At 31.0% G+C, this 211,256-nt stretch overlaps 17 protein-coding genes, 1 non-coding gene and 2 pseudogenes across 32 annotated transcripts; 9 read left to right on the forward strand and 11 right to left on the reverse strand.

Moving 5' to 3' along the window:
* Window positions 1–213: 213 nt before the first annotated feature.
* LOC137820160 (WAT1-related protein At4g08290-like) lies at window positions 214–4,317 on the forward strand. The gene is made up of 7 exons (XM_068624026.1): window positions 214–506; window positions 642–704; window positions 796–912; window positions 2,761–3,004; window positions 3,222–3,383; window positions 3,590–3,741; window positions 3,864–4,317. Exons 1-7 carry the CDS (start codon window positions 322–324, stop codon window positions 4,033–4,035), a joined length of 1,095 nt encoding a protein of 364 aa, XP_068480127.1. The 5' UTR covers window positions 214–321; the 3' UTR covers window positions 4,036–4,317.
* Window positions 4,318–24,340: 20,023 nt separating this feature from the next.
* LOC137820161 (WAT1-related protein At4g08300) lies at window positions 24,341–28,251 on the forward strand. Its single transcript, XM_068624028.1, has 7 exons — window positions 24,341–24,773; window positions 24,914–24,976; window positions 26,379–26,495; window positions 26,902–27,154; window positions 27,329–27,487; window positions 27,593–27,744; window positions 27,839–28,251. The coding sequence occupies exons 1-7, from the start codon at window positions 24,562–24,564 to the stop codon at window positions 28,050–28,052; spliced, it is 1,170 nt and encodes a 389-aa protein (XP_068480129.1). The 5' UTR covers window positions 24,341–24,561; the 3' UTR covers window positions 28,053–28,251.
* Window positions 28,252–37,158: 8,907 nt separating this feature from the next.
* LOC137820162 (uncharacterized) lies at window positions 37,159–43,136 on the reverse strand. Its single transcript, XM_068624029.1, has 9 exons — window positions 42,876–43,136; window positions 42,684–42,789; window positions 41,794–42,098; window positions 41,602–41,707; window positions 41,149–41,511; window positions 40,811–40,887; window positions 40,602–40,726; window positions 38,627–38,905; window positions 37,159–37,397 (listed from the first exon to the last, which is right to left on the reverse strand). The coding sequence occupies exons 1-9, from the start codon at window positions 42,974–42,976 to the stop codon at window positions 37,378–37,380; spliced, it is 1,482 nt and encodes a 493-aa protein (XP_068480130.1). The 5' UTR covers window positions 42,977–43,136; the 3' UTR covers window positions 37,159–37,377.
* Window positions 43,137–44,911: 1,775 nt separating this feature from the next.
* Window positions 44,912–50,742, reverse strand: LOC137820163 (general transcription and DNA repair factor IIH subunit TFB4). Of its 3 annotated transcripts, none has more exons than XM_068624030.1 (11): window positions 50,586–50,742; window positions 50,433–50,521; window positions 50,089–50,359; window positions 49,922–49,968; window positions 49,301–49,338; window positions 49,171–49,216; window positions 48,937–48,990; window positions 48,773–48,841; window positions 47,138–47,214; window positions 46,525–46,620; window positions 44,912–45,393 (listed from the first exon to the last, which is right to left on the reverse strand). In XM_068624030.1, exons 1-11 carry the CDS (start codon window positions 50,614–50,616, stop codon window positions 45,333–45,335), a joined length of 879 nt encoding a protein of 292 aa, XP_068480131.1. In that variant the 5' UTR covers window positions 50,617–50,742; the 3' UTR covers window positions 44,912–45,332. The 3 variants fall into 3 exon arrangements, with proteins under 3 accessions (XP_068480131.1, XP_068480132.1, XP_068480133.1); XM_068624031.1 differs by having other exon boundaries at window positions 44,912–46,304; window positions 50,586–50,726; XM_068624032.1 differs by having other exon boundaries at window positions 45,049–46,291; window positions 50,586–50,726.
* A 1,273-nt stretch (window positions 50,743–52,015) lies between these two features.
* LOC137821669 (lysM domain-containing GPI-anchored protein 1) lies at window positions 52,016–54,759 on the reverse strand. Its single transcript, XM_068626377.1, has 5 exons — window positions 53,727–54,759; window positions 53,515–53,632; window positions 53,184–53,345; window positions 53,040–53,071; window positions 52,016–52,470 (listed from the first exon to the last, which is right to left on the reverse strand). The coding sequence occupies exons 1-5, from the start codon at window positions 54,376–54,378 to the stop codon at window positions 52,187–52,189; spliced, it is 1,248 nt and encodes a 415-aa protein (XP_068482478.1). The 5' UTR covers window positions 54,379–54,759; the 3' UTR covers window positions 52,016–52,186.
* Window positions 54,760–63,230: 8,471 nt separating this feature from the next.
* LOC137820944 (uncharacterized) lies at window positions 63,231–73,098 on the forward strand. 2 transcript variants are annotated; one of them, XM_068625293.1, is made up of 16 exons: window positions 63,231–63,595; window positions 63,812–63,946; window positions 64,182–64,349; window positions 64,478–64,759; window positions 64,935–65,032; window positions 66,145–66,229; window positions 66,313–66,540; window positions 67,494–67,553; window positions 68,017–68,093; window positions 69,439–69,755; window positions 69,842–69,933; window positions 70,012–70,141; window positions 70,855–71,999; window positions 72,082–72,377; window positions 72,509–72,676; window positions 72,764–73,098. In XM_068625293.1, the coding sequence occupies exons 1-16, from the start codon at window positions 63,362–63,364 to the stop codon at window positions 72,873–72,875; spliced, it is 3,627 nt and encodes a 1,208-aa protein (XP_068481394.1). In that variant the 5' UTR covers window positions 63,231–63,361; the 3' UTR covers window positions 72,876–73,098. The 2 variants fall into 2 exon arrangements, with proteins under 2 accessions (XP_068481394.1, XP_068481395.1); XM_068625294.1 differs by having other exon boundaries at window positions 63,815–63,946.
* Window positions 73,099–81,074: 7,976 nt separating this feature from the next.
* LOC137820165 (uncharacterized) lies at window positions 81,075–82,830 on the forward strand (annotated as a pseudogene).
* A 157-nt stretch (window positions 82,831–82,987) lies between these two features.
* On the reverse strand, window positions 82,988–87,665 carry LOC137820164 (UDP-galactose transporter 1). Its single transcript, XM_068624033.1, has 5 exons — window positions 87,212–87,665; window positions 85,777–86,026; window positions 85,461–85,668; window positions 83,944–84,175; window positions 82,988–83,364 (listed from the first exon to the last, which is right to left on the reverse strand). The coding sequence occupies exons 1-5, from the start codon at window positions 87,320–87,322 to the stop codon at window positions 83,128–83,130; spliced, it is 1,038 nt and encodes a 345-aa protein (XP_068480134.1). The 5' UTR covers window positions 87,323–87,665; the 3' UTR covers window positions 82,988–83,127.
* A 17,465-nt stretch (window positions 87,666–105,130) lies between these two features.
* LOC137822643 (long chain acyl-CoA synthetase 9, chloroplastic-like) lies at window positions 105,131–111,130 on the forward strand. The gene is made up of 11 exons (XM_068627585.1): window positions 105,131–105,910; window positions 105,983–106,063; window positions 107,181–107,441; window positions 107,626–107,757; window positions 107,845–108,018; window positions 108,144–108,373; window positions 109,216–109,333; window positions 109,421–109,552; window positions 109,961–110,095; window positions 110,155–110,361; window positions 110,784–111,130. The coding sequence occupies exons 1-11, from the start codon at window positions 105,467–105,469 to the stop codon at window positions 110,952–110,954; spliced, it is 2,085 nt and encodes a 694-aa protein (XP_068483686.1). The 5' UTR covers window positions 105,131–105,466; the 3' UTR covers window positions 110,955–111,130.
* Window positions 111,131–123,769: 12,639 nt separating this feature from the next.
* LOC137820193 (uncharacterized) lies at window positions 123,770–125,915 on the forward strand (annotated as a pseudogene).
* Window positions 125,916–129,941: 4,026 nt separating this feature from the next.
* Window positions 129,942–132,688, reverse strand: LOC137820196 (uncharacterized protein At4g08330, chloroplastic-like). 3 transcript variants are annotated; one of them, XR_011082570.1, is made up of 4 exons: window positions 132,440–132,688; window positions 130,994–131,398; window positions 130,499–130,600; window positions 129,942–130,410 (listed from the first exon to the last, which is right to left on the reverse strand). XR_011082570.1 is itself a non-coding variant. In XM_068624117.1 (3 exons), exons 1-2 carry the CDS (start codon window positions 132,538–132,540, stop codon window positions 131,002–131,004), a joined length of 498 nt encoding a protein of 165 aa, XP_068480218.1. In that variant the 5' UTR covers window positions 132,541–132,688; the 3' UTR covers window positions 129,942–130,600; window positions 130,994–131,001. The 3 variants fall into 3 exon arrangements, 2 of the variants coding, with proteins under 2 accessions (XP_068480218.1, XP_068480217.1); XM_068624117.1 differs by having other exon boundaries at window positions 129,942–130,600; XM_068624116.1 differs by lacking the exons at window positions 129,942–130,410; window positions 130,499–130,600 and having other exon boundaries at window positions 130,714–131,398; window positions 132,440–132,687.
* Window positions 132,689–133,732: 1,044 nt separating this feature from the next.
* On the reverse strand, window positions 133,733–135,674 carry LOC137820195 (photosystem II 22 kDa protein, chloroplastic). The gene is made up of 4 exons (XM_068624115.1): window positions 135,075–135,674; window positions 134,848–134,961; window positions 134,188–134,425; window positions 133,733–134,088 (listed from the first exon to the last, which is right to left on the reverse strand). The coding sequence occupies exons 1-4, from the start codon at window positions 135,282–135,284 to the stop codon at window positions 133,841–133,843; spliced, it is 810 nt and encodes a 269-aa protein (XP_068480216.1). The 5' UTR covers window positions 135,285–135,674; the 3' UTR covers window positions 133,733–133,840.
* Window positions 135,675–140,037: 4,363 nt separating this feature from the next.
* On the forward strand, window positions 140,038–145,090 carry LOC137820958 (filament-like plant protein). The gene is made up of 5 exons (XM_068625315.1): window positions 140,038–140,270; window positions 140,869–141,020; window positions 141,888–142,212; window positions 143,296–144,560; window positions 144,660–145,090. The coding sequence occupies exons 2-5, from the start codon at window positions 140,919–140,921 to the stop codon at window positions 145,020–145,022; spliced, it is 2,055 nt and encodes a 684-aa protein (XP_068481416.1). The 5' UTR covers window positions 140,038–140,270; window positions 140,869–140,918; the 3' UTR covers window positions 145,023–145,090.
* An 86-nt stretch (window positions 145,091–145,176) lies between these two features.
* TRNAM-CAU (transfer RNA methionine (anticodon CAU)) lies at window positions 145,177–145,261 on the reverse strand. Its single transcript is given in 2 exon segments — window positions 145,177–145,212; window positions 145,224–145,261. It is a non-coding gene; the product is annotated as a tRNA-Met (tRNA).
* A 483-nt stretch (window positions 145,262–145,744) lies between these two features.
* LOC137820959 (uncharacterized) lies at window positions 145,745–148,068 on the reverse strand. Its single transcript, XM_068625316.1, has 3 exons — window positions 147,704–148,068; window positions 146,735–147,012; window positions 145,745–146,355 (listed from the first exon to the last, which is right to left on the reverse strand). The coding sequence occupies exons 1-3, from the start codon at window positions 147,945–147,947 to the stop codon at window positions 146,038–146,040; spliced, it is 840 nt and encodes a 279-aa protein (XP_068481417.1). The 5' UTR covers window positions 147,948–148,068; the 3' UTR covers window positions 145,745–146,037.
* Window positions 148,069–158,057: 9,989 nt separating this feature from the next.
* Window positions 158,058–159,746, reverse strand: LOC137821416 (small ribosomal subunit protein eS1-like). The gene is made up of 6 exons (XM_068626002.1): window positions 159,668–159,746; window positions 159,477–159,582; window positions 159,137–159,274; window positions 158,857–159,042; window positions 158,429–158,629; window positions 158,058–158,311 (listed from the first exon to the last, which is right to left on the reverse strand). Exons 1-6 carry the CDS (start codon window positions 159,724–159,726, stop codon window positions 158,216–158,218), a joined length of 786 nt encoding a protein of 261 aa, XP_068482103.1. The 5' UTR covers window positions 159,727–159,746; the 3' UTR covers window positions 158,058–158,215.
* A 2,739-nt stretch (window positions 159,747–162,485) lies between these two features.
* LOC137820198 (uncharacterized) lies at window positions 162,486–168,698 on the forward strand. Of its 10 annotated transcripts, none has more exons than XM_068624124.1 (5): window positions 162,521–162,725; window positions 167,003–167,496; window positions 167,603–167,717; window positions 167,817–167,917; window positions 168,034–168,698. In XM_068624124.1, exons 3-5 carry the CDS (start codon window positions 167,620–167,622, stop codon window positions 168,447–168,449), a joined length of 615 nt encoding a protein of 204 aa, XP_068480225.1. In that variant the 5' UTR covers window positions 162,521–162,725; window positions 167,003–167,496; window positions 167,603–167,619; the 3' UTR covers window positions 168,450–168,698. The 10 variants fall into 10 exon arrangements, with proteins under 10 accessions (XP_068480229.1, XP_068480230.1, XP_068480228.1 ...); XM_068624123.1 differs by having other exon boundaries at window positions 167,003–167,135; XM_068624119.1 differs by having other exon boundaries at window positions 167,003–167,717.
* Window positions 168,699–169,184: 486 nt separating this feature from the next.
* Window positions 169,185–169,953, forward strand: LOC137820199 (E3 ubiquitin ligase BIG BROTHER-related-like). The gene has a single exon (XM_068624130.1). The coding sequence runs from the start codon at window positions 169,185–169,187 to the stop codon at window positions 169,791–169,793; it is 609 nt and encodes a 202-aa protein (XP_068480231.1). The 3' UTR covers window positions 169,794–169,953.
* A 225-nt stretch (window positions 169,954–170,178) lies between these two features.
* On the reverse strand, window positions 170,179–171,920 carry LOC137820197 (pectate lyase-like). Its single transcript, XM_068624118.1, has one exon. It carries the CDS (start codon window positions 171,732–171,734, stop codon window positions 170,415–170,417), a length of 1,320 nt encoding a protein of 439 aa, XP_068480219.1. The 5' UTR covers window positions 171,735–171,920; the 3' UTR covers window positions 170,179–170,414.
* Window positions 171,921–192,312: 20,392 nt separating this feature from the next.
* Window positions 192,313–194,162, reverse strand: LOC137822757 (pectate lyase-like). Its single transcript, XM_068627747.1, has one exon. The coding sequence runs from the start codon at window positions 193,975–193,977 to the stop codon at window positions 192,658–192,660; it is 1,320 nt and encodes a 439-aa protein (XP_068483848.1). The 5' UTR covers window positions 193,978–194,162; the 3' UTR covers window positions 192,313–192,657.
* Window positions 194,163–211,256: the final 17,094 nt, after the last annotated feature.

Below are 211,256 nucleotides of genomic sequence, written 5' to 3' on the forward strand. Positions count from 1 at the left end.
TCGAAAGTTTTACTGTATTTTTTCTCAGCATCATCCATTTCCCTTTTAATTAAAAAGTAGACAAGTAAATATATATTAACTTTTGCTTAAATAAGATTTACCTTTTAATGAAAATTTTCTTACAAAAAAACAAACCGAATATTTACGGAGAATATATAGCAACTTTTAGGATTATAGGCAGATAAATACATTGAGGTGTTGGGTATAAATATTAAGATGGAGTGCATTGGTTTGGCAGATAAAGAAAAACAAGCATAAGCAGCATCACTTTGTGACACACATAGATTGTGGTGAAGAGAGAGAGTTATTAAGAAGAAAAAGATGGGTGCGTGGTTGAGAAATGCAAGGCCCTATCTGATGTTACTAGCAGTTCAATTTGGTTCTGCTGGCATGTTCATATTTGCCATGGATGCTATAAAGAAGGGTATGAGCCATTATGTTTTCATTGTCTATCGTAACGCCATCGCCTCTATAACTCTCGCTCCCTTCGCCTTTGTTCTTGAAAGGTATCTTCCACTTACCTCCATTCATCAACATCAACCATGCTTTAATGCATACTTTTTAACTCAGTTTCACCTCTCTATTTTCTCATTACTGATCAAGTTAATATCTGCTCAAAGACTTTAGTATTGTTTATGCAGGAAAGTTCGTCCCAAGATGACTGTTCGCATATTTTCAGAGATTATGGCACTGGCTTTCTTCGAGTAACCATTATCTTACACTTACAGATACATGAAATCCAAGTTTGAGTTTGTGATTTAGAAGAGATATTTAGTTATATGGTGTTACTTGCAGGATAATACTGGATCAGTGCTTCGCCCTTTTGGGCATGAAGTTCACATCAGCTTCTTTCCTATCTGCTGTCATGAACTCCGCACCCTCTGTTACTTTTCTCATGGCTGTTCTTCTAAGGTGAGTAGCTAGGGTGAATCACCGTAAACACGAAAGGCATAAATGATGGTTCAACCCTCATTGGTTTACCCAAACTCTATGTTAAGAAGAAAAAAATCAAAAAAAAAAAAAAATGCTTTTTTTTTCTTCATTCAAGAGAAAAAAAAGGAGTAAGATAAAATTGACTTTTAAAACTAAAGATTCAAAACAAAAAGAAACATTTTTTATTAGTTCTATGTTCTTAAAATGGCTCCAAAGAATCTAAACACAACATTAGAAAAGTTTACATTCAAAAACAGGTCCTAATTAACTGTTTAGCACGAAATATCCATGAGAATATGTATGACTTAGAAAAGAAAAGAAAAGAAAAGAGATCGATATTTTTTAAATTATGATACTTATAAAAATAATAAATGTTAGAACATTAAATTTGTGTTATTATGTATTTCTTTTATTTCAAATAATGTCTTCAGAAATATAATTTTCAATTCTAAACTTAATTGAGATTTGTAGTGGAATTTTAAAACTTGATATGACGTAACCTTGGTATGAAGTGATGTCCTTTCTAGTTAACTTTTTTTTTTAATTTAAAAAGATAAAAAAAAACTTTGAAAAGAAACGATGAATTCCAGTCTTCTGATCTAGGAAGCAAAGAAAAACTTTTATAACCTGTTACGAATTAAATTTAGAATTTCGACTAAGTAAATAACTTTGTTTGTTAAGCATTTAATGATGAAGAATAAACAGGTAAAACCTAACGAACATGTCGAGATTAAGATTTTAAAGGAAATTATTTTAGATACAGGTTTTAAAGTTTATGTTTTACTAATTTTATTTATTTTATTTATTTTATTTATTTTATTTATTTTATTTATTTTAAGAAATATTTATGTATGCTCAGCAATAAGTATTTATAAAAAAAAAATCTGATAAAAAAAACAAGTATTTATAAAAGTAGTGTCATGAACCATTTCCATTGTCATTTGTATACGTTAAACGAAACTACCTATATAAAATATAACAAGATATTATTGCTGTAATTTTTCATATTTTGTGGAAAAAAAAATTGTAATCATTTTATGAAATTTTATAAATGCATATAAATATTTTAAAAAAAACTCATTTTTGTGAATTATTATAAACAAATTCCACAAAACGTGAAGTTTTTAAATAGTGAATAATTAAGATTACAAGTTTTTTAAAGTCACAAATAATATTTTTATATTGTACTAATATTAATCATTTATGTAAGAATTGGTAGTCAATATTTATATTCAAATTGAAATGTTAAGAAACACTAATTCTCTATTTTACGCATCAAGTTCTTAAAGTTTTAAAAATATTTTTATTAAATAATAATAATTTATTCATGACAAAATAAAACTATTTATTTCATTAAAATATTTTTATTTTTAGACTTGTTAACATGTGTAGTCAGAGCATATGATTATAAAGGAATGAAAATTTATTATGAGGTATCAAAGGTACGAAATTGTACTACAGTGACACATTTAAAGGAATTTGGGAAATCTACAGTGAACCAAGTAAATTAACAAAAAAATAGTTAATATTCGATATATTTATGTGTGATTGTAACTATTCTTAATTTATTTATCAATACCCAGCATGCGAGTTGACTTTAACATATGCACAATCTATTGTTTTCTTCGGATCTGATTCCATAAAACAGAGTTTTACAGGTGCATATATATATATATATATATATATATATATATATATATATATATACACATATATATATATATATACACACACACACACACAACTTGACAAAAGAACATCTTTCTTTATGTTTGTCAAACCTAAGGAAACCAGAGAATCACACACGTAGGTTGTTATAATGAATAGGTTGGAGCACATGAAGATGAAGGAGGTGGCATGTCAAGCCAAATTGGTTGGAACAATAGTAACTTTTGGAGGCACCTTGCTAATGGCGCTTTACAAAGGCCCTGTACTTAGTGCGATGAGATCTTCAACAAGCCATGCTGGACAACCTCAGAATGTGAACAACCCCACCGGTAACCACTGGATCCTGGGGACATGTTTCCTCCTCATTGGTTGTGCAGGCTTTTCTGCGTTTTACATATTACAAGTAAGTTGCTACACAAACTAACTATAGCTAATTATAAGGAAGATGAATGGCTTGATATGGTGTTTAAGCTTTAAGACTTTTCCATGTAATGAACTAGTTTGAGCTCTCCTTTTATGCTTAAGTCCATAACATGTTTCATCTTATTAGCATAAAATGAGGTTATATATATATTGATATCCTATGGGAAATGATGCATGGTTCGGTGAAATATATGTAGACCATAACATTGAGAAAATACCCAACAGAGATGTCCCTGGCCACTTGGGTTTGCTTCGTGGGTGCACTTCAAAGCTCTGTTGTAGCAGCCATCGCAGAACGCCACCACCCTCATGCATGGGCCATTGGTTGGGATACACGACTCTTTGCTCCTGCTTATGCGGTCAGTGATTTTGATTTGGTTTATTGTAACCATGCATATTCTCAGAATCGATGATGAGAAATCGATGCTAAAAACTGAAGTTCTACATCGATTATAGCTCGATATTTAAATTACACTAAAACATTGGTTCTTCCTCACTTGTTGTTCAAATTGAATGTTCTTTTATTTGTTTTTTAACCTTATTATCTTAATATTAACTTTTACAGGGAATAGTTACATCAGGAGTTCAGTATTACATACAAGGCATGGTGATAAAAACGATGGGCCCAGTTATTGTGACTGCTTTTAATCCCCTTCGTATGATCATTATTACCACCTTGGCCTGCATCATCCTATCTGAGCAACTCTACCTAGGAAGGTACTACAAATTAAGTAGCAAACACTACAATTCAATATGATCCTTTTCTCATCTCATTTTTTGTCCCTCTTTTTATGTTTTGAAAATATATTAACCTTACAATTCAACATGATATATATCAGTGTTATTGGAGCAATAGTTGTGGTTCTTGGGCTATATCTTGTTGTGTGGGGGAAATCTAAAGAATGCCAGCGACGAATGCCACCATCCCCTGCAAAGGATATCTTTCCAGAAGAGCAACGACAGCTACCTGTGACAGCTCCTAGGAATGATAGCAATGATAATAAGGGTTAACTAATGTTTCCACGTCAATAATAAGGATTGATAAATAGTACATTGTGATGATGAAAAGAGTGATATGGAAGACACAATATGAAAATGAGAAAGTGAGAAAAATTAAGTAGAAAGTGGGGTAGCATGGCCGTACAATTATTCACGCTGATCTAAGATTCTAAGGTCAATGTCATGAACATGTTATAGCATGCAATTGGAGTGATAAGTGGCATGACGATCGATGGAATTTATCATGTAAGGAGGGGTCACCTGATTTGCTTTTTATTCACCTTGTTTACTCAACTTCAAGCTTATCTCATTTCGTATTCAACTTTTGAGTATTCCATTTGAACAAAAAAAAATTATTCTATTAAGGTTTGAGATTCTCACACAAATCTAATAATAAATTTGTAGTACATATACTTAGCATCTAGTTCTATCCCACTTCATTACTAATTAGTGTTGAACATAATAGAAAAGCCCAGAGGCTATAAGAATCATAAAGGCCCAAGTACCAGTGAATTTAAAGTTACTTTATTTATCAAAATACCTATAAAAAAGATGCGTAAATAACTCTCAAGAAAAATTAACTCATGTAACATAGATTGTAGTTGGAAAAATGAAAGAAAATAAATAACACATTCAAAATGCATCCCTTCTAACTCAAGCATGGTTGATTGACAGTACTTTTTACGTAATAAATTATTGTTTCGAGAGTATGAGATTTTAGTCCATGAAACATAGAAAAAATCTTCTGGAAACTAAATTCTGAATCATGGTATGTCTATTTTGTTCCAGAAATTAAACTTCGCAACAACCACTTAAAAAGGAACAACAACGTTTCGGATTTTCGTTTATGGAATATATATTTGCATTTGGGAACTTTTTTTTGGACATAACAAACCTGATTTACTAAATTTCATAAACTATTTTCAATAAGCAAATAAAAACAATGCTCCGATCATCACCACTAAAAAATAACCTTTTACCACACCCTTTTAATTTGGTTATTTAAGAACCAATTTAATACAAAATACTGTAAGAATCCTCTAAATTTTATGAAGTTTTCAAAATTCGGTTATTATATTTGCATATTAAATTGATTATATTAATAAACTTTGCAATAAATTTAGTTTATTTCAAATACCTTTCATTTGTAAGCCTAAATTTGTATCATTCGTGAGTTTTTCTTCTTGATCTTATCCAAGGGTCTTTTTTCTTCTCTTCATACGGTTTGTGTGTGTTGAAAAACAGAAAGCTTTTTGAGCGGTTTTGTTGTGTTGTGTGGAATATGTATGGAGACAAAGGAGAGGAAACAAAAGGGGTGCAAGGGTTCAGAGCCAAAGCTTTTGTTGCAGTGGGGGCACATGAAGCAACTGATATGTGTGAAGCTAGTTGTCTCCAAACCGTAATGTTGCACCTCAAACCAATAGCAAATTATAATTCAAAAAGGAAATCCTATTACAGGTGACCTCTTGATGTAATAACAGAAATCACATGACTACTGTGTTGGCAACATCAAATTCACCAAATACTAAGCATCCTTACTCTACTCTAACCTAAGTCATATAGTTCTTTCTTCAAAATTCTGCAACAAAACTGCTAAGAAATGTCTTCTACATAAGTTTGGTTAACTGCAGGACATTCACTGCACCTGTGCCCAAGGTGATGACACTGACACAGTCTGTAATTCTTTTTTCACCTACAAAACAACAGGACATGAATCTTTCCCAACCAAGTTACAAAGAACAGAAATGGTCCAAATTTTTTGAAATTGTGAGTGGTATTTGGAATCATAGGAATTGTGTGTCCTTTGATAGGGGGTGGTAGATGCGCTCGAAGTATTCGGCTTAGTACAGATAAAGGTTTGGTCGTGGATTTACGCAAAAGTCTCATTGTGCTTCCTTCGGGTACTCTAATTGGGTTTTGAACCCAGTGAATTGTATGAGGATGATAATTTAATGTTTTCCTATAGTTAGTTTGATTGTTCCTTAGATATTCAGGTAGGTGTTTCGTGGTAGGAGTATGATAAGATGTTTTGCTTTTTATGTATAAGGGTTGAACCACCCCTAAAGTAATTTTCATTTATTTATTTTTTATTGCCGATAAAAAAAAAGAAAAAAAAAAGAAGACTACAAGAGGAAAAGAATGAACCATATGATGGGCTACTAAAAGGTTTTGAGGCAGATCATAGGATTCAAAACCCAAACATAATAGGAAAAAAAATCAACTTGTACTATTTACCTAATTGTTTTTAGGCGGAGTACAGGACAAAAAAATCCAATCAGTGTAAGAGAAATGAATAAAACCCAATCAGTGTAAGAGAAATGAATAGAAGATACTTTGCTTTTCATCCCAGTTCAGGACCTAAGTTGGGTCATATGAAAAATTTCATCCACATCAGCATTCCCTTGTTTAAACATCACTTATTTCCAGATACAGAACACCATTGTCATCCACAACACCTTCCACATTAGATTCAGTTTTTTCTTAACACCAAAAAGGATAAATTGTTCCAAAATAGTGCTCCAATTCATTGTGCTGAACACACTGCATTCTCACTCATCTCCAACACATTACATTTTAACATGATAATAAATATTATGCTATTGTTAAATTTTGAAAATTACTTCCACTTTTTTTAAATAAAATAACATAACAGGTTTATGTAGATTTCTAAAGTAAAGATCACAAATAATCTATGAAAATGAAAATAATCTATGAGATTCAATGGCTTACGTATATGCTTCATGATTTTGATGTTTCTCCTAAACTTACTTTGGTATTATGTGACAATAAATGTGAATTCTATTATTCACATTGTAGAAAATTTTGTCATTAAGTATATTGAGATGATAAGTTGCTTTTTTTAATTTAAATAAGCTTTTGTCTGATTCAACAAAACAACTTATTGATATCTACACAAAAACTTATACTAACAACTACTTTCATTTTATTTGTTCAATATGTGTGATTTATATTCATTTTTAATGAAAATATCAACCTTCTCTATTATTAGGTAATATAGTTCAATCTTATATTATAAGGATAATGATACACGACAACTCATACATTTTATACAACATCTAATACTATTAAAAAATAACGAAATAAATTATTAATTTTAGTTTATATAATCTTGGCGAACTAACTCATTCCATCTCGTCCTATTATTGGTGGACTAATGATGGGTCGGATTAACCCGATTTCTCATTCTAAATATCACATTGGAAAGTCATTTGAAAATAAGAAAGAAAAAAAAATTATATCAATTTGAATGGAGGAAAAAGAAAAAAAAAAAGCAGAAAAAGAATTTACTAAAAATAGAAATGCAAATACATTTAATAACGTGAGCCTAAAAGCAAATTAGAATGTATTATAAAAAGTATAAAGATCTTTTGTTCACTCAAAAATTTGTATCAACAAAATATTTATTGTGGAATTGAAGACTACTTAGTTTATTATAACTAAGAACTAAACTTAGTTGTATATAAGTTTTACCACAAGTCAAAGGTGTTTACCGGGTTGGATTTGACAATTTTTGTTTTTTATAGTCTGAATTTGACAAATATGTCGGCAAGTTACTTTTGAATATGAGAATAAAATGTTGATTATAGAAGTTGAAAAGGCATGTCCGATGGAATATAATAAATGATTTGTCTTTTGACTTTCAACTCACTGTAGTTTTATTGGTCTACGTCTAAGGTTAGGGCATGTAAGGTCATGAGTCTGGCTCGATAGTTGGACATTTATGGGTCGTTTTCCGACCTGTGTATCTAACGTTATGAGGAAACACAAATTAAGGCAATCAACCTTAATCACTCAATTAAGGCAGAATCATGACTAAAAGCGGAGAGATTACAACTTAGTCTATATATACCAGATTACGCTCTATAGAAATTATCATTTAATACACAACACAAGAAATACTTTCAACTCATACTTACAATATACTCACTATATTTCATGTTCTTCTGTAGGTGTAGTCCTCTCATTTCCTTATAGTGTATGAAGCTTGCAGGTAGGTGACAATCTCAGAGTTTAACCACCTCAACTAGCTGCTCCGATTAGAATTCATCCCTTTTGACTATAACAAAAGCTATTTTGAAATGACAAAAAAAATATTATATTAAGTTTATGACATATATGTGTTACACCATCTATATGATGAGGATAAGGCTTCAAAGTTTTTATTGGAAGAGGTCTCCAGTGTTAAAAAATTTAATATTAGGGAATCATTAAATAATATTATATACGATAAAATGTAAAATATTACATGATTTCATAAAACATTACTTTTTAATTCTTTAATTAAGAACATTCTGCTAATACATAATACAAAGTAGCATGATCTAATAAATAAATCCGAACGAGTGGCATAAGTATCAAATTCACAATCCCAAATTGGGTTTATAGCTGTAAAAGGAGAATTATTGTTATAGGAATAGGAATAGGAATAGGAATAGGAATATGATAACCCAAAAGAAGATATAAAATGTGAATATCTGGGAAGTTGTAGTAATTAAGTATAAAAATGGAAGTAGCAGGATTCCATCACCATGGTTACAAACAGTGTCCCTCCTCTGATATGGATCATTTGCACTTTATTAAATTTATTTTAAAACATTTTAATTTCATTATTTCCTTAGGTATACTTCTCAAACCTTATAATACATAAAACATATTATTTGCACCAAATTCAATCAAAATCTCAATTTCACTTTTCTACTTATCCTAATTCAAAAATAATTGCTAACTAAATTTCTTCAAGTGCTCAAAATGACTCAAAACCAAGTTCTAAAACACACACTCGTACTTTATAACAAATTATCTTTCTGAAATCCTTTGATTTCTAGAAAAAAAAATCCAAAAGCTATACAAAATTAGAAATATTTTAACTTGTTTCCAGAAAATCTATACATGTGAACATCAGAAAGAATAAATTGAGATATGAAGCAAAGGAATTACTCAAAATAAAAAATATGACTCCGATCAAAATATTAATATACATATGTAAATATTTAATAACATATCTAAAAAACAATTAAGAAATATATTTAAAAAGTATGGGATAAGAAATTATATGCGTAAAAGATAGCAATTATTACACTAGTGTTAAATAAAATGAGAGGTCAAATCTCTTTAATATGAAAAAAATAGTTAGCTAAAGAATGATTTAGACCAACACCGACAACTGCATTTGGTTACTTCATGTCCATACAAATTAGCAGTCCAAAAGTTTGTAAAAGTTTTTACTTTTATCAAATAATATGATCAATGCTTTGCCTTTTCTGTATCTTCATATGCCAATTATTAGTCAGTTATCCAAAATTCACTGTTCTGTTTGGATTATGTTACTTTTGAAAACATTAACGTTATTATTAATATGTTTTATTTGTGTCTACTCCACCATCCCAAGCCCCTCCTCCACCCTACACTTTCCACATCCATGTTTCTCTTTCCTACACTCCATTTCAGAAATTATCGGATAAACTTACAGGAATAACGTTCAACCTTGTTTTAATTTTTTTTTTAAATAGTTCATATAAACTTTATATGTATATTGCATATTTATCTTTATTTTATTTTTTATCAGCAATGAAAAAATGAAATAAATTGGAGTATTGGAAGGATGTTTCAACACATATACAAAAAGAGTATAAAAATAATGTCTTCTAATCACTACAAGGAAATCATTGAATAAAAACAAATTTTAGAAAAAAAAATAATTAATTGTTATATTGAATAAATTAGATACCATTTTAGATACTACCAAATTTTTGTTTCTAAATTAATTTATATTATTGATAAATAGATTTTAAATTGGTATTTAATTAGCTACCAACACTACAAGAAAAACATGAAATAAAAATCAATTTTAGAGACAAAAAATAATCAGTAACTAGATTAGATACCATCTTATAAATTAAAAAAAAAATTGGTTTCTAACTTAATTTCTATTATTGTTAAATTGTTTCTAAATTGGTATTTAATTAGTTACCAAAGTTTTAACTACCAATTATTTAGATTCTAAATTTGGTAGCAAAAACCTTGATTGTTAATTAGATATCAATTTAGAAACCATTTTAACAATAATAAACACTAATTTAGAAACCAAATAATTTTTTAATCTCTAAAATTGTCTCTAATTTAGTCACTATAGCAACTAATTATTTTTTGTCTCTAAAAATTGGTTTCTATTTCATGATTCTCTTGTAATGCAAGGTTTTAACTATAAATTTTTTTTTTATAAGATTGATTTCTATTGAGTGATTTTCTTGTAGTGAATGATCATTTTATACACATAAAAAGTTGTTCTGCTTAATAAATAATGACCCAAAAAAAAACTTTTGCCCACTACCATTAGTTCATAAATAGTCTTACTTAATGTATTTGTATAAACCCTAAACCCTAAACACAAATATCATGACTTAGGTTTTCTCTACACTTTGCTCTAAGCTTTGAATCTGGAGAGCAAACTTGATACTTTGTTCCAAAAACTTAAAAAAAAAACACTCTCTTTCAACTAAATCTCATCCATAAACACAAATTAAGTTAAAATATTAGCATTTGCAGCTAAGTTCCTTAAACAATTTCTTATCATATACCACAAAGATATGAGTAGACTTGATTTCCTTGTCTTTCTTACTTCAACTCCCGTCGTTTGTCCGATGGTTACTAAATCCCTTCATCCCCGAATAAAGATGTATTCATAATTTCTTTGCCCCTATCTTTGGCATTGATTAGCTCTTTATATATTTATTTGTTATTACCTATGAACTTTGTTGTATCTTCCACCATTTGTTATCTTCCTGGTCTCATCTGCTGAACATAGGTTTGTGCTCGGATTGTTTAGGATACCAATGTATTACTACTTTCCCTTAGGGTGTGTTTGCTTCCAAGTGAGAGGAGGGACGGAGGAGGAGGGATGGGGTGTTTTTTGTGTTTCCATGGTTTTGAGGGTGGGGGAGTGGATGGGGGAGAGGGTGAGTGATTTTTTTTCATTCTTCACAAAATGAAGAGATTTGTGAGGATGAATGTAGGATGGTTGTATTTTACCAAAATATCCTTGGACATGCATTTTATTACAATATCAAAATAAATATTACATAAATATATTTATAATTTAAAAAATATTTAATTATACTATTAATAACAACATACAATTATAAATAATAAAAATAAAAAATTGTATAATATTAACAAATATATAGTTATATAAAATAATAAATGAATATAATAATAAATATTATTTTCATAAATTTTAATATATTTAATAATTTTATTTCAATGTAACACAAAAATATTTTCTATTATATTTTTTAATTTTTATTATAAAATATAAGTAAATATGAATATTATATATTAAAAAAATTAATTAATTCAAATCTACACAAAAAAGAATCATAATTAATTATTCAAATATTTTTAATAACAAGGACAAATTTGTAAACTTACAATAAATCATCCTCACAAATCCTCTCTACCATTCCTCAATCCAAACAACCTCACATATCCTCACACATCCTCTCTAATCCTCACAAATCCACTCCCTCCCCTCCTCACAAATCCCCTCCTCAATCCAAACAGAGCATTAGGCTTTGTTTAGATTAGAGGTTGTGGGTGAGTGGAAAGTTGAGGGTGTGGATGAGTGGAAGTGTGGAGAAAGATGAGGGTGTTTGGATTGAGAGATGTTAGAGTGAATATGTGAAGAAAGTTTATTGAAAAGTGTAAATGATGTGATAGTTGTGAGAGTATTTTAATATATTTTGAATAGTGTAAATTGTAAGATTACAAATTTACCCTTGTAAGATTACATTGAAATATTAATGTTAAATTTTTGTTAGTAGATAATTTTAATATTATTAATGATTATTTAATAAATTTTATGTTATATAAATATATAATTTTTATTAATTATGATTTTGATTACTATTAATAATAACATTAATATAATTTAAGAAAATATGTCATGAACATTAATTAGTTGCAAAAATATATAAAGTTATTACATTTGATTTGATGTAGAAAGAGATAAATACATGTTAATTTGAAATTATGCAATTTATTACAATATTTTTTATAATTTTTTTAATTTTAACATTAATAAATTATGTTAAATCTAAAAAAAATTAAAATCCTAAACATTATAAATTTTGAATTCCATTCTGTCAAAATAAATTTTTTAAATAAAAATTTTTATTTTTTATTAACAATTCATTTTTTTAAAAATAATTACTTTCTACATTTATTATTAAAAAATCAGATTTCTTCTCAAAAGTTTGACTGGTTTTTTTAATTAATACAACATTTTTTATAAAGTTTTAATTATAACATGAACAATTTATCTCAGATATAAAAAAATCCTACAAATTTTTAATTCCATGTAAAGATATTCATTTTAAAACATAATAATTATCTACATTTATTACTATAAATTGAAATTTCTTATCTAAACTTTTTCTGCTTTCTTAACTTACTAAAACATTTATTTTGATTTTGTAATTTATAATATTAATTTATAAAAACCCTACCCATTACAGATTTCTATTTCCAGTTGTAAAAATATTCAGTTTAAATAAATAAATTTTTTTCTTATAAATAATTAAATGTTATAAAAAAAATGACTACAACATTTTTTTAATGTTTTTAATGATAACATTAATAATTTATGTCAAATCTAAAAAAAAATTAACTAAACATTATAAATTTTTATTTCCATTCTGTAAAAATATTATATAGAAATAAAAAGCTATTTTTATAAAACAATTTAATTTTTAAAAACTAATAACTATCTACATTTATTATTAGAAATTCAAATTTTTTCTCTAAACTTTTTTGCCTTTTTAACATTAAAATTACTATAACATTAAAATAAATAAATAAATAAATAATTTAAAAACCTGAATAGAATGGAGGCCCTGTGATTTATGGTGTAGGAGAAAAGAGAAAAGAAGGGTAGAAAAGTAATATTTTACATCTGATGTGGTACTTGCTATGCACTCTCTCCTTTCTCTTCATTTTGGAGAAGATGCACTATGCCCTCCACTTTACCTGCAGTCTTTCCCTCACCCACATACATAACTAGAAGCAAATGGGGTGATACTGTGACTTCCGTCGTCGCAAACAATACTGCCCCTAGAAGCAAACAGTACCTTAGTCTTTTTCCTTATTTCTGGCAAAACAGTGACCAAAACCTTTCTCAACCATTCAGTACTAAATATACACTCAGTATAAGCCAAAAACCAACACAAAATGAACCAAAAAAAGTGCCTCTAATTATAAAGACCCTTCATTATAGTTGAATTCTTCAGTGGGATTTTCTCATTCAAGTCACTCTCTCGTCCACTTGAATTCTCATACTCAACTATTATTAACTCACAAACTACCTTAAGGCTTTGTTTGGATGAGGGAGTGGATTTGAGCTGATTTGAAGGGAAAGTGTAAAGAAAGTTGGGGTGTTTGGATTAAGGTAAATAGAGTGGAAAGTGTGATGAAAGTTTATGAGTGATGTGATGGGTGTGATTGAAATTATATATTTTTTTAATTGATAAGAATGTAAGTTTACAAATTTATCCTTATATCTAAAAGTTGTTAAAAAATTAATTTTATTTATTTATTTATAAATTATAATTAATTTTATTAAAATATTATTTAAATATTTATAATTATAAATATTTAATAAAAACTTATTTTTATATTAAATAATATTATTATTTTTATCTTTACTTTTTTGTAATTAATATAATTATTATATAAATTTATTTCTATATTATTAAAAAATATATTTATTTTATTATTATTTATATTTATAATTTATTATATATAACATGATTAATTATGTTATTTTATAATAATAATTTTTTATAATTTTAATTATATTTTATATTTAAATTATAATTTTTATTTTAAATAAAAATAATAATAATTTAAATATAAAATAAAAAGGTTAAGAAAGTAAATTGCAATTAATTAAATAAATATATATATATTATTTAGTAGATTGCAACTTTCTTCGCATTTCAGCGAAGAAAGTTTTGATGAAATTCTTTTTTTCGGTTTCCGTGTGATTTTGTCTGTATGTGCATTGATATTGAGCATTCTTCGCAAATAGTGAATCTTTCGTTTTCTTCGCTCTGAACCAAACGAAGCCTAAATTCTAATTCAATGAAGTTCATATATATCCTTGAATTTTTATTTTTTTGTCATTTCTATCCTATCATTCCACTTGTCAATACAGAATTGAATTTACTCACTATTTCCTAAGATCCAACATATATTAGTTTCAAACTAGTTTTTTCCATATTCATATTCACACACTTTATTTAAATTTGATTCTCAAGCTGATTCTTTCCTTGTCCTTCATGGTGTGATTATTTATCTTCAACATATTTGGATGTAATAATTTGTCTCCAAAATCTTATATCCTGTGTGATCAAAGACCATTTCCATTTTACAATAAATGTCTCATTGAAGTGTTTTATGTTTGTGATTCCTAACCCCTTTTTCTTTAGGTTGCCATATTTAACTTTATAATAAGGATGAAACATTTAAAAATATAAGACTCTTTTTATTTATAAAATTATATATTGTTGGAGTTGTCACTTTAGACATATATTTGTATATATTCATTTTATTAAACAAATTGTTCTAGCCCACCTCTCAAATAAACTTTAATTTTTATTGATCCCGGGCACAAAAAAATATACTTAGCACACTGCAAGAAAATCATGAAATAGAAACCAATTTTTAGAGACCAAAATAATTAGTTACAATAGGAACTAAAATAGAGACCATTTTAGAAACTAAAAAAAATGGTTTCTAAATTAGTTTCTATTATTTTCTATTATTGTTAAATAGTTTCTAAATTGGTATCTAATTAGCAACTAAGGTTTTAACTACCAATTATTTAGTTTCTAAATTTGGTAGCAAAAACTTTGGTTGTTAATTAGATATCAATTTAGAAACTATTTAACAATAATAGAAACTAATTTAGAAACCAAATTTCTTTTTTAGTTTCTAAAATGGTCTCTAATTTAGTTACTATTGCAACTAATTATTTTGGTTTCTATTTCATGATTTTCTTGTAGTGGCAATTATCATATATTATTCACACTTTCAGTCTAAATTTAATTAAAATAAAAAATTTAATCCAAATACAAAAATAATTACATAATAAAATATAAAAGAATTTCAAAATAAGATAAAATATCACTACTTTTTTTAATTCAATATGTACTATTAATCCAATAGTGTTTTAGTTTGAGTCTCATTACAGTTTTTATAATATGAATATTGTGGATAGTGTCCTAATTAAACTTGTTTAGTATGCGAATAAAGCAAATTGAATATAAAAAATTCACACTATTTTTTATAAGTGTATTGGCTGTAAATTATACAAATTATTTGAAAATTTTGTATAAACACTTAAGTCTAGTATTTATCTATCTATAAGACATAAATTTATTTATTTTTTCAAAATTTAAATTTTTAACTTCTAGTCAACTTTAGTTTAGATTTATATAATTTAAATTAAAAATTTAGTTCTCTAATCTTTAAAAATAAATAAATTTAGTAATTTCATAGTTTTAAAGCTATATATTAAATATTTTTTTAATCAGTTAACTGCATCATTTAACGATAAGAATTAAACTCGTTTAATATTCTTATAATACAATTTCTCTTTCTATATTTTTTACAATATTATTTATTTTATTTCAGACTTTCCCCCCATTGATTTTTCTCTTTATCATATAAAAGATTTACTACAAACCAACTTTATAAACCTTAATTTTGTAAAAAAAATTAACGAGTTAAATATTATAAATTTTTAAGAATGTTTTCATCTTTAGTTTCATGATCTTAAGAATAATAATTAACAAAACCCTGATTAGATACCCATCCATTTTGCTGTGGTTGTTTGAGCTTTGACATTGTATATTAATTGTTTATATAAACAAGTGAGATCCGTACCCATAAAGTAAAATAAGATCCGTTCTAATTGTTAGCACTGATTTGACTTGAGACAAATGGGTAAATGCTTGCATTTTATATTCTCATTCATGGAAGAATATGAATAAATAAATCACATATCTGCAACCACAATTTGGAAAAGGAGATGCGGACATGTTATTAGAGAAAGTATATAATCAGAGTCTTCATTAAAAATTAATGATGAATAAAATGGATAATACTTAGAAGTAATGAATTGATACAAGTAAAATGAATAAAGCACGGAATAATGAATTGGTTTCACATAAATATAAATAGTATATAATAATGCATTAGGATTTGTTGTGCATGTATTTGGTAGTGCTTTCCCAATATTTTTGCATGGTGGGTGGGATTCCACCAACCTTAACCTCATTGCAAGATGGAATCCAAACACGAAACCACCACCTTTAATTTCTGGGCCATCACACCCACAAGTTTATGCTCCCTCCCTAACCATTATTCGTATAAATAATAAATTCAAAACCCACAGTTTTAGCATCCACCACTACACACTCCTTATCTCAATATAACAATCATTCTCCTATTCTAAACCCTACTTCTGTTTTTTATATGCTAAACTACCTCTTACACTTTTTTAAGCTGATCTAATTTTTAAAATAAAGTAAGCCTCTATTTATTATAGTTATTTTAAAAAAAAATGGATTTAGAGAGTTTTGAGATGAAGAAAAGGTATGGATTGAGATATATTGTGTTGACTAATTAGAAAGAGAGAGGAGAGATCGATATATAAAAAAAAAATAAAAAAAATCAATGCGTAAGTAACAATGTTTGAATATTTCATGGAAAATATTACCTATTTATAAGTTTTATTAGATTCAGATAATTAAGAAGAAGATATTAAACTGTTATTATAAAATATGAATGGATTTTATGATATAACTTAGTACCTTAGTAATTTATAACTAAGTTATAGTAGAATTTATATCTTAAATATTATTATATTAAACGAGTGATTATTATCATTGAATATAATTGGATATGTAGAATAGTATTTAAAGATGAGTTAATTTGTGATATCTTTTACTATTTAAATATTTTATATGGATATTTTTGTTTATTAGTTTATACCAATGAATAATACACCCCTTTTTGTTATATTTTGTTGATATCGGATGGAATTTTACAGTTAGATAATTTATTTAAATAATTTTAAAACTTTAAATTTAGATGTAAAAATTGAATTAAAGAGACCAAAATTGAACATGAAGTAAAATACACTAAAAATGTAATGGAATGTTTCACTACAATGAATTTTCATTAATCTTACTGAATAAAATCATATTATTATAATTTGAGAAGAACAAATTAAACATTGACTCAACTTTTTGGATGAATTCATGCCTTCAAAGAACTGCTGAGGATAAGTGAAGGGACATTTTCATATTTTTCATCTTATTCATATTTTGTGTAGCGGGTTAGAACATTAAATGCTCCATTTAAATATTTAATTTAGTAATTCTTTAGTAATAAAAAGAACACCACACTTGATTAATTACAAAAATTCATTAGTTTTTTTATGCATTGAATCCCACGTGATTCATGCATCCGCAACTACAAGATTTATGGGCCGGGGGTGTTAAGAACAGATTTCAACAATTTTCTTTAAATTCGATGCATCTTTTCTTACAACTGCACCATGCATTATTGCTTTACATATTAATCAAACCAAATTCAGAAAGATACATTTTTTTTACGAATTCAGTTATTCAGTATTGTCAGATTCTTTTTTTACATTCTTAATGAATTAAAAATTATCATCATATATATTTTAATACACATTTTATTATCACACGAATAAGAGACACTGGCTTATTTAAACATGAGCGTGTTTTTACTTTTAAATTTTTGTATATTGAATTTAAATATATATATATATATATAAATAAGGAAAAAGTTGTCTTTGATATTTATTTATTTTATCAGAAATAAAAAAAATAAATAAATGGAAATCACTTCAAGAGTGATTGAATCCTTATGAATGATACACAAAAACCAACTTCAAACAAAAAACCAACTTCAAACAAAAACTACCAATCTAACTAAAAAAAACCCTATTCATACTAAAACCTGAAAAAAACTTCAAGAGATCATCCTCATAAACACAAAAGGTTCCAAACACCAATTAGAATAGGAAAACGAAGCAAAACAATTTTTTACAAAAATTTAAGACCAAACATTTACTTACACCAAAGCAAACACTTCAGCGCATCGGTCACGTCTTTTTTGAAAATGATAAAATTTCTGTGATTTTAGATTTCACTCACCACCCCAATCCAAATTGTGTTCCACACAACATTAACCGAATCTCAAGACAGGTTCATCCTGAATTGTTTTTTATATATATATTTTGATTTTCCTATTTAGTGGATGTAATTATTACTATTAATTATTTTTGCAATCTTTTTATATTTTTTCAATTTTTTATAAAAAAATAAATAAAATAAATTAGAATATTTAAAGAATACCTTAATCTTATTCAATAAAACTATCAGATGAAAATCAGAAAGTACATGAAAATCATTAGAAGAGTTTATACCAACATGAACTCCCCACTATCCAACAAAAAAAAATGCACTAGTTTAGAGTACATACACTAAAAGCCCCAACACCTTCATAGGCTTATATCTCAACATGTTGCCTGATAAGGACTAAAAAGCAGCCACTCCATTGCGTGCTTGCCATTCAAATCTATCATATTCTTTAACATTACAACACCTCCACAAATAATTAAAGACATATTTATTGCAAGGGTCATAAATAGCATTATAACTTAAGATTTCGGTTTTAAAAAAAAATTAAGAGGTCGAATTTTAATAAGATTTTGAGTCATTAAAATAAAATATATTTTAATTAGTTTAAAAACATAATTTATCTCAACAAATAAAACATTATAATACTAATTAGAGTACGAATCTTATAAAAATTTTACTCCAGTAAAAATTGTAAGAAAATATTAAAAAATATGTGGTGCAGTAGACCTTTCAAAACTTCATAAAATAACTTGCAATAAAAATAATATAACTTATATATTTAACAAAAATAAGCAAGTGAAGTTAGTTTGTAATTATTGGTGTGGATATATATATATATATATATATATATATATATTTAAATTAAAAAAACTATTGGTTAACTTAATAAATGAAGAAGGAAAAGTATATTTTTTTGTAAAATACTATAATATCATTATATACTTTTTTTATACAAAAAAAAATAATAAATAAATTATATTTCGTTGTTTTTTTTCCTACCAAATAACTCACAAAATAATTTCACTTTCTTTCCTTTTAATTTCTTCCAAAGTCTGAAGAAACCGTGAAAGAATGAGGAGGGAAGAATTATTAAGAGGAATGTATGTCATGCAGATCTCACATCCATTAAATTAATTTTGTTATGTAAAGCTTATTTTAACAAAAAATTGTTAAATTTATCAAATCATCAATTATTTTAGATTTAGATTGAAAATCTTATATTAGATAGAAATAAAAAGACGAAAAATACATAAAATATCCAAAATTAGTTTCCGATAACTATTATCCGATGATTTGTTAAGAACGCTACTTCAATGACCAGAAAGAGACGGAAATGATACTCCTTCTTTCTCTTTTTAGATGCCATGAAACTTACATTTTAAGTGCATTTGTTACTAAACTTTAAAGGAAATTCAATTTGATTTTCTTTTTTTGTCAGAAACGGAAAGTTGTCTTAATTTTCAAACTCTTTTCTTTCTGAAAGCTTTCTTTATATCTTTTTAAATTCAAAAACTATGTTTAAAGTTCTAAATCTTAAACAGAAAGTTTCACAATTGATAAAAATAGTAAGAAAAATACTCACAAACTTATTGTTTTTTAGTTGTTTTTTTTTTTATTGAAAACGATATTTTGATTTGGATTAGGATGAGAGAAAAAATTGAGAGAAAAGAGAGTGAAAAGTGGATAAAAAATATTATTTAGATTGATTTAGTAATACGATAGAAAAAGTTAAATTAATTAAATAATATAATAAATTACAAAAATCCTTAATATAATTATAATTCAAATTTAAAAATGATTAATTGTAGAGTACTTAAATTATAAAATTATAAAATATATTTAATTTTTTTATTGATAATATTCCATAGAAATACATGAATTTAAAGAATAATTAAATTTTTAATATGATTTTATATTTCTATATAACTTTAAGTTATTTTATTAATTTTCATTTTATAAGAAAAATGAAAATCACTGATAACAAATTAAGCATAGTGATTAAAGATTTCACTATTGGTTTAAATCAACAATAAAATATAACACTTTCCTACCATATTGGCAAATGCAAGCCCTTATGAAATGCAATTAATCAATTAATTTATAATTAAAAAATATGTTACAATCGTTATGTTAGTGTAATGAATATTTTAATTTTGTAGTTTCAATTTTAATACAAACTTTAATTATTATAATTATAAATTAATTATATTAAATAATAAATTTGCATTAGTCATAAATACACCAGTGTATAATTGCACGTGAAAATGAAAATAACAATATAGGAGGAGCATATATAGTGTTTTCAGCCTAACCTTTTCCACCATTTTAATTTCTATGAATTCATATATGTGTAATTTCGTAAAATTATGCCAATTACAAGGGTATAAGCGTAAAATTGTTCTTTCCACTTATGTTTCTCTGCAGGAACACTCCTTTTCTTTCTCTTACTACTGCACCGTCCGTTTCTGCTTAAACCTTTAAATTCAAATGAACAATACATCGTTTTTTTTTCCCTTTTTTTTTCATCCACATTATATTTATGGACTTAAATAAAAGACTAGTTTCTTATATAAATTTGTTCACGGTTTATTAGTATTATATAATATCATAATAAAAAAACTTCATTTTCCATGATTTCAAAACATTATATATTAATATCAATGTTTTTTTATGTGTGATATAAATATTATTTAATTTTATCATTAAATTTTTAAATATTTTTGAAATTGAGATTCAGATCTAATCATTAACCAATAAAATGATCATAGCATTACAGGAGCTATATCTCACCATTAATAATAATAAAATGATAATGAAGATAACATGGCAATATGATCACACGTTTTTACACGAAGAAGCTCATTATTTTATTGTCCATGTCACTTACATTCATTAAAAAAAATATTAATAAATAATAACTAATTTTAAAATAAGCAATAATTAATTAATATATTAATTAAATTAAATATTATTTATAAAATTAAAAAATTATTTTTGATATCCATAATTTTTAATTTATACAATAATATCTAATTTAGTTAATATATTAATTAATTATTTTTAAAAAATTATTTAATGATTTTTTTAAAATAATTATTATGTCTACGTATATCATAAAATCAAACTGTTTTATTGGAATTCATTATTATTGAAGGACGCTTGGTTTCATCAACATTCACCTATGCTATATTTCGTAAAGGAAGAAATTCAGGGAGAATAAATAAATATAAGTAAAGAAGAAAATTAGGAAAAAATAAGAAAAATAAAGATAGTTTGATTTAATAGAAATAAAAAATAAAAAATAAAGATTAAACATCTAATATAATACACTATGTTAATTCTTTAATTGATTATGTTTGTCAAAAATAATTTTAAATTTTTTAACGGTTAAAAATTATCAATAAATGAACAATTGTCAACATTAGCAATTATTTCTATTAAAAATCATTAATAAATGAGATAAAAAAAATGATAGATAAAACATCTCTCCATTAGTCTTTCTCATGCATTCTAGAGGGATTGTAGAGGCGTGATTAGCTGTCTTTTTTATTTTCATTCTTTTTTTTCTTTTCTTTTTTCCAAACATCCATTCTCTTTGTCTTTTCTGCAACTTTTTTTCATCTTCCATCTTTCACCGATAATAAACCAAGTTAGATAAAGTATAATATAAGAAAAAATGAAAGATATATTCTAAGTTTGGGTTATTTTTAGAGTAACTTCTTCTATCTTCGTCTTTCCGTCTTTATGGTCTCTTAGCGTGATAGTTTCTGATTGGTTTTTTCTTTCACCGAGATGAGTGGGGGAAATTTGCAAAGACACTCTAACGATCAAATTAGTATGAGTATAAAGTGCAAGTGAGATGAGAGTGAAAAATTACCTTTGATGATGTGTCTCCTATAATATTTATACTTTTTGGATGGGTCTTTGCTATTAAGGACTTGTTTGTGGGTCCAAAAGAGGGTTCAATCATATCTTAATCATGATTTATCACTAATCCTAGCTTAATTACACTTAATTGTAGATTTACGAACTGAGTCAGGATTTAAGAGAGTCATTTCTGCCTCCTCGGTCTTCTCGGCTATTCGGTAATACATTTGCCCCCACAGATTCGAGTGGAGCGATTTAAGTGTCAAGTAGAGTCTATGTGAAAGAAAAATTGTTTTATCCTTAGTTAGATGTTCATCCTGGGACATGGGTCACATGCCCCCCAGGCCCTAGTAGAGAAGCAAGAATTGTGATTTGATGTAGATGAGGGGTGGGAACACTGCAATCAATACAATTGAAGCTTGTAAATAAGGCAGGATGTCTTGCATAGTTTTTTTCAGGATGCCTAGGCCTTCAAACTTTGCTGCATAATTCTGCAGTAAGCTTAGGCATTCAAAAGCTTTGGTCTGGTTAGCTTTTGATCAAGATTGTTATATTTTTGGATTTGTATGCAAGATAGTTAGGAATTTGTATTGGGACACTGAAGTGTCTCATTTAATTAATTAATTTGTTTACTGATTAAAAAAATCATATATAGTTTCATTGCTTCTATGAAATTCAATGGCCAAAATATGTATTAGATAATTTTAAGATCAAAACTCAATGTTTACTATGAAAATCAATCCACAAATCACATATTTCAATCTAAACTTTCACGAATTGACCAAACATATCAAAATAGGCTATAAACTTCAAGTCAAACTCTTCTCATTGTGCATATTACTTAATTATGCTCATCAAGCTATTGATGTTTTTACCAAATTAATTTTGTTGTTTCCAAACTTAAAATGATGAATGTCTTTAAAGCTTGAGAGGGATTATACTGAGTTTTTCTTTGTTTTTTGTTACTCTATTTTTTTTATCATTTCCCTGTTGATCTTATATTTAAGGTGATTGAGTCTATTTTTTAATATGTAAAAAAAAATATATTATTTATATTTGTTTCTCGTTTTCCTTCCTCTCTTATTTTACATTTTTTTATGTATGCATACATTCCACTAGTTTATTTAAAGGTGGAGTGGTTGATAACATTGAAGTGTTCTCTCTGGCACAGATTAAGGTTTGGTCATGGATCTCTTCAAAGATACCGTTAGCTAATTTCTCATTCTCTGATTAGTGTCTTGAACCTTTGGTTTGTATGCTTTCAATTTAGTTTGTTATAAGGATTGACCCTTGTTATTCTTTGTTATTTTGGTAGAGATGGATTAGACTATAGGAGGTCTTGTTGGCTGATATGTAGTTGGAAAGGTACTCTGTGAACATCATTTTACTGTACAAGAGTTAGATCGCCCCTAAAGTAGTCTCATTTAATTTTATTGTTATTTGCTGATAAAAAAAATAGTTTTGCATTGCAAAACAAAGACAAAAGCATGAGAGAAGAAATCGAATAAAAAGAATTAAAAACGGAGAGAAAATATTATTATTTGAAAGACATTTATTTTTAGTCTATTTAATCGATCATACAACAACAAGCTTAAATATATCTGATCTGGTGTATGGTATAAGACTTATGTTGAAATGGAGAATTGTTTTGAGCTATTTAATGGGTATTTAATAATTTTGTTTGAGTTAATATCCATGTTATAATATATTTTAATCCAACTCCAACAAGATTTGAGTATGAGATTCTATAAAAGTAAATTCAAATATGATTACCTATTAACACACACATGTGGCTTAAGATTAATTGTTATTATTAAATTTTGATAAATACTATATTTAACGTTGGTGAAAGATGTCTAATTAACGAATGATTTTTCACTGATCCTTCTTTCTAAATGGTGTCCACATATACAACACCCACTCTTACTTAACACCACATAGGAACATATTTGCTGGCGTCATGACCAAGCACTAAACCTAAATTCCATTTGTTGGTCAATGAATCAAACACCTCCCACTTCCCATAAATTAAACAAACAGAAAAAATATATAATAAAAAAACAGAAATTGTAGTAAGAAGACAATAAAAATGATTTTCTCCAGAGAGACAGATAATATCTGCTTCACCTTTTCTGCTCCTTCTAGTAATTATTAGGAATATGTTTTTATTGGAAAATGGGTGAGGAGGAATCATTGGGGGTGAAAATTGAAGTGGGAGAATTAGTGCCTTGGACAACAAAGGTGTTGTGTGAAACGGGATCCTCTTTTTAAATTATTTTGCCTTTTTGGCTTATAAAAAGGGCTTTTCTCATTTTGAGGGTCACTCACAAACTCAAGAGTCACAACCCATAACTGGTTTGGAAGAGTTTGTGTGTGTTTTGTGTGTCACGTTGGTGCATACAAAGAAGAGAAGATGGAGGACCAAAATGGTGGTGGTAAGTTAAGCCAAGGGCTTCGCAAGTTGAAGCCTTACCTTGCTATATTGTCCCTTCAGTTTGGCTACTCAGGCATGTATATCATCACTATGGTTTCTTTCAAGCATGGCATGAGTCATTGGATCCTCTCAGTATACCGTCATGTAGTTGCTGCTATTATCATAGTCCCTTTTGCACTTGTCCTTGAGAGGTATCTTTCTTTCTCTCTTCATCTTTCAGAGTCTACATGTCTCTGTGTCCCACTAATTACTACCACCTTTTCTTGTTCTTAACTCCCAACACCTTTGTACCTTAACACTAAGGTTTTGTTTTGGTTCACAATCTTTGCAGAAAAATAAGACCAAAGATGACTCTTCCCATCTTCCTCAGGATAGTGGCTCTTGGTTTCCTTGAGTAAGCCTCTTGATCAAATCATTCCACGTGTATACCATATACGTTTAACTTGTTTATTCTCAATCTCTTCATGGATCATTCCTCATAAAAATTTTAATCTCACATGCATGCATGCATAATAACTGACTAAACATATAATATAACCTTTTCTTTTGTATTCATTTCGTCCAAGTAGCATAAACTTATATATTCCTTTTTGTTGTGAGGAAAATTAAACGATTCCTAGGGAATAAGTACTCAAACAATAAAATATTCACCTTGGATTGATTTTTTTATATATAATATTTGCTTACACTTGCTTCACTCTTGCTCTGTTTTCTTATTTATGTGGCAACCATAAATACCAAAAGATTAAGAATAGAAACAAATAGTATACATGTCAATGACTCTTTCAGTAAACCCTCAAGTTTAAAATCAAATGAACGAATACATTAACATGATACCTGTTTATATATATAACTTACAAACACATATGTATTCTGCATAACTAATAATTTTAACATATCAGGTTTATTAAATTTGCTAAACCGAAAACACTATTTATCTACTATGTGTTTGCCTTTATTTTTATTCAGACGGTAATCGGTTGTATTCTATATTTTCATGAAAACGAAATGGTTAGAGAAATAAAATATAAATATATATGGATGTATATATTCTGCATAATATTATAAAATGAGATTATGAGCTGACAGTGACCTTCATAATGCTCCACCTTTTTCTAGCTGGGCAAGGAAAGTGATACACCAGAGATAATCATTAACAATAGGCAATGTTTCCAATCATAATTTCATTACTTCCTTACATACCAATAATTTTAATTCCTTTTTATTATTTTAATTAAACCTTGCTATACGGAAATGCTATCAAACGCATGTGTGTGTTGGTGGTAACATGGTCCGTACGAGGTCGAATTGACAGGATTACCACTTACACATAAATAAAAATTGAGTGGGTTAGACTTACAAAATAGGTATTTATTTCAAAAATTAATTCCATGCACACATGTCAAAGTGAGACCTAAAGATTTTTGTTTCGAAATTAAACACTAACATAGTATATTTGATAGGGAAAACATTAAAACGATAAGAGAGTTCATAGGAGCGTAGGTCTTCTAATTTATCAATTTTAACTCCTCTGTAAAATTGAAGATATTTGGCAGCTAAAGAAAGTTTATGTTAATTAAATCAAATTATCACTAAATATTTTTTTTACTTGTCTATTTTGAAATATAATAATAAATTATTTTATTTTCTTTATCTGCTATTTCCTCTTGAACTACTCAAAATATTCCATATCCCTATCTTTCGATCTATTCGTTTTTCACAGAATATATAGAAACACACACACACGTTCACCCCTATAAGATTTTGCTTATAATTTGATTGATGAAATGGAACAGGCCAGTGCTAGATCAGAACTTGTACAACATGGGGATGAAAATGACTTCAACATCGTTTGCATCCGCCACAGTTAATGTTCTCCCGGCCATTACTTTTGTTATGGCTCTCATTTTCGGGTAAAAGCTTCTATCACTGTTCACCCTTATAATTAATGCAAGTGTGTGTGCTTACGCAAAGGGAAAAAGGCTAGTGGTAGTTAGTTGCATTCAACAGAATAATAGGATCCAACAATGTGGAAGCCACTCTGCATGCATGACAAATGATGTCACAAACTATTATGTGCCATATCCACACACTCTTTGCAATGTCCATTCTTAGAATATTACTTAAAGCCTGATTTATGAGATTCCATTTAGTCCAACGCTGTCGTTTATGCAACTTTTGGATTAAACAACATTATTTTCTTTTGTCGAAACATATGGATATGAAATAAGATTGTTCCATTCTTTTCTTTGTTATTTACTGTAGAAGATTAATTGTAGTGAATCTAATTAACGAGATGAAAAATATTGTTCCAACCAGGCTGGAGAAGGTGAACTTGAGAAAATTTCACAGCCTTGCGAAGGTCATTGGAACGGTTATAACAGTTTCAGGAGCTATGGTTATGACTCTGTACAAAGGCCGTGCCTTCCAAATCATAAAGGGTGGAGGAGCCATCAGCAGCCACAGCAACTCTAGCAGTAGTACCACTGAACCCTCTGATCAACACTGGGCGGTTGGCACAGTCATGCTCATATCAAGTTGTGCCAGTTGGGCTGGTTTCTTCATTTTGCAAGTAAGCAAAGTCAAAGCTATGTCAAATCGTAATCAGTAAAACTTTACGTAACAAAAACTGTTTACAGTTACATATATATTATGTGTTTTATGAAGTAATCAAGTAAAAGTCTGAAAGAAATTATTGAAGTGTAGTTAATAATCTGACTTTGTGTTACCATTTTGTGAATTTTAGTCATTCACTTTGAAGAAGTACCCAGCAGAGCTCTCACTCACAGCATGGATTTGCGTAATGGGAATCATTGAGTGTTCAATCGCATCCCTTATATTTGAACGAGACTTCAGTGTATGGGTCATAGGGTGGGATTCAAGGCTTCTTGCTTGTGTGTATTCTGTGAGTACCTTCTTTTCATTAGTAATTAAAACTAAAACCAATGCATGATGATGGTGATTGAGTTATAATGATTCAACTAACTAATTTGTGATAAATAATAATCAGGGAGTGATTTGTTCTGGAATGGCATACTACGTACAAGGGGTTGTAACCAGGGAACGTGGACCAGTGTTTGTAACATCTTTCAGCCCTCTATGTATGATCATCACCGCTGCATTGGGTTCCCTTGTTTTAGCCGAGCAAGTTCATCTTGGAAGGTTTGTGTTATCTCATAAAAAAAATAGCATCAAACATTTAATTACTAATGTGCTGATTAAGGTTGTTGTGTGTGTTCAATTTGGTTGGTTTCAGCATATTAGGGGCTATTCTGATCGTGTGCGGACTTTACACTGTGGTGTGGGGCAAAAGCAAAGACCGTAACACGACAGATATGGGGAAAGAAGCAAGCCAAGAATTGCCAATGAAAGACACTACAAAATCAGCGTCAGACATTTTTTATGGGCTTGAGATCAATGTTCCTGGTGAGGTGTTGAAGAAAGGTGTCCCACCAACAACATCATCGTGAAGGTCCTTTCATAGGACTAGCACTCTAAATTTTCTGGCTAGATTGAGGTCAAGAAAGATTTTGTGCATTGTGAAAATCTTTACCTTCCTCATCACTGCCTTCATTTTCATTCTGTCTTTCTTCTTTCCCTTTAACTTTATTCCGTCTCTCCAAAAGTATAATGTGAATCAAATAATGAAATAATTAGTGTTCATGTCTCTGTTTTTTCTCCTTCTGTTACATGTGTCATTAAATTTTATTTTGTGGATTACTCAATAGAATTGAATTGAAAACGAATCAGATGCAATCAAGAAAATGAAAAATGAACTCAAATTAACAAGTGATTCAAAACAAATACTATAATTGAAAGAGCATATGGGTAAAAGTAAAGGAAGATGTAAATGAACAAAACAACGAATGTAGCAATAACTAAGCCAAGAATTTGGATCTATCTTCTCCCATTATGTGGCTATGTTTCTTGGAACTTTTCTAACAAGTTGGAAAAAGAAAATTAACTAGATACCGAATGAATTGATCCTATATATGCGAGAGCATGAGGTCATTTGGAGTATATTTTGTATACCAAATGTTTGTAGAAATTCTTAGGTGCAAAGTGTTCTCGAATTCGTCAATATAACAAATCCAAACAGCACTCAAGATTTGTCAGAAGCAAATTAATTATATATGAAAAATATAAATTATGCGAAGAGATTCTTTGGGAAAAATGTTTAAACTATAGTATGTTAAAGGAACATTTTACTTCAGTGCGTTTTTTTCCCCTATATATTTTCGTTCCGTTCAATGCTTAATATATAGAAAGATTCATATCATATCTTTTTCAAAGAAAAATATAATTATTTATAAAACGTATAATAAAGAAATTAAATAAATATATTTAATGTCTCAAAAACATTAAAAAAATAAATACTTATACTTTTTTATCAACAAAAAATAATTAAATTAAAAAAAATACTTTAGATATCCCAACTCTTTAACAAATACCAAATCAATACATATGTTACTAAATACATGCCTAATGTCTCAAATAAAACGAGTATAAAAAATATTAGTACCACTACATCTACATTTACCTAATGATCAGAACAAGTTAATCAGGTTTGCACGAATGTTTTCAACCCTGCTCAAGATTAATATGCAAATTCTCTAGAATCATTTAGAAGTATCTATTATCAATTTTACATTAAAAAATTTGACAAAAATAACATACTTCCAAAATTTATTTCCTTCAATAGTATATAATATTAAACAGTTAGGTAAATAGCACAATTTACAGTGTAGAATTCAACTCCATTTTGATTTTTGATTTTATTTTCTTTTTTAAAATGAAGAAAAGAAAATTGGTAATTTTGAATTTGAAAAAATAATTATTTAAAATATTCGTTTGGAAAATAATTTCTTAAAAAATTATTTGGAAAAATAATTATATAGAATATAATAATTTAGAAAATAATCATTTATAAAAATATATTTTAGGTAATAATTATTTAAAAATATGTAAATAAGACAAATGTGATAACAAAATTAACATTTATAAATTTTAAAACAAATTCTAAGAGCATTTAATATTGTGTCCCAAGGAATTAGTAGCTATAGTATTAAGGGTGTATTTGGATTGGGGAGGGAATTTGAGGGAATGGATTTGAAAGGAAAGTGAAGTTGTTTGGATTAGAGTATGTTAGAGTATATTTGTGAGGAAAGTTTATTGAAATTTGTAATTGATGTGATATTGTGAAAGATTTTTAAATATATAAAATATAAATTTACAAATTTGATAAATAATAAATTTTTAAAAAATTATAAAATAATTTAATATAAAAGAATTTAGAAATATATATTAGAATTAAAAACAATTAAAAAAATACTATTAATAATTAAAATTAATCTTTTATTTTATTATAATATACAAATTATTTTTAATAATTAATATAAAAATTATAAATATAATATATATATATATTAAAATATAATTTATATATATAATCAGTATGTAATTTATTAATTTTTTAAAATAAAATTAATATAAATCCAACTTTCTTCGCAAATATCTTTGGAAAGAGAAAGTTTTAAACTGCTTCGTTTTTCGTGTTTTATCCCTCTATTTTTTATTTTTTTTTCCAACTTTTCTTACACTCGCCTAAAAACTAACAGAGAACATTAACATTGTGTCAGTGGATTACTAGCTATAGCAGAGCACAGTAGGTCATTACTATAATTTCTCAAACAAAAATGTTATTATCAAACACTTGTACATCATCAATCAATTACTATCATCGTGTTAATATTTAAAATTGAGTAATATCCTAATCATTTTAGAAAAATCAAAATTATTTTATGTCTAATCAAAATATCAATTTAAACAAATCGTATAGTTATAATCTCCATTTTATTTAAATTTATGAACACCAATACATATTCATAAGTTTATTTAACATTACATTCAAATATTATCTATACATTATTATTTATTAATAAATTCAATATTACATATGAATTATTATCTATACTAAATAAATTAATTTCGAGTCTATATAGCAGATAAATTTAATATTGTATACGAATTATTACCCACATATTAATAATAATAATAATAATAAATAAAATAATTATATTATTTATTAATAATAATACTATTATTATTACTATTATTTTTCTATTATTATTAATAAAAATATTATTAACAATAATAACATTAATTATTATTATTATTAATTTTTTTATTAATGTTATTACTATTATTGATATTATTATTAGTATTAGTATTTTTAATAATAATAATAATAATAATATTAGTATTAGTAGTAATATTAATATTTTTAATAATAATAAAAATATTACTATTAGTACTAGTAGTAGTATTAGTATTTTTAATAATAATATTATTATTGTTATTAATATTAATAATATTGATGATAATAATGATAATGTTTCGTTTACAGATAAATTTTCATTTGATTTTTACTATATTTTATTGAAACTAAAGTCATAAAAATCAGAAATTCCATGTTATTACATGTTATACTAAAAAGATTTAACCAGTGAAAACACTAATTATAAAGCAGCCAAATTATTACATAACATTAATTATTAATGGGACATGGCATCGGCTATGCATGAAATCATGATGTGTATGCATATGCCAAATGTTGGAAGAATTTTTGGCACAAAATATTCAAAGATTTGACAGTGTGGTTTTCGTGTCAGCAATTCCATTATGGATTCAAACAGTACAACGAAGGGAATCAATTGAGATTCTTTCCAACTTAATTCTGTCACTGAGATTCCCCTCCTAATTGAGGAACACGTGAGGGATCTAATGTTCTACACTTCACATGCAGCAAAACAGATTCCAAGAAATAAAAATAAATACCATATATGAGTTTGGAGCTTAGTGTGGTTATCTATTGCAGTGCAAATTGGTGGATAAAGGAAGATGATAAAGAGACTTGGCATTGTAATAAGCGAGAGGATGCATTGAATTAAAAAACTAGCTTTGGTTTGTAATAAAAGGGTTCTGAAAAGTTGAACTGTACTGGTTTCCACTTGATGGGTTACTTTTCCAATGTCCATGGGTTGTAGCTCATAACCCTACGTCAGGATCATCTCTTCCTCTCTCTCTCTCTCTTTGTTGTTTCCCTGTCATCCCCCAAATTCTTTTGTTCCATTGGAAGTAGGCAAATTAAGACATACTTCATACACACACCTACAACTTGGGGTTAGGATATATGCATGCATCATTATCTCACAATCTCAGATCTATTATTCAAAAACACAAAATGGAGGATAATCTATTATTACTACCACTGTTTACATATTACTTATATATATCAGATCGAATTTTTTTCGATCTAAACCAAGTCATTTCATAAAGATCAATTAGATCGGTTGCTATTCAAATGCACAACTCTATTTGATAGCAAAAATGGTAAACAAGTATATTGTAATTATTTTTCTTCAAGTGAAAGATAGCAAAAGTTACAAAAAAAATTTGCATCATTGTATATAAAATTTACAGATATAATTCAAATAAAATTAGAAAATACTGGAATAAATCAAATCAATTTAGAAACTTAAAGTAAAGTTAAATAAGTTGCATTTGAAAGTATAAGTTTAAATAAAATTATTTTTTTAAAGCAACTTTATTTTATAAATTTAAATAAAGAACATATATATTATCACATCCCTAATTAATATATTGATATATTATTTATTATTCACAGATATCTAATATTTATTCTTCTATCCTCAAATTTATTTATTGAGATAATATCTCGTTAAGATTAATATATATGAAAGATTGTCTGAAATTCAAAGTTCTGCTATAATTTTATTTTTAAAAGAGATTTTGATAAGTTAAAAGAAAAAAGTATACACAAATTGTCTTTTAACTTAGTTTTTAGTGATGTAAAACTATAATAAATATATCGGAATATTATGTTATATCCATTATGAATTTTACCTCCTGCTCATAAACCAGTAAACAACAGTCCTAACGATTAAAAAGAGTCTGTCGGGCAAGTCCATTATATTCCTTGCAATGTTAAGCACACAAACAACATCATATCCAACTGCTAAACATCACGGCGCAGGAAAGAAAAATATGAGTAAAATAATGATGAGAATCTTGAGCAGAAGCGATAGGGTAGGTATTTAGATTCTGAGTTGAATATTTGCACCCCAAATGGGTGGATGATTCGGGTTTCCATTCTGACTTCCACCAATTTCATTGGTGCTACCACTTTTGTTCTGTAATGTCCTCGGCTATAGCTAGAACATCAACTTAGCTTGTTCACACACCCAACCCAACGCAACCCTATACCTTTTCTTGTTTTGGGGCATTCCTCTTATGACAAGTGCTAGCTAATCATCTCCAACTTATTCTCTTAGTGCCTTGTAGGTCCAACCATCATAGCTTATCAAATCTCCCAACTTCTCTATCACAAACTATACCCTTTAACTTTGAAATTCAAAAACATCTTCTATTACAAACATATCACTCATTTCTCAGGTTTTCCTATTCTTAATTTAGTTTACACTTTGGACATAACATGAGTAGAGTCAGTTAGTAAGAAAGGGACAGCATAATCTGTATTTAATTAGAGCTATAATCACGTTGGCTTTTAGTAAACTAATCATTTGAACTAGAGGAGCATTATTCAAGTTTTGAAGAATTATTGAATGATAAAAACATGTTAGTCCCTTCTTGAACTTTTGAAGTTCTGTGAGTTTTCTTGAATTCCAACTCAACGTGATAGATGAGTACAAATGCATAATGCTGATGAATGGTGTGGTATGCTTTAACACTAAAGTAGAAGAATTAAGATGGATGCATCGATGGCGATTTGATTATGTTCTTTGGAGTTTGGAGGAGACACTATAGCTACGATGGCCATAAGATGAAGCATCTATTATTGTACAAGATTAAAGTGTGGATACCCCAGACAGAAAGAAATTTGACGCTACCGACTACTTTCTTGCAAAAGAAAACTCACCTTTTTGACCGAAATAGAGAGCAGAGTACTTTTCTAGAGATAATAACAATGGCTTTATAATTTCTTAACATCAACAAAGTTCAAAAATTCCAACATCAAAATACCTAGTCACGAACACCACTTTTTTGCATGAGCAATCTCATGCTAATGCCCCAAACCAAACATATAACATTATTGAGCGTGTTTTTGTGTGCTACGTTATTTCTCATAAAGTTTGTCTTCTCTGGCACATATTTTATATAGTGGTTAGGAAAACAATTCTCAAAAGTTCAAATCACATCACACATTTGTAAGTTTAATTAATTATATAATTGCATGAAAAAGCTCTTGTATCAATTTATTTATTTTTCTTTTTCCTACTTTATTATTATTTTGTTACATAATGCAGAAGCTTTAATTTAGTGCACCAAAAAAATATGTGCCTTTATTCAGTGGCAGAGCCACATTTAGATTAATATCAACATCTACTCTTTAAGCTAATACCCTTTACAGATTACGTGTATGATTGATTGTAAGGGAAAGAAAATATTGAATATAAACACTCAAAAAATTAATAAATAAAAATAAATTTAGAGAAAAAAAAAATTAATTACTATCTTAACTAAATTAAATATTATTTTAAAGACTACAAAAAATTATTAATATTTAAAATAGTTTTTATTATTAATAAATAATTTCTAAATTAATATCTAATTTAATCAAGATATTAGTTCTTTTTTATTTAAAAATAATATTAATGATATTTTAGTAGTGATAATTGTTATCGTCCTTTTTGTATTTAACCTTATTGGTTAAGGCTAGCCATGAAGATACTACAAAAATGTGTGTGTGTCATTTAAAAGAAACAATGACTTTTAAAAAGTAGTTAGATCGATTTGAAAGGAAGCAAACACTTGCATTTAATATTCATGCTATGTGCAAAGCCAGTCATACACGAGACCAAATTATTTTGAAAAAAAAAATTGCCTTTTTTTTCTCTTACAATGTTCAATATGTAATTTGTTCTTTTAATTTACTCCTTTTTAGTTTTTCAGGTTTTAAAATTAAGAAAGTCTAAATCATTTAGTTGTTGATCACTCGTTAATACACGTCGTGTCGATAATTGAATATAAACTAAAGTAGGATTTCTCGTTAAATTAATGATTAAAAAATATCTTTTCAAATAAAATAGAAAATTATATTTATGAAAATGGGTGTTTTGGTTATGTAAGTTTTTTTTCTATTAAAGAAATTTCCACTTGAGTAGCGTCTCCCTGTTCAATTTTTTCTCTTATAACTTAAGTAATATTTCGTTTTCTAAGATATATATTTACAACTTAATTTTGGATAAGATTAGGAATAGAATAAAAATTTTATTAATTAAACTTTATCAGTTTTAATTTATTACATTTTTTGGTATAAACTAAATCGACCTGGCTAAAAATAGGTTGATTCAATTTAAATCAATCAGGTTTCCTCGTATGTATTTGTTTTGAAAAATAAACATCTAAAATTTACATATAATTCTATTATTAAAAGGTGCAAACAATATGTTTTATTGTAATTTTCTTACATCTACTTTTTTATTTTATTCTTTTAATAATAGATACGACATATTAAGCATCAATAATGAACGAAGACATTCCAACTCAATTGGGAGATTTTGATTGATTCATCGTTTATTAGCGTATCAAAATAATATAGTATACAAGAAAAAAAATACAAATATGAAGGGATTAGGCTAAGACTCGTGTAAATGAGAAAAATAGTATTAAAAATTACAGTAAAAATATAGATAATTGTAAAAGATTGTAACATAGAGTTTCAAAATAATCAATAACCGAAAAAATTGATAGCATTAGTTTGGTTTGGATTCATTTTATTTGTAAATAACTTATTTTATAATGAATTAATTAGACTAAAATCCAAGCCGATTTAATTGGTTCGTTTTGTATTCTTGAGTTGATTTGAAGCTATAAACACTTTTAGTCCTTGTCCAGATTTTTGTCTTATTAGGAGATATCAACTTAAGTGGTGTCTCTTACGTTTCAAAAAGGAAAAATAGGAAAGTACGAGTTGCAATTTAGATGGTATTTCTAGAATTTGGTGTACATAATCAGACATTTCCTACAACTTTTTAGATAACCATGTTATTCGGAGTAAATTCTTTTATAATCATATGGTATGAATTATCCACCAATTTTATTAATACGTAATATGCATAAAAAATCTAACTAGACATTTTTAGTGAAATTTCTTTTTCTAACTACCTCTTTTTCCATCTAAATTATTCAAATTCAAGCTTTTCTTTAAAGAAATCCAAATTCATTAACCATCAACTTTTTTTAAACGCTATAAAAAAATTAAAAATCACAATGTAGTTATATATCTTAAATAAACAGCCCATTATTTAACAATTTATCTTCATGAGTTAAATATTTGCATGTTTTGATAGATTAATTAAAAAAATATTCTTGTACTCTTTGGTTCCAATGGATTAGTTCTTTTAATGATAAAAGTGTAATTTCAGAGAAGAATGTACTATAGTCTAATTTTCATGATATGGTACAGAAGTTTTATACACACTTACATTTAAAAAAATTAATAAACTTTTAAGAGCATTTAAAAAGGTATTAATAACTACTTAAAAATATTAAAATTGAGTTTTGTCTGTCACATCATTCCCAAGAGTCAAGCTTCACATTCTTGTTTGTTTGATATAAACTGGACCCATACCGCCTGAACCAATTTTTGTTACTACGTTAAAATGACTTGCAAGTGAATACGCTATTAAATAAATAGATTTCTTATTATTGATATATACATATATATATATATATATATATGTGTGTGTGTGTGTGTGTGATGCTTTAGTACAGTTGAAAATATTTAAAATTTCTCGAGTATCATCACAGTTATACAGAAGAACAAATAAAGATAACATTGTTTTCCTACGTTGAACTCACATTTTTTGTAATGAAATTAACAGTGACAACTCGAATATATCAACAAAACTAGTCAATCAATACATGTTAAACCCTTAGATTATCTAATATTCAATAATTTTAAATGTTCACATTACCTTTTCAATCATTTTAAGAACTTTTACTTGTATTTCATGACAATATTTCATGATAACCAAAAGTAGAATTCAACCAATGGTCATTCAAAGACAAATATTGCCCATTATTGGGAAGTCTAATGGTATAGAATCATGACACGTAAGGGGACTATCAAGGCGCCCTGGCAAATACTCCCATCCAAAGAGCCAAAAATACAGTCCAACCAAGTCAAACTACATAATCGGGCGTCTGGGTTGAAATTTGAGGTTATAATTTAAAAATAAAAAAAAAATTAAAGATATTTCTTAAACAGGAATAATGGGTTTCAACAAAAGAGTTGAAGTGAGAGTGGGCAAAGTTGTATTTCTCAAACTACTATAATGCTTTAAATTTAAACAATTCAATTTCATCTCAATTCTCAGGTTTAGGTTAAGTGTCCTAAAAGCAAGATGACAGAACCTAGGTTTGACAAACTTCAACAGAAGACCATGCTGCCACTTACGGTTGAGATATGGTAATCTATCGGTAAACATGTTTCCTACGGGAAATAAAAATATACTAAATTAAAACCAATACTGTCAAAGCAGAAGTTCCTATTAACTGCCCAAGGACAAAACTAAATTAATACTTCTGCAACTAGCAACAAGTACTGGCCATTATCACATGCATATTTTGGAACATCATAAAATAAAAGGGTAAAAGAGCAAACACACTACAAAACATTACATTATACATCATCACCTACTAATTAATTGTGAAAAAAATCGCCTTGATTATTGTGAAATATCCCCGAGTTCAATCACTGTCTTCTTCGTCTGCATAAAACAGAGAATGTTAAGGACAAGCAATTCACCAAAAAGCAAAAGTCGAAGTAACACATTGTCGTAGAGAAGATAATTCACCACAGTTTCACAAGTGCTCCATAAAATTGTTTGTTTTCCTCTCTATTAATATTAAGAAACAATTATAGCTTAAAAGACAACTAACTACGGGAGGAAATTGGGTAACAGGAAGCTAAAAAAAGAATCTAGAAAATTGAAAAGCAAGAATGAACCCAAAATCTTTCTACACCCTCTACTTTTAGAAAACGTAGGGAAAAACGAGAAAAAGAGTCTTTATTTTCCAAGAGTGATTCTTCAAACAAAGATTCTTTAGCTGTGCTGTGAGTAGCTGCCATTGTCTGTGTTTGTTCAGTGTATTCAGAAGCCCGGATTACTAATCAAAGCCATGCTAAATCCAAATGTCCTAGAATACAATTGCCTTGTCGAAATTCAGTCAGTAATGATGATGACCTATGAGGCACTGATATAATTACTTGTATAAAATTCTGTGTATCCGACACATGATATGCTTATTTTGAAAATAACAGGGTACAATACGTGACAGATATACGATTAAAAATGTATAAAATTTCTTAAAACATATTCAATATATAATTGTAATTGAGGGGTTCCAAGTTAAATCATATTTCTTAGACATTGCCAAAATAAAAAATTATAAATTACTGTCAGTGTCGTAAAAGTATTAGTGCTGCATAAATTGGATACTTCATCGATATGAATCAATAAAGTATCATAGAGTATCAGACCCGGACACATGACACAAATTACAATATTGATGCATTAGAGATGATGACTAATATCCCAATATTTCAAATATTACTATAAATATCAGATACGTATCAAATGGAACTTAAATTACAAGGGCTGGCCCAATGCTATAAAATGTTAAAATCATTTAAGCCTACTGCCAAATGGAACTTAGGTTGCATGGATGATGTTGCTTTGGATACAAAAAAACTACAATGGGAGGGGAATCCAACAAGTATTAGTCATGCTTTCCGAAATAAATAATTCATACCAATACTATGGTTAAAAAAAACTATACCCACTGTCGATGACAATTCAACCCTATCAAAGCAGTTATTGTTATTAACAAACTACTTAACCGAAACCAAAAAGTACAAAAGAACACATGATTCCCGAATCTATGATATCTGACTTGAAAACTGGGCAAAGCATTAAGATATTTTAAATATACTTACCATCATTGAATTCTTCACTCTGACTTCCATCATCATCATCATCATCACTGCCACTATCCTCTTCCACGTCTTCTTCATCCTCCTCATTATCATTGTCTTCGTCATTATGACCATCTTCAGCCCCGTCGCCACTAGTTTCAACTGGAACCTTGGGCTTTGGAGGTGGAGGAGCTATATAACTACTTGTTGACCTTCTACGAGAACTTGAAACAATATTGCTTACATCAATACCCTCAAGTTCTTTGGCTCTTGCCTTTTTCCTTTTTACTTCCTTGATTTCTGAGTGAATGAGAAAACATCAGAAAAGTGGAAATAGTAGCCATTAAATTGAAGCCTCATATCTAAGTTCAATGTAGACATACCATTATGGCCTAATAAACAGGGAAGATTACACCAACCCAACCTCCTCTGAGGTTGAGTGAAATTACATTACCTTCCATCTGCTTTCAGATATTAGGCTTTTTAAATCCAAGATATAGTGGCGTGTAGCAACCAGCCCAGAAACTGTGATATCAATATAACACATAGCAAGATAGCCGCTACTTTGTCACAATTATGTTTTAATTTATAGTATGTTATACTTTAAATAGTTTATTGCACTTTCTCTAATTATTGTTGTTTAGTTTATTATATTTTTAGTTCTATTAGTATTTAATTTATGATATTATGTAATGTTTTATTTAGTTTTTATTACTACTATTTACTTATTTAGTCTAGTATCTCATATGTTATGCTTTAAATCGTTTATTATATTTTCATTACTTATATCATTAGCTTATTTATTATATAATATGCTATGCTTAATTAAAAAACAAAAAGATAGGCTAAACTATACTCAAGAGGGCCCAAGAAACCAAAAACAAAAAAAGTCACTTAAAAGTGTTTGGGCCACTTGCCTCAATTATAACCTTTTCTTTAATATAACCCTAAGGCCTGGTTCTAACAGTCCAGCAGCTCATCACAGCCTCCCATAATAGAAGTTTCGACAGTGAAGATGGAGAGCAAAACACAGCTTCACAGAGACAAAGAAAGAGGGAAGAGGTAACAGATGGAGATGAGGTAGAAGGGCAGTAGCAACAAAAGGGGGACAGCACAGCACTCATGGAAGTGGTGTGAAAGTTTCGTGACTCTCTTCACTCCAGCCACAAAAAGCATCTACGTTGTTACACTTAACTGCACCACTCCAATCCTCCACTAGCACTGTAGCTGCACTATAGGGCGTTATTCTCAACCCTGATTAGTGTAACCTCCCAAACTTTAAATTTTACAAAACAAATATTGATTTTTAGTTCTCCGTTCAATTATACTGCTGGAGGACAAGTAATGCATTCGTAAAGTAGCGCCTTGGTGGCCAATTGGTAACGGGGTTTGAATCCGAAAATAGTCTCTTTGCATATGTAAGGGTAAGACTGTATACAATGACACTCTCTCATACCTTCACATAGTGAGGAGCCTTTTGGCACTCTCATACCTAAACCCTAATTATACCCCTTCCATACATCTACCATTCTCTGAAACTAAACTACACAAAACAATGTTATCTAATTCCAATAATATATTACTAGGAAAACAACATATATCAATAGAAATGTCCAAATTTACATTTTTGAATTGCGATGTTAAGTTTTCACTCCACAGTATACATACTGAATGAAGTCAAGGCCCTAAAATGTCACGTAGAATAAGTCATTTCAAAGTATGGACAAATTATGGGACAGTTTAATTGTGTTTACAGTATACTCACAACACAAGTAATTTAGCTTCTCACATCTAAAAATTAATAAGAACTAAACAAAGAAGACCAAGGTAAAACTAGCAAAGGTTTCAATTGTTTGGGTTGCATGATAGATAATTGAACACAGCTGATAACAACAAATCCAAGGGCGCCTTTGACAATGCATATTTTTTTCAAATCAGGATGAAATATCACAGCTAATATCCAGGGATGAAGGAATACTACTAAACATGAACTCACCCTTTTCAGATGGATTAGAAGATAATCCTTCTCTAGACAATATTTCCTCCAACTCCTTGATTAGTTGTCCTTCCCGTTTGTTTTCAGACACTTGCTTGATCTTTTTGTAAATTGAGGGAGGAACACTGTGATAGAAATACGTAAACATCAAACTATGATCTTGAACAAATATCTAGGGGCATAAAAAGGAACCCAAAGAAGAAAATTACCCCATTCCACATGCTTTAATAACAGACTTTAAAGTCTCCACACGTTTGCCATACACAGGAGTTGAAACCTCTTTCTTCTGTAGTTCAAGAGAAAAGAGAAAGCTATAATTCAATGAAATAAATCTCATATACATCTTACCTAGTAGAAATTAAATAACAAAAATGTTGAGCTCAGCTTCATGGAAATTCACACACAAAAGGACAAGATTAATAATAAAAGAGTTGTTATTCAGCAAAGCGATCGTAATTTTTCAATAATCATGACTATGGCCATAACTTTCCAACTTATATCAGGCATTTCTATTGCAATCAACAGAAAAAAAATAATTTAGTATGACCTTGGAAGGTTTCTCGGATGATGAATGGGACTGATCATCTTCAGAGTTTTTCCCACTATCCTCTGCATCACTGATCTCTTCTGAGGCTGCTTTAGCAGGCTTCATTCTTTTCTTACTGGACAGATCAGTCTCCTCACCTTTACGTTTTTTGGATTGGACAGGAGTTTGCGCCTTTCCTTTAGGAACAACCTTTTTCATAGGTTTAACTTCATCTTCTTGACTCTCGTCCTCATCAATCTCCTTATCTGAAGTATCAGAGTTCTCTTCACTGCTGACCTTTTTAGTTACTTTGGTGTCAGGTTTTTTCTTTACAATTTTCTTAGCATTCTTTGCAGGTTCTGAAACTACAGAAGACGCTAATACCTTCACATTTGAAAGAGACATGCTAAGCATCAGATAGTGTGTTTGTGCTTCTTACGGGCATCAATGAGACTTTATATATTTTTCACTCACCTCATCGAGCTGTTGACTTATAAACTTCTTATAGAGATCAAGAGTAAATTTATCAAGTTTAAGATCATCTTCCAATAGCCGACGAAGACCAGCCATAGTGATTGTCCTGAAATTAACAGTTGGTGTGCATAAATTTACAAAAGTAGGGACAAGCATCAGAGTAATAAATAATTGAAAGAATCAGCAGCATACTCTGCATTAGCCTTGATGTACGAAGATCTTTTTTTAACAGCTTTCATAACAAGGGCTTCACTTGGAACTACTTTGTTTCCATTGCCTTTATCATCCTTGGTTTCAAGTTTAGCCCTTTTTTGTTCTTTAAGAAGACCTAACACTGGAGAGTCTTCCATTTTCTCCTCGTCTTCAGGGCAAAGATCCTTCTCATCTTTTAATTCACACTTTTCTTTTGGTTCATCTGGCTCTAGTGTACCTGCACCTTCTTCCCCTGCCTTCTCTGATATCCTTGGGCCAGCATCATCCCCGACCCCTTCTAAGCACTACCAGCAATCAGGTAAAAAAACACATTGATATAGAGAAATAAGAAAACATCAAAGCATTCTCCGTAACATCAGAAATCATAAAACTAAACCAATCGCAACAAAAATATGTTATAAAGCAAATTGTTATCATCACTGCTGTCAAATAGTAGCTGTAGTAGTAAGTAAATAATCTATTACACACCATACACTTGTCAATCGTACTTATACTAATGATCATACAAAAATCTGGTTAAACACCCCACATTGAGATCCTGGTTAAATAAAGAGAACAGCAATCCGTCTTAAAGTCCAAGTAAAGGCAGAGTTGAATTTCACATTGTGATTGAAAACCAAATTGTTCAGCTACCACATGTGAACCGACAGTAGACGAGACTCTAAAATCATAAGATTTAAAAGAAAACCCCGCGTCTCCAGAGAGCTCCTAATTGTAATGCGGACGAGGTTACTCGTTGAGCACTTAGGGTTGGCTATCGTGTGCCTTCACTAGTGAACAACAGAAAAACTATAAAGCCCTAGAAGCTTCCACTTACTCATTCCGACTATGTTGAAATTAGGGATTCGAATTGAGAAGAAAAGGAGTACCTCGAGCAAGCATTGCTTAATAAATCTCTTGTGCACATCCAGAGCACACTCCTCCAATCCCAAGTCTTTCTCAAGCAATCGACGAACACCCTCGAACGTCAAAGAGCTGCATTGAAAGAAACATAAAGAGAATGATGAGAAAGGAAAAAGAAGAAGAAGAAGAAGAAGAAGAAAGTGAGAAGAGTTACTTACTCGGATTGTTCCTTGAAGTGAGAGACGCGAGAGAGCATAGCGGTTTCAATCTGAGACTCTATATTCTCCCCTTTCTTCATCTCCTCACTGTCTTCTGCCATGTCTCTCTCTCGCTGCGAATTCTCAACTTTCAATTCTCACTTCGCTAATTGGCGTCAAAATTGCATGAATCGTATTCAAATTAGGGTACCCTCTCTCACTACTCAGTGTTCAAAATACCATAGCGTCTAATGTGCCCCAGTCGATGGATACGTATGCTTCTCAAATGTCACTAATTATTTAATTATTTAATTCTGAAACTTTCTCCCAATTTTATTTTATTTTGCAATTTCCTCCTAAATTTTATGTGACGACTTCATAGCCATTGTTCTATCTTTAAAAAATAATTTTTATAACTCTCAAATTAATTAATTCCGATTTTTTATGTTAAAAAAATTCTTTTATTTTTCAAAATCTCAACTTTTTTATTAATGGATTTCCTCTTACGTCTCATTTTTTCCTTCCAAATTTTAAGTGTTTTATTTTTACGTTTTAATATATTTTTTAAATTACAAACTTTTATACATATATCCATACTATATAATATAAATATATCAAATATATAATTATAAGATTTTGTCTTCTGTTCTTAATTTATGTGTATTGCAAATAACACATGTTATTCTTGAATTTTTTCTAAAAACTTAATTAAAAAGCGTATTTTTGTAATATTGTTTATTCTTAATATTTTACGTAAGTTAAATGTAAATACATCTTTTATAATATTATACTCTTCTACAATTTTATTTAACTTTAAAATAATTATACCAATACACACAGATTAACAATGCATATAAGTCTATGCTTACATTACAAAGAGTTAGGAGAATAAAAAGCCTGAAACAATTTCTCCTTCTATTTGGGAAAATTACTATTAAAGTATATATATATATATATATATATATATATATATATATATATATAAGATGGTCGAGGTTAGGTGGACCACAGGGTTATATAATTCATGATGTAGCAGAAATTGTTTATCCATAAATAGATTAATAAAATATTCACTATTTTGGAATAACTGTTAGCAATTATTAAATTAAAATTTAGCAATTAAATTTATTAACATATTTATCAATTTGTTTCTTTATATATTCTTGTCCAACAACCATCTTTCTATTAGCTCCACTTAGAAATTAGTTAAAGATGTAGATTTAGAATATTTGTATTCAATAAACAAGACATTGAACCCCCAAAAAAAAAGCATAAAAGATTAAACCAAAAAAATGCAGTCTCCCCCTAAAATACCAACATTGTTTTAACTATCGATAATGACTTTATCTGAGTCATAAGCATCGTTCATTGCATGTCATGACTGTTTCTCCCTTAAGGTGATTGACAGACAGTCATTACTAGAGCTTTAAGCAACTCACATCTCTAACGTCCGACTTGTGGGGGACCCCAATGGAGATCTATCATTATTTCAAATTTCACTCAAGAGGAAGTGATCAAGGAGGAAGCAGGGGGATTTGGACGAGAAAGAAACTAAGAAAGGATGGTGAATTTCCAATCTAGGTAAATGGAAACTAGAGTTTCATTTATGAGGACTCAATAGAGCCATATATCATTGGTGCAACATATATATCTTAAAAAATATAATAAAAAAAGACATCTTAGATTGGAAATATATCATTGGTGCAACATATATATCATTGGACTCAATAGAGCCATATATATCTTAAAAAAATATAATAAAAAAAAACATTGGTGCAACATATATCACATTTTATATTGGTGCAACCTATAAGTTGACATTTTAGTGTGTAAATAATTTGTTGGGAATTTTAGTTAATAGACATAAATTCGTCTCAATGGTTAAAATTCAAGAAAGCTTCTAGTATAATTTTATGTATTGGTATTGAAAAAAACAAAACCATTAAAAATATTTTCAATTAAAAAAAAAAACTTGTTTGAATACTCATTATGTCAAGCATCAAGAAACTAATAAATCAACTAGCCTTGGAGACTCGACATTTGTTCATAAACTCCTCTACCCAAATCCAAATCTAAATGCACTTTATTTATTACGATGTCTTCTACACCTTTTAACATAGCCAGGTAGAGCTTTTCCAATACGATAGCTCATCATAAAGATCAGACGCTCTTAAAGAGAAGGGCTCAGCCAACATACTAAACATAGTGCCAATCATGGATTTCAACAGCAAATGAAATTATCATATAAAATGTCTTTTATGCAGCCCCACTAATATGAAGAGTTACTGCTAAGCAATTGATGGAACTTTTTCAGATCGATGCTCACTTTTATAGGCCTACAATAATTCCACAACGAACTTCAGTTTCCCGCCAAGACAGACAGAAAATATATTTGACGCCAAAATTTCATTATGCAACGTGTATGAAGACAAATTTGATCAGCTCTCATGGTGTGGCAAAGTATGTTGCCCACTCAAGTCAAGCCTTTCTTTTCCTGTTGGCTTCTGACGCATCTACTTTAGCTTGACCAAATACAGACCTGCAGGAAATGAAAAGACACAACATTGCCAACAGAGGTAAATGATAAAAAAAATGCAGTATCAACTGACCAAGTGTTCATTCAACAACTTAGTCTCAATATTAGTCACCATCCTGAATGTTGTTTCCATCTAATATGCATTCACATTTGTGCTTCTCTTTTCTATCTTTCGTTAACATTATAGTGTGACCAACTGTGAAACTTCAACTCATGATTAACAGAATTTGATATTCTATTTTCAAATGACAAGACGACACAACAATTCATCATATATTGCAAGACTGCTGTTTTTGACTAATCTTTCTATATACTCATTTAAATTACATCCTCCGGGATAATAAATTCACCCGGAACTCATTTTTCCCTTAAAACTCTCATTTTTCTATTCACACAGAAGTTTCATTTCAAATCTCACTCTATATATAATTTGCTTTAGAGAATAGAAATAACGAGCATACTGCATATATAATTTTGTATAGACAAACTTAAACATGAAGAAAAGCAAGTATCACTAGGACATTCATCTAGCAGCAGAGATCCGGTGGCAAACTAGTATGTGTCTAAACTTCACGTTAAAAACTATAATTGAATTCATAGGCTAGTTTATATGTGATAGAAAAAAATTATCTTTCAGTAACCAATATGGTCCGTGGACTAAAATTTAACTTTCTTTAGAAAGGCACATGGAACATAATCGTACAGAAGATACATAGCCCATGCCAATTGTATGCTTCTGGAAAACATTGGGACTGTGAGGGTATTATCATGAGATCATTCAAATACAGGGCTGAAAACTTCGTATTAATCAGCTGGGATTGTCTTCCTCATCTCATAGCTATTCCTGACATGCTAATCCCTGTATGAGATACAGTCTTTCCCCTATGGCTATAAGATTCAGCTACAGAGAGAAACTGATAATTGTATCAAATTATCAAAAATGTAACAGCAGGGCTGATAATAAACTACTAAAGGAATACAATTGAAAAAGAAAGATTTCTATAAAAATTGAACCAATTCCTACTCTCTGCTAACTAAATTATGAATATCTACACTCATTTGATCCGTAACATATGGAGAAACTTTACGGAAACAGAATGACAGAATGGCTAAGTTGAGGAAATAAACACTTACCCACAGGTTGAACACTTATCATGATGCTCGCAGAATATGGATAAGCATACAGAACATACAAAGCCCATGTCAATTGTTTGCTTATGACAGAAGCACCTGCACAATTCATACAATTTAGGTGTAGAACTTTAACACACACAACCTGTAGATTGCCAGTTCTACAGTAAAGAGAAGAAGATTGCCATAATTAATGCAGGGCTAAGGACTTTAACACACAACTTGCATAAATGCACTAAAATTACATTACATATATCATCCATCTCAAAGAAATCCAATGCTTGGTATGATCCATTTTAACAATGTACTAATTTATATAAAAAGGTAACTACAAATGTCACTTAGGTATTGATATTAAGCAAATTTAGGCTTTAAAAGTTGGGTTACTGATTGCATAAAATTGTGGTTCTGTTTTCAGTAACAGAATCATAAATAGCTGTGTATCTTCAAACCAACATAAATTCAAAAGGGAAGAAAAAAAACTGGAGAAAAAAACAAGTAAAGATAACTTATTGTCCGAATGTTTGTAGTTACAGGACAGAGAAAAAACAGAGAGGGAAAGAAAATGAAAATACAAAATCTTAAATAAGAAAAGGCTGACCAGGGAAAAACTTACGAGGCACGAAAATCCACACCGACAGATTTAGGAAGCCTTAAAAATGCACGAGAATGTAAATCAGTCGCAAACACTGTCTGCATACACAAGGTTAGATTAGTGTCCAAAGTAAAACAAAAGGTAAAATTGAAAAGACAAATAATTCAAATCTGATTTTGAAAAAGAAATGATAATCTGTTTATTCCCTTTCAGAAGCCAATCATTTGAGTTTCAAGTCATGAGTTATCAAATTAGTTTTTCACTTTTACTACATTATTTGGTTGAGTTGCTTCCCTGGAAGAAAATAACAAGTCAAATTGCTTCATTTTGTTTTAGGAATTACATATTCAATAAAACAAAGCCCAAACTTGATCAGTTAGGACCCTAAAAGAAAATATGAGCCCGAATTTAGCATCAGCTACCCATGCCCATAGTATGGAGAGATGTGTTAGGAAAAATAAGAAGGGCCAGGGAGAGATTGTTGGCGTCACAGAAAGAGGAATAAGCTGATTGCGTAATGGGTTGGGTTGGGACAGAGAGAGGGGGGAGGTATGAAGAGAATCATTGAGTTTGTATGGACAGTGAGCATAAGCCCCTTGTAGGAGTTTAGCTCTGTGGTAGCAGGAAAATTCGTTCCACTGTAGTCCTTTGACGTCTGTCTAGTAACTATGACTGTGTTGGTCCAGGTTGCGTCACAACAACCCAACTACATGATTTTGAATGATTTTCCAACATTTATGCTGACCCAAAAAAGAACCTCACCACCACTAGGTCGTTTGTACTATAACATACAAAGTAACCACCTATCTTGAGGAGCAACCTTGAAAGAAAGAGTTTCAATCTCGCACACCAGAAGTAGAAAGAAACTATACAACTTATAATATTATCAAATAGATTTTTGTCAATAAATTTAAGAACTTATTTGTTGAATATCAACTACATGTGGCATCAAATTTTAAACTGATTGTGTCTGTAGAACAACTTTCTCTCAGAAAGAAGACATACAACACACTATAAGAGCATGTCAGTCATTCTCTTGCAGGTCTTCTAAAGTCATTGAGCATGCCAATCGTTATCAATCATGAACTACTTAAAGCTGAGAGTTTTCACCAACCCTAAAGCAAAGGATGAAGGTGACACAAAGCCATGATTTCAGTCCTTGTTTCATTGACAGATATAAGCAAGACACCAGTGTCAGCAACATATATTGTGTCTCGCCATCACAGATGTCTCCATACCACAAATAAATCTTTTAAATTGTGTTTAATTGTCTTTTAAATTATATGCACGGTCAAGGTTGAAAAATAAGTTTTAACAATTGTATTCAAGTCAGTGCATGGACTTTCAGGAAGTGACGTGCTTCTGTGAATCTCAATTTATGGCCTACTTTCCCTGTCTTCCAGAATCAAAAGAAGAAAATTATATCCCCATAAAGCATAGTTGAATTCAAGTTTCAACAAAAAGATGAAATGGTGAACTATTTTGGCATTACGCAAACAAGGTAGATGAGTTTGGATTTTGGTGTGGAGAGGCCAGAGCCACTAATATTGGGTGGCCATGGCTTTCTTCATGATAAAAATAACAGCAATTGCTGACTAGCAAAAAAACTGTATTGCAAGTCGCACCAATGCTTCAAAATAGACAATTAAAGCTTACTGAAAGATATTGATAAAGCCCGTCCAATTGAGGAGGCTTGTAATATATTCCACCAGTTATGTATGAAGCCTGTCATTCACAACACACACAAAATGACCTTATTCAATTAAACGCATTCTGCAAACTGCAATGTCAACTCATTCAATGTGTGTGTACTTAACTACCTGCTGGAGGAATGCAGAATTGTTTGAGCCAATATAACAAGAATCTATAGGAACCTGCAATATAAAATGTTACTTACACATAAATACTAGTTACAAATAAAAATACAAGCAATCTTCATGTATTAGTTATACGATATATTGCTGAAAAATGTCTGACTACTTAACAGTCTCCTGGCAAGAAAAAAGCCGAATTTGAAAGAAGAAAGAAAATAAAGGCAGAGATACAGCACATACGGTAGAACGCTGTGCAGAGAATATTGCATTCATGATTGCCACATACCTGAAAAGGATAGAAGGTGTTATTTGAAGTGAAAGGTCAATGCAATATTAAATATATAAAAAGTAAAGATTGTGAGGAACACACTGTTCTGGTCCATCGGCAGTCCCTTGCAGACATAAAATCTGTTCATAAATCAGTAAGTCAAATAACAATTATTTAAAATTGACAAAATGGAAAGAAATGCCAAATAGAGAAAAACAACAAAAATGTAGATTGGCTGAAAAACACTAGATTCCTGAAACAGAAACAGCACAAAGATTAGACCAGACATGTAAACGAATTAGCAGCAGGGAGTTTTCAAAAATAGTCTCCAGTTTAAACCAGTTCAACATCAACTAGATATTAAAAAATAATAACTTGGAGCATCCAACTAAATTTTGGCCCACAGAAAAGTTTACAGAGGAGACTAAACCTTAATGCTTTCTCATACTACAAACAAGCAAAAATAAAAAGTATATGAAATATTTAGCATGAATGAATTCAATCAAACACACAATACCAACATTTGATGACAGAAAAAACACGCATATCATTTCCATAGTCTTACATCAAACTCATAGTGATCCTCATTAATGCAATAAAAGGCAAAAGTCAATCATAGTTGACTAACAGTTCCAGTGACAGTTGCAACTCATCATCACATTCAAGTATGAAGAAAACTCAATGTAATAACAAATTGGCAATTAAGCACGCATATACACACACCCGAGGCTGCGGAGGCATAGGTCCTGAACGAAAAGCTCTCTGTATATCTGATAATCCAATCAGGTAAAACGAATAAAAGTTAAAGCCCTAATCAGCAACATAAGGTGTTTTCAAATTCATCAGCGAGAATCCAAAGAAGTTGGAAACTGAGTCGGTGATAAGGATACAACAAAGCGCCATGGACAAGGAGCCCGATAACAGCGAAGAAGGAACGGTTCCCGGTTTGTGAGACGCTTCTAATTGCTTGTCCCTAGCGAGAAACTCGTGGAGATTGTGGAGTAGGTTGGAGTAAAGCGCGGGCATTGTACCGGTGGTGGAACCGTGGTTCCGTTCGGAAGTGGAATCGTAGACGTAGGCGCACGAGTTGCATCCGGTGGCGATGACGATGAGCTGGTTGAGCTGGCCGAGGAGCAGGATCGAGTTGAGAAAGGCGAGTACCTGGGAAATGAAAGAAGAAGGTTGAGATTGGAAGGGAATGGGAGTGGTAAAGTGGTTTGGGAACGGGAATTACTTGGGAGAGGAACTCGGCGAAGGGGAAGGGGAAAGTGGTCCAGAAGAAAGGATTGGTGTCTAGCGTCACAACCAGAAGGCTCACATCGTCTGCAACGAAAGCATGGTGAGTGGAGAGAATAAGAGAAGAAGAGATTGAGAGAGTGCAGAGAACCTGCGTAGAGTTTCGAAGGTGCAGAAGGCATGGTGTGCTTGCGCTGTGTCCGTTCAACTCCCTTCTGCTTTCACTTTCAAGAGCGCAAGGAGGAACACATGCAATAAAACTTCCCGGGCTTCAGGCCCAACTGCCATTTTCCTAACAAAATACTAACAAATACAAATTTTAGTTTAGTTCAGATTTTTTAAATTTTCGATTCTAGTTTTTTGTTTTTATTTTAATTCTATAAAATGGTTGACAAATAGAGCAAATATGTTAAAACGATGCGTATGCAGATAAAGGAATCGAAATAAAATATAATAAAAAAAATCAATAACAATATCTCAATTTTACTGAGGAGGACAAACACTGTTAATTGTTTGTTATCGTATTGCATGATTTAGTGTTTCCAATTAAATAAAAACTAAGAAAAGAATATTAACTTTTGTGTTGCACAACAACTAAAATGCAAGATAGATATGATATTATGTTGATTTTTAAACTCGTGGTGAAAAAATAAAGAAAATATTATTAATAATAATAATGTTATTACTAAATACAAAATTATAATGTTAGTGAATACAATAATTTTATAATTTTACGTGATTTTATTAATCATGATAAAACTCATTTATTCCATCTAGTTGCTACAAAATTAATTTAAATATTTATAATCTAAAATAAAATTAAATATATTGATGAAATTATAAAGATAATATATATATATATATTATTTTACTTTCTTATTTTTTTATCTATTGTATATAATAAAAATAGATATCAATTTAAATAGATAAAAGTGACAAACTTTTCAAATTTATTTTTAATATTTTTTTTACACTAGTTGAAATATGGACATAGAACCATAGTCACTTTTTATCTACCACCCATCATATATACCAACCCTTTAATCAATATGTTTCTCAACAATATAAATGTATTAGCATGGTAGAATGCAGGAAGGATTGTAAACAAAATGTTCCTATGGATGCTTATCATTACTACAATGAAATATAAGTATATTCAAACTAAATCCTTAAAATTACATATTTTCTTTCCTAGCCAAAAATTAAAATTTGTTCTTGCTTCCTGTTACTTTGAAGTTCAAAAGTCTCACATGGTTATTAGATTTGTTTGCTGAAATGACACTATTTTAATCAACATGTGTTTTCGTTTGCTGAAATGTCACTATTTTAATCAACATGTGTTTTCGTTCTTATTTGCATTATCAGGTTCCACTCCTAAATTGGACCATGGCACAGAAAAAATGTTATAAAATATCCGAAGGTATTTAAGATCGGGGAGAAACCAAGAATGTTAATTAACTTGGCGTTACAAAAGGCAGATAATAATTAAAAAGCAAATCACTGCTGTATGCCTCACCGTCATCATATTCAGAACTTCTATACATGTTACCTAGAATTACTGACAATAGTTAAACAAGATAATTAAGCAAACAAAGAATATAAATGGCTAAGCTTGTGATGAAACTCGAAATTCCATAGTTTTCCAGATTCACAAATTAGTACAAGAGTACAAAATGAATATCAGCAACTACAAGGAGCATCCGTGACAAAGAAAGTAGCAGGCAAACTGAACCCGCCACAAAATTGATAAGATTACAATGCCACAGGTATCATCAACTTGACAAGCAATAACACAAGTGCATGCGTCAAAATGGGTAATGGTTTCACCAAGGAGCATGCAGCAGAAGCACCAGAAGAAATGCCACTAATAGGACCATTTGCAGGAGAGAATCCTGGAAGCCCCGATGAAGGAACCAGTGAGGGTATGGGTGATGTAGGACCTGCTCCATCGAACAGTGGTGCCGGTGCTGGTCCAAACACTGTGTCTTTTGCAACGGTGGTAGGAGGGGCAACAAGAGGAGGGAATTCCTGTGGACCTGAAACATCATTTGAAATATATTTAGAAGGCATTTGAAGATATACAAAGTATCGCGTGTCATCATTTTTTCTCTTGGGAGTGAGTTTGATTGGAGTATGTTAGAGCCAGATGCAGATTGCTACGTTTCCTGGCATCACTTTAGTCCAGATAACAATGCTACAGAACATCAAACCTAACTATATTTTAGTTCTGCAAATAAAGTCTATTATAAACTCAATGTGCATGGATAGCACATAGGAAAGGCACGAAGGTTTGACTGTGATTCATCATTTGTATCTCTACATCAAAACTAATTAGGAAATTCAGACATTTAAAGTTGATATCTATTCCGAAACAAGGCATGCTTGGCCCAAGTAGCTAAATAGAAGATGTAATGCTCTTATGCCCTCTTTGAATTTGAGTTTACACATTTTAATTCCAAAAGTAAGCTTAAATGGTAGGAGTTCTCTTCCCTCCAACTTATGTACATTGTTTTTGTCGTATGAACACATATCAGTAAATAAATCATCCAAAATGAAAATCAAAACAATGCATTATGCATTTGAGTTGTGTTTATCTAACACTAACCTGGACATCGAGGCTGAAGAGAAGGGGACAACCTGCAAGACGATAACAAAAATTAAACAAGCTTAAACTCAAAGAATAGTTCAGCAAAATAAACGTTGTTGAAATACGTGATTAAAACCACATGTACACAGAATATAAACATACGTTGTTGCTATGGTGCCATTAACAATGCCATCATAATTGCAAGAAGTAACATTGCAACCACCACTAGTCTGCTGCACTGTAACATTCCCAAGCATAAGATTGCTGCCTCTGCATTGCATGCTGGAGCAAGAAACAGCGAGAGAAGCCGGCATACAGTACAAACTACAAAAAAAAAAGTAACAAACCATTAAACACCAGAAACAACACCTCCTCAAACACTACAGAGACCATTTTTTCACTTCACAACCAAAAAAAGATTCCAGGTTTATGCAGTAGTGGTAGAGGGAAAAAATAAATTAAGAACAGAGAAAAACAGTTGCTTAGTGAGTACTTGAGGTTTCTCGGACCACAGCTACACTGGACACAGTGTCCCGCGGTAATGGCATAGCTTCCATTGGGGACAAGCAAGCCAAAATCAGAGGCGGATTTAGGAAAATTCGAAGCACAGGCTGCAACAGAGAAAAAAAGAGTTAGAAATTGAACAGAAAATTATAAATTGCTGAAGAAAAAAGAAAGAAAGAAAGAAAATCATTAGTTTATTACCGGGTATTGGAACAGCAAGGATATCCCCGTCGTTAATAGCAATGCTTCCCATGGCATTGACATTCATCAAATCTGTGAGCGTGGTGAAGTACCTGGCAGCAATGGCAGCGAGGGAATCAACGGGGCGAACCACGTAAGAGAGGTAAATGGCAGGGAGAGAGTTGTCGGAGCCGTTGAAGCAGGTGCAGGGAAGAGGCACGACGAGGTTCTGACCCACATCGAGGACGGAGGGGTCGGGAATGGAATTGGCCTCACGTAGCTGGTCGGAGGAGACGAGGCCGCCGTAGACGGAGTCGGCGATAGAGGAGAGGGTGTCGGAAGGGCGAGTCTTGTAGTTGGTGGCGACGGACTTGCGAATGCCGTCGACGCAGGAGCAGGAAATGGGGATCTTGAGGAAGAGGTTGGAAGGGAGGATATGGTGCTCGACGTCGGGGTAGGAGATGTCGATGGCATTGGCAGTGAGAAGCGCGATGGGGTCGATTTGGAAGAGCGACGCCACTTGGGAGACTTTGAGGTCAGTGTAAAGGGTGTATCCCAGAAGCGCGTTGCATGAGTCGGAGTTGGAACATGGCTCGATGGTGGATTTGCACAGGGCCTGAACAAGTAACGAGACGAAAACTGTAGCCTGCAGAAGCTGCTTTGGGCTTGGCATTCTGCAAATAGAAAGAGAGAGTGAGAGTGAAACAGGTTTGAGTTTATAAGCCAAGAGGAAGGAGTTTAGGGTTTTCTGAGTTGTGTTCTCCCTCTCTGGAAGAAGTGATGACACAGAGAGAATAGTGTTGTGTTGTGTTGGGGAGGGGAAAAGTTTCACTTTGAAAAGCTAAAGGAAGTTTAGAGTAGAAAACAGGTGTGTTCCATAGAGGCGCTAGGACAATGTTTCTCACTTGTCCTACTCTCTGTCATACACATTTCAACCTTTTTCTTCTCTCTCTCCAACACCCAAACTGTTTTCATCATTAATTAATTAACTCATCCTTTTTCTCCACAGTAAAATCAGAATTCAAAAATGATTTAGGATGCATACAACATCAATATTTATAACAATTTGTTAATTTTTAAAATATGAGTGAGTTGTTTATTTAGAAGGGTGAGTCGAAATTGTGAATTATTATGGTTTTGTCCTTTGGACGACACGACTTGTGTCGGAAGGGTATAGTGTGGCCCGCATTCAAGTTTATATTGGTTGGTATAGTTTGCTTTTTCAGGCGTTTGGGTAAAGAATTTTAGTTTTCTTGTTGTCTTTCTATGCCCATCCAATGTGATACCTTCGCTAATTGGGAGTCCCATCATGCAAGCAAAACTACATTCTTTTCTTTTAAATCAAATTGGGAAATTGATCTAGGTTTGGACGTTTTATTGATTCCGGTCAATGTCGTCATGATTTGTTTACTGCTTCCTGCAAGTTATCATCCATTCCCTAACTTAAACATCCATATTGTAAAGTGACTGAAAAATTGGAATTGGAGCAGCTAAAAAATGACAATTTGATTAATTCATTTGAAAGTGTATTAGATATTTTAATTAAGGAAGATTGATTAATGATTTGATATTGAATTTAGTAAGGTGGTTAGTTATTATGATGTAATTTGTTAGTGAAGCACATCACCAAAATTTGTGCGTCTTGCATGAGAAACATGTTGAAACTCCAATGCACAGTTATTATTATTAAGTAAAGAAACACTTTTGTTAGGAAAGTACTTCACTTACATCATTATTTTTTCATACACTACTCCAATACTTTCATATGATATAAAATATTCAATATTTTTTAAGAAAAATTTGATATGATACTTTGTTTACCTTATGACAAAATAAAAAATAGTAGAACTCGAATGAGATATAATACCAACAAAATAAGACAAATAAATTATATGATGATGAAATATGAAGGTGAAAACGCATAAGAAAAAATATAAATATATCAAGCTTTATTTTGTTTCGAAATATTCTATAAGGTAAAAGAGAATAAGAGTGAGTTAGAGAATATTAAACCGAAAAGTATAGTTGATTGTTAGATAAGTACTTTTTATAATTAAAGTATAGTTGTTTAAACAATAAAAATTGATGTAACCGTCTCCTTATTAATATTACTCGATTGGAAATGAAATGGTAACATTAACTTTAATATAATATTAGGATAAAGATTTATCACTTAATCAAATGTTATATTCGTAAGCATGGTTGTCAAACTTGACTCGTCTGAGTTTACGAATCCACTTTGCCTTACCGAGTTAACTCGATAGCAGACTCGGTTTTGAGGTAGACTCGGTGGACTCGGTGTGGACTCGCGACTCTAGTCCGAATTGGCGAGTCCAGCTGGGTTATTTTTTAAAAAATAAAACTGTGTCGTTTTGAATGGGGACCTGAATGAAATAAAAAAACTTAGGTTTTTGCGTTTCATTTTGTGTTTCCATTATGTTTTGTGGAGTGTGGCAGCGATAGATTGAGCGGTGGTCGCGGGTTGCAGTGGATCTAGTGGTGTCGCGTTGCAGGTTTCTATAGGTGGTGGTTGCGTCGCAGGTTGCTGTAGGTGGTGGTCGCGTCGCGAGTTGCTGCAGGTGGTGGCGTCGCGGGTTGCTGCAAGTGGTGGCGTCGCGGTGGTGCGTTGCGGTGGTCGCGTCGGAGTGTTCGTCGGACTCGTGGGTTGTTGCTGCTCATCATATAAGGAAGGGATTTACACTATTTTTTTTTTAATATAAAAGTAGACTCTTACGATTCTACGAGTCGAGTTTACGAGTCGAGTCTACGGAGCTCCCACGAGTCTACGTAGACTCGCGAGTTTGACAACCATGTTCGTAAGTGTTAAAGTCTAATGATAAATAATACAAACAAGAAACAAATAAATGATGAACAAAATAGGAAATAGTGAAACTACATATAAAAAGATAAAAATATAACAAGTTTTAGTTGAGTATTACCAAAAACTTGTACTTCTTATAGGAAGAAACATGTTGAAACTCCAATGCATAAGTTTCAACTTAATATGCTAACATATTATTTAATAATATACACAATTGAATTAAATACTTATATAAACAATAAGAACTATTATATCAAACATTCATAATTATAGAGTGGTTCTTACACAAGAACTTCCTCATGTGTCCTTAAAGATTGTTTACTTACATGAACAAGCTTTAAGAAACTAAGTGTTCCTCGTGTGTCCTTAAATATTAATTACTTGCATGAACAAGTTTGTATTGATAACAAATTAATTGGTCATACGTGTCATTGCATAAATAAAAATACAAAATATAATTTAACTAATTGTGAACATAGTAGCAAACATTTATCACATAATAAAGGATAGTCACTTTTCAAAGGTGAGTGTTGAGTGGTTTCATGAAAAATCTCATTTAACCATTTATTTAGCATAGTTAATCACACTTGAAAATTACATTAACCAACTTTTATCACATAACTATAAGTCAACTTACTTGTAAATTTGTCACCACAACCAACCCCCTTCAATCACCAACATGTACAACAAACTTTAAAAGGTACCAATACACAACAATCACTATTCAAGTGAAAGTGTTGAATTGTTTCACAAGAAAATACTCATTCACCTTAGTTAACCATATTTGATAACTACATTAACTATAAAAAAATATCATAAATATAAACATATATTTTAGTTGAGACATTTTCACAGACACTTTGTCAACATGATAAGGATTTATAAAGTTTAACAATTTTGCATACTAGCTTCATCAATCTTTGACAAAAAAAATGAACTTTGCATACAAGGTTCATGCATTTTTGACAAAAAAAAAAAGGAACTTACATTTACACCAAACACTACATCTATTTTTTTTAAACAATAACTTACTTTTGGAATACAAATGGAATAGTCCTTTGCTTCTTCATTCACGACTTCCTACTTCCTTCTTTCGTTTTTGTTCATTTTCAATCGTTGATCTTGTTGTTTGTTGTTGTTTCCCTTTTCTTTCAATCTATTTTCTTCCTTTCCACCTTTTGCATTATTCTCGTATAAAACAAGTTTTCCATTTTCTTTTATTTTTTTTCGTTTTCACTTTCACCTCTTTATTCACGTTTGTTTAATTATTTTTTCACTCATTCTTCCCTTCTTCACTCATCAACTATTTTTTCTCTCATTATTGTTTGTATGCTATGTTGCATCCTTTCTTTTATTCTTTTGTAAATGTTTTCTTTATTCTTGTTTTAATCTTTAACTCATTATCAACAATTAACAAGTCAACAAATGAGTTAGGAAATATAATACTAAAGTTAAGGTGTTTCATGGGTGTTCTCAAATTGAAGGTGTTTGTATCTCAACATATTATTAAGATACTTGGGATATGTATTTGATAGTTCCCAAATGGGATTTACCCCATAAATTTATAAAAATGAGCGAGGATTTTAGTGTTCACCTTTTACTCTAGTATTATTTAATTAAATGTTGTGAAAAATATTATTTAAGCATAATGGATTATGAACTATTTATATAGGAAGAAACATGTGTTTTTTCACGCTATTGGCTCTTTGACCCATATTTTTTTCTTTTTCTTTTCTCTTGATTTCTTTTGAGTTGCACACTTTTATCTCTTTAACCATTACCTCCTTTTTTCTCTAAATTGTTGTCTTCATATCTCACATGGTTCTCATACAAACCATACCATATAAATGGTATTTGAGTACGTAACATTTCTATTTGATTGTATTGTATTTTTATAAAATAACTTGATTTTTGCTCAGTGTTTTCATTATTCCTTACAATTTAACTATATTTATGATAAATTCACCTTTTGTTGGTTTTTTACTTGAAAACTGTCCTACCCGATTTTGGAAGATCGAATGGCCGACAAGTTACACGTCCACACGACCTCTCAGCCAAAACCATAAAATAACAACCTTGTTGGTTAATTAGGTTAATCCATAATTAAGGGCAACAAAACATAATCAAGGACTTATTGGGCCTGTACCAATGTCTTTAAGAAATAAAGCCTAATAGAAAGTTAAAAATAGGACAAGAGTCTCATGGTAAAAGGTAATGACTTTTTTAGTTCTAAATCCACAAGCACCTTAACACCCCAACTGACTTAAGTGTTGGAGTGTCTTTGCAGGTACCCCACCCTTCGGACTTGACGGACGGATAACAGAAGACGAGACTTAAGATACTTGATAGGGGATATTCGGTCTCTTATATTGTAAAAACAAAAACTTATATTATCTTAACTAAATCCCCTTTGATTTGTGTTTTTTTTTGCGATGAGCTTGTAGGTATTATATTTTAAAGTTTCCATATACTACGAGTCTTATTTGGATTCCAGTTAAATTCTAAGTAAAGGAAGTTATGTTGAATCATTGATTGAATCGTGAATGTGTTATGATTATGAAATTGTGTTAGTGATACGATGTTTGTTAAGATAAATTAATGTTTAAATTAAAGCTTAACATGTTAAGGTGGTTTGTTTATATTTGTTTACATAGTATGGGATAGTAAGGATGTGGTTTGAAGTGTAAAATATGCATATGTTAAGTTTGGAAACAAAATTGAAATGGGTTTGGAGGCTTCGTGGGAGAGTTTGGAATTAATTACCATATTTGATGTACGTTGATATTGAATTATGCATTTGTAAAATGTTGAGTTTTCATATGTATAGTATGAGAAATATTTGTTATTATATGATATTAGTGCCCTATGTGAATTATTTAACATAATTTAGACTTGTTAATGTGGACAATTTACTTTTGTTTGGAATTGGATTTGTTTTGGGAAGGTTGTGCAAAATTGCAAGTTCTATATGTTGTGCCAAACAAATGGAATTTTATTCAACGAATTTCATTTAGCGAGTCAATGTCACTCCTAAACTTAATATGCTCAACAAATTAGCTAAATATGCTTTGACGTGTTAGAATCCACTTAATTAGTCTTTATCCCAAAGCAATTGGGAGGAACAAATTGAATTTGTTGGGCAAATTTGATTTGCTTGACGATAGTACCTTATTTATATCCACATTTTTAATTTATCTATGATTCTAAATCTATTATAAATTATTATGCATATTTATTATGTATGAATATTGATATTCGTAAGATAATTGTGTTTGTTATGAAGTATAATATACTGATTCAACTGCTAGAGATGATAATGTCATTTATTTAAAGTATTAAGTATAAACTTATTCATAAAAGGATATATCACTATTCTTGTGATGGTCTAAATCACAATGATTAATACATCATGTAATGAGAAAGTGAAGGAATATTGTATGTCCGGTTAAAACATGATACTAGTGTACAATTTTGCGAAATTAATTAATGTTGACCTTTAAAGTTGAAATTTGTTGTTTTCTATTCTGTACTCATTTATGATTGATCCAAATAAAGTTTCATCCTCGTCTTTATTGTGTTTATTTTTTCTTTTGTAATTGTACTCTATAAAATACTATTATAAGTTCGAGAAACAACTTTATCTAGATAAACATTTAATGTTTTTGGTTAAATATATTTAAATTCCCTCTCGATGAAATATATGTAATGTGAACTTTTTGTTGGTTGTTATGATTCAACTCTTACTAAAATAATTAAATTTTAATGACTTTAATTTCTATACATGGAGTAGCTTATTATGTAATGTTATAACTGGTCATAAAATATTTTGTTAACTACTGCTTGTTTTATCTCAACATAAGATAGATTCGTAGCATTGGTGTCTTTAGTTATATCAATTACGACCACCAAGCCTAGTTGAAGATATAATCTAACATACCCTTATTTATATTATTTTTATATCTCTCACACATAATAATATTAAGTTACATGTCTTATTCAATGAGATAATCAGGTCTTAATGTTCACATCCTATTCATGGATGACAACAATTAGGACAAGTTCAAGTTTGACTATACTCATTTTCACCCTCAAATTAGAAATTCATACCAAACACTATCCTCATCTAGTTGAATATGATATTTGTGTCTCATTCTCATCATTCTCGGGTAGCGGGTAACCCATAAATGTGCCCACACCCACTTTTGCACCATCCCAAATGTTAATTAAATATTGTTTAAAAAATTACAACTAATAAAAGAAACTCAAGTGATAATGTGTCCTAAAAACAATTTAATTCAATAAATTTAAGGATTACATTTTTTTCTTGAAATGAAATACATTATTTAAAGAAAACCACACAAAGGAAAAACGTGTAATTAAGAATGTGATGGAAAATAAAGTACTGAGATCTGTCTGAATTTGATGAATATTGAATAAGTCAGAAATTACAAGAGAATGAAGAGTTGTGTAGTAAAAGAATTGTATTTCAAATGAAACAAACAATCTCAAATGAAACAAACAATCAGTGACTAAAGAGAATAATGAAAATGAGATTTTTAAGTTATTTAACAAAATAAAAATGTTTTAATATTTTAAAATAGAGATGAGTGAAAGAATGAGAACGAGGTAGATACGTATATATTCATACCCATTTTAAAAAAACCATACACTATCCATATTTATATCGTATATGATCAATGCACAATTTTCTTATCAAAATCAAAATGAGTTTGAATAAAATCTACAATAGCAAATTTATTTATCAAAATGCACCCATATCTCACCAAACCAGTCTTACTCGTATAACCGAAAGATAATCCTGATTACATGTTAATATAATTAAAAATGATTTTTTTTTCTATTAACCATGACTTGTAATTATACAAAATAAAAATTTGTATTTTACTTACCAAAATATTAGCTAATTAATAACATAAATGTTGTCTCCATTGTGTATCTTGTGAAAGTTAAACTCAAATAAGTACAAAAATAATTACTCGCTAAAAAAACCACTTTGTGTCTCTATGTATTTTTTTTTAAAAATAGTAATAATAATTACATAAAAAATAGTAAATCATTATACAATTTAATATTATATTTTTAATTTTAAAATATAATTAAAAGTACAACAACATAAAATATATATCCAAATTGAAAATCTCTTTATATATTGTTATTGCTGATTTATAACATACAATACTAGAATAAGAATAAGAAAATTCAATCCGTATTTCATAAGAAGCCGTGTGATAAAAATAGATTTTTTAGTTTCTTATAAAATGAAACAATTTTTAGTTTATATCCTTTTAAAAAAATAATTTTAGTAAAAACAATTTTACAGAAATTCTCATGAGAATATTTTCTAAATTAAAATGAAAGTTCCACAAAAATAAAAGTATATATTGTTACTTTTATTAAACCATTGAGCTTGACAATGAACTAAAAATCAGATATAAAATATTATTTTTATAATTTTTATTTAAATATTTATAACAATATTTTTGGTCAATTACACAATCACAATTTTAAAAAAAATCTCCATATATAAAAATATTTTTCAAATGGCAAACTTCATCTGGAACAAACATCCTTTTTGTCTAGCTCAGTTCGACACAGCGAACACAAACTTAAAGATGTCACCTTAACAAAATCTAAAAACAGTTAGAACATGTCACCTTAACAAAATCTAAAAGCAGTTAGAACTGAAGGACTTTTACGTTTTTACAGTAAAAAGTAGATTTGGAAATAAATTATGGATATGAATCTAAAAAAATCTTTATTTTGTTTACATATTTAAAGAAAAAAAATGTTCGAGATTACTATTTTTAATTCATTTTTTAAAAGTACTGAAGATGTTATTTAAATCAGGAGTTTAATTAAATTTTTAACTGAAATCATTATTTGATTTGAATAGCTATTTCAATATTTAATTATTTTAAAAATTAAAAATTAGAAGTCATAATCTATTGATTTTTAAAAAAACTATTATAATTAAAAAAAAATGTAATTTTATAATTTTAATATTTATGTAATTATATAAGTTTATTATTTTTAGTAATTAATTGAAAAATGTGAAAATAATATATTTTAATATATATATATAATTTCATAAAAATAGTATTAGAAAAATTATATGATGATCATTTTAAAAAATGAATTATTATTAATTTTTAAATAATTATTTAATTTATTAAATAAATAAATAAATTATTTTTTATTTATTAAAACATAAGTTTTTTAATTAAAAATTATATAAAAGAAACCTAGCAAGCGATATACCCCTTATTTATACCATGTAAAAGAGGCATTTTATCTTTATATATAGTTAAATAAAGAATATAATAAATAATTATACTACAGTAATTTTAATTTTTATAATTTTTATTTATTTATTTATTGTAAATATAATAAAAATAAAAATAAAAATATTCAATATATATCTTCTTTATATTATTTATTTTTTTCTTTAATTTTAAAATATAAAAATGTAAAATAAAAATATAAAATGTAAACTAAAAAAAAGAGAATCTTTTATATATTGTTATAGGTTATAGCTGTTGACAATGATAAAATCTTGTATGTATTTTGTAATTTACTTCCTATATGCATGTGTTTGTTTTAGATAAAATCTTATTTTTTTTTTCAGTAAAAAAAGTAAAACAGAAAAGAAATATATTTCATTAGTTCCCTCCAGATCCGGTGAGATAGGAAGTAATTTCCCTCCAAATCTTTATCGCCCTAATCTCAACTCGCGATCCCCTTTCCTTTATTCCCAATTCCCAATTCCCAAAACCCTATCCAATAGATCACACCAACTCAGCTCGATTCTCTCCAGATGGACGCCACTGTCATGGACTGCAGTCCTTCCTCCAATGCCGCCCCGCCCCGCCGCAGTGGTCGCCGGAAGATGGTTCAATCGACGCTCTTCCCTCTCAAGCCACCGGAGCCCGTTGAGAAGAACGACAAAGAGGACGAACGCGACGAGGATCACTCTGAGGCTGAGAATAACAAGAAGAAGAGGAAGAGGTCCAAGGCAAAAGCCACTCCTCCCAAAAAAGGTTCTTCTAAGGTAGTTCCTTATTCTCTTATTTTCTTCTTTTAAAGCTTGAACTTTTTTTTTCTTTAGAAGCCTTACTTATGAAATTTGTAAGGTTTATCTCTCGTGCTTAATAATGTCATGGTGAAATTCAAGTGTTGCTGGATAAGTTGACATGCATTGAGAGGAGAGAATCGAGGACTTCAATTTCTGATTGTGCTTTTGGTTTTGTTATTTTTCCTCTACAAGCAGAGCCCCGCGCCAAAGAGAAAATCAACTGCTAATGGTACTAAGGGATTGACTTCGCAGCAGGTGTTAGTTAATTCCGATCAGGTTAAGGCACCCATGTATGATTTGTTTCTAGAGGCAAAATTGTCTGCTGAGGTTAGTGTCTTTGGTTTTGCACTGTCTGTAATAGCTTCGTTTGCTCTCGTGTGCTTTAAATCGTGTGAAATTACAAAATTAGGTGAATCTTGTGAATGCTCTAAATATAAAAAGAAATTGGCCTGAAATTTTCCTTGTATTGTTGTTTTAACTTCAGTTTCACATTTTCATTGTCAATAAACTGTGAAAATACAGTCAATGACATTTGTGTATTTTGAAACTTTTTTTTAACCAGGAAGATTCGAGGATGTATGCAGGACGTCAGGTACATCCTTTTTTTTCATTATGGAAGGAGGCAAAAAAAGTTCCTGATGTGAGTGAATCAGGAAGTAATTTACCAACAGCTAAGAGCAAGCATAAAAGGGCTACTTGTGGCCCTATTCATGTATTTGAGAATGTTAAGGTATGTTACTTTTGGCTGGGAGCCGGGGTGTGTTTGTGTGTGTCTCCCTCTGTACATATAGTTGGTGTTTGGGTTTTGAATTCTGTAGCATCATATTATTGAGTTGGGTGTAAAATTTGTTCATGCAGGATGATACCTCATCTATTGACTGGAGAAACTGGACGTTTATGGGGAATACCACCTCTATGAACTATGGTCAAGAGAGTCTAAAGTCATCTGTTTTGGAGGGTTCCGTTGAATCCTTAAATTTTGATAAGCTTCACAGTTCTTTGAATCCATCGGGCGTTTCAATTTCTCAGAATGCCTTATCTTCAGATAGACTTTCTATAATTCCGAAAAAACTGGAAGAAGCATCAAGTCCAGCTTCCCTAGTAGAGAAAACATGTCTGATGTGTGAAAATGCCGAACTGGTATGTCATTTCTTCTATATTTTTAGTGAATCACTTCTGTAGTTCTGTCACCAGTTACATACTCTCTATGCATAGCTGTAGTATGTTTGTAATCCATTATAGCTAGTTTAGAGGGTGAAGGGTACATTCTTTTTTGTCTAAATTTGTTGTTGACTGTTGGCCAAAAATTGTTAAGGACATGGAGGTGGATGAATCTGCTCCTACAACTGTGCAAGCTGGCATTTTTAGAAAGTCTAAAGATACTGAACCACCAAGTAGATTTCTTCAAGAAAGGTTAGTAGAGGCATGGCACATGCCACCCAAGTATCTTTATGGAAATACCATTTTGTACATTTGTCAATGGCCCATTATAGATAAATATACTGAAACCTTTAAATGTTTATATAAATAACCAAGATTAAATATGAATGCACAGTACTTTCTTTGGACACTTGATTACTTAGCAATTTTTATTATTGATGCTTGGCTATATGATTGACAACATACTTAAAATAAGTAATTTCTCATTATCTAAGCCCCTATATACGTATAACTTTCTCTCTCTCTCTCTCTATATATATATATATATATATATATGTTCATTTCATGCATTTGCAAATTCTAAGTAATTCCTCTTGCTGCAATTTAACAGCTGATAGTCATGTATACAGTTGGTTATCTGTTTATCAAATTTGTTGAAATTTAACCCTAATATTTCTCTATCTCTGTCAGAGCTAAAAGACCATGTTTATTATTGAATCAAAGTAGTTGCCAGAAGCTCACAGAATGAGAAGTAACTTATTTCATAAACTATATTTTTTATTTATTTATGGTTATGACATAATAAGGAGTCTCCCAGGAGATAATTTGTTCACTTATGTTGAAATCAACTCCACTGATGCTTAGTTATGAAAGATGCATTCTGTCAAAGTTGCTTCATTTTGATTCAATATAATGCTTTGCAATTGTCTACCTATGTCTTTATCTTTTCCACTGGCGAGGCTAGGACTGTTTTTTTGGATCCAATCAAGAGAATCTTATGTCTAGGAAGTTATGTGTCCTAACTGATTGATTGACTTATTTGAGATTATATTGTGGCTTAAAGCAAAATGGTTTCAGATAGTTCTTGGTATCCATTTTGACAGTCAGGGTTTCCTGATGACAGCAAAGCAATTACTTATGCAATTCTTGACTCTCTTTCTCTTAGCCCACTGTCTTGTGTACTTGTGATCTTTGAGCTGTTAAGCACTGGGATTTATCAAATGTAAATGAGAAAATTAATTATACTCTGTTGCTCATTTTTTAAAAACTGACTTCATTTTTCAGTTCAATATGTTTAAGACATATATAGGATGTTTATTCCTTAATAGGGAGTTTGACCTTGTATTCTGCCATCTGCATTGCAGTATGAGATCATACTACCATAGTTGTGTAGATATGGAGGAGTGCAACTTATGGACATACAAATACATGCCAAAGAAGGCTGTTGAGGTAATTTTTTAAAAATATTAAGGTTGCATGTCTTTTCAATTTTATAATCTTAATTTCTGCATTTTTTCGTTGTGATTTTTTAGGTATGTGGGAATGATAAATCTGTTAATTTATTGAGTGACTGGCTACATTGTTGGCATGAAAGGCGATATAAAAGCAGGAAGGATAATGCTGACATGGATAAAAGTGACATGCAAAATGTTGAAGATGACGACGATGATTATAAATGTTCTTATAGTGACTATGATTCGGAAGATATAAATGAGAAGGATTCCCTGCAAAAAGTTCTTTTAATTACAGGGCCAGTTGGGGTGTGTAAATCTACTTCAAAACTTTTGCATACAATTTATATGAATTGTTGCCTATGTACCTCATTTATGCATATACTGATGGCTACTATTATTCTATAATGTAATGGTCAGTTTCTGAATTTAATATTAAAAATTTAAAGTATGGCAGAGTAAATTTAGGATAAGGAGATTTTTTCAAATAGAGCTTATTTCAAGTGCATATTGAACCCAGTATAATCATGGGAAAGTGGAGTTTAGATGATAGAAAATCTGAAAAATAATAAAAACCATGGGTAAATAAATCCTAAGCTACTTGATCACATGGTTGAAAAATGTCATTCTGAACAGAGTAGAGAGTGGCAATTTTTTCATTCCTTTTACTTGAAAGCCACCAAAGCAAACTAGATCTGGTTCTTCTTATATTCTATCAAAAATTTCAAGAATGCATAGAAGCTTGTGGATTTCTCTGTGGCTTATTAGTTGCAAACAACTCTCTGCATGCACTTGCACTATTTCTGCTACTAGTGTTACGGTTATTACTTACTAATGATCTTTTACCTCGCCAAGGTTAATCTGACAATAGCCAAGTCCCTATTTTCTTTTTAGTTATTTATTATTGATTTTTGAACCTCTGTCTCTATTTTTCTTTTTCAGCAATTAGTTTCCTCTATCTCTATTTTTGAACCTGTGTATGCTCATAATAGTTAGGAAAAGATCATTAATATTAATTTAGTCTGAGTTCTACGTATCATGGACGTAGGAAGGTTGATCTTTGTTTTTCATGGTCAACAAAAGTTATTTTGCATAAAATCTAATCGTCACTATTCATACCTTCTAAATGCTTCTTTCTTTGGATAACTTCATCATAGTTGCAAAGCATTATCATTATTTAACTTTATCTAGAACCAGTTTTTTTTTCCTGCATCAACACTTCCTGTTCAAGTTGGTAGCTAAATATAAGTTTGATATTGCAGAGTGGCAAGTCTTCAGCAGTCTATGCTTGTGCCAAAGAGCAAGGGTTTAATATTTTAGAGGTATCACAGTTAATTAATATTTTTTTAATGTATGCTTATAAACTGATATACTTTGTAGTAATATTATTTATTAATGGATCCCATGGTCCTGTAAATAGCCACCTTAAATTTTTTTATAAGTATTACTAAAGATCATGCAGTGACTATTTACCCAGATTTGAATTTAGCCTGATGAAGTGTGAATTTAAGCTTGCTCTTTTCTGCCTCATGGGAAGAGTGGTTGTCTGAAAATGGCAATTTTTGGTTTAAAACAACGAGAAAAAATGGTGGAAACAATTTCTTGTATTGCCCGTTGCTAGTCTAGGCTTCATATCTAGTTATTGAGTTGAGAAGCAAATGTACCCAATATATTTGTTCCCCTTAAAACATCTACTAGTTAAAAGATTTATTCTCCTTGTTATATATCTGTCTTTTCAACAATGAATATGGCCAAATTTAATTATGGTTCATGTTGTTTTAACAGATCAATTCATCACATTCTAGAAATGGGACTGCTATCAGGAACTTGGAATATACTCTTACTTCACATGGGTTCAAAAGGTTTGCTAACTTATTCTAACAATGCTAGCTGATATCTTCCAATCTTCTGGAGCTATGTAATTTTAACGAACTGCAAATGTCTTACATTTATTTTTACTTTCGTGCAATATTGTCGGATTAGTTGAGTGTTATATTATTTTAGGAGCATTTCAAATTTCTCAGGAAATCAATAGGCTATTGAACATGGGAATGTAGATGCCTTCGTTCAACTGTTATTGATAAACAATACTGTATGCCAAGTTGCAAAAAGCAATCTGTCATTAGTTGGAGATTCAAGAGTATAGTAGTGTGATTATCCAGTAGGCGAGGATTAGAGTAAAATTTTGATGTTAAAAAAGTGAGTAAAATAGTTAAACAACTCTATGAACTAAGCATGTGATAGTGGTGTTGGAGTCCCTAGAGACCTTGGGTTGTAGGTTTTTGATGTGTGGACTAGATTGGTGTAAAATAACATGTTCACTGAATTATTTTCATGTAACCCCAATGTAATTGATTACAATAGAGGCATTTGTTTTCCAGAAGCCTTGAACATATTTTGTAATCAATTACAACATAAAGTTACTCTTATTCAAAAGAACAAAACTCTTACGTAAGTGTTTATGAAATCTTTGTAACCCATTAAATTTTTTGAAAATCATCTCTTAGCCAAGAAATAATTTCCTTACTTACGGAAACTGACTGTTGATTTTATTTTCTAAAACTCTTTCACTTTAAGTATTTTAAGGGTATCTTTGGACAAACTTCTCTCTAAAAACTTATTGGAGAGAAAAATACTCAGAGTAAAATGAAATTGACTTTTTCATTAGTTAAAATTAGCTTATGTGCTAGTTAAAAATAGAAATTTGAAGAAGCTACGAGAGTTTTTATAAATTAGCTCGTGCATGAGCTTATTTGAACATTTGAAAGTCAACTTAGTTTTTCTTTTTCTTTTTCCCTCCTAGAAGTTTCTATGAAGAAGTTTGTTCAAACAGACCCTAAAATTCCTTCCTTTATCTTAAAAAGTTTTCTTTTAAATCTCCTTGTTGCAATCTACCTCAACATAGTTTTTAAGTTTGTCGTTGTGAGAAGCCAAAACAATTCTTGAAGGCTTGTAGCTTTTGCTTCTTTCTTCAGTCACTTTTCATTCTCCATTTTATGTGCAAAAACTGGTTCTTTCCTTCTTCAATCCTCTCTGAGACAAGCTAAAATGTCTAGGTCTAAGTAAAATAAGGGTGTGATATTTATTAGTTTTCACTGTTACATGATGTGCCTTGATTCATTTGTATTTAAGTAAAGTCAAGTTCCTCCATAATAGAAACTTCTATCAACCTGTTTTGTGATAATATTTGATGTGTATATATTTCAGGCAATCAAGAAACACTGCAAGTTCACATAAGACCTCTATAAAATTGCCCCAAGCTCCGGCTATGCTCAGTGGTAAAGCTGCTGATGAGGCTAATGGAGTGGATGAACTGTTAACCATATCCGATGATGAAGCTCATAGCCCTAGTGGATCAACATTAAAGTTACATGGTGAAAATGATGATACTAAAAAATATAATGTCCATCCTCTAGTTCTAGTTGAGGACGTGGACATCCTTTTTGCTGAAGACCGTGGATGTATTGCTGCCATACAACAGATTGCCGAGACTTCAAAGGGGCCAATTATATTGACCAGTAATAGTAAGGCGACTGGTTATAATGATGCATTTTTTTCTTAACTCAGATTTTCTCAGATTTCATATTTATGACATATTGTTGTACATTAGGTGATAATCCTGGTCTGCCACATAAGTTTGACATTCTCCATGTTCCATTCGTGTTGCCATCGCCAAAGGAATTGCTTTGCCATTTGTACACTGTATGTTTTTCAGTTTATGTTCAGGCAGTAAAAGAAATTTGTCCAAATTTAAATTAATGTTATATGAATAACCTGTAGGTTTGTCTCACTGAAGGAATCAACATCCATCCTCTTTTACTAGAGAAGTTTATACATTCTTGTGATGGAGATATCCGAAAAACCATTATGCATCTTCAATTCTGGTTTCAGACTAAAACATTTCAAAAAGGTATACATCACAGACTTTGGTTCATTTCTGTGTTTCTAGACTATATTAGTTTGTTGTTAGTTGTACACGTCAAAGCAAATATTTGCTATATGCATTTTGACTTTGGAAAAATATTTAAAAGGTGAATGTGGCTACATTTAAGGGTAAGATAAAATGGACTAGAAAAAGCAGTGAAATTAATTGAACCACTATTTATTGCCTAGATAGATTCATTTTGTTTGTATAATTATGGATTTATTTGTCTTCCTTGGCCTAGTCATGATAAACTTTGTTTTTAAATCATCACCAACACGTAATCATTATTCACCCCTGCCCCCTTTTCTTCTTTATCTTTCTTTTACTGTTGGGGAAGTTGCTTTAGTTAACATGATTTAAAAGTGTTTAGGAAGTGATTATAAGAAGTGTGGAGTATTTAAGAATGTTTGTTGTAGTCATCTAGTATTTTAGCACAATAATCTGTTTTTAATCTTGCGAGTGAATAATTTTCTCCTTTTCTTTTCACTCCCCGTTTTTCCAACTGTTTTGACTCCATTTTGGTAGATTTTCCCCTGTTTGGTCTTTCTAAAAACATACAACTTTAAAAGCGGTTTTTTTGTTATTATATTTGTGTTTAGAAATTAATATTGGAATATGATGTAATTTGTAATTCCCATCTATCTTCTTGCCATTGTATTGATTTACAAGACCTTATGATTTCCCCCATTGCTGTATAGATGAAAAGGCACAAACAGGTTATGGCTCACTTCCATTTGATCTTGAGCTTGGCCATCAGATTCTACCGAAGATAATGCCCTGGGATTTTCCCTCAGTGATATCCGAACTAATTGAGATTGAAATAGCCAAACCAACAAATATAATTGAAGAAAACTCCAAAGGGTTAGTTACAAAAGATCTTCACTTAAGTGAATGGCAAAAAGATTTAAATGTGAAGTATATGGAGACTGATGATATAGAGGCCATGAAGGTGGAGATGATTAAGAGGAATGGATCGTACTATGAGCTTGAAATTCCACATAGCACTATTTCTGAGTTTTCCAATTCTTCTGGTTCCCCACTTGCATCCTCTAGGCATAATGGGCGAAGGAAACTTGTAGTTATGACCTCTGAGTCTGAGGACGAGGATTCAAATAATGGGTATCCTGTAGACTCCCATGATGAAGCTAATAACAGACAACTGATGAAAGAAAATAATCGCAGTCCATCAGAATTTCATTTAAATGGGAACTACCCCGACACATCAGTTCACAGAATAGTTTGTCCCGATTTGGAGCATTCAGAGGAGGAATATTTTAAATATTCAGAAACGGCTGATGGTACATACTTAAATGAAACATGTAAAACACTAGATGTATCATGTGTGCCAGAATCAACGTTTGTTCCTGAAACTGAAATTGAAAATGGAACAGAGACAATGTCTGGAGCCGTGTCTTCTGGTCCTGCTAACCCTCTTGTTAGGCTTCGAGAAGTATCTGTGAATAATGAGTTGAAACCATTCAATTTCAATGCTCGTAGGCGCTTAACAAAATTGTCCCAGAATCCAGATTTGTTGGCGGATACTGAAATTCCAGACCATTCTCTTGAAGGGGTTCAGCATGATGTTCAAGATGAACATACTGAAACAATTGTTAAAGTGATGGATGAGTGCAGTCGAATTGATTTCAAACTAAAGCCAACATTGTCGCAGTCCAATCCATTAGACGAGACAGAAAAGATTCAAAACGTGTGGAGAGATCTCCGTGATCGTCGAGTGGATTTAAGACAGCATTCTATCTCAGAAGAGCTTGGTGCTTTTCAAGTTGTTAAACTTGCTAGTGGACTGTGCAATCTAGTTTCAGATGCTGACTTGTTTCCAAAATGGGTAACTGCCTTTTTCAGCTGAAAATAAGTTTTTCTTACTATATGTATTTGGCACGAAATTATGATAATATATGCATATGCAGGATATAATGGAGCCTTCAACGTTCCTTTCTAATGAAGCCGCATCAAATGGGTATTGTGGAGAAATGATGTCCACTGTGGCTGAGCATGGGTTTTGCTTTTACGCCAAGCTTATAGCAGATGAAGGATCAAAGTTGGGTTGTGCAAATTCTGTTGATATTGCCTCTGAGATGTTGGCTTCCTCCACTGATATTATGGCATTAGGGAAATTATCCCGACAGGATTTCCCGAAAATGAAAGCTTTCCATACTGGAAATGAAGTAGAGTGGAACACCCAAATAAATAATATGCAAAAGAGGTATTTCGCCTTGCCTTTCATCTCTAATTAATATTCAATTCCTCTCGTGACAAATTTTCTTGTGATTTTTTTCAAAACAATTTTCTGTATGTCTCTCAATGTCAAACCTTACTTGGGAGCCTTTAATACAGTGAAAAGAAAAGATCTCTGATCGAGGTCATCCAATCCATTGCTCCCGCAAGAACATCCTTGGCATTAAAAGGTTGTGCATTCAACGAATATCTATCTTCATTACGCCAAATTTCAAGGTCTGAAGCTTTCCGCATTTCAAAAGAGACCGAAAAGAAGAGAGGACGAAGGTAAATCTCGAGCATTTCAGTTTATTTTGATTTATTCTAAGTTAACCAGGTTTCCTTAAATAGTTGCCCAACTACGTTTCAATGCAGGGTACGGGGCGTTCAGCATTACTTGAGCACATTTACCAAGTTGTCTCCAGAAGATATATCTTTGGTGACCGATGGTGATCTGTACAGAAAAAATTCTTCCCAACATACATAGGAGGCAATTTATAACTTCTGTATAGGTTTAATAATACACAAGCCAGCTAAAAGAGCGTGTTGACGTTTGACATAGGATAGGTTCACGTAATTTGTTTTTGCCTACGATTATTGTGACGGGCAAAGGTTGTAAATTGATCTAGAGGAGTGACAATAACAGCAGAGGAGGAAGGAGGAGTTAACCCAATTATTAATAATCATTTTTCATCTTTGCAAAGCATAAATTAGTTTCTGTATGAGGAAAAAATGCATACGGGTAGGAACTATATTGTATTCATGCTCGGTCATATACCTGTGAAAAGCAATTTAAGGGCTATTCAGCAGAAGGGAAAAGTTTGCGAGAGAACTATGATTCAACCTTATAAGATGCAATAGACCATAATAATAATGAAATATCTTCGGTGATCACATATTGTAATAAAATAAAAAATAATTAATTGAAAAAGAAATGTTTTATAGATAGTTCTAAGTAATTAAGTTAAAGAAATTTGAATCAGAAGGTTTAACCAATTTCAGTTGACTAAAACCCTTTAGTTGGTGCATGTATTGTATGAGTATAAAATACTGCACACTAATAAAGACACATGGATATGCGATTTCATACTTTCATTCTGTACAGCGACCAAAATATCAACACCGACACCACGCATATAAGATATATTTTTCTTTTTATTAAATTGACAAAACTATACCATTTCAGTTATGCGGATTATTATTACTATTTGTTTTAATTGCATTTTTAACTTTAATGCTAAAGTCTTATTTTATGTGATATGCGTGTTTTTTCTCTTGCCGTGTCAGTTTTTTACATTAATTTATATATTTATTTTAGTTTATCTAAATATTTATGAAAATTAAAGATACTGTTTAAACTTTTCTATTGAATTGTGGATAATCCGAAAAAAAGTTTCAGTCCTGACTTTGCCTGCAGTGAAGGACGAAATAGAGAAAGAGAACTGAAACACACGAGAAATAAAAAGGTTATTGTATTTGATAGTGAAAAAAATAAGTACTCACGTCTTTTTTTATTTCTATCATAATTTTTATGTTTTTATTTTATATAAAAAAACCTGTATTTTCATCTTCTTCACACGGATCTTGAAATGGTAATAGGGTGATCTTTCCGTTAGAAAGGCCACAAATACAAATTTGAATAGTAATGAAATAATGATTGAAAAAAATTTGTTTGAGAACAAAAAAGTAAAACACATATACTTTGAGAACTATTTACTGTTAATGGTGTAAGGATATGAGTTCCCATTATAAGGTCTTAAAAAGTGTTGGTGTGTACAGATAGAGCAATATGATTCCGTTTTTATTTTATATTTTTGTACCATTGCTTTTGGCATACCAAACCTGCCACTCCCCAGGCTTGACCTTCTCAGTCTCCACAGAACTTTGGTGGCATAGACAGCCATAATTGCCATCACTGCATTTTACTTTTGGTTTTCTTTTTCCTTTTTCAATCTCATCACCATCCATTTGGTGATGGGTATATATGCAAGAGTGACAAAGAAAAAGTTAATTTTGAAATAAAAGTTGACACTTAAATAATCAGTTTTTTTTTATAAAAAAAAACTTTAAACTCTAAACTTAAATAACCAGTTCACATATTATAAATTATAATTGACTTAAATTTAAAGTTTATTTTTTTAATTTGTTATAGCCATTTAGAGTTAGTAAGAATTTGTATCATTTATAATTATATAGTTATAGCATGAGTTAACAATTTTAACTGTGAATTAAATATCTTACATCATCGACTAGAGATAAATAAATTTAATAATATATAAATGAATATAAACTTTACATAGTATATAAATAATATAAACTTCATTTTATAAACTTTTATAAACTTATAAAAGTTAAATTTAAAATTTACTTCTTAATATATATTTTAAAATTTATACCTTTGGATGAATATATAAATTTAATTTTAAAATTATAGTGAAATCTATATTTTTTTATTAAATTTAATAATATTATATAATTTTTTATTTTTTAATTACTTCTATACTGTCAAATAATTAAATATTCAATTTTATTTTTTATTTCTTTTTTGGTCTTTACATTTTCTTTCCATCTAGAACAGTTAATAGATATAAAATTTCAAAATGGAGCTGAATGGTGAGGAATGTACATTAGCAGAAAGAGAGAAATATAATAAAAGCAAAGTAGTAATATATTGAAATAAAAACAAAAATGACAAGAGAAATATAAATTAAGTATTTAAATTGTTAGTGTTTAAAATACGTAGAAAAGTGTTAGACATGTTTTAGATTGAACCGGTTAAATAAGTAGCGTTGAATTGAATTAATTGTTTTATAACAGCTACTGTTTGTATAAATAAACTTATTTGTAAGAAAAATAAATAAATAAATTTAAGGTTCGGTCTCAATGTTTTTCTTACTAGGTTGAACCTTTTCAAAAGTTTTATCTGTCAGTTAATCATTTATGAAAATATTAAATAAAAAAGTATAATAAGTATATTAAAATTTATTAAATTTAAACTAATAAATAAGTTGGCTTATTAGGTTTAACATGTTTTTCATAAGCTCAAGCCTGACCTATATAGTTAAATAGGATTTTTTTGAAAGTTTAAACCTAAACCTTTCTGTTTAATTAGGTCACGGATCAGATCATAGGTTCCTATTGGGTGGTCAAACCTATTTCCACCTTTTTCTTAAACCTTCTTTTGTCTATTATATCTTATCAAAATTTAGTTGTGGTTATTGATTTATTAGTATATTCACGTTTTAATTTTGACCTTCTAAAGATATTGATAAAAAAATTGGTATTTTAAATATTTTGATATTTTTTTCCTTTTCTTCACCTTATATTTGTTGAGATTTTACTCCTAAATTATCCTTTGCTTTCATACAACACACAAGTTCATCTCAATTTTTTTTTAAATAGCATACAAATACAGAAAATATGATAAATTAATGTTTTAAAATTATATATATATATATATATATAAAAAAAAAATTATATAATACATTCACTTTGCTCAAACCATCATTCTTCCCGCTTAATCAAATGCCTACTCTCCAATGATTAAATCTTTTGAGGTTTTCAATTAAATGAATTTTGTCCAATGAGAAATTTGGTCGCCTAACAACTTTGCATATATTATATTCTTGCAAAATTTTACAATTGTAATAATTTTTTTCAAAAATTGTTTTGGTTCATTTCTTATGCATAAAATTGAGTAGTTCATTTCTAAACAACAACATCTTGAATCAATTTGACTCACTAATAACATTCTACATTTTTAACTACTAAACATACAATATATCCTAGTTAGAATTTTTATCCACATAAACTATAACATTTGTAATTGCTTTCAACAATTCAACATCTCATTCATATAATTCATTATAAACTAATAATGTTTGTAAGTAACATTAACTACATCGTAAACATAAAAGTATCATAATCACATATACTATTCAAAACACTTTGAATATTCTCAAACAAAACACAATTCATCTACAAAATTCATTATTGTGACCAAGTGACATCCTTAGTCTAGGTCATCTAGATCTACCTAAGGTGCTATCAAAAGTATAACTAACTTTCTTACTTTTATAAATTTTTTTATTAGGCTTAACCTCCCAACTTCACATCTCTCAAGAAGACTAAATTGTACATGAAATACTATGATTAACACTCTAAATATATCATCACGCTTTTGAACTAAGAAATATTTCTCTACGCCCTAGGAACTAACATGCAAAGCTTTAACCCTACGAGTGCATCCCATAAACTCAACAAAAAAAAAGAATAAAGAAAAACTTACTAAAAAATAGTGGAGGAAAATGTTGTGCTCTCCATTAAGAACAATAAGGATAAACTCAAATTTATGAAAAAATAAACAACTATTTTTTTAAATAAAGAAGATGTAGAAAAAATATTTTAGAGATATGATGTAATTTGTTAAATAAAGTTTAACATTTTCTATTTATAATTTTTTTAACTTAAATAATAAAATATTTATATTTCATCTCATTTAAATTATTTCTACTTTTAAACAAATTATATTTATTTCATTATATATATTTTTTTATCATTAGTTGATATAATTAAATTAATAAGTAAAAAAAAACAGTTTTATTAAATTGAGTTATAAGTTATATATCCAAAATTCTAAAAGTGTTTTACAAAAGAGAATTAGAAGGGGAAGAGTAGATAAAGATATGTGAGAAATGTTTGGAAGAGGAAAAATAAAGTGAAAATAGTTTTAAGAATAGTGATATCCATTATAATACTATCTACCTATTTATTTTTATTATTTCCTCTTCCATGCTAAACTTTTATCTTTTGCTTTATTTTTACACCTACTTTCATTCGTAACTTTTATTTTTATTCACTTAATTTCTCTCTTCTACACTACTTACCTTAGACCTAAAGTTTATCTTCTATGTTTAACCATTCCTATGGTAAACAAATGGTGAAACAATGAATGATGATTCCTAAAATAACAATGAATCTACTCCATTCTATAGTACTATTTATATATATGAGACATGGTTGTTGTTATTGTTGGATGCTACCATGGAGTTTTGGACGAGGATTGAAGTTGATATGAAAAAACCTTGTGAGGAACGAAGGGTCAACAACTTGTTAATAATGTTTTTAAATAGAGTTTGTCGTATTGTGGATGATGAAACAGTATCGATGCCATTTTTATTGTGGTACTTCACGAGATTCTGAACACTATTTCGTCTCCACTCTCTTTGTTGCTCCTTTCAATGTTAAGGTGAATGAATGGCATGCATGCTCGTCTTCCCTAACTCTCATTTAACGTTATATACACAAACTTACATTACTCAATCAAACTATTGATACTCGTGAATCAATGCATTGTAATTTGTAACTTTCTCATATACATATAAAAGCTGTGCACTTACGTTTGTATTAAGATATTTGAATAACAGCGGAAAAATCAAATAATATTGTAATTTTTTGAATAACTTGCATTTGCTATTCGAGTATTCAAAGACAAATTCAAATAATAGGGAGACATATTGAAATAAGCAACTTCGTTGATACTTTACCTATTCGAATAATTGATCAATTTAACATATTCTAATAAGTAAAGAAATATTTTTTGAGTAAAAGCTTACATATTCAGATAAGAAATAAAAAAGATTGAGAAATTTAATTAGGTTGACTAAAAAATTAGTAAGCAATTTAATTTAAATTTATACATAAAGTGATAGCTATGCAATTATCTTGTATTATATTTATAATTTTCTTTATCAATCCAAATAATTTAATTTTAAAAAAATCATTCATTTTTCGTTATATGTTTACCCACCCACTCAAACAATTCCATTTTTCATTTTTTTTTTCTATATTTATTTATCTTTTCTATATTTCTTCTCATCCAAATAAACTGTGGGCCTAAGAGAATGATGAAATCGATTTAAATTTAATGAAAATACATATTTAAATTAATCTAAATTCCATAATCTATAATAGCGATATAAAATCACCCCTTCGTCATTAGTCCCCAATCTGTTTCTTTTTTCCCCTTCGGTTCGGTTCACTGTATTTTTAATTTTCACTCTTTCTACTTCTCCCTTTTGTTGCCTGCACATTTTTTTTTTTCTGTTTTTCTTCTTTGGAAAGAATTGAACAAATTATATATTTTTACTTATTTTGTTTTCTTTAGAAAAACAGTATGAAACAAATGTTGCCTTATCACTAAAATATTTCTATTATTTTATATTATTTTATTAAAATATTTGTGATTATATATTTAACTTTTTTCTCTCTATAAAATCCTCTCACTTTTTTCTTCTTCTTCTATATTATTAAAAGTTTGACTCTGGCTCAGCCGAATAAAAACTAAGTAATTGACTATGATAAAAAGTCTTCCATCATTAAAACAAAATAATAAAATAAAAATTAATTTTTAAAGATCAAAATAATTAATTGTAATAGTAACTAAATTATAAAACATTTTAGAAAAAAAAATTGATTTCTAAATTAATTTTTATTATTGTTAAATAATTTTTAAATTAATATCTAATTAATAAAATTGATTTCTAAATTAATTTTTAAATTGATATGTAGTTAGTAATCAAAGTTTCAACTAATAATTATATTTGAAGATTACATCATGTTTAATATTAACATCTTAATATATTTAACCTTATATATTGGACCAATGACCAAAATTTGCTATCTCAAAAGAACTAATTTCTTTTTTAACTCAGAAAAAAATAATCTAAAAAGAAATCGTGATAGAAAATATAAAACTCTCAAACAAACGATAACTTAAATATAATAATTAATTTAAAAATATTATCTAAATAAAATTCACATTAAACACTCAATTTATATCCTTTATCTTATCTAATAACTTTAATCAAAATAAAAATAATTTTCGTTATTTATACTAGATATATTTTTTAAATAGAATGGAATGGTATCCATATTTGACTCTAGTGTTGATAAGTAGATGTTTAGTTTTTCATCTCAAATTCATATTTCATACAAAATTACATCAAACTCAATGAAAAAAATATTTTCCATGGAATGAAAGAAAACTGAATGCAGAAGTAAATATTTATATATATATATATATATATATATATATATATATATATATATATATATATATATATATATATATGAATGATGTAGATGCAAGAATACCTAGTGTGCTTCCATTGAAGTCCATGAATGAATCTGATGCACCAAATTACCACACCACCCTTCCATGTTTAATGAACTAGGTTTAGGAGTTAGAGGGTAAATGAAAAGTGTTGGAAAGGGTGGAATGGTAGTTTCGATGAAGTATAGTAGTTGAGTACTTGAGTTGGTTCAGCGAAGCATACGGGAGCAATTATTTGAAGGTACTAATTTCTTTGCTCCCTCCAACCTCTCCTTCCATAACCAAACAAAACAAAACCCAATTCTCGAGTCTCCCTATTTATTTCTGACACCCTTCCCTTTATGTGCATAAATAAATAATCATCATATTCCTTAATTAATTATTAAATATCATTTTAATATTTTCAAATTTGTTATTATTACAGTCTGTGAGGTCAGGTTTCTTTACTGCTGTCTGACCACTGACGAGTGAATGAGAAGTAAAGCAACTCTTATTTTATTCAAAAAAAATATCCCTGCCATCAAAGACTACCAACCATTATCTTCTCATTTACCTTTAATTGTGTTTAATTAGTGCAAATTGAAACCTTTTGGGATTCTGTTGATTAGGTAGAAGGAGAAACACAACCATATTTAAAATCCTAGATTGATTAGTAGTTATATGTTTCTTCTTGCCAAAATGTATTTGTTTTATTAGCTTCTTCCTATGCCTTTTTTTTGTCGGAAGTGTGGTTTGATAAAATAGTTTAGGCTTAAAATCAAACTATATTCAATTTTAAAAGCTATTAGTACGATAGAAAGATTGTTTCTGCAGTGATTTTTAAAAAAATGTTCAATTAATCTAAATAGGCACATACCATTCCCCAGGCAAGCTCAGTTGGGTAAACTGCTTTGGTGAAAGTGACTTGCATTTAAGTCCACCTCCAAATAGTAATAGTGCGAGAGTTCATGAGAGAGCCACTGTGCTGTGTGTGGTTCATTCAAATAATTAATCTCCTTTTCAAAATATTTGTTCTGTGTTTCCCATAATAAATCTTGTGGGTAACAGTTGTATGATTAAAAGTTAATGATTTTTTGAAACGAATAAAACTTTCATGAAGAGATTATTACAATGCAACCTGAATATGATTCAAAGATCATATTTTGGATCCAATTCAAGAAATTGCCAGAAAATCTGGATTCTATACATATACATTACTGATCTGACAAATGGAATTGAGGGCTGAGGATAAGTCTTGTGATGGACCACTAAACATCATGTGGGATGAGGTAACCCATCATATTTTATGGGTAATTTGAACTTTATTGTTTTTGTTATTACCTAAGATATTAGTTTATGTAGACAAAACAAGTATTACTACAATGGTACAAAAGATTCTGGAATAGGGGAAAAAGATTTTCCAAAAGATCCTGTTTTGCATCATGCACAAAACAGACTTCAGATTCCCGTGACACTTTAATCTACGCAAAAATAAAAGCCCCAAGCTTCGCAATTTGCATCACATTTTACCCCCCCACATCACCCTCTCTACCTACTCTGCACCTCTCTCTCTCTCTCTAGGAACTAGCAAGTGCAAGTGTGTTTTCCCAACCAGAGTAATCTGTCAAACAAAACCCCTGCTACACTCTAGCATCCTACCCCCACTTTATCTAGTAATAAAAGTACGGTGCTACACTTGCGGTTACATAAATCAAGTGTTGCGGGTGTTCTAGAGATCAATGATCAGTTCTTCGGCTTCGTTTTTGAGGCAGTTGAGTGCCAAGGAGTCTTGAAAACCAACGTCCAAACCAGTGTAGTGGGAAAGAGAGATATATTAGAAGTGGTTGGGGAGTGAGCGTCGGAGAGTGTGAATCGAATGGAAGGGTTTAACATGCTCGGAAATGAGGAGAGTGGGGTGATGGGGAGGAAGAGGGTGATGGTGGTGGTTGATGACACTTCACATTCCAAGCATGCAATGATGTGGGCGCTTACTCATGTAACTAATAAGGGTGATTCCTTGACTCTGCTTCATATTGTACCCCCTCACAAGGGTTCTGAACCTTCTTGTTCCACCAATCTTGTCAATTATCTTGCGTCCCTTTGCAAAGATTGCAAGCCAGGGGTAAGTTGGCTGTGTTTGTTTGTGGCAAGTTTGATTGTATTGTATGTTTGTTATTCTTTCCTTTTTCATATACTGTGTTCAAACAGAGAGCAGATCTTATCTTCAGCTCTTCAGTTTCCATTCTGTGCGTCTAGAAAGGCAAGCGATGGTCATTGCGCTTGGTAGATCTTGATTCAAGTTGGTCTTTGGTTTTTCATTGCTGTTCAATAATAGTGGAGTAGGAAGTCCCTTCTTTTTTTTTCTTTTAACATCACCTCTTATGATGCCATTGTTTCTTTTCCAACTTTTCTTTTCTTTAGATGGCAAACGGTCTTAGCTTCTTGCGTTGGTCCCTTTTTCTATTTTCACTTTTCAGAGAGAAATTATGAGAAGTTTTCAGATGTTTCAGCTTTTCTTTTGACAGTTCTTCCTATGTTGTTCCCACCCTCATTGAATAAAGAGTTACTGATAAGGTTATGGTCTGACATAGGTTGAAGTGGAAGCACTCGTTATCCAAGGACCAAAACTGGCCACAGTAATGAGCCAAGTAAAGAAGTTGGAGGTCTCTGTCCTGGTACTGGGCCAAAAGAAGTCATCTTCTCTTTTAAGCTGGTGAGTCTTGGCATCCACACAACTGCAGTCAGAAATATTTGATACCAAATTTTAAATTTCTTGTTTACTCAGTTTGAGTTTTTAAGCGATTCAGAGTATGCAGTTTAACGAGTTAAGAATTATTTCTGCAGTATTTGTGGAAGCAGCGGAAGCAGTTGTACGGAGGAGTTTGTGAAGCATTGCATCAATAAAGCAGAGTGCTTGACAATTGGAGTGAGGAAGAGAAGCCAGGGCACAAATGGATACCTGATTAGCACTAGGTGGCAGAAGAACTTCTGGCTCTTGGCTTAGATTGAAAATTTAGATGCTGCTAGTTCAGATCCTAGAATGGATAAAAGGGGTAAGTGGTAAAAGCAACCTTTGTATCTGCATCGTCATCTATAATCTATATCACCCTGTAACTAGTTCTAACCATATCGTGTACTAATGTTGAGTGACCATGAAATCTGACTTTAATAAAAATAATCTAATTGCCCATGCTTGTGAACAAATATATGTTTCGTTCTTCAGCGATAGAGCAGAGCAAAAGAAAGTCATCATCAGGGGCCACTGTTAATTTTCGCAGTCCCTTATATTGAGAAGTGTACCATACTATATAATTAATATAAAGTACCATATTTCAATTTATCGTTTAAATTATGTGTATTGTAAATCACATGCAGTTTACCCACTCTTCGCGGTTTACTAGAACCGGTAATTTTTTTTGTCAATAAACGTTAATTATATGAATGTGTGCACTTTCAAAAATAACAAAAAGTTGAGAAGGGCGCGATTTTACAGTGCAGTGCTAGGATAGTAGGTAAACGAAAGAACCTTGTATTAAGAATTTTGGGTAATCTAACAATAAATAAGCGAAGTGATTTTAGAGTTTTTGTAACTATCTATTACTGGCTTCCAAAAGGCTGAAACCTGCTTCAAGCGTAGCTAAACAAACTAGACCTTATCTTCTAATTTATCATTTACAAGAGGAAGCAATTCCATCTTACTACGAGGGGTCCTGGGAGTCCTGGGGGTCCGAGGAGTTCCAGGGACTGGTGGCTGTTGGGAGAGCATGTGCCTCACATAACCATAGAATGTACAACCCACAAGAGTCACGGCACATCCAACAGAATTTAAATATGAAATTGGGTTCCTAAATATCAGCCAAGAAACAAGGACAGCAACTGCAACCTGCACAAACAACATTATTCTGGTTAGTTTTTAAAATGTAAAATAATTATTACTTTGGTCTCATTTTCTCGTTTAAAAATTATTGAGTACATCAATTACCGTGACAAAATAATGTCATTTGCTCTTGTTTATAACAATAACAAAACGTGAAAATGACTAATTAAAATAAATAAGGGTTTCTAGGAATATAAATTATTTTTTCTTGATATTTTAAAGTAAGAAAATAATTAAGACTAAATATTCCAAAAAATCACAAATAAAATGAAAGAGTTTGAGAGAGTGGGATTAACATATAGTTAAGTTTCACCGTCAAGAAAACTCACTAATCCTTTAACACGAGCACATTACCATGCACTTAATGACTAACATGGAAGGTCAAAGAATGAAGATTAATAAATTGAATGCCACTAGGGAGTAAATGTTAAGGCAGAATGAAACAAAGTCCAAGAGAAACGCATCTCGTGCAGGAAGAATGTGGGCTTACAGCTCAGGGTATTAGATACTATGAAAAATGTACAATTTCTCAAAATACATTAATACGAAATCATAATGCATGAAGTTATAAATAATAAATCTCACCTTAAGATTTCCGGCAACATTAAATGTCACAGCAGTGGTGGAGTGAATCACGTAAAAAATGGAGAAGTTAAGACAGAAAGCCAACACCCCGGAGCTAAAAATAATGATGAGAGCCGACCAAGGATATGGATGGGTACCAAACCATTCAAGGATTCCATTGCCTTCAAGTAACAGGGCAGGAAGCGCCAAGATCATGGTTGCAAAAGGTGCCATGTAATAAACTGTGTTTATGCTAAAGAGATATGCAAAGAAAAGTTAGTCTGTATGCTGCATAAACGTCATGGGAAAGCAATTCAGAGAAACCAAGACTTGACCCGAATAAAATAGTACAGCCAAGACAAATACAAGGAATAACAAAAAGCCAATCGTCATTGCCAAAAAAAACGCCTTGGGTGCAATTTCAGTGGAACAGTATTAAGTAGTTCATTTTACTCAAAGTGGAACTCTTACATTGTTATTCCTTTCTGAGGAAAGACATCCACAAACAGCTTCACTCTATCAATATTGACCTGGTGATAGCTCTTCTTTTTCTTTGAAGGTTTCACTCATCTATAAGTTTCGATTTGCACCTTAATTCAGCCTATAACTAACCCTTCCCTAACAACATCAAATAGTTCATTTACTTTATGTGCACCCTAATTCAGCCTATAAATATCCCTTTTCCTAACAACATATAGTTCATTTTACTTAACGTAGAACTCGTGAAATTGCTACTCCTTTTTGAGGAAGGACATCCACAACTCAAAAGACTAGTCCATTAGATGGGAAAACCTCAAGGCTTTAAGTTCGTATCTCATCCTACTCAATGTAGGAGTCCTAACATAACTTTTACAAAGGCTTGAGGCATGACCCTAACCTTGGAATGAGGCAAAGCCTCCCCTCCTAAACTTTCAAGTACACAAAAAATAAAATATCACCAGTTATCCGGTGACAACACTTTTCCGTTTCTTTTGAAGCAAACAAATCCAAAGGAACTCAAGAAACATTGTTGTGATCAGAAATGCTTGTTTCCATACTATACTAAGACATACTGCTTAGCTACATGCCTACAACAATAAAGATGCATGTGAAGGTGTCGTATCTATACTTCAAAATGCACTCTTCAGTTTTAGTATTCTCATATAGCATAAATATTGATCATTAATAAATAAAATAACCATATAAAGGGCCTTCTACATTAACTTATGGGTGAAATTCATAATTTTTTGCTTTGACTTATTTGCTTGTGTTTGTTAGTAATTGACTTGTTGCAACTATGCACTAAGCAGTACCCAGAGGTGTTCTTAGCTCCAATGTAGAATACTTCCTAGCTCTACATAAGAAAAATGGTTAATAAAAAACGCAATGTATGGGGTAAAACCCACTTTCCATAATAAAGAATATTACAGACGTGGAAATAAATTTGAAGGGGAAAGTCTACATAGTGGGAAATCCAGAAATGGGAAAAATAAAGAAAGGAAAGAAAACCAAAATACAAAGTTAGCAACAACAAGGGAATTCAAGCATAGAGGTGGTACCTGTCAAATTTGTATCCATGCAGAAGAGATTCTGCAAGAATAGTCTTGGTAGATGTAGCCAGGCAGCCAAATAATGCAGCACAAAATCCAAACATATTAAAACTAAGCTCTGTTACAGACGTGAGAAGAATCCCTCCGACAATGGGTACAAGAGAAGCCCAAATACGCCAGTCAAAATACTTCCTCCACACTAGCCATTGCAAAACAACTGCACCAGTTTACCAAGATCAGGTGTAATTGTAAATATCCTCAAATCTCAATATAAAGCAGGTAGAATATATGTGGCAGAAATGTTAACACCGACTATTAAACCTACCTGTGGTGGCAGGTGTGAATGACTTTATTGTCTGCATAAAAGAAACTGGAATGTATCGTAGGCTCACATTCCCCAACACGATGTTAATACAAAACACAAATGACATTGGAAATATTCTTCGCCAGCGATCTTCAGGGTCAACAGTTATCAGTGGCTTAAGTTTCAGCACCTTAATTACCACATATCCCCCAATGGCTGAACAGATAAAGTGGACTGATGAAACACATAGGGGAAACTTGAAATCCAATTTCTGCAAAAAAAAGAAAAAAAAAGGTAAAGTGTTTATAATCAATACAACGACAACGAATCCTAAATACACATGGAATGTGGAAAATAAGTGGTCAGTGTTGATAAACCTTTTTATTCATTATAACACAAGCACAGAACATATAAAAACTCGGCGATCACAATCAATTTGGCCCCGTTACAAAACTTTTTCTACAGATCAATGTCATCATGAAATGATTATTTTGAAACAACTCCCTTGAAAATGGAGTTTTGAGAACCAGGAATGAAAACTAAGAAAACCATCACACCTTTACTGACAAGCAAAAAACAGAATAGAATCTTGTAGAATGTACACACCAATAGAAAGCCTAATCTCCAAGGGAAAAAAATACACTTTCTAGAAGCTTTAAACCACACATAAAAAAAGACACAATTACTGCTGTTCACAAACGAAACCACACATCATACCAGTAAGAATATTTTTTTAATTTATTTTCAATTCACACTAAGTTATACTCCACAGTAGGAAAGTTACATTACAGTTACAGTATTTTTCAGATTTTAGTTCAGCTGTTTAAATTCACATGACAGATTCCAAGATTCAAAAACAGATGGATTTTGCAATGATTAACAAACGATAGTCTCAGGTCAATTGCGCCATAAACAAAACATCTAGATTTAAATTAAATTCATAACAAGATCAGAGAGAAAATAAAATCAAACAAAACCCAGGCTAATAATTTGAGAAATTAAGAGAAACCTACGCACGCAGAAGTACCGGGCAATTAACTAAATCAGTAACGAAACACGATTATTGAATTACAATCTAACTCGGTGGACACGCTAGGATCACGTTTAGTTTTGTTATTAATTATGACTATCTTCGTTAATTTTAAAAGCCACTTCAAACAGGCACAAAAAAACTCGATCCAGACGCACAACATGGATTTCGACTAAGATATGAAACTCTACAAATCAAAACACATCGCCGAAAATAGCAATCTGCAGAAACACTAAAAAAACAGTAATCCATGGCAATTTCATTCCGACAGTTTCACGATGCACGAGGCATCCGTGTGGAGCATCCTAGCGGCGGAATCTAAGAAAATGGACGAGATGACAGAAAAGAAATCTCATGAATTAGAAAAGAAGAAGCGAATCGGCGGATGTTTGGAAAATGAAATGAGAGGAAGAGAAGTGCGGGAACCTGGAAGATCCACTTGTTGACGATGATTACGGTGACGTTGAAAGCCCACCACTGAAGGATGGACAAGAGAGATCTGATATCGCTCCCCTGGAAAACGAAACTCTCTTCCATCTACGGTTTCAGAGGCGCAACTATTGCGTGTTGTAGCTACGAGAATAGGAATGAAGAGCGAGAGGAGGGTCGAACTCGTAACGGTGAATGACGAGTAAGAGGCACCTCTTCTGCTCTCTGCAATCTGCGTTCCCTCTCTTTCTCTCTCTCTCTCTCCCTTTTATTATGCCAAGAAAAATATTTCGAAACGTTTCGGTTCGATTTCGCTCTCTCCCTGTCACGCCATGGAAATTTTATGTTTCTTTCTGCTTTGGTTGGTGGGGTATGTGGGTCCCACGGTATTCCAGCTCCGAGGTTCAGGGTCAATTTGGTCAGAAATCAAGATCGCTGCTTTACCATCAACATTCCCCACTTCTTCAAAACTCTATTAATTCTCCATTTCTTTTTCTTACGCTCAAGTCTTAGTTTTTCCTACAATACTTTTTATTCGGAATTTATTAACCAATGCTTTTAACCTAGTCCTAATGAATGGCTGAAATTAATTTAGTTTAAGAGACCATACTCTTTTGATTATATCTTTTTGGATAAAAATATTATATTATTTCCTTAATAAAATGTCATCTTATCTTACTGTTTCTTTTAAAGTAAGATTTTTAATAAAATATTTGTAGATGATTGTTTCCTTGTATTGCATTGCATTAATAGCTAAATTGGCGTTTTAAATATTAATGTGGTAAATTTTTTCATGCTTAACAAAATCGTTTAAAGGTTTTCCTAAGTAATTGTTCCCCAGTATTGTATTGCATTCATGTAAGCGCAGTTCACATTTATGTTTTAAATATTAATTTAATTAATATTAAGTTAGGTGATTTAATTAATTAATTAATTAATTAATATCGAATCATGATTGAGTTAGCGGTGTTCGAATTTAATATGGAATAATTAATTGATATTTTATACTCTTCCCGTTTTAATTTTAATTCAGTGCGTGTTTGAATTAGAGACTGTGATTCATGCTTCACCAGTGTATTTTTTAACAAATAGGTGTTATTTAGTTATATTACTATAAAATTATGAATTATATTGTAAAACGCTATTTAACAAATTGGTATTAATCAAAAGAGTTTAATTCTATATATAGTTAGTGTAAAAAGTTAACTAAATTGTCGTTAAATTGAAATTAAAATGTTACTCAAAATCATGGTTGAATTAGTAATTATAAAAAATGAAACTTCTTTTTATGATATAATGTGAAAATTACCTTATCTTTAAATTATATTTCAAGTAATAATACTAATGATGTTAGTCTTAAAAATGGTAATATTATTGAATCGTTTATAAAAGATATTAATATAGAATATGATATATTTTGATATTTTCTTAAGAGGATATATAATTTATTTTAATCAATCCAAAAACAAAACGACGACTGTGATACGCCTTTCTAAGGATGGTTTATCTTTCTCTCTATTACTTTAAGTGTAATTAATAACTAATTTTGTATGTTGTACATTTAATTAAAAAATTTAAAAAGTAAAGTTTAACGCTAAAGCATCTTTATTTTAAAGTAAAGGTGTGTTTGATAAAAAAGAAAGAAAATATATAGTTTCGCAGAAATCTTAAATTTAAAATATAATGTTTTCATACTTGATTTATCTCTTATAAAATAACATTCCTATAAAATCAAGTTTTTAAAAATTAACTTTAATCAAAATTTTCACACACAAAATCTTATATGCTATAAAAATTTAATTTTTTATGACAAAATATTATATTATCCTTATTAAATCATAAATATATACCCTTAATGAAACAATTAATGAAATTCTTTTATAATGATAATAAATTTTATTGTGTTTTTATTTTACCTAACTGTAAGTAATCCAAGTTGAATCAAATTTAATCTTTTTTTTTCTATAATCTAATAAATTTATTTGGTTGAATTTCGTCATTAAATTGGATAATATAAAAAAAAACATCACCCTTTAGAAAAATTTACCTTTTTTAAAAGAAAATAATATCTTCAAATAATTTTTTTAATTTTAATTTTATTTTTATAAGGTACATTAATTATAACAAATACATGAATAATATTTACACCATAAAACATAAAATTATTTTTATCATTAAATTACTAAACAAATAATATTTTTATATATTTGTTGTGTAGTTTAGTCTGGCTCATCATATTTACGATTTATGAATTTTTTAAATTTAATAAGATATACTAAAAAAAAATTCTACCCAATTCAATGATGTGAATTACAAAAATATAATTTAATCGAAGTTGATACATTCGAAGTTTAGTTGGGTGACTTCAGTAATTTAATACAAAATTTTTTTTTACAATAAACGTCATACTTGATTAATAAATTACATTTACAGATAAATGTCGAGTATATGAGATGAAAGAGAGTAGATAATCCAAATTTACATATATATATATATGTAAATTCGTGGATCTAAACAATAGTATTATGGTAGTAAAAATGAACTTTATCATTGATTCTATAAAAACAATAAATCAATGGTCTTTGTGTGTAATATAATTCAATAAATTCAATCCAAATTTTAAATGTACACTGTTATAAATATTAATATATAAAATAATTAAAATAAATTTAATATAATGTAATTCATAATCCAGAATCCAATACATCATCACTACAAAATAACTAATACCAACGTAAGTATGCGAAACAATATTAACAACACAATTTCATTAATAAATTACAAAAATAAATTAAAATAAATATTTAAAATACAAAATCAATCGAAATACAAATTTTGAAAAATTCCTTTTCTATTTTTGTTTTCAATTTCTTTCTCTATCATACAATGATGTTATAAAAATATAAAGGCTAAATTTTTTTTCTTAAGCGAAAATAACTCAATAGAAAGATAATCATGTTAGGTCCCGCATAGCATGGACTTCTATCAAGATGAAATTGAAACTATTAATGCATATAGTTATATGCTTGTACTTTGAGGTAAGTGATAGCCAAAGATTAGTACTCATAATCTACTTTTTACGTGTGAAGTCAAGTAGAGTCATAGGTTGGTGTCCATAATCTATTAAGATTTGTTGATAAGATATATGGTACCGAAAGAGGTAAAACTTGCATTTAGTGTGGTGAGCTATGTTATAGGATATTGAATGATATCATAAGTTCCTCTAGTAGCCCCGATCACATAAACTAAAGTGTCAGGTCGTAAGAAACTGATGGGATACTAAAGGCATAGGCTATAATGAGGTAAACCAAATTGGGGTAGGGTCAATAGTAGTCGTACCTATGGATAGGGTAGTCAGGTTGATTGGGAGTACTGACAAACTGACTCATTACAATGTGACCAATGTGTGTTAGTCGTTTAAGTTTGATCACAACAATTGTGTCTTTTGGAAAATGTTTCGATTGTATGCTATTTAATATTTAATATATATGATGTAAGGGTGGCAATGTAGGGCGGGTAATGTGACCAACCCATGACCCGCTACTAAAAAGCGTAGGGCGGACTCATTAATCTAGCTTGTGATTGCTTAGACCCACCCTGCATAACTCACAGTCCATGTGGGCCAAATGCGGGGTGAGGCGGGTTGGCCCCCTGACCCACATAAATAGAAAAAGTAATTATTTTATTTCTTTTACAAAAAAAATCATATCTCACTCATACTTTATTATTGCAGTGTGACTTTTATTTTATTTTATTTTAAAAAAAATAAATTTAATGTGAAAAAAAGTTTTATTTTAAACATCTAAAGAAGTTGATATTAAAAATAAGAGTGGATTTAGTTTTAATTAAAATTTTACATTAAATTTTTTTTAATAAAAAAATAATATAAATAAGAGAGTTCATCTAAATCTTTTGTAGCAAAACTTTGATAAGATACTCTCGTACATTTTACATACATGTAAAAGCAAAATATACGCAAGACAAAACTTTAATTATTTTTAATCAAACATTCTGACAAGTCTCGTACTTGAATGCCTTTATATTTGTTATCTTAATTGGATGAATTAAAACAATAATAAAGCTTTAATTTTTCAACAACAAAAATATTTTTTTTATAATTAATTTTTAATTTAAAAAAAAATGCCCGCATTGTCATCCTTAATATGATGTGATAAAAATGCATGAAAATGAGAATATTATATATAAGTGGGTGCAAACCTCAACCCTATGAGTTGGTTTTATAGGGTTTCGTAATATATATGTTAATATTAACAATTTATAGATAATTACAAATGATTTTTATAATTTTTATGACTTCACTATTATTTATTATTATGATAACTATTTCTTTAATTGTCATAAAAGAATAAATATGAATCCAGAAGTGTGATACCTTTTGTATTTTTACTGATTTTAATAATCTTTTAAAATATTTGTTACCATAACTTATAAAGTGTATATGGTTTATACTATATACATACTAGTACTATATACATACTAGAAATAAATAAAAAAATCAATGCTGCTATATCTTTTTTCATAAATTTTCTTACCGTCTTTCTTAATATACTCTATAAACAAAATATTAAATAAATAAAAAATTAATAAAAAATATTAGTGCTATTTGTTGTTACAAAACTGGTCCCACATACATTGAGTTACTCTGCATGAATTTCACATCGCCACCCAACTACCCGACAGTAGGGATTTTAACTTTATTTGTTTTGAAGGAAATTTTATCAAAATGATGTATTTGAGAAGTACGTAAATGAGTAAATGGAGAAGAAAAAAGAAAAATAAATATTTATGAGTCAAATTATTAATGATGTAGATAACATTAATTAAATTTAATAATTTATTTATTTTAAAACTTGTTAATTGGATTGAGAATTTTAGTTTAAATAAATTTGGACACAATTTAATATATTTTATTTCAATTAAAATTGGTAAATTTAGTTGATTTTTTTTTTAAATAATTAATATTTTCTAAAATTGAAAAATATAATAAAAATTTAAATTTTTTTTAAAATTACATGAAGTGAATAAGAATATTGTGAAAAAAATGTATTTTATAGATATCTAATATTAAAAAATTAAAACTATTTTTTTTCACAAAAGACAAAGTTACATAAAATTAAGTTGGATTGAAAATAGATTGTGTAATAAATGTACAATATTTAGTACATTTTAAATATTGTTAAAATTAAAAATATTTGTGTTGTTCTAAAAAAATTGAAATTATGTTCGTGAAGTAGCGTTTTATAGTTGATATAATTATAAATAAAAGGGGTAGTGTTTAAATAATATTTATAAAATGATAAATAAGTACAATTTATACATGATTAGAAAATAGAAATGTAGGAAAAATTGTCATTTATGAGAAGTTGTGACACAAGGTGATCTTCTCCATTGTCTTCGTGGTTGTTGTTCAGATGGAAGGGTAGGAGGGGGTGGAGGTGGAATGTCATCGTCAATGCCTTATACTTCATTGTCATCACTTTGATTTCCAGACAGCTGTGAAGGTATTGTTGGTTCATAATACTGCATGAATGACATTGAATTGTAGGCAGATGGGGGGTCATGGTAAAGGTTGCAAAGGAATTTGATGGACCAAAAAAATGTGTTGTTGAGATGGAAATGTTGAGTAGTTGAAAGGTGGTTGATGGAATGACGATTGGAATGACATGTGAGGTTGATCCCTATATCCGAACAATTGGTCGGTTGAACACCTAGTAGACGAAAAGATTATTGTTTAAACGATTCAAGTTGAGAAGAAGACTCAACATGATGTTGATAGTGATGTTGTGTATCATATTGTCACACCTAAGAACTTCCAAAAAAATGGCAAAACTAAAGAAATATGAAAGTGAGTTTGATTGAATGTGTATTGCATGTAGGAGTCTATTAAATAGAGATGCTGAAACATTGTGAGTTTGAATATAAGTTTGAATTCACCCACACCAATGAATGTAATTTGAATTCAAACTTAATTGACATAAAGAATCTCTGTGACCATTGTTATTATTGTACCCATACCAAAGTAAAAATTGTTGTAGCCATATGTGAGGAAAAATTTCCCAACAAAGTAACAATTAGTGTAGATTAGGCATGTGACGTGAGAAAGAAAGCATTTCTTGTGAGGCAATTTTGAAGTTGTTAATGGTGTGTCAAACTTTTTCATTCGGTATTTATGCAAAGTTGTTAACCATGAAGACAACTTTGAATAGAAATTAAATTCTTTGGCACTATTCTAAACTTAAAGTGCACCATTTTAGTAAAATTTCCTGTTTTGAACTAAACTTTAAATTAACAAATTATATCTTTGAATTTATTAAAATGATTTAAAAAGAACATATTAAAATGCTTTAAAAAATCAGAAGTATGAATATATATATATATATGATTAAAAGGGAAATATTCTCTCTCATAATTCTGATTAGACTATATCAGAACTCTTTAAAACATTTACTAATATAATATAATTTTAATATAAAAAAAAGTCATCTCTCTTAAACTATGTAGAGTGATATCCCATGTGAGAGAATTCCCTACCTATGTTAATAGTATATTACAGCTTAAAGCTATCAAAATATTATTAGAAATATATATATAAAAACCGTTTGTACTTGTAAATAAATAAATGAAAGCGTACAACGATGTCGCACAGATTTACCACCACCAGAAAGACCTTCCCTAGTTAACTTCATTTATAAAAATAACAACATAGATGACATTAAATGAATACAAATTGTTATTATTATTACTTTTATTCCTACATCCATAAAATATCTAGAATTAGGTAATTGTCAAAACATCAAATGTACTTCCTAAAATTTGCACTAAAAATAAGTATGCATTTGATCAATATTTTAAAGTAAATTATAAAAAAATGCAAAAAAATATTAAAAATTATAATATTGCAGTAGCAAAAATACAGAGGTTGACACGTCAAAGTAATTGTATTTTTTTAAAAAAATTGAAAATATTTGTTCAAAAGTAACTAAAAGTTATAAAAAAACAATTTTTAAAAAATATTTTAATTTATTTTTTCTATTTTTTCTTTGTAAAGGATGTTAAAAAAGTAAAGTTGAATGAAATAGTGGTAGGATAATTAATGGTTATATATCTTATATTTAGAAAAAAAAAGTTACACTAAAAATATTATATATTTTTGTAGATAATCAATTCAATATAATACAAACATATGTACAAATTATTTTATACTATCTTTAAATTTATTAACTTTTATAATTTCTTTAAAGCTTAATATTTTAGATATCACTGTAAAAAAATATTAAATAACAATCAATTTCAAAAATAAAATTTAATTAATTATTATATTAAATAAGTTAGATATTACTTTATAAATTAAAAGCTATTAACATATAGGCAAAGTTATATTATTAATAAAATTTTTAATATTAACGATTTTATCTATTAACTATTTTAAATTTTAGAATATATTTTTATAATATCTACTTCAAAATTTGTACATGAAATAAAATAAAGTTAATTGTATAGAGTTTAAGAACGTCATAATAGAATTTGATATGAAGAGGTGATTCACATTGATTACTCATATCTAATTGTTAGGAAAATGATAGATTATAAAAGATATAACATAGAGAATAGAAAAACAATGTAATAACAACTTGTTATAAAAATAATATATTGGGTTGATAGCTTTGTTTTGTGTCATTTAATCATATGACTACAAATTAGCCATGAGATAGTTTTACAAAGTTGATTCATTTGTAACATTATTTTGTGTTGTTGGGTGGAGTTTACGAGGTCAGCATAAGCAAAGTGTATATTCCCCAAACTTGCTAGAAAAGTAAAAGGACAAAATTAAACATCAACTTCCTAGTTCCTTCCCTTGCCTGCAGATGGATTCAAAGCACTGTTTTTACAAGGCTTCATAAAGTCTATGGGAATGGTCATTCCCCTTATATTTGGCAGAACAGTGAAGTCAGATTTGGGTTGCTACATGTGCTGAATATTTGCTGAAAAAATGATTAAGAAAGGCTTTAATCTTGGAATACGAGATATGGCAGAAGAATTATGGGAATAGAAGTTTGGCAAAGCTAAGGAGGTGAATAGAGTGGTTGATAGAGATAATGTGAATTGCGTGTGTGAAGGGGAGTTAACTCATGGATGCAAGGTGCCTCAAAAGAGGCTAATTAAGGAATACAAGACTGGACCACGCTACCGCGTTACCAACGCCTAATCTATACTTTAATAACTTTTTAAATAATTTTATATTAATGTAAGATCTTCAAATTATTATTTATCCTCAATAATATATAATTATACCAAAGCTACAAATATATATACATATATAATATAATATATTCTCATTAAACATAACATTTTTTTTTTAAGAGAAATAAAGTAAAAGGAAACATAACAACTATCTTTCCTTTGAAATTATGATATTATTTGAGCTATGCTAGTTATAGAGATAATTCATCTTAAATTTTAAAATATAATTTAAATGAGAAACTTTATAGCTTGTTAATGTCTTATACAAACACATAATTTCATAATTTAAGTGATATATGAAAAAAAAAACAAAACATTAAAAATATAAAACTTACACATAAATTTTTAAAATATGTAATTATCTAATCTTAGTTATTCATATGTTATTGTATGGAACATAAATGTCTCGTTATTTTGTTTTTTAAGCGCTCTCGTCTCTATTTAGAATAGGTCTCGGTTTTATGACCATCATGGAGCTTTTTTTTTGTTTTTATTAAAATGGGATCGTTTTCAAAAAAATTACAAATATGGGCAAGTCGTGCCAACTTGGTACGACTTTATATGCAGAGTCGTGCCAAATTGGCACGACTTTGTCACGTCAACCTGAAGTCGTGCCAACTTGGCACGACTTCTGCCACGTCAACTCCTGAAGTCGTGTCAACTTGGCACGACTTTGTCCATGTCATATATATATATATTTATTTATTTTCTTGTAAAATTTTCTTGTTTAGATATTGACTAGTAAGTTATGTAATGTTTAAAATTAATTTGATACATAATTTTCTAAGGGTGTTAGTTTTAAGTAATAAAAAAATGAATAATTGTGTATGGATCATGTTTGACGATAATGTAATATATTAATTTGGTTATTAGATTAATAAAAAATATAAAAAAAAATGTTCATATTGCAGAACCGAATGTCACAATAAAAGTAATTTTCCACACAAACAAGTTTGATAATAAAATTCAATTTCAAGTTTGATTATTAATTTTCTCGTTTTCTTTACCTAAGTATTTATACCTTCATAAAAAATTTATTTATCAAATTAATTTCAAATATTACATAACTTATAATTATAATTATAATTAAATAATTATAATATATATTTATTTAAAAACAAAAAAAAAATTAAAAAAATATGATGTTGACAAAGTCGTGCAAACTTGACATAACTTCAGGTTGACGTGACAGAAGTCGTGCCAAGTTGACACGACTTTAGACTGACGTGGCAAAGTCGTGCCAACTTGGCACGACTTCTATATATGAAGTCGTGTCAAGTTAGCACGACTTCTACATATGAAGTCATGCCAAGTTAGCACGACTTCTACATATGAAGTCATGCCAAGTTAGCACGACTTACCCCATATTTGTAATTTTTTTTACAACGATCCCATTTTGGTAAAAACAAAAAAAAAAGACCCCATGATAGTCATAAAACCATAGGTCTCTTTAGTTGGTAATGGCGGATGAGCTATCTGCAAACAAATCTTTAAGTCTCGTTATTTGATAGTTATATGTAATAAATGTTATTAAATGCGTACTTTAACTTGAGTATGATAAACTTATTTATAGAATCAAGTCGGACCTAAGAGGTATTGGACCCGATTAACACGAATACCACTTTTGAATCTTCGTATTAGTTTGACATATGATACTTAATTTAGTGATTATGTGAAAGTATTTTTGAGGATCGAGATATATTCAACCATATGGTGAGACACTTTTTTTTTATCATGAGTGTGACTAGACATATTTCGATAATGTAATACAATACACATTCAAAATGTAATGTAAGAAATAATATACAATTTTTATTATTATCATTATTTTAAATTAAGGTTGTTGACATTATTTTTATTTTTATTTAATTAAAAGTACATATTAATTTTCTTTAAGTGAAGATAAATTATTCTCAAGAAAATTTAACTTTCAAAAAATACATTTTTTTCAAAGTTTCATAATACAAACTTATAGAAAACAAATCAATATTATTAGTTTAATTTAATACAAAAAATTATATTTCTCTACTGATCAAACTTAATGAACAGAAAAAAAACACACCTAATCTTAAAGAAAGAGAGTTACATTCAAATGTATAGTATAATAATAATAATTACCAACATTCTTAAAGTAAATTTAGGATCAAATTAACTTGATGTATTTTTCTTCCCCAACTTCACGATGTGATTTGACCGTGAAAGTAAAAAAAAAGTAAAAAAAGTTAAGCCGTTGAAAAAATGTAAAAAACTTTTATTATTCAAAAATATATTTTAATTTTTTATATATATTTTTTTCAAAAAAACATTTTTAATTCTCTATTTAATTTAAAGTATATTACATCCACTTAAACAAATTGCTCTTATATACACACCGACAAACTCTTTTGATTATTCTAAAATATGTTGGTAACCATCTTTTGATATCAAACTTTACAATAGATGGAATTTTGCATTCAATTGCTCTAAAACAAGTTGGGCAATCAACAGAGAAGAGACACTTGCTAAATCAAACCCCATTATTTTTATTAAATGCATTATCATTACTTTACTTTATGAAGTATTAGGGCTAATATCAGTTCATTTTCACTCTAAGATGTGCAACCTTTTCCAAATAGATTTTACACTTGAATGATGGGCTTATTTCACTAAAAAGGTTAAATAATAAGATTACTACTTAAGAAAATGTGTTAATGCAGTACTAGTAGCTGAGAAACTACAAAATCTTGAAGACATGAATACAGATGAAACATCTGAAGAAAAAATATTAATAAAAAAAAAATACACATACATTGGTCTCTATGAGAAATTGTATAAATTACAAGGTAGACCATTGATATTTATGTTTTTGTCATATTCTTAATTACACGGAAGGTTTTGTGACTGTATAAATGATGATTTTCTTTATAAATATTTTATTTGATTAATTTAAAAATAAAAAATAATAGAGTAAAATACATATTTTTTAAAATTGAAAATGAATTTAAATTAATATATTAAGAGAACATTAATAGTATTTCTCATCAACCAATCAAAGCCAAAAATTACCATTTCTTTCCCTCTGTTATTTTTCTCTAAAAAAAGAGAGAGAAACAAGTGAAACAAAAAATAATAAACTAACGAATACTAAAAAGAAGTTCATGCATTCGAATTTTCACCTAAAAAGAAGAATTGTGTGCACATCATTATATATAATTGATTATACATGAAAATATAATTAATTATATTATAAATATTAATAAAAAGAGGAAAAAAAGAGAGAGGAAAAAGCTCACTTTAACAACAACATGAATAATAGATAAAATTTTGGATTGTAGCACAAGCAATAGCAGAAGTGACAGAGCCAACAATAGCTGGGACTTATGAATGGTATGTGATACCCTAAGGATGCAATGAAGTAGATAGAAAGAGAGAAAGATAGATTAAAATTTAAAGTTAAGATAGGAGTATTTTTGTATTTAACACTTCTTATCAATGAGATACAAATAGCAAAATTTCAATTTATTTTTTATTCTGGAATCTAAAATTGATAATTGAAAACTACATTATGAAAATCAATAATGTATTCCAAAGATAAAATTTGGAAATATATTCTAAAAATAAAATTCTAAAAAAATGATTTTAAATCTGAAAAATCAAATATAAAAAGTGTTTCAAAAATTCAGACCTAAAATATATTTTAGAAATTCAACTTTATAATACATTTTGACCTACATTTATTCTTTTAGTAAAAATTAAAAACGATATTTTTATCATTTCATATAATATTGAAGGTAGGTTTAAAAATATTGGGTGCAGAAAGTAATTGCCCAAATAGTAATACCCCTAGATGGTGAAAAGACAACTAAACTATGGCAAATTCTTCCTGCACCATATCAATTTTTTAAATTTCCAAAACTACCCTCCTGCACCATATCAATTTTTTAAATTTCCAAAATTATCCTCCTGCACCATATCAATTTTAACCTCCACTATATCAATTTTTTAAATTTCCAAAACTATCCTTATTCCAAAATAATAATTATAATTGAGAAATAAAAAAATACATGCTGGAAAAAAAATTCTAAACACAAAACTAAAAATACATTCTGGATAAAAAATTTCAGAATTCAAAAATATGTTCTGAAAATTGAAATCCAAAATATTTCAAATAAAAATTTCAAAAACAATTTTTCCCATTTTTGTATAAGATTATTTTCGTTATTTAAGAGGGGTATTTTTGTCATTTTCTAAAGCTGATTGGGTGCATGCTGCAATTGATATGGTGGAGGGAGAAATTGCCCTAAACTATTTTCTAAGCCCAATTTTCTAAGCCCACCACCAGTTTCTATAGCAATTCTTTTAAGTGCTTGAATTTGTTTTTATTGAAATAGAAGTGAGTGGAAGATGTAAACGTAAGATAACAAATAATAGAAACAGTTACTTTAATTTTAAAATGCAATCCATTTTTTTCCACTTTGGATTGGACTTATTTTCAACTTACACAAAAGAGTTTAAATAAATAATAATTCTACATATAAAAACATAGTTTACATAAATTTTTAAATTCATGAAAAAAAATACTGAATAATACATAAAAAATAAGTTCGATTTAAAAGGAATAAGTTTTGATATAAATTCTGAAATTTAGTCTAGTCTAATATTTATTTTTATTTATTTGGTGATTAATTTTTCGATTTGATTCCAACAATTTGTAATGAACTATATTAGATTAATATGGCTAGACAATTTCAGAATGATATAGATTGAGAATAAATTTGGGAATGCACTTTTTCCTAATTTTGGTAGATGTAGATATCTAATTTGTCCACATGGTTATAGTGGAAGGCAACGTGGTCTCTTTCGCATTCAGTATTTTCTTCAAAGATACCCTTTACTCGTGTTTGAATAAGATGAGAAAACGGTCTAACACATTTTGACCCGAGGCAATTACTTCCCGCACCATATAAGTGCCCAATTTCAGAATGAAAAGACGAAATTACCTATACATTACGGATTTTCTTTTTCAGAATGTTTCCATTTTTTTTTTCTGGAACAAATTTGATGTATTACGGATTTTTTTTATTCAGTGAGATTTTGAATTTTGAATTCCAGATATACTTTTTCGGAATGTATTATCTTTAATTTTGAATTTTCATTTTTGGAATGAAAAACATTTTCATAAATAAAAAGTTATGTTGGATGCATCTTAAAAATTGGGTGTAGGAATCCGTCACTAACATGTTGAAAGTATATTGGAATGAAAAAGTGAGTTGGAATGGATTGATCTGTGAAAGTTATATAGATTGAAATTATAACTTAATCTTGAATATGGTAGACTAGACAAGTTAGTCCATCACTTTTTATTTTTTTTAATAATTTTTTTGTAGTAATTGATATCACTTTTTGGACAATAAAAATGTAAGGAAGAACAATAAAATCCAATCAAACTTTAATATACTAGTAAAATAAGGTTTAATGTCTAACAAAATAAAGTAATTATCAATAATACTTCAATGAATCAAATGATGTATAAAAAAATTAATGTAAATAAAGTTTTATATAAAACATTGATCCGCTACGGTAGAAAACAACATTAACGACAATTAAAAGGAGCATTTGAAGAGGATTCTAAAATCGTCATTAATTTGAGTGTAGTTATAAATCAACAATTTATAATGACGGTTCTAGAATCATCATTAATTAAACAAATGATAAATCAAAAAATAAAAAGCCGGTGCGGAAACAGAGGGAGAAACTCCGGTGGGGGGGCGACTTGGCGTAGAGATCGCGGTCGGAACAGTGTCACGCAGAGCTGGAGCGGTTTTGGTGTAATGCGACTGAGGCTAAGAGTTAAAGTTACGGTGTTGCACAAGCTGATGTTTTTCCTGTGCGGTGAAGTTGGGGCAGGGTTACGCGATTGGAGTGATGGAGGTTGTGTGATGACGGTTTTACGGTGTGGGGGAGGTTGCGCAACAGTTAGTTGCACGGTGACAGTTTCGTGGTATGGTGAAGGTCGCGGTTGGAGTGTGGTGGCAAAGAGACGAGTGTGTGAGAGTTAGAGTGAGAAAAGTGATATTGAGAAGAATGAGTTCATGACAAAATAGGTGAGGGAGACGAGTGCGACAGAATACTTTTAAAAAAAATTACACTTTTTAACGACGATTCCTTTGAATTGTCTTTATAATATATAACCATTTTTAACGACGGTTCTCCCTAGAACCGTTGTTAAAGCCACAATATAATTAGAAAATTGTCACCGCCTTTTTTTATGACAATTTTCTACTAACTATCTTTATATGGGGTTGTGGTTTTGATATTTTGTACTAGTGACTACAACCAATTTTAATTCAAAAAATAAGAAATTTCTCTTTAAAAGTGTTAAAAATAAAAAGAGGTGAATTGAAGAGACTAGACCAATACGAATTGATATCTTCAAAAAGATTAACTTTTCTTATCTAAATGATGACGAGTTGGTAGAGTGATCAATTTTAAACCTATCCACTTTATCATCCTATTTAAATCAATAATTACCTTATCTAAGACTTTTTTAATATTTTTTATTAAGATTGTAATTAATGAAAGGAGACTTTGTTAAACAAAGTAAAAAAAAATTATATCATTATAAAAAAAACTCAACTAGATCGCTAAATTTAAGTTTTTCAAATTAATATTTTAGTCATTAAACATGTATTTTAGTTTTTCAAATTAATATCACTACTGTTTACGCTTCCATAGTTGTAGTACTTGATTGAAACCTTAAATATAATATTAGGGATTAAAACCAGAAGAGACTTCTTTAAGTTTTTTTTGCCGTGAATTTTAGCACTTTTTTTTTGTTTCAACGACCAATGTGACAATTAAATATAATATTAGGGATTAAATTTTTAAAAGAAGAAAATGAATGAAAATTCTATGATATTTAAAGAATCCGAAACACATAATCGAGGTATTTTCTTAAAACTTTTTCCCCTTTCAAACACTTTGCTTAATTTCCAACTTGTTATAAAACTTAACTCCGCTTCATCAAATCAGATAAAAAAAAATTAATCATTCAATTCAATTAGGTTTCGTAGTTATAATATATTTTTTAATTCTTATAGGTAAACATTTTCATTTAGTTCTATAGTTACTACTTCTGTAGTCTTTAAATTTTCGCAATCTAAATGTACGAAAAATTATTTAAGATAGACACAAATTAAACGAGTCACATTTATCTCAAGTGACATTAGTAAACTCATCTGACAAGAAGTACAAAGGTAGAAAAAAATTCCAATTACAAAAACCAAAATAAACTATTTTAGACTATAAAAAGTAAAAGAAAAAAAAGGAGAAATCAAATAAACAACTAAACATTATAAAACACCATAACAATTTTTTTTTAAAGATTTTTTCTTAATTTCAAAAACTTCTTTTATTTATTTTTGTATCATCCCTATTTTTACCCATATCTAATAAAATAAAAAATACATACAATATCTAATTAACATATACAACTATCTCATACTTTATCTCAAAATATATTCCTCTTCATAGAGATTTTAATATATACACAAATGTTTAAAAATAAAACATTCAAAATAAAAACATCTCATCCCTCGACTACTCATTGAAGAGCTATATCACCTGCAATCTCATATGTTCATGTGTAAATTAACACGATCATCACAAATTAAAGAAAACAAACACTAAACAAAGCACATGGTAAACTAACTATTTTTAAGAATTTTAATATAAATTTAACTTTTAATAATAAGCATAATCCGTCAAATTCTCATAATTCACTATTGCAGAAAACAACTTCGATGGTTAAAAAGAGCATTTGAAGACGATTATAAAGTTGTTGTTAATTTGGTTGTCGTTATAAATCAATTGTTTTATAACCGTCGTTAAAGCTGAAGCATAGAGCTAGCGTGTTTCCGGTGCGGCTGGGGCTGAAGGCGAAGGTTGCGGTGTCACGCTAGTTGCCGCTTTTCCGGTGAGTTGCGATTAGGGTGGGGTCGCACGACTGGAGTGATGTAGGTTGCGTAATGGTGGTTTCGCGATGTGGTGGAGGTTGCATGGTGACGGTTTCGCAGTGTGGTGGAGGTTGCGACTGAAGTGTTGTGGTAGAGGGAGGAGTGTGTGAGAGTGAAACGCACGTCACACAATACTTATTGAAATTTTTTTACACTTTTTAACGACAGTTCCTTCCAAAACTGTCTTTATATCTCTCTTAGAACAATTTTTAACAACGTTCCTCCTAGAACCGTGTTTATATCTCTTCCAAAACAGTTTTTAATGATGGTTCTTCCCAAAATCGTCATTATATCTCAATATAATTACGAAATTGCCACCGTTTTTTTTAACGACAGTTTTTTACTAACTGTCTTTATATGAGATCGTGGTTTTAATATTTTGTACTAGTGATTTGCACAAAATCATTAAGTGTCTATCAACATTCATCATCCACATTACTCGTGTCAGATTTCTACTAACACTTAACTTTGAAAGACTTGTATATTGAAATTAGTATCTAGAGACCTACATTTGTCATACTACTCGCTGTGAAATCCACACAGTCATGTGCATAATCATCTCACCCATACGATCTGCTCTTATCAGTTTTTTCAAAATTCAAACTAAGTCAAATGAATTTCCTTTGACTCTCACCAACTGAATAACTTCATCTATATTATTTCATTATATTAGTAGAGCCAAGATCATCTCATTCACAATATACTCACAAATCAATACACCCTAATAATACATCTCAACATGGTATCTCCTTTCTTGAAAATACTATGTCTTGATCACACTTTCACCTCACTACATACGTCATTTAACACATTAACACACCATTCAATCACATTATATTTTAAACTTTCTAAACAATTCAAATATATCTCGAAATTCACCTAAACAAATAACTAAGTTCCTTTAATCATATTTTTAAATAAAATTTATAATTTTCTCTTAAAAATAATAAGCAACAATAAACTAGGCTTTCAAAAGCAAAAATAAAATTTTTAAGTTTTTTTTAATGGCTTAAGCGAAAATTTGCTCGCTTGAACGAGACCTTGCTTGAGCAAGATTGAACTCGAGAGCACCCAAAATTTCATCCTAGGCCTCGCCTGAGCAAGATTTCTTCTCGTTTGGGCGAAAACGGACCTAAGAGCACCCTATTTTTCAGTCTCGCTTATGTGAGATATGCAGAAAAATTCAAAATTTGACTCAAAGAGAAAAACAAAAATGAACTTACTCTATCATATATTCTGATTGCACAGTCTTGTAGTCTTCACTCTCATGAGAAGTGTTATTGAGATGACGAATTTTTAAAATGAGATCTGAATAACTAAATTTTTTATTTATAACTTATTTATTTATTTTAATAATAAAATATTCAAGTGTCATTTAAAATATCTCTACTCTAAGATTATTTTCTAAATTCTTACCATTTTCAACTAAGATAAAAATTCACAATTAAAAAATTAATCTAGTTACATACTTGCAATCATATAATTTATTTATTAGTGGTATTCAATAATAATAGTAACTTTTTAATTTCAAATTTCGCATAAATTTGGGATAACTTATTAGTTTAGTTTAGTTGGGTTGCAGAATATATTGCAGTGATAAAAATAAATATTGTAGAGAAGTAATGCTTTAACTAATATTTGCATTTATTTTGAAAAAAATAAATAAGGAAAAAAAGGAAGCAGTATAAGCAGTTCTGAAATTCCAAACCAGATTACACTTAGGTCTCTCCGCCTGAGTACAGTGACCATAGCAGTACTCTCACAATTCTCTTATGCATTTATTCCTTGCTCTTTCTTCCCTTCGTTACTTTGATTCCAATGCAACCTCATTCCCACACTCTCTCCCCAGCAATCCCAAACTGAAACCAGAAACTATTCGATCCTCCCAATTCTGATTGCACCAAACGCCATTCTCGTCTCACTGTTCCCTCCGATCGCCGCTACAGAACAATACCACATTGCTTCCAATTGAATTCACCTATCTGGATCGAGAATAATGAACGCATATATTTTCGGTATCGTCGTTCCTCTTCTCGTCCTCCTCTACCGCAACCGCAGTTCCGTCAAGCGCCGCGGCCTCCCCGCCGACGTAGGCGGTGAGCGCGGCCTCACGCTGCGGAACCGCCACTTCAGTTCGCCGCTCAGTTCTGCCTGGGAGGGCGTCACGACGCTGGCGGAGCTCTTCGAGCGCGCATGCAGGGAGCATCATGCGCGCGCGCTACTCGGTACGCGCGTGCTGATCGCGCGTGAGATAGATACCTCTCCCGATGGTAGAACCTTCGAGAAGCTTCACCTCGGGGACTACCAGTGGCTTACTTACGAGAGAGTCTTCGAATCCGTCACGAGTTTCGCTTCCGGTTTGGCGTCGCTCGGTCATCGCAGGGAAGAGCGCGTGGCTATATTCGCTGAAACCAGAGAACGTTGGTTTATTGCACTGCAGGTGTTCGCTTTTCTGATTTGGACGAGTTTTCCTTCAATATTTGTGTTTCTCATGGTTTTGTTTCTTATGCAGGGTTGCTTCAGGAGGAATGTGACAGTTGTGACCATATATTCGTCGTTGGGAGAGGAAGCTTTGTGTCACTCGTTGAATGAGGTTTGTTCTCTGTTTATGTTAATCGTTACAGACCGCGAAGTGTTACTGCTATATACTTTATTTATTCTAGACTCAGTGTTACTGTTATATATGTTCCTATGGTTATGTTGCATTTGCTGTGCAGTGTTAACGTGATCCATTGGTTTAGTATTATGAGGAGGAATCGAATCTTTGTAGCATTCGTTTGTATAGCGATATGAACTTTTTTTGACGGTAAGAGAAGGAACTGTAAAATTTCTAAACCTGGAATAAGATATCGTCCTCCTATGATGAAAAAACCCACTAGCAGTGACCTGGTTCTAAGTAAATTCCTACTAGGTTGTAAATTCTATTGGCAACTGTTAAGGTGGCATTGTGTAAACGACTGGCACAATTCCCGTGAAAGACAGTATTAATAATGAATTTTCAGATTTTAGCGGGGGGAGGGGGTTGTTGAGACAGGGGGTATTGAGAGAACATTCATATTCTTTAGAGGAATGATATATTGACAGTGTTACTAATTGATGATATAAAAAAAATATTTTTGATCATTTCATAAAAAAAAATTAAAATTTTAAGCAAAGAAAGAGGGTTGTATATTCAAACAAGATTGTGAATGTATATTTTTTTTTTATTGTTTACTGTATTAAGTAATAAAATAACAATGGAAATATATACACACTTAAAATGTAATCTTAGGTGGACAACTAGACTTATCTTCGAGGAGGTTACAGAAAGGAGGGGTAGGAATCGTGGGATGGGAGCTCCATGCTAGATGGTTAAACTCGATATTTATGATAAATTATTTAAAACTAAAAGAATCGGAACAGAAAACCTTATTCTTTTAGGTAAACTAAGGTATTAAATATTTTCCCTTTTCTCATGATGAAGTTCTTCATTTTATTCTTACCCTCAATTTCCTTCTTTTCGTTTCTACTGCTCAACATACAATTCTGGTATTCAAAGTTTATGTAATGGTTAAGAATTAAACCTTTTCATTATATATAAGATTCTTCACAGTATTTTTATATAATTTTTGGATCTTGTCCATGCTTTGAAACGGTTTACTAAAATTGATTTGCTTTTTAGTTCGTGTGCTTGTTCTGTTTTCTAATCTAACATGCAAAATCTATGCCAGACAGATGTCACAACAGTGATTTGCGGGCGCAAAGAATTGACATCACTAGTACATATCAGTGGTCAACTTGATTCTGTGAAACGTGTTATATGCATGGACGATGATATTCCATCTGATTTGTCTGCTCAGAATGGCTGGAAAATCACTTCCTTTGCTGATGTTGAGAGGCTTGGTAGAGAAAATCCTGTTGAGGCTGATTTACCCCTTTCTGCAGATGTTGCAGTTATAATGTACACAAGTGGAAGTACAGGATTGCCCAAGGTTAAAAGAATCTTTGAGATATTTAGTTAAATGTCAACAATTGTATCATTTCACTGGATTGACTTTCCTAAATAGTAATCTAGGCTCTAGATGGGACCTTTTTCTACTTATTTTTTTAATTATTTTTCTTTTACTTCCTCTCTTTTCTGCTTTTTTATTTCTTGAAATATTTTTATTTTCACAGGGTGTAATGATGACACATGGGAATGTCTTGGCAACAGTCTCTTCTGTAATGACTATAGTTCCTAAACTTGGGCCAAAGGATGTCTATCTTGCATACTTACCGATGGCTCATATCCTTGAATTAGTAGCTGAGGTATGGATTTTCAGTTCAAAGTACATTTTGATTGTGTTTTATTTTTCTTATCTTTCATGTTTTGACAATCTCAAGTACTTGTTTTAGAATTTGATTGCAGCTGTCGGAGGATGTATAGGATATGGAAGTCCTTTGACTTTAACTGATACATCAAACAAAATAAAAAAAGGGAAAATGGGGGATGCCACTGCATTGATGCCAACTGTGATGGCAGCTGTACCGGCAATTCTTGATCGTGTACGCGAAGGAGTGCTCAAGAAGGTATTCGATTTGTGATGCAATTGAAGAATATACTCCTCCATATCAATATTATGCATTGGTGTATTAGTGAGTTTGTTAAATAAACCTTTTACTTTGCGTAGTAAGGCTAAACCCTGATCGTGCAGGTAAATGCAAAAGGAGGATTGTCAAAGAAATTGTTTAATTTAGCCTTTGCACGAAGGTTGCATGCACTTAATGGTAGCTGGTTTGGTGCTTGGGGCTTGGAAAAAGCTCTATGGAACCTTCTTGTGTTCAAGAAGGTTCAAGCAATTTTGGGTGGTCGCATTCGGTTTATACTCTGTGGTGGTGCTCCACTTTCGGGTGACACCCAAAGATTCATCAACATTTGTCTTGGGTTAGTAACATTGCAATGTTATTTTTTTTGTAAATAAAACAATATCATTACAGACGAAATGGTGTGAAACATGATAGTAGAGGGTAAGATATTCTCTTAAAGAAACCCAAAAGAGGAGCCAACACTGCAGAGGTTCTGAGTAAACAAGAAATTCACGGCTTAATAGTTGATGTAAACAACAAGTATGACTTTGTGCATTTTGCCTATTTTTCATGGAAAATTCAAATTCTACAGATTAGCCTTCTAAAATATATTTTTTTAGCAAATAATTAAATGAACATTTTAGGATAAAAAACCATCAAAATAGACTTACTTTTCATTCCTATATCCCAAAAGATAGTTCTACCATTTAGGTATAAAGATTTCAAAAGAACTAACATAATTCCCTCCCTATTACACAATATTTATAACTATTGTAGAAGAATACATCAAGCCATACCCATATGCATACAACTGGAAAACCTCACACCTTAAATTAGAATATGCAATAAACCCATAAAATTGGGTTCAATCTTGACTAGCCAATGAAAACCACTACTACCGTGTGCACCTTTGCTTAATTACAAACATCCTCTGCTCAATAATACACCTAGTTAAGATCTCTTCCTTGCATGCTTGCAAATCTACATTGTTTTAATGTTTTACTGTAGAGTTATAGATTTCCAGCATCAGCAAGCCTTTTGGCTCCATGAACCAGCATTCATCAGCCCCCTTTGATATTTGCCTTCTAAAATATATGCTTTAAAATTGTATAGCTTTATCATGCACTCTTTTTTTTTTTGCTTTACAAATTTCCAGTGCCGTCTTTTCCTATCAAACTGATATTTGGTAGTCATTTTCAGTGCTCCAATAGGTCAAGGATATGGTCTCACTGAGACTTGTGCTGGTGGGACATTCTCTGATTTCGACGATACGTCTGTGGGCCGTGTTGGGCCACCTATTCCTTGCTCGTATATTAAAGTAGGAGTTGATCAGATGTAATCCAACTCCATACAATTTAACCTCAAGGAATATTTACAAACATAAACGCTACTTTTTTTTTCTCAGCTAATTGACTGGCCCGAAGGTGGATATTCAACTAATGACTTGCCCATGCCCCGTGGTGAAATTGTGATAGGCGGTCCAAATGTCACTCTTGGTTACTTCAAAAATGAAGAAAAATCAAGAGAATCCTACAAGGTAATGCTATATATGTTCTCTTTCTTTTTTCTTGTTGGGGGATCACTTACGATTCTTCACCATTGTCATGTCAGTGATATTTCTTGTTAGACAAAACCATTCCCAAATCTTCACCTAACAGCCTGAACATTTAGGAGATTTGGTCCTTTACATAATATCAAAGCCTATAAGCCTTTACATAATATCACTGCCTCCATTCTTCAAAATAAAGGTCAGATTTAGGCCCAAGTACATGGCTTGTGTACTATCCATGCTTAAGCCTTCAGTGCTGTGAGGAACAATTAACGAAACTTCATATAACTGTTAAGCTTTTAGAAGACTAGTCCTTGACAATTTTGCTTAGTCATGTTTAGAGTTGTGGTTTACTGTCAACCCTCATCTCATATCTATCTACTCTATTGTTAAAAGGTTGATGAAAGAGGAGTGAGGTGGTTCTACACTGGTGACATTGGGAGATTTCATAAAGATGGTTGCATTGAGATCATTGATCGGAAAAAGGACATAGTTAAACTACAGCATGGAGAATACGTGTCCTTGGGAAAGGTATGAATGTTAGTCTGTCTACTGCTTCCAATATTTAATGACTAATTTATTCAATACAGGTGGAGGCAGCTCTTTCTACCAGTCCCTACGTTGACAATATCATGTTGCATGCCGATCCTTTTCATAGCTACTGTGTGGCACTTGTGGCAGTTTCTCATCCGGCATTGGAGCAATGGGCTTCACAGCAAGGAATTGCTTATTCTGATCATTCAGAACTGTGCAGGAAAGAAGAATCTGTGAAGGAGGTACATGCATCCCTTGTAAAGGTATGCCTTTTTTATCGAAGTTCTTTTACAACTTAGTAGGAATATTTTAGTGCCTCCAATGTAACACAAATAATGAAGTATGCTTCTTGTGATTGTGTTGGTTTTTTCTTCTTCTTTGGGGGCATTGAGAAAGGAGTATCCATATAATGATGTATTGATTTAGTAATATAATTAGTTAACAACTAGTTATTTAATTATTTGTCAAAAGAATATTGACTAAATCAAATATTGCTATTATATAATATTACTATAAGTAGATTGTTAATTGATTATATATTAAAAAGAATTGTTAAACCGTCATTTATCTTAAAAAAAGGGATCTCCAGGTAATTTAACTGAGTACAACAAATATCATATTCATTGGCTTTACTGCTGCTAATGCTGTATTATTCCACTTTCTTACTATCATAAACCATTTACAGGAAGCAAAGAAGGCTCGTTTGGAAAAGTTTGAGATTCCTGCAAAAATTAATTTGCTTTCTGACCCATGGACTCCTGAAACTGGCCTAGTCACTGCAGCTCTTAAGATCAAGAGAGAGATAATTAGAAAGACTTTTCAAGAGGAACTCTCAAAACTATATGCCTCCGTCTAGACCAAAACTAGATCTGGTTACTAGTCCCAATAAAACAAACCACTTTTAATTCCTTTTTAGATTTTGTAGGAGGACTTTATATTTTTTATTTATTTAATCATATGTCCATTTTAAATTATATTTATCATGCACAGCGAGGTTTATAAAGAAGGCCAACAAGTTGAGTAGTTTGAATTTGGGGAATGATGAAATTTATCAAACCATGTATTTTATTAAAAAAATTATCATAAATTTATCTGCTAATTAAGAATTTAAAATCTGCATTGTTTGCCAATAGACGCCCTTGTTCCTGAATTCTGGACAAAACCAGAGTTGTCCCTGCCCTTTGTGTGGCTAGCCGGCTACCTGAATTCTCCCAAGGGTACAGATCATCGCAAATCTGAAAATTGTATACCCTACACACATGATTAACCAGTTGAGTAAATATGGCTATCTCTGCATCACAAGTGGTTAACTACGACGGAGAGTTTATTATTATTAGACATTTTCATAATCTTATTATATTATTAACTATATATTCATAATTGAATATAGTCATGTTTATTTATTTTGAATCGAGACAAAGCTAATAATTATTAGATATTTCAATAATCATATGACTATTGATAAACCCAGTCATGATTGTGTTGTGAGATACACCTAAACGTACTTACACATTGACGTGGAAAATTACAAGTATACAGTTGTGGTTGACAAATCAATGTCCATAATCGCTTTCACATATTTGGGATATTCACAATCATAATTAATAAATTCAATTACTCAATTATTAAGAATCATTTTTCTTTAAAGGTAAATTATTCTACCGCAGTTAGGTTCTTTTATGATATATGAAAACCTCTTAATTGAATTAATTTTTACTTCTCTGGCAGGTATGTTTAATTACATTCATTAAACTTTGTAATAATTCACAAGTGCTTTTCATAAAATCTGAAATCATTTCCGTATTTTGAATATTACATTTACATTCCTCTAGCTTCACAATAACGGGTTCACAGTTAATTCTTTTTCCTAAATATCTAAGATGTAAACATGTTTTTGTAGATTAAGTTATGACCTTAATATTGTCGTGGAAAAAACGTTAGAACATCTGTCACATGGCCTTTACGTCATAAGTAGGCAACAATTTACATTACCTTCAATCCTTTCTTCAGGAAAGAACAAACATAGAGACTATAGATAGTTTCGTTCTAAGGATTGCGATGGTGCTTATTTTCTCAAGATGTAATCTAAGATAGATGGGAATTCCTCATATTACCATCTTCGAAGGAGAGTATTAGATCTTAGTCATTTCATCACTTACAATTAGCTTAGTTGACCTCGGTAACTAGAAGTTGTTTGCTTGGTTTTGTAGAGTCATGTTAATATGAAAACAGTTCTATGAATAGTTCCATAATTAATGTAGATATCGCTTCTGATTTCCACATAAATTCTATTCTACTAAGTTAATGAGATCTTCCATTTAAACTTTGTACATTTACGGAAAATGCATGGCTTGAATTTGTAAAATTAAGAATCCCCTTAGTAGTTAATAAACTATTGTAATTTATAGCTGAAGTTGATGGTTTGCTGAGCTTAAAGAAGGATACGCCCCTCTTATCTAGAACTTTTTATGCACAGAAATAATTTTTTATTAAAATGCATAGTTCTACACTTAAAAGGTGCGAAAAATGGAGCAAATGTTAATTTTCTTTAATAAAAGTCTCATGTTATTTTTTTCCCGATGCAATGTCAAAATAAAAAATTGCTTTTCAATAATGTTAATTAATAATATTTTAATTTTAACTTAAGGGGCCTGGTCCAAATTACAACAAATACTAAACTTATTGAGAAGAACCTAAATTTGATCGATTCTTGCAAAAACACATCTTTACAAGGATGAAAAATTAATTGTGACTGAATTCCGAAATAAAAATTAGACTCATAATTGTCCGGAAGAATCAGAGGTTGATATTGAAATATTAAAAGAAAGTAGGAATTTTTATTAATTTATTTGTATCAAATAATACTATAAAATAAATATTCAAGAATTGAGGGGAAAATAGGAAAATAATAAAGTTTTTTTTCTTATTGTATTAAGTGAAATTAGGTCATAAGTATTTTCTGTGTATAAATTCAAATTATGTCCGGTCATTTAAGAAGTCTAAAAGATAATTTAGTACTACGTAAATTTAAGTTATATTTGGTCAATGTGTTTAAATAATAAACTATATAAAAATTCAAGTTATGTTTAAAAGTCTAAACAATGATTTAGGAATGTAGAAATTTCAGTTATGTTTGATTAATTCAGAAGTTCAAACAGAGTGAAAACTTTGTGTTTGCTCAATTGAGTAATCTAAGTAGTAATTTAATTAAAAAAATCATAGTTATGTTTGGTAAATTGAAAAGTGTAGTGATTTGAAAAATGTAACAATTAAAAATCTTTGATAATATGATAAGTTAAAAAAGTAACTTAGAAATATGAAAATTCAAATTATGTACGTTTTTGTCAACTGAGAAGTCTAAGTTGGTGACTTCGTACGTAGTATAAAAATTTAAGTTATGTTTAATCAATTAAGATATACAAGAGTTTTACATTTATGCAATATGATTTATGTTTAATTCATTATTTTTTTTAAAGGGAGTGTAAATATTTGTAGGGAGGTCTTTAAAGTCTTTTATCTTAATCTTGGAGATTTTGTAGCATAAAACATTTTTGTCAAAAAAATGAGATCAAGACTATTATGTATATTAAGTCGACTCCTAATTGATTATATTCTTGTTAAGAGTGTGTTATGAGAGCTTATATGATTTTAATTCATATATTCCTAAACTAATTCTTTTAACATTTTTTAAACAATCAAACATTTATACATATTATTGTCAATTTTATATTTCACAAGTAACAAATCATACCCTACAAAAAAAATTATTAAATAAAAATAAAATTTAAGTCAAAAAATAATTAGTTATTATATTGATTAAATTAGAAGTTATTTTAGATACTTAAAAATTATTGGTGTCTAAAGTAGTTTTTATTATCAATAAAATTTTATAAAATAGTTTCTAAATTGATATCTAAATTAGATACCAAGATTTTAGCTACTAATATTTTAGATTCTAAATTAGTCTCTAAAAGATTAATAGAGACTAATATAAAATATAAAAATAGTTAGTTGTTAAAACCTTGATAGCTAATGGTTAAATACCAATTTAGAAACTATTTTATAAAATTTTATTAATAACAAAAATTACTTTAGATACCAATAATTTTTTTTAGCTTATAAAATGGTCTCTAATTTAGTCAAATAGTAACTAATTATTTTGGTCTCTAAAGTTAGTTTTTAGTTAATGATTTTCTTATAGTAATATAAAATTTGAATCTTGCTTCATTTAGTATAATTGAAAAGTTAAATTATTCAAATTATTTATATTTAAAATTATGATCAACTAGCTCATGAATGTAACAATGTTGCTTAATACATAATTTCTTCATTTATTATCTAAAATTGAATAAACCAATCCTTTAATCAAGTTTGAAGGATAATTTTTTTATCAGCAAAATAATGAATTAATGTGAGATATTTTAGGGATATCACAACCCGGTTACAAATATATGTCTTGGTAAGTCATAAGGATTTACCATGTCATACGAGTAGACTAGGTTCCTAACGCATGTGTCTTGCGGTGTGAAAAAAAAAATGTTTGGTAAGTCATAAGAATTTACCTATCATACGAGTGGATTATGTTCCTATTATGTAACTTTGTTGTGCTGACAACTTAGTGAATGTAGCAGGACATATGCAGATATACAAGTTTAATTCAACGCATGTGTCTTGCAATGTGAACAAAAATTATGTCTAATAAATCACCATGATTTACCTTGTCATATGCGTGAACAATTTTTGAATTATGTAACTTTGTTATGGTGACAATTTAGTTAATGTAGCATGAGAAATGTAGATATCTAGGTTTAATTCAACACATTTTTTTTCGGAAGTAAAATTAAGTATTTTTTATATTGGTGTATGTGATTTATGACATGAGAGGTGATTAGTTGTGCAAAGAGTTAAACACTTGATTTTTGATATATGCTTAGTAAATTTATGGGATGTGTATCATTAAGAATGCATGGATTAGATTTGAATGACTTACATAAATTATATAATTTGAAGCATATGATTTTATATATGTGAGATTTTAAAACACTAACTTACCTTTTTTGTGCTTACATGTTTTTGTTTTTTTAAATTGTGATGATTATCTATTATACAAAGTAAAAGGGAATTTTTAACAAAGATAGAGTTAAAAATATGTATATATTATAATTCATTATAAGATAAAAATTCTTTTGTGTAAAAAACTTTAAAATATAATGTCAATATTATCTAAATAGTTATCTATTTTATTATAATTGGTATTAATCTAAGGGTTAGTACGATGCTATAGTTTGTAACTTTGCTCAATAGAATTGATGAATCTATTGTATATAAAACCAAGTTTTGTTCATGTAATTTAAAAAAAAAATTAATGGTAATTATTTTTAAAATAATGGTAAAGTATATACTATGTTTTAAAACATACAACTGTGTATATATTTATTGTTTTATCATACAAATAAAAGCAGGAAATAAAATTGAAATAAATTATAATAATAAATTAATTTTAAGAAAAGTAAAGGTTTATAACTTATAAATTATTATAATTATAACTTTTATTTTGGTACAAATAAACAACTTTTTTAGAACATATATTTATGTATTTCTTTATGAATATAATGTAGTTGGTATTCTTAATTGTTATTTGACATGAATATAAGGTCAGCCATAAAAACATAGTTTTCTAATACAACTTAGTTTTCCCATCTGAAGGTAAAAAAATATATTAGAATTTTATAAAAAAAACATAGTAGTAACAATAATTGATTTATGGAGAATATTTTGTTGATGAGATGGGGGCATAGGAGCAGTAGACCCGTGAAAGCTCCAAAACCCAAAATTGAAGTAGCAGTCGCAAATGTTGACCTTATTCACCAACCTCTGTATTTCTTTTTTAACATATCTTTCAACACTTGGTCTTCATTTGGACGGTGTGTGCGCTTCAACTCTTTAAAGATTTTTTTTTTTTACACCCTCTCTCAATTAACACAGGCTTGACATCGCAGACATAGCATTGGGTGAGGATGAGACAATGAGGTTTTTTTAAAATTTTGTGAGAGTGATGTGCCAGTTTTGTAAGAGTGTAAGAGTTTAGCGTTTGAGTGCGGTGCGAAAGCGGAAATGGGAAGGTAGAACGAAAAAGAAAAAAAAAGCAGCGATCTCGTCAGAGGAAGGGAGAAAGAAGTAGCGAAAATCACATATATTACACCGGTTAGATGACTTAAATGGTGTAATATGGGTCATATATTACATCGGTTAGATGACTTAACCGATGTAATATGGGCCATATATTACAGTCATCCCACCAGAACTGGTTACCCAACCACAAGTTTTGACACACACAAAACTGGTCACCCATGTGCTTGTTTGTAAGTGGTTACTTTTGTGACGTTTATAACCACCCACTTTTCATGAAAAAAAATTCAAAAAGTTTTTGAATATGGGTTATATATTACACCGGTTGGATGGTTTAACTCGTGTAATATGGGTCATATATTATACCGGTTAGATGATTTAACCGATGTAATATGTTATGAGTAAAAAAAATAATATATTACATTAGTTATTAGAACAAACCGATGTAATATATTCTTTTTATCCTATTTTAAAATTCACACTTCAGGGCTCATTCACATTACTACTCTATTTTAAATTTATCACGTCATTGGCACATCTACTGTCTTGTAAAAAACGTGTGTTAATATATCTAGACTCCTCTTTAAAATCATATTATTCTATTCATTTTATGAGTATAACATAACCAAAATTTCTCTCTCTTCAACCTCACTCTTTTATCTCCTCCTTCTCAAAGAGATCAATTCTAAAATTTACCCACTTTTAAGTCCTAAGCAAAAAGTAAATAAAATTATAGTTTAAATACTTTTTTATAATAATATAAAATAAGTGTGCTTTTTATTTAGTTTTGTAATTTTTTATTTTTAGTCTTTTTAAAACTAAAAATCTTTATTTTTTAATCTTATGTAATGCATGTTAAGTGCTCTTTATTTCTTCAATAAAAAATTGTGTAATCATTCTATACGGTGTTTGCTTTGGAATTACAATAGATGTATGAGGTAGGATAATGTTGTTTTATTGAACATGAGAGAAAAAACACTCTTAATTCATAGTAATTTTTTAATTAGTAACTCTTAATTTATAGTGTGAATGGTTGAAGATTTTGTATTAACTAATATTCTTACCTTAATTTCGTTGACATGAAATAGTTAGATTATTATTGTATTTGAGGTATTATTAATATTATTATTATTATTATTATTTTGGACTAATAATATTTTCAATGTGAAGTATCAACCCATTTTATCAATAACTGTTTTTTTTTATTTCAAAAATTACTTGAGCATCTTTAATGAATTCTCCTAATCACGTTCTTTTATTCGTAAGACTTAAACCTTACATCTTATTTAAGAATTTTGAACCAAGTTTTAGTCCGTCCTTGTTGGTAATATGCAATTATTATGTTTTCTTAGATTTAATCAAAATTTTATAATATTTCAAGATATGTTATTAAGTGCTGTGGACACGTGATTCTAATATTTTACTAGATTTACCTGATTTTTAATCAAATATGAACTAATGTTATTGCACTTAAGTGTCGTGAGGTTAATTTGAAATAGCAATTTTATCAAAATAAAAATAGTATTTAACTATTACAGAGAAATTGTAATTCAAGTTTAGTATGGGAGAACAAAAATCTAATAGAAGATAGTGGTTTATTACATTATAAATGTTTTTTTTAATGTCCCATCTTCTTCGTTATGTGTACTCTTCGATTTTTTTTTGTCAGTTTTTAACAGTTCTCGACGTTTGATCTTTGCTAAGAGTTAAGAGTACGGGTATCTATAAAAAGTTTTTTTTATGATTAAGTCAGATTGATATTTTTGTAGTGGTATATAATAAATGTTATTAAATATGTAGTTTGGTATAACATTAATTAATTAATTTATAGTTAAAATTTATGTAATTAATTATATATCGATTTAAAAATTATTTATTAATAATAAAAATTAATTTAGATATTAATAATTTTTTAATTTTTAAAATAATATATAATTTAGTTAATATAATAATTAATTATTATTTTTTTTATATAAAATTGATTTATATTTAATAATTTTTTAGTAGTATTGAGATGTATTTGAATCTTACATTACAAGAAAATCATGAAATAGAAACCAATTTTAGAGACAAAAAATAATTAGTTGTTATATTAACTAAATTAAAGATTTTTTTTTTCTAAATTTGTTTTTATTATTGTTAAATAGTTTTTAAATTAATATCTAATTAGCTACCAAGGTTTTAACTACCAATTATTTAGATTCTAAATTTGGTAGCAAAAACCTTGGTTGCTAATTAGATACCAATTTAGCAACCAATAAAAGAAACTAGTTTAGAAACCAATTTGTTTTAGTTTCTAAAATGGTCTCTAATTTAGTCACTATATTAACTAATTATTTTTTATCTCTAAAACTTGATTTTTATTTTATGATTTTTTTAGTGTTATCTTAATAAATTCACTATATTAACTAATTATTTTTTATCTCTAAAATTTGATTTCTATTTTATGATTTTTTTAGTGTTATCCTAATAAATATAAATTAATACAAATATTACAGTTAATTCATATGTTAATCTGGCATCAAGTATAAATTCTCTATAAAAACTTATTTAGACTATCTTTATCTTATGTTTAAGATGTTGTCAGTATAACATCTCGCCCACAATACACTCTTAATTTGAAAAAAATAAATTCTATATGAATAAGTACATCTCTAACTCACACGAGATTGTATATTTAGCTCACACAAGAATCTGCAAACTTCATTCTTTGACTTCTAGACGAATGTAATTTATCAAATAATTTGAGGGTTAGTCCTATTGTATATAATAGTCTTATTTTGTTGGGAAAAAAATCACTTAAGGTCTTCTATAAAAGGATACAAAGTTTTATTTTCATAAAACTGGCAAGATAAAAGTTTTTTTTTTTATCTTAGACTTTTACTTATTTATGAATAATGATGGAGCAAAAAGTACAATTAATTCACATACATTTTTGGAGATAGTAAATGAAGGGACAGTTAATTTATTATCTGTTGGAAATAAGTGTAATTTATTTTTATTCCAAATAATTTCATAAATATGTGATTTTGATTTTTATAAAATTTAATAACTCATTTATTTTAATTTATTTTAGTTAAAAAAAATTCTCCGTTGATATATAAATTAATTATTAATAAAAATACTAATGTGTCCGTCATAACATCATGTCTTTTTTAATAATATTAATAATTTAATTGATATTATTACTAACAATCGTTACTATTAAAGAATGAAACGTGCAATTAAATTTGTATGGAGACTAAATTTACATTTGTAAAATATAAGGATAAAAATTGAATTTAACCTTAAGAATAATATTTTTTTATAAATAATGAAGATTTTTAGAAAAATTGGATTTTTTTTACAATCATAAAATTACTTTAATTTTTTTTTAATTATTCAAAATATTTTTGGTTTTACTTATTTTTCAGGTAATAATTATTTTTAAAATATGAAATAAACAAATCTACAATTTTAATAAATATTTTCCTAGAATATGTTTTTACAAACTGGTAAAAACAATGTTCACGTAGACTATGGAGCCATGTAGCTAAATTGCTTTTATTTAATCTGCTCGATGGCTACCTACTTTTTCTGAAAAGGGGAACACACTTTGATTCTGATTAATTTTCTCTAAAAAAACATTATAATACTTTTATCCACTATATTATGTCGATTATTAAATTTGATACTTTATATATAAAACTCATCATGTAATGATATAGTGATAAGCATATATAATCATAATAACTTTATCATACATTTTAACTCGATCCTATACTATTCTAACATATACTAGTTGTGTATTAAATCATAAAATTTGTTTTTTTAACTTATCAAATTATATTTGATAGAAAATATTTTTATTAGTATAATATTACACTAGTGGAAAAATAAGAATCTATGACAGCTTATAATTACAGGTAGTCTACCCGTCACAAAAAATAGTGCGGTGACATTTTTGTAATTATCATGAAGTTTATTACGATGGTTAAAATTAAGATTAACATAGTAAGTATTTACTATGTCTGCTCAGAATAGATCTAGCATAATAAAATTTTACTATGTCATATTTTATTACAACTAACATAATAAGCATTTTAACCTAAAAAAATAACCTAAATTTTTTTTAACCCTACGTAACCCACTTTGTATGCTAGCTTCTCATTCTTCGACATTTTTTTGAACCCTATGGTAATCCTTCTCCACACACACCGAAGCTTCTCCTTCCTCAACAATTTTTTGAAACCCTACAATGGTACTCCTTCTGCGGCTTAAGCTTGTGCTTCCACCATCTTCACTTTCTCCTCTCAAACAAAATCCTTATGCACCAAAACTTCTCCTTCCACCATTTAGGTAGGTAAATCAAAACTTATAAAAGCAAATCTGATGCGTTTCCCATTTTTCCAAAACTTGTTTGGTTTCGAAACTTGAGTTTCCATTTTTTTTAATCCTTAAATACTTCTTCTACTTCGTGAAGTGTTCATGTGGCATTTACATTAGCTCATTATCCTTCTCCTTACAGCTTCGTGCGGTGGTTTCAGATAAGAAGAAAGAAAAAAACATTGTATTATTTATTACATTTAAAAAGGTAAAAAATGATACAATATATATAGGTTGTTAACTAAAAGTAGAGTAACTAACTTATAAAACTTAATAAGATCTTAAACAAACTTTAAAAAAAAAACTTTTTTTTTTACATTTTATCATATGTTGTTTTTTTTACTAAAAATGTGTACTTTATTTTGTTTTCTTTTTATGTAGTGTGCGTGGCTAACCGTGGATCGACATCTATGATTGGACTTTCCAAAAAATTGAAGGTAACTCGATAACTTAATTCTTAATTATTATTTAAGATAATCATTTAAAAATAATTCAGGCTTAAGGAATATTTCATAATTTCAATATTAACTTAGTAAGTCGTGTTAAATTGAGGGTCCATTTGCACAAGGATCTCATTTGATCCTATAAGTACAAGATTATGAACAATACATTAAATACACATTTATCACTCTCAACTACCATATATCAAGTTCTAACTTAAACGTCAAAGTATCTTTTACATACACCTCCCCCGTCTCAAACTAAAGCTAAAGATCGAGACCTATCAAAGATCGATAACCAAAAACTAAAAACATACAGGAAGTCCATACTAATAAGTGTCAATTCCATAAGGACGATACCTTTCCTATCCGTAGAAACACACTTTATAAAATTTAATAACAAATATTTTTTTGTTAGTAGGTCTGAAATTTGATAGTTTTATGTTGAAGCAAACCATACCAAAAAAAATATGGACACGTTAATTTGTAAAATGAAGTAGAGGTTATTTGATTTTAGGTTTGGGTGTTTTGGCCATGTCTTTCATAAAAAAAAAAAATAAAAAAAAAAACTAAGCTTGTAGCCTCATATTCATATAGGTTACATCATTGAAAGAAAGTGCATTAACAAGGGTCATATTATTTCATTTATTATTCAAACCTACCTCTGAAAAAAGTCTCTGCTCTAATTTGCATTCATGCTTTATTCAAACCCACGACTTTTTCTACGATATATTAAATTTTGGGAAATACACGATTTTTTTGTTTTGCTTATTCAAGCATTTATTTGTTTAAGTTAACTTCACATCAAAAGTCAAAGGAATGGTTGAAATTCATATAAATAACCCAACAATTTGGAGAACGTTCCATTAGGTTTCCTTAAAACGGAGAGCACAACCCCAGAAGACAGTCAATGACGGGCCTATCAAACTAGGTATTTTTTTTTTTATATAAATTAATACTGTTGATTTTCACTCTTTTTTTAAAAATTATACAGAAAATAGTGAAAATAAGATTTATCTCCTTATTTTTTTAATACATAATTTTTGTTGGTAAAATAAAAATACGTGAAAGATTTATAATTATTCATAAAAATAATAAATAAAATAATATTATTTTAAAATCATTTAAATTCCACAAATAAAAAAATACAAAGGAAACACATGACTATTCTTGCATGCCAGCTGGAAGCTAAAACAAGGGAATTTTTGTGGGTGATACAATTCCAACTTTAATCTTTCTAGACACAACTAATATTTTTTTATTAAAATAAAAGTGATTAATTATTTATTAAAATAATTTTGAATTCTTTTACTGAATATATGAAATAAATAGTTTCAGTTTTAAAATAATTTAATCTTGAGAAATGATAGTCAATATTTATAAAATAAGTTTTTTTCTTCTCATTTTACTAGTATCTTTGTTTACGTAAATGAATTAATTGAAAAAATGCATTTTAAGTGAAATATGTAATAACAGTAAATATCATCTTAATTTTTTCAAATTATTTTGTCCATAAATTATACTAAACAAACAAGATATATTTTATGTGTTTTTTAATATTTGTTGTTGTTAATTAAAAATTATAAGAAATCCAAATGTATGATAAATATTTTTGTTCAATGAAAGTTGAGATACATGTCGTTTAATAATCTTAAATAAATTTAAACGCCTTTAAAAAATATTTTTTGTAAAAATAGTTTGAAGTAATGAAACTAAAAGACCAACATAAAACAAAGTACACTAATGTCCGATCAAAAAATGAATGAAAAATTATGTTTTTCGTTTCATCGAAAAAAAAGATAATAAAATAGATTATTTTAATAAAAAAATATTTACCATAGCTTCTTAAAGATCAAATCTTCGTTAAAGAAAAATAATTATATAATATCATTTTCATACAAAACCCAATTAAATTAATACATGAGTTCAACTTTTTACGGTAACTATTTTATTAAATAAGAAACGTTTGTTGATGTATTCATGATTAATATCAGAAACAACTCATGGATTACTTTTAATGAGTTTAGAATTTCAAATCTTGTTTTTTTTTTTCTATCATATGATTCAATTCCGAAATTTTACTTAAAGAGTTTGAAATAAATTTAATTTCAAGACAATATATATTTTTTCTTTAAATTTCTCTTAGGAAAAACAAAAGTATTATAAAATATAAAATAAAACTATGTCTATATATATATATATATATATGTTAGTGTTATTGGTTAAACATATTTAATTGTAAATTGAATTACTTTATTTTTTCAAGGAAGTGAAGAAAATATATATTTCCAAACACAGTTTATCAGGCACCCGTGGCAGGTGAATTCACTTTTCAATTTCAAAATACGTTTTGTTATTTAACTTTTAAACTTTCTGAAAAGCAAATAAATATAAATAAAAAAATCATTTGGGTTGAGTTTTAGAATGTTAAGCCCAAGAGAATATTTTGTAAAAGAAAAATGGGAGAGTATTATAAAGAACTAGATTAAAGAATAAAACCTATAAAGCTTCGCTTTAATAAAAAAAAAGTTGATTACTTTTTTATTGAAAAAAAAGGTGATTACTTAGTAGAACAACCTAAGAATTTGTTGTGATGTATAAATACATTACCCAGTATTTATATTAGGCAAACACAACACAACAGATTAGATACATTGTTTAGATTCATCGATTTGTGTTGGTGGGCCATGTTGATGATCTTCATTTAGTTTCACTTTTCCACCATATATATTCCCAACAATTCCTCCAATCTTTTTCAACTTTCCTTCACCTCATCTTCACTCCACCCACCTTCTCCATTCCCAAGTGTCTTTCAACCATATCATGAACAATATTAGAAATAATGGCCACAGAGAAGATAAATCATTCTGCTATTTCCACCCCAGACAACTTCTTCTTGGGGTCTGCCCCTTGTGCTTGAATGAGAGGCTCCTCCTCGTGGCGGCAAAACAAGGTCGCCACCACTACCGCCACCGTTCTTCTTCCTCCTCCAAATCCTCCCACAGGCTTCAAACTTCCACACACACAAAACCACCCTCTTCCATTCACAAGATCTTTGCTTTCGGCTCTCTCTTCACTCGCCACGAATCCCACCACTGGAAATCTCACAACTATGACTATGATTATGATGATGTCTCTCCCAGTCCAGAAGGTAATTATTAACACCTCCTCTTTATTTTTTTACCTTCATTATTTCACTAGTTATAGCTACCCAATGTTGAATGCTTGCAATTATAATTATCTTTTAATTATTATCTCCTTCTGAAGAGGAAAGATGAGTTTTTACTTGATTGGGTGTTGTGTTGCGATTATAATTGTTAATCAGTTGTAGTGGGGGGTATTTTTCCAGTTGTAATTGCCATGGGTGAGGGTTGAATGTTGATGAATTGCTTTCATTATTGGTGGAGAATTATGAGTGCATGTTTGCGTGTCTTGATGTGGAAGATTACATTGTGTGATGATTACGAAATTAAGGTCAAAAAGCGTAGCTACAACGATAAGAGTGCTATAAGACAGAAGGAGAGGAGGTGCAGGCTTTGGGTTGTGTTGTGTGCCATTCTTTTCTTCTTGGCGTGGCATATGCCTGTCAGATGCATACGCCAAGAGCATTATGACACTGCAAAATTATTTTCCAAGATCATGCTTTATTCTATGGATTTGATGGAGAGTTAGGCCAATAACTAATCCCCCAATTATCTCATCCATCTTTATGAAAACTATACCCAACAACATAACTCTTTTTATCTCCATTTTTCACTTATGCACAGTGAAAAAATACCCAACACAGAGAAAAATTAGGCGTGTACTACCTTAATTTAGTAAAAACAAAAGTATTATATAACGATATTACTATTATGAGTTTGGTTAGGTGCAACTGTGGAAGAGTACTAGGAGAAAGAAAAAAGTAAGCAAAGCTTAGGGTATGATATATAGTAAAGCGTATAAAAAGAGGTTTTACATAATTTTTTGGTGTATCAGAAATGCGTTTTTGCTTTATCTTTTGGTGTCTTGGTAGCGAGGAAGGAGTGAGAATGATATTGTGGAATGACTTTAATGAACTTTGCAGAGTCATTCATCTCAATCAAGTTTGAAGAGAATGGGGTGGCATCGTGGGAAAAGAGCACAGTGTCGAAGAAGGTGTCCCTAGAGAAGTGCAACAGGAAGGTGTCATGGAAGAATCAAAGCAAGGAGAAGAGCGTGATAGAGCATGGGAAGTCACGTGAGGCGTTTAGGTGGCGGAAGAGGATAGGGCACATGTTCCAGCTCATACGGTGGAAGAAGAGTGGTGGTGTGTGCCACGTGGAGGGAGTGAAGGTGAGAAAGGGTGGTTGGATGAGGACTCTGACAAAGAGGAAAACGACCATCGAATAAAGGGTCCTAAACAACAACACCATTTCTGCCTTTGCTCCTCCACTTTGCAGTCTGCACTGTAAAGTTACATCATACTCATACTATTCACATCCCAGAGTCAAAATTGGCTTTCTTACTATCTCAAAAATGTGCTTTATTAGATTACCACACAAAAAAAAAGAGAAAAGAAAAAGAAAAAGAAAAGGGTAGTGCTTTGTTTGCATGCTTTGGGTACTCGGGGGTTGTTGTTGTAATTGTTTTGGGTTTTTAATTTGTTGATGGCTATAGACAGTACAGGCTGTAAAAGGGTTTGTTGAAAATGGTTTGATTTTGAGAGTTATAGTTAAAAATAAGATCCATACTGGGGCACTGCCAAAACTCCCCATGTTAGGTACCCGTAGTGGGAAACAATGAAGCACAAGGGCCCTTCAACATTATGCTACAGGACTTGTCTTATAGTTGTCTTAGGGGGAGAATGTCTTGTTCCCAATTTTCTAACTTTAATAAATAAGAGTGCAAACAGTTTTTAAAAATTAAGTAGCAAATAATTTGGTGAATAATGATGAATCCCGGTTACATATATAAATGTTTTTTTCCCACGCAAGTCATGGTGCATGTGTGCTTGTCCGATTAGGCCCTTATAATTTGCTTAGTGGTGTGATAGGTGCCCTACACAGAACCATTTTGTCCCCAAGTGATCGATGGCATTGGGTGTGGGGACATGAATTTGCCACATCAGGACCACAACATATTACAAGGGGCTGAAGGAGAAAAGCTTTATTCGGAGCACAAGAAAATGACAAGACACAATCCAATCCTCACCCAACAAGCGCATCAGATAGGGAAATCGACCAAATCCCCCTCCTTTTCGATCATACCAAATTACTCTCTACAATGCAACACACACATACATTGCTTTATCACTAAGTTTACAATCAAATTAGGTGCACCTTTTCTTTTAAATCTTATGCCCTTCAACATTTTTTTCCATATTTTTCTATTCAATCATGTGAGTTTATTTCTAATTGCCCAACTAAAACCAAAGAGAGGGTTTGAAGAAGAAGTCTCTCCAACAATTAGTGTTGGAGCTAACTTTGGTATTAGTAGATATGTAATGTTTGGGAGATGTTGTGTTGTTTGAAGGGTTGGATGTGCACATGTGCTCCACTGTTATATCAATGTCTTATACGTATTTGATTACATAAAAATAAGAAAGTGTTATGTGATGGACCTTTCAACCAAAACTCTTAGTTTACTATTCATAAAGTGAAGTAGTAGATGACAATGTAGAACAGGGAGTGTCTGCACCTACTGTAGTTGCTTTGGCTAAAATTAAGTCTAAAGTTGAAAAAGTCTGTTTGCAGTCATCCTTATAGCCTAAATGTTTTCAACAACCCATTTCTGAGAGATTGGAAATGATAAAGTGAAGAATGTAAGAAAAAACAAACAATAATAATTATAATGTTGAACCATGTACCATATTACAACGGCATCATATTATAATTGAATTTTCTTTCTTTCACGTTATCAAAAAGAGAAAAAAAATGTTATATGAATGAATAATGGGTACACGTTAGTAGATAGGGCTCTGTTCACAACCTCCACTCTGTCCCTATTGGTTCATCTGTTGCTCACTTATTCCCTGTTTTGGTTTCAATTCTCACTTTCTTGTCAACTTCATTTCAAACTTACAACAATAACACCCCATGTGAAATGCACCCTTCTATCTTCAAACCTCTAAAATATTATTTCTTCTTTTGCAAATCTTATTTAATACAACAATATGTGAGGTTGCATTCCATGTCGTGTTTTAGAAAATCATCTTTAACTACTTAATTACACGCAAATTCATTTTAGTTAAAAGTATATTTATTGAAAATACACACACATAATTTTGGCCTGCAGTATTAAAAAATACATTTTAAATTTAACTAAATTTTATAAACTATGAATTTTACATCTATTTATGTAGTATGAAATGGATAGTATGAAATTTCTTTATTTATTTTTATGTGTTGGATTCCAACAATAACTTTGAAATATGATGTACATTTACTTAGAAATTATAACGTGAATTAACAATATGTCCTACTCAATATATATACTCGTTTACTGAAAAAAAAAGTAAAGAATATCGATAAAAGGACAACAACTTTTAGTTAATTTTGCTACATTTTAAGGACTTTTTACATTTAAATTTAAATATAAATATATGAAGATGGCATTAATTTTTACTATAATAAGCTAAACATGGATTCAAAAGATGACGTTAGAGGAGGTTCTATCACTGATAGGGGTTGATAAGAACATTGAAACTAAGGTTTATGTTTGGATTCCGGTGAGGGTGAAAAGGAAAAAAAATAGAGGTTGTTAAAATTAAAAAAAAAAAAGTATGTTTAGAGATTTAGATGATTTGATTGATGTAATATAATATTTTTTAAATTAATATATTTAAATAGTAATTTGTAAAATAAATTTATAATATAAAAATTAATTTAAAAATACAAATTAAAGTTAAAATAAACTTTGAGTTAAAATAAAATAATTATTATAAATTTTTACAAATAAAAATTACATTTAAGAATAAAAATATATTAAAATAAAAATAAAAATAAATTGAAAATAAAAATTATTACAAAAAATTCATAAATAAAAATTATATTTAAAAAATATATTTAAACTAATTAAACTATAAACATAATTTAGAATTAAAATAAATAATAATATAAAACCTGATTATATTATTTTATGTGATGTTTATTGCTTCAGTATTAGTTTCTGTTAGTTTAGAGTCTTAGTTATACATTTGGATTATTGATCAGAACTTTGTGGTGCAGATTAATCTATTCTTATGTTCATTAGGAGTTTGAGTTATTTGTGAGCACACCTGTTTATAATCAGGTAAGGAGAGCTAATTTTAATCTTCAATATAAAGCCTAGGTTAGAAGATCTAGATGTGAAGGTGACATAATCACAGACTTTAAATTTTTTTTGTAAGATTTGTTGTTGGGTAAATTATTGTATTTTGATTTCGACTGAAAGTGAAAGTATTGAGATGATAGATTTTATTGATTTGGTACATTTACAAGTTGATTGTGATGTGAACAATATTCTTGAATGTGTTTGAATGGTATTATGAATATTTGAAATATAAACATTGATGAATATTTTGTTGGAATTTGGATGTTGAAATTGAATGAATTTGATTTGGAAACCATGAATGTGTAGATATATAAGTTAACATAACAATTAAAGTACAAGGTGATATTAATTTTGTTTTGATATGTTTTGTTAAAATACAAATTTGATATTGAATTTTTAGAAAAACTTGAAAGATATCATTCATAAAAAATTTATGTATAGTAATTTCACTCAAGCAAGATATTTTTGCTTAACTGATATATCTCCGCTTAAGTTAAATTAGGACAATAAAATTCACCTTGGTCTCATGTTCATTTTCACTCAAGTGAGAGGGCTCTCGCTCAAACAAAAATGGGATGGAAATTTGGATGGTTCTTGAGTATTTTCGCTCAAGCGAGATAATTCCCACTCAAGCAAAAATAACACCTGGAACTAAACTTGCTTTTGACCTTATTTTCGCTCAAGCTAAACAAATTATAAAACAACTTTAAAAGTTTGAAATTTTCTTTTATATTATTGAATTGTTTAAAATCTAAATTTTATATGAAATATGTATATTTTTTTAAAATTTTGAAAATATCCATTCTAGATTTTATAATCTAGAATATAAATTTCTATTTTTATTGTATAATTTTAAACATATTCTTTTATTTTGGTATATAAAACCTAGAATAAAACAAATCTCAAATTTTAACTTTTAGATTTTATTATCCATAAAGTTTTTAGATTTCACGTTCCAGAATTAAAAAAAATGTTTAATATAAAACTTCAAAATATAATTTATATTTTTTTAAAGTTTGGGGTGCATAAAGAAATCGCCAATGTTGAGAACTGCAAGACCCTTAAGTTAGTCCACTTTCACTTTATTTTATTGAAGATATCTTTTAGGTCCAAAAACATACAATTTTGGATTCAAATCTAGAATCGTCTCCCAACAACACAAATCAGCCTAAGATATTTGAAATTTTCAAATGCACTCAGAAATGCTTCTCATCTCTCTCTCATTCACCCATACACAATATATATACAGACACACACAACACAAGAGATGTGTGTCAAGGATAGTAAATATGTATGAGAGGTTGATCGATATGTAAAGGCAACAGGAGAAAAATTTGAGTATTGATATATTAACACCTAAAACCACCTCACACTATTTAAAATTTCTCTCTCGCTAATTGTCACCGATTGCTAATTTTCCGAACAATATAAAAAAAAAATAGCTTTCATACATAAAACTAGAATAACAATTTTTTTTATGTACTATTAACTTTGATACCAAAACGTCCTCTTACATTTATTTAATCTTGAGAGTTTAAACACTGACTTTTTTTTTGTCTTAGATTGAACTTCTATAACATTACAAAAAAAAATAAAATTGAAAAGTGAAAGTGGCTGAGCCAACAGCGTTGTCTAAATTGAGATGAATTTGATATCATTCTTTAGGTACTGTTTTTTTACTTTTGGGTGTTTACCCGATACATCCATTTATGTATATTATAGATTGTATATCAACATTAGTATATGTACCGGTATGGACGAGACCATGGTCTTTCTGACCGAGACCTACTTGCCTGTCCGAGATCTAGTCTACCTGATCGAGACTAGGGAAACCTGGCCGAGACCTAAGAGACTTGGTCGAGAAGACCGAGACTAGGGAAACCTGGTCGAGACCTTAGAGACTTGGTCGATACGATCGAAACCTGGTCTACTTGATCGAGACCAGGGAAACCTGGCCGAGACCTTAGAGACTTGGCCGAGACAACTGAGACCATGGAATCCTGGCCGACGGCCGACCCATATTACCGTTAATGCTCAAACCAAGGTCAGTGAAGTTAATCCGTCATTAAGGATTAGGTAATGCAACCCTAAGCGAGATCCACTCCGCTAATCAGGCCCAATAAGGTAAGTCCATTAGAATAATATAAATAGCACACATCCCAAGGAAAAATGTACGTCATTTATTACTGTTCACCTATCAAAGTACAGGTACTCCCACCATCCGGTGTTCACCCGAGACCGAGTGCGGAAGGAGAAGCAGGAGGACGAGAAGAACCCCAGTTCATCACCTAGCAACCTGACCGACCGAAAGAAAGAGAAGAAGACTTTAATAGTTCTCTAGGTCTATCTTCCTAGAAGGAACAGTATACAATATAAAATATAATAGAATGCGAGTACCACCATCAACTCTTGAAATCTGACTATTCAAAGTTAGATAATAACTTCTGATTTAACACCAATAAATGCTATGTCTCTGGTTTTGCGAATTGAATTTGACATTCCAAAATCCAACAGCTACAACTTTTATACACTTGAACAAGGGAAAGAGGAACACATAATCTCCTTTCAAAAACAGAACTTTACGAATATGAATAGTAAAAAAAGAAATCACAACCTCCTTGTAGTTAGTGGTGATTATTATTATAATTATTATTGTGTGATAAGGAATGGAACAATTTTGACGACTTACTTGAAATTTTAAGCTAACACAGTGATTCCATATTCTTGAGATGAAGGTTGTAAAGCACGAATGCGAATGTCATATTTGATTGGACTTGATGCTTGGGTAGCAGGTGATGGTTTTGTTCCGTTTGAAACGAGGGGAGAAGACAATGAAGTGTGATGATTGTAGGAATATCCAACATGGTTGCAACACTTGCGACAGAGAAGCTTGGTTTTTGGACGGAACAAACCCCACGAGTGCTTAGAAAAAAATGGGGCACATTCAATTTCTTCAGCACGGGTGAATCTGCTGTCATCAACGTTCAAGAATGATATAATTCCTCGCTTTATGGATTTCCCATATTTTGAACCGATGGAAGATATGCTCCGGTTAGAGGAGGATAGGTTAAGGTCGTACCCGCAAGTGCCACAACTGCAGAAGTTAGAGATATGTGCTTAGACATTGTAATTGCAAACTGGAAAAAAGAGAATTAAAAATTTCATTCAGATTGGACCATCACAATCATCAACAAGTATTGGGAAATGGTCAAATGAAAGAAAGAAAAGTAGAAGAGGAAACTACCTACTTTTTTCTTTGCTTTTGACCATGCACACTACTACAACTCAAGTCAAAATTTTACTACAGTTTACTGAAAAATTGGTCTCCTTGCTTTTTAGCAAACAGATCCTTCCATATTGCTTATCTTTCAAATCAGTAAACAGATAAACTACATCAAAATTTTCTTTTATTGAAGAGATAAGATCATTTACAGCACCTAAAGTGAAGAACCTGAGTAGTCGTGTTCAAATTATATAGAGATTCCAATAAACCATTCGACTAACATGGGAGATAACTATGTTTCTCAAAGTGTGTGCATGATCAGAAGTTTAATCTTTGAGTAAGAACATCTATTAAGACGTGTTTCTGTAGATAAACTAGTATTTGACTATCCCCAAAATACTCTGGGCACTCAAACATGCTAACAACCCAAACTTTTTCCATGTGAAAACATGATCATAAAACAGGAATTAGATATCAGATTAGGTGTTTCCGTATTGATGGGTCTAAAAGTGTCTAACTAAGCATTGGAATGAATACACGGGTAAAGGTCATGGTCCAGCAGATACTATTCCAATTTCACTGGGACCTAAAAACATTGAACTCATAGCAACAACTCAAAAAGAGAAACAAATTCAACCACAATTAGCACAGTAACTGAACAGTTGAGGAAATTAAAGGGGGATCAAAGGAAACGAGTATTAACCCAAAAGAATCCGAAAACATGTGATGGATAGAGTATATGGAGGGAATATATATGAAAGGAGAATCAATTAGCCACTGCTTTTCAGTCATTCAAACTTCAAAAAATGACACTATCAGGTATTATTCGGAAGGAACCATAAATCATATTGCAATTATGGTGAAAGAAAAAACAGAAGAATAAAAAAAACCAATATGAGATTGAAAAAGAACCTGTATTGGACATCCCTCTGAGAATAGCAGGAATAGGTGTAGGAGGAGGAAGTTGGATTTTGATGAACTTGTGATCTTTTGTTGAACACGGAATTCTCCATTTGAGTTGAATATGAGCAAAGGAGAAAGAGAAAGAGAACTAAATAATAACAAGAGGAAGAAGGAAAGAAACTGCCTTGTAGGAAGTTTTAAGTTTGACTCTACCCAAACCGATTCACACTTCCTAACAAACATTCCTTAAGAATTTTAATTTTCTATACTATATTTGTTTATATACTACTTATACAATCAAATGGTCATTTTTTACATTTTTACAATTTTACAAATTATATTTGAAATATTTTTTTAGTAATTTAATGTTTTTTTATTTCCAATGCATGACAAATTAAACCTTTAATATCTTCTTCTTTATGTTTTTGACCATTATGCCCGTAATTGCGGCCCATTATAATTAATTAGGATCATGAATTACTATTTTTTTTTGTCTCAAACTAAAATTAAAATACTGTATAATCTTTAAAACTAAAGGCAACAATAATTTATTGATATAATAAAATGATAGCATAATTAAAACACCAAGAAAACCCGTCCGTGATCCAAGTGGAATCAGCCTCCATATGTTTCTTTTAACTGTTAATTACATATTGCTTAATCATTGTAACAATTGACTAGGTTAAGAAAAACATTTTCCATCCTAAGTTTAAAATAAGAAAACAAATTTGTATTCTAAATAATAAACTATTTTATCCTTTGAAAAGTACATTTATTAACTTATTTTTATGAATCATCTTTCTGACTATTTGATAATTTAAAATAAAATTGTAATAAAATATATTTTATAAACTAAAATTAAATGTTTAATATAGTACACAGTAGAATAAGAGACGGGACCAACCGCGTTAAGTTACGTTGGTAATCGTAAGACAGGGTTTGTTTTAAAAATGTATGGAATTCAACATGTTCTTGACATTTTTCACTTTCTAGTCTTTTCAGAATTGAACGTGTATAAACTTTAAAATTATACATATTTTTACAAAATTTGTTTTTAATTTCAGTCGTCAAACCGGCCATGATGCAAGTGATTTTATTTATTTATGGAAGCTTCGACTAAGCATTATTTATACGTTTATGAAAACAAACTATTTATATTTTCTGACTTTTTTAGTGTCTTGTGCCGACACAAAGGCAATTGTTAATTCCCACAAAGGTAAAGTTGTTCGGTGATGACACGTGTAGTAACTGTGTGTGTGTTTTAACAGGTAAAAATGGAGTAATATAAAAGGGTAAAGCAGATTAGAAAAAAGTGTGATGATTTAGTTTGTGGTGAACTGAATGCATTGATGATAGATGAGGAAAGGAGTTTTTGTTTAAACAGATGTGAAGAAAGAAAAGAGGTGATGTCTATTCATCATCCCCCTCATCTGTAACGAATTTGCCAGTTCCAGGATTCAAAGCAGCAACGAAGAAGAAAAGAACGTTGAACAAGACAAGGGGTTCGATCTCGTTGATTGGTACTCCAGTCTCAATGTTCAGCTGCGCTAGTGCTCCCTTCCCAGTAATAATCTCTCCAATCAATGAGAAAACGAATCCCAATTGAGCCAATCTTCCCACAAATAGCTCGTTAGCTTTTGTGAATCCAAACAAAGGACCTGAAATATAAACAAATCTAACCCGTTTATACCTACACTAATCATTGTTTCTCACTAAGGAATCAGAAATTTAACAACATTGTTTCAAAAGTCAGGTACCTGAACCGAGACCAATTGCTTCTCTGAACCCTTTGCCTGAAGGAATAACACCTGCAGTGTTGGGTTCGTCGTCATCAACAAATTTCCCACGGTCACCTAAACCTCCAATGGCTCCTAGCAGCGTGAAAAGGATGAAAAACAGAAGAAGGGGCTCTGCTTCATAAATGGGAATCCCAGTTTCCAGATTCAGTTGTGATAGAATTCCTTTCCCAGTTACTGCTTCACCCAACAGTGATGCCTGCACAAAATTAATTCACACAACAACCTTTCTTAATCCTTCTGCCCAATAACACAACCCAATTTCAAAATCATTTTTCCAACACTATATTTATATTACTTTCTTTTCTTAAAAAGTTCATATCAACTAAAAAATAAGATATATCACACCCGAATACAACACTTACCTTACTAATAATTTTATAAAACTAAGACACATGTTGGGTGAATATTAACTATTTTTTATTAATCAATTTTATAAAATTAAATTAAACTTAAATTTTATTCTCTATAAAATAAACTAGTTTACAGGATGTATTAAATTTATAAAGTGGTACTCATTCACAATACAAACTTAATTCTCAAGTGTATTGAAACCAACAAAATATCACGTCATCTCACTATTAAGGTGTCTATTTATAAGCTAAGGTTTATTTTACTCACCGCAAAACCAAGCATGGCAACACGACCCACAAAGAGCTCGTTCTGCTTGGTAAAACCAAACCCTCCAGAAGTGCCAAAGACACCATCTTCAACCTTTGGCTTTGACTTTGTAACCTGAACGAATACATAACTTAAATCTGGTGAAACAAAATTCAATTTTCTGAAACACGAAGCATAGATTAGACCAGACACAAGTTTCAGTTACAAAAAAAAAGGAAAATGAGTACCTTGGTCTTAGCAGGAGGGGCCTTGGTCTTTGATTTGAAGAGGGCGAGAGTTGTGAATGTACGAGGTGAAGAAGAGAAAGAAGCTGATGATGGAAGAGGGCTGAACGAGAGTTGAGAGAATTTAGGCCTTAATTGGAGAAAAAGGTCTTTCTTCAAATCCAGGGAGTGGCTGCTAGAGACACTAGACATGAGGAACATGGTTTGAGCCATTGCTTGAGTATGAAACAAGTATTGTAGGTGGTTTGGTTTAGATTGTTGAGAGTGGTAGTGTTGAATATGTTAAGGAAGAGTTTACCAAAATGATGATAGAATGGGAGCACCATCTTTAATTTAACAAGGGTGTGGATGTGGTGTAGTAGTTGATGAAAGGCAACAAGAGTGACCACGTCTCCAATATTTGTGGGTATGGAGATAATGTTTTCATTTGAGGTTTTACAAAATAATATTTGTCTTCTTTCATTTCCTGCCTCAGACTTAGTACGCTCACTCACTTTAACTTGGATCTGCGTCTCTCTATTTTATTTTCCTGGTTCAATTTCACCTACAAAATAATTGAAGTTGGAGATTTTGAAAAGCAATGTGTCTAGATTCTTCCAAATTCTAGGATGGGTTTTATTGCGGTCCAGAATCTGAAGAAAGAAGTTAGTCAGTAGCAGCTATGAGGATTGGACAAGGAAATCTCAACTCCACAAATCCTCCTTTGACACGTAAACCACCAGTACTGGATATTCCTAGTACACACTTATTTGTTATCTTAGCATAAAAAAAACCTCTCTAAAATAAACGGTTGAATATTTAACAAGCACGTGAAAATATTCCCGCAACCTTCATCGTTTCTCAACTTCATCATATTTCTTAATTCTAACTACAACTATTTTCTAACTGAGATCTTATTTAAAGTCGTTTAAAAGTAAACAAGAATAAAAATTGTGTTTGAAATTCTATTTAACATCTCATTAATTATCGGTTAAACCCCACCTTATAAATATAAGATTTAATTAATTACACTTAAAAATTCACTTTTTTAATATAATATGAGAGCTCCTATCATGAGAGTCATTATCATATCACCTGTTATCGGATCATTCGTAAATATATAGTTTCATGCACTTGTATAATGTACATATTTATAAAAATTATAACATTTTTTTACATCTTTTTCACTAATGTAGAAATAACATACTACAATGACTTTCTAGGTCGATCAAACAATAACCGATGTAAACAAAAATGCGGTGACATTTTTGTAAATATTTGGTACATATTACACCGGTTAAGTTATCTAATCGATGTAATATATTGCTGTAAGACTTATTATTTTTGCGTTAACATAATATATTACACATCGGTTAAGAACTGGTGTAATATACCACACTCACAAAAAAAGGTTAGAAAAAACTTAAGTGAGAGTGTGGTATATTACACCGGTTAGATGGTTTAACCGAAGTAATATATCAAGCTCTCACTTAAGTCTTTTTTAAATCTTTTTTTGTTGTTGTTGTGAGTGTGGTATATTACACTGGTTAAGTCATCTAACTGGTGTAATATATGGTGCCTAGAGAAAGGAATTTTTTTTAAAAAAAAAATAACTTTGAGCAATATATATTACACCGGATAGATGACTTAACGGATGAATTTTTGTTTTTTATTTTAAATAATTGGTGATAGTTAAAAAAATATTTGCGACCATTAATAAAAGCTTTAGAAAAAGGTCCTAAAATATCATGTGAATTAAATCAAATATTCTGAAAGTTCTCTTATTACTAGAAGAATAAGTCAACTTTCTTTATTTAGTCAAATAACAAATTTTTGGAAATAAAAGGAAATTGTTTATGTAAAATGTGAAGACGTTTCCAGGTAAATGCCTTAATCTAAAATGCCAAATGTTATTCATGGTTATTGGAGTGGTGGTGGAGAAATTAAAAAGGGATGGAAGAGTGAGTAAGGTTGAAGGTTCTTGCTGATTACTAAGTGATAAAGATCTTGTTACAATTTATCCCAACCAATCATCCTCAAGGAGTTCACATTCGTATAAGACAAGAATCATGAAAAAAAAAAACGAGTTTATACCGGAGACCATAAAGCAATATGGAAATATACAAAATGTTGAAATTAAATTATGGAACATAAAGAACGTAAAGGAAGGAGAAAATTGTATGGTTATAGAAAAAACTTGCTCTGACAGAGGCACCATTGGGTAAATTTATCCAAATGGGTTTGATATTAGTATAGACTTGAAATTGGGTAAGAGAAGATGTAATATGGTTCGTAGCTCTGAATCTACAATCCAAGGGGTAGGGTGTGTAGAAAAAGAAAATGGATGTGTGTGGTGGTGCAAAAAATAAAGGTGATACCCAAATTGTTGGAACCGAGTGAAGGGATTGAGCTCTTTAGAGAGATATTAATATTCGGCTGATTCTCCCTGCACCCAACACATTTTAACTGGCACTCAATCACATATAAGAAAAAGACAAAATTATCCTTAATAAATTTCATAATACCACCCAACCCTATTATTCTTCTTCTTCCTTTCTGCATGAAGCAGCTGTGGCAGCCACGGTGAGCCACCTTTTTCTCCATTCGTTTGCAGCCACCGTGACCTTCATTATCGCAGGCAGAGCAGCAGCCGCGACGGAGAGCTTCTAAAGTCGGAGAAGGAACCATCAAGGTACGACATGCCTATCAGATATTTGTATCCGTAATTCACTATTGCGTTCCGCATAAATTTTTCCGTAATTCATTATTGCATTCCGGATATTTTTATCCGTAGGTGATTAGTGGCTTCCAGATATTTTTATCCATAATGGACTTTTGACTTACGGATATTTTTATCCATAATACACTTTGGACTTTTGACTTCCGGATATTAATATCCGCATTGAAAATTTTGACTTCTGGATATAAATATCTATAGTGAAAAAAACAAACTTCTGGATTATGATATCTGGGACCAGCTGAGCTCGAACAAAAACCAGAAACGATTAATGTCTGTGCACAACAATGAATGTAACCTCCTCTTTTGTAGCTCAAAGCAAAGCTTCACACAACAATGAACTTCCTCTACCTCACCATACAATATTTTTCAAAGTGAAGAAGACAAGGGCATGATGGGATTTTAAAAAGTTCGTCGGGTGCCAATCACAATTGATCGGGTGCAAGAAGCAATTGCCTTAATATTTTTGGGGGTGATTGTTGTCCATCGAGCTCAAACTATTAGAAGGAGTGTGCTAGAGAAGATTAATTAAATGCTGAAATTGGGCTATAGTGAGATTAAGCCCAAGATCTTGAGTGAGGTCTCCTTTTCTTCAATGCAAGAAGCATTAGTGACCACATTGTTAGCTGAAGAACCAGTTCAAGGGTTAATTTTTGGCTTGCCAGGATAACGAGGATGACTCAGTGGATAAACATGTTTGCTATAACAAATATCCATTGTGTCGTTGAGAGAATGACAATAACTACACTTTTCTAGAGGAGTTGGCTTTGTTCGTGGTACTTCAAGTTCTGTTCATGGCAACATTTGCAAATAAGTTAGGTTCATTAGTGTAAAAAAACGACATCATGTTGACGTTCGTGTTGAATGATCATGGAAAAAATCCAATTCACTGATGATAGGGAGTCCATAAGGAGCACTTCAGATCGAACCACTGAAAAAACGATCATTAAGACCAAGACCTTTAAGGAACCTGATGATAAAACCTTGAGTATGAAACATTTTGTCATAACAGTTGCAAGCAACCAAGGGACGAAAATTATCGAGTTCTTCCCAGAAAGCTTTTAAGGCAGTGAAGTAATCAAACACATTTTGAGTGCCCTGTTTGCAGGTATAGACTTATTCCTGAAGTTATGGGTTTCAGAGTAGATCGCTTTGGGAAAAACGTTCATGAAGATTAATCCAGATGGTGATAGCTCTATCAAGGTAGATCGCACTTTGAGCTATGAAAAGCGATAAAGAGTTCAATAACCATGACATGATGAACGTGTTGCATTGTTCCTACCGAGAGAATAATGGATCTGTGGCAATTAGGGATAAAATGGAACCATTGAAAAATTCCATTTTGTTTTTGGAGACAAGAGTCATTTGAAATTATATCAGACCATGAATGGTAGTTATTGCCAACAAAGACTAATAACTGATGATGGACTTCTACTAGGGTGGATGTTATATGAAATGAAAGGAGTTTAGGTGAGGTATGGTGGGGATTTGAAGAATTTGCATTGGACGTATTAGAAGTCAAGCATTGCATGGTCAGATAAAAACTCTTTGACACCATAAAGGAAAAATCGAAAGAAAAGAAAGACAAGATATTGGAATAATTTTTTTTTATCACTTGATAAAAGAAATGTACATCATATATACTGCTACAACTTATTGATAAGAAGGAAGAAACAGAAAACAGTACACAAGAATAATCACTATACAACTCATCATATTCTAGAAGAATAATGGCTATTTAGACTTAGTTGGGATATGAGGTAAGAGACACTGTGTTGTGACCCATTTCTATTTCTGCACAACTTTTTTTATGAATTGAGCTCTTTGTCTATAACATGAACTTCTGAAACTTATTTTAAGGAAAATATTCTTTAAGAATTTAAAACATTTTTAGTGACATATAGCTGGTCTCACAACAAAAACTTCTAAGGAGAATAAAGCAGGGCAGGTAGATATTAGAGTTTTAGACAGATTATTAAGAAGGAAAGTGGACAGTGACCTGCATTTATGTTTTTTTCTTTTTCTGAATCCGCCATTTATAGACCTCATTTGTGGCGGGAATAAGCGAAGCTCATTTCAAATATGAAATTAGATTAAAAAATGTTCTCAAAAGCTGAAAAATGTGATCGTGGTCTTTCTTGTCATACACACTCTTGACCTTGAACTTCACAACTGGACATGAACAGTCACGTGCCCCACTAATATTTTATTTGAAGAGAGAAGAAAAGGGCAATCATAAAAACAAAAATTAGAAACTCCCATTGAATGCTACTTGTTTTGTTTCTCAGTAGCAGTTATCATTTTGTATGTATCTATGCGGATACTATTCACCATTCTACAGATTTCTTTGCCTGTTTCTGTTCTCTTAAAACCTTGACTCTACACTCTCAACTTTGGAACCTATTTTTTGTTTACAATTCCATTCATTTTATTGGTTCTAGCTACCCTTTAAGCACTTCATTTACACAGTGAAAGACTCAAAGGTACTTCATCTCTTGTTTCCTCTACATGTTTCATTTATGTTTTAAAGTTCAGCTATAAAAGAACTATTTTTTTTTTCTCCAGTTGTTTTGATTTATGGGAATATGGGGGGCAGTTCGTGTTCCGTGGCTGAAAAACTCTCTCATTTTACGATATTTTGCACTGGGTATCATGTCATTTACTGTTTCATTACCTTCAATCTGTAAATTTGAGACAAAATGTTACGAAAGCTATGGGAATGCGAATCTCAATAACGCTCCAAGAACTGCGACTTTAAATTAAGTAAAGGTTCATTCTTTAGTCATACACCTCGTGAATTTATTATCGGTCTGTTAAGAAGTCTACACAAAGATGGTCAGAAGAAAGAAATGTTAGGCCAAGTAACCGTTTTTTTCTGTATAAACAATTGAGATTGTTGAAGAAGAAATGTGTTTTTGAGTTTGACTTTCCACTTTTTCATGTATAACAGAAGAGTGTGTTCTCAAAAAAGGTGAAACATTACCCAGTTCGTTTATAAATCTTCATTATAATCTTGACCCTTGAGAAGGTTTTTTGTGGTTTGTATTGAGCGAGCTTCTAACATTTGGGTTATGTCCGCAGATGAAATCCTTGCGCTTTTCAAGTTAATCTCTGGTTATTAGTCAGAGGGGATGATGGGGGAAAATAAAGGGTTATGGGAGAGGAAATCTTCAGGTGAAACTGAAAGTTCAGGGTCTGCATCATCCCTTTCTGAGAAGCAACTAGATGAAGAGGTAAGCAGTATACTATTGTCATTACAGCTAACTGAAAAAACCCTGGCACATTTGCTGTTTTCGAAATCATTCCACTAAGCTGGGGTGACAATGACACCAGACATGTTCAGTCTTTATTCCTTCTTAAAAATCTGGGGTCTTATTGATATGATATTTAACATGCACAAGTCATAAGTTTTGAAATTATAATTTGACTACTGTTCTGGACTAAACGCAGAATTCCTCACTTAATGGATGAATTTTAGCATTCAATTACTGGTATAAAGATGGCTTTCACTAGTTTTATTCCCCCCGTTATCTCTCTTTTCTGTAATTAAATGTCATTATGTAAGATAAATATACACAAATGTTATAATGCTTGTAACACGAGTAAACTTCCTGGAAGATTGAAAAGAGTTGTCTTGAAATAACGAGTTCATCCAATTCAGCCAGGTTTCACAGATTGCTGATATTGCTCCCTTAATTTATTTGGAGAGGTAATTACTGTCTTGATTAGAAGATTATGCTTACATAGTCTGTCTCCAAAACGAAAAAGGACTACTTCGTTTCCTGTTAGATTGATAGTAATTGTTTGAACAAATGAACTAAGACAAGGCTAACTATGACTCATGTATGTCTTTTCGGATGTAGTAGTTCTCTCGTACTTGCAATTAGGATTTACCACTTTCTTTTCTTGTGAGTAGACCAAGACTTGAATATATGTAACTTCAGTACATTCAAGGGAGTATTTATTACCAACTTCACTTTCATACATTAATGTAAGCATAATTATCTTATCTTTTTTAGCTGTTCATCGACTGAAGGTTGAGATTTTATCCTGTTACTTTCTTCCACCTTATGCTGAGTATATTTTTCTTGTTTCTGCAGCATGAGGCATTGAACGAATCTCCTATTGAACATGATCAGTCGCCTGAGATCACCTCAAAAATTGTGGCCATCCCTGAAGATATTAATGATATGTCATTTGTCAATGCGCAATCACCTGAAGTCACCTCACATGCAACAGACAACGTAAATGATGGTTTAACCGATGAAGGTGTAAATGGAGCAATGATAAATATATCAAAGGATAGAGATGTACCTGATGGATTGAGGAATATGTCAGAAAAACTGTCTGCAGCGCTGGTGAATGTAAGTGCCAAAGAAGATTTGGTCAAGCAACATGCCAAAGTCGCTGAAGAAGCTATTTCAGGTACATGTACTTTTAATGACCAGTACTTACCTCTCTATTCTTCCTTGGGTGTGCTTTGTGTAGCGAAACTTGTGTCTAATCTAAATAATTCATCCGTTAAACAAGCATACTATCATGTAATTTCGCCACTCCTTTTTCTCGAACACTCCCACACCCAATTAGTGTAGTAAAAAGTGTACGTGTAGATTACAAGGCAACGCAGTTCTAAGGTTCACCGTATAAGACCTTGGACATGTTAAGGGGACATGATCAGTTGATTTTTCATCCACGAGACATAAAGGGGATACCAAATCAGTTTGCCCAAACAAAATATTTGTTTTCCTTAGGTTATCTCTAGTAGTTAAAATACTTTCCAGGTAAAGCAATGCACTTTTGGTGGAATTTTGCGACCCAATTCACTGAGAATGTATGATTGTGCTACATAACACCTATCTGCAGTTTTTGTATATGTTTATGCCGATTTTACAGGGAATACTCCCTTCAGTTCTTCTCCCCATACCCAACTGTCCCCTACATTTTTTGTGCAGTAAATTTTGTTGTAACTGACTTAACATACTTTACAGGAGAGACTTTTCCAATTCAAATAGTTTCCTTCTCTAGTTGAGACTCCATTCTCACACCTCACCAGCCCAGACTCCTCATCCCGCTGTTCAGACATTGAATACAGTCTGGAAATCTTTTCTGACAATTAGTTCTCCCTAGCCACTTATTCACCCAAAATTTAGTTTTTACCCCATCTCCTACACTTTCACTCACCATATTATCACACCACTTGTTTTGTCTGTCTTTCACTTATCCTCACATTTTGCTTTCCTCCACTCCCATAATGTTCCTCCAGTCTCCATATTCATAATTACTGAGTTTAAAGCATTCATCTCCATTTGCCCACAAGTGCCTCATTATAGGCAGTGATATATCCCTAACTCCCAGTACCCCATAACTGCATAAGTCTAGCTGATAGTATTTTGGTATCAATGGCTTAGATATGATCAGCGTGAATGCTAATGTTAAATGATTCTTGAATATATATTTCTTTTATTCTGTTTCTCATTGTCTCTTAACTGGATAATTTCCATAACTCAGGCTGGGAAAAGGCTGAAAATGAAGTGACAAGTCTAAAGAAACAAGTCGAGGCACTGACTCTCAGAAATTCAACATTGGAAGATCGAGTCACACATCTAGACAGTGCACTTAGGGAGTGTGTTAGGCAGCTTAGGCAAACAAGGGAAGAGCAGGAGCAAAACATTCATGATGCTGTACTAAAGAAAACTCATGAGATGAAATCATCCAAAACTACACTAGAGAAGCAGCTCATGGAGCTGCAGAGAAAATCAGATGTTTCGAATGCTAGTTCTCCATCATCAATTGATTTTGATATGTGCCAGAAGGTCGATTATTTGGAGAAAGAGAATACGGTTCTCAAACATGAGCTCCAAGCTCTATCTGAAAAACTGGAACTCAGGACAATAGAGAGGAATTTAAGTACTCAAACAGCTGAGATGGCTAGCAAGCAACATTTAGACAACATCAATAAAGTGGCCAAGCTTGAGGCTGAGTGCCGGAGACTGACAAACATGGCCTGTAGAGCTTCCACTACATCATCCTCGTGTTGTGTTGAATCTCTCAAAGATGGTCAATCAAACAGTGGAGAGAGGACTAGGGTAGTGGAGATTGATACCACAAAGAAGAGTGGCTCAGAACCAGACATATATGAATTACGTTGTTCTGATTCGTGGGCATCTGCACTAATTGCCGAACTTGATCAGTTCAAGAATGAAAAGTACAAACAAATTCCATCCGGTTCTGTTAACATTGATCTCATGGATGATTTTCTTGAAATGGAACGACTCGCAGCACTACCTGATACTAAGAGTGAGAGCCTTATCAAAGAGTTAGTCGTTGCCAATGATTGCATTCACGAAGAAAGCTCTATCAGAGATGAGTTTGACATTACCAATCGGCAAATTGATGAACTAAAAGAGAAGCTAGAGAAGGTGAAAGCAGAGAAAGAGGAAGTGAAGACATGTTTAATGAAAAGTGAGTGTGTCATTGAGACATCACAGCTTAAAATGAGGGAGGCAGAAACAAAATTGGAAGAGTTGCAAAGAGAGCTAGAGAAAGCCTACAAATCAAAGCAAGTGCTAGAAAATGAACTAGTGAGCATGCAGTCCGAGGCTAAATCAATAACAGCAAAAGTTCACTCATTAGAAGCAGAAGTTGATAAGGAAAAGGCTATATCAGTCGAAATTGAAAACAGGTATAAGGAATTAGAGGAAGAACTAGAAAAAAAGAAGCAGGAAGAGAAATTCGGGTCAATAACCTCATACAGTGAAATGAAGCTAAAGCAGGTTGGTAATCATTAACATTAACATCTATATTAAGTTTTCCTAATATGAATAATAATTTACACACAGCTGATTTAATGTTTTTTACATGTTCTACGCCAGGAGGACCTAGCACTAGCTGCAGGGAAGCTTGCTGAGTGCCAGAAAACAATAGCGTCTTTGGGGAATCAATTAAGTTCACTAGCAACACTAGAAGATTTCCTGATTGACACTACCAGCATTCCAGAGCTTTCTACAACTCCATCACTCATTGCTAGAAACGGTGCAGTCATGTTGAAGTCGTATTCAAATGGCACATACTCAACTAGAAGAGATTCCGATTCTTCAAGTAAAAATGAAGAAAGCTCACCACCCTCGTCAACCAACTTGCCAAAGGATGACAATTCTGAGAAGAGTATAAATGGTTTTGTAAATTTTTTCTCTCAAACTGAGAGTGGACTCCAATTACAAATTAGTGGGGACTGAAACTATAATGATGGAACTCGTTCATTTAATGCTATCTATAATATAATATGACTATCAATCTTTTCGAATGTTTGTGTTGAACCATGGATTCAATTTTTAGCGATGTATAAATCTTTGGAATCATCAGCCATAAGAAAAAAGCTAATTTATGATTTGGGGTGAGAGAGGCTCGAACTCTCGACCTCAGGATAACTCAGAAGCTATGAGACCTACGCGCTAGCCAACTGCGCCACCACCCCTTTGTGTGAGGGATTTATTTCTATTTTCTATATTTAATAGAAAGACAAATTTTCCATATCAGATAATTATTTACTAGTTAAATCTGAGTCGAGTTTATGATATGATGATTGTTTACGAAAAAGCTAAATACTACTTTTAATAATTAATGGTATGGTATTTATTCGTTTTAATACATTAAGTTTTAAAAGTCTCAATGTAATATGTTATATCTTTTAAGAGAATTTATTTTGGTCATTTTAACAAAAATGTTAATAAGCTAACCGAACCCGTGTTAAAAATATTGAATAATTTTAAAGATAGGTAGCAGAAACAAGTCGTTTTTTAAAAACATAAACTATCGAATTAAACTTTTTAGAAAATTATACTCAATATCATATTAAGACTTTTAAAATTAAATGTACCAAAATAACATTAGGCCTTTTAAAAATTGAAGTATTCTGTAGAAAAAAATATTACAATGCTAAACTCTGTCTAAATCCAAGTTATTTTCAACCCGAAACTTTTAGATTGGAACCATTTAAAATTCTAATATTCATGGTTTGGAATAACCAAGGAGGGGTTGGTAAATGACAACTTACCAGGATACATGCTTGCTTCAAAATAATTCTTAGAGGAAATTACAAATAATCTATTTGTCTTGTATTTAAAAAACTAAGAGGCTGAACATATTCATACACAATCACTCTCCATGCATGCTGCACCGTTTCCCTCCGTTTTTTCACCTTAGCTGAAGATTAAACATTAAAAAAATACAGTATTGTACTTTTCTCTTCTATCATTCACGGTGGTCATGAAGATTTCGCAGCTGGGACTTCCTTTCTCTCTTAAAGGCTTTGAGAAGATCCATACCAAGACCAATGTTGAGCAAATTCATCCCAGCCATGCCCAACAGAGCCAGTGGTAGCTCCACACCCTTTTGAAATTTGTGAGCATCCTTCATGAGCTTGGCTGTGATGAGAATGTGAGGTACAGATCTTGCCACACAGAAGGTGACCCAATTCAGAAACCATTCTAACTTAACAATAATGTTCTTTGCATCCCGACCACCGGCCATTCGTCTCACTTTTCTCACATGCAGAAAGATGGAATGCAGCTGAGCCATACATCACAGATAAGTATTCCTTAGTTTGTACAATGATCGCTAAGTATTATGTAGTCAGGGCTTAACAACACACACTCATAATCTTTACATGATATGTAATTATGTGTCACTAATTCTTACTTACTAAAATGCACAACTTTATGTCACATAAAAGTTGATGGGGACCATGTGGTTCACAGCAATCTAACAAATTTTCTCATGGACACAGTGGTTTTACCAATATCTAGCAATATCTTTGTACGAACATCACAAACATACACAACTTATAAAAAGGGGAAAACCTTATTGCCTAAATTCTAGTCTTTTGAAGCAAAAAAACCATTAATCACACACAAAAAAAAGGAAGAGTTTCAAAGGAAATGTGGCTTACCTCACAGATAAGAGTGAGAATAAGGTAGTTGATGGCAACATTTCGATACAAAGCAAGAGTGAAGCAAATAAGGAGAACCAGATGATGCACAAGGATAGAGGGAATCCAACCATTATACAAGCGATAATGAAGCATATCCCACTGATCATACGCAAAGTAACCACATGAGAAGCTCAATGCTTCAAAAGCCCAAGGCCAAGAATGTTCAACCAACTGTGAGTGGTCAAACATTCCACTTGGCCCATTACTTGACAACTCTCTGAACAAAATGAAGATCACTGCAAGGAAAAGGCAATAACAGCAAGACCCCGATGAGAAGAGAAAGAGAAAAAGTATTAAAAAACCACAGTATCTATCTATATGGGAATTCTCATGGATCCAACAGAAAGAATTTTAGCAAAGAACCACCAACAGAAATGTAAGGAAGTAGATTAAGGTCTTGTTTGGTAAGAAAAGTGAAGAAAAATCGAAATAAGATTCTTTCATAAACATAAATTACCCTACGCATAACTTAAAACCAGCTTTCTGAAGAAAAATATTTTTTCTCCTATAAATGCTTCTACGATAAACATATCCAAACATGACCCAAATGAAAAACGAGAGGATTTTGGAGATTCATGGTCAATTAGAAAACAAGACTCATAGAATGCTTGGTTAATGGATATTATTGAAACATTCTCCCTCTACCCAGTTTCAATTCAAGCAAAGGTTTATTGAAGCTGCTATTATCACTCAGCTGTAATTCATATAATTGTTAATTTATTTTTTTAGAAAAAAAATTAGTGCAATATCTCTAGAACTCTGCTCTCTGCCTTATGGAAACTGGGTTTAGTCGCCCACAATGTCTCGTCTTTAAATTTTCTCTTTGCAAACAGAATTTTGACATGGTATTTAAAAATGAGGAAAAAGCCCGTCAGAATCGAAAGAAGAGAGAATTAGAAAATTGGTGGAGGTGAATAGAGAAATGACCTGAAGCGGAAGTGAGGAGAGAGTGGAGAAGAGAGACGGAGGTGTTAACAAAGAGAGGATCTTTATCTGCGGAGAAGAAGAATCGGATGAGGCAATTAGATGTCTGATAGAAGATTGAACCAGCGATGACTGAGAGAAGCTCCCAACGCTGATTCAACAAAATCTGAAAACAAACGGAGCCTAACCAGAGAACTAAAGTGGCTAAGAAGAACTTCTCCACCGCGTTCCACTTTCCACCACCCATTGCTTCTTCTTCTTATTACTATTCGCATCCAATCCAAACAAGCCGCTACTTTTATTTGGTCCCCTTCCCCAAACTTCATTCCTCCCATATCAACTGCAGCAACAAATTTGCTTAATTGCTTGACTTGAAGGGAATGGTATCATTCATGGTCAAATCTATTTTTACCTAATTCCTTTTTACAATATTCTCACTCCTAATTTAAATAATATCTCAATAAGCATAATTACATAAACTATTTTCACAATATGTTTTCAAAATGTTGATACAAAAATAATAAATATAATAAAGTTAAAGTTACAATCACACATAACAAATTGCCAAAATCTATAAGTGAAAATAGTTACTTTTTTAATTTTCAGTTTAAAAATCTATACAATATTTAAATCGTCTGGTTTTTCATAATCTGATTCAGTTTACAGAGAAATGGGTAATTTGGCAAACTAAAAAGAAACTATAAAAACTAAATTCAAAGAGTAATAATATCTATATTAATATTTAATAACTATCGATCCACACTTTTCAATATTATAACAGTATATCCAAATGAAAGAATAAAGTTTATTTAATATTCCAATACTAAAAAGTAATCATTCAACAACTATTTTTTAAAATAAAATACTATATTATAAAATAATAAAAAATATTATAAATAAAATAATATTTTTTTAATGTTAAGTGGATGAAACATAAAGTATTATTATCTTTAATATTAAAAAATAGTTATTTAATAATATTTTTAAAATAAAACATTATTATAATAAAATAATAATCTTTTAGATATTAAGTGAATAAAACTGATATCAAGATATATTTTTTCTATAAATAACAACATAACCTTAGATTTTGATTTTAATATGAACAATGATATTTGTTTTTTCCGTTTCATCCATTTTACACCTAAAAATAATATTATGTTATTAAAAAAATATAGTTGTAGAAGAATTATTTTTTACTAGTGTGAAAAAAACTTTATTCTTTTAATATTTTAAAATGTACAATGAAATTTGAATTACTTATTATTACCGGTTTTGAATTTCATTTAAAATGTTTATTTTATTACAAATGAAGTTCTACCATGTCATATAATTCCTTTTGTAAACATATAGAAAGATACAAATAACATACAAATTTTACCAAAATGAATCTAAACCATTCATGTACCGTACACTAAGAGAATATGCTTTATTTGATAAGAATAATTCGGATATCACGTGATAACATGTTTTTTTTTTGTTATTAATAAATATAAGACTTTGTTGCAATTTTAAATTTTAAATAACAAACTGTGATTTTTACTTACAGTATTCCAATTATGCTAAATGGAATTTCTCATGTATGTATATTATTCCTGCCTTTAGGAAAAGAGGGGAGGGGAACCACTATGTGTAAGGAGGTAGTTGGCAGAATTAAGGAGTTGGGTATTATAGTTTTTCTGAGAATAATCGGGAAGGAGTATTCTAGTATCCATCTTTTAAAGATGGAATCTTTGGAAGGGCAGTGTCTTTATATACAAAGGAATTCCATTAGGAGTCTGTTCTTTATACTTTTTATTTCGTAAAATAAATAAACATTCTATATTCTTACTTTACATTAATTGGTAGATATTTAATTTGATACCAATTGATAAGTACTTGGGAAACCCACCTACAAAAGCTAGCTATTAAGGAAGAAAGCCGAACAGTTAAATACTCCACTGAGTATCTCATACTATTTGATGTGGGATAGCCATCCATAATACAGAAGTCCTTATAAAAGCTGTTTAAGTCTCACAGTTGTTCTTCTACCATAGAGCTTGGTACGTTTGACTATTAGATGCTGGCTCGAATTTGAAGTAGATGTTATGTATTGGAATAGGAAAAGTGATAAGACTTGTATCTGGAACACTTGTAATAAAATATTTTGTCGATAGTAGCACTAGGAAACTCCATTTCGCATTTACAGCAAAGACATCAAATCATTCTATCACACTACACATAAATCAGCAAGTCATTTTTTTTTTTCGTTTTTATTGTTGGTAGCAGACATGGGGCACATATGAATAAAAAATGTTATTGCAATTTGCATATGCATGTGTACTTGATGTTGAAGATTCTTTTCATGCAGATTTTAACAATTACAAAATGCCGCATCAGGTGTAATATGCCTAAATATAGGGACAAATTGTCGTATGGAATAAGATGTTCTGTAATAGTAGTATAGTAACGGATTGTGGGATTTAAATAAAATTTGCTATTGATAAAGTGAACTTTAAGTGTAACTCAACTCCACTTATATACTATGAAATGCTCTAATCTCTAGTCAATGTGGGATCTCCAACACACCCCTCTAGTCAATGTGGGATCTCCAACACACCCCTCTAGTCAATGTGGGATCTCCAACACACCCCTCACGCCGAGACTGCCAACTCGTGCGTGGGACTATATATTATGGGTGGTCCGATAGTGGGTGACACGATAGGCCCAACACAAACACTCGTTAGAAATAAAGGCTCAATTGTTCAGTTGATTTCCCAAGTTCTAACCGATTATCATCTTATGATATATTCTTGAAACTTTAAAAGATATTTAAAAAACAATTTTTTTCATGATCTTTATTGAGAAGAAAGATTATTCATGTTCCCTTGGTTTCTTAATTGTGAATCAGGAGCCAGAGGAATTGTTCGAGACTATCTCCCAAGCACTGCAATCATCTGTCGATCGAGATTGTTTAAGTGGCTGGGGTGGACATGTTTATGTTGTGTAAGCTTGTGATTTCTCCATCTCATCATATTTGACCATAAGTTTTTGGCATACTGCTGTTACCATTTTGGAAAATCTTGTAGTTTTACTTTTTGTTTCACCCTTATTGCTTATTTTTCTTATTCTACTTTTTAAATTTTTGTTCTCCTAAACTAGGGTATTTGCTTTTAAATGTTTATTCTTAATTTAATTTTCGTTAAAGACTCTCATTCATATATTGTAATTGTTGTGGCTTATTAATCTTTTGGTTTATTTGCTGCAGCACCCCAATCGAAGTAAAGGAGAGGAGGATATTGAAAGGAAGAATGGATTATAACTTTAAGTATGTTTATTTAGACGTACTACTTTTCGAGGTTCCTGGACCTGAAAGGGGAAATTTATTGGATGGACCTTCAATCCCGTTTCAAATGGAAAAACAAACATGCTTTAAGCCAACCAAGTAATCCATTTCTTATCATTTTGTAACTTAGCTTGAATTTAAATGAAGGTCCTTTACCATCAATTGTACAGATTTACCTTGTGATTGTGGCATTTAACCAGATGCACCTTGAAAAGTACTTCTAACGGTTTTTAGTACAGTGTTTAGATTATCATTGAAAAGTCATTATTGGAAGCAGTCTTGTGTGAATTAAGCTATAATTTTTGCAAAAGAATTCCTTCTCCTTCAAAGCAAAGAAAACAAGTGAGAGTTATTTCTCTAAAGTAAACATGTCTAGAGTTAGTTAGAAGGACCGGCTTCAAATTAGGTATCTTAAGAGAGGTAAGGGTGGCAATGCGGGCAATGCGGGAGTCCGCTGTTTGCTGCCATAAAGTGCGGGCTTTGGTCTGCCCTGCGTAATGCACAGCCCGCATGGACTCCGTGTAAATAAAAAAATAATTATTTAAATTTTTTTAAGAAAAAAAGATAGTATATCTTATTCATTCATTATTGTAGTGTGACATTTATTTTATTTTAAAGATATTGAATTTAATGTACTAAAAAAAGAAATGTTTTATTCTAATTATTTAAAGGAGTTAGTATTAAGAGTGATAGTGAATTTAGTTTTAAGTAAAATCTTATATTTAAAATTTTGTTAATAAAAAAATAATATAAAGAAGATATTTCAATAGAACAGTTAAAAAATTAGTTATCTTCATTAATAACCTTCATACTTAAATTTATATTTTTTATCTTAATTAAATGAATTAAAACACAAATAAAATTTAAATTTTTCAGTATTAGGAATATTTTTTTTATTATTAATAAAATTTTAAATTTTGAAAAAAAAATTCTTATGCAGACTGGTCCATAAGTCCGCTTGTTACTTCTTATGAGGGACGGGTAAGTAAAATAAGTATGTACGTGGACCAACCTGCATTGTCATCCCTAAATAGAGTAGAGTGTACTTTTATTTATTACATTGTTTATGTTAGGTCTAAGGCTAAGTATATATGCTAAAAAATAGTGAAGTGTTTTTTTTTTTTTATAAAAAAAACATTAGTTAAACATTAACTTATTTTTGTATTGATTTTTTTTATCATAATGCTTTTACCTTACCTTAAATCCCTTTACATAAAAATTTAAGCTTATTAATATATTATTAAGTATGGTTAGATTTGTTAAACATTTTACTAAAGTTTACAAATAGACTTTTAGAGTTTAGTCTTTTAAATTGGCCACATTCAACCCTCAAACTTAAAGCATAAGCTAACTTATTTATGGCAAGGTATGACTGGTCCTATTTTTATGGTTAATGAAATGGGAACAAAGGGTATGATTAAAAAAGAAATACAATATGAACTTTTATCCATGTGTAATGTTATGAATGATCAATGAGATGAAGTACTATTTTGAATGGCTATCTGCACAAAAATACCGAAAATGTAAAAAAAAAAAGGCAAAACTTAAATGATAATGTTGCCCATGACCATAAAAAGTTAAGATTTGTCACTGAATTTTTTAACCTCTCGTTCAAAAATGGAATTAAATCGTTGTGCACCAGCCTTAACTGATTATTTTGTGCATGAGTTTGAGCATGACTTGGATGGTTTATTGTCTGATTATAGGAATTCATACAGGTGCTGAACTGAGATTGTCGGAAGTCACGATATGATATTATTCAAATCTAAAACGATGAGTAAGTAACTTCACAGATATAAAAAAAAAAAAAACTCACTTATTTACACTTTTATTTTTCTACTACTTTTTTATTTTATTTTTTTTATTTAACATTCTTTTGTTTTTACTTTTTTATCTAACAAAAAAATAAAAAAAAAAATTAATAATTTTGATTTTGAATGCATTAGAAAAATAAATATTTTTAATGTTTAAAATAGTTATTAATAAATAAAAAAAATGATTTTTTACAAAAATAAAATAAAATAATAAATTAAAAATGTTTAGTTTAAGAAAATAAAAAATTAAATCTTACAACAACATAAAAGTTGAATTTATAAACATAAATTAGTATTTATTTTTATTATTATTGATGATGTAATCATGTTAATTTTAAGTAAAAAATACAAGACATAATTATAAAAAAAAATCAAAGTCAATTAGTATTAATTAGTAGTGGACACATAAATAATATTAAAGTGTCTACCATAAATGCAAAATCCTAAAAAAAATTAATGAAAATGCTAATGTTTAAAAATGAGAAGAAAAATATATAAAAATAAATAAACAGCAATAATCAAAATAAAAACAAAAACAGACATAAATAAAGAATGGTAGAAAAAAAATAATAACTAAAAATAGAAAAGATATCAAATAAAGGCAAAACAAAATAAGATAAAAGATATAAAAAAATAAAAACAAATCTAAAGAAGATAAAGATAAGAGATATAAGGCGATACTAAATAAGTATGTCACACCCAACATCTTTGATTTCTCCATTTTTCCTTTTATATTACACACCCAACATTTTGTTTGTTGTCAACAAATGACTTCATTATATGTTATTGTTCACTATGATGGATCAATGAAATAATGTCTCATTGAAGGATGTACATTTAGTTCTATGACACTAAAAGTTGTTGCTATAAAAAAGGGAATGACCCTACAAAGAATGAAAGAAGTCATCCTTAGAAACCTGTATAGGGAAGCAGAAGAAAGGGTCGCAACAATTCACTTCCGCTACCCGACTAGACTTGGTGGAGGGGTAAGTCATTACACTGCCATCGAAATGACCGAGGATGATGATGTTGAGGCGTTCTTTGGCATCTACGACTCCATTCAACTACAAACCAGACCCGAAGTGTACGTCACATTTGAGAGGTTTGCATCTTCATCATCACAATGTCAACCCACACACTCCTCTCCTTCACTAAACATTCATTTTGAACAATCACAAAAAGTTCAACCTTCATACCACCACCTATCACAACTATTGTTTATGAAGCACCACACCCTTTCTCATTAGATATAAATGAACCCACCCATCAACATCTTGGGGAATGGGAAAAAGACATGCAGTCATATACCCAACTATTAAGTGACTCATATATCAGCCTAGGCAAACACGAAAATCAACAACTCCCTCAAGAACCACCAAGAGAGCATGGGGTTGTTGGTCTTCCCAATGAAGTCTTCGATCCTTTTAGTGAGGATGAAGAAATACTTGCAACTGCTGACGATGAGGAGCCAGAAGAACCACATGCACACCTTACAAACAATCAACAACATGAACATAACTCTTCCTATGTCCCACCGGAGCATTTTTTGCACTTTCCACCTGAACCACCTATGTATGACCCAACATTTGGTAATGCCTTTGATCGCGACACAATAGTGTATCCTCGAGGGACACTTTTTGTTGGGCAATAGTTCAACACCAAGGAAGAAGCTCAAAATGCCATCAATCGTTTCCACATTATCAATCATTGCACGTACAAGGTGTCATCATCAAATCAATCAAGGCTCCTAGTTCAATGTGTTCATGATGATTGCGCATGGAGGTGTAGACTGATTTTGCGAACCAAGAATCAATTGTGGGAAATTATGAAGTTGGAAGGTGTTCACACCTGAGTATCCACTATGATCTCACAATACCACTAAGTTGGGGCATCGAATGATCCAAGCTGACCCTTCCACACCAGTGTCAACCATAATAGCACACATGAAGTCATCCTTGGGGTATACAGTCACATATAAAAAGGCATGGCTAGGAAAACAACTGGCCATAGAAAATGTATATGGCAATTGGGAAGAGTCATACCAAAATTTGCCAACACTCCTAAATGTAATGTAACTTTACGTTCCTGGGTTTATTTGAAAAATAAAGACCCAACTTGCTTATAAAGAAAACCAATTGGACGCAGACCACATCTTCTTCAAGAGGGTATTTTGGACATATCTTCGTAGGTTTCGCAAGAAAAAGAACCAAACATCAGCAGTTTCACCTTCTACAATGGTGAAGACAATTGGTAATATGTTGTTTCGGCCATTTTGCGCAACTGCGACCAATAACATTCCTCTATATTTCCCATACAAGAAAGTTCCATCAACTTGAACCACGACTTGCAAAATTTGAAACCATCAATGCATGGTTTTTTTAATGTCCAAAATACCCTTTTATTTTTTGTATAATTATCTTATTCGTCCCTACATTTATGGTCAATATTCAATTTAGTATAGTAGTTTTAAAAAAAATCAATTTGATTCTTATATTTTTTAAATATATACAAATTGATCATTTCTATTAAGTGGTAACTTACGGACGTCAAATACTGATTATTATGTGATAGAATGTGAAATTGAGAAATGTGACTTTTCAAGATTAGGTGTGCTGACATGGCAGTTGAATCCCTTCAATATCACCTAAACACTACCCACTCACTACATCAATGGTGTCGTGGTTGTGCTCCTCTCCCTCCCCCACCCTCGCCGTCACCATCACCATCGCTCATCGCCACTCCATCACTTTCCAATTTGGCAAGAACCCTCACATTCCCCCTTCTTCTTTTCCTTGTTCTACCACCGCTCCACCTTCTCTCCGATTTAGAGTTCCGTACTCTAACAAAACAGCCTTGCCGAATTCTCCGGCGCTGCCTCCGAACGTCGTGAATTGCGTAGAAATGAGACAAGACGTAGAGTTTTACAAAAAATTATATCTCTTCTTTCTCTCTTTACCATTCTCTCTGTTCCCCTTTTCTCTCTCTCTTCTATTCACCGTTGCTAGTGTTACTGTCGTCGGCGTGGAGTTGATTGGAAATTCATTTGGGAAGGAAGGTTATGACGGTCCTCCGCCGCGCAGAATTGGCTAATTCAGAATTCCACTCATATGATAACATTACTAATGGTTTTACTATTTCATATAATAAATAGTTTAAGATCACATCAAATATATTTTTAATTTATCAATAACCGACAAAAGTTTATACTGAATGAAAATTAAATTTATTTTATTAAAATAAAAAATAGCATCCTCTAATATTCTTAGAATCCATTTTTAAAATATTTTTCCATTTCTTCATATATCCATTTTTAAAAGAAAATTTTGGGTTTTAACCATTCCACCACCACCCGTTCTTTTACAGGTTTTAATAAAATATAAACTATCATTGTAAGAAAAATAATAATAATAATGATATTATTATATATATATATATTTATAATTTATTTAATTAGTAAAAATATATAAATTCATAAAAATGTGAGAAAACTAATAACGAAATCATATTAAATTTTTTTTAAAAGAATGTGTTTTTATTTTAATAATTATTAGAGAAATTAATTCTATTTTTATTTCTTATTATCATAAAAAAATGTGTTTCCAATAATTATTTTTTGTTTGTTTACAGTAATATAAATACTTCTCCTAAGAAAATGTATGTCTATTAAAAGCTTTAGTATTTGCTATATTTATTAATTCAAGTCATCTTTAAATCGATAGTAACGAAAAATTAAATAAAAAATAGGATAGCATCTTTTATCATTTTTCTGGGCTAAATATAATATATTTGCAATTATTAACGTAAATGAGATTTTTTTTTTAAAATTTACTTTTATTTTCAGGTATAAAAAATATCAAATTGCTTCGCCTAAACTATAGTTATATATGGGAAATGATACTGCATAAAATAAATAAATAAATTTTAAAATGAAATTTGTTAATATTAAAAATAACGAACACAAAAATAAATTTTAATATTTGAAATGTAAAAAAGTAATTATACCTTTTATTTTTTTATATATTTTATCTTTATCTTATTTTGTTTTGTATTTATTTTATATCTTTTCTGTTTTTAGTTATTATTATTTTTTCTGTATTTTTTATTTATTTATGTTTCTGTTTTTATTTTTATTGTTCCTGTTTTTATATTTATTTATTTTTATATTTTTTCTTCTTCTCATTTTTAAACATTATATTATGTGTAGTATTTGCATTAATTTTTTTTTACTTTGATTTTTTTTATAATTATGTCATGTATTTTTTACTTGAAGTTAACATGATTACATCAATAATAATAAAAATAAATATTAATTTATGTTTATATATTAATTGTTATGTTTTTGTAAGGTTTAATTTTTAATTTTTTTCATTATTAAATATTTTTTTAAAGTAAATATTTTTAATTTATTATTTTGTAAAAACTCATTTCTTTATTCATTAATAACTATAACTATTTTAAATATTAAAAATATTTATTTTTTTAATGCACTCAAAATTAAAATTATTAATTATTAATTTTTAATTTTTACTTTTGAAATGGTGCTATGCTATTGATGAAAATATATTTTATCATTTTGTTTACAATTTTAATTTAAAAAATTACTTTGTATTGTTTTTTTTATTGCTTTTATTTTTTTAATGAAAATAAACAGAGAAAATAAAAACAATAAAATAATATTTTCACCATATAATAGAAGATATATAAAACTAGTATGCTTAAAGTTGTAATTAGATTTCAAAAGCAATTAATAGTAAAAAAAACTAAATACTATAAAAACAGTCAACAAATGAGAATATGAAAATATTTAAATTTGAAATCCAAAATAACTATCAAATTTGAAAAAAACAAACGTTAAGGTCTTTCATAAAAGAGTAGCACTTATAAAAATGACAACTTTATAATTATCTATTAAAAAAATGTTAACACCCTCCCCCAACGTAAACAAAATTTATCAAAAATAAGTTCGGACATTTTGTTTTTATTTAATTTAGTAAATTTTAATTATATAAATTTTAATTGATAATAGTATGTTACAAAAATATATCAACACTTTCTTATAAATCGAGGTTCTAAGCACACGTGAGGTGGTTAGTAATAACAGTTATAAAATAATTCCATGCAAAAAATGTATACACAAAAGGTGCAAGAAATAAAGCAATTATGGGTCAGTAGAAGTTTAATTATGATATGCAACATAAATATCTTGAGAAATAACTAATAAACCAACAAGATTGAACGAGTTATTTATTGGAGATGACAACAAAATAACTAATAAACCAACAAGAAAATTTGGCCTAGAAACAAATGTAGTTTCTAAATGTCAACAAAACTGAATAAAAAGCAATATCAGTTCTAAATAACAGAATTGCATTATCATCAAGCTCCAACTACTTCAGTGGCTCCCTCAACCATTGTTTCGTCCACAGGCCTTTCTACTTTTGTACCAATATCTTCTGAGTAATCTCCATGAATCTAAAAGGATTGTAAACATAACGTAATTAATGTAGTACAATAATCATTAACTCATTGAAACATTCATTGACACATAAGAACACAGGGTAAGTAATTTTTTTAATAAAAAGCGTGTACCTCCATCAGTTTCCCAAGATCAAACTTCGGGGCTTTCAGGATCTTAACTTTACGAATAAACACATTCTGCAGAGGATACACACTGGACGTTGCCTTCTCAATCTCTTTTCCAATCATCTCAGGGATGAACTTACGGACCAGTTCTTTCAAATCGCAAGATGTTGCTTGGTTGATCATTATCTCCCTCATCTTCCTTCGAATCTGAAAAAACAAAGGTGTGTTTTATGCAATTAAATCTACAACATCACCCTCCAATTAAAAAACAGAGAAAACATTCCAATTCTCAAGATCAGAAAGAGAATCTAGTAATTGCTACAATATAAGAAACAGATGATGATATAACTTAAGCTCGCATCCTTCAAATTTTTCTGATATTCTCTTAGGTACTTTCGATATTCAGAGAGAGATTCAATTAACAGTGATTATACCTGTCTAACTTGGCTCGATTGTGCATAACAGGTCCTCTTCACCTGGTTACTACGCCTCTTGGTAAACCCAATGCAGAACATCCTCAAAGTATAATTATCAGTGGTCTTCACATCCGCATGAGCCTCGATTAAAGTTTGCCATTTTCGCACCAATGACCTCAACTTGTCATTTGTGAAATCCATTCCCTACATTCACAGAGATACAGCATTAACTATGATTAACATAATGCAAGTCAATAACAGTACCAAAAAAGAGGCTCCGCCACTATAATATTCATACCCAGAAGTTCGTCAGAACATTCTTCCCTTGAACATCCTCAGCCCTCAAACGAATCTTCTTGAAAGCATGGTCCTCGTCACCTTGAAGATCAGCCAGTGAGACCTCAAACACTCGATGTTTGAGTCCATCCGAAGCAATCTGTAGTTTAAAATAGCTATCATGTCACCATCTATATAACCTTTTTAGGGTTTCATATTTTAGTTTTCTCAGTTTCACGGATCCATACAGAATTTTACTATATGTTAGTGAGAACAGATGCAGATAAGCGAAGAATCATTGAATCGTAATGTAAAAGGAAATTGACGAGAAATGATAGAAAAAGAAAAGAAAAATGTAATACCTTGGTGCCCTGAGTACGAGTGACGAGAGTCTTGCCAACATTCTTGACCTGAAACACAGAAGGAGCCTTGATGTCGTACCAATCCTTCTTGGTGAAAGGATCAGTGCTGAAGAAGAAAGCGAAAAGAGAGTTAAAGAAAAAGAAAGAAGAAAAAAGGTGAAAGTTAAGAGATGAAGGGAATGGGCACTAACGCCTTCTTCTTGCCACCCTTCTTCCCCTTCGATATCCTTTTGTTCTTTCCCACTGCCATTTGCACCACTTACACCCTAGCTTCCTCACTCAAAATAAAAACAGCTTTTCAGAATATAAAGATGGAAAAAGATATTATGAGTTTTTTTTGGTGCTGGTACTTTAAAATAGGAATTTAAGGAAAATGTTGAACGCTTTATAGGGAGTTATTATCACAAGTCATTTTCTTCAATTAATTATTATAAAAATCAACAAATCATTTATATTATTTTTGTAATTAAATAATTATTTTACATTGTCAATAAATTATTTTTCTCTTAAAAGAATATACTTCTTTTTATTCAGTAACATGCTGTTAAGAATTAAATTTTGTTGCCATTTTTCTCTATTTCAAAAAACAATTCAATAATTATTTTATTAGTGTAATTACACAATTAACTATTAAACTAAAAATTCGTTAATGCAATATTTATATATATATATATATATATATATATATTACAATGTACTCCTTATTTGTAAGTTTGGAATAACAAAAACAATATATAGCAACATAAGTCCCTTGTTTTCATAATAAGGATGATTTTCATATCCGTTAATGATAATAAATTAAGTTTAAAGTCTACCTCTTAAGTTGATAGAGTCTAATCTAATAAGTTGAATTTATTATGTTACTTGCTATCGGATTTCAGACCATTTATCCATTTAGTTTCATTTAGGCGGCATGAGAGAAGTGTGTTGGAGATACCACATCAACTATAAATAAGATCAATTTATTGTATATAAGAGGAGCCAAACCTAATCTTATAAATTAGTTTTGTAAAATTGAGTTAGACTTTAAGTTCACTTCTTAAAAAATCAATTATTCTTTCAAAGCACATTATATAGACTGATTTCTAGGACCTGACTTTTTGTAGGTAGAGTAGTATAAGAGTGTGTGGCAACTAAAATATTGTGTAAGTTAGTCACGTAATGTATTTATATTCGTTTATAGTTTACTTTGTCACATGAAATGATCTTTGTATGTATTTTTTTATGTATAGAGTTTGGAGGATCCCAAATACCCCTATTTAATATTATTCTTTACAAAAAATGCTGGTTATTATGCTATCAAATACATGTCCTCTAAACAATAAGTTTGCCTTCAAGGGTATACATGGGAATCAGTTTCGAGTGGTTTTTATGTTAAAGCAAGGTAATGTTGTGAATGTAGTCTTTACGGCTACCATATGCTAGTTGTTTCATGTGAGCTTCTGCTTGTTGTAACTAGTTGGTGCAAAAAAGTTGTTTGATCTTTGTCATAGCTTGTAGATTTTTAAGCTAGATTCTTATGAGTAGTCAAGTCATAAAGGAGTGGTTTCTCATTCAACACCTAATATGGAGAGAGTTGTGTCCCTAGTGGGAGCTTGTATGTTGTAGGAAAGTTTTGCCCATTTAAAGTACGAGATTATGTTGGTTTAACATTGTGAAAATCAATATCATAAAATAAATCTCATTATAATTATAAACATTAATAATTACTAAATTTATTGATTAATATGTTTTAATAATTGTGTAAGTTATATTTATAATTAAAGAAATAAATATTATATAATATTATAAATAATAATTTGTAGGAAAACACACATAACACTAATAATATAAACTCATACACATCAAACAAAAAATTATAGTCAGGTTCGAGAAAAAAATGTAATCCTTTTTTTACATTTTAGAATAACTTTTTAAATAAAGTTTCAAAAGGGGTAAAAACTTTAAAATAGTTTTTGTGTTTTTTTTTTATAATTTCTTAATAAATTATTATTAAAATATTATTTTAATATTGTAGTTTTTTACTCTAATTCATTTTGTGTGAGATATATGAGGATTAGAGATTTTTCAACTCACTTATTATATGTGGATCAATAATGTGAAAACTATTTTAAGAGTGAGATAGGTTTCTACGTGAGTTATAATTGAATTTCAGAGGTCTAATTTTAGTTAAATATTTTTTCAACCTAAGACTTTTCTCCAAATTAGCCCAATTACAAACATATATAAGCAAAACCTATTCTTTTAACTGGAATTCCTGAATGTGAATAAATTTTAACCTCCACCCTATACACTTTTAAAATTTTAAAAATGTTATTTATTCTAAAAATGAAAATTCAAAACTAAAAAAATACTATGGAAAAGTAAATATGGAATAGAATTCAAAAATCAATATCACATTTTGAAAAAAAAATGAAAAAAATTGATTTTTTTTCTTCTGAAAATGTACTTTTCAAAATTCAGAAAAGTGTTTTAAAAATCCAAATCCAGCATATATGAGATTCTAGAATATATTTTTATCCATCACGTAAGAATTGGAATAGCCTTAAATGCCAAGATAAATTCTCTCTACAACTTCATACATTTTCTATGCACCTTCATATTTTTTTTAAATTATACGATATCTTCTTTATGAGTATGATGAAGAATACAATGTTTTAGTCTTTATTGTTAAGTGGTTTATGGTTTAGGATTTTAAATTTTTCGGTATTTGTGAATATTGTGTTTTTTCATATAAGTATATATTTATTTTGTGAAGTAAATTAAAACATGTCAAATAGAACTATTCTCTTAAACTTGAAATTGAATGGAAGATATGAGAGTAGGGGATACATGTAAAATTATTTTAAAATATGAGTTCATATTTAATTTTTTTTAAAAAATTAATATTGATTTTTGCAACAGGATAAGATATGGAGGTAGATGTAGAATTTGCCAACACCAAATGTGTTCTTAGGAAGGACCCCATGTGATGGGCCTAAGTGATAAAGTGTTGGGCTTCTGAAGAGCCTTGAGAAACCCACCCTCATTTTCCGCACTGAATAGAACAAAACTTTTACCAGAGATAACAGGGAGAGGATAAAATCAAAGAGAAAAGATGGGGCTGACGAATTTCGTGCTCACGGTGGCCGGTGTAAGCGCCGTGGTTCTCCTCCTCAGGAGTGATGTGAAGCAATCTGCGTCCATCTTCAAGCGCAACGTCAAGCACATTCGTCACTGGCTCGAAGAAGAAACATCAGAAGCTGCCAAGTCAGTCCCTCTTTTCTATCTCTCTTATTCTTTCTATATTATTTGTTCAATTGAGAGAGATTTGGCAATGAATCACAAAAAAATGTTGAAGAATCCTCCCTATCAGGCAATGTTTTCGCTTTATTGACAGTTTGTCCAAAATATTAAATAAACATGTTAATTTGCTACTCCTTCTGTTGGTGATCACTAGAGATGAGAATATACAATATAAGTGGGTGAAAGTTATGGGATTATGGGATTAAGTTAAACTTAAAAAAATTCACTTCGTAATATGGTGATAGAGTTAGGTTGAGTCTATCCTAGCGAGTGTTTGTTGGACTTATCAAGCCACCCGCTATTGAGTCATTATCAGGTCACCCATAATATATTATCCTACGCACGAACTGTCCCTTTCGGCGTGAGGAGAGATGAGAACATTTAATTATATACATGTGGGGGAAACCCATGAGCCGGTTTTATGAGGTTAAATTAGGCTTAAAGTCCGAAATACCTTCACTTGTATTTATTTATTTTGTTCATTGGTTGTAGCTTATGGTTATTCAGGTCATTCCTAGAAATATTTAAATAAAAGCTTAGAATATTTTCAGATGAAAATTTAATTACTTTGGGTTGGATTCCTTGTTATATATTGAGAGTCTTTCTGCAATGTTGTATTTTGAATGTGTTACATTTTTGTAATAATTTTTTTATATATGAAGTTGCTTCCATTTTTTCACTTTCATCATACTCCAACGCTTCGCCCTTAAAATATAAAGCATACCAGAAGAGCTGAGGGATATAAAGTTTGTGATTACTTTTGTGGCAAATATTTATGATCAACTTGTTAACCAAGATGAAGTTGTTTTAGTTAAAAACTTATTTATCAGGTATGTGGTGCAGGGGTGCATGAAGATTAGGTTGGAATTGAATTGTTTTTTTTTTAGTTTAAAAGCCCTATTGAAATCATGGTGTTATGCTGTAATTATAAAGACAGAAGAGCATAAGTAATTAGGCTAATTTTCTTGATTACTGTTAAACTATAAAAAAAGACAAATTAAGTTTCTGCTGTGTGTTTATAATTGTTTTTAAGAATACATATATAATTCAGAGATACTGTTATCATATAATGTCCATTCTTTATTATTTATATAATTATTACTATTACACGATCTTTTGATGTTTTGGAGAAGAGAGATGTGATAAGGATATTAATGGTTAGGTTTGAGTAGGATACTAAAGTAAAAAAAATACCTGTATCTGCACTCATACGTGTGATGGATACCAACTTCGATACTTCCCTTACTCTGAATATCGATCCACTGATACTCAAATCTATTATCCACATTGATTTTTGAATATGATCGCTATAATGTGCTTGTTTGGCAAACTAATAGAAACATGAATGTTATTGTAATACTAATATAATATAACGATTGAAAAGAAAACCAATAAATTAAAAGTAAAATATGTAATTGATCTCATAATTATAAAGTATTGTTGCATATAAAATTATTTAAATTAATAAAATATTTTCAAACTAATACTTGTTAAATAGTATAAAATATCATAACTATTATCTGTAGGTTTAGGGTTGAGTTGTATAATATTCATACTCATACTTGTAATCACAAAGTTTGATGGATAAGTATCCATGTTTAGATCCAGTTAATTTGGTGAATAAATGCCCTATTAGTTGCAGGTAACTTTTATGTGTGTGCATTGGATTAGGCCTGAGATGGGATAAGATCAAAAGAGAATGGCTTGAATGGCGTGCATAATTTTTTCAAAATAATTAAAACAATTTAGTGGATGAAATGATAAATGATTTTTTTTATAAAATATAATTGCATCCCCCTCATTAGCCTTCAATTTCAAGGATATCAGAAGATGCAATTGAGGAACACTGATTTCTTTTCATGAATTCCTTTCCCCCCTCCATAATTTTTTAAATCGTAGTAACTAAAGGGAACTAGTCATGAATTCATGGTTAATGTTCTTTGAAGACATTGTGGACTGTGAACTGGCTATATCATAATAAATTGGTCCTTGAATGAATCTTTTGGTTACATTATAATTTATACAGCACATGTCTGTCCTTTTTGGTTTCCATCCTCTTGCCCCAAATTGCTGATATACGTGGTACTCATTCATTTAGTATATAATTCATAGATTGTAATAAAATTTGTGCCAACTTTTCAGGGTTATAGAGAAGTCAACTCCTAAAGAACTGAAATCAAAGGTTCCTTCGAAAGATAAGGACTAAGGATGACAAGCACTAGTGTTTGTTTTGGTGATGGGGATGTTTACTGAAGTAATATTATTTTTCTTAGTGTTTCTCTAACCATCTTTGAATGGATACAAATTTTTACTTTTTACTAAATTGAATTTTTCATCCATGTCTTATAATGTAATTCCTGAAAGATCAATACATTTTTGGATATACGTTTTTAGGGACATACATTTTTAGCGTGTTAGCATGGTTTGACTTCTGAGAAGAGAACCATCTGGCTGTAACCTTCGTTCGAACATAAATTTGTTGACTTGTGGAATGCAAGTTTTTAGCCAATACTTTAGTTTAAGTTTGAAATATATTGTACCAAAAAAGATTTGACTTGTTTAAGAGAATCCTTGTTCTCCTTTTTATTTTTCAAATTATGCATTTCCTTATGCTTTGGGGGAGGGGAGGGGAGTGGAGTGGGTAGGGACTCGAATGGTAGTGTGTAATATGAAAAAATATGGAGAAACAAAAAATGGATCAAAAGATAGGGAGTATTCTTTAAAGTAGTTCCCATTTTGTAGAAATTCCCATCAGTTTAAAAGAATTTAGTAGATTGCTCACTGAGTGCATTCCCACTAGTGTCCTACTCAAACCCTCACTGAATGCATTGCATTGGTAATAATTGTTCTTGAGTATGTCCTACAGCTCTGTGATTCTTGAATATGGGCAACGCCATTGAATCGTTTGCTTCTCGCTTAGGACAGGATAAAAAATCTTGCAGGTAAGACCACGCAGGGATATTCTATGCTCATTATGATTGATGTATGCATTTTTTCACTTTCCTCTTCATGGTTGATATACTTGTCTTTGGATATGTTTCACCTCAAGGTGTGTGTGGACCAACATGGGATTTCATGTGCTATATTGAAAATTTTTGCACTGCCAATATCCTGAAATTAACCATGGTATTTATATTTTTGGATATATGTTTTTTTCAACCATGTGGTTAGGTTTGAATTAAAATTAAAAAGCCAAACCAAACCAAACAACTTATTGTGTTTAATTATGATATTATATTTTTGGGATTAATTAACAACTAACAAATATAAACAAACATATCTTTTTAATATTATTTTATGGTAGGATTACATTTTACTTACAATATATTATCAAAACAATGATGAAAAGTTTCTATTAATATTTCTAATTATAGGATTATTTAACTTATATATGGATAAGAGATAAAGTTAAAATTGTGAAGATAATAATAATATATAAAAGATCATAACATATTTTTTTATTAAAATTTTTTTCATTATAAAATATATAATATTTTAAAAATAATTATATAATTTTAAAAAAATACTTAACAATTTTATGGTTTAGGATTTATGAATCCTAATTTGATTTAGCTGAAATTTTATACTATTTAAAAATAAAACCAAATTACATTTAATTTTTATAACTATTTAATACAAAGTCCAATAAAACCAAACCACCAGCAGTCCTAATTACACCTAATTACATGGATAAGTAGTGAATGACGTCTCAAGATAAGAAAACATAGTTCCAACCATGAACCGATCTGTAACTGCCACCCTCTGTATATAGCCTATCATTACGAGCCTTTAGAACCTTCGCATTCTTCTCTTCAAGATTCAGCAAGTGCAACATTTTGGAACGGAACCCCCCGAAGTTAGTTTCTATGTCGCGCCTGTGTAAATTACAGTTAATCTATTTTAGTTCTTGAAATTGTTAGGGTTTCCTTTTCTCATCTTTCGAACTTGACTTGGGTTTATTGAATTAAATTGATACAGAGTTTTGAGTCTGTTTTAGGGTTTGTAAAAGGATTGTATTGATTTAAACGCAACAAAAATTAAAGGAGAATAAATAATGCAAAATTTTCATGTTAGAATCAATGCTCGGCAGTGGCAATCCACCCAACTTCTTTCACATTTTTATTTCTTCATCCATTGTTTGGTTAATCGTTTTATCTTTGTCGACTGTTCATACACATACAGGTATTTTGGTATTTTTTGGTTAATCGGTTAACACCTTTGTCCTTTGTTCCTTTCAGCAGAGCGTGACAACATTAACTTCATTTGGTTTCAGAGTTATACAAGTTAGATTTAAAGCAGGACAAAAGTGTAAAATTGCAGTAGAAGTAACTGTATAAAAGCTGCCTGATGCACCATTCTCTTCTAATGTAATCTGTATGTGATAAAACCATACGCAAAGTATGTGTTTTGAATTTTATATCAAATATAAATATATTAATTAATTATAAGTTGTAACCATGCAAATAGATTGTGAGAAAATTAGGTTCTGGATATTGAGCAGGCTATACTGTTCAAATCAAAGGCATTTATTCACTAGGCATTTATTCACTTCTTGATGACGAGATCTTTATAGAATAAAATAGTCTATTAAAGAACAGTTAGCATTTTCTCTATTTATTTATGTTGCTTTTAAAATAGGCCAGGGACCTCAATGGCTGTGCATGTAATATGAAAAAAATATGGGGAAGCACAAAATGATATAAAATGGATCAAAAGTTAGGGAGAATCCTTTAAGGTAGTCTTCCATTTCTGTAGAATTTCGCATCAGTTTGAAAGAAATAAGTAGATTGCTCACTGAATGCAATGCATCGGTAATAATTGTTTTTGAATATCTCCTACAGCTCTATGATTCTTGAATATGGGCAACGTCATTGAATCATTTGCTTCTGGCTTAGGACAAGCTATTGGCAAACTATTTAATTCTCCAATTGAATTTCTTTCAGGAAAGTCTTGCAGGTAACACCATGCAGAGTTATTTTACTCGTTATGATTGATGTATGCATTTCTTCACTTTCCACTTCATGCTTGTTGTATTTGTCTTTGGATATGTTTCAGCTCAGTGTGTGGACCAACATGGGATTTCATGTGCTATATCGAGAATTTTTGCATTGCCAATATCCTGAAATTAACCATGGTATTTATGCTATCGTACATTGGTGAGTACAACTGTTTGGTTGATTACAATATGGTCTGTTGTAGTACGTAATACAAACCAAGCACTATTTAGTTTGACATATCTGAAATTGGGTATGTCTCTGTTTTTTATTTGCAGTTCTATTGTTCTTCTATCTGGTACATAAATTGGGCATATGCGGATGTTTTTGCCGTTCTTCTTGCAAAATGATATGGGCATGTTTCTCTTCTTGTTTCCATGTCTGGGAATATTCCTGCACTTGCTTGTGTATTAACTTGCACAATATCAGGAGAACAAGAAGAATAAGAAGGGTCAGAATGGACATGAATCAAAATTTCTACTTTAAAACTGGAAAAGAAGAATACAGTGATGAAAGCCTGACATCTGTAAAAATGAGCAGATCAATTTCACGTAATAGGAGAGATTATAAAGCTTCCCACCTAAGGAAGTCTTTGCAACCTAGGAGACATCATGCTAGAGTTGAAATCAAGAGAGATATAGTCTTGGAGGACCTAGCTACACAAGCAATGCCATTAAGCATGGCAATCACCTAGGCACAGTCAATGACATCAAGGTATCCCATACATCTAAGTTTGGAAGGAAAAGAGTTCTTCCAAGGAAGAGAAGGTAGAATCTTTTAGTTGAAGATACATATACTAACCACTTTGTATCACTGTACGTTTCGGATTTATTAGGATGAAAAACAATAACAATTTTTTTTATCTCCTTGTTATATAATGTTTCAAATACGGTAAAAGGCATCATGAAGTAAAGAAATGGCTTTGACAGCCACACATCCAAAACACTTGCTATTGAAGTTTTCTTTTACCTTATGTCCCCTCGTGAAATCACTGATAAACCATTTTTGTTTTTGTTTTTGTTTTTATCTTGATTTCCGTATAATTAATCAGTACTAATAATGTAAATAATTGCACAGGAATACAGGTTAAGAACTGACTAATCGATAGCTTCTTTTGTAGAAGAAGGTATATTGCAACTTAAGGAAAATGTTTTGCTATTACTTTGCATAAGGGGTTGCCTTATCCCAAAAGAAAGTCCAAAGTTTATGATCGTTATATAGGCAATCCACGGTGAGATACATTGGATAGACAAGAATCTGGGTTGTTAAAGAATCCGTGATAAAGGGTTACCATTACTTTACATTGAAGTTTGTTCACCCCCTAAAGAAATCTAAAAAACTACGGTTCTATATTCTTCCACTCAAATATCCCAGTCGCATTGATTTGTTACCAGGCCACCAACTAAATTGGAACACCCTTTCTCCTTCAATGGAAGGTGAGGAGGGAAAACAGTGCTCCCACAAAAACCCTTACGTTGAACTAGAAGAAGTTGACTTCGATTTTATTCTAGCATTGAGTATGCAAGAACAACAGAGAGACTTCACAATGCTTTCAACAATTGAAAGTGAAAGTGATGAATATCTAAGTGACTCCTCAATTGATAATGATGATGATGGTGATCCTGACTTCGTAGAGAGCCAAGAGTTTGATACTGACCTTTCGTTCCTTGAAGATGAAGAAAGCAATGATGATGAAGAAGAAATGGAAGTCGAAGAAGATGAGATTGATCCAGACGAATTATCTTATGAAGAGTTGATGGAGTTGGGAGAGTTTATAGGAGAAGAAACGAGAGGATTATCAGCAAATGAAATCTCTTTGTGCCTGAACCCTTATACTTACTATTGTGCTGACAGAAAAATTGGAATCGATCGTTGTGTGATTTGTCAGGTTGAATATGAAGATGGTGAAGCACTGGTGGCACTTCAATGTGAGCACCCTTATCATGCAGATTGCATAAGCAAGTGGCTTCAAATTAAGAAGGTTTGTCCAATTTGTAGCAATGAAGTTTCAACTCCAAACATGGCTTCGAACACTTAATTCTTTACCTCGAATGGTTTAATCAATGTGTTTGTATAAATTACGCACTGTAACTGTTGTTTAGAAAATAAACAATATGCTTTAGATCATTACAAAGAATAACACCAAATTAAGAAACTCGTTGTTACAAATTCCTCTATTTTATAAATTAATTTCATTCCTTGAACAAATTTTATTTTTATAAAATCCTATAAAAAATAATCTGCGTGATACTTGAAAGCTTATTAAACCATTTAAACCCCTAAATTCAAAACGAAAGTATTAGTGCATATTTTGTAACTACTTGTTTACAGAAAACATTAGTTTGTTAAAATTTTCTCATAGAACTTATTATTTTCCAAATATATATTTTAGTCTCAAAAAGTTTGTAATCTAAACCCGATCATTAAAGTGAATCATATTTTGTTTAACTTGGAATTTATAAGTTGCAGTTTGAACCCCAAGTTAAAACTTATTCTTTTAGGAGGCCAAACAAAAATGCATGTTGCAGAAGACTCAAGTCGTCTTCTGTGCATGTGTGTTAGATTTGAAACAGAAAGAATACAAGAACAAAGAAAATTGAATACGCACACCATTATGTTTCTGTGTGTATATATGTATATATATCTATATATGTAGTCCCTAGCAAGGCAACCCAACAAAGCAGTTGAGGGCACCAGCATGCCGTGTAAGCCTGCTGACGTGAGTGCCGTCTCTTGGCTTCATTAGGAGACCCTTCTTGTATTGCGTCGTTATTGGTGACCCTGAAGTGTTGAACGTGGCACCATTCATCAATAGGTCCATGTCTGATTGCCACTGCCAGTTCTTCCACACTTCTGGTTCTGCATCGACCCTGTGCGTTATCTCCTTTGCAGCGTCGTTGTTCGGGGCAATGAATCGGTTTCCCTGGCTCAGAATGGTTGGTGCTGCGCTTCCTCCTATTGCGTACATCATCCAGTGAGTGTAATCGTTGTTCAGAACGTGAAAGAATCCCATTCTGCACCTTGGCATCCTCTGGATCAGTCCCTGCCCGAAGTGGTTGAATGCCACTGTAATCTGCATGATCTTGTCTCCAGAATAGGTATCAGTAGCACCAAACAGCATCACGTCGTTATGTCTGGTCATGTGGCAGTTAGAGATGGTGATGGCAGTGGAGCCTTGGATGACATCGATAAGTCCGTCATCAGAGTTAGAGAGGGAAACATGATCGATCCAGATGTTGGAGGCACCGAAAACGGAGATGGCATCACCATCACTCCTGGTTCTCAGTCCAACGTGGTTGTAAGAGTCCCTGATCATGCCACCCTCCTTAGACACAATGTTCTTCACGCGAATCCCGTGGATGATAACGTTGTTCACGAATTGCATAGTGAGGCCAGCACCATCCCTGATCTGAACGTTGGCGCCACGACCATCGATGGTCTTGTCGGAGGAAATCAACAGCTCCTGTTGAAGAGTGATGATCATGCTGCGTGCGAAGGTGATCCACAATGGACCCTTTTGAGTGACACCATATCGGAGGGTTCCTTCTTTGGGGTTAACCATGTCCTCATCGGAATTATCAGTGACCACATAGATGGGTCCACCGAGGCCTCCGACTGCACGTCTTCCGAACCCTTTTCCGCATTTGGCTAGCCTGTACCTGTCATTGGCCCAGTCTTTGTTGCACCTCCAGCAGTTGTCAATGGGGTTGCTGCTGTCACAAGGCGCTCCGGCGTCATTGTTCCCTGCCTTCAATCCCCTCCTTGTGCTGTTCAGCATTGAAAGATGGACGTGGTAATTCAGTTCACTGGCGACGAACTCGGGTGTTGGTACATAGGACTCAAGAGCGATTTTGTGAGCTTTCTCAGATTGAGCTTTGAGAAAGTCATCAAATTCAGCAATGCCAGCCTCCAGGCATGGGATGGTAATGGCCAAAGTCACCAACAGGGAGAACACAACCTTTGATGCACTTCCGGCCATTGTTCCTCCCAACACCAATGCTTAGGATTTTTCTTTGCCTTTTTTTTGTGTGGCGAGGTTGTCCAAGGTCTAGGGATTAAAGAATCAACAAAGACCTTGGCAAGCCTCTACCACTTGGAACACAACATAATCCCTCATCAATTTAAACTATCTCTAGGAACTAATTTTAGTACGTTGATAGTTTTGGCGATCACCAAATTAGTATTACTCTACTTTTTCAAAACACTAATTATGTGTCCATACGTTTGTCTTTTTCTATTTTTAAGAACCAAATTTTGCCTATATTATGCTTTCTTTGCTATTCCTTAGCTCTTTTTCTTCTTCATTTGCTATTTCGATGTGTTTTACCAACTTCTTCATAAACTACTTAAAATAGAAAATAGAATAAAAAATAATTCTAAAAAGGTAAAACTAGTTTGTACACCAATTAAAATTATTATATACAAAATTTTAAAATTAACTTATATATAAATTAATTTTCACTTTTTGATAAATTTATTTATTTACTTTTCTATCTCACAAATACTTTGGAATAAACTTGTTCAACAAATCCTTTTGTAAAAGCTCATTGCGCTAGATGAATTATGTGAAATTCCGCATTCTAATTCGTCTCATTCTGGAAAACATTTTCGGATACATTTTAGAAAAGTTACTTCAGAAAACATATTTTGAAACGTAATATATATGTTATGAAAAGTTTATTATTTTTTTTTCAAAAGTACTTTTTGCAAAATTTGGTTTCTTCCAGAAAACGTTTTCTCAAAAACATTTCATAAATTCTAGAAAGAATATTCTAAAAGAATTATCTAAAAATTATTTAACGAAAAGATAAAATAATCCTTTTAGAAATTGATGGGTGCAGGAAGAGTTTTGATAGAAGGAACACCATTTTTTTTTATCGACAATAATAAATAAATAAATATGAGTCACTATACGGGTGGTTCAACCCTTATACATAAAGACAACCTTAATCTCACCCAGTAGACATACTCCCAAGTATGGCTATACAAGACACTCCTAACTTAACCAAGAGAAAGTCACCTGACATACTAAGTAAACATCTCATAAGATCATCCTAATACAAATCATCGGATCTATGCACCAATCAGAAAAGGAAAAAAATGCAGACCGTGACTTGGATGAAACTCAAGACCAAGTCTTTAATTGGACCAACGCGAAAGCTTCCTGTACATCTACTACTCCCCCTTTAAAGATAACCCTATTTATGTGTCTCCAGACCTCATTTACTACTGCGATCCAAATCTCCCCCCCCCCCAAACCTCATTCACCGAAGTCGGTGCACTACTCAACCTAAACTGGGAAAAGTTTAAACAATGGGACATTATGAAACAGACCCTGCACACCCAGTCATACACAACAACCAAGCAAATTTGCACTCGAAGAACAGATGGGTACTAGTCTCCTCCTCCACCCCGCACAGGCTGCAAATGGAACTTGCAACTGTAATCCCGTGCCTAACCAGGTTAGCCTTAGTGGCCACCTTGTTTTCCAACACCCTCCAAGTCGTAACTAGTGCAGTAGGTACAACTTTACTCACCCAAAATTTTTTATACACCGTGCTATTCTCTCCAACTCTGTCCCCCATTAGATAGAGGTAAGCCGATTTAACCGTATACCCGAGCTTCTCCCCTTCCTTCCACTCTCATCCTCCTTATCCAAGTCAAAACTCGCACCTTGGACTGCCTGAGAAAATAGAACCACTATTTGCTTCTCGCATTCAAACAGATTCCAATCCCACTTTCCATTATTCCATCCCCCAAAAGCTACCACCGCAAAATCTTTTGACAGACTCAGGGAAAACAACCTCGGGAAGACATTCTTCAAAGCCCCACTCCCCATCCAATTATCTTCCCTAAACAAAACTTCCTTTCCATACCCCACCTTTCAATTAATGGAATCTTCAAAATTTCAACCCAACCCTCCGAATTTCAGACCTTCCTCAAATCTTTCCACCATATAGATTCCTTATTGTCTTTCCCTTCATCTCTCAGGCTTCTCCAATCCCCGTACTTGGAAACAATAAGGAAGCGTCATACCCATTTACCGAGAAGCGCCAAATTAAAAGTCCTTAAATTGATAATCCCGAGATCCCCGTCCTCACGAGCTTCACACACCTTTTTTCAGGAGGCCCAGACTACCTTTCTTCCCTCGGAACCCCACCCCCAAAGGAAATTCCTTTAGATTTTCACAAGCTCGTTTGCCACCGCCTCCGGCATTTTGAATAAAGATAAATAAAACAATGGAATAAATGACAATACTAACTTTATCAAGCAAATCCTGCCTGCTAGAGACAAAAATCTACCTTTCCACCTACTTAAACTTTTCTTCATTCGACCAACCACTCCATCCCAAAACGCCTTCCTCTTATGACACCCTCCTATCGACAACCCCAAATATACAAAAGGAGTCACCATCACTTCACAATTAAGAATTGTCGCGAAGCACTGGATCATTATCTGCTCCTCCCCCAAGCCACCTAACTTGCTATTCATAAAGTTCACCTTGAGCCCAAAAGAGAGTTCAAAGCAATACAAAGCCACCTTTATATTGAAAACACTTTTGACATTTTCTTCGCAAAAGAATAGAGTATCATCAGCGTACTGCAACATGTTTACCTTCACTTTCTCCCTGCCAATCTCTAAACTATCAATCAGGTTCTTCTCAATTGCCATCCTAGACACTCCCGCCAGACCTTCTGTCGCAATGAGAAACAAGAATGGAGCTAGAGGGTCGCATTGTCGAAGACCTCTCTTTTGTAAAAACTCTTTAGTCGGACTACCGTTCACAAGAACTGACACAGAAGAAGACTCCAAACATCCTTTAATCCAACGAATCCATTTGTCGCAAAATCCGACATTTTCTAGCATATAATAAATAAACTCTCATCTTACAGAATCATACGCCTTCTCAAAATCAATTTTGAAGAAAACACCATTTTTCTTCCTTCTTTTCATCTCATCCAAAATTTCATTAGCAACTAACACGCTATCCAACAAACCCCTCCCCTCGAGGAAAGCAGACTGTCTGACATCAATCACTTTACTAATCACCTTTTAAATACGCAAAACTTTATGAAACCCATATTAAAACCATCTGGACCAGGGCTTTTCGAACTTTCACAACTCCACACTGCTTCCTTAATTTCCTCTTCTGAAAAAGTTTCGACCAACATCTGATTATCCTCCCAGAAATAGTATTAAAACATACATTATCTAACTTTACCAACAACTCTTCATTCTCGACAAATCTGGCTTCAAAAAAATCTCTGACCTTATCTTTAATTTCATCGTTATTCTCACACCATCGATTGTTCTCAAGCACCCCATGTATCTCATTCTTAGCCCTCCTCCATTTGATTGACGAATGGAAGAACTCCGTATTCAAATCTCCTTGCTTCAGCCATTTTTGCCTTGGTTTTTGCTTTACAACCGCCTTTTGCTTAAGCAAATTATTATTAAGCTCTGCTAATAATGACCTTCTTTCCTCCCTTTTCTACTCATTCAAATCAAAATCATCATCTTTTGCATCCAACTCCCTAATCCTTCACCTACCTGATTCACATCCCCAAAAGTCTCCTTATTCCATACTTTTAGGTCGGCTTTGAGCTTCTTCAGCTTTTCTTTGAAAATAAATATTCCTCCACCTTGCACTTCATAATTGAGCCATTTTTCTTTTAGGAACACCTTAAATCTGTTGTCGCTCTGCCAAACATCCAAACTTCTAAACGGCTTCAGCCCCAATCGACGTACTTGTTCCTTATAATGATTGCGCAATGATCGGAGATCGATCTACTTAAAACGAATTGTTTACAATGCGGCCACGTGTCAACCCATTCTTTTGACACAAGAACCTTGTCAACCCATTCTTTTGACACAAAAACCCTGTCAGTCAACGAGATATCTATCAGTTATGTTTCTTCGATAAAAGCATTGAACCCATCTATTTCTCTACGATAGTCAAACACAAACATCAAACTCTTCCTCTCTTCCTGACTTCTGATAGAGTTAAAGTCACCCACTACACACCAAGCCTTAAACAACTGTAACGACCTATATTTACTAATCTCCTCCCACACCGCCTTCCTGTCCCCTAACGAATCGGGACAATAAATATTCACTATGGTAACAAAGACCTCCATATCATCCTTCTGTAGCCCTTCAATGATAGTAAAATTTCTACCATTAAGAAACCTGGACAACTGAAAACAACTTTTCCTCCATATTGTAATAAGCCCCTACACTTGCACCATTCTCAACCCACTTTATTTCATTAGAACCCCGCAACACAAAAACACCCCTCAATTCATAGTTGAATTTATTTGGTCCAACCTAATGCAAAAATATATTACAGAATAATGAACTCTTTAATCTATAGATTAGAAAAATCTGAATCGTTCACACATCTAATTTACTACAAGTTTAGGTTGTTGAAAGCGTACCGAAACTAATAAAATTTTAACTTCTAATTAAATTAATTCAAGTTAACATAATCTGAAAATGTGTTGACATAGTCTTAATTAATAAGCCAAAATAGTATAAATTAACACCATTATTTGTCATAGATTTAGTTCTTCTACTCTAACTGATATATTTTGTAATGTTCAAAGGTTTAATATTTATATATTTTACTTGTCACTATTTTAACCATTCCAATATAGATATATTTTTATTTTAATCCACTTCACTTTTTTTTCCGTTGCTATTATTTTTGGGTTACTTAATTTTCTACCTTTAATAATTTTTTAGTTAAACTCTCCATTACATTTAGAGTAATGATACGCACATACTACTCGTTTTACAAAATGCCCTAATAACATTAATATATGTGACTTTATTAATTATTTTTAATTTTTTAGGCTATTTTTCTCTCAGTAGTATATAAAAAATTATTCAGATTATCTTAAAAATTCTTTTATCTTTTTATCATAATTCGACTTATATAATTTAAATTAGTCTTATCTTTAGTCAATAATAAATCTTCAACACACCTCTCACAACGAGATATACATATCTTAAGCATAAAATTAGATATTTGTGGATGATTTGATTTATTAAACTAGATTTTGATATCATATTAAAAAGTGAGTTTAAGTTTAATTAATCATTACAAAAACCAGTTTATAAAGAGATTATGTCTAAATTATATACTATAAATGTGTCTTATCTTAAATCTCGTATGACTTGCATGACACTAAACTAGATCAAAACTAAAATATCCTTGATATAAGACTAAAAATTTATTTAATGCATTATTAATTATTTTATATATATATATATACATATATATATATATAATACACAATTGATATTCGCCTTTGATATTCTTCATAAATATCCTCCAGTTCAAAGGTTACATGTTTTCCTCTTTTAGGAGAAATATATTATTTGAGGATATTGTTGACGTATAAAAGTGGTTGTTGTAATTATGAAAACATCAAGACTGTTAATGGGGTAATTTTCAAATCATATAAAGAGGCTTGCTATGCAATGAGACTATTGGTAGATGATAACGAATCTATTGATGTCAATATAGAAGCCAACAACCTTGCTTCAGGAATTCAGTTGAGAAGATTGTTTGTTACCATGTTACTCATGAATACTATGTCCAGACCTGATGAGGTGTGGAACAATACTTGGAAGTTGCTATCAGATGACATTGTATACTTAAATACCTTATATAACATGTCTCTTTTTTTTTGTAGGTTTTCGAATTGAAGATATTGAATTACAAAACCTTTGTTCTTCTACAAGTAGAAGAATTATTAATTTCAAATGGTAAGTCTTTAAAAGACTTTAGCAGTCTACCACAACATATTCATTCATATTCTTTTATTTATGAGAATAGATTCATTATTGGTGAATTAAATTATGACAAAATAAACATGTCTAAAATGCATTAATCTCTTTTTCAATCTCTAACTGTTGAGCAAGTGGATGTGTATGAGAATATCTTGACAACAGTACTCTCCGAAGTTGAGTTTTTTTTTTCTTATACGGATATGCTGGCACATGAAAAACTTTTATGTGGAGAACTTTGCCCACTGCCATTAGATCAAAAGAGTTGATTGTGTTGAATGTAGCTTCTAGCGGTATTTCTTCTTTGTTACTTTCAGAAGGGAAAACAACTCATTCTACATTTTGCATTCCATTGTTAATAAATGAAGAATCAACTTGCAACATACCTCAAGGAAGTCTTCGTGCAAGATTGTTGATTGAAACTAAATTAACTATATGGGATGAAGCTCCAATGATGAATATGTTATGTTTTGAAGCTCTAGACATAACTCTAAGGTCGTGTTTGCTTTTGGGTGTGACACTATAGTTGAAGACGGATGAGAGGGTGCCACCCCCATTTGTTTGAGTGGAGCATTGAGGGTGAGGGTGCGGGGGAAGGGGAAGATGTGGGTGTCGTTGGTCCTCTCACCACTGAAGAGAAAATAGAGGATGGTAAGGGGAAAGCCACGTGGGAGATGTTCAAATACCATGCTACCCTTGCTTTTCTTCACTTTGTACTTCATCTTACACGCCCCTGCCATACCACGCATAAGAGACCAATGCAGCAGTGCAACATTGTCCATGCACAACGATAACAATGGCACTGTGTGGATACATGCTATGCAGAAGAAATTCCTGACTATGGTTCAGGGATGCGAATTCAATGCCATGAATGAGTTGGTGAGAGAGTAGATAGGTCATAAGTGTTCATTCACATATATAAAAACATGGTTTTGCGAAGTTAAGAATGAACTCAAACAAATTCAAAGTATCCTTACAAACTTTTGCATTGGTTTAGGGCGTTTGGAGAGGTTCATGAGTTAGCATAGTGGTACAAGAGTGAGTTTGGTAGTGCATCTCTGATATCAGGTTAGCATTCCGTGAGTTTAGTTTCGTGCCTAATCGATTATCACTGAAAAACAACACAAAACATAATCGATTATGTTGTTAAAAATAGTGAAAAATCGATTATGTTGGTGACAATCGATTATTTGTAGTTTTTCTAGGAGCATAATCGATTATTTGTAGTTTTTCTAGGAGCATAATCGATTATGTGTTCTCCGTAAATATCAGCTTAATCGATTATGTTCCAACATAATCGATTATCTTCGATTTATAACTGTAAGCAAAGTCGATTATACCTCTTAAATCTTTGAATAATCAATTATGTGTTATTTTTAAGGCAGAGGATAATCGGTTATGTTCATATTTTTCCAGATTTCTGAATTTTTTGTGATGTATGATTTTTGTTTTCTTTTCTTAATTAAATGTGTATTGTTTTCCAACATAGTTTCATCTTCTTCACAGTTGCATTGTGTTGTTGTTATGCTCTTCTTCCTCCCAGTTCAATTGTGATCTTGTTCTGCTCCTCTTGAGTTATGTGGTTTTTTTTTAAAATGTATCTTTTATTTCAGTTTTGAAGGTTTAAGTTTATATATTCTGTTTGGATATTTATGGTTTTGAAATTTAATTTGTTTAAATTATTTTAAAGTACTTATTTATGTTAATAAGTTTGTAATTTTATATTTGAATTTTTAATTGAAATTCAATAATTATATTACTAAATTAATTATCGTGTTAAGTTGTTTATATAATTTATTATTGTATAATTTTTTGGAAAAAATTCGATGGAATATAAGTATTTATTTTTTTTACATGAATTTAAATTACAAATGTGAAATTTTTTTTTTAAGATATTATTATTAATAAAAATTATTTTTGTCTATTTGATGAAAATTAATAATATACATTATTTTAAAATAGAAATGTTAAGATAGTAATGAAATTTATATTATATTATTTAAAATTAATCTAATAAATTAAATATATTTATTATTGAGAATTATTTTTCAATGGGTTTTTAGAGTGTTAATTAAAATCCATTTTAAATATAGACTAAATTAATGTAGTTATTGTTTTTTTATTGATTAGTAGACATTTATTTTCATATCAGTCATAACGTATTCAATTATGTTTTTTTTTATTAAATTTTAATATTGAAAATTTGAATTTTTGTATATACTTATATCATTTTTGTTATATTACAATGTTGAAATGATAGAGTCATTTACAATAAAATGTTTATTAAATTTTTTATTAATTATTATAATTACATTTTAGGGTAATTTAATTGTTGTAGTTTTACACCGAAACGGTAACCTATTCGGTATGTTGTATTGACACTTGCCCGTAATTATGGTTATGGATGAAAAGTTAAACATTACATGGATAACATTATAAATTAGGCAAGGCATCTTGACGAGGCAGAGATGGTACATTTTGAGGAAACGGTTACAATTTATGACGATCTTGTTGCGACAAACATGAATTTAATTTCACAAATACAACAACAAATTAAAAAAAATACTGAAGGTGCGTTAGTGATGATCATTTGTATGATTGCTTTTAGATTGAATTTGTTACGTATGGTGCGTACTAGAAGCGACTCTATGAGTGAGTTCCAACCACAAAAAGAGCGTCGCAGACAAGAATTGATGGAGTACTTGATTCACACTTAACAATTTCGTGATATTATTCGCATGGGACCTGATGCCTTCCTTCAATTGTGTCAATGAATACGGGGAACTGGACTTGTTAAAGATGCATATCGATCAACCGTGGAAGAACAAGTTTTCAAATATCTCCACATTATTGGGCATAATGTGAAGCATCGAAGTGTTTCATTCTTTTTCCATCGGTTTGGAGAAACAGTTTATCGTTGCTTTCATGATGTTTTGAGTACAATTTTAAGGTTGGAGGGAGAATTCTTAATTTAACTAAAAGGAACGGTTGTAGAACTGCACATTCTTAACAACAACCGATTTTACCCTTACTTTAAGGTTTGTTTATGACAACATTATTTTTAATTATATATAATGTTTTATTTATTTTGTGTTTAATTAAAGTTATGAAATTTGATTTACATTAGGATTGTTTAGGGGTCATAGATGAGACTCGTGTACGTGTTAAGGTTGCACGTGCTGATGCACCTCGTTTTCGAGGGAGAAAAGATTGGCCAACCCAAAACATATTTGCAAGTTGTGACTTTGACATTAAGTTCACATATGTCCTAGCCAGTTAGGAAGGAACAACCTCCTATTCAAGGATATTGAAAGACGCTTTGGCACGAGACGATCCTTTGGTTATTCCAGAAGGTTAGTTTTAGAGGATTGGGTGTGCAAAACAATAAATAGGTTATAGTAGTTTATACTAACGCAGGTTTCCACAATGTTTGTAGGAAAATACTATCTTGGTTATGCAGGTTTTATGTTAAAACCAAAATATAATAACACCTTGTCACGGGGTTAGATACCAATTGAAAGAATATTCGCGAAGAGGGCCACAAAATGCTAAAGAGTATCATCGACATTCATCACTTAGAAATGTAATTGAGAGAACTTTTAGGGTGATGAAAAAATGTTTTCCAATGATAGTTAGGGGGACTGAGCCACATTACGATGTCGATACTATGACAAAATTTGTTCTGGCTTATTGTATTCTGCCTAACTTTCTTCGTAGGGTCAACAATGATGAGTCTCTAATTGAAGAATTAGATCATGAATTGTTACAAGAAGATGTACAACCAATCCCTTTTCATGCTCGTGAGGATGATTATAGGCTAGGTGATGAGAATCAACTAAAGGTGGCTTTTTATAATGAAGAACAAGATCATTCGCCTTCACATTTAAAGTTTTTCTTGTTAATCTTTGCAAAAGATAAAGCCCAAGCCCAAGCCCAAGAAGGCCAAAGCTCACAAAAGCCCAAAGACCATCCCATGAAGGGCAAGGCCAAGTTTTAAATAAATATTGTTTAGAAAGGTGCTTAGAGGGAAACATTAGAAACCTCTATTGTTAAAGCATCTTTTAGTCTTTAGTTAGGAGTCTTAGGGGGGTGTATTAGTAGATAGGTGTAGGAGTAGAATAGGAGGTGCCAAAGTGAAGGAAAGAGTCACACCTTCCTCATGCATGGTTTAGGCGCCGATTTTGAATAGGTTTAGGAGGGAATTTTGAATTCTCTTAGCTTTGTTTTCCAGCTCCTTAGGCTATAAATAGAGGTGCTCTCTTTGTAAAATTCAGATTGGAATTAATCTAAGAAAACTCTACTCAAATTTTGAGTGATCATTGGAGAGCTTTTGAGCCTTCTTCTCTAGTCTTATCTTGATGGATCCATGGAGTCTTCAAGTGGCGGCAACACTCTCATCTAGGAGCATTCCACACTTCTAGTGGCGAGATCATCCAACATCCTTCCATCTTCATGAGCAATTCTTCTCTCCTTCCTTTCTCCTCTTTCTATTGTTTTTGTTAGCTTGTGTTCTTGAGTTTTGGTTTGGTGTTCTTGCTGTTTTTATGAGTTTTTGGTTCGGCAGTTTTATAATTCTGTCCATTCATCTTGTTCCTTTGTTTTTCTAGCTCATTTGTTCGGTTCAATTCATTCCTTAAGTAATATGTTCGGTGCAATTGCTTTTTCTTCCACCTTATTCAGTTCAATTTGACTATAATAGGAACATCCAAATGAGTTTGGGATTTGGTACTAGTTTTTGGTGAGTTCTTGTCTTAGAACAATGATCCAACTCTAAGAAAAGTGCCTCTATAATGTCCAACTCAAGGTGATTCCTAAGAAGGTCAAGAACCTTTCTCTATATGGCTAGTGGAATCACATCATGTGGTATCATGAGTCTTAGGTTCTTCTTGTTTAATTCTTGAGTTGTGTGCACTTTAATTTCAAGAGCTCTTTAATTTTTATTTTTATTTTCTTGCAATTTAAGTTTCTATTTTAGATTTTTACTTGAGTATTCTTGCTGTTTTTCTTTTGTTACACCAAGTGTTTGTGAAAAGGTTTATGGCACTCATTGTTCATATGAGTATGGCTGCTCTTTTGGAATGGCATTCACCTTCCTAGAGCTGACCTTAAGCTTCCTTTCACTTGTTGATACATCTTGTGATATGTCTTTTAATTTTGTAATCATGTCAAGTTTTGTCTTAGTCATGTTATTCCATAATTGTCATTACTTCTTGTAGTACTTTTATTGCTTTGATTGTTTCTTGCTTTGGTGTCATATAATTTTTCTGAATTGATATTGATCCTTTGTGCATTTTTGTTTTTAGAATTGAGTTCATACTTGTATTCTAGACCTATACAAGTTCCAATACATCATTTTCCATTATGTCTTTGCTAGTTCATAATTCTGTTTTTTGTTCCTATTAGGATTCCTCTGTTTCTGAAAAAAAATGCTTACTGTTTTCCTTATTGCAATTGATTTACTCACTGGAAAATTCTGAAATTCTGGATTTGTGATATTCAAAGTGTTAGAAAAGAGTAGAAAAAAGAATCATTCAAAAATTCAAAGTACACAAAAAATGATAAATAAAATAAAAAAAGTGTACAATTCTGCCAAAAAGAATACGGTAATCTGTCAGCGATTTTAAAAAATTTATCTCAATTAATTGGCTTACTGTTTTTAATTGATTCCAGTGCCATTATTGAGTTAACATCTTGAAGTTTCTGTGGTTTAAATTTCATAATCCAGTTCGCTCTACATCATTCCAGTTAAATCAGTGAATATCAAGCACAGTTTGCATTAAAAAAAAAAATTCCAATAGCTAATTTTTTGTTTTCTTCATCTACTCTAGAGCTTTTCCTTAAGTATTCTTTTGTGTGTCTACTTTTCTCATTGAGTTCTTTATTTTCTTGATTGTCTTTCATTCTTACTCTTTGAGTTTGTCTTACATATAGTTTTCCTTTTGCAAATTACCTTTCCTTGCTTATACCTTTTCTTGTTTGTCTTTATTGTTTCATTGGTTTTGTGGTGGTTGCTTTTGAGATTGGTGTGCTTGCTTTGACATCTTTCATTTGAGGATTCCAAGGCCTCAAGATCAGATTGGTGCAAGAACATTATTTCTTTGAGAGTGACCTCTTTTTCTACCTCATTTCACTTCGGCAGTTTCATTGCCAAGCTCACTGGTTTTGCTAATTTTTAACTTGTTTGTTGTTTTTGTGTGTTTGCTGTTTTTTACAAATGGCTGGATTTTCAAGTGATGCATCCTACAAGCAGAATTCTCCTTCCAAAGCTTCAATCCTTGGTGAATTACATGAAGCTCAAAGAACAATTAGACGGTTGGAGGAGAAAATGCAAAAGATGGAGGTCCAACAAGCTAGACCATCTCCTTCTATCCATGATGGACATCATTCTCATAGACCATCTTCAAGAGCCTCTTCAAATGATTTTGGCCGTGAAGATGAGCATAGGAGAAGGAGACCTTCACCCCAAGTCCATGGACAAAGACATCATCACCAAGGGGAAAGAATTCACTACGGCAATGGCTTCTATCATGATGCAAAGTCCAAGCTTCCTTCGGTCAAGCTACCTTGTTTTAATGGTTCTAGTGATCCAAATGTATATTTAGATTGGGAGGCTAAGTGTGAACAAATTTTTGAGATCCATGAGATCCAAGATGAGCATAAGCTCAAGCTAGCCACCCTAGAGTTTAGTGATTATGCCATGAAATGGTGGCATGGAATTGTAAAGGACATTATCTATCACAAGGGTCCTCCCGTGGACTCTTGGAACTCTTTGAAGGATCATATGCGCGCTAGGTTTGTGCCCCCACATTTTAGGAAAGACCTCATGTTGAGACTCCAACGGTTTCAACAAGGCACGCTAAATGTGGATGAATATTATAAGGAGCTTGAGACGCTTGTGCTTAAAATTGAATTAGAAGAAAGTGAAGAAGCCATGATTGCTAGGTTTGTGAGTGGTCTTAGGAAGGATATTCAAGACATTGTTGAGTTACAAGAGTATTCATCATTGGGCTCTTTAGTTCATCTTGCAATGAAGGTGGAAGCCCAACTTGCTAAGAAAAACTCTTTTAAAAATGCTTCCAATGATGGATACTACTCCAAGTCGTGGAGAAACAAAACTTCTTTTTCTAAACATCCTTCCAAAGATTCTTCTTTCAAACCCAAGGAATCTAAGCCATCTACTTCTAGGCCTAAATCTCCCATTAGAACGTCTAATACTAAATGCTTTAAATGTATGGTTTATGGTCATATTGTTGCAAATTGTCCTTCCAAACGTAGTATGTACATGCATGAAGGCATTGTAGTTAGTGAGCATGATTCCAATTCACCTAGGCATTCTTCACCTTCTAGACCATCAAGTGAAAATGAGAGTGAAAGTCCTTGTGAAGGTGACTTATTGATGGTAAGACGTATGTTGGGCACAATCCAAAAATCTTCGAATGATACTCAAAGAGAAAATATTTTTCACACCCGATGTCTTATCAACAACAAGTTATGTTCCTTGATTATTGATGGGGGAAGTTGCACTAATGTGGCTAGTACAAGAGTTGTGGAGAAGTTAGCCTTACCCACTATCTCTCATACCAAGCCCTACAAATTACAATGGCTTAGTGAAGTAGGTGAAATCATGGTGAATAAACAAGTCCTCATTAACTTTGCCATAGGAAAGTATAAAGATGAGGTTTTATGTGATGTTGTGCCCATGGAAGCTTCTCATCTTCTTTTAGGAAGGCCTTGGCAATATGACAGACATGTTTTACATGATGGCCTATCCAATACAATGTCTTTTTCCTTCCTAGGGCGCAAGGTTATATTAAAACCCCTATCTCCCAAAGAGGTTCATGAGGACCAAATAAAAATGAAAACTAAAAGAGAAAATGAGAAAGAAAAAGAAGTAAGTACTACACTGAGTCACACTATTTTCTCCTCTAAATCCATCATGTTGACTCGTGCTATACCTCAAATGGACCCTCCAAGGTCTTCTTCTTCTTTATCTTTTTCATTACCCAAGGTTCCTATTTCAACACCACCTTGGTTAAAATATGTTAGGGATGATTTTTTCATACCTCCTAATGGGTTTCACCATTTAAGAGGTCTTTTTCCCAAAAATATCATCATTCCCAAACACATTTTTCCAACTTGGTCGATTTGTAGGACCTCCTTTTCTGCAATCCCTTTGGTTCCATCTGCTAAGTCATGCATTCTTTTTTCTTACACTTTTGATTGTAAAAGTAAACTGACTTTGTTATATGCAGGGATTCAGAATTCGTGGGCGAATTCTCTCCAACTCGGGGAGTATGATAAGAATCAACTAAAGGTGGCTTTTTATAATGAAGAACAAGATCATTCGCCTTCACATTTAAAGTATTTCTTGTTAATCTTTGCAAAAGATAAAGCCCAAGCCCAAGCCCAAGAAGGCCAAAGCCCACAAAAGCCCAAAGACCATCCCATGAAGGGCAAGGCCAAGTTTTAAATAAATATTGTTTAGAAAGGTGCTTAGAGGGAAAGATTAGAAACCTCTATTGTTAAAGCATCTTTTAGTCTTTAGTTAGGAGTCTTAGGGGGGGTGTATTGGTAGATAGGTGTAGGAGTAGAATAGGAGGTGTCAAAGTGAAGGAAAGAGTCACACCTTCCTCATGCATGGTTTAGGCGCCGGTTTTGAATAGGTTTAGGAGGGGATTTTGAATTCTCTTAGCTTTGTTTTTCAGCACCTTAGGCTATAAATAGAGGTGCTCTCTTTGTAAAATTCAGATTGGAATTATTCTAAGAAAACTCTACTCAAATTTTGAGTGATCATTGGAGAGCTTTTGAGCCTTCTTCTCTAGTCTTATCTTGATGGATCCATGGAGTCCTCAAGTGGCGGCAGCACTCTCATCTAGGAGCATTCCACACTTCTAGTGGCGAGATCATCCAACATCCTTCCATCTTCATGAGCAATTCTTCTCTCCTTCCTTTCTCCTCTTTCTATTGTTTTTGTTAGCTTGTGTTCTTGAGTTTTGGTTTGGTGTTCTTGCTGTTTTTATGAGTTTTTGGTTCGGCAGTTTTATAATTTTGTCCATTCATCTTGTTCCTTTGTTTTTCTAGCTCATTTGTTCGGTTCAATTCATTCCTTAAGTAATATGTTCGGTGCAATTGCTTTTTCTTCCACCTTATTCGGTTCAATTTGACTATAATTGGAACATCCAAATGAGTTTGGGATTTGGTACTAATTTTTGGTGAGTTCTTGTCTTAGAACAATGATCCAACTCTAAGAAAAGTGCCTCTATAATGTCCAACTCAAGGTGATTCCTAAGAAGGTCAAGAACCTTTCTCTATATGGCTAGTTGAATCACATCACTAGGTTCTCATATTAGGGACACTATAGTAAACGAAATGTGGCAAGATTATGTAAACAATTAATTTGATGAAATATAATATATTTTTTCTCTTTCTTTTGTTCCAATGTTTGTCGTCTTAACTTTATTTAAGTTAATTAGATGGATCGCAGAAAGAATGTTGCTCCAGATTCATCAGGTGGTTATCGAGAGTTCACTAAGTGGACGACGAAGATGGACTTAATTCTTCTAAATGCAATGATTGAAGAGGTACGTTGAGGATCCAGAATTGACAGTAGTTGGATGACTCAAGGATATACTAACATTGTTATGACTCTACACGAGGTTGGATTATCGACTATTAATAAAAATCATGTTAAAAATCGTCAAAAAAGCCTCAAGGACAGGTGGAGAGAAGTACATGATTTGTTTGATGGTTTGAGTGGTTTCGCATGGAACCAAACCACCAAACATTTTGAAGCGGATGAAGAAGTTTGGAATGACTTGATCAAGGTACCATCATAAGTATTTTTTAGAACAAATACATTTGATTGCACCTTGTATTGTACTGATATGTGACATCTAGGTAGGCGAAACCATTTGTGGCGAAATGGCGTGTCAATCCCATTCGCCATTATAACCTCATTGAGGAGTTGTGGTCTAATGAAAGAGCCACTGGGAGTCGGATGAGGACAACCTGCGACATCAATTCACCTCCTGACATCTGTAATTTCAGCAACCCAACTTTGAAGAGGTAGATGACTACGTCCCACGGTCACCTACTTCTCATATTCAATCAAGTGACACTCCTTTTGACACTCCCTTTAAACACTCCTTTTATGCTTTCTGTGGGCTCTGCGGGCACATCCTCATCTCAAGGATAAAAAAGAAAAGGGTCCACCATGGAAGGAATTGATGAACATTTTGCTTTGTTGAATACAAATGTTCAACTGTGTGTTTTTTCAATGAAGTATGGAAATTAGAATGCCTCTGAGTTGGTTGATATTGCTCGTGCACAAGCAACCGCAGAACAAATATATTTGTGGAAATTAGACGAAGAAACGACTTATATGTTGAGAATGTACACCATCATCATTGTCATGCATCGTACCAATACTCTGAGTCTGATATTTGAGCAATGCTGGTGGAGCTTAACATCCAAGATGAACAGGTCATGGATCAATGCTACGAGTTTTTATGTGCATCCAGTCAGAATTAAGTAACTATTTGGGATGCCATATGAGCGTCACATGACAATGTTGTTTGCATTTATAACTAGGCGTTGATTTCATATCTCTGCCTTTGCGTTACCTTCATGTCTTTCACTTACATGTTGTCCTTTTATTTCATTTTACTTGTTGTGTAATTTGTCTGTGTATGTTTGTTATTGGATAATTATGATTAGAACTTTTAGTATTCTGGTTGAAGACTTATAGTATTGTATTTTCATTAGTAATGTAATATTTTGTTTATTAAGTTGTACTATTGTGTTTGATAACTTCTACTATTCTGTTTGTGATATTTTCATTACTTTCGTTTACTTAAAATTGAGTTTCATTTTTTATGTCATGAACATTTCATTCTTTTTATACAAGGTTATAATTGCATTATACATGCATCATCATCCCATAAACGCCACAAAACTCGTAAGGGTAAAGTTCCAGCAAAAGATCATGTCGTTCCTCCTACCCAAGGAATGGGGATTAAAGAAGTTCTTGATTATCCAAGATACTTTGGTATAAAACGTCAAATGATGGTATTTGAAAAAATGGTATGCATTCTCCATTTTTTGCTACATCGGGGTTTCAATTCCAAATCCTTCTAAATTTCCAAGGTTTACAGCCTTTCCTTGGAATGAAACCTCTGTATTATGAGGACTTGGTCTGAGTATTTTACACAAATCTAAAGATCACATCTATTGGTGACCTTTCTATTGAGATCTGCTCAAAGCGAATACACATTAATCAAATGGATTGGATGAAGCAAATCTCAGGTATGATGGTGTTAAGTTAACCCCTGGGATATCCATGAGGGAGTACATATTGATCGAGCACTAGCATTATCGTCCATGATTTGTCAAGATGATCAAGGTCAAAATGTCAGAAATGTCGGTAGTCTAAAAATGAATGACCGAGTATTACATTACACATGGGTGCACATGTTGTGCTCTCGTGGGAGCAACTTCGCAGAATAATTGAATGAATATATTTTCATGTTATGGTGCATAAAAAATAATATAATGATTAATTGGCCTCATTACATCATGCAACACATGATGAAATGTCGGGATAACAACATGCCTTTGTCGTATGCAATTTTGATAACACGGATCATGCAGGTGTATTGCTTCGACTTGTCAAATGAGACAACAATAATGTTAGGATGGAATCATTACTTTGGGAAAAAGAGTATGACGAAATTAAATATATTCCAGGTCAATGGCATATCGCAGCTTGGTAGGCCTAACCAGGAAAACGAAGAAGATGATGAAGACCTTCAATTGGCAAAAGACGATGTTCAAGGCGGTCAACCTGAGCTCGCAATCCCCAATCAAAACAAATTGTTAACCCAAATTTGGATGAGGATGCAAGACATACAAGAAAGTATAAGGAACGTGAATACCCGTTTTGATAGGGTTGATCAAAGGATGGAGCGAATTGAGGATACTCTGAATGACATTCAACGTCATCAAGCCATTGATTGTCTTATCATTATGTTATTTTCATTCTTATTTTTATTTCTATTTTTTCATGTTGAACATTGAGAAATTGTTATTTAATATTAAGCTTTAATGGTAGTTTTCATGGTAGTTATTTAGAGAATGATATTGTTTTTAATGCACATTCTTTAACATTTGATTTCTATCATGCATAAATCAAATTTGGGGTTCATCAACTAAATTGGAGAATCAAAAGCATTGATTAGGTGGCCTTCAATGTCTGCGCATGACACCATATCATCCTCTAGTTGTACCGGTTGTGGTGTGAAAACACGTGGTACTTTTCCCCATGTTGCTGGGAACACAAGTGCCTTTGTTGCTCCTATTTGTGATTGTGGACAGTTTGTTGTTCTGAGAACAACAACAATTGGAAAAAAAAATGTCGGAAAACGATTTTGGGGTTGTCCCAAGTACAAGGTAAAATTTATTCAATTAGGTTTGATGTAAACTTAAAAATGCTATTTTAAACTTATTCATTGTTAAATTTTATTCTTTTCTTCAAAACAGATTAGAAGTGACATTGTTCTATGCTAAAAAAATTTCAAATGGTGCATTAAAGACATTGTCGATGAAAGAGATGCAATCATTGTCAGACAACGAAATAAGATATGCCTTCTAGAAACACATTTAAAGGCCTTCATAAGAAGGATTAAAATGTTATTAGTGGAGATGTGTTTTCTTTTCTAATTAACATTATTATGTTCTTAAGTTTTACATGATTTCAAAATTACAAAGAAATTAACATGTTTTTATCTCCCTCAAGATCAAATGTAATGACTTTATATATTTTTGCAACTACTTAATGTCATCATATTGACTTTATATATTTTTGCAACTACTTAATGTCATCATATGTTCTAAATACACATTTACTTTTTAAAATATATTATTTTTGTTAATAATAGTAATGGAAATCATGATTAATAATACATATACATATATAATATACATATATAACGTAACTTAAAGAATCATATATAATAAAATTATCTAAATACATTAATTTAACTAATAAAAGTAAATTCAATTAATAAAATTAAATTTATATTTTATTTAATTATTTATTTGAATTTTAAATTATTTTTATTTATAATTGAAACTTTTAATTATTTTAGTTAACTAAAATATGCACAAAATTAATAATTATTTATTTCATATTTTTTTATACACAAGGGTAAATTTGTAATCTTACAATTTAAACCATTAAAAATAAATTAAAATACTCTTACAACTATCACATCATTCACGTATCTCAATAAATTTTCCTCACACATCTACCCTAACATACCCCAATCCAAACACACTCAACTTTTTTCACACTTTCTTCTCAAATCCTTACACTTCCACTCCCTCACACCCTCAACTACCCGACAATCCAAACAAAGCATAAGGGATGTTATGAGGGTGAAAATCATAAAGCTTTTGGTGGTAAAGTCATTGTATTGGGAGGAAATTTTAGACAGATGTTGCTTGTTGTCAAAATGTATCAAGATATGACATTTTCATGGCAACAATAAACTACTCTGAATTATGAAAACATTGCAAAGTCTTGAAATTTATAGAGAATATGAGATTAAGCATTGAGAAATCACTCCAAACAGCAACAAAAATCAAAGAGTTTGTTGATTGGATCCTTCAGATTGAAGATGGAGATATGTACTTAAATAAAGTTAGTGAAACAACTATTGAAATATCAAAAGAGCTTTTAATTGAAAATATTGAACAACCTTTATTGAAATTGGTTGAATTTGTTTATCCTAACTTCATCCTCTGACGGTAGAAGTGACTAGAGCCTTTTATGGGAATTTCAAGCGGCGCTCCCTTAGTTGATTTCTCAACAAGGGATTCAAGGAAGGTTGTTATCAACATTGTGATTATGGAAGAACATTGAAGACTCTAATTATTCTGTTTTTATCTTTGTACTTTGCTCTATTTAATTACATATAATTTACTATCGTACTTTCATATAAGATACTTAACCAAATCGTTTTTTTATAACTTATCAATCGAAACATTGAAGTTTAAATTGTAGGTTATTAACATAATTTATCACAATTTGAAATATTAATATTTTAAGCCTAAGTTATAGGTTATTAACAAGATATAATTTATAAATTATCACAATTTAGAAATAGTTTAATTAAGTACCTTTTTATCAATGTATAATGTGTGCTAGTTGAAGATTTTGTGATGGAATTTTTAAAAAGGGTGTATAAACCTTACCTGCATTGTACCGAACTTAAAACTGTAATGAGGCTTAAAGTTGTAATACAGGTTAAAATCCTAATTAGATTCATAATGGGACATACAAACTCCGAATACATTCCTCGACTCAAAGTTGTAATGAGGTATGAAAACCTCATGTGCATGTTCCAACCGTAATGAGGATTAAAATTTCCATTAGATATGTAATGGGCATACAAACTCCGCATGCATGTCCTGACTCAAAGACATAATAAGGTTGCACAAATCTCACGTGCATGTCCCAATCGTAATGAGGATTAAAATCCTCAATCAGAGTCATCATGGGCTGCACAAACGCTACATGCATGTCCCGGTTGTAATAACGATTAAAATCCCAATTAAAATCATAATGGGGTGCACATCGTAATAAGGATTAAAACTCTAATTAAAGTCGTAATGAGGTGTACAAACACCGCATGCATGTCCCGACATAATGAGGATTAAAATTCATATTAGAGTCGTAATGGAGTGTACAAATCATGCATGAATGTTGTGGTCGTAATGATGATTAGAATCCCGATTAGAGTTGTATTGAGGTGTACAAATCTGGTGTGCATGTCCTAACTATAATGAGGATTAAAATCTCGATTAGAGACAAAATGGTCTAGCCAAAAATATCTTGTTCTGATTCCTATAACTTCTAACTAGAGGAACCAGTATTTTCCTCTTGTTCAAACTTATTCTCTTAGAAGGCCAAACAAAGAAGACTCAAGTCGTCTTCTATGCATGTGTGTTAGATTTGAAACAGAAAGAATACAAGAACAAAGAAAAATTGAATACGCACACCATTATGTTTCTGTGTGTGTGTGTATATATATATATATATATAGTCCCTAGCAAGGCAACCCAACAAAGCAGTTGAGGGCACCAGCATGCCGTGTAAGCCTGCTGACGTGAGTGCCGTCTCTTGGCTTCATTAGGAGACCCTTCTTGTATTGCGTCGTTATTGGTGACCCTGAAGTGTTGAACGTGGCACCATTCATCAATAGGTCCATGTCTGATTGCCACTGCCAGTTCTTCCACACTTCTGGTTCTGCATCGACCCTGTGCGTTATCTCCTTTGCAGCGTCGTTGTTCGGGGCAATGAATCGGTTTCCCTGGCTCAGAATGGTTGGTGCTGCGCTTCCTCCTATTGCGTACATCATCCAGTGAGTGTAATCGTTGTTCAGAACGTGAAAGAATCCCATTCTGCACCTTGGCATCCTCTGGATCAGTCCCTGCCCGAAGTGGTTGAATGCCACTGTAATCTGCATGATCTTGTCTCCAGAATAGGTATCAGTAGCACCAAACAGCATCACGTCGTTATGTCTGGTCATGTGGCAGTTAGAGATGGTGATGGCAGTGGAGCCTTGGATGACATCGATAAGTCCGTCATCAGAGTTAGAGAGGGAAACATGATCGATCCAGATGTTGGAGGCACCGAAAACGGAGATGGCATCACCATCACTCCTGGTTCTCAGTCCAACGTGGTTGTAAGAGTCCCTGATCATGCCACCCTCCTTAGACACAATGTTCTTCACGCGAATCCCGTGGATGATAACGTTGTTCACGAATTGCATAGTGAGGCCAGCACCATCCCTGATCTGAACGTTGGCGCCACGACCATCGATGGTCTTGTCGGAGGAAATCAACAGCTCCTGTTGAAGAGTGATGATCATGCTGCGTGCGAAGGTGATCCACAATGGACCCTTTTGAGTGACACCATATCGGAGGGTTCCTTCTTTGGGGTTAACCATGTCCTCATCGGAATTATCAGTGACCACATAGATGGGTCCACCGAGGCCTCCGACTGCACGTCTTCCGAACCCTTTTCCGCATTTGGCTAGCCTGTACCTGTCATTGGCCCAGTCTTTGTTGCACCTCCAGCAGTTGTCAATGGGGTTGCTGCTGTCACAAGGCGCTCCGGCGTCATTGTTCCCTGCCTTCAATCCCCTCCTTGTGCTGTTCAGCATTGAAAGATGGACGTGGTAATTCAGTTCACTGGCGACGAACTCGGGTGTTGGTACATAGGACTCAAGAGCGATTTTGTGAGCTTTCTCAGATTGAGCTTTGAGAAAGTCATCAAATTCAGCAATGCCAGCCTCCAGGCATGGGATGGTAATGGCCAAAGTCACCAACAGGGAGAACACAACCTTTGATGCACTTCCGGCCATTGTTCCTCCCAACACCAATGCTTAGGATTTTTCTTTGCCTTTTTTTTGTGTGGCGAGGTTGTCCAAGGTCTAGGGATTAAAGAATCAACAAAGACCTTGGCAAGCCTCTACCACTTGGAACACAACATAATCCCTCATCAATTTAAACTATCTCTAGGAACTAATTTTAGTACGTTGATAGTTTTGGCGATCACCAAATTAGTATTACTCTACTTTTTCAAAACACTAATTATGTGTCCATACGTTTGTCTTTTTCTATTTTTAAGAACCAAATTTTGCCTATATTATGCTTTCTTTGCTATTCCTTAGCTCTTTTTCTTCTTCATTTGCTATTTCGATGTGTTTTACCAACTTCTTCATAAACTACTTAAAATAGAAAATAGAATAAAAAATAATTCTAAAAAGGTAAAACTAGTTTGTACACCAATTAAAATTATTATATACAAAATTTTAAAATTAACTTATATATAAATTAATTTTCACTTTTTGATAAATTTATTTATTTACTTTTCTATCTCACAAATACTTTGGAAGAAACTTGTTCAACAAATCCTTTTGTAAAAGCTCATTGCGCTAGATGAATTATGTGAAATTGTACTAAATTTTTTATAATATTTATTGACTATAAGTGCATTCAGGGAATTTTTATTTTTTTTTCACCTGCATAATTTTCTACTGCATTCTTGTAGATATGAACATTTTCATTTTCCTTGTTTATGAAAAAATAACATGTGAAATTCTCAAAAAGTCATTTTTCATTAACTTTTTTAAATAGGATAATTTAGAAGTTAAAAATAACTTTTAAATGGTGTAATTTATAATTTTTTATTTATGAATTGTACAATCCGAAAGTATTTTTTTACATTCTAATTGTATAATTGTATGATGGAGAAGTATTTTTACTTTGAAATTATAAAAAAAAATAACTTTTATATTGTCCAATCTAAATATTTTTTCATGAGAAAATATTTGGACTACACATTCCGAAAGTTAATTTTTCATAAAAAAATATCTAAATTATATAATCCTAAATTATCATTTGAAAAAAAATAACTTCCAAATTTTATAATCTAAAATATTTTATTTCTTAATTTTACTAATGACATAGCACATAAAACAAAGACCAAGAGAGTAACAATGGTGGAAGAAAGGGATTGCAACAGCAAGGGGTACGTTGGTCTTTTAACTAAGTCGTAGGTGTGCACAAAGCTGTGGTAGTGCAGAAAGAAATAGACGTCCATTCACTGTATATGCCTCAAAAAGGACGGTGACTCCTTCTTGCACCTCCGTCACTTATTCTTTCACCCCATATTAATACTTATTTTACTATTATAACATTACAAGAAAATTAATAAAAAACAATTAAATTTAGAGGCTAAAATTAATTAATCATTATATTAACTAAATTAAATACTAATTCAAGAACTAAAAAATTATTGGTATGCAAAGTAATTTTTATTATTAATAAAAAGTTATAAAATAGTTTCTAAATTGATATCTAAATTCAGAAATAGAAAAAATAATTCAGAATCATTTAAAAAAAGAGAGACTAAAATAGTCTTTTTGAAAATTTACGTGGTGCAGGAAAATTTTTGACAGGAGGAAGAAACATTGCTCAATTGGTCGTTGAATTTATTTGGTCCAACCTAATCCAAAAATTTATTACAGAATAATGACCTAATCCAAATAGATTAGAAGAATCTGGACCGTTCACACATCTAATTTATTACAAGTTTAAGTTGTTGAAAGCGTACCTAAACTAATAAAATTTTAACTTCTAATTAAATTAATTCAAGTTAACATAATCTGAAAATGTGTTGACATAGTCTTAATTAATAAGCCAAAATAGTATAAATTAACACCATTATTTGTCATAGACTTAGTTCTTCTACTCTAACTGGTATTTTGTAATGTTCAAAGGTTTAATATTTATAAATTTGACTTGTCACTATTTTAATCTTTCCTAAATAGATATATTTTTATTTTATTCCACTTAACTTCTTTTTTTCGTTATTATTATTTTTGGGTAACTTAATTTTCTACCTTTAATAATTTGTTAGTTAACCTCACCATTACAGCTAGAGTTATGATACACACTACTACTCGTTTTATAAAATGGTCTAATAACATTAATATATGTGACTTTATTTATTATTTTTAATTTTTTAGGCTATTTTTTTATTAATAACATATAATAAATGCTTCGTACTATCTTAAAAAATCATTTCTTTTTATAAGAATCCTACTTATATATTTTAAATTAATGTTAGTCCATGATAAATTTTCAACAAACATCTCACAGCTAAATATGTATATTTTAAGCATAGAATTGCATATTTGTAATGATTTCAGAGACTCAATAAAATTTGTTAAAATAGATTTTAATATCATATTAGAAAGTAACTTAAATTTAATTAATCATTATAAAAAATAGTTTTTAAGTAGAGAATGTCTCACTTATATTATATAAATTAATCTTATTTAAAATCACTAATAATGTATGACTTACATGTAAACTAAAAAATTACAATATTAAATTAAAAAAAGTAATGATTTTCCATTATTAAGTAATAATGTGCATTTTGATGGAACATGTGGAAGGAGGGTTCTCTGTTCCTTTGGAGTCTGTGGAGCCTGCAACTAGCAAAAGGGTTTTGAAGATATATCACACTGTTATTCAGTGCATTCTAGGTGTTAGCCACACAACAATCTACTTCAAAAGATAAACAAATAAATAGACAAACACATTTAGTTGGAAGCAACTAATCCTTTTTACACTTCAAAACTGTAAAATAAAAAACATCATTGCTTCAAAGGTTATCTTAATACTGCATATGTTTACCCTCGTAGTCATTCTCCCCTCTCTAAGATCACGTCCAAAAATTATAAAAATATTATTTATTTTCTGACTTTCAACCTAAAGATAAGAAATAATTACAAAATAATTTAATTTAATCCATACAACTAAATCATCAATTAACAAAGTTATCCATATGTATTGAATAAGTGTGTTGGAGATCCATAGAGATTAAGACATTTTCTTGTATATAAGTGAGTGCAAACCATTAAGACATTTTCTTGTATATAAGTGAGTGCAAACCTTAATCTCATGAACCGGTTTTATGAGGTTGAGTTAGGTTTAAAGTCCACTTTGTATTATGGTATCAGGGTCATTTTTTAGTCTATCCTAACAAATGTTGTTGGACTTATTAGGTCACCTGCTATCGGGTCGTTATCGACCACCCATAATATGTTATCACACGCATAAGTTGTCATTATCGGCGTGAGGGGTCTCCACTTTATTAGTGTAAGCAGTGATTACTTTGTAAATGTCTCGAAATCAATTCTCCATTTCTAATAATCGAAACACATTATCTAAAGGGAAAAACTTAAAGATATTTAAAATTACATGAACTATTTTAGTATATAGAAATAAATATTTAAAATTGAGCATAATAAGGAAAGCTAGTATTGAACCTTAATTCATTCAAAAGTTTAAAAACACCAATGGAATCCTCTGTATAAAAGATTAAATAATATCTACCATAAATGTAAAATATATTTTTTAACATCATCTATACTCTGGATACATATTTGAAAATATTTAACAAGAAAAAAAAATACATTTTGATGAGATAAAGCGGTGCATACTAACGCTGTAAACAACTTTTCCTTATTATTGTATAACAAATGGTTGATATTCTTTTAAGATATTTATTATAAAACTCGATAAATTTATCGCTGTTAACCTTTGAAAATGGTAAATACATTTTATATGAAGGAGATTCCTTGTATTAAGCGATGAAACCAATAAATATTGTAAAATAATTTGGTAAGGAGAAGTATCTTACATAATTGTAAATAGCGAGAATGAAGTTATTAAGTAGTGATTGGAGATTATGGGCATAATATTTGTAAGTGGATTGATAGTGATGGATGGAAATTGGTAAAGTAAAACAAGTGTAAGAAGAATGAGGTTTTTCATGACATCCTTTAAAAAAATGCGTTGTTTTATGAACAGTCCAAAATAAAAGTCCAAAGTTTTGCCGCCCCTGGTATGACCCACAACAAGTTTCTCATTGAATATGAAAGGTGTGTATGTGAGTGTGAGTGAGTAGAAACAAAGAAAAAAAATGTGTTCATTTCATGTAGACCATATCTGTTAATGTTTTACTGCACCATCATTCTCACGAGACAGAGCTTGCTCTGTCCTCTGTTTCATCGGTGCCCTTTTCTGAAGGAAAATAAAAAGTTATACTATTATTACTTTAAGAATCTTCAAAAAGTAAGGGAAGTGGTAGGCCTATAAATGCAAAGGAGTCTATTTTGAAAGGTCAAGCCAACCCATAATGTAGACTCAACCTAATTATGTTCCAATGCTTGTAATAAAATTCAAAGTATGCTTTCATACAAATTATTCATAATAAGAAATCAATTTTAAGTTTAATTTAATTTTATAAAATTAACTTCTAAGATTAGGTTGACATTCACTTATATACTATTGTTCTCGTTGAGATGAGATCGGTCAGAATCCGGGTGGGTTTCAAGTGGTTTCCCTTCAAGTTCCATTGATTCGGCCTTAAAGGAATGAGAGGGTTTTACCTGTAGATAATACTTTGATGTTCCAGTCGGTAAGAGCATCAAATTTTGTGTATATAGTGAATATAGTGCTAAAATTTGAGTACAGATACTTTCTGTGAGTGATCATCTATTTATAAGTTTTCATGGGCTTGAATCTTTGACATTGGTTTCTCCAAGTTTTAATGTGGGATATTATAGTATCTTTTCTCTTTTCATAAAATATGAATATCATGTATATAAATTGAAGTTTTGTAATATAATCGGGAGCATTTATGTAATATAATAAGGGATATTGCATAAGTAAATCAGTAAATCAGAGTATTTATACAATATAATAAGGGACATTGTGCAGGTAAATTAGAGCATTTAAAGAGGTCGAGATATTATAAAGATTGATTCCCATAATATATTTATCTAAATTAATATTATTGTACCAACATAATTATGTGGGTGGGGTTTATAATAATAGTCTAAAAAATCATGGTTAATTTTATTTCATCATGGTTAGGCCGAAATATAATACATCTGACTTGGACTTGATCAATGAATGTCCGATCAAATCCGAGACAGTACAACTATAAAATGTTGTAATTTTTAGTAGATGTGAGGTTTCTAACACTGATGTGAATGTAACTACAAGAACACATGATTCTTGACATTCTTAGGAACAACTTGAGCTGGATTTAAAAGGCACTCTACTTTAGAATTGGATCAATGTTCTAAATTCAAGAACTCACCAAAACTAAGCACCAACCAAGACTCATATTGAAGTCCATGTATTGTCAAATTGAATCAAAACAAAAGGAAAGAAGAACAAGAATTAAAACTGGACAGAATTTAAATGATAGCTACTGAACCAAAACAGAATTAAGAACACAATGCTGGAAACACAAAATAAACGGTAGAAAAAGAAGTAAACTCTAGGAATCAAAACTACCGAATGGAAAATTGAAGAAAAGGGAAGAAGAACACTTATAGAATAAGATGCTTGCTGGATTTTGAGAATTAGAAGAAGCCAATCACGCCACTTGGAACCTTGAACCAAGATAAGTGATGGAGTGCCACCACTTGAAGCTCACCATAGCTCACAAGATAAGGCAAAGAAGAGGAAGACTCAAAACTCACAAATTCTCTCCCAAATTGAGTATAGTCTCTCTACTATAAAATTCCAATCTGAATTGTACAAGCTAAGCACCTTTATTTATAGCCTAGAGGTGCTGAAAATGCAAGCTAAATGGCACACAAATGCAATGAAATTCGGTTTGGCACCCCCTAGGCTCCTATCTACACTCCCCACTAGACTCCCTTACTACTTACACCTTTTTATTACATTCACACCCCTATTCTATAAAAGAAATAAGAAGAGCCATTTTATTATACTCTTGTCCCAAAGCTCTTGCCATGCTCCTAGTAATTCGTTGGGCTTGGGCCCCTTGTTGGGCTTGGGCTTCATGGCCTAGAGCATCCTCTACTTGGTTTCCATCATGCTCCCCGGGTTGGAGAGAATTCGTCCACGAATTTGGGAAACCTGCAGCAAAAGGAGTGAGATCAGTAACATTGAAAGAATTACTACCAAGATAAGTAGAGGGCATATCTAACTCATAGGCATTATCATTAATCCTCTTGATGACTTGGAAAGGGCCATCACCACGAGGCATAAGTTTGGACTTCCTTAGAGAAGGAAATCTATCCTTTCTCAAATGAAGCCAAACCCAATCACCGAGCTCAAAGATTAATGCCTTTCTCCTTTGGTTGGCAGTGTCAGCATACTTACCAACTTTCTTCTCAATTTGTAACTTGATGCGGTTATGCAAATCTTTAACAAAAGATGCCTTTTCAAAACCGTCTTTGCATAGAACCTCATCAAGGACAGGAATGGGAAGAAGATCTAGAGGTGTGAGGGGATTAAACCCATAAACAATCTCAAAAGGAGAATGGTTAGTGGTGGAATTCACTACTCTATTATAGGCAAATTCAACATGAGGTAGTAAATCCTCCCAAGCCCTTGGATTCCCGGAAATAAAGCATCTTAATAATTGACCCAAAGTTCTATTAACCACTTCGGTTTGACCATCAGTTTGGGGGTGGCAGGTAGTAGAAAACAGAAGTTTGGTGCCAAGTTTCCCCCATAAGGTCCGCCAAAAGTGACTTAAGAACTTAGAATCCCTATCAGATACTATACTTCTAGGAAGTCCATGCAAACGAACAACTTCCTTGAAGAAAAGATTTGCAATATGGCATGCATCATCCACTTTGTGGCATGGAATAAAATGAGCCATTTTAGAAAAACGGTCCACTACCACAAAGATGGAATCCTTACCCTTCGATGTCTTGGGTAGTCCTAAGATAAAATCCATAGAAATATCAACCCAAGGCATTGTAGGGATAGGAAGAGGGGTATATAAACCATGGGGTTGGACCTTAGATTTAGCCTTCCTACATGCTATACATCTATCACAGAAGGTATGTACGGATTTGCGCATGTGAGGCCAAAAGAAATGTTCATGCAATGTTTCTAAGGTCTTAGCTACCCCAAAATGTCCCATAAGCCCACCCTCATGAGCCTCTCTAACAAGAGATTGTCTAATAGATCCTTGGGGAACACAAAGTCTTTTTCCTTTGAAAAGAAAACCATTATGTAAGAAAAAGTCTTTATGACCTCCCTTGGAACACTCTTGATAGATTAGAGAGAAATCTAAGTCATCATGATAAAGTTCCTTTATGTGATCAAAACCTAAATATTGAACATTTAAAACATTTAACAAGGTATATCTTCGTGAAAGAGCATCGGCCACTACATTAATTTTACCTTGTTTATGTTTGATCACATAAGGAAATTGCTCAATAAACTCCACCCACTTAGCATGTCTCTTATTAAGCTTGCTTTGGCTTTTCAAATATTTAAGGGACTCATGATCACTATGAATCACAAATTCCTTTGGAAAAAGATAATGTTGCCAATTTTGCAAAGCTCTAACAAGAGCATAAAGTTCTTTATCATAAGTGGAGTAATTGAGATGACTCCCTTTGAGTTTCTCACTAAAATAAGCGATGGGGTGTCCTTCTTGAAGGAGGACGGCCCCAATGCCTATATTAGAGGCATCACACTCTATTTCAAATGTCTTAGCAAAGTTAGGAAGGGCTAGAATGGGGGCTTTAGTTAATTTATCCTTCAAAGTTTGAAAAGCGTTTTCTTGCTCTTGTCCCCACTTAAAAACCACATCCTTCTTTACTATGGCATTTAAAGGTGCGGCAATTGTACTAAAGTCTTTCACAAACCGCCTATAAAAACTAGCAAGGCCATGAAAGCTTCGTACTTCGTTGACATTGGTGGGTGTAGGCCAATGTTGAATTGCTGCAACTTTTGTTTGATCTACATGCACCCCTTTATGACTAACCACAAACCCTAGGAAGTCTATATGATCTAATGCAAAGAAACATTTAGCATGGTTAGCATACAACTTCTCCTTCCTAAGGGTTTCTAGAACTTGTCTAACATGTGACTCATGATCTTCTAAGGACAAGCTATATATAAGAATATCATCAAAGTAAACCACAACAAACTTGCCAATGAATGCTCTTAAAACATGATGCATGAGTCGCATGAAGGTACTAGGAGCATTAGTCAAGCCAAAAGGCATGACCAACCACTCATATAAACCAAATTTGGTCTTAAAAGCGGTTTTCCATTCATCACCATGTTTAATTCGAATTTGATTGTAACCACTCTTAAGATCAATTTTGGAAAATATTTTAGACCCATGTAATTCATCCAACAAGTCATCTAACCTAGGAATGGGATGCCTATATTTGATGGTGATGTTATTTATAGCGCGACAATCCGTACACATCCTCCATGTCCCATCCTTTTTAGGGACAAGTATGACAGGCATAGCACATGGGCTCATGCTATCTTGTACCCACCCCTTAGCTAATAAATCCTCAACTTGTCTTTGAATTTCTTTGGTCTCTTGGGGATTGGTCCTATATGCAGGGCGATTTGGTAAAGAAACCCCGGGCATGAAGTCTATTTGGTGTTCAATCCCTCTTAGAGGTGGTAAGCCTTTAGGAGGATCTTGAAACACATCTTCATATTCCTTTACCAAATGGTCCAAACATGTGGGACTATCCTTAGCCGACTCATATTCAATAGGTCTAGGAATAGCTAAAAAAATAGGCTTGTGAGTAACTATTACCTTTTGAACTTGTTGGGAAGATATGAGAAGGCTTCTCTTGGAATTTTTAATTTCTTTTTCTTTCTCTCTCTTTTCTCTCATTTTGACTTGGTCCTCATGTACCTCCTTTGGAGAGAGAGACTTGAGAATGACTTTGTGTCCATGGAAGTTAAAAGAAATTTTGTTGGTAAAGCCATCATGAAAAATTTTTCTATCAAATTGCCATGGCCTACCTAAAAGGATATGAGTAGCTTCCATTGGAACAACATCACACAAGACCTCATCTTTATATTTGCCAATGGAAAATGTAATGAGGACTTGTTTGTTCACCACTATCTCACCCACCTCACTCAACCATTGTAACTTGTAGGGCTTGGCATGAGAGATGGTAGGCAATCCAAGTTTGTCTACCACTCTTGTGCTTGCCACATTTGCACAACTCCCCCCATCCACAATCAAAGAGCAAACTCTATCATTAATAAGACACCTTGAATGAAAAATATTTTCTCTTTGAGTTTCATCAAAAGGTTTTAACACTTGTCCAAGCATGCGCCTTATTACTAATAGGTCACCCTCATGTGGGCTTTCACTTTCACTCTCACTTGGGGATCTAGAAGGTGAGGAATGTCTAGAAGATTCGGACCCATGCTCACTACTATCTACCCCATCATGCATATACATAGTTCGTTTAGTAGGGCAATTAGAAGCAATATGTCCATAGCTTAAACATTTAAAACACTTCTTACTAGACGATTTTTGTGGTGATTTAGGCCTAGCATTGGAAGTGGAAGGCTTAGACTCTCTAGGTTTGAAAGTAGAGTCCTTAGAAGGGATGTTTGAAAAAGAGTTTTTATTTTTCCAAGAAGAGTGGTAGTAGTTATCTTTAGAAGAATTTTTGAAAGCATTTTTCCTTGCAAGTTGATTTTCAATTTTGCTAGCAAGGTGCACCACATTTTCCAAAGAAGAATATTCTTGTAACTCTACCACGTCTTGAATATCCCTTCGAAGTCCACTCACAAACCTAGCTATCTTAGCCTCCTCACTCTCATCCATATTAACTCGAATTAAAAGCGTGTCTAGTTGTTTAAAGTAATCATCCACACTTAGCGCGCCTTGATGAAACCGTTGGAGTTTCAACATAAGGTCTTTCCTAAAGTGTGGGGGTACGAATCTAGCGCGTAAACATGCTTTCAAATCGTTCCAAGAGACCACGGGCGGCCTCTTGTGTAGGTCAATGTCCATGAGGTATTGATGCCACCATTGCATGGCATAGTCCAAAAATTCTAAAGAAGCTAACTTAACCCTATGCTCATCCCTAACCCCATTTACATCAAAAATTTGGTCCACCTTAGCCTCCCATCCTAAGTATACATTGGGATCACTATCACCACTAAAACTAGGAAGTTTTACATTTAATCCGAGACAGTACAACTATAAAATGTTGTAATTTTTAGTAGATGTGAGGTTTCTAACACACAGTCATGACACTTGGATTCTCCAACTCATGCATATATTTATGGATTGTCCGATAGCGGTCCAATTGTAAATGGTCTGATAAGGCTAACAAACTCTTGGTAAAATAGACTCTAAATAACTCTATATCATATTAAGAAGTGAATTACCTCCCTCACACCCAAATTCTCCAACTCAATGAGACTATATATTTATGGATGGTCTGAAAGTGGTTTAATAGCGGGGAACTTGATGAGACCAACAAACTCTCACTAAGATATACTCTAAATTGTTCTAATATCATTTTAAGGGATGAACTTTAAATCTAACTCAATATTATAAAATTGACTTATAAGATGATTTATTTATAAAATGTCTTAATATTTTATCAAATTGAAATATCCAATTGTTATAAATGTAAAAACCCACATCAAATTAAGATAAAAAGTTATATTAGGAAGTGTTGGTGATTTTATATGAAAGATGATGAAATCATATATAACTTTACAAATTTATTTATTATGATTAAATTATTCCTGAGTCTAAATTATAAAATGTACTTACATAGTTTCTATAAGTAAAACACTCCAACAATAAAGTTATATATAATTGTATTTTGCGTTGCCCAGAAAACTACTCAGAGACATGGTGAAATGCAGAATAAGATAACTTAATTTAATAATAATGTTGAGATGAGGGTAATTCCAAGGTGTATCCTTAGAACACAAAGAGGTTAAAGATATTCCCCCACTAATTGTGAAGGTGAGAAAGCATTTACTGTAAAACGGAAAATTAATTTTGGCATAAACATTTGCCTCCACATAAGTAGAACTAAATTACCAACTCCCAACCCCACCCCTGAACCACCTTATTCTGTTTTGGCTATGCTTCGTGTTTTGTGTTTTTAGTGTTGTTTAAGATTGTCATTTTCATTAATTGTTTATTTGCGTTGAAATCGTGTGGGAATATGTCGGGGACTTAATGGCGATCACGACTTAATCATCCAATATCACGTACCATTAATCAGAAAGTTTATTTCAATTTTTTTCTATAAAAAAATATATCAAATTATCTTCTGTTAGCTATACTGGAAATTTGGGAATATTATTATTTAATTATTTACAGTATAATTTATGTACACGTGGACAATCACTGATTGAGAATAACATAAGAAGATAAAATAGTAAAAAATAGATATTATTTTTTTATTAGTAGTGGAAAGAGACTGAGTGTGTGAATATTTTTTTCTTATCCCTCAAGAAATGGATATTCTGCTTTTGAAAGACAACTACATCAGGTTCACTTACAAAGCTGACAGTTCATTAATACAAGTTTATCTCCTTCCTATATTAAAACTATTTAATCATTAAATATCCAAATTTGTTAATGGAAAATTAAGATGTTATCAACAAAATTCTATCCCATTTCACTTAAAAAATAATTAATAATTAATTATTATATTAATTAATTATTATTTTAAAAATTAAACATATTATTGATATTTAAAATAATTTTTTATTAATAAATAATTTCTAAATTAATATTTAATTAAATAAAAAAAAAATAGTTACTACCTTTAGATTTTAAAAACTCTAATTAGCAATCATTCTTTGAAATTTTTTTATTATCTTAAATATTTTTTGAAGTTAATAATTAAAATAGTGAATGTCATTTAAATAAAGATAAAATATTTCATTACAACTTTATTTTTTTAATATAGTTAATATAATTTGTTTTTAAATTATTGATAATGTTTAAAAAAGTTACGGTGACTGTATTCGAAGATAAATCAGAGAAACAAGCTTGTTATGGAAAATAGACAGAGTGGTTAAGAATTTAATAAAAAAAATCAAATATAATAAAAATTGAAAATAAGATAGACACTACAAGAAAAATTGGTTTTAATGGAAATTTATTTTTACATTATCCAGTGTTAAAACTTCTATTACGTCATTTACCTAGGATTGTAACTTCTCCCGCTAAACTATCCCTCGGGAGCCCAGTTAAATATCATGGGTTTAAGAACTTCTGTAAAATATCATGGGTTTCAAAACCTCTATAAAATACCATGGATTTAAAAATCTCTGTTATATACCATTGTTTAAAAATCTCTGTTATATACCATGTGTTTAAAAACCTCCATAAAATACCATAGGTTTCAAAACCTCTATTCAATACCATGGTTTAAGAACCTTCGTAAAATATCATGAGTTTCAAAAATTCCATAAAATGACTTGTAGTCTAAAATAACCTTCAACCCCAATTTTCACATCTCTAACGATCCTCTTAACTTCTCTCTTCCACCGTAGATACATTGCTCTCTGACACAGACTCAATAGTCGCCGACGGAAGCCTAACAAGGAATCACAATTCAACCACACTTATGTCTATTAAATCTAAGGAGAAGAAACACTAAATAAGGCACTAACTTCTTACTCCAATATTGTTTCTTACATCACCTTACTACCCCAAGTTGGGTCACAAGCCACTGTTATCTAACTCGACAACAACTAGTGTTTATAACTGCTTTATCAATCCGAAATAATTGCATTATCTGTCATATATGTGTTCTTGGCTACGAGGACTTCAAAGGCATGTATGTTCTTCACTACGAGGACTTCAAAGATTGCAATAACATATTGCAAGGAGAAATTAACTTTATTATTTCTCACTTTCACAGATAATTAATTATTATATGCATTTAAAATAAAGGTCTTAATTTAAAATATTTCAAAATTATAAAAATTAAATATTAATAATTATAACTAAAACTAAAATTGCACATAAAATATACGTACATCAAAAGTTAAAATAAGATAAGTCAAGCTTTTTGAAGTATGAGCTCGTAACAAAAAAAACTATAAATTATATAAGCCAACTACCATCAATCATAAGAAATATGCAAATATTGTTAAAATACTTGTTATCCAAGATTAATGGTTGAAATACATATTATCCAAGATTATTTTGCAGAAAACTTATTTGTAATGTAACGTTACACTTTCCTTAAGAAAATTTGTTTATAAAATATATTAAAACTATATAGTTTTTATTTATTTATTTATAAATAGATTTAGTTATATTTATTTATTGACGTTTGAAAATCTAGAGTGTTTTATTGAGGTTCTAAAATAAATCTTTGAAATTTAACGAAGGTTAAAAAAATCTTCGTTATTTTGTTGAGATTTTAGAATAAACCTTTGAAACTTAACAAAGATTAAAAAGATTTCTCTTAATTTGCTGAGATTGTAGAATAGAAATCTGGAACTTTTTGAAAGTTAAAAAAATCTTTGTTATTTTGTTGAAGTTTTAGAATAAACCTTTGAAATTTAACGAAAGTTAAAAGAATCTTCGTTATTTTGCAGAGATTTTAAAATAAACCTTTGGAATTTAACGAAGGTTTAAAAATCTTTGTTATTTCGCTAAGGTTAATAAAACCTTTAAAATTTAACTAAGGTTAAAAAAATCCTTGTTATTTTGCTTAAGTTTTATAATAACATTTAGAATTTAACGAAGGTTTAAAAAATCCTCCATTAATTAAATCAATTCCTATGGTTATATTAATCTCTGCTAAATAATCTTGTTAAAAACATTTTTCTTTAATCCACTAGTACAGAAAAGCTCATTAACGACAGTTAAAAAGGTTATATAAAGACGATTCTTGAACTATCGTTATTGTATGTGTCGTTATAAAACAAATATTTATAACGAAAGTTCTAGAACCGTCATTATAAAACCAAATTAACGACATGTGTTAAAAATTGTCGTTATTCTACTAAATAAACAATAATTTTTTTAATAAAATACACTTATTACAATGGTTCTATTGGAAAATTGTCATTATAAATGCTTTCTAAAGACGGTTCCTAACTATAATCGTCATTATAAGTAATTTTTTAAAATATTTTTATTTATATATATACTTTAATCCTGCATAATCTATCAAATTTCAAGAATAATAATACATGTAATATTATAATTTAAATATGAAAGTCAACAAAAAGTTCTATAAATATATCAAAAAAAATTATGTCATTATAAAGTGTTATACATGGTTACCTTAAGGAGCATCCAAGTGAGTTTCTTTGTATTTACACTTGCATTTCTCCTTCTACTCAACATGTTATATCCAGAATAGGCACTGGAATAATAAGATTTCATGTTATAACACACACATAATATTATGTAATGTAATGTATGAGTAATAAATTTGTGAATGTAATATAATCATAATGATTTGATAAATCTCTAATTTATACTAGGAAAGGAGGAGGGAGGAAGGAGGAGGAAGGGACAACCCTAGGGTTGGTCACACGGTGCAGGGGCAACGGGTTTGAGAGCGCTTGACAGAACAACACTGGGGCGGCGCAGGGATGGCGGGTTTGAGAGCGCTTGACGAAGTAGCGTTGGTGCAGCACAAGGATGGCGAGTTTGAGGGAGAGGACGTGGTGTGATGGGGTTGTGACTGATGGGGAGGTGGGATGTGCGATGAAGGCGAATGTGTAGGTGAAGAGAGTGAGAGAATAAGTGAGAATGAGAAAGGTGAAGGGAGTGAGAGGAAGAAGATGAAGTGAGTGGAGAGAATGAGAATGAAGAGCCTGCACGAAAAAAATCCCAAAAGCATATATAACGATGGTTCAATAAGGAACCGTCGCAGTTTACACAAAAACATACATATAACGATAGATCAGGCGGGAATCATCGTTAAAAACAGAAAAATTTTGCAAAAAACTACTCAAATGTTACTGTCTCTTTTACAACGAATGTTATTTACGAACTGTCTTTATACGAAGTTTATACGAAGTTGTTGAATTCATATTTTGTACTAGTGAACATTAATTATAATAGAAACATTATTTAAATAAGTAGTATATTTTAAAGATTTGATAAGAGGTATTTAAGAATTATAATATTGTACTAGTGCATAAGTTAACAAAAATCATATTTAAATTTTATAAAATTTATAAAAAAATTACAAATTGCCTTAGTTTATTTTGATTTAGTGTGAAATGAAGTTAAAATATATAGCAATGGAAAAAAACGCATTCAATGTGTTTGACTGAGAAGTCATTGTAGTGTCAGCTACTTCTTTAGATGATGTTAAATTAAATTCCGTGGACCACAAATCAAAATCACAAATTCAAACTATACTGCGGACAGCTGTGGAAAATAGATATTTGGATATTGAAACATTTTATACATTTGTATTATTTTGTTTTTACTAGTAATATATTTACAGTTAGTGAATAATGGATAAACGAAAGAAGACACGATGAATGTATAGAAGATATGTACAAGATTAGTCTAAAATCATTATAATGGTTTTTTTTAAGAAAAACATTACAATATTTTGAAAGTATATTTTCACTCTATAATAAATTAACTTCTAAAAAATCATTGCACTAATAATAATAACCCTTTGAAAGGTTTTGAACGAGTTAAGCTTTAAAAACTACTTAAGTTAAAAAAAAAAACATTGCTAATAACTAACTAGTTTATTCTAAATGAGAAATAGAAAGATAACAATTATTTTAAAATGATAAAATAGATTAATATAATAAGTTAAAATATTTTAGCTAAAAACATATTAGGATCTAGGATCGAGGTCTATAATATTTTGGAGACATATTTGGTAAAATTGAGTAAATATTTGGTCGCAGATCTAAGTAGGAGTTTACAAAACTATATTAATAAGACTTACATGAATGAAATAAAGGTCATAGCGTCTCACTTCAGCAAAAAGAAACTTACACACTCACAGAACGAACAAGAAGTGGAGTGCCTCTAGGCCGAAATGATCAAGATAAAAGACGCATGGAGAGCCACATATGACCTAGCTAAGAGGAAGCCCAAACACAAGATGATAAAGAGTCTTTGATTTCCAATCACACCACCCAAGATTGGGAAGAAAAGTAAAAGAAATGGCTTGAAAGCAAGAGCACTCTAAAGTTAGAAGTAGAAGTGCCTACACTACAAGAAAATCATCAAATAGAAACTAATTTTTAGAGACCAAAATAATTAGTTGCAATAGTAACGAAATTAGAGACCATTTTAGAAACTAAAAAAATTTGGTTTCTAAATTAGTTTTTATTATTGTTAAATAGCTTCTAAATTGGTATCCAATTAGCTACCAATGTTTTAACTACCAATTATTTAGATTCTAAATTTGGTAGCAAAAACCTTGGTTGCTAATTAGATACCAATTTAGAAACAATTTAACAATAATAGAAACTAATTTAGAAACCAAAAATTTATTTATTCCCTAAAATGGTCTCTAATTTAGTCACTGTAGCAACTAATTATTTTTTGTTTCTAAAATTGGTTTCTATTTCATGATTTTTTTGTAGTGCTAAGATCTTTGATGGGGGATTTCAAGCGGCGATGGCGATGGCGATGGAGCAAGCTAGAGTGATCACTCCCTCGACTTACTTTTCATCTGGGGATTCAAGAAAGGTTGTCATTAATGTCGCGATTGTGGAAGAAGATTGAAGACTCTAATTATTTTGTTTTTATCTTTGTAATTGGCTCTCTTTAATTAAATCTTGTTTACTAGTGTACTTTCATGTTATGGTGTTTTAGTTTATATTATTAAAGTTTTTGAATAAAAAAATAAATAATTTGAGATTGATGCTAATAAAAAGCTCAAGTCGTAAATAAGATAATTAATCAAATAATTTCTTATAACTTATCATTTGAAATGTTATCGTTTAAGTTGTAGGTTATTAAGCAAGACATAACTTATCACAATTTGAAATATTAAATCCTAAGTTATAGGTTATTAACGGAGACATAATTTATAACTTGTCACAATTTAAAAATAGTGTGATTAAGTAACACCTCTTTATCAACTATGATGTGTGTAGTTGAAGATTTTGTGATGGAATTCTAAAAAAGAAGCATAAAAATCTCGCATGTATGTCCTAACTTTTATCCTAACTTAAAACTCTAATGATCTTTAAAGTCGTAATAGGAATTAAAATATTGATTAGAGGCATAATAGGGTGTACAAACCATGCGTGCATGCCTCGACACAAAGTAATGAAGTGTATAAACCTTGTATGCATGTCTCTG

This window comes from Phaseolus vulgaris, chromosome 9 (assembly GCF_000499845.2).
Source record: "Phaseolus vulgaris cultivar G19833 chromosome 9, P. vulgaris v2.0, whole genome shotgun sequence".
NCBI classification, from domain to species: Eukaryota; Viridiplantae; Streptophyta; class Magnoliopsida; order Fabales; family Fabaceae; genus Phaseolus; species Phaseolus vulgaris.

Excerpts from the sequence above, each read along its gene's own strand:
- LOC137821669 (XM_068626377.1), bottom strand. The coding sequence starts at position 54,378 with ATGCCAAGCCCAAAGCAGCTTCTGCAGGCTACAGTTTTCGTCTCGTTA. Across the intron at positions 53,633-53,726 it reads CCTTGCTGTTCCAATACCCG|CCTGTGCTTCGAATTTTCCT; the intron begins GTAATAAACTAA and ends TCTCTGTTGCAG. Across the intron at positions 52,471-53,039 it reads TCTTCAGCCTCGATGTCCAG|GTCCACAGGAATTCCCTCCT; the intron begins GTTAGTGTTAGA and ends ATGATGTTTCAG.
- LOC137820196 (XM_068624117.1), bottom strand. The coding sequence starts at position 132,540 with ATGGAGAATTCCGTGTTCAACAAAAGATCACAAGTTCATCAAAATCCA. Across the intron at positions 131,399-132,439 it reads CAGAGGGATGTCCAATACAG|TTGTGGCACTTGCGGGTACG; the intron begins GTTCTTTTTCAA and ends TAACTTCTGCAG.
- LOC137820199 (XM_068624130.1), top strand. The coding sequence starts at position 169,185 with ATGGAAGGTGAGGAGGGAAAACAGTGCTCCCACAAAAACCCTTACGTT.
- LOC137820160 (XM_068624026.1), top strand. The coding sequence starts at position 322 with ATGGGTGCGTGGTTGAGAAATGCAAGGCCCTATCTGATGTTACTAGCA. Across the intron at positions 913-2,760 it reads CTCATGGCTGTTCTTCTAAG|GTTGGAGCACATGAAGATGA; the intron begins GTGAGTAGCTAG and ends TATAATGAATAG. Across the intron at positions 3,742-3,863 it reads GAGCAACTCTACCTAGGAAG|TGTTATTGGAGCAATAGTTG; the intron begins GTACTACAAATT and ends GATATATATCAG.
- LOC137820195 (XM_068624115.1), bottom strand. The coding sequence starts at position 135,284 with ATGGCTCAAACCATGTTCCTCATGTCTAGTGTCTCTAGCAGCCACTCC. Across the intron at positions 134,962-135,074 it reads CCCCTCCTGCTAAGACCAAG|GTTACAAAGTCAAAGCCAAA; the intron begins GTACTCATTTTC and ends GTATTCGTTCAG. Across the intron at positions 134,089-134,187 it reads AGCAATTGGTCTCGGTTCAG|GTCCTTTGTTTGGATTCACA; the intron begins GTACCTGACTTT and ends TTTATATTTCAG.
- LOC137820164 (XM_068624033.1), bottom strand. The coding sequence starts at position 87,322 with ATGGAAGAGAGTTTCGTTTTCCAGGGGAGCGATATCAGATCTCTCTTG. Across the intron at positions 85,669-85,776 it reads ATTCACACCTGCCACCACAG|TTGTTTTGCAATGGCTAGTG; the intron begins GTAGGTTTAATA and ends AAACTGGTGCAG. Across the intron at positions 83,365-83,943 it reads ATGTTGCCGGAAATCTTAAG|GTTGCAGTTGCTGTCCTTGT; the intron begins GTGAGATTTATT and ends TTGTTTGTGCAG.
- LOC137820163 (XM_068624030.1), bottom strand. The coding sequence starts at position 50,616 with ATGCCTTCTGCACCTTCGAAACTCTACGCAG. Across the intron at positions 49,969-50,088 it reads CTTGTCCATGGCGCTTTGTT|ATATACAGAGAGCTTTTCGT; the intron begins GTATCCTTATCA and ends TTGGATTATCAG. Across the intron at positions 49,339-49,921 it reads CTATGCCTCCGCAGCCTCGG|ATTTTATGTCTGCAAGGGAC; the intron begins GTGTGTGTATAT and ends ATTTATGAACAG.
- LOC137820161 (XM_068624028.1), top strand. The coding sequence starts at position 24,562 with ATGGAGGACCAAAATGGTGGTGGTAAGTTAAGCCAAGGGCTTCGCAAG. Across the intron at positions 24,774-24,913 it reads TTTGCACTTGTCCTTGAGAG|AAAAATAAGACCAAAGATGA; the intron begins GTATCTTTCTTT and ends CAATCTTTGCAG. Across the intron at positions 27,745-27,838 it reads GAGCAAGTTCATCTTGGAAG|CATATTAGGGGCTATTCTGA; the intron begins GTTTGTGTTATC and ends GGTTGGTTTCAG.
- LOC137820198 (XM_068624119.1), top strand. The coding sequence starts at position 167,620 with ATGGGCAACGTCATTGAATCATTTGCTTCTGGCTTAGGACAAGCTATT. Across the intron at positions 167,718-167,816 it reads CTTTCAGGAAAGTCTTGCAG|CTCAGTGTGTGGACCAACAT; the intron begins GTAACACCATGC and ends GATATGTTTCAG. Across the intron at positions 167,918-168,033 it reads ATTTATGCTATCGTACATTG|TTCTATTGTTCTTCTATCTG; the intron begins GTGAGTACAACT and ends TTTTATTTGCAG.
- LOC137820162 (XM_068624029.1), bottom strand. The coding sequence starts at position 42,976 with ATGGCAGAAGACAGTGAGGAGATGAAGAAAGGGGAGAATATAGAGTCT. Across the intron at positions 42,099-42,683 it reads TTAAGCAATGCTTGCTCGAG|TGCTTAGAAGGGGTCGGGGA; the intron begins GTACTCCTTTTC and ends GATTGCTGGTAG. Across the intron at positions 41,512-41,601 it reads TAAGTCAACAGCTCGATGAG|GTATTAGCGTCTTCTGTAGT; the intron begins GTGAGTGAAAAA and ends TCAAATGTGAAG.
- LOC137822757 (XM_068627747.1), bottom strand. The coding sequence starts at position 193,977 with ATGGCCGGAAGTGCATCAAAGGTTGTGTTCTCCCTGTTGGTGACTTTG.
- LOC137820959 (XM_068625316.1), bottom strand. The coding sequence starts at position 147,947 with ATGGGTGGTGGAAAGTGGAACGCGGTGGAGAAGTTCTTCTTAGCCACT. Across the intron at positions 147,013-147,703 it reads TCTCCTCACTTCCGCTTCAG|TGATCTTCATTTTGTTCAGA; the intron begins GTCATTTCTCTA and ends TTTTCCTTGCAG. Across the intron at positions 146,356-146,734 it reads TTCTCACTCTTATCTGTGAG|CTGCATTCCATCTTTCTGCA; the intron begins GTAAGCCACATT and ends TGTATGGCTCAG.
- LOC137820944 (XM_068625293.1), top strand. The coding sequence starts at position 63,362 with ATGGACGCCACTGTCATGGACTGCAGTCCTTCCTCCAATGCCGCCCCG. Across the intron at positions 66,230-66,312 it reads TGCCAAAGAAGGCTGTTGAG|GTATGTGGGAATGATAAATC; the intron begins GTAATTTTTTAA and ends GTGATTTTTTAG. Across the intron at positions 69,756-69,841 it reads AATTATATTGACCAGTAATA|GTGATAATCCTGGTCTGCCA; the intron begins GTAAGGCGACTG and ends GTTGTACATTAG.
- LOC137822643 (XM_068627585.1), top strand. The coding sequence starts at position 105,467 with ATGAACGCATATATTTTCGGTATCGTCGTTCCTCTTCTCGTCCTCCTC. Across the intron at positions 110,096-110,154 it reads AATACGTGTCCTTGGGAAAG|GTGGAGGCAGCTCTTTCTAC; the intron begins GTATGAATGTTA and ends TATTCAATACAG. Across the intron at positions 110,362-110,783 it reads TACATGCATCCCTTGTAAAG|GAAGCAAAGAAGGCTCGTTT; the intron begins GTATGCCTTTTT and ends AACCATTTACAG.
- LOC137820197 (XM_068624118.1), bottom strand. The coding sequence starts at position 171,734 with ATGGCCGGAAGTGCATCAAAGGTTGTGTTCTCCCTGTTGGTGACTTTG.
- LOC137821416 (XM_068626002.1), bottom strand. The coding sequence starts at position 159,726 with ATGGCAGTGGGAAAGAACAAAAGGATATCGAAGGGGAAGAAGGGTGGC. Across the intron at positions 159,583-159,667 it reads AAGGGTGGCAAGAAGAAGGC|CACTGATCCTTTCACCAAGA; the intron begins GTTAGTGCCCAT and ends TTTCTTCTTCAG. Across the intron at positions 159,275-159,476 it reads CTCGTACTCAGGGCACCAAG|ATTGCTTCGGATGGACTCAA; the intron begins GTATTACATTTT and ends TTTAAACTACAG.
- LOC137820958 (XM_068625315.1), top strand. The coding sequence starts at position 140,919 with ATGATGGGGGAAAATAAAGGGTTATGGGAGAGGAAATCTTCAGGTGAA. Across the intron at positions 141,021-141,887 it reads AGAAGCAACTAGATGAAGAG|CATGAGGCATTGAACGAATC; the intron begins GTAAGCAGTATA and ends TTGTTTCTGCAG. Across the intron at positions 144,561-144,659 it reads GTGAAATGAAGCTAAAGCAG|GAGGACCTAGCACTAGCTGC; the intron begins GTTGGTAATCAT and ends GTTCTACGCCAG.